General features: G+C 41.7%; 2 protein-coding genes across 14 annotated transcripts; one reads left to right on the top strand and one right to left on the bottom strand.

Moving 5' to 3' along the window:
* The first annotated feature begins 2458 nt into the window (after window positions 1-2458).
* On the top strand, window positions 2459-235116 carry szt2 (SZT2 subunit of KICSTOR complex). 13 transcript variants are annotated; one of them, XM_080430954.1, is made up of 76 exons: window positions 2459-2607; window positions 3997-4122; window positions 5967-6146; window positions 9531-9701; window positions 10627-10755; window positions 12447-12600; window positions 13394-13500; window positions 15317-15527; window positions 22011-22181; window positions 23535-23766; window positions 24732-24861; window positions 27160-27305; window positions 28427-28579; window positions 31539-31653; window positions 35364-35599; window positions 40642-40887; window positions 43053-43131; window positions 47121-47209; window positions 48492-48660; window positions 50714-50831; window positions 51270-51389; window positions 52553-52753; window positions 57528-57625; window positions 61114-61270; window positions 67774-68067; window positions 69421-69631; window positions 72031-72152; window positions 74301-74433; window positions 76179-76307; window positions 78554-78704; window positions 79289-79381; window positions 82075-82147; window positions 82692-83015; window positions 83924-84062; window positions 92031-92147; window positions 92745-92814; window positions 93310-93495; window positions 94180-94434; window positions 96197-96422; window positions 98574-98648; window positions 101132-101276; window positions 114583-114724; window positions 116601-116721; window positions 118339-118491; window positions 118956-119058; window positions 121736-121850; window positions 123417-123504; window positions 125755-125873; window positions 134030-134194; window positions 137791-137875; window positions 139582-139758; window positions 143059-143250; window positions 145770-145993; window positions 147634-147803; window positions 150206-150303; window positions 160314-160446; window positions 162044-162174; window positions 164414-164464; window positions 165183-165301; window positions 172062-172244; window positions 184520-184796; window positions 188101-188180; window positions 189190-189315; window positions 191181-191386; window positions 194306-194402; window positions 194633-194713; window positions 195871-195945; window positions 197340-197405; window positions 202506-202723; window positions 205620-205799; window positions 222855-222977; window positions 223489-223816; window positions 227702-227905; window positions 230325-230435; window positions 230728-230796; window positions 231260-235116. In XM_080430954.1, the coding sequence occupies exons 1-76, from the start codon at window positions 2584-2586 to the stop codon at window positions 231401-231403; spliced, it is 11259 nt and encodes a 3752-aa protein (XP_080287080.1). In that variant the 5' UTR covers window positions 2459-2583; the 3' UTR covers window positions 231404-235116. The 13 variants fall into 13 exon arrangements, with proteins under 13 accessions (XP_080287080.1, XP_080287085.1, XP_080287089.1 ...); XM_080430959.1 differs by having other exon boundaries at window positions 184523-184796; XM_080430963.1 differs by having other exon boundaries at window positions 145800-145993.
* An 8509-nt stretch (window positions 235117-243625) lies between these two features.
* hyi (hydroxypyruvate isomerase) lies at window positions 243626-264851 on the bottom strand. The gene is made up of 8 exons (XM_080430857.1): window positions 264601-264851; window positions 262427-262538; window positions 255060-255174; window positions 253632-253710; window positions 251107-251156; window positions 249169-249238; window positions 247287-247421; window positions 243626-244961 (listed from the first exon to the last, which is right to left on the bottom strand). The coding sequence occupies exons 1-8, from the start codon at window positions 264794-264796 to the stop codon at window positions 244912-244914; spliced, it is 807 nt and encodes a 268-aa protein (XP_080286983.1). The 5' UTR covers window positions 264797-264851; the 3' UTR covers window positions 243626-244911.
* Window positions 264852-288358: the final 23507 nt, after the last annotated feature.

The following is a 288358-nucleotide window of genomic DNA, read 5'->3' on the forward strand; positions in this document are numbered from 1 at the left end:
CTCTTATATTCATTCCAACTAACTTCTCTCTGGCTTATAAAGCACTTTCACCTGCAATACCACATTGTCCTGTTTGGCACGGGCGTTATTGAGCCAGTTTGTATGCATGTTATCTCCTGGTTCTATGTGGAAAAAGTAAAAAAATTATAATAAGAAAAAAAAATATTATTATATTTTTTTGGGTTGGAACTGAAAAACGGGAGGGGTTGTACCCTGACGTGACGTCACGTCAGGGTGCAAATCAGTTTGGCCTTTTTTGAGACCAATTTACAGAAAACCCCAGAAAACTCACAGCCTGAGTGTTCAAACTGGGGTCTTTTTGGGGATAGAAGAGAGGTAGGGGAGACCAAAAACACACAAAAAATAGTTAAAATTCATGGTTGCGAACGCGGAAAAAGCCGCGCCTCCGCCCAAGTGTAGCTTACTATCAAACCCTGCTCGGCTTGTGTGTGTGTGTGTCTGTGTGCAGCCGCGCTCTCATTGGCTCGCGCCCCCATGTGACTGGAAACTCTGTGCTGAAATATAGTAGCTGCACTGCCTGTGTGCAGCCGCCAGAGTGCGCCAGAGTGCACTCCTACAGTGTGACTGAAATACAGTCAAGCTGCGTTCGCTTCCAGCGTTCGCGCGTCTTACTTGTGTAGTGTAGTCCCTTTAAGCAGTGTGTGTGTGTGTGTGTGTGTGTGTGTGTGTGTGTGTGTGTGTGTGTGTGTGTGTGTGTGTGTGTGTGTGTGTGTGTGTGTGTGTGTGTGTGTGTGTGTGTGTGTGTGTGTGTGTGTGTGTGTGTGTGTGTGTGTGTATGTGTGCGTGTGTGTGTGTGTGTGTGTTATTTGTGCTGTAAATGACAAGGATTGGGGGGAAATTAGCCATTGTTCACATGACGCTCGTCTGTCACAAGCGTCATGACGCTACTTGTTCCTGTTTTTTGAACAGTTCACATTTACAACCAGCACATCTACAGAAACGTTCAGATTTCAAATATAAAGTACTGACCCCCCGGCCACGGATGTTACAAGTTAAAACGCATGGGTCTAAGTACCCGTATCTTCCGTATTGTTCAATACAAAGCTTTTTAATCCGATCGCCGGCCATTTTCTATTTATGTATTCTTTTTTATAATGTATCAGGGTGCAGTATACCTCCCAAACGATGGGGGGGCTTAGTCGAAATCATATGGAGAAAATTCGGAGAAAATGGCCGGCAATCGGATTAAAAGGCTTTTTATTGAACAATGCGGAACATACGAGTACTTAAACCCATGCGCTTTAACTTGAAACATCCGTGGCCGTGGGGTCATTACTTTATATTTGAAATTTGAACGTTTATGTACTGATTTTAAATGTAACATTTTCAAAAAACAGGAACAAGTAGCGCCATGAAACATGACTGTCATGGTATGACAGTCATGTTTCAGGGCTAGGGGAAAAAAAGTTTTCACAGGAATTTAAAGTTGTACAATGCAAAATCACAAATAACGATTTTTAGCAACCTCTGCTGGTCACTACCGTCACTGCATACAATTTCCCTAGTCCTCGATTACCCAGAATTCCATTCGTTTTCACCGGAAGCCGGAAGCGTTTCAAAAAGCGATCTTTTAATTGTTTTATACTATCTACGGATCGTTTCTCTTAGCCAGTGGAGCATTAGTTACCATGAGCTGTGCTTTCTTTTTCTGTTCTTTTTCGATCTCCCAATTCTACATTCTCTTAAAATCAGCGTGAGGTTCCTTTTTGTTAATAGCGCGGTAGTTCCTGGCCAAACAGGAAACCGTTGCGGTAGTTCCTGAGGACGTCGGCCACGACGTCATGACGTTGGCCAGGAACGTCATTTTCCCGGGAAAGTCCCCCCGTACACGTTCAATAGAAAATATATAAATAAAAGGCTTCCGGGGGTGAAATTCACGGAGTGGGTGTTGTGAAACTTTTGCCACTCGCAAAAGATATACAATTTAACTTTAGTTTTGTTGAAAACGTTACCTAGTATTACTTTAACTTTAGTGAGGTCAGTTCATTGTGGTAAACTAAATGGGAAATGTTTAATCATTCTCTCTCTCTCTCTCCTCTCTCTCTTTTATTGATTGCATACTTTATTAACAATTTGCACAAAAGTACAGAGGTACAGTTATACCATTATGCTGAAAAGGATAACACAAAAAGCCCCCCCTCTCTCTCTCTCGCTAGCTCTCTCTCTTCTATGCTCTCTCCTCTCTCTCTCTTCTCTTCTCTCTCTCTCTCTCTCTCTCTCTCTCTCTCTCTCTCTCTCTCTCTCTCCTATCTTTCCCTCTCTCTCTCTCTCTCTCTTCTATGCTCTCTTCTATGCTCTCTCTCTCTCTCTCTCTCTCTCTCTCTCTCTCTCTCTCTCTCTCTGGAGGGAACCAACGTAGGAACCATGCTTTTAGGGGGGTTGTCGTTAGTTTCCGAACGGACTTATTTTTCAGACGCACACGCTGGATGGACCGTGATAAGCGGAACACACCGCTGGACGGAGCGAGTAGATACACACAACAAATAAACAACAACAGTCTGACCAAAACTACAACAACTCAACACAACAACACACTGTGACCGGGTCAATGCTCCACCAGGCATGGCAGAGAGACAGGACAACGAGGTAACTAGAGCAGCTACAGCTGCTCCACACGACACACACACACACACACACACACACACACACACACACACACACACACGCACACACGCACGCACGCACGCACGCACGCACGCACGCACAGGCACAATGCACATTTACTATGAGGCTGATTCTACTAATGTCTTCTAAATCCTAGTTTAGGAGTGCTCAGTGGTGCTCAAACTTTTTCATGTCAAGGACCCTATCTATCTATCTATCTATCTATCTATCTATCTATCTATCTATCTATCTATCTATCTTATTAAAGATAAATATATTTTTTATAGGTTTTAAAGAAAACATACCATGACATATTTTTTCCCCCCTTCTTTTTACCTAATAGTTTCTGCCCACTTGCAATATCCTCACGGCCCACCAGTGGGCCCCGGCCCGCTGGTTGAGAACCACTGGCATATTCATTTATCTTGTTTTTGTTAACGAGGCTTGGTTTTCTTGACCACTAAGTAAAAATTGCTACTTAGCAGGTTATTTAAACTAATGCTAGGTTCATTGTTTTCCTGGTATCCTATAGTTTCAATGTACATATTATAATTTTTTATAGTATATTGTTGTTTAGAGTGATCCTAGGTTCTTGGTTTACATGTGATCCTAGTTTACTGAGGCACTACACTGTCTCTCTGCATTTGATGTATGTGATTTCCTTACTGTAAGTCACTCTGGTTAAGAGCGATGGCTTGATTGATTGATTGAATACTTTATTTAGAAGTTTGTAGAAAAAAAGCACATGAAAGTACAGTTTAAATACAAGGTCAACTAAATAGGATTAAAAAGCCCATGAAAGCCTAACGGCTTGTTTCAAATGGGGTCCTCACTCAATTCATAGTGACATTAAATGACAGACAGATATACACTACTATGTATTCAGAACATCATATAAACAATTTACAAATTGAAAAATAAGACTTTTACAGGGGCCAGTTTTGATGTGCAGCCACCTGAAGGTATTATTTTAGGGCAGTTTTGAAGGAGAGTAAGTTTTACTCTCCTTCACTGCTTTTGGTAGGACATTCCACATTTTTGTTGCATAGCAGGAGAACAAATTCAACCCCTTGTTTGTGCCAAATCTGGGTTGGATGTGATCAGTGGAGCTACCTCTGGTGTTTTGAAGTACTTTGACAGGTACATGGGTATCTTAACGTTGTGGTGCATCTTGTAGACCGGGCCCATTGCAAGTTGCTGTACTCTGTCCTCTACCCTGAGCCATCCGACCCTAGCAAAGTGAGCAGGGGTTAGATGAGTTGTAGATGTAAGGCCAAGGATTAGCCTTACCAGTTTGTTTTGGGATGTTTGCAGGCTAATTGCCTACATTGCAAATTGTATGTAGTTTGATGGTTCTGTGCTGTTTTTTAGGTGGAGGAGGCAGACCACATCTTTCTGCTGATGAAGGAGGAGTACCGCATCTCCAGGAATGTTCGTCTGGCCTGGTTCCTGGGCAAACTCAACCAGGTCATCTGCCCCGTCTCCAAGCCTCAGCTGGTGGGTTGTTTGCAACCTGGCAATATACAGCCTATCTAACCCATTAAGAAAGCATCTGTCATTTTAGATTTGAACCACTTTAACCATTATCTTATACTTTGGCTATTAAAAAATAGCAGATATACAAACTCATAGCGCAGCACCGAGTGCCGCACTATGAGTAAATCTATGTAAATCTTTGAATACATATTTTTTAAAGCGAATATTTGTAACTCAAATCTTTGCTTCTGGGGGGATCTACAAATGTCTGTTGCTATAATCAGAGGTTCTCAGACTTTTTCATGTCAAGGACCCCCAAAATTATATGTATTTGGCAGCGGACCCCATCCCAAAATATGTTGTTCCAGGGACCCCCCCAGAAGCAAAGATTTCAGTTAAAAATGTTCGGTTTAAAAATATATACATTCAAAGATTTGCACAAATGATTTTTCAAAAATAGCAGATCTACAAGCAAAATATGATTTAGAAAAATAAAAATGTCCCTGCTTTCTGTTGCTTTTTGGTGAAAACAAGCCACATTCAACTGCCCACAACTATGGATTGAATTATCACGGCGGCACAATTATTTTTCTCCGATTCTACGAGACTCGGCTACGTCTTTTAAAGTGAACTTAGTGATCTTAAATATTCAATGATTTTTCAAAGGTTAGTGAAAACGCTTGGAATCGCTGGCAAGGGCAGCCATAGACGATGTTTAACTCTGGCAGTCAATGAGTTAAAACAATATAACTTATATAATTGGGGTGGTTGTATTTTGTCTCCCTGTTCTTCTATTGAGATATTTAGATCGTGTCAAAGGTCATGTCTCACCTAGACACAGGATCTGACACAAATTATGACCTGATGGTAAAGATTCAATTTATCCACTGAGCAAGCAGGCAGGCTCTATTCGCTCAATGGTAAAAATTTCAGCACTAGCGCAGGAAACCGGGGTTCAAATCCAGGATAGAAGAGGAATCTTACATAGTGCAGCTTGAAGTAAAAAAGAAAGAAAGAAAAAAGATCCCACCACTGACCAGTGGTGGAAAGTAACTAAGTATATTTACTTAAGTAAAATGTTAAGGTATTTGTACTTTACTTGAGTATCTTCAATTTATAATACTTACTTCTACTCCACTACATCTCAGAGGCAAATTTTGTACTTTTACTCCATTAATTATTTGAAAACTTTAGTTATTAGTTACTTTCAAGATTTTGATTATTATTACAAAACATACACTAACCACTTCAGCCCTATATACATTTCAACCATTTCAATATTTGTATACATCAAAGATGTTTTACTTGAAATGGGACATTCTGCATAATGACTACTTTTACTTTTGGTACTTTAAAGGTAGGGTAAGTGATTTGCAATTATTCAAATAATTGCAAAATTGCAAAAATAAATGTCCTGATAGTGCTCGTTACTATAGAGTGTCCTGTCCATATAAGGAGTCTCCAATGTCTCTCCAGCTCTTTATTAAACAGAAAATGCATTTTCAGTGCTCTCCTGATTGGCTTAAAATGTGTCACCTACCTTAAAATGTTCTATGTTCCGTTTACTAAAGAGCTGGAGAGACCCCTGTGACCAAACAAACGCTCTGTAGCAATGATTACTATAAAATCTAGTACTTTAACCTTTTTAACAAAAAAATACAAATTAAATCACTTACCCTACCTTTAAGTACACTTTGATGCCAATACTTTTGTACTTTTACTCAAGTACATTTTTGAATTCCGGACTTTTACTTGTAACAGAGTATTTCTATATTGCAGTATTGATACTTTTACTTAAGTAATACATTTGAGTACCTTTTTCGACCACCACCACTGACTGAACCTCTCCCTCCATCCTTGTGTAGCTGAGCTCAGAGAATGAGTTGGACCTGCTGAGCATCCTGCCTAAAGGATGGCAGCCAGACATGTCCTCCAGCTCCACGTCATGTCCCTACGTCCTGGTGCCCTCCACTCGGGCCACCTTCCTGGCCCGCCGGTACCGCTTCATCATAGAGCTGGACCTCAGCCCTTCTACTGGCATCGTGGTGAGAGTCAGTGTGATTGATTGATTGATGTACTTTTATTTAGTAAGACATGAGAATCACAGTGCATGGAAGTACAAATTCACAATACAAGGTCTACTAAACTGGAAGACTCATTAAGCACTTAGCTTGTTTAAGATGAGAACCCCATGCACACAAATCATAGGGGTAGCGGGGGGTAGGTTAAGACTTAGACAGGGGCCATTTTCGAATTGCAGCCTCCTGAAGGTGTATCTTTAGGGCAGTTTTGAAAGTGAGTAGGGTTTTACACTCCTTTACTCCTTTTGGGAGGGCATTCCACATTTTTGATGAATAGCATGAGAACGAGTTCATTCCCTTAGTTGAGCCAAATCTGGGTTGAACATGATTTGTGGAGCTGCCTCTGGTGTTATGATCATGGACTTCATTAACATTTTGGAAGTATTTTGACAAATACAGGGGGATCCCAATGTTGTGGTGTATCTTGAAGACCAGGCCCATAGCAAGTTGCTGTACTCTGTCCTCAACCCTAAGCCATCCAATCCTAGCAAAATGAGCAGGGGTTAGATGGGTTTTGTGATTGAGGCCAAGAAGAAGCCTTACAAGTTTGTTTTGGGATGTTTGGAGCCTTGTTTTTAAGGCCTTGGAGGTGTTGTGATACCATGAAGTGCATGCATAATCATAATGACCTTGAATGAGGGCCCCTGCAAGAATCTTCAGAGTATTCTTACTGACTAGACGATCAATCCTCCACAAATAGCGTGTTGTTTGGTTGACATTTTTGATCACTTTTTCGGCGTTTTTGTTACCAGAGAGGTTTGCCTCCAAGATGGAGCCCAGGTAGGTAATTTCATCCTTTCTTTTGATGACATCATCACCCACTTTGATCGTGAAACTATCTGCCTTGCTAAGGTTAGGACCAGACCCAAAGAGGATGGATTCAGTTTTACCCAGGTGTAATGAAAGTTTGTTGTCAGAGAGCCAGATGCAGATCTTGTTGAGTTCAGAGCTGAGAGTTTTCTCAACCTGCAGCCTGTCCCTGTCCGAGACTAGCAGGGCAGAGTCATCTGCGAACAGGAACAGTTTGCAGTCGCAGGCTGATGACATATCATTCCCATATATCAGGAACAGTAAAGCTCCTAGTATACTTCCTTGAGGAACACCACAAGTCACAGGAAGGGGGGGGGACTGGGTGCAGTTTACTTCCACCACTTGCTCCCTCCCTTCCAGGTTCATCTCATCCAGTTCACTGACGTATCATCAAAACCTATTGCTTTGAGCTTATTGATCATAATTGGGTGATTAACGGTGTCAAAGGCCTTCTGGAGGTCCAGCATGACCATGCCGCAATATTTGCCCTTGTCGACATCTTGTTTGATAGAGTCGTTCAAATAGAGAAGGCATGTGTCAGTGGAGTGGTTTGTTCTGAAACCAGATTGGAATTTGTAGATTAGATTTTTCTCGGCAAGATACTTATCGACCTGTTCATAGACTATTTTTTCCATGACTTTCGAGATGGAGCTAAGAATAGAAATAGGGCGGTAGTTGTCAAATAGGGCGGTGTGTTGCCTCATCCGCTTATTATAAGGAACTTTGGGCTTCTTTTTCTGTAAAGTCGCTTGTGAATATTGGTGGGTTGCGGTTTTTAGTTTGTTGGGCTTGTTTCTAAAGTGTAGTTGCTTATTTGGGCTTGCTTCCAAATGTTTTAATTATTGTTTAAACCAGTGGTTCTCAAATTAATATGTATTTGACCCTAACCCCCATCTGAAAATGGTTTGTGCCAGGGAGCCCCGTACCAGATTTGTTTTGTAAAAAATCTTCATCTTACAAATATTCATAATTTTATTCCATTTAAAAAAAATGTATAGCAGATCTACAAGCTCACAACATGTCGCGTTGCGTACTGAGCTTGGCGTTGTGAGCTTGTAGATCGTCTATTTTAAAAATAGTTGCCTCTTTCGTATATTATTTGACAATTCGGCCAATGTTTGACCAGTTCTTAACTGCTTAAGTGCCACTGGACGTCTAAGACGTCCGTTTTAACATAAGCCCTGAGTGCCACTGGACGTCTAAGACGTCCGTTTTAACATAAGCCCTGAGTGCCACTGGACGTCTAAGACGTCCAAAAAATGGAAAAAAAAATAAAAATGGAAAAAAATGTTCAGAACCCAAGATATGATGATTTGAAAATGTTCTGCTCCATTCACTCTTTGTTTAACTTCTTACTGAAAAAGGCTGTATCTCGGCTCCTAAGCACTTTTTTTTACAATGAATTTTGGCTGTGGCACTCAGAGCCAAACTGCCATAAATAAGCCGGGCACTGAATGAGTTAAAGCATACTTGGTTGATTACTTTTGATTCAGTAAAGGACTTTTTTCTTTTCTTTCTTTTTAGTTTTTTCGAGGTATTAAAACGTTTTTAAAAGTCCTTAAATTGTCACTTCACCGTCATCTGGGGACCCCCCCAAACTCATTTGGGGACCACCTGGGTCCCGACCCACATGTTGAGAACCACTGCAGTACAGGGTAGATGATAGTCGTCAGTGGTGTAAAGTAACTAAGTACATTTACTCAAGTACTCTACTTGAGTACAATTTTTAGGTATTTTTGGGCGGTGAAACCGCCCCTATAAGTGAGATTTGGAAAAATGTACTAACTCCTGCGCTGTGATCTGGGCCCAGGAAATTAGTAGAATTATCCTGCGCTGTGATTGGCCAATCACAGCCTATTCAGGACTGTGATTGGCCAGTGTCACATGACACATGTGCATAGCCCTATATAAGCAACCATAACTTGAAAAAAACCAAAATTTTGTTTTTTTCAAGTTATGGTTTTGTCCATCATAAAGAGTGTTTCAATAAATGTATTTATCCTTTGTACATGATTGATCGACTCCATTCAGTATTGTGATTAGCTAGCAAGACACCGCCCACTTCACACAGGGTGTGATTTTTTTTCTTTACTGGAGTATTTCCAATTTTCAGTTCACTTTTCACTTCTACTCCACTACATCTCAGAGGCAAATATTGTACTTTTACTCCACTACAATTATTTGAAAACTTTAGTTACTTTGCAGATATAAATGATTACATTATAAAAGTTTAGCCCTGTTTTATATAAAGGCTATTTGAAAATGGCCAGTCTACAAGCATCGCGACACGTTGTTGTGAGCTTGTAGAACATTTTAGTAACATTTTAGTACTTTTACTTTTGGTACTTTAAGTATATTTTGATGCCAATACTTTTGTACTTTTACTCAAGTAATATTTTGAACACAGGCCTTTTACTTGTAACAGAGTATTTCTACATTGCAGTATTGATACTTTTACTTAACTTAAGTAGAAAATGTGAGTACTTTTTCCACCACTGATCGTCGTTCTAAAACCGTTGTGTTTGTTGTTTTTCCCAGGACGACAGCACAGGGGAGATGATCTTTGACGAGGTGTTCCACGCCCTGTCCAGGTGTCTGGCCGGCCTGGCTCGGCCCTTCAAAGTCCCTGGCACCGACCAGGTCTTCCAGCCCAAGATCTTCATCACCATCCTGGCCTACTCCTCCATCATCGGCCTCAGTTCTCACCAGGTTGAGCCCACCGCAGTTATTCTCACACGCTTCAGTCTCAAGGACTCAAGGGGGGAGGGAAGCCGGGCGGGGGGAACGATGGTAGTTGTCACTGCACTACAGATCTACAAGTTCACAACGTGAATGTGTGTGTACTGTGTTGTGAAAATGGCCACGTTGTGAGCTTGTAGATCGGCTATTTTCGCAATGTCTGTCTTTTTATGTAATATTTGACAATTTCGCCAATTTGGTGTTAAAAAGGTCTTTAAAGTAAATAAATCCCAACAGGATGATTAGGCACTGACGCGTAGGTGCCTAAAATCATCCTTTCGGGATTTATTTATCAATAATGACCACGGCTACTTAATATATACATTTACCCAAAAGTAACAACAAAGCAAAGTATTTCCTTGTCTACGGCAATAAAAGTATTCCATAAGCAAGGAAGTGTTGATCAAATAGAATACATTTTCGGTTGCTGCGTCGTCCATTTCTCGTTTCAAATGTTTTCAAAAACATTCTTGAGAGCAATGTTTAGCTGTGAATGACATTGTGTGTTTGGTTACATGGCTGTCATGTTGGATACGGCACAAAATCAAGCAGCGCAGACAGGTGCTTTGAGCCTTTGATTAGACAGCAGTCTGTTATAGAGCTCATCGGTCATTATTCAGAAATAACACACCGCTGAATTCAGTGATTGACCAATCAGAATCAAGCATTCAACCAAGCCGTGTAATAAACACTTACCGTATTTGTAAAAAAAAATGTTGGTTTGTTTACTGTTGAGTGAGAAAACAGTGTTGCACATCAAGCTAATCATCTGGGGACCCCCCAAAACAATTTGGGGACCCCAACTGCTGCACTAGGTGCTGGTACAGGGCTGTAATGGCAGGTTGTGTCCACTAGGTGCTGGTCTGGGGCTGTAATGACAGGTTGTGTCCACTAGGTGCTGGTGCAGGGCTGTCAGCTGGACTGCGTTGAGTTGGATCAGTTCTTACATCACATCTACCAGCAGCTCAGGACTGTGGAGAACAACATCGCCGAGGTGCTTCAGCAGCAGCAGCAACACACACACGTAAGTCACCATGACTGACTTTTGACCAGTGGTGGAAAAAGTACTCAAATGTTTTACTTAAGTAAAAGTATCAATACTGCAATGTAGAAGTACTCTGTTACAAGTAAAAGTCTGGAATTCAAATTACTTGAGTAAAAGTACAAAAGTTTTGGTATCAAAATGTACTTAAAGTACCAAAAGTAAAAGTACTTGTTTGTTTTATCGTCTATTTTCAAATAGCCTAGGTATAAAATAGGACTATAATGTAATCATTTATATCTGCAAAGTAACTAGTAACTTAAAGGTAGGGTAAGTGATATTTTTTGGTTAAAACAAAAAGTATTTTGTTAAAAGGTTAAAGCACTATATTCTGATAGTAATCATTGCTATAGAGTGTTTGTTCAGTAACAGGAGTCTCCCCGTCTCTCCAGCTCTTTAACTCTTTCACTGCCACACTTATTTCAGACTGTGTCGTCCCAGTGCCAGGAAGAAGGTGCATTTTTCCTCCGTTTGTTTTTTAACATTGAAGTGAATGTAGCAGCAATTTTTTGGATAGCGTTATCTCCTAGTTCCTTTGAGATAACCCAAAAAAAATAAAAATAATAATAATATTTTTTTCAAATTTAAAAAAAAAAATTTCGTCTTTCCGTCATTGGCCATGATAGCCATAGAGCCATCGGACGGGAATTCCCGTTTTTGGCAGTTAAAGAGTTAATAAACAGAAAATACATTTTCCGGTAGGTGTCCAAATTTCAGCCAATCAGGAGAAAGTACCCATTTTTAAGCTTCATTTTTATAGTGTTCCAGTTCCAATTTTGCCTGCTCATTTCTTAGTGTCATCACTTCCAATTTCACTTGTTTAATCTATATCCTGATTGAGTTCTCTATCCTGATTGGATAAAATTGGAAATGAAACTGAAACGAAAATGCATTTTCTGTTTTATGAAGAGCTGGAGAGACAAGGAGACTCCTTTTACTGAACAAACACTCTATAGCAATGAGTACTATCAGAATATAGAGCTATTTAACACTTATTTTAACCAAAGAAAATCACTTACCCTACCTTTAAGTTTTCAAATAATTGTAGTGGAGTAAAAGTACAATATTTGACTCTGAGATGTAGTGGAGTAGACGTAAAAGTATAGACAATTGGAAATACTCCAGTAAAAGTACTTAAATGTTTTACTTAAGTACAGTACTTGAGTAAATGTTCTTAGTTACTTTACACCACTGATGAAAACTACATAAAAACTAATGTATGATGACACAAACTATGACTAAATATATTGATTTTGTCGACAAATAAAAACTAGACGGAAATGTTAGGGAGGGACTAGGGACTAGTGGAGAGGAGATCCAGTAGAACTAAGACAAGTCGCTTTATGCTCGGCTGTGCACAGATGTCGTGCTCCGAAAACAGCTTGTAGATCAGCTTATAAGCCAAGTATAAATCAGGCATTACGATGCCATCACAGCCCGCCATGAGACATTATATAAAATCTTATATTTGGTCAACTAAAACTAGATTAAAAACTAAAACATTTCAGATGACTAAAATATGACTAAAACTAAATGGAACTTTATTCAAAAGACTATGCCTAAAACTAAATCGAAATTTGCTGTCATAATTAACACTGCTTTTGACTGACGTTGTCCATATTTAGCAGTGGAGTAACAACAGTCGTTTTTTGAACTCGTTCTCTCCCCCGCAGCCTGAGAGGCCTGTGCTAAGCTCCTCCCACATAGAGGACCCGCCCCCCCAGAGGAAGCAGGGTGTCACCATGGCGACAGCAGACGTGGGCTTGGTCAGCATGGTGCGTCAGGGCATCCTGGCCCTGCAGCTGCTGCCCCCAAACTCCAGCGCAGGTGATGCAGGGGGCTTCACTTCCTCTATAGCAGGGGTCTTCGACAGGGGGTCCGGGACCCCTAGGGGGTCCTCAGAGTTACTACAGGGGGGCCTCCAAATCTTTGTGTGATAGGAACTTCTTTACATGAACCACTTGAACCCTAGCATCCCTATTCCAGGGGGAACATTAGCCAAAAATAGCCGATCTACAAGCTCTCTGCGAGGCGTTGTGAGCTTTTAGATTGGCTATTTTCGGCAACCAGGTTTGGTGTGTAGAGGAATAAAAAAATCAAAGGTCCAATTTATTACGTAGTACGTATTGAGGGTGAGTGGTTAAGTGTCTCAAAATACGCATTAACGTAAATCCAACATATTAACAGAAAATATCATGTGTTTTTCAACAACTCATAACATAGGAGTGGACGGAAATGACATTTTTTGGGATGATGTCACATCTGTCCATTCCTTCTCTCAGAGTCGAGGGGTCATTCCTGCGTTAGAGCGCCCTCTTGTGGAATTTTCAAACACATTTTGAATTGACGGAGATCTCCGTCAATGGCAGGGAATGTGTTAACATTAGATCGGACGGGGCTGGGTTTGTTGTGATCATGTTATTTCCGGGTCTACTCTTCTCCGGAAGTCATAGGATCACTCATAGGTTGGCGAAGAGCGCCATCTAGCGTAAATACTGAAAACATGACATGTTACATGTCATTGGCACTCTGGGCTTTGGAAAAAAATTACGTGTTACACATCATTGGCAGTGAATGAGTTAATATAACATATTGGGTAACACGTCTTGTCTTTCTACAGGTATAATCATTATCACAGATGGAGTGACCAGTGTGCCTGATGTAGCCGTGTGTGAGACTCTGTTGAATCAGCTCAGAAGTGGAACCATCGCCTGCTCCTTTGTGCAGGTACAGTTAGGGCCGTCGGCCCGTCGCGACTATTGATGTTTTTTCTTGATTATCATCATTCAAATCATTGCGATCAGCGATTCAATTGTCTCCAGTTAAAGGGATACTTCACTTTAGGAACGGGGAAACATTTAAAAAATATATTAAAAATAAATGAAAAAAGTAATGGAAAATTCATGGCCCCCTCACGCATTAGAGTGTCCTACTAATGTGTGAGGGGGCCTTTATTTTGCCATAACTTCTTTCATTTTTTTTATATATATTTTTAATGTTTATTTTATGTGAAAGTGAAGTATCCCTTTAAGTAAAAGTATCGGAAAAGCTGCTATCAGTTTTTTTTTTCACTTAGAAAAAATCCCCGCCATGGTTTTGTCGGCATAGGTCCCTGTGTAAAGTTTGGTGGGATGTCAAAAGTCAGAACGTGAAAGTTGTTTGTCATGAGGAGACTCATATGTGTGTAGAATGTGTTCATGGCTGTAGGTCAAACAGGGCATGAGTTATACCTGTTCAAAGTTTGCATTTTCAATTGAGTGCTATAGCGCCACCCTTTGACGAATGACTTTGTCATTCCTTGACCGTTTTACATGACCGACTACCATATCGCCGAGTTTCGTAAAAAGCAACTGCACGGCGAACTGCGAAAAACGTCAGAAGAAGGAGAAGAAGAACAGAAACAAAACGCATTGATTGCCAAGATCGAATTAATGCGTTCTTTCAAATCCATCGCTTGATTGCCTAGATCTGGGGTGGGCAACTTTGTAGCTGGTGAGGGCCACTAAATTTCCACACTCACTCTGGGGGGCCGCATTGTTTATCGGCAGGGACCCCCCCCCCCCTCCCCGTTGACAAAATGCCCCCCCCCCCCCCCCATTGGCAAAACGGTCCGGGGGCGGTGGGCCGGTTCGGACCAAAATGCCAGGGCAGAATTTTGGTCCCCAATAAGGGATATTAACTATTATTATTTGTTGTAACTTTGTTTTTATTTAGCATTTAGTAATGCTTCTATCAACTTACTACAGCTGTACTGCTAAACAAAACTTCACATTCCTGAGTATGCCTTTCAGAGTATTGCTGTAACCTTGGCTTAAAAATATACAAAAATGAACACTAAATTACTTCTATTAAAATAAACGAGAGCGCGCTTTACTGGTGGACTGTTGTAATTAAAATGGTTCATGGAAAGTTGCATGTTTGGAAGAGCTGAAGGCAATAGTTCACCATTTTGGATATGTTTCGATTACTTTGTTTTTCTTTGTGATTTGAAAAGTGGGGGAAAAAAATGGATTTTGGCCTCGGGCCGCATTGAGTGACGGTGCGGGCCGCATGCCTGGGCCGCCAGTTGCCCATCAAAATGAAAGATCGCATATATTCGATCTAGGCCCTAGATCTAATATATGCGATCTTTCATTTTTGGGGGAATATTCCACAAGGGGCGACCTAACACAGCTTTGGAATGATCGATCGTCTCTCAGAGAAGAAAAATTTGGATGTGATCATTCCAAAAAACGTAACTTCCACCCGCCCCAATGATGGGATTTTCAGAAAAACAACTGTATCTCAGTTTCTTTTTTTTTTCATTGAAAACCAACCGTTTTCAGCGGACCAAAGCTCCAAAATGGCGGATCGCGGTTAGAAACTTGTCGTTCCCATGGACACAGATCCTTCCGCCTAATCACAGGAACCTTTTTTAGTGTTTTTTTTTTACACAATGTATATATCTGCTATTTTTGAATAGCCAAAGAAATCTAAAAAATACACAGACGTGTTCCCGGTCTTAATGGGTCAATCTTGTTGATTATGTTGTGTGTGTTGCTAGGTGGGCGGGGCGTACAGCTTTGACTGCAGTTTGGGCTACATCCCCAACGTGGAGCTGATGAAGTTCATCTCTCTGGCCACGTTTGGCTCCTACCTGCCCAACTGCCCAGACCCTGACCTGCACTGCATGGAGCTCAACACCTACCACAAGGCCTTCCTCACATACTCCTTCCTGCGCACAACAGACGCCATGCACTCTGAATACTACAGTGGTTAGTTCGAAATGGGATCGAACCGATTCCGGTTCCTCAATTTTGGAACACACACACCCTAAGCCTCCTACATATTTAAAAATTGCCCAACGTGACAATTTTGGGCCTCGGAAGTGCTTGCCGGTCAGCAAGGGTGTATTGGTGATTTTCCCGGCCGAACGGTATTTAAATGACGTTGCGCGCACTGCACGCGCACACTACGCGCATTTTATTTTACCTTAAAGTAGTTAACATGTTTGTATTAGGGGCAGGGATGAGCTGTAGGGGGTGCTCCACATGCACGCGTGAGCACGCACCGTCAGCTGCGGTCTTTAACACCTTAAAGTTTAAACAATAGCCTCTCAAGGTTCGCACCGTCAGCGGCGAGCCGTTCTCAATAGCGTCTACCTGGCTGCTTTGCATAACATAGGCTACTCGAGAAAAGCCATGGACTTGAATTGAATGTGTACATTCCTCTCACAATACGTGACGTCAGAAAATATAGCCCCCCTAGTTCAAAAATCCACAGCTCATCAAGGAAATGTTTTTTAGCTTAGTTTTAGTCAATAATACATTACAAATTCAAATTCAAGGAATGCCATGAATTATAGAGCTGAAACTAAAAGTTTGCTTTGAACGAGTAGATCTTTCTCTTCTTCGACGGTGGCTGAGGCATTGCTGCGTGCAGATAGGATACTGGCAGCAGCCCTACTGAAGTCAACATGCTGTGTTGCTTACCGTGTAGCCTGTGAGGAGTGAGGATACATTTTCACACTCACTTGTAAACCTGTTATGCAAAGTGCAAAGTAGCCATTTGAGTACTTGGCTCGTGAATTTAGGGGGGAGGAGGGGGGGAATTCTAGCGTGCACGTGCCGTACCTTGCGAGTGAAAAATTGACCAGCCACACGCCCGTCCTACTCCGTGTGGCCCCCATGATACCACTGCCGGTCAGTCAAGCAACTGGCTTGCATAATTTAGGAAAACAAACAAACCAAGTCAAACATTTAAAAAATGGAGCTGCAATGTTTCTTTTTTTTTTATATTCTTGCAGCTTTTCTGCCTTTATTCATAATATACAGTGGAGACAGATGGGAAACGGGGAGAAAGAGACAGGGAGTGACAGGTAGCAAAGATCGTCGGGATTGGGATTTGAACCCGCGGTGCGCTGTCAGGGCGCATTAGAGCCCATTTAGAGCTACAAGCGTCGACACAATAAGATGTGGTCAGTGGTAGAAAAAGTACTCAAATGTTTTACCTAAGTGAAAGTATCAATACTGCAATGTAGAAGTACTCTGTTACAAGTACAAGTTCAGAATTACTGGAAATTTACTTGAGTAAATGTACAAAAGTGTTGGCATACATATACTTAAAGTAGCAAAAGTAAAAGTACTAAAATGTTTGAAAATAGCAGATCTACAAGCTCACAACGCGTCACAACTTGAGTAGGGCTAAAGTGGTTAATGTATGTTTTATAATGTAGTAATTTATTTCTGCAAAGTAACTAGTAATAGTAGAGCTGTTTGGCACAAGAAATCGTGCACTTTTTGAAAGAAGGCTGAAACTTTCAGCATAGTTAGTAAATACCATAATATACATTTGCAGACGGGAAGGGAAGTCAGTTTTGACCTCTGAGAGGTCAAATCCAAGATGGCCGCCAGTCTACTGGGTCTAAATGTCTAAATACTTCAAAAAATACATTTAAGGCGTTCTTTCCAACTAAGTTGGGGTTGCCCATTCATTTGATGATATGTTGGAGATTGCCAGAACCCAAGAACATACATTAAATCAAGGTCAAGGTCAAATTACATAGTAATAAGTATATTTAAGCTTTGACAGTGGGTACTGCAATATAGTGGAACTGTTGTGTGCCAATGGGAATAATACAAAACAAATGAACAGATTAAACCTATGGTGGTAGTCTATTTTAATACTAAATTCATAGTAAATGACAATAATCAAGGTTCTAGGCTTATGTATTGTCACATCTTCTATACAGGAAAGAGAAAAACAAGATTATCTCAACAAGAAAGTTGTGATAATGATAATGGTAATTATCAAAATTTAGCAGTCTCCACAACAGAGGCACAGTGCAGTACATTTGAGTGCAGCTTTGGCACACTTGCATCGTCCAGTACACTCTTTCGTGCAGCGACAGTGGATTAATTCATGGCACGATTTGGATGCTTCAGAGAGAGTGGTCTAAAATGGTTGTCACCCAGTTGTTTCCTTTGTCCAGCCCCATTCAGATGGCTCTGGCATCTCTGGTTCCAGTACCAATGCCTGGTTCCAGCAGTTTGCCTGGTAGCAAGTGCGCTTGATGTGTTGCTTGAGTGCTGCCTGGGTTGGAGGAATGCTCTCTAGTGTTCTTGACTTCTTCGTGAAGAGCTGTTTCCTGGCATCATTCACTTCCATGCACTCACTGGTTCGGTCATACATGAGCACCACAAATCGCTCTAGCAGGAACATTGATCCTTCACTGACCTCACTTGGCAACTGTAGGAGTTCACTGAAAGCCTCATTCACCTCTGGGAATGACTTCCAAGTTTCCCAGGCAGTCTTCTTTCCTCTGCCAGCAAACGCAGATACAGTGTCACACCCGGTGAAAGCGTGAAAGACTGGGAGAGTCAGACACTGTGTTGGAGTCATTGTGGCAACCATTTCATGAACAGCTATGTACCGAAAGCTTGATTCAACACCAAAGGCAACCCACAGCTCATCAGGACCTATCTTGATGAATGAAGCCACAGCCAGTACTACCACATCAGTATCAACAGTGCGTATGGTCACTTTCTTACACCCCTTTTGCACAGCATCTGCATCTCTTGCGAATATGGGGCAAGGCAGGCCAAGTTTGAATCAGCAGGAGAACTGAGGACTCCACTCCCATTGGTTGCATGAAGTTCCTTGCCCTCTACTAGAGGAATTTTAATAAATTAATTGTCTGAACCACATCAGGTGTGTCATTGTTGGTGTTGCCTATATATGAGACCATTGATTGTTACACTGCCATTTGTTGATTCTGAGGAAATCACTGCATTTTTTGGGCACATTTTTACCTTGACCTCGACCTAATTGCATTTCCTTGAAATCTGGTGATCTCGATAGTATTACCACATGAAAAGGCATCCCCTATTTAGTTGGAAATGATACTTTAAACGTTTTTCTACTGTGTTTGGTTCCAAACTTAAGTTGGACTAGTGGCCATTTTGGATTTGACCTCTCACGGTCCTCAGAGGTCAAATCTGACTTCCCTCCCCGTCTAAAAATGAACATTATGGCATATACTAACTATGCTGAAAGTTTCACGCTTCTTTCAAAAATCGCACGATTTGCTCAAAAACGGGAGTTAACACATTGATTGCCAAGATTGCTTTGATGCGTTCTTTCAAATCCATCGCTTGCATGCCAGCAATTCAAAAGAACGCATTGATGCGTTCTTTTGAATTTTCATTGTTTAATCTGTGATCGCACGGCTCTGTTTATTTCTCATCAGCACTTTCGTTTTCCACTTACGTCACACTCACCCGGAGCCGGATGTATAACGCAGATTTCATTTCCGGGTCACATTGTTTTTCTCCGGTCATTTTCGGCCAGAATAGGTAAAAACACGTTTTTTCACACGGTATAAAAAACGAACGGACAGCTCAACTTCTATTTTCTTTGGTCCGGGTGACTAACAGTCATCGTCGTCGTGTATCACATCGTTTTCAGGCCGATCAGCGGATCAGGGATTGTCGAAAACATAACATCCGGTGAATGACCGGATATGACGTGGGCCTGTTTGGGAGGGGGCGAGCGAGGTGATCAATGTGTGGATTTGCTGCTCTCTACTGGTGGAACTGTGCTTAACACCACAATCAGAGAATTTATTTAAATGAAAAATTACAAAATTAAAAAATTAAAAAACACGCAAATTGCTGGCACAGGGGTGAGTACATTATGAATAAACTCTGACAGTCAATGTGTTAAACAGCTCTACTATAACTAAAGTTTTTAAATAATTGTATTGGAGTAAAAGTACAATATTTGCCTCTGAGATGTAGTGGAGTAGAAGTAAAAGTATTGAAAATGGGAAATAGTCCAGTAATGTAAAAAATCCTCAAAAGTGTGCTTAAGTACAGTACTTGAGTAAATGTACTTAGTTACTTTACACCACAGGATGTGGTCAAGTAAGTATACGTAGGTTGGAGAGGCTTTTTGTCGGTATCAGCCGAGAACACAGCCACCCATGACACAATGTACTTTTACTCAAGTAACATTTTGAACACCGGCCTTTTACTTGTAACAGAGTACAGTATTTCTAAATTGCAGTATTGATACTTTTACTTAAGTAAAAAATGGGAGTACTTTTTCCACCACTGACAACGCGTCGCTGATGCAACGTGGTGTGGGCTTGTAGGTCACCTTTGTTCCCTGCGCGACACCTTTGTACACCGAAGCAAAAACAGGCACTAGGCAGGAACGCACAGACATAAAGCAGACGAGAGAGAGCCTCAATATAGATTACTCTCCTCTTATCAAAAATACAGAAAATGAACCTAAATTAAAGCCATAATGATGCGTTCACACGGGCAGATTAAAAGATATATGCTACCATTCATTTTCAATGGAAACCAGCGACATGAAGATACAAAGATACATCCAATGTTTGTAGCTGTAGCTCTAGCGACAAAGATACAAAGCTACAAATTCAAGTTGAGCTGGTTTCAACTTCCAGATACAAAGATACAACTGTAGCTCCGATGTCCGCACGTTTGATGACGTCAGCGACCGTGTTGAGCAACACAGATACAAAGCAACACAGCGACAAAGATGTGGTGCCCGTGTGAACGTACCATAACCCTTAACTAATATAGTTGGTTATATAATTATATATTATATAAAATATTCAAATATATTCAAATATGAAATATAATAAAGCATTGAAATTCAGAGAGAGCTATACCGACTGAGCTACCCGGACACAAATCTGTGGTTGTGGTTCGATATATGTAAATAATATACATTATTATTATTATTTACAAGTTCTCTAACCTCATAGTTCCATATAGTCTCTGTCGGTTAGAAACCTCATAAGTCCAAAACTGTTACTTTCAGGATTCGGATGCAAAAGTAGCAGATCTATATGCTGCGGCGTGAAGATACTTTTGCCAAGATTTCTTTGACTATTCAAAACTAGCAAATATACAAGCTCATAGCGTGGCACCGAGTGCCGCGCTATGAGCTTGTAGATCTGCTATTTTTGAAAAAAAATGTCTTTATAATGTGTGCAAATCTTTGAACATATATACATTTTTAACTCAAATCTTTGCTCCTGGGGGTCCCTGGAACAAAATATTTTCAGATGGGGGTCTGTGGCCAAATAAATATAAATTTGGGGGTCCTTGACATGAAAAAGAACCACTGACATATATAGCAACATACGTTCCAGAGTTTCCCCTAGCCAGAAGCTGAAGGTGTGGGGGTGGAATGCGAAAAAAAAAAGTGGGTTCTCAAAATGCATATTTATGCTCAAACACAAAGTCTTATATCTTATATAGTACATGTGCACAGTAATAATCTGTATAGTTTACATGTGAATTGTCTCCAGATTTAGGAGTGATGTCACAGATGGCATCCTGCCTGAGAGTATTATATAACTTTTTCTGTAAAAATCATACTGTGGCGGTCGGATTTAAGGGGTGGCGGCCCTCCACTGCTTAAAGGAGAATTTTGGACTAAAGTTTTCTTACCTTTTCTATGACGTTATGATATCTTAGGATGAATGGTACAGAAGAAAAATTTCATAACTCCACCCCTGAGCCGCCACAGCTTAAAAGGTGCGCGGATAGGCCTTAGGTTAGATCACATATTTTAATAGCTTTTTTTGTAATTTTTTTTGATGAGATCTGACGTTCATAGTGACAGAACACTGTCCCAAAAAAAAAAAAAAAAAAAAAAAAAAACAGAAGTCTCGCTAGACGAGATTGAAATCTCGAGATTTCAATCTTGTCTAGCGAGACTTCTGTTTTTTTTTTGGTTGTATAGTGTTCAGTCACTATGAACGTCAGATCTCATCAAAAAAAATTACAAAAAAAGCTATTAAAATATGTGATCTAACCTAAGGCCTATCCGCGCACCTTTTAAGCTGTGGCGGCTCAGGGGTGGAGTTATGAAATGTTTCTACTGTACCATTCATCCTAAGATATCATAACGTCATAGAAAAGGTAAGAAAACTTTAGTCCAAAATTCCCCTTTAATGCATATAGGGGAAACACTGCGTTCTTAAATGTTCGCTTTAAAAATATGGTGAAATATCACTTCCTGTCGATTTGATCAGGTATCGGAGATCAAATCGACAGGAAGTGATGTCCATAATGCCCTAGGAAACTTGTGGATATAGTCAAAGATTTGCACACATTTTCACAATAAAAATAAATAAATAGGAGATCTACAAGCTCATAGCACGGCACTCTGTGCCGGTTAAAACAAGGGCACTACTGCAGTGACTGTGTGTTTTTCAGTGGGTCAGCACAAGCTGTTCAACGAGCATCTGGTGTCGGCCAGTGGGAACCCGGCGCTGGTGCTGAGGAGAAAGAAACACATGGAGAAGGATGTCCACGCCCACCTGGTCAGCGTGGTGTCTGTGCGGCTGAGAGAGGGGTACACCATACGAGAGGTCAACTTCACCAAAGGTATATACACCTATCCACCTTATTTCCCTACTGACTCCTACCTGGATCCTCCTGACCCCTGCTGAATCCTCTCCCCGTGACTCCTGCTGAGTCAGTCAGTAAGAGTCAGTAGGAGTCATGAGGACTCATTGGGTGTCAGGAAGAGTCGGTCGGCTGTCAGGTAGACAAATGGAGTCTTTCATTCTCTTATGGCTTATGCTGCAGGCTCTCTGCCTAGAGGTGCTCTATTCCACCAACATGGCCGCTGCGGGAAAGGGGGCGGGGCGAGATAGCCCTCTATTATATGTATTTTCAAGCTCATAGCGCGTCACTTTGTGCCGTGCTATGATCTTGTATATCTACAATTTTTTAACACAATCGGTGCCAGAGTTTTATTTAAAAAAGTGCTCTCACCGTTTGTAACGCTACGCTGTTTACAGCTGTAGACTCCACGACGAGCACCCTATTGTAAACAACTAGAAGTTCTGCCCGCTACACGGGCAGAATTCTAGTACCCCCCCCTAACCCCCCCCCCCCTAACCCCTCCAAATAAAATTTCGTTTGGGGGTACAAAATCATGGGATAAAAAAACTCGCCACCTGATTGGCCAACTTTTGCTGTCAATCACAGAACGATGAGCGACGTTGCCATGTCCAGGTTTTGTAAGCGTGAAGTGGGTGTAAATTGGTTAGAGAAAGTGCGTCGACGCATGCGCAGTGCGCAGCTTTGTGTTTTAGGTTGCTTGTTGCTCGCGCACGATCTGGCAACAGCGGGTTTTTTTGTCCTGAGTCCTGATTTTTTTTGCCCTTTCAGCCAATGTCCCGATTGTAAGGTAGATATATGCGTGCACGATGGTGGATGGTCCTGGCTAACGCCTGGAACAATAACATATCTCACGCGAGTCACCACGGCGGAGTGATCTCGGATCGAACGGGACTCGTTTTCCCCACTGTAAAAAGTTAAGGAAATATGGAGTTTTTTTGCAAGGAGATAGAATGGGAGCGGATGGGAGCCAGGTTTTTTGTCACAGTGATCCATCTGTCCCTTCCTTCTCAGAGTCACCGTGGGTGATTCCAGAGCTGCGCTAGCCCCCCCCCCCTTGTGGAAAAAACGAAAAAAACAAAAAGATTGATACGTTTTTTACCGTGTTCGGCACCTATGCGCTACTCTTTGAAAACACGGTTAATAGCCAAATTATAAAATAATAGTTTAAGTGGTTAAAATCGAAAATCTAAAATGACACATAATATGTGTCATTTTAGATTTTAACCTGCTTTTTACCTGGATTTTAACCCGGTTTTAATGGGTGAAGGATCACTGGTGAATTTTAAAAGATCTTCATGTTTAACAATCAGTTTTCTCCCCTGTCTTGAGGCGGGGCCCAGCTGGAAGTGAAGCTGGTGTTGCTATGGAAACACAACATGCGTATCGAGTACCTGGCGGCGGCGCCGTGGCCGCTGGACCCCGGCAAGAGGAGCACCAGGGTGGAGGTGACCATGGAGGGAAGCTACGACATCCTGCACGATATCAGCTGTACCCAACGCAAGCCCATCACCAGCCCCTACCGCACCTCTGTGATAAGACGCTTCTGGAACACTCTGCAGAGGTATCTGTCCCCTGTGGTGGAAAACGTACTTAAAATGTACTTCTAATGAGTAAACGTACAAAAGTATTGGTATCAAAATGTACTTAAAGTACCAAAAGTAGAAGGTACTCATTATACAGAATGTCCCATTTCACAAGTTTTTTAAATGTATAAAATGTATAAAAATCTTTTGAAAATAGCAGATCTACAAGCTCACAATGCATCACACTCACGCATTGTGAGCTTGTAGATCGGCTATTTTCAAATGGCCGAAATGTATACGGAGCTGAAGTGGTTAATTTATGTTTTGTAATAATAATCAAAATCTACGAAGTAACTTGTAACTAAAGTTGTCAAATAATAGTAGTGGAGTAAAAGTAGTCAGCCCTAACACTAAACCCTAACCTAACCTAACTAACTGTACCCAACGTAATCCTATCACCAGCCCCTACCGCATCTCTGTCGTACGCAGATTCTGGAACACTCTGCAGAGGTACCGAATCCTAACGCATTGCTCCCACCCAGCTGTCTGTGATAAACAATATTTCATCTTTCAACGGAAAGGAAATGCCTTCATTTTACGGATGAATTGAAATGTTAATTTCTTTAAGTAATGTTAAAGGAGTAGTTCACCCAAAACATTACTTATTTTCTATCAATTGCACACCCCATGAAGCCTTGAATTCATGGAGATTTGTTTTGTTTTTGTCACATTCCTGAGATATAATTTGATGACCCGGGTGGCTGCTCAGTAAGAGACTCAAGTGCCCTATCGGAGTACGTACTTTAAGTACATTTTGATACCAATACTTTTGTACTTTTACTCAAGTAAATTTTTAATTCCAGACTTTTACTTGAAACAGAGTACTTCTACATTGCAGTATTGCTACTTTTACTTAAGTAAAACATTTGAGTACTTTTTCCACCACTGAGTGTATGTAGGCTAGCTTTACTGTGTTTTCTGATGTGTTGTGTTGTCGTTGAAGTATCAACCAGACGGATCAAATGCTGGTCCACCTGCAGTCCTTCAATTCTCTTCCTGAAAACTACACCATTCCTGAGAGCACCAAGAATGGAGTTCCTCTTTTCTACATCCCCCCTGGCTCCACCACGCCGGTACTATACACTTATAATGTGCTTTGATTTTGAACACGGTTAAGATGATATAAAGTGATGTTTTCCTTCAAATAAGTGTTAAATGGCTCTATATTGTGATCAGTGGTGGAAAAAGTATTCAAATGTTTTATTTAAGTAAAAGTATCAATTCTGCAATGTAGAAGTACTCTGCTACACGTTAAAGACCGGAATTCATCATTTACTTGATTAAAAGTACAAAAGTATTGGTATCCAAATGTACTTAAAGTACCAAAAGTAAAAGTACAACATTTTTTGAAAATAGCAGATCTACAAGCTCACAACGCTGCGCGATGCGACGCGTTGTGATCTTGTAGATCGGCTATTCTCTGGCACCCCCATCTACACTGTAAAATCCTCAGTGTTACCCGTGAGGGTCCATTTGATTCCATGTGTACACCCTTAACACATTCACTGCCATGGGGCTTTCTAATGCTGGCAGGTAGCTACTGCCAGCATTTTTAAGCATTCGGACACATTTTTCAATAACCTCTGAATATTTATCTCCAGAATGATCGATCCCCTGATGGTTGCTAATCACGGAGGAAATCACAATATATATTATAATATATATATATTTTTTAAAGACGGATATATCCATCTTTGGCGGTGAATGTGAAAGAGAGTTGCAGACCTGTAAGGGTCTATTTGGTTCCTAACTATCATCAATCATTTAGCTGGGGACCTCCAGAATCTAATAATCTTTGTGTTGGCGTTGTACAGGTTTTGCAGTGATGGAAGAAGTACTCACATGTTTCACTTAAGTAAAAGTATCAATACTGCAATGTATTGGCCCTCATTTATCAACGCGGTGTATACCAAATAATGGGCGTACGGCGAGATCACCGCAACTTTCGGCATTTATCAATATATCCTGACTGATCTGGCTGCATTGGCTATTGAAAATAGCAGATCTACAAGCTGGCGTTGTGAGCTTGTAGATCTGCTATTTTCAAAATATACGAGCGCTTATGCGAGAGCATTTTCGGGAGTTTGGACCGGTGCGCTGGAGCCGCTGTTATCTTTTCATGGACAGTGAGTTCTCCAAAACCTATATAGGCCTACAGTAGAGTGTCCTATGGAGTTACCTGGGTTTAGGTCCAGGATATAAACCCGGCGCTCCACGGGACACACTGCAGCCCGCCCGAGTAGCAGTCATGTATAGCCCTACATGACTGCTTTATTTTGGTGTAACTCTAACGCGCACTGCTCGGTATGGGTTACATAAATTAATATACAAACGCATTCCATTCATGGCGATGTGATTGGTATCATAATCTGTCACTCATGTAGGCTACTAGCCTACTTGACAATGATTGTACCGTTACACAGTTGGGCTTGTGTGTGTGTGTGTGTGTGTGTGTGTGTGTGTGTGTGTGTGTGTGTGAGTGAGACTTGACAGGCAGTGAGGCGAGGCGAGCAGGGGAAACTTTCTTATTGGCTTTCCATGCTTTGTTTGGTCATATTGTGGTTCTTCATGTCGTAAAATCGGGGCGTTTCGAGAATATCTAAGGGCGTGTTATTTAAATGACGCTCGTTTTCAGCCGTCAGATTTATCAAAGCAAATGTACGCTAGGATTGGCTGTATAGGATCCTTTGATAAATGTCACTTGGACGTTGGCCTACAGCCAGATTTAAGGCAAAAAATAAGCTGTTTTTACGCTCCATTGATAAATGAGGGCCATACTCTGTTACAAGTAGAATACCCATATTCAAAATGTACTTGAGTAAAAGTACAAAAGTATCGGCATCAAAACATATTTAAAGCACCAAAAGTAAAAGTACTTATAATGCAGAATGTCCCATTTCACAAGTTCAAAATGTTTAAAAAATCTTTTGGAAATAGCCGATCTACAAGCTCACATCGCGACACATCGTGAGATTGTAGATCTGCGATTTTCAAATGGCCGAAATATACAAACGGCTGAAGTGGTTAGTGTATTTTGTAATACTAATGAAAGCAGTACTAAAGTTTTCGTATAATTGTTGTTGAGTAAAAGTACAATATTTAGAATTAAAAGTATTGAAAATTGTAAATGCTGAATAAAGTAAAAAATACCATACCATCTCAAAATATTTTGTTTCAGGGATTTTCAAGATTTTTCAAAAATAGCAGAGTGCCGCGCTATGAGCTTGTATATCTCCTATTTTTAAAGTGGTTACAATTATTGTGATGCTATTTTGCTGCTGGGGACCCCCTGGAACCCCCCCCCCCTCCCCAAGGACCCCACTTTGAGAACCAATGGTCTTACAGTATGTGTTGTTGATGTGTTGTTGCAGGTCCTGTCCCTGCAGCACAGCGGGTGTAAGGACTCGTCTCAGTCTCTGTTTGCGTCCTACTGGAAGCCCATCCTCTCCATGGACGCCAACTTCTGGCAGAGATGGCTGCACATGCATCGCATCGCCATCATACTGGAGCATGACATGTGAGGGCACCGTGCACCTGCTACACACCATACACCAGGGGTGATGCAACTTTGATGATGGAGAGGGCCACTATATTTCCAAACGCACTCCAGAGGGCCACATTGCATATACTGTCAGACACCTCCTATCTCCGTATCTTAACTTTTTCCGTAAATGAATGCCGTACTTCGCCATTCTATGTCACACACAAGTAGCAAAAATACCCGATCTACAAGCTCAAAGCGCGTTGCAATGCAACGCGTTTTGAGCTTGTAGATCTGCTATTTTTGCTACTTTTGAATTAGAATCCAGATTATTATTTTTTTGCATTTTTTTAATTGGAATCCTGAAAAGTAACTTTTTTTTTATTTCAAATGCATTTAGTTAACTTATGTTAACTTTATGAACGTAAATACAAATACATTGGACATAAAAAAGACATTAGAATTTTAATACTACTCACTAAGCTACTAATATAGACTGAAGTAATTAAAGCGGGTCATGTTTGCATTTTTGGAATTGTAACAGCTGAAATCAATAATATATCAGTATTCTGATATTAACCTGCGGGGCCGCATTAAGTGAAGGTGGGGGCCTAGACACATGATCTAAATCAGTGGTTCTCAACCTTTTCAGGCCATGGCCTAGATAATCATATTTGAACTGGGGACCCCCCAAAATAATCATATTTGAACTGGGGACCCCCCAAAATAATCATAATTGAACTGGGGACCCCCCAAAATAATCATACAGTATTTGAACTGGGGACCCCCCAAAATAATCATATTTGAACTGGGGACCCCCCCCCATAATATTTGAACTGGGGACCCCCCTAGATAATCATATTTGAACTGGGGACCCCCCAAAATAATCATATTTGAACTGGGGACCCCCCAAACTAATCATACCTCACACCGCGAGCTTGTAGTTAATTGATAATTGCAAATGTGTGTGTGTGTGTGTGTGTGTGTGTGTGTGTGTGTGTGTGTGTGTGTGTGTGTGTGTGTGTGTGTGTGTGTGTGTGTGTGTGTGTGTGTGTGTGTGTGTGTGTGTGTGTGTGTGTGTGTGTGTGTGTGTGTGTGTGTGTGTGTGTGTGTGTGTGTGTGTGTGTGTGTGTGTGTGTGTGTGTGTGTGTGTGTAGGCCTGTACCGAAACACCTGCACACAGCTGGGAGTAACGGTCGCTTCAGTACCATACAGTGTCGCATCTCCCACTCTGCACTCACCTCCCTGCTGAAGGACTGGAGCAGCTTCGTCCTGGTGGAGGGATACTCCTACGTCAAACTCATATACAGGTGAAAAAAAGTCTATTTTATGCAATTATTTTAACCCATTAAGACCTGAGGCCGATTCTACAAATGTCTTCTAGTTGTAACAATCGGCCTTTATCTCTGAAAGGTTAACTATTAACTAAAAGGAAAATCAACGGGATCGGCAGGTGTAATAATTGATTGAAATAATAATTGACAATGCAAAATGGTAAATAATAATTCACTTCTTGGTTTTAAATTGACTTTGTCCAATAACAAACAAAAGAAAAAAAAAACAATTCAACAATCAATAATAACTTCACAAGCCCCTCCCAACCCAAATAATTCCCAAGTCCTTTACAACCCTCAATTCAGTGAATTCATACGTTCAACCGTTAACATAAACAGGGTCACATAACAAGGTAGAAACGCAACCGCAGTCAGACGTTTACTCGCTTTACATAACAACAATAAACAGTCCCACGTTACGGCCCGAACGGCTTCTTCACTAGCGGCCTCGAGAATGTCTATTAAGTCCTTTGAACCAAAACAAACCGCAAACAGTCTTCCGCAATCGCGTTCCAAATAATAAAGCAATGTTCGGGCCGGGGTACCCCTTAAGTTTGTAATCCACCGGAAAAGAAGCTATGGATTTATCTCACCCGCGGCTCCGTCGGAATCCTCTCGGCGACCGGCGGTTCATTCATAAATCCTGGCTGGCATCACCACAGCGTCGCAACACGGCCGTTCCATCCGTCCTCCACTGGGCTCGACAGCACGTAACTTTTGGCTGCAATTTACACTCAGTTATTTCTATAACTTAACCATATAACACTGGCGCCTCGGAGCTCCTCTCTTCCCACCCGTTCACAGTAGTACACAGGTTGTTTGTTTGATCCCCCCTCCCCGTGCCACACCTCTATTTGTAAAGTTGGGTGGCTCCAATGTTCCAATCACCCACAGCGCTCAGCCCCATTACCCCTCACGTGAATAGGAAATGTCCATATATCTCACAGTGTCCAACATGTTACATATCAATCAGATACAATAACATGCATAAGTAAATCAGATGTTACATATCCATCAGACATAATAACATCCATAGATGAAATACCTGGGCTAGATGCCAAACTCTCATTTAAGGTTCATGTGGAGAACCTAATCCAAAAATTAAGAGGTAAAATTGGCTTCCTTTACAGAAACGGGTCCTGTTTTTCTTTTACCAGCAGAAAGACTATTGTTCAATCTGTAATAATGTCTGTATTTGATTATGGGGATACACTGTATATGCATGCTTCACTCTCCACACTGAAGCCTCTGGATGCAGTCTACCACAGTGCTTTGTGTTTTATTACTGGCGATGATTATCTCACCCATCACTGTATTTTATATGATAAAGTGGGTTGGCCATCTCTCGCAGTTCGTAGAGATTGTATTTTATTTATTTATAAGGCCTTGTGTGGTAAACTTCCTTTATACCTATCCTCGCTTTTGGAACCAAAGGTTACTGGTCACTCAACACGTTCACAAACACACATTAGATATACCAGTCCACGTAAGAGCAGTGAACAAGGAAAAACTGCATTCATGTATTATGCTCCACACAAATGGAACAAACTTCAGGACTCTCTGAAACTGGTGCGATTGGTCTCAATAGAGACATTCAGGGTGCTTCTTGAGGACACACTACATAGTGACTGCACCTGTTTCATGTAACACTGTTTATTTGCATCTGATTTTTAAATCTCTGTGTTGTTATCCATGTCCTCACTGTATTGTCTGATTCACCGCCTTTTGCGATTATTTAAATTTTGTTTTATGCTTCTGCTTTTCTTTTTTGCCTTATTGTTAAATTAGTTGTGACATTGTAATGTGATTCAAATGTTTGTTATCAGGGCGTCCTTGAAAAAGAGAGCTTGCTCTCAATGGGTTTCCCTGAATAAATAAAGGAAAAAGAAAGAAAGATCAAGCAGATAAATATAATGTGCATTTGTCACATAGTTTTCTGAAAAAAACCACTGTTGCTATATATCGTTGCTGTCCACACTGCAGGCATGTGTTTTGCTGGTGAAAGACTGCTTACATGTTGTATTTCGTTGCTGTCGGGCACAAATCTCCTATCTCCATGTTTTTACTTTTTGTGTTTTTTCGTAAATTAACGCCCTACTTGGTCACACAAAATTTGCTTGAGTAAAAGTACAAAAGTAGTGGTATCAAAATGTACTTAAAGTACCAAAAGTAAAAGTACTGAAATATTTGAATATTTTCAAATAGCCTAGGTATAAAATAGGGCTAAAGTGGTTATCTGCAAAATAACTAGGTGAAAACAAGTATTTTTGTATCCATTTCATTTGTTTTCTTTGCTTTATATTTATGTATTTGGCCGCGGACTCCCATCTCAAAATGTTTGGTTCCAGGGACCCCCCAGAAGCAAAAAATGCAGTTACAAATGTTCGCTTTGAAAATATATATTCAAAGATTTGCGCACATTTTCACGATTTTTCAAAAATAGCAGATATACAAGGGACATCACTCATAGTGCGGCACTCTGTGCCGCACTATGAGTGCGGCACAGTGAGCTTGTATATCTGCAAATTTTTAACAGCCAAACTATAAAATATATTTAAAGTGGTTAAAATGATTGTGACACTATCAACTCATTTTGTTTGGGACCCCCTGGTACCCCTCCAAGGACCCCTGGGGGTCCCCGGACCCCACTTTGAGAACCAATGGCTTATTGTATTGGAGAATAACACTCCTGCTACCCCTGGGTCACGGAAGTATTTTTGTATAAGTGGCACTCGATGCCGCGCTATGAGCTTGTATATCTGCTATTTTTGAATAGCCAAAGTATAAGATAATGGTTAAAGTGGTTAAAATCGAAAATGACAGATGCTTCCCGGTCTTAAAGTGTTAATGGATCAAACAATGAAAAAATGATCAGTTTTGAAGGTTTCCTCCCGACTCTGACGGTATGTTCTATAATGGATGTTTGTCCCCACAGTTCCTCTGAGCAGCCTCCCACCAGCTTCTACCTGGTGCGTCTCATCTCTAAGGCACCCTGCATGGTGCTGCGGCTGGGATTCCCCATCGGTACCCTGGCCCACGTCCGGAATAAGGTACTCACATTAACTCATTAACTGCCAGAGTTAAAACATTGTCTATGGCTGCCCTTGCCAGCGATTCCGAGCGTTTTCACTAACCTTTGAAAAATCATAGAATATTCCTCTTCACAACGATCCACCCGCCGATTGATTGATTGATTGATGTAGTTTATTTAGAAAGACATGAGAATAGTACATGACAGTACATAACAGTACATGGAAGTACAAATTCACAATACAAGGTCTACTAAACTGGAAACCCTCATTAAGCATAACGCTTGTTTAAGATGAGAACCCCATGCACACAAATCATGATGATATAAGAGGCAGGCAGATATACACACTACTATACAGAATGTCATACAATCAGCTTTCAGGTTACTGGTATGACAAGAGAAAAAAAAATATAAATATATACAAAAGAGGAAAATGAAGGAGGGGGGGGGGGGGGGTAGGGGGGGTAGGTTAAGACTTAGACAGGGGCCATTTTCGAATTGCAGCCTCCTGAAGGTGTATCTTTAGGGCAGTTTTGAAAGTGAGTAGGGTTTTACACTCCTTTACTCCTTTTGGTAGGGCATTCCACATTTTTGCTGAATAGCATGAGAACGAGTTCATACCCTTAGTTGAGCCAAATCTGGGTTGAACATGATCAGTGGAGCTGCCTCTGGTGTTATGATTATGGACTTCATTAACATTTTGGAAGTATTTTGACAAATACAGGGGGATCCCAATGTTGTGGTGTATCTTGAAGACCAGGCCCATAGCAAGTTGCTATACTCAACCCTAAGCCATCCAATCCTAGCAAAATGAGCAGGGGTTAGATGGGTTCTGTGATTGAGGCCAAGAAGTAGCCTTACAAGTTTGTTTTGGGATGTTTGGAGCCTTGTTTTTAAGGCCTTGGAGGTGTTGTGATACCATGAAGTACATGCATAATCATAATGACCTTGAATGAGGGCCCCTGCAAGAATCTTCAGAGTATTCTTACTGACTAGGCGATCAATCCTCCACAAATAGCGTGTTGTTCGGTTGACATTTTTGATCACTTTTTCGGCGTTTTTGTTACCAGAGAGGTTTGCCTCCAAGATGGAGCCCAGGTAGGTAATTTCATCCTTTCTTTTGATGACATCATCACCCACTTTGATCGTGAAACTCTCTGCCTTGCTAAGGTTAGGACTGGACCCAAAGAGGATGGATTCAGTTTTACCCAGGTGTAATGAAAGTTTGTTATCAGAGAGCCAGATGCAGATCTTGTTGAGTTCGGAGCTGAGAGTTTTCTCAACCTGCAGCCTGTCCCTGTCCGAGACTAGCAGGGCCGAGTCATCTGCGAACAGGAACAGCTTGCAGTCGCAGGCCGATGACATGTCATTCACATATATCAGGAACAGTAAAGGTCCTAGTATACTTCCTTGTGGGACACCACAAGTCACAGGGAGGGGGGGGGACTGGATGCCGTTTACTTCCACCACTTGCTCCCTCCCTTCCAGGTAGGATCTCATCCAGTTCACTGACGTATCATCAAAACCTATTGCTTTGAGCTTATTGATCATAATTGGGTGATTGACGGTGTCAAAGGCCTTCTGGAGGTCCAGCATGACCATGCCGCAATATTTGCCCTTGTCGACATCTTGTTTGATAGAGTCGTTCAAATAGAGAAGGCATGTGTGGAGTGGTTTGTTCTGAAACCAGATTGGAATTTGTAGATTAGATTTTTTTCGGCAAGATACTTATCGACCTGTTCATAGACTATTTTTTCCATGACTTTCGAGATGGAGCTAAGAATAGAAATAGGGCGGTAGTTGCCAGGGTCTAATTTGTTTCCTTTTTTGTACAGAGGGGTCACCCTTGCTTTTTTGAAATCGTTAGGGACCCGTCCCTGTATGATGGAGAGGTTTATTATGTGGGTAATAATTGGAGCAATGGAGGCGGCCGAGTCTTTTAGAAATTTGGCGGGGATATTGTCGAGGCCTGTGGCTTTGTGTTGATGAAGAGCACTCAATTTTTTAAACACCTCTTCTGTTTTCACAGGGGAGAGTTTAAAATCATCTTTCCGTACACCCTGTTTTTCGTAAAATGAGTCAACATGCTCTTCACCATAGCACCCAGAGTGAGGGGGTAGTTTTTCAACCAAATCTGAGGTTATGGTCGTGAAGAATATGTTGAGGATTTTACTCACTTCATGTTTGGATGTGATGAGAGTGTCATTCACCTTGAGGCTTATGTTTGTAAACCTGGTTTTCAATTTCTTGCTGCAGCCTAGTAGGTTGTTGAATAGCTTCCAAAGCTCTCGTGGTTTGCTTTTATTTTCCTCAATTTTGTCATCGAGGAAGCTTTTTTCTGCTAATTCGAGCATGCGATTAACCTTGTTTCTTAGCTTGTTTATTTCTTTTACAAGTTTAGCTACGTGGGATTCGAGACCTTTGTTAAAACACCTGGCGAGTTTGATCCTACCTTTATGAAGCTCAGAACACTTTTTGTTTCTGACCTTCATGGCAGTAAGGATCACTTTTAAATCACTTTTAAATCACTTTAAGGATCACTTTAAAAAGACGTAGGGGAGTCTTTGTAGAATCTGAGAAAAAAATGTGTGCCGCCATGATAATCCGTTCCATAGTTATTGGCAGTTGAATGTAGATTGTTTTCGCCAAAATGCAACAGAAAGCAGAGAAACAATATCTTTTATAAATCCTATACAGTAAACATGAAGGATACAGTTGATGTATCCTCGATGATCTTTCTTAGTTTCATTATTAAACATAAACAAACTGCTTCAACAATGCTGGTGTAACCGAGAGATTAATTTAGAACTCAATATATTTTTTATATTCACAGATAAACAACTAAAAAGCTAAATACATGGCTGGTTTTAACGAGGTGCACGAAAACCCAGCGTAGTTGTGTGGGATTATTACAAGCCCAACAGTGACGTCACTTGAGTGTTCAAATATCTCTCTTTTTTTTTTTTATTTAATTCTTTATTAAAGGAACATCACAGAACGCCAAAATAATTACAAAATAAATAAATATATATATATCATAATATATAGGCCCTTTAAAACGAGTTCCAAACTGAAAGGTGGAAAAGCTTTTTATTTACTTACCAAAAAAACACAATTCAATCATTAATCACAATTAATCATCAACTTCAATGTCATGGTTGTGACAGTCCTATACAAACAAATGGATCCAACGTGCAGTGGTGGAAAGTAACAAGTATATGTACGCAAGTACTGTACTTAAGTACAATTTTGAGGTATTTTTACTTTACTTGATTTTTTTATACTTTTACTTCTACTCCACTACATTTCAGAGACAAATATTGTACTTTTTACTCCACTACAATTATTTGAAAACTTTAGTTACTTTGCAGATTTAGATTATTATTACAAAACATACATTAACCACTTCAGCCCTATTTAAACTTTGGCTATTTGAAAATGCCGATCTACAAGCTCACACCACGTCACAATGTGACACGTTGTGAGCTTGTAGATCTGCTATTTTGAAAATGTTTTATAAGTGACGAAATGGGACATACTGCATAATGAGTACTTTTACCTTTGGTACTTTAAGTATATTTTGATGCCAATACTTTTGTACTCTTACTCAAGTAAATTTTTTACACCAGACTTTTACTTGTAACACAGTATTTCTACATTGTGGTATTTATACCTTTACTTAAGTAAAAACATGTCAGTACTTCTTCCAACGTGTCTTTTTCCGAACAGATCGTAGACGAGCTCCGCGAGCAGATCCTCAGGCTGCGCTTCCCCCACCGTGTCCAGAACAAGGAGGCCACGCCCAAGACCAAGAGGAAGCTGCTGGGTGGGCACCCGTCCCCCCCGTCCAAATCCCCCTCCTCTTCCTCCTCCTCGTCCTCCTCGCTGCCTGTCCCCAAGCCCACCCTGTCTGACAGGCCCTGTGTGGTGGTCCTCAACAAACCACTGGAGAAGCTGCTCATAAGGTAACGTTTGTTCCATTAGCACAATCCTTTTAAATTTCAAGGACCCCCGTTTCATATGATTAGGACATAACTGTCTCTGAGACAGTGGTGGAAAAAGTACTCAACTGTTTTACTTTAGTAAAATTATCAACTGCAATGTAGAAGAACTCTGTTACAAGTAAATGTCTGCAATTCTAAAATTACTGAAGTATAAGTACAAAAGTATTGGTATCAAAATTTACCAAAAGTAAAAGTACTAAAATGTTTGAAAATAGCAGACAAGCTCACAACGCGTTGTGATGTGACGCGTTGTGAGCTTGTAGATCGGCTATTTTCAAATAGCCTAGGTATAAAATAGGGCTGAAGTGGTTAATGTTTGTTTTATAATGTAGTAATTTATATCTGCAAAGTAACTAGTAACTAAAGTTTTCAAATAATTGTAGTGGAGTAAAAGTACAATATTTGCCTCTGAGATGTAGTGGAGTAAAAGTATTGAATTGGATATACTCCAGTAAAGTAAAAATACCTCAAAATTGTACTTAAGTACAGTACTTGAGTAAATGTACTTAGTTACATTCCACCACTGCTCTGAGAGTGAGGGTCCATTTGGTTCCAGTCTCCAACTTTTTCATGCCAAAGACCCCCAGCTTTTTATTTTATTTTTATATATTATGTTGGAACTGAAAAACGGGAGGGATTGTATCGCTTGTGACGTCACGTGCGGGGGCAAATCAGTTTGGCCTGTTTTGAGACCAATTTACATAAAAGTGATAGCCTGAGTGCTCAAACTGGGCTGTTTTTTGGGATAGAAGAGAGGTAGGGGAGACCAAAAACACACAAAAAAGAAGGAAAAGTTAAAATTCATGGTGTAGTCCCTTTAACACTTGCATGACTAAGCTATCAATATGACCGATTTTGAGAATTTAAAGTGGATTATCTTCTCTCATGAAGCTCTGAGAAAGTTCCCCTTTCCTGACTTTTCCTAAATATATGTTTCAAATCATCTCCGTTTTTTTTTTCTTCTGAAACGTATTATAAATATGAAATATATACCATATATACCATCCCAAACGTTATATTTCGGCTAAATTGACCGCTCTCCCTCTCTCTCCCCCAGGGAAGAGCAGTTCACACCTCTAGACCCCCCGCAGAGCGGCCCGTAGACGAGCTGCAGCAGCGAGTCTATGCGAGTCGATGTTGCCATGTCTGCTTATTATAAGCGACTTTGGGCTTGTTTTTCGCGTCTTTCTATTATTATTAATATTATAATTATATATATAATTACATTATAATGGTAATACTTTTCTACTCCACTACAGCTCAGAGGCAAATCTTGTACTTTTACTTCACTACAACTATTTGAAAACTTTAGTTACTAGTTACTTTGCAGATATAAATATCTTTTCATACTTGTTTAGATTAGAGCTTCATGCATTTTTATTAGGTATATATTTATATAGAAAGGTCTAACCAGGGACTGGTGTTGCAAATTAGCCTCGGCTATTACCCCAGCATTCATGCCTAACTGTTTTCTCAGGGCACAACGACGCATGCAGTAACATTTTCATAGACCTAACTTATTTCTCTCGCAAAATGTGGCGACCCATTTTACTTTCCCTTTCACTGCAAAGCGGTGGAAAAAGATAGGATCTACAAGCATACAGCTTGTCACGCAGCAACTGTTTTATGCTTGAAGATCAGATATTTTGCGCAGGATTGAGCACATTTGTGGAACATAGCATTGTGTTCACTTGTTGCACGGGAGGAGGAGAGGAGACGCGTTTGTCAGCGACGTGGACAGCTGATAGAATGAGAGCTTTACGCTCAGACAATAATGTGAATATTATTATTATGAATAATAATAATATAGGTTTGTCACTGGGTTGTTTACAAGTTACTATAGTTCGCTTGCTGCTACTAAATCGAAAAGCAGCATTACATCACGGTCATATTATGACGGTCATGACGAAACTTCAACCTGTTTTTTGCACTTTCTCCATTTACAGCCCGTACATCTACATAAACGTTCGGATTTCAAATATAAAGTTTTTATTCCGTGGCCACGGATGTTACAATTTACTTCGGGTGGGTATAAGTACCCGTAACTTCTGTATTGTTCAATGAAAAGCATTTTAATCCGATTGGCGGTCATTTTCTCATAGAGTTATAGTGTATCAGAGTGCAATTACACCTCCCAACCGATAGGGTCACTTAGTTGAAAGCATGGAAAAAATACGGAGAAAATGGCCACCGATCGGATTTAAATGTTTTTTATTGGACAATACGGAGAATATGGGTACTTATGGGTTACCCGAATAGAATTGTAACATCCCTGGCCATGAGGTAAGCACTTTATATTTGAAATCTGAACGTTTGTGTAGATGTATGGGGTGTAAATGGAGAAAGTGCAAACCTTTTGTTAACTTATAACTCGATCTCTTTGTGGTGAACGCTTGTGTTCAAGCATTGTGTTTTGTTCTCCACATCGATGTAGCGAAAATGTGTCCATATCACCTCTTCTCTTTCTCCCGAGCCCCGTGCAAAGCATTTTACCGTTTTATTTTGTAAAGTTTAGCTCTGAAATCTGAATCCTCCTGCCATTCATTTGACGGTGTGACTCTGTGTGTGTGTGTGTGTGTGCGTGCGCGGCTGCAACTTTAAAAGGGGGTGTGTGTGTGAGTGAGGAACAGCATGCCCTGCGCTGCTTATCAAAGGAGACAGGGAGTGACAAAATCATATAATAAATATATGATATAATATTTCGTCTCGTCTTTGTTCGTGAACTAAAATGACCATAGAGTTTAGTCCAGTCTTTATTTAGTGAACTACATTTTCGTCTCGTCTTTATTAGTCAACGAAATTGCATAATGATTTAGTCCCAGTTATTGTTTATTCATGGGTGGTGGTCTCGTCTCGTCTTCGTCCTTTGAAAAATGTGCGTTGACGAACATATTTCGTTTCGTTTTCGTTAACGAAATCAACACTGCATGGAAGTAAAAATGAGATCCCCACATACACAAATCACAAATCATGATGACATATAGGAGACAGATAGAAATACACACTAGCCTACTGCCTACACTTTCATAGACCTGCCTGCTTATTTCTCTCTCAAAATTTGGCAACCCATGTTCAACTCTCATCTTTTTAGAAGACCATGGAACCCCCCACTGTTTGGGGGAGAAAGTGTGAACTAGTCTGGAGAACAGAGGGAGGCAGTGGCCAATAGGATAGCCTGATTTGGGGATCAAAATGATCTTTTTTCAGGCTTGGTGGAGGAGTATGAAACCTCAGTCATGCGAGTGTTAAAGGAATATTTCACTTTCAAAAAAACTTTTGGTCCTTTTATCGTCTACTCAGGCCTTTGTAAACCCCCCAGACAGTTTTTAAGTTGCTTGATTCAGTATTTAGATATTTGATATTAATTTTAACAGACACGCCCCCTTCCTATACAAACCCATTGTAACTTCAAACTTCATTTTAACCATGTTAGATTCATCAAAAACACCCGTCCTTGGTTCTGGTGACTCACCCTGCCCTCCTAATGCGTGAGGGGGCCGTGTTTTTCCAATCATTTTTTTCATTTATTATTATTCTTTTTTTTATTGTATTTAATTTTTTTCATTTTCCCCAAAAAAATTATTGAAAAAACACGGCCCCCTCGCGTATTAGGGGTGCGGTATGAGTCACCAGAACCAGGGACGGGTGTTTTTGATGAATCTAACATGGTTAAAATGGAGTTTGAAGTTACAATGGGTTTGTATAGGAAGGGGGAGTGTCTGATTAAATGAATATCACATATCTATATACTGAATTGAGCAACTTAAAAACTGTCTGGGGGGTTCACAACGGCCTGAGTAGACGATAAAATGACCAAAAGTTTTTTTGAAAGTGAAATATCCCTTTAAGTCAATATTAGTGCAAGTTCAATCACATTTCATTTGAATGAAAATAACTTGTGGGGAAAATACATACAATCTCTAATCTGTGAATCTAATGTGAATAATGTGAGCCCTACTTCAGTCAGTGAAGTCCAGGGCTGAATGTGACAAATATTGAGACCTATGACTTTGTACAAATATTGGTAATTTGCTAATACATTATTTTGTGAAATAAATGGGTTATATTTCACAGATAGTTATACTATTCTTGTACTATATTACAATTAAATCATCCTTAAATTTCAAGTTAAATAAATTATTTCCGTGGACTTAAAAATCATTGTTTTATTTGATGGCCTTCCTGCCCTGGCATTTGGCCTTTGTGCCCTTACAATGTTTTCAACACCAAAGGCCTTGCCCCTAAAATAACGAAATTCCAGGCCTGGTTACTAGTTACTTAGCGGAATAGATTATTATATTATAAAACATACATTAACCACTTAAGCCCTATTTTATACATAGGCTATATATAATATATAAGGCTATAGGCTATTTATTTTCTACAAGCTCACAACGCGACGCGTTGTGAGCTTGTAGATAGGCTATTTTCAAACATTTTAGTACTTTTACTTTTGGTACTTTAAGTATATTTTTATGCCAATACCTTAGTACTTTTACTCAAGTAACATTTTGAACACGGTAAGGGCGCGCTCCCACCGCACTTTTATTTTACCTCTGGGGCAGAATCTGCCAATGCTTTGTCAATGTAAAAGCGTGGATTCACGCAAGAGCGGATCTTTCCGCCTGTCGCGCAGACCTTGCGTTTATCCGCTCTACACGACTTTTCCATTTGAAGCAGAAAACTGCTGGAGGCAGGAGCTGATTTTCCCCCTCTGTCCAATCGCGTGAGTCGAAGGCGGACCGTCCCAAGACTCAGGAAGCACCATGGTGCTCAAGGCAGCAGGCGGTGCGGGCCACGGGGAGGGTCCTGAAAGTGAGTGACAGGCGCGTCACTCCCGTTTTTTAGAATCCGCTGGCTGCAAAAAACTGTGGCCGCGCACAACCTGCGTTTAACGCTAGCCGACCATGTTTTGGTGGGAGCGTGCCCTAACAGAGATTTTTATATTGTGGTATTACTACTTAAGTACAATATCTGAGTACTTTCTCCACCACTGCCTCCAGGTATGAGAAGCTGCCGTCAGACTACAGGACTCCCTTCATCCTCAACATGGAGAACTTCTCCCAGCCCGCCAATATGGCCGCCGCGGCCCCGCCCCTCAGCGTGGCAGCCAATCGCACGGCCTCCTCCACCCTGGCGTCGTTGTCGCGCTACTTCCTGCACCGGCGGTGGGTGTGGGCGGTGCAGAGTGAGCAGGGTCCCACCGTACCCCTTCACGCCGTCGCACACATCCTGTCCATGCTGGCCGAGTGAGTTCTTTTTTTTTACTCACTTTATTATTTGATTTATAATTATATTCAGGGTTCCCACGGTCATGAAATTCCTGGAAATATTAGTTAGAAAAACCTTTTCCAAGCCTGGAAAAGGTTTGGAATGAATGAAATGTTTTTGGAAAATTATTGAATATACATACAGTAGTTTGTGGCTATTGATTTTGTTCATAACAACGCAAAACAACATTACGTGAAACATGTACTGTAACATGTTAACCCTTTAAGACCAGGAAATAATCGGTGTCATTTTTTGATTTCTTTGGATATTCAAAAATAGCAGATCTACAAGCTCATAGCGCGGCACCAAGTGCCGCGCTATGAGCTTGTAGATCTGCTTTTTTTTTTATTTTTATCATGGACATTTGTGCAAATCTGAATGAATATTTTTAAAGTGAACATTTTTAACTCAAATCTTTGCTTCTGGGAATCCTACACATGTCTTCTAAATCAGTTTTTTGAAAAACGTATGTGGCTATAATATCAGTGGTGCTCAAACTTTTTCATGTCAAGGACCCCCACAATTATATGTATTTGGCCGTGGACCCCCATCTCAAAATATGTTGTTCCAGGAACACCCATGAAGCAAAGATTCGAGTTACAAATGTTCCCTTTTAAAATATATGTTAAAATATGTGCACACATTTTCACGATTTTTTTCCAAAAATAGTAGATCTACAAGCTCGTTGCCATGCTATGAGCTTGTATATCTGCTATTTTTGAATAGCCCAAAGAAAAGACACAGATGCGTTCCCGGTCTCAAAGATTTAAAATGCAGTGCAGCGCTGCACAAGCTGCGTGAGTGCGGCCTAACATACAGGATGTCACTTGACAAAAATAATAGATCTATGCTAACAACATGTTGCACCGTAATTCGTTGTTAGCTTCACGTGACGCCTTCACTGGAGTCAGTCTTGGAGCATTGTTAGCACACTGGTGCTAAGAGCCTCGTTATTGCACCATATGATTGCTCTAGGCCTGGAAATACTTTGGAAAAGTTATGGGAAAGTCTTGAAAATTCATTTTTAAAAATGTGTGGGAACCTTGTATATTTTGTTTATAATTGTGTTTTATTTAGTTTGTTCTCTTCCATCTTTTCACTTATTATTAACAATTCGACATGTTCAGTTGAGTTCTTTTTTTCTTTCTACTTATAATACAACATCACCCCAAGGGGACTCTGTACACTTCACAACAAATCATAAAGGCAAAACACATGTAATTAAATTCATTATCAGGGGTGCGACAGCTAAACTAATCCAGTGGATCTTAAACTTTTCACAGACCCCCGTAACTCTGAGAGTGTACAAATTTACATCTGTAGACTCTCAGAGTTACAGAGTTGTAAGGGTCCATTTAGTCTATTTGTGGGATTTTCCAAAGTAGAAGAATTGTATGACAAATCCCATTGTATGACAAAGTAGAAAATAGGACTAAGAATAATGGATTTAGTCGATTACATAAGAAATACATCAGAATTTTCTTCGCATTAATATTATAAACAAGTAAGACGCGCAAACGCTGGAAGCGAACGCAGCTCGAAAATATTGTGTATTTACGGACTTGTAATCCGTGTTATTTCACCGTGATGGGGAGAGAAGTGTGTGTGTGTGTGTGTGTGTGTGTGTGTGTGTGTGTGTGTGTGTGTGTGTGTGTGTGTGTGTGTGTGTGTGTGTGTGTGTGTGTGTGTGTGTGTGTGTGTGTGTGTGTGTGTGTGTGTGTGTGTGTGTGTGTGTGTGTGTGTGTGTGTGTGTGTGTGTGTGTGTGTGTGTGTGTGTGTGTGAGAAAAATGTCCTTCTCTGTCATTTGATTAATCAAAAAGCTAGTGGATAGAATAATCGCTGAGATAGAATCAGAATGCAAATCACCTTAGTGTCACATCACAGGTTTAGAGAAGTGGGTGAAATACTGTACATTTTTTGTGGTTTTCAGAAAGAGAAAAGAAATATGTGTCTTCTTTGCAAAGGACACAATCAAATAGTGAAGAAAAACATGTCAAGGACATGCACAAATCTAATTTATCTTCTACACATAACATGAACTGGCAGGTTCATATTACATATGTGATAGTTGTAGCCCTAGTGTGAACATGAACTGTTCCCAAAATATTGGCGTACTCAACGTGTTGTTTGTGTTTTGTTCAGGATCCGTCTGTCGGAAGGCTTTCATTTTGCTGCCAGTGGGGAAGGCATCGTAAACATGGTGATGGAACTGCCCATTAAGGTATTACATCCATCACAATGGATTAACTACAAAGCCAAAGTGCAGTAACTACGTTTTTGTACACACCGTATGTATCCCAAAGGTCAAATTAGCCTTCTTCATTTTGGGGAATAAACAATTACCTCAAGAACAGATGTACAATTAGTGTAATATCACTTATATGCCGATATCTCATTTGGCTGACCAGTTGAATCACTTTTAAACCCATTTTCAGTGTTTTTTTCCCGCAGTTACTGCACTTTGTGAGACATGTGACATTTCTGTCCGATAATCTGTATGTCCGTACGCGGACAAATGTGTCCATGGCTAGATTTATCCTTGTCCGTGGCAAATAGTTTTTACATACATTATAATGTATTATTATTTTGATAAGACCCAATTACTGAATGTCAGTATCCAGGTTTTCTTTAGAATATGTATAACACTGATTTACTATGACACATTATGGGTCCACTAGGACATGTGTTCTCTAATGTTTTATTTTCAAGGATCAAGGCAACTTGGCCTTGATTGATTGATTGAAATTTGTATTAGGCAAAAGAATGTAAAACAACACAGTTACATTTATAGACAGTTACATTAGGGGTGGGACGATATGGGTACCTCACGATACGATATATATATCACGATATTAGGCCCACGATAACAATATATATCACGATATTCGACGATATATTGCGATATCACGATATTCAATATATATTGCAAGAAATTTCCCCAACGATATATCACGATATCTGAAAATATCGATATATTGGGATATCACGATATATTGCATGAAATTTCACCAACGATATATCACGATAGTCCTTGTATTCAATTCATAAACACATAAAATAGCACCAAACAGTTCAAAATCATCATTACACAAATACATAGTAGGAAAAACAACGTATCACAAACTTTTTTTTTTTTTTTTTTTTTTAATATCGATATTTGGGCACGGGCGGTACTGAACTAATCGCGGACGGGTATCATTTTATTGTGAAAATCAGAGAGCACTGTTTCCGCCCAAACAACGTCACTTGTGTAACTTAACACAGCACAACTGCATGGAGCATGCTGGTCAGTTATCTTAACTCACAAAAACACATTGAACATCCTGTTAAACCTTCAAATTAAAACTATCTGCTGACGTAAACAACGACACATGTGTGCTGCGTAGATGCACGTTCGCGCGTGGCTTAAGCTTGCTCCTCCGTCTTCACTTGATTTCTGTACAAACCTGACCACTGAATGTAGCGCTGTTGTTGAAGGCTGCTATCTTTTTCAACACACTTTTGAATAGGATTTACATTTTACACGGGTAAACGGGCGGACAACGGGTCGTTTATTTGACGGGCGGGGCGGATCTGGTTCGTATTTTGAAATAATCACGGGTGACGGGTCGGTCTACGGATCTGAGTATTGACGGGCGGGGCGGGCGCGGGTTCTCAAAATTGGACCCGTGCAGGACTCTGGTCTGTCTACAGGGAAACTGGTACTAGCTCCTCTTTTGGCCTCCAGAAAGATGAGTTTTTAGGGCTGTTTTGAATGGGCCCAGCGAACTGCATTTTTTGAGGGATGGGGTTAGACTATTCCATACCTTGGTGGCTGTGCTGTAGAAGGAGAATTTGCCCATGTTTGTTTTATGGGTGGGTGGTACCAGATTGTTGTTTACGCTCCCTCTAGTTTCGTGACTGTGGGTGTCTAACTTTTTTTTTTTCTCGAGGTATTTATACAGATATGCGGGTATAAGGGGCATTTCGGGCAAATCTGCATTTACAATTTTGAAGACCAGTCCCATTTTTAGTTGTTTAACCCTGTCTTCCACCCTGAGCCAGCCTAGGCTGGCAAAGTGAGTGGGAGAGAGGTGGGTCATGGGCCCCAGTCCGAGAAGTAGTCGAATCAGTTTGTTTTGGGAGGTTTGAAGCTTAGTCTTCAGTGACACTGAGGTGTTGGAGTACCAAGAGGAGCAAGCATAGTCAAAAAGGGGCTGAATCAGGGCCCCTGAGAGGGTCCTGAGGGCCTGGGGGTTGACAAAAGAGGAAACTCTGCCCATAAATCTGGTTCTCTGGTTTACTCTTTTGACCACCTTTGTTGCCATGCTTTCACCTGTCAGGTATTTGTCAAGAATACATCCCAAATAGGTAATCTCTTCTTTGCTAGTGATGATTGTGTCATCGACTTTGACCTTGAAGTCATTTACCTTCATTTTACTGAGGGAATGTTTGGTCCCAAAAAGAATGGATTCAGTTTTCCCAAGGTGTAGTGACAGTTTGTTATCGGTAAGCCAGGTACGGATTTTTGAGAGTTCAGAGCTGAGATCTTCTAGCCTGGTTCCAGACAAATCTGCCTTTGCAAAATTGCATCGCACTTTAGCCCGCTGCAGATTAGGTCTGGCCCCCCTCAATAGAGATTTCATTTCTCTCCCTCCGAAGTCGTGAGGGACCAATCAGGGCCCAGTATCCAAATGTGGGCGGGCTTATCACCTTATTTGGAGCAAGTAGAAGGAAGCACTGCTCTGATTGGTTCGTACAAGGAAGCACTGCTCTGATTGGTTTAGGTCTAACCAATATAGTCCGTTTGGATCTTTTTGTAACCGCCCCTTGGGAAAAAATCTATTGTTGATAGGGACCAGACTAATATCCACGCAGTGTGTCGTGTGATATTGTCTGGCAACGCGAGGCTAGAGAGCTTCCTCAACTTGCAACTTGTCCTCACCCGAGATCAGGAGTGCCGAGTCATCAGCGAACAGGAACAGTTTGCAGTTACAGGCAGCATTCATGTCGTTAATGTATAGAAGAAACAGTAACGGCCCTAGAATGCTGCCTTGAGGAACCCCGCAGCTCACCGGGAGGGATGAGGACATGGTTCCGTTGATGTCAACCACTTGTTCTCTACCCTTGCCTTGACTCTATGTCTGTATCAGAAATGACTTTGGACTGGTGGAAAACTGTAGTTAAACTTGTAGAGTGACGCATTACTTAACCTGAATCTTCTTATAGTTGTACGTGAATGTTGACATGAAATAATAGTCCTGTTTAGTGTTTCATTAGCGCGAGCGTGAAAAAATACAGCTTGTAGTGATGGCGCTGAAACACGTTGAAAGGCTAGAATAAAGATACCAAGGATTCGACAGTGATGTCACTGCTATGCAACACGGAAGTAGCACGGAATAAATATCAAGGATTCCTTGGACATGTGACCGACTCGGCTTTTCTCCATTGTTTGTAAAATCCTGGTGACGCAAGGTTATAGACTCAACGTTGCCTGCGCATATGATACAATCCATGAACTTGGAATTCCCGGCCGCCTTCTCGCCTTCTTTTTTTAATGAATACAATGTAATGTAATTTTGTCCATTCTGTATGGTAGAGTAATACAATATAACGTATACAATCTGTATGGTAGAGTATGTTAATACAATATAACTTATACAATCTGCATGGTAGAGTATGTTAATACAATATAACTTATACAGTCTGCATGGTAGAGTATGGTAGAGTATGTTAATACAATATAACTTTTACAATCTGTATGGTAGAGTATGTTAATACAATATAACTTCTATAATTGTTATGGTGGAGTATGTTAATACAATATAACTTATATAATTGGGGTGGTTGTATTGTGTCTCCCTGCTCTTCTATTGAGCCATTTAGATTGTGTCAAAGGTCATGTCTCACCTAGACACAGGATCTGACACACATTTTTACCTGATGGTCAAGATTCAATTTATCCCCTGAGCAAGCAGGCAGCCTCTATTTGCTCAAAGGTAAAACAAAGAAAAGAAAAAGAAGCTCATAGCTCGGCACAACGTGACACACTATGAGCTTGTATATCTGCTTCCTTTGAATAGCCAAAGTGTAAGATATGGTTAAAGTGGTTAACATGATTGTGACACTATATTAACTCATTGGGGGGTCCCGGGAACCCCACTTTGAGAACCACTGCTTTAATGAATGTTTTCTTCTTCTGCTTGTTTTTGGAACGATGGCGGTATGTAGGGGATGTCAGCTGAGCAGGACAGAGAGAGTCACACCTGTATCGTTCAGTACATCCTGTTCCCACCGCACTCCTCCTCTACTAAAGACAGGTCAGCAACTCTTCATTTTATACGACATGTACTGAGTTATTGCTTTGATAAAACCAGTGGTGGAAAAAGTACTCCATTTGTTTTACTTAAAGGGCAAGACCACTTTGGTAGAGGTTTGGGTTGTGTATTTACCTTGCCATGATGTAACTCCAAAGGTGGACAAGAAATTGAAAATAATTGCTCCATTGATTAGAAATTGATCATTCAAAATATGCTCCTCATTGACTTACATTGTACGGTAAAACAGCTCTCAAAGTCACTCTTTTAGCACATAAACAAATGCAAACAAAGTTGATTCAGACAATATAGAACATCACCAAACCCAGTCCTTTTTTTTTATATAAAAATGTTAACTCCCTGTTGATTTTGCTATTTTTATTAAGAAGAAAACCCGGACTGGATTCGCAGATCCAGATCCGGTTCTTCAAATAGTAAAATCAGCAGGAAGTTAAAAATGTTATTAAAAGAAAAAAACAGTACTGACTGGCTAATGTCCTTAACCCATTCAAGCCGGGAACGCATCTCTGTCATTTTAGATTTCTTTGGCTATTCAAAAATAGTAGATCTGCTATTTTGTGCAAATGTTTGAATATATATTTTTAAAGCCAACATTTGTAACTAAAATCTTTGCTTCTGGGGGATTCTACAAATGTCTTCTAAATTAAAACAGTTTAAAAAAATGATAAATACGTATGTTGCTGTAATATCAGTGGTTCTCAAACTTTTTCATGTCAAGGACCACCCCAAATTATGTATTTGGTCACGGACCCCCATCTCCAAATATAGAACTTCCCCAGAAGTTGTAACATGAGTTAAAAATGTTCGCTTAAAACATTTTATATATTCAAAGATTTGCAAAAATAGCAGATCTACACGCGCTATGAGCTTGTAGATATGCTATTTTTGAATAGCCAAATACATTTTAAATGACACACAGATGAGTTCCCGGTCTTAACTCATTCAGTGCCATTGGACGTCTAAGACGTCCGTTGTATCATAAGCCCTGTGCCACTGGACGTCTAATTTTTTTTTTTTTTTTTTTTTTTTTTTTAATTCAGAACCCAAGATATCATGATTTGAAAATGTTCTGCTCCATTCACTGCTTGTTTAACTTCTTACTGAAAAAGGCTGTATCTCGGCTCCTAAGCACTTTTTTTTAACAATGAATTTTGGCTCTGGTACTCGGAGCCAAACTGCCAGAAATAAGTCAGGCACTGAATGAGTTAAGGTGTTAAAATGCAATAGTCACATTGACGCTTTTTGTGTGTGTGATCGGACGCAGTTTCTCCACGGACGATGACAATGACACGGAGGTAGAGCCGGTGGACGCCGACACGGAGCTGAGCCTGGTGACGGAGTGCTGGGTGGAGCCGCAGTGTGGCACCGTGTGCAGCCACATGGAGCAGCATGCCAGCTACCAGGGACTCTCCTACCAAGACATCCCTAAAGCCGTGCGTACCAGTGTTAACCACATTAAAACCGTGTGTGTGTGTGTGTGTGTGTGTGTGTGTGTGTGTGTGTGTGTGTGTGTGTGTGTGTGTGTGTGTGTGTGTGTGTGTGTGTGTGTGTGTGTGTGTGTGTGTGTGTGTGTGTGTGTGTGTGTGTGTGTGTGTGTGTGTGTGTGTGTACGTAAATACTGTGGGACACTGATCAAGACACGGTGAGGCAGGGTACAAACCCAATAAAGGGCATTTATTGAATTCTCGCTTCACAGGGCATTGTTTATAGTTTCTTTTTAACTCAAATCATAAGGTAAGTAAAAGGGTTTAACATAGGTTCTTCCCAGGTCCGGGTTTCCATTCACATTTCATTCCATGCATTTAGTATGTTCCGCAGGTTAAAAGAGACATTCTTTTAGTTTTCAATTTCACTGTCAATGTCACATTGTAAAGGGAAATAGTGGAGTTCTCGCTTACCGCCCGAGCACCTGTCCATTCACCAGGAGAGCCAATGGAGACTGAGACAGAGCGGCTGTGTTCGGTAGTCTAGGATAAGGATAATTCCTTTTAACAGGACGTTCATGAAAGTCCTTGCGGGCTTGTTTCCAATGAGGGCCTGTGAGCAATTAGGGGTTAAGAGTCTTGCTCAGGGACAAATCTGGGTGCCACACCTAGCCGGTCATCGCAGGTGCGCTGAGTTGGGGCTGATTCATGATGAGGAGAGGTAGGTACCGCCCCTCGATGACGTGGCCTAGGCTGCGGTGCCGCCTGCTTGGCCTCTCTCTGTCTCTCTCCCACTGTTTCTCCCTGGTGAGGTGCCTACCTGTCGGGCAGTTTCCCAGCGAGACTCCACAATACATACATACATGCATACATACATAGCAAAAATAGCAGTCTTATCTGCTAGTTTTGATTTTTTTTTTTTAATCTTGAAAGTGTTTGAAACATTTAGAATAATTTGGTCCTTTTTTAGCACTAAATCTTCTCTTCTGGGGGTCCCTGAACTAAATGTACAGTTGATTTAGTTAGCTAAAATGTATTTTGGTGGACCGTAGTGCCTGATTTACACTACCGGAAATCTACAAATTTTTATTTGTTGATGACATTGTAAATACATTGAGTCATAGTTGTAGTCATCGTAGCTTAGTTTTTTATTTAGTTTTCGTCAGTGAAAAAAGGTAGTTGAAAAAAGGTAGTCGTCATAGTATTAGTCGACAGTATTAACACTCCTAACTGCTATATTAATGCTGCATGGAGCAGCATGCCAGCTACCATGGACTCACTCACCTACCAGGATATCCCTAAAGCCGTGTGTACCAGTGTTTAATTGACCTTTTTTCATTGACATAAACTGAATAAACATAGCCGGCACGTTGCGAGCTTGTAGATTGGCTATTTTCGGCACACAGCTAAGTATAAATCAGGCATTACGTTATCAAGACCCTCAAAATACATTTTAGTTAACTAAATCAACTGTACATTTAGTCGACTAAAACTAGATTGAAAGTAAAACATTTCAGATGACTAAAATATGACTAAAACTAAATGGAATTGTATTCCAAAAACTATGACTGAACCAACATCAACACTGGTGTGTACAAAATATACATTCTTATTATGCTAACATATTCATAATGCTGCATGAAGCAGCTCACAACGTGTCTGGTTGTAAGCTTGTAGACCGGCTATTTAAAAAATTGATATAGATATTGAAATTTGAAGTTTAAATACACAAATCTTGTATGGGGTCTCTGGCACAAAACATTTTCAGATGGTGTTCCGTGGACAAATACACATTAATTTGGGGTTCCTTGACATGGCAAAGTTTGAGAAACACTAGTTTAAACAATACTTACGACATTAGGAAGCCCAAAGCAACCCGCAACTACTAATATTTACAAGTGGCTTTACATGAAAACAAGTCGCTTATAATAAGCAGACATGGCAACACTGCTAATAAGCAGCTGAGGGAAGTAACTAATTATACAATTTTAAGGTACTCTATCTTTACTTGAGCATTTTTATTTGTTAATAATTGAAACTTCTACTGTGTATGGTCTTGCAGATCTTCCCCAGAGACGTGGCCTGCATGTCTACCATGATGACGTTTGAGTACCTCAGTCAGCTGTGTCACAACAAAGAGCAGATCTACACGCTGCCTGCTGGCCTGAAGAATACTGCTGGTACATCTTAATCTAAACCGTAATTTATTTTAGAAATAATAGCAGATCTACAAGCTCACAGCGCAACAGGTTTTGAGATAGTAGATCTGCTATTGTCACTATTATTGAAAAGAGGGCTTTTTTTAATGGAACAAGCAAACCTGCCTTTTAAAACAAAGCTATTTTCAAAGGATTTTATACATGTGAAAACCTGTGAAATTGAACATTCTGCATGATGCACTTATTTACTTTTACTTTTGATACTTTAAGTATATTTTTATGCCACTTTTGTACTTTTACTCAAGTAAATGTTTTATACCGAAGTTGTACTTGTAACCGGCTACCCAGTTCAAATATGAATTTTCTTTTTGTGTGGGGGTGGGGGTGGGGGGGGGGGGGGGATCGCAGCCTGAAAAAGTTGAGGAACCACCGCTCTAACATGCTGCCTGTCATTGTCAGTAGGAGTGGAGGTCCCGGCCTGTGAGGATAACATCCACACCGTTCCCTTCCAGTTTGACCTCATCCAACTGCTGCCCAAGTGTCAACAGATTGAACTGTTCTTCCTCACGCTCAGCACAGGTCGCACGCACGCACGCACGCACGCACCATTTTTCTAGCCTTCGCAAATTTCTGTGATTTTATTTTTTCTTTATATATTTTTTATTTTATTTCAAGGTCCCCCAGTTTGATATGCATAAGATCATGGAGCCCATTCTGATACCAATTTTGTTTTTCTGATTTCCTAAAATCATCAGAGTTCATTTAAAGGAAAACAAAATGACTGTTTTCCTATCAATTACTCACCCCATTTATTTATATATTTTGTCGCATTCCTGATCCTATAATCTAATATTTGACTACTTTAAGTTCATCAGTAGGCTCATCAGTGATTAACACTGTGAGAGTTGTTTGGTTATGAGCTTGTAGATCTGGTATTTTCACTATTATTTATATCTTTTTGGACCATTTCAGGAAACCTGTGCATTTTTGGGGGATTCTTTTTTTTAATGCACTGATAAAAGTACATTGTAATTGCTACTTTTGAATACATAGGTGTTTTTAAAAGCAAGTACTCCAGTACCTAAACTGAAGTACAAATTTGACAGAGCAACTTTCACTTGTAGTTGAGTAATAATTGACCAGGACTATATACTTTGACTCAAGTAGACACGTACTCGAGTTGAGTACTTGTCAACCTCTGATTATGTCTTATCCATACTTTGTGGGTTATGCTATAAGAATAACACAGAAAGCCCCGGGGGCTTGTTTCCATTGTGGTCCATTGCACTCAATGCATCAGTAATACATATGATACAGCACATACAACACAATTACAACACAACACAACACAACACAATACAATACATATTGGTAAAAAATCTGTAGCATCAAAAGGTATATTTACAGAGAGAGGAGAGTCTTTTCAATTAAATTCTTTTTAGTTTTAGTCATAGTCTTTTCAAATGCTATTCAGTTTTAGTCATAGTCTTTTAAATTACATTCTATTTCGTTTTAGTCATAGTCTATTTGGAAATAGCTGATCTACAAGCTCACAACTGTAGATCGGCTATTTTCGGAGTGCGCAACAAAGCATAAAAAGTCCCTCCTTAACGTTTTCATCTGTGAAGAAAGGTAGTCGACAAACATTTTTCGTCATCGTTTTAGTCGACACAATGGACAATGGAGGATGTGACTACCAAAGTGTTCAAAAGTGTTAAACTTAGCCCTCTTTTATTTTTCAGTGGAGAATGAGGAGCAGGTTCACAGTGCCCCCTGTCTGCCAAACGAGGTACTGCTGAGCTTGTTCCACACCAGCCTGGAGACGGAGCTCACTGACCGAGAAATCCCATTGGCTGACGCTGACCATGTGACCTTCATGCACCATATCTTAGAGAGGGACCGGGACGGCCACGTTGCACCTTTCACCTTACCCCTCATCAAAGGTCAAATTAATACTATATTACCCCTCATCAAAGGTCAAATTAATACCTTATCACCCCTCATCAAAGTTAAAGGGATATTTCACTTTCAAAAAAACTTTTGGTCATTTTATCATCTACTCAGGCCGTTGTGAACCCCCCAGACAGTTTTTAAGTTGCTTAATTCAGTATTTAGATATTGATATTCATTTAATCAGACACGCCCCCTTCCTATACAAACCCATTGTAACTTCAAACTCCATTTTAACCATCTTAAATTCATCAAAAACACCCGTCCTTGGTTCTGGTGACTCATACCGCCCCCCTAATACGCGAGGGGGCCGTATTTTTTCAATTACTTTTTTCATTTATTTTTAATATTTTTTTTGGAAAATGAAAGAAAATAAATACAATAAAAAAATAAAATAAAATAAATGAAAAGAATTATCGGAAAAACACGGCCCCCTCACGCATTAGGAGGGTAGGGTGAGTCACCAGAACCAAGGACGGGTATTTTTGATGAATCTAACATGGTTAAAATGAAGTTTGAAGTTACAATGGGTTTGTATAGGAAGGGGGCGTGTCTGTTAAAATGAATATCAAATATCTAAATACTGAATCAAGCGACTTAAAAACTGTCTGGGGGGTTCACAAAGGCCTGAGTAGACGATAAAATGACCAAAAGTTTTTTTGAAAGTGAAATATCCCTTTTAAGGAGACAATGATATCTCAAATGTATATGTTACAGTATGATTGGTGAACCAGTACGATTGAAGAAAGCGCACTCGTTTTTACCACCCACCCAGCACTAGAGGGAGCCACAAGCCAGGCTTGTGCACAAACATATATGGCCACACACACACACACAGTCACACACACACACACACACACACACACACACACACAAGCGCACACACACGCGCACGCGCTCATGCTTTTTTTGGTTTATTGAAAGCAGGACTGTTTAGATACTTTTATTGTGTTCTGGCTTTTGTTTTACTTTCTCCCTGAGACAGACACACACACACACACACACACACACACACACACACACACACACACACACACACACACACACACACACACACACACACACAAAGTGATCCATGAAAAGAACTATTCTGTCCCTATCGGTTTACAAATCAAACGGCGCTGAGTCGACTAATAGAGCATCGGCCGGTCAGCGCGGGCACTCGCGCCTGGAGGAGCGCTTCCTCGGCCTCAAGCTCTATTGAGCCGGCGCGCCTCCGTCATGGACAAGCGTGTGCGTGTGAACGCGTGTTCAGCGTTCCCCTCATAGATATTATGGTTCCCCTAGCGTAGCTTCCTGGTTGCTATGTGGGGGGGAACAACAAAAGACAGGTCCGAGTCGGCGCATCAAAGCCCCGCCTCTCCGCGTTCTCCTTCTCCTTGGAGGAGGAGGAGGAGAAGGAGAGAAGGAGAGGACGGTTTATTACGCGAGGAGGAGGAGGAGGAGGAGGCTCCTCTTCCTCGCGAGCCTCGCGTAATAAACCCCCGCCTCGCAGCGCCGCGTCCTCCTTCTCCTCCTCGCCAGCCTCGCTAATAAACCCTGTCTCGAAAAGCCCCGCCTCGCCCCGAAGGAGCCCCGTGCCTAAAAACGAGCGCTCTGTCTTCAATCGTACTGGTTCTCCAAACGTACTGTGACATATATACCGCTTAACTCTCTCAGTGCCAGGCCCAGAGTTATCCCGAGTTTTAGGGTTATACCCTCAGTGCCAGAACGAGAAATCCCGAGTTTAAAAAAATAAAATAAAAAATAAATAAAAACTTTTTTTTTTTATTGAAAAAACCCCAGAACCCAAGATATCATTATCTGAAGATTTGCAGCTCCATCCACTCTTTGTTTAACCTATAACTGAAAAAGGCTGTATCTCGCTTTCTAAGCACTTTTTTTTTTCTTTGAAAAAAAAAAGGAAAAAGTTGACAAAGTTCGCAATAATTTTTTTATTTCATTGGCACTGAAAGAGTTAAGTACCCAAAGACACTTTACATCGGGGGCATGAGAAAACAACAAAGAAACACATCTTTATTAGGGGAAAAAGACTAAGGACTATAAAAAACTGTGGCATTTTGAAGAAGTGGGTTTTGAGGGTGGTTTTGAAGGTTTGGATGGTGGGTGCGAGTATTGGGGGAGTACATACTAGGGTTGGGGCAGCAACATCGCCCCAGGTACGGTACTTAGTCCTGGGGACCTCCAAGGAGGTTTGCGTCATCAGACCTGAGGGAGCGGGAGGGGACATCACGTTTGAGGAGATCGAAGAGGTAGGGGGAGCCAGATTGTTCAGTGCCTTGTAGGTGTTTAGTAGTATTTTGAAGTGGATTCTTTGTTTGACCGGGAGCCAGTGAAGGTTGTGGAGGACTGGTGTTATATGGTCTCTGGAACGGGTACTGGTGAGCATGCGGGCCGCTGAGTTCTGGACATATTGAAGTTTTTTGAGGACTTTGGAGGTGATGCCATGGAGGATACTGTTGCAATAGTCGAGCCGGGATGTGATTAAAGCATGGATGAGCTATTGGTGGAACGTCTAGGCTGAAGTCTTGTTGTAATGCCAATTCCCAATTCTCCCATGTAGCCCCTCCCTGACCACTGCTGATTGGTCTTTGGTATTAGATAGGTCATCTAGCTTGGTGTCTCCCCAATAACCCCATGTGACCTAGGCAAACATTCAGCAGAATAGAAGATCTACACTGTAAGTTAATAATGCGTCGCAGTGTGACGCGTTGTGAGCTTTCAGATCACTTGTTTGGTGTATATGGAAAAAGGAAATTACCAAGTATAGACTCCTTGGGGACCCTTTCAACTAAGTATATAGGGTTGAAGTGGTTACCCACTAAAACCATATATATTTTGTTGACACAGGAGTCCCCCACTCTAGGCTCCCTCCTGTTTTCGCTGTACACTAAAACTATTAAAATAGGCGCTCACAACACCCCACAACACAAGGCATTGTTCCCCTGCCATCGCATTTGAACTACTTTTTGTATTAGTTTGGTTAGTGTTGTTTCTCTTAACTACTGCTGCTAGCTTTCCTGTCTCCAGTTCCATGTTAGGCAGTGTTTAGATCCAGAGTCAAATTTAAGTTAAACTCCTAGAACATATTACATTGTAAATGACATCTAAAGACCTGAAGAACTGGATATAGTTTTGTAGCAATATTAGACCTTAATTGTCGAATGTTTAAGCATGTTCTAATCATGTATACCGTCCAGTGTGACACCTCTGAGCAGGAGGAGGGGTAAACCCTCCATTCAGTGCAGAATGTACCACAGTGTGGTTGCAGACTAAAGTAACCATGTGCTAAAGGTCTAGTCACAATCACAGAGCTATCCGCTTGATGTACAGTATTATAATGAAGAGTGCATTCAGATATTATAATACAACAAAAAGGCTAAATGGCACCATCAGCATCTCCAGTGAAGTTGTAGTAGCCTACAGGTGTAAACGTGTGTTTACAAGAAAACATAAGAAGTGGGTTTCAGGTGAGCTGATCTGAACACAGCCAATACACACAGTTGTCAACAGTTTCAGTAAAATTGTTAATTTGTTAACTCGACAGTGTGATAATGAATTGAGTGATAACATTTCATGTAAACATACAACAGGACAAAGGTGAGACAGTCAGCAGGGTATACAGCACAGCAGGGAGTTGCACCCTGGATCCAGCAGACGCTAGAAGTACTAACTACCAGTGCTTGTTTGCTTTGTGACACCACCATGTCCTAACTTGCATGTGAATACAGAAAATATAAAAAAAGGGCTGGATAGCCAGTGTAAAAACACAAATTGGCCTGTTATAGCGCCACCATGAGGGTCGTATTTCTTCCTCTGCCTATTGGCAATGTATGTGCAAAATGTGTGTTCATGATGTGAGGCGTTTTGTTCAAAACGGAGCAATCCTGCAAACTTTGGAAGCCAATCTTAGCCAATCAAGATAGAAGAAGAAGAAAAATCGGAAAGACCCGTTTTGTTTAATGACTATAGAGATACTGGGCACCGATCTGCGTGATGTTTGGACCAAATCTGTAGGAGTACTGTCAATTTTTTTTTTTGCAGAAATCTGCCTCCTGGTGGCGCTATAACAGGCCCATGTGAAAGATTTTAGGCAGAGGTTCTGCTCTGGCACCCAGGGTCCATTGTAAATCTAAATTTATACTTTGTCACACGACGGAGCCGCGCACCCAAAATAGACGTTATACAAGCTCACAACACGTCGCGGACGTAACACGTTTGAGCTTGTAGATCGGCTATCTTTAATGTGTTTAGTTCTGCTGTTTGGTTATTTTTTTATTTATTTTAAAGGACGGGAATGTTTTTAACCTTATTTTAGAACTGGCTTTAGGGCTGTTATTAGTTTAGTATTGTTATCACTTTTATTGTATATTAAGGAGCAACCCAACCAATTTTTTCCACTGTGCATTTACTCGTTTTGGTGACAATACATCTCTTGAATCTTGATACAAAAATTACTAAAAGTAATATAATCTGTAATATAATGTATTACTCTTGATACAAAGTATTAAGTAATACAATATTATTACTTTTTAAAGGAATAATAATAATAAACACCATATTACTTTCCTAAGTAATATTGCCCAACACTGCTGTGTTGTGTTTTCAGAGTAGAATGAGTATAATGTGTGTGCTGTGTTGTGTTTTCAGAGTAGAATGAGTATAGTGTGTGCTGTGTTGTGTTTTCAGAGTAGAATGAGTATAGTGTGTGCTGTGTTGTGTTTTCAGATTAGAATGAGTATAGTGTGTGCTGTGTTGTGGTTTCAGAAGAGGGATTGAAGGCCGCAGACAGACAGGACACAGTCATGTCCTTCCACACCATTGGAAGCAGCAAGGAGGTGACGGGTTCCTCCAGCACCTTACAGGTAATCCTCACAACAACAACACTCTCTCATAGTACTATGCTACCACCAGTGGTGGAAAGTAACTAAGTACATTTATTCAAGTACTGTACTTAAGTACAAATTTGAGGAATTTTCACTTTACTGGAGTATTTCCATTTTTCTATACTTTTACTTCTACTCCACTACATCTCAGAGGCACATATTGTACTTTTACTCCACCATAATTATTTGAAAACTTCTATTACTAGTTGCTTTGTAAAACATACATTTGCCACTTCAGCCATGGCTATTTGAAAATAGCAGATCTACAAGCTCACAACGTGTTGTGAGCTTGTAGATCGGCTATTTTCAAAGGATTTTTATACATTTGTTTCAAATCTTTTTTATTGTGAATCACAGGGTAGGATTATACATTTCTGTTCATATACATGGATTACTTCCTTTTTTTTTTTACAAAAACAAACAGACATATACACAAAATAGACAGGTAACATGAAAAGAATACACTCAAACTTAAGCAAAAAACAAAGGGACCCCCCCGCCTCCCTTCCCCCTCCCCAGAAGTGCTGCCCCAGATTACGTGCGACACGGGTCATCCACAAGGATTAGCCTTTCAACCTTTAAGAAAGGAGACTAAAGGCTTCCAAATCTTTCAGTTTGTCTTTGAGTATAAATCTGATTCTTTCTAAATGTAAAGATTCTGTCATCTCGTTGAGCCAGAGTTTGATTGTGGGGACCTCTTCCTTCTTCCAAAATAAGAGTATCAATTTTTTTGCAGCGACAAGGCCGTATGAGAGAAGGCGCTGTTGAGATAGTTGTAATTTCTTCATCCCTTCTGATACTCCCAGGATGACTAACACTGGGTCTGGATCTATCTCTACCTCTAGTATATTGGAAAATAGTCTGAATATCTCTATCCAGAAATTCTGTAGGTTGGGACACAGGGCATAACTGTGCAGTAGAGTTGCATCTGCTGATTTACACTTATCACACTGGGGGGAGATGTCTGGGAATATTTTGTGTAATTTTACTTTTGAGTAATGTAACCTATGTAAAATTTTGAATTGTATTAAACAATGTCGTGCATTAATCGAACAGGTATGTATGTATTCCGTACTTCTATCCCAGATGTCTTCAGTCAGTTGTACGCCCAATTCCGCCTCCCAGTTGGCTTTAATAGAGTCAGTCGAGACCGGAGCCATGTTATGTAAAGTGTCCTACAAAAAATAAATGATGCGTCTAGTCTCAGCTGCATGACTTAAACACCCATCCAATTTGTCTGGCCTTGCCGATTCAAAATCAGGAATATGTTTTCTCACATAACTCCTAATCTGTAGGTATCTAAAAAAATCTCGCTGCGGGAGGTCGTACTTCTCTTTTAACTGTATAAAGGAAGCAAATACCCCGTCCACATAAAAAGGATTTTTATACATTTACACACACACACGTGAAATGGGATATTGTGAGTACTTTTACTTTTAGTACTTCAGTATATTTTGATGCCAATACTTTTGTACTTTTACTCAAGTACATTTTTATTCCTACATTGCAGTATTGATACTTTTACTTAAGTAAAACATTTGAGTACTTGTTCCACCACTGGCTACCGCCATAATGAGGAATGATCTACCAAAATATATGAAGGTTCTCGACTCCCTACCCAAACACAAAATTAACCTACAACAATTCCTGTCCTTAACCGGGAAACCATCTGTGTCATTTTAGATTTGTGGAAAAAGTACTCAAATGTTTTACTTAAAGATAGGGTAAGTGATTTACTTTTGTTAAAATAAGTGTTAAATAGCTCTATATTCTGATACTGATCTATATACTAGTACTCATTGCTATAGAGTGTTATAGCAATGAGTACTAGAGTGCATTTTCAGTGCTCTCTCCTGATTGGTTTAAATGTTGTCACCTACCTGCAAATGTACTATATTCTGTTTACTAAAGAGCTGGAGAGACCCATGTGACCGAACAAACGCTCTGTAGCAATGATTACTATCAGAATATAGTACTTTAACCCTTTAACAAAACCCCCCCCAAATAATATCACTTACCCTACCTTTAAGTAAAATAATCAATACTGCAATGTAGAAATACTCTGTTACAAGTAAAAGTCCGGAATACAAAATTTACTTGAGTAAAAGTACAAAAGTATTGGTATCAAAATGTGCTTAAAGTACCAACAGTACACGTTCTAAAATGTTCTAAAATAGCAGATCTACAAGCTCACAACGCGCCGTGATGCGACACGTTGTGAGCTTGTAGAATCGGCTATTTTCAAATAGCCTATGTACAGTATAAAATAGGGCTGAAGTGGTTAATGTATGTTTTATAATATAATGATTTATATCTGCAAAGTAACTAGTAACTAAAGTTTTCAAATAATTGTAGGGGAGTAAAAGTACAATATTTGCCTTTGAGATGGAGTAGAAGTAAAAGTACTGAAAACTGGAAATACTCCAGTAAAGTAAAAATACCAAAACAATTTACTTAAAGGTAGGGTAAGTGATATTTTTTGGTTAAAACAAAAAGTATTTTGTTAAAAGGTTAAAGCACTATATTCTGATGGTAATCATTACTATAGAGTGTTTGTTCAGTAACAGGAGTCTCCCCGTCTCTCCAGCTCTTTAATAAACAGAAAATACATTTTCCGGTAGGTGTCAAAATTTCAGCCAATCAGGAGAAAGTACCCATTTTTAAGCTTCATTTTTATAGTGTTCCAGTTCCTAGTTCCTCATTTCTTAGTGTCATCACTTCCAATTTCACTTGTTTAATCTATATCCTGATTGAGTTCTCTATCCTAATTGGATAAAGTTGGAAATTAAACTGAAACGAAAATGCATTTTCTGTTTTATAAAGAGCTGGAGAGACAAGGAGACTCCTTTTACTGAACAAACACTCTATAGCAATGAGTACTATCAGAATATAGAGCTACTGTATTTAACACTTATTTTAACCAAAGAAAATCACTTACCCTACCTATCTACAAGCTCAAAATGCATCGCTTGGCGCTGCGTTTCGAGTTGTGGATCTGCTATTTTTGATACTTTTGTGTGACGGTGTAGTATGATCAATAGGTCAAAATTTACTTTACGAGTATTTCCAACATTCTATACTTTTACTTCTACTCCACTACATCTCAGAGGCATATATTGTACTTGTACTCTACTACAATTATTTGAAAACTTTAGTTACTAGTTACTTTGAAGCTGTTGATGATTATTACAAAACACACATTGACCACACTCAGCCTTATATACTTTGGCAATAGCTGACGTGTCGCTCTGTGAGCTTGTAGATCGGCTATTTTCAAACACATGTTTTATGCATTTTGAAAACTTGTGAAATGGCATAATGAGTACTTTTACTTTTGGTCCTTTATGTATATTTTGATGCCAATACTTTACACAAGTACATTTTGAATACCAGACTTTTACTTGTAACAGAGCATTTCTTCTATCTCGTATTGATACTTTTTAATTTTATTATTAAGTAAAAAAAAGTGTGTGTGTGTGAGGCAGAGTTTCAGTAACACAGAGCTGGTGGATGAAGAAGTTTCACCAGCAGGGGGCAGTGTGTGTGCACCTCAGTGGAGATGTTACATCAAACTCATCAACTCCCAGCACGTCTTCATCACCTTCATCCCTGCTACCTTCACAGGTACCGACACATGAACTGCATATGGACGCACACACGCTCATGCACACACACTCATGCACACACGCTCACACGCTCATGCACCCACGCTCACACACACACGCTCACGCACACACACTCACGCACACACGCTCATGCACACACTCTCATGCACACACGCTCACGCACACACGCTCACGCTCACACGCGAACATGTGACGTGGTGTGAGCTTGTAGACCGGGTAACTTTGCTGAATGTTTGCCTATTATGATATGCCCAGCATACACTGGGATTGGTGTGGTTAACCCATTAAGACCGGGAACACATCTGTGTGTCATTTTAACCCTTTAACAGTCTGCACAACCAATTGGTAGAGCACATTTTAAGTCACTAAGTCTCATTGAAAACATTGCTGAACTTAACTCAACCTGATTGAGCCCTTTCTACCATTTGGTTGAGGTATGTTATGGCAAAAAAAGGTCCACCAGATGTCACTGTTTCCCAGTCACATGGATTCTCAGGTAGCCACTTTTTAGGAAGTGAAAATCAATTAAGCCACTCCTGAAAGGTGGGCTTTTTTGGTTGAAATTTCAGAGGTAAGATATTTTTTTTTGTCATATTATCATCTCAGAGGTGTTACTGAACCTGATTATGTAACTTGATACAATTTAAAAAAATCTAATAGTGGTCTAATAATTTTCTGAAAACCACCAAACGGGTTGTTTGTCACTTTATGGTAAAAGTAGTGAAGCTAAACTAAAGTAATTAAAATGTACTATTTGCTATGGATAAATAGGGCTTCTGCTAATTCAGTGTTGTTAATATAATACATATAATGTTATTTCATTATATTTATGTTGAAAAAAATTATTAGTATGATTGTATTCCCATCTAAAAAAACATGCTCAACCAAATGGTTGAATTGTCATTTAGTGGTAAAGGCAGTGGTGCTGAAATAATAAATGGACCAATTTGATGATCTGAGTGATGAAGAAGATGACCAAACAGATGATGCTGATCAACTCTCACAAGCAGAAGAGACTGGGGAACATTATGGGAGACATTGATCTTTCTGACATTCTGGTACAAGACCCAAGGCCCAGCCAAGTCGAGGCGATGGTACTTTCCCCTGTTTGGATACATCCTAAACCTGTGCATCTCAAATTCCTCGCTGGTCTACAAGTGGGATTTTGTTCTACTGAACGGGAAACCAATGTCTCTCAAAAGGTTCTGGCTGGCAATTGTCCACAGTTTGAAGCAAGTCAACAAACCAGCATTCATAGTTGGTTAGCCATCATCTTCCTCTCCACCACAGGTGCCTTTTCAGAAGAAACGCTAAACAAGACCATCACAACCACATCCAGATGTGCACTATGACAACTGTGGACATTGACCACTTAGCTGTGACAAGCAGGGACAACGCATACTCTGTCCAAAGGGTGTGTCCAGATGAAGGTGCCAGAAATGCATGGTTTTCCTGTGTTTGAATCCAAAATGGAAATGCTTCGTAGCGTACCACCAGATAAGACAGTGTATCTAATACCCCAAAACATTTGTGCTGTTGCACCACACTCAAATCAGGCACCCAACAGCCATATTGGAAAAACTTTGGGCCCCTTCCAAAGATACTAATGAAGGCTCTGTTCCATTCTAGTCAAACACAGTCAGGGTGCTGATATTGTGCATGTTGGCTCACTGGAAACACTCTGTTACACCAGTGGGTCTCAGAGTGTGGTCCTGGGACCCTCATGGTTTATTGAGAGGGTTCCAAATGGCCCGTTACAGGTGTGTAACACTGAGAGTGTACAAATAAGGGTACATTTGGTTCCATTTGTACTCTCTCAAAGTTTTGGGGGTCCTTGAAATTAAAAAGTTTTCGAACCACTGTGCTACACTAAATGGACCAGAGCCTTCATTAGCATCATTGGTAATGCCTGTGAAGCAAGTAAGGAAGAGGCCCAATTTCTTTCAAATATGTCTGCTGTGCATAGAGCCTATCAGTTTGGACTCAGGCCAGGTGTGATTGCCTAAATCAGCCACCACCCACACCACACTGGTTTATTTCTACATAGGCTTGCACTTTTGAATGTATTTTGATACATTCGCTATGATAATTAAGGTTTCGAGGCCTATCAGGCTCGAAGCATCTCTTGGCTTTATTGCATCTCTTGGCTTTCACTATTATTCTTCCGCTGTTTTTGGCAGTTCTGGCCTAACCGCGTGGTCACTTTTTACGAAACTCGGCAATATGGTAGAGGGCTATGCCAAACGGCGAGGAAACGAAACTCACAACTATCGGCCAAAGGGTGGCGCTATTTTACTCAATTGACTTTGAACAGGTACAACTCATGCCCTGTTTGACCTACAGCCATGAAACTTCGATACACACATGCGTCTCCTCATGCCGAACAACTTTCACAGTCTGACTTTTGACCTCTGACCTTTCGATCTCCCACCATTTTGAATCATATGAAAAGCAGTAAAAATCTAACTCCTCCTGGGATTTTTGAGCAATCTGCACGAAACTGTCTACACATGAACTTTGGACCAATGCCAACAAACGTGAGCAAGCGGATTTTCCATAAGTGAAAACGTTAAGCTTTAATAAGCTAATGAATATTGCAGTTTTATGAAAATTATTCATCTGCCTCTAACACATACATGCAGACTCACATTTGTTTGAAACTTTGCAATAATGTAGAGGGTCATTCCAAGTATCACTGAAACCAATCTTACTCTAATTGGTCAAAGGGGGACGCTATAGCAATTTTTTTTAAATGCAAACTTTAAACAGGCAAAAGTCATGCCTCGTTGAGCCGACAGCCGTGAAACTTGTTTACACATGTGCCTTGACTCATGAGGAACACATCTATCACTTTGACCAGTGAGCTCCGCCCTCAGATTTTACGCTATATTGAATAGTTTGAAAAACATTTAAACCCAAGATTTCTGAGCAAGTGAAAGTGCGTGAAAGTGTGTCGTGTGTGAAGTCCCTTTTCACCAGTTCAGGTCTGTTGGTCCAATAGCTTGATCGCTTAATCATATGCCTTGAAACTACAGGGTCGCCTGTTCAAATCCCACCTCATGCAGACTTAATCTCAATTGCATTGCACACGACATGACTGTATCAATGAATAAACTTGCAATTGTTAAATGAAACACTTATTGAGAGTAGTTATTTTCAATGTATGACGTACTTCATTCCCTCTTTTGTTTTGTTTTGTTGGATTCTCCTTTTTCACTGACTAAGGCTGTGGATTGAATAGCTTGATCAGTTCAGTGTTAGCCTCATATGCCGGAGGTCCACAGTTCAAACCCCACTCATCACAGTTTACATTTAAATTGCATTGTACAAAACATGACCCTGTTAATTCAGACATGTGCAATTTTTAAACAATAACATGAAATGCTTTTGAGAGTAGTTGTTTTTGGGCGGTGAAACCGCCCCTATAAGTGAGATTTGGAAAAATGTACAAATATCTTGGGCAGTGAAACCGGCCCTAAAAGTTTGTAGAATTATCCTGCGCTGTGATTGGCCAATCACAATCTATGGCCAGTGTCACATGACACATGTGCATAGTCCTATATAAGCAACCATAACTTCACAAAAACCATAAATTTGTTTTTGTGAAGTTATGGTTTCGTCCATCATAAAGAGTGTTTCAATAAATGTATTTATCTTTTGTACATGATTGGTTGACTCCATTCAGTATTGTGATTAGCTAGCAAGACACCGCCCACTTCACACAGGGTGTGTTTTTTATGTATGACATACTTTCTTGTGAAAATAGCCGATCTACAATCTCACACCTTTTTAGATAGCAACGCATTGTGAGCTTGTAGATCGACTATTTTCACTAGTTCCCATTCCGAGGACAAAAAAAAAAAATCTTTATTGGTAAATGTTTTGTGAACCAGTGATCTAGAGTAGTTAGCGTCCTGTCTATCCAATAGCTCAGTCAGTACTGCGGCCATAGCTGAGTGGTTAGTGAGCCCGCCTAGGGAGCCAGAGGCCCTGGTTGCCCCAGGTACGATTCCAGGCCAGGCCAGCAAATGTGTCGATGAAATGAAATGTGTCCCTGAGCAAGACTCTTAACCCCTAATTGCTCACAGGCCCTCATTGGAAACAAGGCCGCAAGGACTTTCATGAACGGACCTGTTAAAGGAATTATCCAATATCCTTTACACTGTCTAACCGCAAGTCTGTAGGTCCCTGGTTCAAACCCCAATTTCACTTCTTCTCACTCTGTCACTGCCTCTCTCTCACTCTGTCACTGTCTGTCTGTCTGTCTGTCTGTCTGTCTGTCTGTCTGTCTGTCTGTCTGTCTGCCTCTCTCTCACTCTGTCACTGTCTGTCTGTCTATCTGCCTCTCTCTCACTCTGTCACTGTCTGTCTGTCTGTCTGTCTGTCTGTCTGTCTGTCTGCCTCTCACTGTTTGTCTGTCTGTCTGTCTGCCTCTCTCTCACTCTGTCACTGTCTGTCTGTCTGTCTGTCTGTCTGTCTGTCTGTCTGTCTGCCTCTCACTGTCTGTCTGTCTGTCTGTCTGTCTGTCTGTCTGCCTCTCTCTCACTCTGTCACTGTCTGCCTGCCTGTCTGTCTGTCTGCCTGTCTGTCTGCCTCTCTCTCACTGTCTGTCTGTCTGCCTGTCTGTCTCTCTCTCACTGTCTGTCTGTCTGTCTGTCTGCCTGTCTGCCTGTCTGTCTGTCTGTCTGTCTGTCTGTCTGTCTGTCTGTCTGTCTGTCTGTCTCTCTCATTGTCTGTCTGTCTGTCTGTCTGTCTGTCTCTCTCTCACTGTCTGCCTGTCTGTCTGTCTGCCTGTATGTCTCTCTCTCACTGTCTGCCTGTCTGTCTGTCTGCCTGCCTGTCTGTCTCTCTCTCACTGTCTGCCTGTCTGCCTGCCTCTTCCTGTCTCTGCTTTATCCCTCGAAACCGCTTATTGCTGCTTGCAGCTATATTGTATTTTGTTTTTGTTGATTATTTACATTTCCAACTTGTATACATAGTCATGTTCATAGACAGAGATATGTATGAATAGAAATATCTATATTTCTCAGTGAATGCATATAAATTAATGTTAATGCATGAAACTTTTACCATTACCATAAAGTGACATCTCAACCGTTTGGTAGAGGCCTATATTTGGGTCTGTTAAAGAAATTATAATTGATTGTTGTTACTATTGCCCCAAATAAATAAAAAATGCAAAGAAATATTTTTTCCAATGCTTTTTTCTTGGGGTGACCTTTAAAGGGTTAAACCACTTCAAGCCACTTTAAACCATTATTTTATACTTTTGGCTATAAAAAAAATTGCAGATGTACAAGCTCATTGCGCGGCACCGAGTGCCACGTAATGAGCCAAACATGCCTTAATACATTATATAATTGCCCTCTATAACTAAAATAAACATTTTAAAACACCTTAAATATTGTATTTATTTTACTCAAGAGGGGCAATGCCCGTCGCAAGTTGATGTGTCCATGTGTGGTCTAGCCCTATGGAATTTATGGAATGCATGTGCAAAAAAAAACGTTTAAAATATTGGTTGGATGCTCATATTAACCTTAGGAAGTAGGGGTGTGCCGACTAATTTCACGTTACGATACACGATATTGGGCTCACGATATCGATACGATATATGGCACTTTTTTTATTATGAAAATATATGGGGGGGGGGGGCGAAAGCAAATGCAAACAAATACTTTTGCATTATTATTATAATTGCAAACAAAAAATAAATGGGGAAAAAGGAAGTAGTTTTTTTATTTTCACATGCATTCCATAAATGCCATAGGGCTGGACCACACATGGACAAATGACTTGCGACGGCATTGCCCCTATTGAGTGAAAATTATAATATATTAAGGCATATTTGGCTTATTATTAGCCAGGGATCCTTTTAATTTGGTGATTTGTCTTACAAGACTGTTTGTTTCCACTACTCCCTCAGCCTTTTCTCCTCGGCAGATCATGCCACTTTGTGTGTGGCTGTGCTCTGCGTCATGCTTCTTCATACAACAGTGCAGTGGTGGAACTAAGTACATGTACTCAAGTACTATACAAAGTACTGTACAAAGTGTGAACACTTCTTCCACCGCTGGCGTTATGCTATGCGTTTTAACCCTTTAAGACCGGGAACGCGTCTCTGTCATTTTAAGATTTCCTTGGCTATTTAAAAATAGCTGATATAAACAGTAAACGAGTGCCGCGCTATGAGAGCTTGTAGATCTGCTATTTTTTTTTTATCATGAACATTATTAGATACACGCATTAATATTAGATTTTTTTGTTTTTTAAGCCGACATTTGTAACTCAAATATTTACTTCTGGGGGTCCCTGGAAATACATATTTTACAAATGTTCGCTTACATTTTTTTTTATATATTCCAAGATTTGCACACATTTTTCAAAAAATAGCAGCTTGTAGATCTGCTATTTTTTAATAGCCAAAGAAATCTTAAAATGACACAAATGATGCTTCCCCGGTCTTAATGGGTTCATGTTTTATTATGCTCGTTTTGTCAGACGTTTTAATGCTGACGTCGTCCGAGCCAGAGCACAACGTGAGCACGCAGGCGGACGAGGAGGACACTCTCACCCCGTCCTTCAAGTCCCAGGCCAGCTCTCTGTCGGGCTCCACCAGCGGTCTGGAGCGCTCCGAGTCGGGCCCCAGTCTGAGCGGCAGGCCGTGTAGGAGCTCCAGCAGCGGGCCCCAGGGGGGCCTCCGCTCCCCTGTCTTCTACCCAGGAGGCCCCGAGGGACACACGGACACAGAGCAGGACACAACCCCCGACGCCAAGGATGGAACCCAGAGCTTAGGTACATGCAGTGTTGGAAAGTAACTAAGTACATTTACTTAAGTACAATTTTGAGGTGTTTGCACTTCACTTGAGTATTTCCAATTTCCAATACTTTTTTTTAAGTACATTTTGATGCCAATATTTTTGTACTTTTACTCAAGTAAATTTAGAATTCTGGACTTTTACTTGTAACAGAGTATTTCTATATTGCAGTATTGATACTTTTACTTAAGTAAATAATTTGAGTACTTTTTACACCACTGGGTACAGGTTCAGGTTAAACCCGTTCTGAGGCCGATTAAAAAAATGCCATAAGAAAAGAAAATAACATATGTTGCTATATCAGTGGTACTCAAACTTTGTCATGTCAAGGACCCCAACAATGATATGTATTTGGCCGCGGACCGCCCATCTCAAAACATTTTGTTCTAGGGACCCCCAGAAGCAAAGATTTTAGTTCAAAATTGTTTGCTTTAAAAATATATATTCAAAGATTTGCACACCTTTTCAGGATTTTTCAAAAATAGCAGATCTACAAGCTCAAATCGTGGCACAAAGTGACGCGCTATGAGCTTGTATATCTGCTATTTTGGAATAGCCAAAGTATAAAAGATGGTTATAGTGGTTAAAATAAAAAAAATGACACAATGCTTTCCCTGTTTTAATGGGTTAAAGAAGAATTCTGCTAATGTTCAACATTATAAACGATGTCATTATTATGAACCCCAACGTGACTTGTTAGCTTGTTGATCTGCTATTTTCAAATATCTAATGTATATGGTTAAAGTGGTTCAACTGATTTTTATGCTATATTTACTCATTTTGCTGGGGACCCTGTGTGTGTGTGTGTGTGTGTGTGTGTGTAGCAGTGGTGTGAAGTAACTAAGTGCATTTACTCAAGTACTGTACTTAAGCACAATTTTTAGTTTTTTTTACTTTACTGGCGTATTTCAAAATTTCAATACTTTTACTTCTACTCCACTACATCTCAGAGGCAAATATTGTACTTTTACTCCACTACAATTAACTTTAACTTTAGTTACTCATTACTTTGCAGATATAAAGTATTATATTATAAAACATTAACCACTTTAGCCCTATTTTATACATAGGCTATTTGAAAATAGCAGATCTACAAGCTCACAACGTGTCACATCGCGACACGTTGTGAGCTTGTAGATCTGCTATTTTCAAACATTTTAGTACTTTTACTTTTGGTACTAATCAAAGTGATGCCACTACTTTTGTGCTTTTACTCAAGAAACATTTTGAACACAGGCCTTTTACTTGTAATTGAGTATTTTTATATTGTGGTATTGCTACTTTCACTTAAGTGAAATATCTGAGTACTTCTTCCACCACTGGTGTGTAGGTGTGGGAGAGAAGGAGGGGGTCCAGTTTTCGGAGCCTCCTCCCAGGAGAGATGCCAGCGTGCCGTTGAGCAGACAGGGGTCCCAGCAGAGCGGCAGCGACGTGCCCCAACCTCGCTGTCCCGTCTACGTCTACAACTGTTCCCTGGAGCACCTGAAAGAGCAGCTCATCCACCCGCACTCCAACCGACAACCCCGAGACATCTTCTTCAGGTACACACAGGGGCGTGTCACGATTATGACATTTTGCTTGACTTGGCGATTAGCAATTTAATTGCGTTTTCTGTCGTTGAACATTGGCAGAAAAGGCTACAATTTTCAATGTAGGCATTTAGCAGACACTCTTAACCCATTAAAGGATCTACACCATGAATTTAAAAAGAATATTTGATATTTAATATCATATGGTGTATGTCCCTCAAACCTTTTTCAAAAGGTTTGAGCCTAAATCATCACTCAGATATACTCATCCCAAGTCAATTGTCTCTGGCTTATACAGCACTTTCAGCTGCAATACCAAAACGTCCTCTTGGGCAGGGGGGGGCTACTGAGCAATTCTGTCTGTTTTATTATTAAAAATTATTAAAAAATTATTAAAAAAAATAAAAAAAAAGAAAAATACAAAATCGAAAAAAACACTTTGAACATTTTTGAACAATTCCACCAAGTGTTTGAGGTGCCTGTTTCACCCACTTCCGGGGGGCGGAGCCAAAATCCGAGCCAGAAGTATTTGTTCGTAGACCCCAACTTAGGGGGGGTAGATTCGGAGCGATTCGGGCACTTTTCATTTAACATTGGGTTTGCCATCAAAAATGTTTGTGACATCATGAACATTTCCATTCTGAGATCGCCTGTTCAGACACGCCCATTCTGGAAATCCATGAAATGAGAAGGAATGACCTGAATTTTAAAAAAAACATTTTTTGGGGTACAAGAGACACTGGGGACCCCAAAAAATACAAAAAACCAAGAAAAAAGTGATTTTCATGGTGTAGACCCTTTAAGGCCGGGAACGCGTCTGTGTGTCATTTTTAGATGTCTTTGGCTATTCAAAAATAGCAGATCTACAAGCTCATAGCGCGGCACTCTGTGCCGCGCTATGAGCTTGTATATCTGCTATTTTGGAATAGCCCAAAGATATCAAAAAATGACACGGATGCGTCCCCGGTCTTAAAGGGTCCAGAGCGATTTACAGTAAGCAAGGTAAACACGAGGTAATACATCAAATGCATAGAGACAGTAATCTAGGATCATAGGTAAACCAATAACCTAAACATTATAATATCATTATCAATAAATACTATGTACATTGAAACTATACAAGTAAGACGCGCGAACGCTGGAAGCGAACACAGCTCGAAAATATTGTGTATTTACGGACTTGTAATCCGTGTTATTTCACCGTGATGGGGAGAGAACATTGACTGTGTGTGTGTGTGTGTGTGTGTGTGTGTGTGTGTGTGTGTGTGTGTGTGTGTGTGTGTGTGTGTGTGTGTGTGTGTGTGTGTGTGTGTGTGTGTGTGTGTGTGTGTGTGTGTGTGTGTGTGTGTGTGTGTGTGTGTGTGTGTGTGTGTGTGTTGCAGGCTGTTGTGCATTTTAATCAGAGAATTGTCTAAATTCCTGCACTCTGGCGGCTGCACACAGGCAGTGCATGCACACAGAGAGACAGAGACACACACACCCCGACCACGGTTTCATAGTAAGCTCCACTTGCGCGGAGGCGCGCCTCCTTCCGCTGCGTTCGCAATAAATATATAGGATATAGGATGCCAGTTCAACAAATTAACCTACAATTTGTCTAAATAACGTGCTATCTAAATTACATTTTAACCTTTGCATAAAGGCCAGACCGCACAAATGCAACTAGTCAGGGACCCCACATCAGAAAATATGTTGTGCCAGGGATCATTTTACCCGCTTTGGGGAGTTATTTCAAGTTGTTTCAAGTTTCAATTTCAAGTTATTGTGGGATCGCTAAGGCGATCACACTAATGTTATCTTCACTACTTATTATTGTCTTTATTCTGTCCTTTTCTGTCCCTAACTGGTCCTTCATAATTTTAGCTAGAAACTGCGTTCCAACTCTATGGTTGGCCTACTTGTCGGCTACCATTTGAATTTTTTTAAATAATTAGTACTACTTAACTTTGAATTGCTTAAACATCTCATTAATTTGAATTGGGCAATGCCATTTAGCTACAGTGGAGCCTAGCAACTACTTATTCTAATAAGCAGTTGCTGTTAGATCTAATAGCAACCCTAACCCGAACCCTGGAAACAACATTTTAGACCATAGCAACCACCCATTATACCCAAGCAACCGCCTATTTGACCCTAGCAACCCCGATTTTAACCTAGCAACCACATATTAAACCATATAAACGGCATAGCAACCAAATATTAGACCCATAGCAACCACATATTAGACCCTAGCAACTGCTGATTAGACCCTAGCAACCACTGTTTTACCCTAGCACACACCTATTAGAACTTAGCAACCACCTATTGTACCCTAGACACCAACAAATAGCCGATGAGCTTGTAGTCCTCACAAGTGTAGTAATGTACGTGTGTGTGTGTGTGTGTGTGTGTGTGTGTGTGTGTGTGTACAGGTCGTTGTCCCAGGATCGCAGTAGCAGCGCTCCATGGACAGAGCTTCTGACCCACAAGCATAAGGAGATGGCAAACTACTGCAGTCTGCTGCAAGAACACTACCACCAGAGCTATGTGAAAGGTAACATTATTACCCTAAACACTGCTGCAAGAACACTACCATCAGAGCTATGTGAAAGGTAACATTATTACCCTAAACACCACTGCAAAAATACTGCAGGACATGAAGTTAGGCTAAATGCGTCAACTATAAATAGCTAATGTCAACAATACCAAAAGTTCATAAGCACATAAATACATATTTTAAAAACGGCATATATAAAGCAGAAGACCAAACGACATTTGGGAATAGACTGCTTAACACATTGACCGCCAGAGGTTAATCTCATAATGTACTCACCAGTGCCAACGTTTTATTGTTGTTTTTTGTTTTTTTCACGTCGCCATAGATCTTGTTAAAATCCTTAAGATTGAGCCGTACACGGTCTGTTTACATCGGCGACATCTCCCTGCATGTACCAGTCCAAACCACGTGTCAAACGGAGCCGCCATGTTTGAGTTCTGACCGTTTATGTTAACATGGGAAATGCGAGGATGAAAAACTACATTTCATGGTTTCAGGTTTACAGGGCTTTTAGTGTACGACTTAGAATGGAGGCAGACGGGAAACAAAAAACGGGATCGCACTTCCGGTTGACTTCGGGTGGTGTTACACTGAAAATGGTCCCCCTAGAAAATTGAAAAAAAAAAAAAAAATCGAAAAAAAGGAAAAAGCACCACAGCCCGTAGGCTACGGGATCGGCGCTTAACCGTTGGATTTAACGGCCCGTAGAACTACGGGCCCGGCAGTCAATGTGTTAAAGGGCCAAGTACGTACAGGGCCAGAGACAAACGGCACAATTTAAATAATTGGGAGTACAATTAATAGAGAACCCCTGAGGGGAGAAAACAGATTGGAGTGCACAAAGGCGGTAGATATTGGACATAATGTGGATTACTTTGTGAAACATGCCAGTGTTTTAAGATTGTGTTTTTAATAATGCTTCTTTGTCAGCTTTTTGGAGGTGTAGATCCAGACCCTATATAGCATTTGTAGATTGTAGAATAGTTGTCTGGCTACGCAAGACTATGTTAACTCTTTGACTGCGGACGACGCGATAACGCGTCAAGTGCTACTTTGTCCAGTTGGCCGTCGACGCGCTCGACGCGCTGGACGCGCGTTCATTGTTTAATCTCTGATTGCGCTATGCTGCTTAATATTCAATGTTATTCTCGAGTTCCACTTACTTCACGGACATCTGCATCCGGTTTCATGACCTGGATTCCGTTTCCGGTTTTTGATTCTTTTCCCCAGTCATTTTCGTCCAAAATAGGTAAATAAACGGTCTTTCACACGGTATGACGGACAAACGGACAGTTTCTCTTCTATAATCTATGGTCTGGGTGACGATCAGTCATCGCCCTCGTGTATCACGACGGCATTTTGGCGATCAAAACAATCTGGGACGACGTCACTTCCGTTTTCATGTTTTTCTCTGTCTAATCTATCAAGAAGGCTGAGAGAGACCCAACGGCCTGATCAAGCAGTCATGTGCTGCACTCTAGTGGCGGACTTGTGCTGGGTCTTTACATTATGTCCCCTTAAATTATTTTCATGAGAAAAATTCAAAATATAAAAATAAAAAAACACGAAAATTGCTGGCACTGGGGGAGTACTTTATGAAAATACTCTGGCAGTCAAAGAGTTAAAGGTAACATTATTACCCTAAATAAAACTACTGCAATTACACTACCTCCAGAGCTATGTGAAAGGTGACTAGCAGGGGCGTCATTTTTTAACCTCAAATGCCGTTACAAGCATGCAAACGTGTCGATTGTAAAGGCTGCGCTGGTCGATCGCGTGCAATTCACAAGAACAAGAAGGATTTTAATGAACTTAAACACAAAACCTGCGTTGACTAATCATAATACATGATACTGATCAGCGTGAGTGTTATTTTGAAAGCCTGCTACAGGAAGTCTGAAAGTCTGCCGTGACGCAGTTGGGGGAGATGTTTGAATGACAAATGAATGGATAATATGTTTGTGACTCGCTCAGCTTCAGTTTTTAACAACGTAAAAACAAAATGTTCAGGTCGGGATACTGATTTAATCCAATCAGGCGATAACTCATACAGGATAAACTAGTGAAATTTGAAGTAAAATGTTGCTGATATTTGGTCTTTTTGTAGGTGTATAAATAAATATGATATATTGTATTCATGTGTAGGTGTGTACAGGAGTCTGCAGCAGTCATACAGCATAGCGTCCCAGGACGTGCTGACAGCCATGGATTACTGTGAGGAGTCTCTACAGGAGATAGACATCACCTCCTTCCTGCAGACCCTCTGTGGTCACATCAGGTACTAAATTGTTAATTTTGACAGCACATTTTGGTTTAGTTTTAGTCTTTTGAATACAATTTCATTTAGTTTTACTCATATTTTAGTCATCTGAAAAGTTTTTGTCTAGTTTTAGTCGACTAAATATATAAACCTTTGTAGACCTTTGTATATATAAACCAGTTGGTTTTGTCGACAACAATGTATATTGGCAGGCCTTGATGGCGTCATAATGGCTGATTTTACACTTGGTTGCATGCTGAAAATAGACGATCTACAAGCTCACAGCGACACGTTGTGAGCTCGTAGATCTGCTATTTTCAGAGCGCAACACAGAGCGCAACCAAACATAAAATTACTTGTCTTTTAGTTCTACTCAGGGGTGCAATGCTCACTGGACGGCCTTGCACGCCGTGCCGGAACCTATTGACCAGGAGCACGCGCAGGCACACGCATAGATTTAAAACTACTTTAAATTCACACCTCAACAAAGTTTTCAAAGGTTCCCGACTCACACCTAGCGAATTAACATAGGAATAAGCCTAGACGCATATCAATTGTCCATTGTGTGACTTGCAGTGTAGGTGTTAAGCAACGTGCGTGTCACGTCATTGAAATAGAGTGCAAGAACATACCAAATGAGCATTGCATGTCTGGTTCTACTGAATCTCTTTTCCACTAGTCTCTCCCTAACATTAACATTAAAACAGGGTACAGCCAGTGCCAGTGTTTTTAACGATCGTTAAAATCGTCACAAAATATTTTCCGTGATCACCGTCCTCATGGTGATCCCCTCATTACACACACAGTGTAGTCTCGTAGAATTAAAAATTATAAAAAATCCGATCGCGGTAATCCGTTCCATAAATGCAGCCAGTTGAAAATGGCAGGTTTCGCCAAAAATACATAGTAAAACACAGGAGCCGAGATACAGAATATTTCCCAAATACTTAAACCAGGAAGTGAATGGAGCAGTAAATATTTGGAACACATTATCTGTTCATGTTTAGAGCAATAAATAAACTATTGCCAGGTAACATACAAAACATTTTTAGTGACAGAGGTTACAATTTAAGACGGAAGTTTAATCTCAAAATGCATTGTGTTAATTCAACATTGAAAAGTATGTGCATTTCAGTTCATGGAGTGAAATTATGGAATGGACTGAGTTTGGAGGTACAACAAAGTCAAAATATGAATCACTTCAAAAAAATGTCATATTTAAGAGGTATTTGCTTGAGGAGGGGCCATGTTGACCCATTGCGTCCTGGCTTCCCTGTAGATGGAGTATCTACTAGTAGGGTTGGTTTTATTTTATTTTTTCTCTGTTATTACTGCGATTATTTTTATGTTTTCTTTTTAACATGCAGTGGAGATGTTTAGGTTGTGAATACATTTAGACAAATTGTGAAAATAACTAGTGAAAAAGGGGTAGGAGTTTATACGTTTTACACTTCATCCTACTCCTTTTCGGACATTTTTTTTTTCTTTTTCTGTTTTTGTATTCTATTTGTCTTTTTTTTTAATAATGTTCGAAATAAAACTCATTCATTCATTCATTCATATATATATTTAAAACATCTATTCTAATGTCGATCTAATGTAGTCAAATCACTGTTGTAAACCAACAGCCCCTCGAAGCTTATTGCTGAATTACAAGAGTATTTTTTTCTTTTCTGCCTTATTGATCATTTTTAGAGCTTAGCCCAGCGGGTGCCCCCACCAGAGTTGTTAACATTTCCTTTTTTGGTCATTCTTCTTCTCAGGGTCTTCCAGGAGCGCAGTGAGAGCGTAGCGGTTCAGAAGTCCGTGAAGACCCCTCCTACGTTCCTCATCGGAGAAGAAACAGAAGACGAGTGGCGTGCAAAGAGGCCTGCTGTGACCTCATCACCCAGGTGCGTTTAACGATTCCGGTTCCTTAACGATTCCCTCTGAACAGTCTGATTCCTCGACGATTCTCTTTAATTCTCGATATAAAAAATGTACTGTACAGCTCTCTGTTTGTAAGGAAGGATTCACAACGTGTCGTTGTGAGCTTATCTGCTATTTTTGAATAGTCCAAGTATAAAATAATTTTGTAAGAATAATAATCTAAATCTACAAAGTTACTTGTAACTAAAGTTTTCAAACATTTGTAGTGGAGTAAAAAAAGGTGCAACATTTGTCTCTGAAATGTAGTGGAGTAGAAGTACAGGTATACAGTATTGAAAATGGGCACACATGTACAATTAAGTACAATACTTAAGTAAATGAACCTAGTTCCTTTGGGCCACCAGTTGCCACTGTGCCAAAGTGCATTTGCTTGAGTACTGTACTTAAAGCTGCACTATGTAACTTTCTTCTTCTACCCCGGATTTGAACCCGGTTTCCTGCACAAGTGCTGATATTTTTTTACCAATGAGCTAATAGAGCCTGCCTGCTTGCTCAGGGCATGAATTGAATCTTGACCATCAGATCAACATTTGTGTCAGATCCTGGATCTAGGTGAGACAAGACCTTTGACACAATCTAAATGTCTCAATAGAAGAGCAGGGAGACAAAATACAATCAACCCAACTATATGAGTTATGCAAGGGATAATTGACGGCTCGCCGGTCGTTGTTGAGAAATAACTCCCGACAGGATGATTAACTCATTCACTGCCACAATAAATAAATAAATCATCTACTGCCAGCGATTTTTCATTTTTCGTACCTTTTCAAGTAGTCACAGACTATTTATCTCCAGTATGATCAATCCCCTGATGGTTGCTAATCACGGAGGGTTTCACTTTGGCTTGCTTCACAATTTTAAAATGATTTTAACCAGTGGCTCTCAAACATTTTTATGTTGTGACGTATGTTTGTGACATTTGAAGGTCACAAATAGGTGAAATCATTATATAAACAACAAATATGTATTCCTTGACCAAAATAAGCTCTGAAACCATGTATCGTGCATCATTGTAGGTCGAACCATAGACACATAAAGGTAGACGCCTCCTCTGGCTCTGAGGCGTCTGTATGGTGGGCACGCTTCCGGGGGGCAAGCTGGACACTTCCACGTGCGTCACAGAAGGGGGCGTTCGGTAGACCAATCAGAGGCAGGTGGGGGCGGGACAACTAGATTCTGACAAGTCCTGGAAAAGACGTTCTGTGATTGGCCAGTAGTCAACGCGCTGTGATTGGCCAGTGCCCTTGCCCCCTGGAAATATGGCGGCCACCATGCGAAACAGGTTGTTCCAATGAACTGCAGAGGCCAATGAGGTATCTAGGTTTCTATTTCTATGGGTCGAACCATTAAAACGTTCATTTTCACAGAAGCCATTTTGGATTTTGGTCTCTTACAAAATGTTACACCTCGGCTAAATTTGTTTAATAACCCTCCTAGATGACAAATCCATTGAGAAACATACCTTCGCTCTCCACGGTCACGGAAGTGCCACAGATGACCCAAATACTCTTGACAATTTCTGAAAATGTACTCGAGCATATCGTCTCTGTCGTCTGGTCATATGTCCAAAAATGTTACTTTTCAGGATTCAAATAAAAAAATGGCATAAGTAGCAGATCTACAAGCTCAAACCGTGTTGCTTCATGCCACATTTCGAGCTTGTGGATCTGCTGCTTTTGATGCTTTTGTGTGACGCTGTAGTATGATCAAGTAGGCCGCTAATTAACACATCGGGTGCCAAACACGGTCTGAACCGTGTTTTCACAGAGTAGCGCTTCGGTGCCGAACACGGTCTGAACTGTGTTTTCAGTCTTCTTTTTTCCCCCGTTTTTTTCCACACGGGAGGGGCTGGAGCAGAATCACCCACGGTGATTCTGAGAAGGAAAGGACAGATGGATCACCGTGCCAAAAAACATGGCTCCCATCCGCTTCCGTTCTATCTCCTTCTCTAAAACCCCTATAACTCCGAAACTTTTTACCCTGGGGAAAACGACTCATTTTGTATGCACGATCGCTCTGCCATTGTTACTCGCGTGAGAGATGTTATCGTTCCAGGCGTTAGCCAGGACCATCGGGCAAAATGGAGGCATGCTTTTTTTCACATGAAATGCACGTCGTGGAGTCTACAGTTTACGTAAGAGGTTTCTGCCCGACAGCAACGATATACTTTGTCCACCACCGGTTCTTATGTGTGTTTATGTGGTTCTAGTGTGGACATGGACACTCAGGCCAGTGTCTCTGCATCATCTCCACCCATGCTGGACGAGCCCAAGATGACCAAGGGCTCTGACTTCCCTCTGTCTCTCCTACAGACACAGCACAAGTGTGAAGTGTGTCCACACCTGCACAAGATCATCCAGGTACAGCTGGAAAGTCAGCACTAATTACTACATTGGAATGCAGGTTAATTTACTTTTTTTTACCGCCCGACAGCGACAATATAATAATATATAATCGTGCTCATTCCACAATTGCACAATCCTTACAAATCATACCACGTTGTACAGGTGACTAATCATCGATAGCAATAATATGAAATACAATACCAATTGGTGTTATCAAAGGGGAAATCTGGGAACCCATAGCAAAAAAAACAGCGCCCTCTGCTGTTTAAAAAAATATGTTATGTTATGTTATGTTATGTTATGTTATAATAATTCCAAAAATAATCTAACAAAAGTTATATTAAAAGTAACATTTCTGGGGGTTCACACAGAATTGTAGGATTGAATCCTAGGATCTTATGGTAAAGACATTGTCCAAAATGTGCAAAAGCAGAGGCATAACACATCCTGTATTTCTATTTATATCTTCTTTATGAAAATAAACTGAAGGCACACACACATCAGAAATAATAGTCCCATGTCTAGTTCAGTTGTCTACTTAGCTGTACTTGGGTAAGTAACTATGACGATGACTGTTGTCTTCATTGTGTGTTTAACAGGACAAATTCATGCAGATTGGAGCTCAGTATTTCAAAACGGTGCCATCCAATCCACATTACTTCTTCTACTGTCCGCCATCATCAAAGAAAGAGGTGATGGTTTTCCCCCTTCTTTTTCTTACTACCGACCTGTGTGTGTGTGTGTGTGTGTGTGTGTGTGTGTGTGTGTTGGGGTGGTGAGAGGCAGTGTCCTCGGTCATTGGTTCTTGAGGGGGTTCCAAATTGACCCTTATGCTGTGTTCACACTGTCAGATACAAAGCTACTCGGGCTACCTATCATTTTCAATGGAAGCCAGCGACATGAAGATACAAGCAAACACTCGTCGTTTGTAGCTGCTACAAAATCTACAAATCTACGATTCTAGTTGAGCTTCAACTGCTGCGACAAAGTTACACAACCAAATTTTTTAAAACCAGTTGATTCAGACAATATAGAACATCATCAAACCCAGTACTGTTTTTTTTGTTTTTATTTACAAATGTTAACTTCCTGTTGATTTTGCTATTTCTATTAGGAAGAAAACCCGGATCCGGATCTTCAAATAGTAAAAAACAACAGGAAGTTAACATTTTTATAAAAAAAAAAAAACAGTACTGGGTTTGATGATGTTCTATATTGTCTTAATCAACTTTGTTTGCGTTTGTTTATGTGCTAAAAGAGTGACTGTGAGAGCTGTTTCAGCATACACTGTAAGTCAATGAGGAGCATATTTTGAATGATCAATTTCTAATCAATGGAGCAATTATTTTTTATTTATTGTCCACCTTTGGAGTTACATCATGGCAAGGTAACTACACAACCCAAACCTGTACCAAAGTGGTCTTTCCCTTTAAATGGGGGGGCAACTAATTATGTCAGTGTTCTTTTTAACCCCAGGCTTTATTTTCCTTCATATTGCTTGTCGGATGCTGTGTCTCTTTGTAGCTTTGCATCTTTAGTAGCTGTATTCCAGCATGCTGAATGCAGCATTACAGGTCTGTAACTCTGAGAGCGTTGGTTCCATTTGTACGCTGTCGCTCTCTGAGTTACGGGGGTCCTCGAAATGAAAAGGTTAAAAGCAGTGTCCTAGACATGGTGACAAAGTTTTTTTCTTTAATTATAAATTTTTGAGCGGTGCAACCGCTCCTATAAGAGGGTTTAAGACCCATCCGTGGTGAAAGTTTTTCTTTCCGTCGTGAAAATTTGTCTTTCGCTGTGACGCCATGCGCCATTGCGCCAATTAAATACCAAGACCCTCATTGGAAACAAGTCCGCAAGGACTTTTATGAACGGACCTGTTAGACAAAGTATTTTAAATGTAACTGTGCTGTTTTACATTTTTTTGCCTAATAAAATATACAATCAATCAATCAATCAATGCTGTGGAAAACACGCTCATAGGCTAAGCTTTGCAGGACGTGCTGTGATTGGCTAGCGAGACACATGATGAAATTAACTTCAAACTTCGCAGACGCGCTGTGATTGGCTAGCGAGACGCATGATGAAAATAATAATGTAAGAAATGTAAGCACGTCACTTCGCAGGACGTGCTGTGATTGGCTACCGAGATGCATGATGAAATTAATAACTCATAAATAGCACCGCTCACTTCACACTGGGTGTGATTTTTTTTAATGTTATTTAATTCTTATGTTTGCCTGATTTTACCATCTCTATTTGACCAATATCTACAGTACAAAGCACATAAATAGATCTTTATCTATCTCTCCCAAGTAGCAATATACACTGAATCATCTTAAAAACTAGCAAATCTACAAGCACTTAAACAGATCTTTATCTATACGCATACAGTCACTTTTCACTCTTCACTCTTTCAGCCTCATTCGTGTAGCTATTAAAGCCATGAGCAGATCTACAAGGCAAGCTCACACCCCTCGTGAGCTTGTAGATCTTCCAATTTCACTAGGCTATTTGAATGCATTCGCCACACGTTTTTAGCTTTGATTTCTCTCATCAAAATGTATATAGATAATAAATTGGCAACAGCAGCAGCAGTTGCGCTGTGCTTTTTTTTTCAAACTGTTGATAAAGTATTCAATCAAAGCTACAAAGAGGACATAAGTGTTTTAGCTGAGCTTCATCAACAATGCTGCCAGCTTAACATACCTCGACGTGCGTTTTGCAGTCATTAAGGCCTCCGTGAGCTGAGAGAAGTCACTGTAGTTACATACAGTGCAACGGGCAAAAGTTATTATTTTAGACACGGGTAACTCCTTGAGTACTGTGTATTTTTTTCTCTCCGTCTCTCTCTGCATCCGAGACCAGTGGTTGGTCACTTTTAGACGCCCACTCCTCCCACAGCGAATGACATTAATTCATTTTGTCAGATTGACAGTTCAGCGACGAATGAGAACAAAGAAGGTTGCAGATCCGGTCTGTGTGATCCTCATGTGTGCAAACCGAGACAGTAGGCGGGCTCTAGACCGGATCTGAGTAATGAGAAGTGAATAGGAACCGTCCTCCCGCAAATCAACGCGGGGGGGCCCCGTGGCGGGCCCCCCCCACGTTGCGTCGCTCGCTACGCCACTGCTCAAAGCGTGTCACTTTGTGCCGCGCTGTGAGCTTGTGCATCTTCTTTTTTTAAACATTTTTTTAAAAAATCTTGAAAGTATTGCATTTCTTTATTTTTTTAATTTACATTTTCTTTTTTGTAAAACAAATCTTCTCCTCTGGTGGTCCCTGGCACAACACATTTTCAGATGGGGGTCCACGGCCAAACTACATATCAAATTAGGGGTCCTTTGTACATAAAAGTTTGGAAACTACCGGTGTATTGTTTCTACAGGAGGACTCTGACGGGGAGGACTGGAGACCCACTGATGAAGTGGTGTCAGAGGCTGAACCAGCTACTGAAGATGGTGAGACACTTCTACACTCTTCATATGATTTAGCTGTTTATTTTGAATATCATTTAGTTGATTAGCATGGGATACAATGGAAGTGAATGGGAATGGCTGAAAACCTTTTCTTATTTAATTCAGACTTTCGAAAGGTTTCGTTATTAAATGCCATGCAGCTGATTATTGTGCTGTGAGCTGTACATTGCTTGTTTTCATGTCTAGGGAAGAGGAGTGCTTTTTGTTAATTCAATGTCCTTAACCCATTAAGACTAGGAACGCATCATTGTGTCATTTTAGATTTTTTGGCTATTAGAAAATAGCAGATATACAAGCTCATAGCGCGCCCCCGAGTGCCGCGCTACGAGCTTGTAGATCTGCATTTTTAACTCAAATCTTTGCTGCTTTTTGAATAGCTAAAGAAATCTAAAATGACACAGTTGCATCCCCGGTCTTTATGGGTTAAATCGTTGACAACAAGGCATGTGCGCGCGTGCATACGTACATAAGTCTCAAAGAAAGACTGCTGTATAGGCAGGCTGTGACATCTCCTCCTCCTCCACAGAAAACGCATACGGCTGCAGCATTGTGACAGAGAGCGACACGGACCTGGAGGTGGAGTACCAGGACCCCACCGTCTCGAGGAGCCAGGGCCAGGGGGGGGAGGAGGAGGAGGAGGAGGAGGGGGAGATGGGCAAGGAGGAGTCTGGGTCTGACTCCAACACGGTGAACCATGACGAGGACTCCTTCAGCATCCTGGAGGGAGACAGCCTGCTGGACACGGACACTCACACAGAGATGCCTCCGCTGTTCCTGCACCTCACCTGCTCTGTCAACATGAAGAGCTGTCATGGATCCATGCCTGTACACACCCTGCCTACATGTCTGGGTGAGCACGCACGCACGCACGCACGCACGCACGCACGCACGCACGCACGCACGCACGCACGCACGCACGCACGCACGCACGCACGCACGCACGCACGCACGCACGCACGCACGCACGCACGCACGCACGCACGCACGCACGCACGCACGCACGCACGCACGCACGCACACAGGCACACAGGTTTGCATTACTATACTTGTGAGGACAAACATTTTGATTGTACAAATTGTTTGAGTTTGTAGATCAGATATAACTTTAACTTTGTATTTCATACTGTAGGATTAATGAAGGAATTAGTATTTGAAATGCCACCAAAGTTTAAGTGAAACAACAAATCAGATCGGATCGATTTACAGAGTGAGTAGGGCTCTGGCTGCCTATCATAATGCATGCCTGCGCTCTGCGCCCGCCACCGCCTGACACTTGCTTTTCGCCCTGAAGCGTTTCATATAGATATAATGAAATCATAATTGATACACCAAATGAACATAGACACTTCACAGATTATAGAGAACTTTGAATTATAACAATCGCTTGAGAATTGGCCGAGTATGGCTTAGTTAAACTGCCGGTGTCCTACAATCAAACTTATTTTTGTTTGCACTTAAGACGTGATCCTGAGGACGTCTTAGCACTAAGCGCTGAGTCTTGGTAAGTCACGGTATAAAATACCAGATACCACATACCGCCCTAAATGAACATATACACACTCCCACGGGCGCTAAATATGCTGGCTAGTCTTAAGTCTTAAGTGTTTGTGTTCTGCACGGCTTGTAAAATAGCGATTGCACATACGATGGTGGCGTTATGACTTAATTACCGTCTAAGACCTGGAAATATAAGACACGCAAAATAGGCCCCTCTGTTTCATTAAACATTGTCTTGTGTTTAATGGCTTTTCCTTGCAGGGGAAGTGATATTGTGTCTGGAGAACGCAGACAGTCTGCAGTCAGTGGATCTGAACGAGCTGACTGTCACATTAGACATCTTTGTCCTGACATTACCTCTGGAGATAGAGGTCATGGCCTCTGATTTCCACCACAACAGGTGAGTGAAAGACATGCACTATTGACATCCGTCTGACAGACACTCTACACCAGTTGTATTAAACACTTGGGCGGTCACCATCATGACATTGTACTTGACAATTAATTGACACACAAATAATTGTGAATAAGGATTAATTGTTGTTTTAGCATTGGGCATTGGAACATATAAATACAAAAATACATTTCTTTTTGGCTTTTAGGCTTTGTAAACTGAAATTTCATAGGGCTGATACGATATTTTTTTCCGGATATTGGCCTGCCCTGGGGCCGCATTGAGTGACGGTGAGGGCCGCATGTGGCCAGCGGGCCGCCAGTTGCCCATCCCTGCTTTAAAGGAGAATTCCGGACAAATTAAGTGTTATCTTTGATGTCTCGTTACTCACCTACCGATGTGAAAAGTAGCGTTCTTTTTTTTCATATATTCCCCTGTCGTCATTTTTTAAACCCCCTCCGTTGTCATAATGGGAGCGCGTGGCTAAGGGAAATTCGTCTATTATAACCGACGCAAAGTTGTTTTTTTCACTACTAGTATTCATAGTAGAGTCTCATGATAGTCAAACATGCGTTGAAACTATCTGCGAGGCTGCCGTCAATGGCGAACGATTTAACACTGGTTGCTTGTTTCCAGATTCTGGCAACACGAGTTGCCAGGTTCTGGAAGAAACAAGCAACCAGTGTTAAATCGTTCGCCATTGACGGCAGCCTCGCAGATAGTTTCAACGCATGTTTGACTATCATGAGACTCTACTATGAATACTAGTAGTGAAAAAAACAACTTTGCGTCGGTTATAATAGACGAATTTCCCTTAGCCACGCGCTCCCATTATGACAACGGAGGGGGTTTAAAAAATGACGACAGGGGAATATATGAAAAAAAAGAACGCTACTTTTCACATCGGTAGGTGAGTAACGAGACATCAAAGATAACACTTAATTTGTCCGGAATTCTCCTTTAAGTCTTTTCAAGTCACTTGATACCTACAAAAAGCTTAGGACTTGTTGGGAACTCAAAAAAAGGATTTGGACTTGGACTTTACTTGGGACTTGCCTGTCTTGACTTGGGGCTTGACTACATACATACATTAGCCCTATATACACTTTAACTATTTGAAAATAGCCGATCTACAAGCTCACACCACGTCACAATGTGACACATTGTGAGCTTATAGATCTACTATTTTCAAAATAGTTTTATGCGATTTGAAAACTTGTGAAAATGGGACATGCTACATGATGAATTCTCTTTTACTTTTGGTACTTTAAGCATTTTTTTTTTTTTGTCACTTAGAATTTGTATTCATTTTTTTACACACACATACATACAATACACTACATAAACACGAAAACAAAGAACGGAACAAAACAAAACAAAACAATAACCAACAGACTTCACATATAGCCCAAAAGAAAAGAAAAAACACACAACCAACAAAAGAAAAAACAAACACTAAAAGACAAACATTTTGAAACTGACAACTTTTCAGATATGCAACTTCTTATTACAATGGCATTTCACAAGTGATTTTCCTTTCTTTTCTTTTTTTTTTGCATCAAATGTCTTTTCCCACACCCTCACGGTCCATTAGAGTTCTTGTAGTTTGTCCATTTTACCCATTTATTTTCCATTTGTGTTTCCTGGAGTCTCAGGCGATGTGTTATTTTTTCCATCACATATATCTCCTCCATCAGCTCTTCCCACTGTCCTTGTGTAGGAATGTCAACCTGTCCCCATTTCCTAGTGATGGCCTTTTTCCCTGCTGCCAGTAAAATCTTAACCAAATACCTGTCCTCCATCGTTATATTTCCCGCCTCTAGGCTACCTAAATATAGAATCTTACTTTCCATAGGGATATCATAACCCAACATCTCCTGTATTTGTTTGTGCATCATTTTCCAGAAAACCTCAAGTTTATTACACTTCCAGAAAACATGTGAATGGTCTACGTTTACTTCCCCACACTCCCTCCAGCATTGAACCTGTTTATTTAACTGTTTACTTTTCATTTTTGGGGTTATAAAGAACCTGGTCAGATTTTTCCAGGAGAACTCCCTCCAGACCCTTGAATTGGTGGATGTTTGATGGACCCTCCACATATTTGTCCAGTCCCGTTCTGTAATTTCTATATTAAGTTCAGTTTCCCATTTTTCTTTTATATAATCAGTTGAATGTTTGTTAGTCATCAATTTTCTATACAATCCGGATATAATCCGTATCTCTTTTCCTTTGTATATATTTATCATAATTTGGATCACACCATTCACTTCTCCAAACGGGGTCCCCCGGATTTCCTTCAAGTAGTAATCCCTTAGTTGCAAGTATCTAAAGAATTCATGCTTATCCAAGTCATATTTGTCACTGAGTTCCTTAAAGCTCTCCAGCTGCCCATCTTTTATCAAGGTACACCATGCCGTCATGCCTTTGTCATACCACTGTTTGAATCCTCTGTCATATACCGCCGGTTTAAATGCTCCATCAAAAGCTATCCATTTTAAAGTTTTTATTTCCTCCTTCAACTTGTATTTTTTAACTATTTTAAACCAGATTTCCAATGTAAATAATGTAACTGGGTCGATAAGATGTTTCTTTTTCTTAAAATATTCATTATCTCCTAAGACACTCTGAATGGGTTTGTTATCAACTACTTTCTCCATCTCTTTCCATTTGGATATGTATTTAGGATTACACCAACAGATAGCATACCGTATTTGAGCGGCTTCATAGTACATCTGTAAATTAGGGAGACTCATCCCACCCTTGTCCTTTGGTAGCTGAAGTGTTTTATACCTCACTCTTGGTTTCTTTCCATCCCAAACAAATCTGGAAATCATTCTATCCCATTTTATGAATTGTCCTTGGGCGACCTCTACTGGTAGAGCCTGGAATAGATACAATAGCCTTGCCAAAATGTTGATTTTTACTATCTCAATTCTAGAGTTCAAATCCAATGGTAAAGTAGACCACCTTCCAATATCTTTTTGAATTTTCTGATCAATTTTGGTATAGTTGGCCTCATATAGGGTGGACATGTTCTTAGTGATGTTCACACCCAGATATTTAATACTTTCTTGTTTCCAGTTAAAATCAAAAGTTTTCTGCACAAGTGCATTTGGTGTATAGTTTAAGGCCAAAATCTGGGTTTTCGCTATATTCACCTTGTAGCCGGATAAATGACCAAATGTTTCCAATATATTACCCAACACAGGGAGTGACTTATTTGGCGTTTCGAGGAATGTTATTACATCGTCCGCAAAAAGCCCTATCCGATGTTCCTTGCCCTTGACCACAACGCCTTGTAGTTCTATATTTTGCCTCACCGCTTGCGCCAGAGGTTCTATAAAAAAATCAAACAGCGAGGGAGAAAGGCAACAGCCTTGCCTCGTAGAGCGTTGTAGATAGAATTTCTCTGACAAACTCCCATTAACTTTGATTCTGGCTGACGGTTGTTGATACAATGATTTTATACTTTGTACTGCCTCCTTATTAAATCCAAATCTTGTCATCACTGCATACAAGAACCTCCACGATACTCGATCGTAGGCAGTCTCTGCATCTATGCTCACTATTAATGTACTTGTTTTTGTCCGCTGTGCTTGTTCCACAACATGTATAGCCCTCCTTATACTGTCATGAGTCTGTCGCCCTATGATAAACCCAGTCTGGTCTTCATCAATCAAGTCTGTCATGAGGCCAGCCAATCTTTTGGATAAAATTTTTGTGTACAGTTTGTAATCTACATTTAAAATAGATATTGGTCTATAACTCCCACACTTTTCTTTATCCCTCCCTTCCTTTAGTAATACAGTAATTATTGCTTCCGACCATGACGCTGGTATTTTGTGTTTTTTCAATGTCCAATTAAAAGATGCAAGTAGAAGAGGTGTAAGCTCTTCCCTATACATCTTGTAGAACTCCACCGGGAAGCCGTCACTCCCGGGCGTTTTATTATTTTTAAATGAGCTAATTGCCTCCTCTACTTCTGCCAATGTGATGCTAGCTGTTAACTCATCATTCTGTATTTTCCCTATTGCGGGCAGATCTAACTGGTCTAGGTATGTTTTAATTTCCTCCTCCTCTGCTCCTTCAGTTTGTGTGTACAGGTCCTCATAGTATTGTTTAAATATCCTCTCTATGTCTTCAGGTATATATGTCAACTCATTTGTCTGAGGGTCTCTAATTTGACAAATATTACTCAGTACCTGCTGTTTACGTATTCGTTTAGCCAGTAGTTTAGTTGCCCTTGAACCAGCTTCATAATAATTTTGTTTAAAATATTTACTGTTTTTTTTCGATCTCATCAAGTTGCGTTTCCTTTATTTTTGTTTTCAATTCTTTAATTTGTTGGAAATCATCCCCCTTTTTTGTTTTCTGGTACACCTGTTCCAGTTCCCTCAATTTTTTATTATTTTTATTGTAGATCTCTAATTTGGCCTTCTTCACTATTACCGATTCCACTATCAGTTTACCTCTGATTACTGCTTTCATAGCATCGAGAACTACTGTAGGATCCACTTCTCCATTATTATTTTCTTCTATATATCTTTGTATGTCATCTCTAACCTTCTCCTTACGCTGTTCATTATTCAACATCCCCATATTAAGTCTCCAATTTGTATTACGTATCCTGTTATTTAGTCTCATTTTTAGAATCACTGGGTTATGGTCTGATACATCCGCCCCTCTAATTTCACATTCTTTAACTCTATGGCTTTCACCTGTGTTTACAAAAAAATAATCTATTCTTGAATGAACTTTATGTGCCGCTGAATAATGAGTATAGTCAATTTCAAAAGGATGTAACCTTCTCCATATATCTATCAAGCCCATCTCCTCCAATGATACCTTTACAAATTTTGCTAACTGTGTCTTTCCTCTTTTCATACTTGACGTATCTTTCTTATCGCATAAAACTGTATTAGTGTCTCCTCCACAAATTAAAATTCCACTGGATTCCATGGCTATAATATCAAATAAGGATTTGAAAAAAGTCTTATCACTTTCTGGGGGTGCATAAATGTTTACCAAGGTCACCGGCTCATTATCCAACCTTCCTTTCACTATAACATACCTCCCTTCTTTATTTGATCTTTGATTTCTTTTTCGAAAATAAAATTAATTGTATTGGATATTAAAGTTATAACACCTCTTCTACGTCCCTCTCTATATGAACTATAGTATGAATTCCTGTAGCCAAACCTTTTTAATTTCTCATGTTCTGTTTTTGTTAAGTGAGTCTCTTGTAAAAAATATACTTGCATTTTTTCTTTTTTCAATTTTGCCATCACTCTTTGTCTTTTTATCGGTGAGTTCAGACCATTCACATTAAGCGACATTATTCCAACCACATTAGTCATCCTTATATCTTGTTTCTCTTCTTGTTACATATAGCCCTCTCATATCCATTCCATAACATCTGCCATCAGTTATCAGTTTCACACATACAACATAAAACACAGAATGTAACTTCCAAACACGGGGTAAAACCTCCGTGACCCCTAAACCCTCATAGTAGGGTGTGGGAGCAATCCCCGTCTTACACGGGGCCTCCCTCCTAGGCAAGCTAGTACTAATCCCAACCCTTGGGCTTCCCCAGCGCCTAGCCATCAACCTCTTTACAGAACAGAACTCTCCGTCGGTATTTTGTTATCCAAAATAAAGAAAAAACAGAAAATAATCCACCTTGTTATCAGATGAAGCCCTAATTTCTATCATAAATCCCATATTGAGTTAGTGCTGATCCTATAATTACCATTACATCAGACACAGGAGGGTTTGCTTCGGCTATTCTTTTTTTTTTTTTTTTTTTTTTTTTTCTTCCTCCTCGTATTTTACCTTCCCTCGTCATTTTCTTCTCCCCCCCCCCCCCTTCTTATCAACTCAAAGTTACCTCTTATTTTCAGCAGAAAGTACTCATTATTTTCTTATACTTTTATACACTTCCAGCTTTTCCTTAGCTCTTCTCATCGCTCCTCTCGTCTTCGTCTCTCGCTTCCACTCCGGTGATCCACGGCTTGTTTTCGCTTGTTCCCTCGCCTCCGCCGCCGGCTCCGCGTTTCTCTCTGTCTCCGCCGTTGGCCCCGCACGGCCCTCCTCCTCCCCCGGCGAATCTGCGCGTCGCTCCCCGCTCGGCTTTCCCTTCACGAAGCCTCTCTCCTCCAAGGCTTGGGTGACTTCCTCCGCGCTGTTATACGTCTTTATCCCTTCTGGCCAGTGGATCCTCATCTTTGTGAAAGGAGTCTTGAAGATAATTCCCTTATCTTTTAGGATTTTTTTAGCTGGAAGGTAGTCTTTTCTCATACGGACAATTTCTGGAGGATAATCGTGGTCAAATCCTATTCGTTTGCCTCCTACTTGAATGTTCGCCTCCCACGCCTTTCTTAATATCAATTCTTTCGTCTCGAATTGTAGGAAGTTCAGTACGATGGACCTGGGGGGTGCAGACGGGTTGCTTGGTCTCTGGGTTAGCGCTCGATGTCCTCTCTGTAATTGTAACTGGGTCCCTTCGGGTAGGACTAGCTCCTCTTGAAATAGTTTCTCCATATACTTTATTACAGAGTTCCCTTCAATTCCTTCCTGTAGATTGAAGACCCTTAAATTCGTCCGTCTCGCCCTGGACTCGAGCTCCAAAAGTTTTGTTTGTAATATCTCCACATGGTCCACTAGCACCATCATGGCTCCGTCCGCCCCCCCTCTCCAGTCCTCCACCTCTGAAATGCGTGATTGTGCTTCGTTTGTATCCGACTTTAGCGTTGCTATTTCCTCGTCGTGTCTTTTCGCCCGGAGGTCCACCTCCCTGCGAAAGCCCGCAATCTCCTCCTTCATTTCTTTCTTTATTTCGTCTTTAAAAGCCGACAGTTCCTGTTGTATTTCTTGCTTGAAGGATTTTAGCTCCGCAGTTATATCTGCGAGTCCCGCACGAAGCACTTCAGTAAGGCCCCCGTCCATTTTCAGACCCGCGTCTTCCTCGTCTCTTTTTCCTCCTTCGTTGTCGATGATTTCGCTACTTTGTCTTTCTGCTATATGTTTTCAGTTGTTTCTATGGCTTCATTTTTGTTTACTGTTCATTTATCTTCATATTTTTCCCACTTTGGTCCTTTTTTAATCTAAGTATTTTTACCGACTGTAGAGAGCTTGTTTGTTAAGCTTCTCCTCTCTCCGCCATCTTACCGGAAGTCCACTTTAAGCATTTTGATGCCAAAACTTTTGCACTTTTACTCAAGAGAATCTTGAATAACAGACGTTTACTTGCAAACAGAGTATTTTTTACAATGTTGTATTGATACTTTTACTTAAAGGGTAAGACCACTTTGGTAGAGGTTTGGGTTGTGTATTTACCTTGCCATGATGTAACTCCAAAGGTGGACAAGAAATCAAAAATAATTGCTCCATTGATTAGAAATGGGTAATTCTAAATTTGCTCCTCATTGACTTACATTGTACGGTAAAACAGCTCTCAAAGTCACTCTTTTAGCACGTAAACGAACACGAACAAAGCTGATTCAGACAATATAGAACATCACCAAACCCAGTACTGTTTGTTTTTTTAATAAAAATGTTAACTTCCTGCTGATTTTACTATTTGAAGATCCGGATCCGGATCCGCGAATCCAGTCCGGGTTTTCTTCTTAATAAAAATAGCAAAATCTACAGGAAGCTAACATTTTTATATAAAAAACAAACAGTACTGGGTTTGGTGATGTTCTATATTGTCTGAATCAACTTTGTTTCCGTTTGTTTATGTGCTAAAAGAGTGACTTTGAGATCTGTTTCACCGTACAATGTAAGTCAATGAGGAGCATATTTTGAATTATCAATTTCTAATCAATGGAGCAATTATTTTTAATTTATTGTCCACCTTTGGAGTTACATCATGGCAAGGTAAATACACAACCCAAACCTCTACCAAAGTGGTCTTGCCCTTTAAGTAAACCATTTGAGAACTTTTTTCCACCACTGGTCTCTGTGCAGGTACACATCAGAGAGCAGTGTGTCATTGAATCGCTCTCCGGGGCAGCCCTCCTCCTACCGCTCAGATGAGGAGCTGATGGGGACACTAGACCAGCTGAAGGGAGAGGGCATGGAGGCGTAAGGAAAAACCATAGCACCCATATGTGACTGAGTACAATGCTTTGGACTGCAAGGGGGCCATGGTCATTTTTCAGCTTTTTACAGATTATGAAAGTATAGAATGTAAGCTTTCAAATGATGTGTCGTTTATTGAAAGAAAACGGCTTTCAAAGATTTCACACATTCAGGGCCTGTTAATGGGCGTTAACAATGGGTAATTTATTCAACCCCTAACCACAGCTCTAATCACCCCCACCCCACCCACCCCACCTCAGTCACATATGTCATTAGAGCCAGACTTTGTGACAGATTTTTGCGTCCTAGACCCCCCTTTACCAATATTTTGACACATGTTTTGTCAAAAAGGTACACGATCTGGAAATCAATTTGAAAAACGTAACCATACAATAAACAAGGAAATATAAAATGCACACACACACGGAACTATATTTCATTTGAACCATTTAATAATAATTATAATAATAATAATAATATTAATAGTAATAGAAAATCGCAGATCTACAAGCTCACAATGCTTCATGTGTTAAGCTATTCCAATATGTTGGACAACAAAATAACTTGTTGAATTCTTGACTGTTTTCTTTCTATCTACAGGATATCTGGAGACCCCCTGTCCAAACTCCCAGCGCCTCACAAGTTAGCCATGCTGGCTACAATGGATGAGGTGAGTTTGAATATCTATATCCCAGAGTGACTTGAGAAGACAGTTAAACCACATTTGTTATCGCTTGCTGGTTTATTAACACATTAACAAAGAAAAAAAGAAGAAGAAAATAGCAGATGTAGAAGCTCACAACACATCATTCACATCATGAAGTGGCTGGGAGGTGCTGTAAGGCAAGACTGTTTTGGTCGAAACAAAGTGTTTGTTCAGTAACAGTGTTAAATAGCTCTATATTGTGATAGTAATAATACCAATTTCATCTAATCATGAGAGAGACCCCATTTATCAGCTCCAAATTTATAGTGATACAATTTTGTCGTTTGTATTTATTTTATCACTTCCATGTGTGTGTGTGTGTGTGTGTGTGTGTGTGTGTGTGTGTGTGTGTGTGTGTGTGTGTGTGTGTGTGTGTGTGTGTGTGTGTGTGTGTGTGTGTGTGTGTGTGTGTGTGTGTGTGTGTGTGTGTGTGTGTGTGTGTGTGTGTGTGTGCGCTAGATTCGATGGCTGTTAGAGGATGAGATGGTGTCAGCTCTGCGTCATTCTCGCTCCATCACGGCCTCCACGCTGCAGAAGGTCGCGGACCACGTGCTGCAGTCCAGCGGCCGGCCGCGGTGTCACTGCGAGGTGGTCCCTCTGCAGTTTGTCTTTGGACCTGAGCAGTCCCTGGAGAGGTTTAAAGAGGTGAGCTCACTCCACATTAGAGGTTTAAAGAGGTGAGCTCACTCCACATTAGAGGTTTAAAGAGGTGAGCTCACTCCACTGTGAAAGCATGAATCCCTAGCCTCCCTATTCTGGGCATGAGATAATAGGCAAACAAAATAGGTAGATATTCGCCTAAAATAGCCAATCTTCAAGTTCACAACGCATCACAATGCAACACGTTGGGATATTGTAGAATTTAGGGCCATGTATAGACTCTTTGGGTACCCCTGGGGGACCCCAGTCAACAGAGTAGTCATTTACTATATACCATACAATGAAAGTGATGACTGTGTCTCCCCTGTGAGCGGCTGTAACAACAGCCTTTTCACTGTCCCCATGGTGGCAAAAGAAATACAAAAAAAAGATGGCACTCTAGAGAGCATTTTTGAACAGTGCTAAACATAACCAACGTGCACCTGCACATTCTACAGGAGTAAAATTTTAGCACATTCTACAAGAGTTAATTTCAACACACTCTACAAGAGTAAATTTTTAGCACACTCTACAAGAGTACATTTTGGGAACATATAGGTACGGTCCCCATTTTGTGTGCTAGCGTTAGCAGTGCTAAACGTGCTAGCGTTAGCAGTGCTAGTGCTGGCGGTGCTAAACATGCTAGCGTTAGCAGTGCTACGTGTGACTAACATCCTGCACTCTCTCTAGGAGTTCCGCAGGGTGTCGTTCTTGGGTTACGTGCTGAACGGAGAACAGGACAACTTCCACTACATGTCCCTGAGCCGCATGCACCCGCACAGGATGCAAGTAGCCAGGAAGCTGTGCGAGCCTGCAGCCAGCAGCAGTCCTACATGTCCTACTGGAGGACATGCTGAGGACAGCTGCTCCACACCGGGGAGAGTCCTGGACACTGACATGGACGTGGACATGACGGGACCTGACATGGAGGCACTGGTGGAAGAAGTACCCATTTTCACCCATTTTCAACCTATGTTCATATAATTGGTCCTCACTTATGCTCATTATAATATGGTACCATTTTTGTCTACCCCGTCTGTGTCTCAGTGGAGGGCTGTGGACAGTTTAGAAACCCGCCTACCAATGACATCATCAATGGGAAATCCAAGCTGATGGAAAGTGCAAGCTTTCTATTCCTGGAAAGTTAGGATGCTATAATGGAATCCATTGTTCTCACGTTTATAAAAATGTGAAATCTTGTTTGAAAAAAAAAACCCTGCCTAATGATGATGTCACTGGTAGGCGGATGTCTGAAGTGTCCACAGCCCTCCTATGAAACACAGAGTAGACTTTTTTTTTGTTTAGCATTAGTGAGGGCTATTTATATGAAGATTAGTTGAAAATGGGTGAAGTCGTCCTTTAAGTAAAAGTATCAATACAGCATTGTAGAAATACTCTATACAAGTAAAAGTTTTCAAATGTATAAAAAATATTTTGAAAATAGCAGATCTCCAAGCCCACAACGTCACATCGCGACACATTGTGGGGTTGTAGATTGGCTATTTTCAAATAGCCTAAGTTCAAATGGGGCTGAAGTGGTTAATGTACGATTTGTAACAATAAACTAAAACTACAAAGTAACTAACTAAAATTCTGGGGACCCTTTGGGGTCCTTGAGGGGGTTCCAGGGGGTCCCCCAAAAATGTTGTTAATCTATAACCCTATTTACATTGGCTATTTGAAAATTTAGATTTCCAAAAATCATTAGAAGGCATACAATTATGTTGTGAACATTTCCTTTAGGGGCACTTCAACCTTATCTTCATATCATTGGTCCCCACATATGCTCATTATAAGAAAGCACCATTTCTGTCTACTCACTCTGTGTCTCAGCCATGGCTATGGACAGTTCACAAACCTGCCTCATCAATGGGGATTTCAAGCTAATAGAAACTACAGACTTTCTCTTCCTAGAAAGTTAGCATGCTGAAATAGAAGCCATTGTTCTTGCGTTAATGAAACTACAAATCAATTAACAAGTTTGAACTCTTGTTTGAAATAGATAGAAAACCCATTAATTTTCCCCTAGAGATTTCCAAAAATATTTATATATTAATTATTTAAAGCCTGGAACCAAGCCATCCAGGCTCTTGGTGAAATATGTCTGACCATAAAACATTTGATTCTGTGTCAACAAATATTGGACATTTTAATTACATTATGTATTATATTTATTAAATACACTTTCTTTTGTGGTTTTCAAATATATGTTTTGACACAGAATCAAATGCGTTATGGTCATTATTCACCAGTAGCCTGGATGGCTCGGTTACAGGCGGAAATCTCTATGGGAAAACATAATGGGTTTTTTATCTGTGGCGCCACAAAATGGCCGCCACTGCTATGCCCTATTGACATCAAAATTCACTTTTAAGTACCACCAGAAAAAGTACCCATTATGCAGAATGTCCCATTTGACACAAGTTTCAAATGTATGCAATGTATACAAATGTATACAAATCTTTTGAAAATAGACAAAGTATAAATAGGGCTGAAGTGGTTATTGCGTATTTTGTAATAATAATCCAAATCTACAAAGTAACTAGTAACTCACGTTTTCTAATAATTGTTGTGGAGTAAAAAGTACAATATTTGACCCTGAGATGTAGTGGAGTAGAAGTACAAGTATAACAAATTGGAAATACTCCAGTAAAGTACAGTACTTGGTTGCTTTCCACCACTGGATGTGATCTCCATGTAATTGCAGGGTGAAGAGAAGAGGAGTGTGGATGTGGACCCTGGCAGTGGGCCAGCAGCCGAATCTACGGAGACGTTCACGGACGCTAAACACGAGGCAGAAGACGCCATGGCGGTGGACGCAGCTCCCCAGCCCGGCACAGTCCTACCGGAGCACTGCTGTGAAAACCCCTCCTCACCTCCGAAGACCCCCTCTGCCCTCAGCCTGGCCGAGTCTGTACAGTCCGCCACACAGAGTGAGTCTTAAAAAGTTGATCGATTTAATCAAATTAGACCTGAGACCGGTTCTACAAACTAGAGGTTCGGGCCGCTTTGCGGTCCTCACATCTAGAGAGTGGGCTGCTTTGCGGCCATTGTCGTATATGGTCCATTGATCAGACAGGAAAAACACTATTCCCTAACTATTCCCTAAGTGCAATAATACACAAGAATCCAGTTCGAAAGAGGGTTTGTCCATAGAAATGTATTTATTTCCACAGACGTGACACCTGCATTGCCAATCCACAGAGTGTAACTTAAATCACAACAACATCACACTTTATACAGACAGACATTTGAAATAGGACCTCCTCTCAGTTCTCCTTCTTGACCACTCACAAACAAGCTTTTTAGAAACAACAGGCTTCTTGGCCAGCCTTTCTCAGTCATCACAATGGATCACACAATCTGTCTTGGTTTCAACACAGAACATTTATCTATCAAACTGCACTTTTACACAAGCTCATAATATGAAATCATTGTTGAACATCTTATTAGCTTCAATATAAGACCACACATATATGTATTCAACCTTGTATGAAATAGATGATTTAGACAAAAAGAGATGACTTAACTAGCATGACATTATTCTTAGATTTAAGAGCAACTGGTTGAGTCAGCTGTCCTTGTGACTCTGGGCATTCCCTATTTACCTTGCAGCTTCAAGGGGGATCTTCTTATAGGGACACCTGTTCAAAAGGTCTCACTGCTTCTTTTCTTACCATATAAGGTCTCACAGTCTATTTCTCAACCCCATTGTTTCTAATCATAATTATTGGTACCGGTGAGCTATACGTCAGACGGTTTACCAACCCTGAAGCCAGCTGTCTCCTGACCCTGGAGGTCAGATAAGAACCCCTTATCTATCTTGAATTCCAAGGAGGTATTTCTAATCTATGATCCCTGCTTCGAGGGGTCCCTCAGGGGGGCATTTGGTCATTCTCTGACTATCTAATTGCCCCACCCTAAGAGGTGTACAACGGTGTGTCCCAACCTGTCTCTGTTATTAACCCTTAATAAATGATATAGTCCTGGATACCATACCATCACAGCTACATTACACCATTGGTCCAACTGATATGGCCATATATGGAGATCTCTATCTGTCAGTCCTTGTCCCTTTTATGGGCATATATGGAGATCTCTATATGTGTCATTTATCTGTCGTTGTCCAGTTTATGGCCATATATACTGACTGATTTGTTAGGGCCTGATGCCATGATGACACATTGAGGTTAGACAACACAGTCCATATTTGGCCTTAGCTGCATTGGAAAGTCCTTATATGGTTATGGCTGATCATGGTGACATGAGTTTGACGATGTGGTTCGTCCGCCTGCCCATCCTCCCTTAAGGCAATTTTAATATAGGATGTGTGGAAATATTGGGCCTTAAATATACTAAAAGGGGGGGAAGTACCGTATTTTCCGCACTATAAGGCGCATCTGAGTATAAGGCGCACCTTCAATAAATGTATTATTTTCATATATAGGGTGCACCGCATTATAAGGCGCATCCGCACTATAAGGCGCACTGACGGTGCGGCTTATAGTGCGGAAACCAAGGGAACCAATATTGATACATATATAAGGCGCATCGGATTATAAGGCGCATCCGCACTATAAGGCGCACTGACGGTGCGTCTTATAGTGCGGAAAATACGGTATTATATTTATTTTTATCCCCTAATTTGTAAAGGACATGTACACATGAAATCAAATGTAAAAGCAAAAATAGATACATCTAAAAGAAATGGTGGGAAGGGTTGTCAGGGGCCCACCATTCTGATTACTTATGCAGCTCAGATGCAGCGCTTCTTTCCACCACTTCATTACAGATCCACTGCACTGTTCCTGTGTTTATCCATAGTTGTATCCATAGTTTCCCAAACCAGTGGTTCTCAAAGTGACCCCAAGGGGTCATTTTATACAATAATTTAAAATTCCAGTAATCTTTTTGTATATTTAAGGTGTGTGTGTGTGTGTGTGTGTGTGTGTGTGTGTGTGTGTGTGTGTGTGTGTGTGTGTGTGTGTGTGTGTGTGTGTGTGTGTGTGTGTGTGTGTGTGTGTGTGTGTGTGTGTGTGTGTGTGTGTGTGTGTGTGTGTGTGTGTGTGTGTGTGTGTTTTCAGGTAGTGGGAAGCTGCGTCCCAGTCGGGTGCAGAGTGTGGTGTCCAGCCAAGGCAGCCTGGACTCTGACATGCTGGGTAAGACTGTACACTAGTGTTGATTTTGACAGCAAATTTTGATTTAGTCATAGTCTTTTGAATACAAGACTTTTTGTCGGGCCGTGATGCCATCGAAATGGCAGATTTTCACTTTCAGCTGCATGCCGAAAATAGCTGAACTACAAGCTATGCGTCACTATGCGTCGACTGCGACACATTGTGAGCTTGTAGTCTGTGACACCCATGATGACATGTTTAGTTCTACTGGATCTCTTCTCCACTAGTCCCTCCATAACATTGTAGTCTAGTTTGTATTTGCTGACAAAATTGTCAGTATATTTTGTCATAGTTTTAGTCATCATAGCTTAGCTTTTATTTAGTTTGTCAGTGAAAAAGGTAGTCGATGAACAATGGTGGTCATAGTTTTAGTAATTTTCCCCAATTGCTCAATTATTTCAAGAGTGCTCCCATCCCCTGATGATTCTCTAGACCAGTGGTTATCAAACCTTTTCGTGTCAAGGACCCCCAAAATGATATGTATTTGGCAGCGGACCCCATCAGAATATTGTTTGTTTCAGGGACCCCCAGAAGCAAAGATATGAGTTACAAATGTTTGCTTTAAAAATATTTATATACTGTATATTCAAAGGGTTGCACACATTTTCAAGATTTTTCAAAAATAGCAGATCTACAAGCTCATAGCGCTGCACTCGGTGCCGCGCTATGAGCTTGTAGATCTGCTAAAGTATACAAGGACCCCTAGGACCCCTAGGGGTCCCCGCTCCCCGGACTCCACTTTGAGAACCAATGCTCTAGACCAGTGTTCTCTAGACCAGTGGGGTCCATGGCCAACCAGAGGTCATGCTAAATTATCGATTGATTGATTGATTACTTTATTATTAGAAATGTAAACAGCACGTGGTACAGTAAGACATTAAAGTAAAAAAGGATAACACAAAAAAAGTCCTGGGGACTTATTTCCATTGTGGTCTATACATTCAATTCATCAACATCAAAAAATAACACAAGAATACATGTCATCAACAAATACAATCATTATTATGTACAAAAGAGATGGGAAAAGTACATTTGCCTCCCCTTGTGGTCTCCTCCTTGTGGTTTTTTTCGTCGTCTTAAGTCGCCCTTGGCAGTGTGGGCGTTTGGACGATGTCTCGTCATAAGTCGTCCTTGGCAGTAAATGAGTTAATAGATGTTGTCAGGGCATTCCACATTTTGGTGGCAGAGGCAAAAAAATTTTTTTTTTACTCCACTACAATTATTTGGAAACGTTAGTTACTTTGTAGATTTAGATTATTGCGAACGCAGCGGAAGGGGGCGCGCCTCCGCGCAAGTGGAGCTTACTATGAAACCGTGCTCGGCTTGTGTGTGTGCGTCTCCGTGTGTGTCTCTGTGTGCGTGCACTGCCTCAGCCCTGTGTGCAGCCAAGTAAATGTCCAATATAGACGTACCATACATCAAATGAAAGGCCTTTGAAAACTGAACACACCTGTCAAGGTTGCGTTTAAGCCCGCCCCTTCCCCCGGAAGCCACGCCCCGGAGAAGGTTCCTAAAAACTCCCCATTGAAACCCCATGTTAAATGAAAAGTGCCCGAATCGCTCCGAAACTTTTTCTACCCCCCCTAAGTGGGGGTCTACGAACAAATACTTCGAGCTCGGATTTTGGCTCCGCCCCCCGGAAGTGGGTGAAACAGCCACTTCAAACACTTTGTTGAATTGTTCAAAAACATTCAAAGTTTTTTTTTTGTGAATTTGTATTTTTCTAAGATGCTCCTTTTAACGCAGATTTTTTTTGTATTTTTTATATATTTTTTTATTGGTTACTTTTTTTTAGATGATTTATTTTCATTATCATTTAATTTTGTTGCCGTTCGCTTCCCGCGTTCGCGCGTCTTACTTGTTATTAAAAGCCTAATACATACTATACTTAGGCTATTTTCAAAAGACTGCATTTTCAAAACTTGAAATGGGACATTCGGTTCAATGAGTACTTTAACTTTCTGTACTTTAAGTACACTTTGATGAAAACAAATTGTGTGTGTGTGTGTGTGTGTGTGTGTGTGTGACAATGGTGACATGCAGGGCTGTCACCATCATGACGTTTTACTTGACGATTAATTGTCATATAAATAATTGTGATGTACAATTAATTTGTGTGTTTTGGCATTTAACATTGGGACACATAGAAATTGCATTTCTGTTGGGCTTTTAGGATTGTAAGCATAGATTGCACAGGGCAGATATGACAAAGAACTTAACAAATTACTGACATATTTAATAATTTCAGAATCTGAAAAGCGGAAAAACGGTTGATTTACATGTTGTGAACTTGTTCCGCTATATATCTTTATAGGTTTGAAAATGCATGAACATGTTTCAACACAAACATTATGACGATCATGTAAAGTAATTGTGATTATCTCAAATAATTGTGATAAGGCGATTATGTTATGATTGTGACAAGCATTGTGTGTGTGTGCTCGTGTGTGTGTGCGTGCGTGCAGGTTATGATGGTGGCAGCAGTGACTCGGAGTGTGACGGCTCTTCCACCATGGTGGATGATCAGGAGGGACAAGCCCGTCTGATGCCCGACTTCTGGCTCATCGTCAAGATCCAGCAGGACCGAGTGGAGGTCTACTCCCATTCTAGGTGACGCAGTTTTAGGATTACGCATGTAACTAAGGTTCTATGAATTCCGGATGACTGCCAGAGGGCAGTGTTTTCAACACCTGGATATCCACCGTGCGCACCCGCTTAGGTCGAATTTTAATCCGAGCTGCTGTGTCGTAGCTCTTAGTAAGGTAGTCATCAGTGATCCTGCATTGTGCTCGTGGACAACGTGCATCCAGTCTGAGGGCCTCATCTGGCGACACTATCAAGGACACAATGGCAGGATCCATAGTCTCCAAGTGGTCCAAACCAAATTTTGCCGCATTGTCCATGGCCGCCAAGGCGCTGCAGTTTTGTGGCAGGTGGAGATGAGACTTGGGATCTGACCAACATCTCTGAAGCTCATTGATGAAATGCTTAGAAGGTGGCACACTGAAAGAGGGTTGTTGAGTGTGCCTGAAAAGGGCATTAGGAGGCGGGGCCACCCCAGGGGGGATATCAAGTCCAAGCCGTGATAAGGCCAGCTGAACGGCCTCCTTGGCTGTAGAGAGCCCAGTCCTAGGCACATGAGCATCTGCTCCAGACTCCTGAGAGCCCACCACTGAGCGAGGGGGCGACCCCCCCTCTTCCTCTTTTTTCCTCATGTTCCGTAGCCTCGTACGCAAAGAGGGAGTCTGAGGCTGCAATAGACATAGCATCGTCCTCTTGTTGATTACCAACATAGACAGTTGCACGGTTATTGTTCCCATCTCTGACCTGGAGTGGAGGCGCTGGGGCCGCAGCATCGGTGTGGGGAGCACCAGGCTACAGGTTGAGAAGAAGGGCCTTAATCTGCGCAAACCCAGAGGCCAATGTGTCCACTTTGTGAGACAAGGGATCGTCTTCCTGACATCTCCTCTTGGCGCCTGTGGTCTCAGCACGTGAGTGCTTGTCCTTAGGAAGACCCCTCACAGGGCTCAAGACTGGCATTCCTGAGGGAGCCGCAGCCAACCTTCCTGCCCTTTCAAAAGGCATGCAACTGCAAGCATCCTCTGTCAAGGCTTGCTTCAGATGTGCGATGCCAAGACAGTGTGGGCACAGGTCATGGCCATCCCCTGGTCCCAGAGTGGCTAAGCACGTGGTACAAACGTCGTACATGACCAGTGACAAGCAGCAGCAGAGCGAAACACTCAGAATGCTTATACTTATAGTAATTAAATTAATAATAATAACCGTAGCACAAGTGCTCATGCTAGATTACGGTGGGCAGCACACCGAAACACGGTCCTACAACAGCGGTAGGGCTGGGTGCACAGTCGATGCTATTGTTAGCTACAAATGCTACCAAGCAGATGTGCTACGCTGGTTCTAAATACCCAGCTAGTACTCACCGTCTTGCAGGGCTGACATGTACGATCCGACAGCAGCGGTAGAGCGAAAACACTCTTAAAAGAGAATTTTGTCCGACGGTTTTATTACCTTTCTTATGATGAAATAAACTGGATCTGGAAAACTGGAGCGCGATCTGTAGCGTCACATTAAACTCTTCAGTGAAACATGGAGCCTATATGAACGCTGAAGCCACTGTCTAATTACGTGACTATCTCCATTGTCCAAAACACATGGATATCTCTTGACAAACCAATATTATTATTATTCATAATACTATTCACAGTATTGCCTGAGCGTAAAGCTCTCATTCTATCAGCTGACCACGTCGCTGACAAAAGCGTCTCCTCTCCTCCTCCCTGTCAGCGCAACAAGTGACCACATCGCTATGTTCCACAAATGTGCTCATTCCTGCTCTACTCCTGCGCTAAATATCTGATCTACAAACATAAAACAGTCGCTGCCTGACGAGCCCTATGCTTGTAGATCAGATCTGTTGGCACAGCATTATAAAAAGCGCGATCTGTAGCGAACACATCGGTATGCTTCACACATGTGCACCTGCGCAAAATATCTGATCTTCAAGCATAAAACAGTTGCTGCGTGACAAGCTGTATGCTTGTAGATCTGATCTTTTTCCGCCGCTTTGCAGTGAAGTGGGTTGCCAAATTTTGTGAGAGAAATAAGCAGTCAGGTCTATGAAAATGTTACTGCATGCGTTGTGCCCTGAGAAAACAGTGAGGCATAAGCAGTGTATTTCTGTCTGTCTCCTATATGTCATCATGATTTGTGATTTGATGTGTGAGTCCTTTTTATTATTATTATTTATGTTTATTTGACAAGGACAATACAAAAACAATGAGTCAAGTTATAAAAACATGAAACCATTGCATTGTAAATGGGGTTTATAGCCGAGGCTAATTTGCAACCCCAGTCCCTGGTTAGACCTTTCTATATAAATATTTACCTAATAAAAAATAATTTACAAAAGGACATGCATGAAGCTCTAATCTAAACAAGTATGAAAATATATTTATATCTGCAAAGTAACTAGTAACTAAAGTTTTCAAATAATTGTAGTGGAGTAAACGTACAAGATTTGCCTCTGAGCTGTAGGGGAGTAGAAAATTATTACCATTATAATGTAATTATATATATAATTATAATAATAATAATAATAGAAAGACGTGAAAAACAAGCCCAAAGTCGCTTATAATAAGCAGACATGGCAACGTAGACAGAGCGCTGGCTGTAGACAGAGCGCATGGCTGCGCGGTCTGCGGGGGGTCTCGAGGTGTCAACTGCTCTTCCCTGGGGGAGAGAGGGGGAGAGCGGTCAAATTAGCCGAAATATAACGACTGGGATGGTATATATGGGGCTAATTTCATATTTATAATACGTTTCAGAAGAAAAAAAAACAGATGATTTGAATCAAATAGTGAAGAATAATGAAGAAGCTCGGAGTAGGACGTCGCATCCTCAGGCTGTACTACAACAGTTCTGTTGAAGGCATCCTAACAGGCTGTGTCACGGCCTGGTACGGGAACTGCACTGCCCGAGAAAAGATCAGCCTACAACGAGTAGTGCGATCGGCAGAGCGGATAATGGGAATCGAGCTCCCAGCGCTCCAGGAACTGTACAAAAAGCGGTGCGTGGTCAAAGCCAAGCACATCATCAAGGACAAGCACCACCCAAGTCACAGACTGTTCAACCCCCTACAACGACCGCGACCGGGCAAGGGGCTCTACCGCAGTATCAAGAGTTCCACCACCAGGTTTTGGTGTAGTTTCAATCCAGCTGCTGTCAGAATGCTGAATGGGGCATAAGCCTGGATGAGTTCAGCAGCCTGACAGCAGGCGGCGCAGACTTTTCTGGCTCTTCCTGAACACACCTGTGGATTATACCAGGGACAATGACTTGGACTTTAGCCCCCCCTCGGACACACCTGTGGACTACACCAGGTACAAATGACTTTTTGTTGCACTCCCTCATGGAGCTACTTGCGGATTATACTAGGGTCAGTCCACGCTAGGTGGATACGCACTGACCTTTTGCACCTTAATCCCTTGTATAACGCACTGACTTTTTTTTGGTCTTTTTTTATTGTGCTCCTTTTCCTCTAAGCACCTTAACGTCCATTGTCTATCATGCACAGTATAAGTATAACATGCACAGTATACAATACATTGCTGCTATGCTCAGGCACCTTAGTTTAGTTTTTTTTAGTTTTTTTTATTATCTCAGGTAATTTGTAAATATGTAGATAACATGTCTGGCCTTCTGTTGCTCTCTTGTTTTGATCTCCTTCCCACCTGCCCCCCACCCTCTTCTTCTCCCCCCCCCCTCTTCTTTCTATGGAAACTAACGTTGCGATGGGAACGATGTACAAAAAAGAATTTCACCCACTTTTTTACCTTGTAAACCTGTGATGTGACAATAAAACTGATTCTGATTCTGATTCTGAAATAGTTAGGAAAAGTCATGAAAGGGGAATTTCCTCTGAGCTTCATGAGAGAAGATAATCCACTTTAAATTCTCAAAAACGTCCAGATTGACCGGCTAGTCATGCGAGTGTTAACTCTTATGTCTATATTATGTTGTCCCAGTGCCAGAGTTTTTTTTAAGTAAAAAAAAAGTGCTTAGGAAGCGAGATACAGCCTTTTTCAGTTATACGTTAAACAAGGAGTGGATGGAGCTGCAAATCTTCAGATAATGATATCTTGGGTTCTGAACATGTTTAAAAAAAAAAAAAAAAAAAAAATAGAAAAAGTGCTCCTCGGAGCACAAGTCTCCGCCAGGTCAGGTAGGTTATTATGGCCACCTGGTGGCGCTATAATAGGCCAATGTGAAAAGGGTGCAGATCCGTCTTGATCACATGACTATAAAGATCATGTGTTCCGATTTGCGTGAAATTTGGATCAAATCTGAAGGCTTAATATTATTTTTTTTTTTTTACATAAGTCTGCCTCCTGGTGGCGCTATAAAAGGAAAATGTGAAAAATGCAGGGCAAATGTTTTTCCTTGGCCTCTAGAGAGTGTGCATACAAAGTTTTACACTGATCGGTGCAGTTATAGGTAAAAACACGAATCGGCCTGTTACAGCGCCACCATGAGGCTGATTTGAACATTTTCAAATGGCATTTCTTCCTCGGCCTAATGGGAATGTGTGTGCAAAATTTCACAGAAATTTCATGCTGTGTTCATGATTTGAGGCATTTTGTTCGAAGCGGAGTACTCCTGCAAACTTTGAAAGACAATTTTAGGCGCTATAAGAGGCCGATGTGAAAAATTTGGGGCAGAGGTTCTGCTCTGGCATCCAGGGAGTGTGTGTGCACAGTTTCTCTGCGATCAAGCCAACGGTGCCAGAGATTAGCTGTACACAAAATGACAGAATGACGGACGGACGGACACACGGACGGACGGACGGACGGACGGACGGACAGGGGCGAAAACATACTCTCGCCATGCCTTTCGGCCTGGCGGAGACAACAATGAGACAAAGATTTGCTATTTTCAAATAGCCAAAGTTTAAATAGGGCTGAAGTGGTTAATGTTATGCAATAATAACCAAAATCTACAAAGTAACTAGTAATTATAGTTTTCAAATAATTGTATTGGAATAAAAGTTCAACATGTGTCTCTGAGATGGGTCCGCGTCAATATGCCGACGGTCCATTGTTCCGACGGTCCATTGTTCCGACGGTCCATTGTTCCGAGGGCCCATAAGGTCCATAGTTCCGAGGGTTCATTGTTCCGACGGGCCATTGTACCGACGACAGGGGTCCCCAGGGACCCCCGGGTTAGTGATGTGCAGGACGACCCGCAGCCCCCGGACGGACTGGTCGTGATTTCTCTCTCTCTCTCTCTCTCTCTCTCTCTCTCTCTCTCTCTCTCTCTATATATATATATATATATATATATATATATATATATATATATATAGAGAGAGAGTTGAAAATAGCAGATTGTGTCATGAGCTTGTAGATATGCTATTTTCAAATGGCCAAAATGTATAAAGGACTGAAGTGATTAATGTATGTTTTGTAATAATGATCAAAACAAAGTAACTAGGGGTCCCCAGGGACCCCCGGGTTAGTGATGCGCAGGACGACCCGCAGCCCCCGGACGGACTGGTCGTGATTTCTCTCTCTCTCTCTCTCTCTCTCTCTCTCTCTCTCTCTCTCTCTCTCTCTCTCTCTCTCTCTCTCTCTCTCTCTCTATATATATATATATATATATATATATATATATATATATATATATATATATAGAGAGAGAGAGTTGAAAATAGCAGATTGTGTCATGAGCTTGTAGATATGCTATTTTCAAATGGCCAAAATGTATAAAGGACTGAAGTGATTAATGTATGTTTTGTAATAATGATCAAAACAAAGTAACTAGGGGTCCCCAGGGACCCCCGGGTTAGTGATGCGCAGGACGACCCGCAGCCCCCGGACGGAGTGGTCGTGATTTCTCTCTCTCTCTCTCTCTCTCTCTCTCTCTCTCTCTCTCTCTCTCTCTCTCTCTCTCTCTCTCTCTCTCTCTCTCTATATATATATATATATATATATATATATATATATATATATATATATATATATATATATATATATATAGAGAGAGAGAGTTGAAAATAGCAGATTGTGTCATGAGCTTGTAGATATGCTATTTTCAAATGGCCAAAATGTATAAAGGACTGAAGTGATTAATGTATGTTTTGTAATAATGATCAAAACAAAGTAACTAGGGGTCCCCAGGGACCCCCGGGTTAGTGATGCGCAGGACGACCCGCAGCCCCCGGACGGACTGGTCGTGATTTCAAACGCAATTATCGTGGGTGCAGGCAGAGCGGAGAAAAACAAGAAACACACTTTTCTCTCTCTCTCTCTCTCTCTCTCTCTCTCTCTCTCGCACACGCGCACTTGCACGTGCACACGCGCACTTGTACGAGCACACACGCACACACGCACACACACACACACACACACACACACACACACACACACACACACACACACACACACACACACACACACACACACACACACACACACACACACTGAAAGTCCGCAACAGCCTGCCAATTCTGAAGCTAAATTCTATCATTTAGAAAGGAAAATAATCATCACCACTTCCCCTTGTGGGGCAGGGGTCTTCAACGTTTTCATGATAAAGCAGGGACCCCCTCTATATTGTATGACATTCAGATAAACTGTTGCTGCTCTTTTTTCCCTCTACACACCTATAACTCTTTGCAAAAAAATTGCCGATCTACAAGCTCACGTGAGCTTGTAGATCTGCTATTTTTGGCTAAAGTTCTCCTCAGAAACTCAGAGGACCCCCTGTGTTGAGGTGACTTTAAATATTACAACGTTTCACTGTTGAAACTGTCGGCTTTGCTGTAGGCTATTATGATCCATATCCATATCCATATATATATCTAAAATGTCAGTACCTGCCGACTTTTGATAAATTGCTGACTGTGCCAACATCAAGGATCCCACATCATCATCTTAGCATCAGGTGGAGACGGTTTTGCATTTACAAAATATATTTATTTAATTTCATATTTAATTTACAATGTCAACAATCAGGGGAAAGGGGAAGGGAAACATATTTCTTTGGATGGAAAGAGATCTTCCTCCAGAGCGCAGGCCCCTAAATATGAGGCATGGGCATGGTGATGCAAAGGGTAGCAGTACGCAGCCATTGCGCTCTCCATGGTGCTGAATGTGGGGAGGTCACCCTGACCTGCAGCGCTGTCCAAAGTGCTGAACGAGGAAAGATCAGTAATTACTCTATTTAACAGTCAAAACTGCCACATCCAAGTCATTTCTGGTGAGAGAGATACTCTCTGCCATGCCAAGTTTCTGACCCGTCGTCTACACACTGAGGGAAGGGGGGGAGTCTTTATTCTACACAAAAAATAAGTGATTTTGTGAGCTTGTAGATCTGCTATTTTTGGGGAATGTTCCCTCCAGAATCACAAATCAATCAACGCACGTTTATTCAATCACAAACTAGAGGGGTGATTAATTTGATCTTCTTAATTGGTGGTTTCTGATTGGTCAGCATAGGGCAATATATGCCAGTCCCGCACCTTGGTAGGCCTCTCGTCTCCACACAATATACAGATATCCTGCCGAGAAAATGGCCTACCTGCAGCTAGGTAACCGTGGAGGAAAGGTGTTAATACACGAACAGTTTAGGTACCAACTAAATAAAAAGACCCCCGGAGGCAAGATTCATTGGCGTTGCTGGAGAAAGACATGCAATGTATTCTTGACAACTGCCGCCTTCAACATGGATGAGCCCAACGTGGTCATACATGTTTTAAATACCACGCCCCATAACCATCCCGAGGACACAAATTTGATAGCATCTGGTGCTATCAAACAGCAGATGGTGGAAGCAATACAGGCTGACCCATCAAAACCCATTAAAAGGGTATATGACGAAGTGGCTAGAGATGCCGATTCAGAGGCTGAGGTGCCTGAATTCTCAAATGTGAGGTCAAGGCTGCAGAGGAAACGGGCGTCCCTTCTCCCCCCAATCCCCGATAGCGTGGATGATGTGGCAGTGCTTGACGAGTGGGCACAAACGTGGCATGGGAGACAGTTTCTCACCCATCAAAGCAATGACTGGGGTGTCCTTGTTTTTGGCACCTCCAGTAATTTTGCTAAACTCGGGAGGTGCCGGGACGTATACATAGATGGCACTTTTAAAACTTCGCCCCATCCATACTACCAGTTCATGACCATTCATGGTAAATACCTGAACAGAGTGGTGCCCCTGGTCATGTGCCTTGTGACTGGGAAAACGGTGGGCCAATACAGGCACATCCTAGCGCAAGTCAAGCGGAAGGTACGGCGTGTAACTGGGCACCAATGGAGACCAAATCGGGTCATCACTGACTTTGAAAGCTCCCTCCTTCTGGCTATCCAGACGGAGTTACCAGGCAGCCGGTCCTTGGGCTGTTACTTCCACTTCACCCAAAGTTTGTGGAGACGGGTGCAGGAGTTGGGCCTTGCAGGTAACTATATCTTTCTTACTCACAATTCTTTTTTAATTAGAAACGTCTGTCTGAAATTTCACAATTTCACGCCAAAATTGTGGGAAAAGGAAAAATATGTGTCAGTTAAGCAAACATATTTGGGCACTTTGCCATAAATGACCTTTCCATCATCCTCAATCAATCTAATAAATAAATAAATAAATCCATAAATAAATAAGCTATTATTAGTCAGATGTCACTTGATTGACAGTACTTTATTTTATTATTACTATCATTATCATTATTTTTTGTTACAAATCAAAACATTCATTTATTCAATAAAGAAATTAGTGCATAGTGTGGCTAAATAAGAACTAATTATTGCACGTTCCTAAACTATCGAATTATCGAATGAATAGATAGATAGATAAATAGATAGATAGATAAATAGATATATCGTTTTAATTGTAATTCAACATGAAATGCATAAATAAACGACATGTCATTCCACTGGCTATGTGATCTCAAAACTACTCCTAGTTACTAATACTAAAAACAAAAACACTAAAAAGAGACACCACCATTAAAAATGAAGGATACATTTAAGTATTCAATATTAAATATTTACTATTTAAGTAGTTACTAAGTAAGGAACTCATAATTAACTAATAATTAGTCACTAGTTACTCATTAATCCCCATCATTTCGTTAACTAATAATGAATGGAAGCTTTTATATCCTAATTTATTATACAGTATAGGTTACTTTTAATGTTTGAGAGGTTTCTTGTTATTATTGGCCTGTTGAGTTGTCTAAGCCTACCTCTCCTGGATTGACTTTTTGTTTTAAGTAGGCCTAGTAATAGTTACATGTGTGCCTAGTAAATTCATTCATTCATTCATTCATTCATTCAGGGCATTATCGGAGACATGGCAGGCTGCGGGAGTGCATCCAAAAGTTCATGGCTATAGGCTTTCTGCCATTGGCTTTGGTGCGCCAAAACTTTCGCCTCCTGGAAACAGCAAGAGAGACAGTTCGTCTCACAAGACGCTTCGGTGGTCTTACTGACTTCATGGGGTACATGATGCGGAACTACATCGCGGACGGTTGCCAGTTCCCACCACTGATGTGGAACGTGTTCGACAGGAACAGTGATAACAGGACCAACAACTTTGTTGAATGTAAGACATTATTTATTGTTCATTTTGTGAAGAAAGCAATTCATTGTCTGACATTGTTAACATAATTATTCATTTCCAGTAACTATAACATTTGTGTACCATACCGCAATATTGTAAACTGGAAACAAACACAACAATAATGGTTACCATAATGTTTTTATTCGACGTTTTAGCCTTTCATAAAAGGTGGAACCAGAAGCTGGATAGGCGGCATCCATCACTGTGGATCTTCCTGAGGCAGCTGAAGGACGAACAGCGTCTAATGGAGGTCACTACCAGGGCTGCTGAGCGAGGAGTAGACCGACCCCCGCAGAAGAAAAAATGGAGAGACCTGGAGAAGATGATTCGCCGTCTCAAGCGGGAGTACAACCGAGGGGATCGCACTCTGGAAGAGTACTGGAATGCTGTGCAGCATTCCGTGCACAATTTCATGTGATCTGTGCTTCATGTGATCTGTACATGACCGCGACGCAGTCGGTGGAGGGGGGGAAGGGGGGGGGGGGGGGGGGGCGAGTGGTGGTCAAGTTCAGCCCCCATGGTCGAGCACAAAAGTCAGCGCCCCTGGTGATGATTATTTTCCTTTCTAAATGATAGAATTTAGCTTCAGAATTGGCAGGCTGTTGCGGACTTTCAGTTGTGTGTGTGTGTGTGTGTGTGTGTGTGTGTGTGTGTGTGTGTGTGTGTGTGTGTGCGTGTGCGTGTGTGTGTGTGTGCGTGCGTGTGTATTGGGGAGGTGTTATTGGCTCTAACGCATTGTTATGCCATGCATGCAGGTGCAGGTCAGAGGGTCTTATTTTGTTTTGAGCTTAGCCAATTATTTGTTCTTTTTTATAACCTAGGCCTACTCATTTTATTGCAGCCAGAGAGCCCATTTTGACTGTCACAGGTTATGTCCATACACGGACACAGTGGCAAGAATTTTCCTTGTCCATGTTATATGTTCTAGATTTTGTTTTTTATGTTTTTCTTTTTAAGACCCAATTGGTGTATATTGGAGTCCTGGCAAGCCCATGCGGTTCTCAATCGTTTTATTTTCAAGGACCCCCATAACTCTGAGAGTGTCCAAATGGACCCATATAATAAAAACACAATTTATTGACACAAGGAATGTTGTTAACTTCTTTCATAATTTTTCGTTTCCATATATGTCAAATATTATTTTGGAATATTTTGGATTAGGTTATAATTATTTGAAATTTAGAAGCCTTTACCTCTAATTGCACCTTTTGGAATAGCATTTATTTCAGTTTGGAGCTTTTATGGGTTAGAGTTGGGTTAGGGATAGATACAGAGTGGCCTACAACACAATTAAGGGACGTTCAAATAAAATCGACGTGCAGCGGGGATATCATTTTTCGGCAGCTGTGCACAATTGACAGTGGCGTAAAGTAACTAGGTACATGTACTCAAGTACTGTAGGCTACTTAAGTAAAATGTATTTTACTTAAGTCCCGTCCGCCCGCAGGCTGCGGATCGGCCCTCTATTTTGGGTGAAGAGGTTTGGTGTAGAGGCGAAAATGAGCAGACCAAGTTGTAGCTACTAGGCCTACTTCTTCCCAATAATTATTATAATGAGGAGACACTCAACAACAGGAGCTAATCAATCAAATAAAAAAATAGACATCAAAGCAAAGCATGTGAAAACCAAACAAAATAATAAGCACAAGAAAAATATCTTTTGGCTCCTATACAAGTTTTGACCTAGGCTACAGGCTTTCTTTTATTTGTGGTTAAATGTCACATTAACATGACTCCAACATATGAATAGAAAAGATAATCGGTAAACAAACAAACAAACAAACAAACAAACAAACAATATAGGCTATTTTCTATAGCATATCGATCGCTCTCTCTCTCTCTCTCTCTCTCATATGCTCTCATAATAGCCTACAGCAAAGCGACACTTTCAACAGTGAAACGTTGTAATATTTAAAGTCACCTCAACACCCCTAGGGGGTCCTCGGAGTTTCTGAGGAGAACTTTAGCCAAAAATAGCAGATCTACAAGCTCACGTGAGCTTGTAGATCGGATTTTTTTTTGCAAAGAGTTATAGGTGTGTAGAGGGAAAAAAGAGCAGCAACAGTTTATCTGAATGTCATACAATATAGAGGGGGTCCCTGCTTCATCATAAAAACGTTGAAGACCCCTGCCCCACAAGGGGAAGTGGTGATGATTATTTTCCTTTCTAAATGATAGAATTTAGCTTCAGAATTGGCAGGCTGTTGCGGACTTTCAGTTGTGTGTGTGTGTGTGTGTGTGTGTGTGTGTGTGTGTGTGTGTGTGTGTGTGTGTCTCAGTGGTGTGTTCTAGATTTTTTGGGAGGGTAGGCCTACTATAACAATCCCCCCGTTCCTCCCACACGCACGGCACGCACGCGCGTATAATAAATTAATGTAAAAAAAAAAAATCTGCCCCGCACAAACTCGGCCAGGCCCACTCAGGCCCAGTTTCACAGTAACACTGAGTACACTTACCATATGCTTTGTACTGATTTTCTACTGTTTCTAATGTTAATCACCCTGTAACTCAACCACTTCGGAGCTGCTTTTAGCCTTGGATGCATTTTTTTGGATTACCATAGAAGTGCAAGGATTGTTATAAATGCTGGTTAGGCTTATCAGATCAGATATAATAGCAGTGTTAACAGCGAGCCTTCCTGTATCTATTACAGAATAGTATTAACTTGGCATTGGAGACACAAACTGTATTGAAGATTCAAGATTTTGCTATGACGCGCAATTTGAATACTAATGAAGTACTCAATTCAGTGACCTACGTTCAATGAAGTGAATGGCGGTCGTTCAAATGTGTGAATTCCTTCGCCAGTAGCCATTAATTATCACCCCAAGAACAATAGCCACGCACATGATAAGCCTTCACCTGGACGTGGGTGGACCACGGTAGAACACATCACTGGTGTGTGTGTGTGTGTGTGTGTGTGTGTGTGTGTGTGTGTGTGTGTGTGTGTGTGTGTGTGTGTGTGTGTGTGTGTGTGTGTGCGCGCGCGCGCAAGTGCACGCGAGAGAGAGAGAGAGAGAGAGAGAGAGAGAGAGAGAGAGAGAGAGAGAGAGAGAGAGAGAGAGAGAGAGAGAGAGAGAGAGAGAAAAGTGTGTTTCTTGTTTTTCTCCGCTCTGCCTGCACCCACGATAATTGCGTTTGAAATCACGACCAGTCCGTCCGGGGGCTGCGGGTCGTCCTGCGCATCACTAACCCGGGGGTCCCTGGGGACCCCTAGTTACTTTGTTTTGATCATTATTACAAAACATACATTAATCACTTCAGTCCTTTATACATTTTGGCCATTTGAAAATAGCATATCTACAAGCTCATGACACAATCTGCTATTTTCAACTCTCTCTCTATATATATATATATATATATATATATATAGAGAGAGAGAGAGAGAGAGAGAGAGAGAGAGAGAGAGAGAGAGAGAGAAATCACGACCAGTCAGTCCGGGGGCTGCGGGTCGTCCTGCACATCACCCCTGTCGTCGGTACAATGGCCCGTCGGAACAACGAACCCTCGGAACTATGGACCTTATGGGCCCTCGGAACAATGGACCGTCGGAACAATGGACCGTCGGAACAATGGACCGTCGGCATTATGGGTGGACCCCCTCTGAGATGTAGCGGAGTAAAGTAAAAGTATTGAAAATTGTGGTTGTGGGTTTTATAAACATTTAGTTTGTTTTTCTTTTCCATTTCCAGAAAAGTAATGTTTTTGAACATACAAGGTTTCCACCCAACAGCATTGCTGTACAATTGATTACATGTATGGTTTTGTTTTGTCTGATCTGCAGGAATTTGACAGAGGGAAAAGAAGAGATTGCAGAGGAGTTTGAAAAGAAGACAGAGACCGAGACAGAGGAGTTGGATGAATGTCTCACCCTGCATCGGACTGCGGTGCAGAAGATTGGAGAAATCTGTCGAATAGTGAACCAGGTACATGCATGTCAGGAGCGTGTAGAGAATGGTAGAGGGGCAGAGGCAAAATGAGTTTTTTTTTATAATTCTAGCCATATTTAGAGGAATATCTCATTTTAGCCCATTAAGGCCGGAAAAACATTGGCTAATTTTTTGATTTCTTTGGCTATTCAAAAATAGATCTACAAGTTTGTATATCTGCTATTTTTTTAATAGCCAAATAAATAAAAAAATGACACAGATGCGTTCCCGGTCCTAATGGGTTAAATTATAGGTAGGGCAAATGATTGTCTTTGGTTAAAAACAGTCTTAAATAGCTACATTCTGATAATAGTCATTGCTATGTGTTTTTTCAGTAACGGTGTTAAATAGCTCTCTATTGTGATAGTAATCATTGCTATAGAGTGTTTGTTCAGTTACAGGAGTCTCCATGTCTCTCCAGCTCTTTATTAAACAGAAAATGCATTATCAGGTCAGGATACCAATTTTATCTAATCAGGATAGAGAACTCAGGCAGGATACAGATTAACACATCCACCGCCAGAGGTTAATCTCATAATGTACTCACCAGTGCCAAGGTGTTTTTGTTGTTTTTTTGTTTTTTTCATGTCGCCATAGATCTTGTTAAAATCCTTAAGATTGAGCCGTGAACGGTCTGTTTACATCCGCGAGATCTCCCTGTATCTCCCAGTGAAGACCGCATGTCAAACGGACTTCCATGACTGTAGTTAGAGCGGATTACGTTAAACAGTGAAATGCGAGGAGAAAAAACTACAGGAAGAGAATTGAGTTTCAGTTTCGTCTGTAGAATGGGAGCGGGCGTGATCGTCGAAACCGGATCCCAAATAATTCTATTTCCTGTCATCAAACCGGAAACGGAAGTGGATCAAAAAAATTCCGAAAGTGCACCCGGACCGCGCATGCGCGAAAAGACCGCAGCCCGTAGGACTACGGGCTCGGCGCTTAACCGTTGGATTTAACGGCCCGTAGAACTACGGGCCCGGCGGTAAAGGTGTTAAACAAGTGAAATTGGAAGTGATGACACAAAGAAATGAGCTGACAAAATTGGAACACTATAAAAATAAAGCTGATAAATGGGTACTCTCTCCTGATTGGTTGAAAATGTGTTACCTACCAGAATATGTATTTTCTGTTTATCAAAGAGCTGGAGAGACTAGGAGACTCCTGTTACTGAACAAACACTCTCAGAATATAGTGCCTTAACCTTTTAACAAAAATCCATTATTTTTAACCAAAACATATCGCTTGACTCTACCTTTAACATTAGGATGATTCTTGTCACACAAAAATATTACATAATTAATTATGACACTGTTGTGATATCGTTATTCAATATTGAACCTCAATATGTGCTCCTTTTCTCACTCTCATCTCATCACATGCCCTACTTGACAAATAAGATTGGTTTCGATTCAAGGGCTGGGCTTTATATACGTTGTTGCACGTGGTGTTGTGCACCGAAGAACCAATCTACAAGCTCTACTCCACTACATCTCAGAAGCTAATATTGTACTTTTTACTCCACTACAATTATTAGAGAACTTTAGTTACTAGTTACTGTACTTTGCAGATTTTGATTATTATTACAAAACATACATATAAACACTTCAGCCCTATTTAAACTTTGGCTATTTGAAAACGCCTCCCATCATGACACTTTGTGAGCTTGTAGATCTGCTATTTTCAAAAGATTTTAATACATTTTATTCATTTTAAACCTGTGAAATGTGACTTTTGGTACTTTAAGTATATTTTTATGCCAATACTTTTGTACTTTTACTGTTACAAAAGTGATGGTTTGTTCTGGACTTTTACTTGTAACAAAGTATTTCTACATTGCAGTATTGATACTTTTTGTGTTGGTGTTGTGTAGTGTTTGTTACTCCAGGACTTACATGACAGTCATCAGTGTAACAGTCTGCTGGTGGCAGAGAGTGAGGAGGACATCTGGAAGAACGAGTCCCTCTACAGGCAGAGACTGGCCACTGCTGACGGTCAGTCTTCCCTTAGTCTCGCGTATCCAGACAACTATTCCACAATCTCCGAATGCTATATAGAGTCTGGAACTACAACTCCCGAAATCCGATTGAGGAAACTGGCACTTCAGTTCACGAAAATATATTTTTAAATATCTTTACATTTTCTTTTTTCATTTCCATTTCTGCTAAGCAGCAAGCTAAATATACTTAAATGATTTTGATTTATAGTCGGATAAATTTGCGCGACTGTAAAGACGAAACGGAAGTGGGGAGGAAGCTTCACATCCGGTTTATATTCTAATCATGATCAGAGCTTCCGAGTCCCAGACTGTATGACCGGAAACATTTGAAAATTGTGGGAGGCAACAGTCTGGCCACGCGAGACTAGTCTTCCCTCTATCTTCCCTGCCAGGCTCTATGCACGGCAGCCATATTTGAAAAAAATTGGGCCTCTTCCTTACTTCCTTCACAGGTTTTACCAATGATGCTAATGAATGCTCTGTTCCATTCTGGTCAAACAGAGTCGGGGTGCTGATATTGTGCATGTTGGCTCACTGGAAACACCAGTGGGTCTTAAAGTGTGGTCCAGGGACCCTAATGGTTCCTTGAGGGGGTTCCAAATGGCCCCTTACGGGTGGGTAACTCTTAAGAGTGCACAGATGGAACCAAATGGACCTGTAAAAGTTCATTTGGTTCTACTAGCAAACTTAGTTGAACAACTAATCAAAACTACACTGAAATTGAAAACAAAAAGTCAAAACAAAATACATGAACACATTGACTGCCAATCGCGTAGATCTACGCGAACCTATTTAAAGCCACCACGTGCCAATCGCGAAGTGGTGTTTTTTTTTTTTTTTTTAACTTCACATTGCACTTTTTTTCACTTTCGATACGACACATTTCATTGTAGCACCACCGGAAACGGAATTATCCCGGATCCGGTTTTGCCGATCCCATCGGCCTCCATTCTAAAGCGGACACTACAACGCCATTTTCTCGTTTGTAGTTTTTCTCGTCGCTGATCGCTGTTTAACATAAACCGTTGTAACTACAACATGGCGGCTGGGTTTTTGAAGGGGATTTTACTTGGCGACGCAGTCGGATCGCCGCTGTGTTTACAAACAGTTTTATGCTAGATCTAAAGGGATTTAACGAGGTCTGTGGCGACGTGAATAAAACAAAAAAACAACAATAAAACGCTGGCACTGGTGAGTACATTATGAGATTAAACTCTGGCGTGGAATGTGTTAAAAACTAATGAAAAAAAACATAACCTTGGCCATTGACATTGTGGATGTATGTCCACTGACTATGAGCCTAATGTGTGTCATTTTGGGTGTATGTCCACAGACTATGTGTCATTTTGGATGTATATCCACTGACTATGTGTCATTTTGGGTGTATGTCCTCAGACTATGTGTCATTTTGGGTGTATGTCCTCAGACTATGTGTCATTTTGGGTGTATGTCCACAGACTATGTGTCATTTTGGATGTTTATCCACTGACTATGTGTCATTTTGGGTGTATGTCCTCAGACTATGTGTCATTTTGGGTGTATGTCCTCAGACTATGTGTCATTTTGGGTGTATGTCCTCAGACTATGTGTCATTTTGGATGTATGTCCACAGACTATGGCACGGAGGAGAGCTACCAGCCCAGGGACTACCTGGCAGCCACCATGCAGTTCATTCCAGGACACTTTGCCTGTGAGGTGGCCTGGAGCACCATCATCCACATCCACCCACGCCTCAAGATGGGACCCAACATGGGCGTGTCCAGAGGTGAGCGGACCAATTCTGAATATACCTTCTCAAAGGATTAGACCCAACATGGACGTATCCAGAGGTGTATCCATGCAAAGAAACGTATTCACTGTCCATTTTACTGCCATCTACGGGGCTGTAAGGGTAACTGCAGTCTGGATTAAAGGGATATCCCACCGCGCCTCAAGCCGAAATCAGGCTGATCCGGTGCGTCTCAGGAGCGGACACGTATAACTGAATAAAGAAAGCGCTGGAGCAACTCGGATGATCTGAGCTTTTTATTTTAGTAACGGGGTGCAAAGCACAGAAAAAGACAATAACGTTTCGATTACGTGTGTGTGTGTGTGTGTGTGTGTGTGTGTGTGTGTGTGTGTGTGTGTGTGTGTGTGTGTGTGTGTGTGTGTGTGTGTGTGTGTGTGTGTGTGTGTGTGTGTGTGTGTGTGTGTGTGTGTGTGCACGTGCACATTTTTTCTCTCCTCCAGCCATCCAGGCCCTGCGCTCCGTGCTCAACTCCTTCTGTGTGGTCAACAGGAAGAACATGTTTGTGTACCAGGAGCGGACCACCAAATCAGTCTTCTACCTCAGGTTAGTCACACCTAGTTGTTCCTCAAACCTTTCTTTGCCGCAACCCCCAAAAAGAAACATATTTGATTTTGGGACCCCCCACCCTGACAAGCCCTTGGAATTGTATGAGTTGAGGCATTACTTATTTTGTTTGACTCGGTTCCATAGATAAATATTGTCAAAATAGCTGAACTACATGCTCACATTTGCCGTTCACATTGGCAAATTGGCAATCACATTTGCCAATTTGGCCAATGTTTGACAATTTTTATAGTATAATTTGTTGATTATGTTTGGCACAGTAATGGTCATATTTATTTCGTACTTTTAGAGGTATTAAAAAGGTCTTAAAAATCCTTAACTTATTGACTACCTGAGTTAAAACATCGTCTATAGCTGCCCTTGCCAGCGATTCCGAGCGTTTTTACTAACCTTTGAAAAATCATAGAATATTTTTGTTCACAGCAATCCACCCGCCGATCACTTTAACACATTGATTGACAAGATCGCATCGATGCGTTCTTTCAAATCCATCGCTTGCATGCCAGCAATTCAGAAGAACGCATTGATGCGTTCTTTTGAATTTTCATTGTTTAATCTGTGATCGCACGGCTCTGTTTATTTCTCATCAGCACTTTCGTTTTCCACTTACGTCACACTCACCCGGAGCCGGATGTATTAAAAATAATAATTTCCGGGTCACTTTGTTTTTCTCCGGTCATTTTCGTCCAGAATAGGGAAAAACAATTTTTTTCACACGGTATAAAAAACGAACGGACAGCTCAACTTCTATTTTCTTTGGTCCGGGTGACTAACAGTCATCGTCGTAGTGTATCACATCGTTTTCAGGCCGATCAGCGGATCAGGGATTGTCGAAAACATAACATCCGGTGAATGACCGGATATGACGTAGGCCTGTTTGGGAGGGGGCGAGCGAGGTGATCAAGGTGTGGATTTGCTGCTCTCTACTGGTGGAACTGTCGTATGTGCTTAACACCACAATCAGAGAATTTATTTGAATGAAAATTACAAAATTAAAAAATTAAAAAACACGCAAATTGCTGGCACAGGGGTGAGTACATTATGAATAAACTCTGGCAGTCAATGTGTTAAAAGACATAGGGGGGTCTCGGAGAATCGAAGAAAAAACTATTGTGCTGCCGCGATAATCCATTCCATAGTTATGGGCAGTTGAATGGGGCTTGTTTTTGCCAAAAAGCAACAGAAAGCAGAGATAATTATTATTATTTTTATAAATCCTATAATACAAAAACCAAACCAGCTCCATTTTGTTGTGATCACGTGATCTTTGGCTGTGCTCTTCATCATCATCATCATCATCATGATTCACAGTCTGTGGAACAGTGGCCTCTAGTGTAAACCACTGAAAACACCAAATGACGAGTGACTCGTCAATGGCGGTGTGAGACCAAATGACGAGTGACTCGTCAGACGTAGGCCAAATGCAGTCAATGAGTTAATGATTTAAATGATTTTCTCTGGCCAGCAAGCTGCAGCAGTAGGCTACAAGGCGATGGTGGCAGCCATCTCAGTTTGACGTTTGTCTTCCTGTAAATGTGCAGAATCAAATAGCATGATTGCTAGACATTTCATGGGGTCTTTAAATCACAATGACACTTTGGTAGAGGTTTGGCTTGTGTAGTCACTTTGGTAGAGGTTTGGCTTGTGTAGTTTCCTTGCCATGATGTAACTTAATATATTGGCGATACAGTATGTCTTGCTCCGTTGCTCCATTGATTAGAAATTGATATCCCAATATAATAGTCCCCTAATTGACTTCCATTGCACGGTGAAACTGCTCCCAAAGTCACTTTTTGTATCACATAAACAAATGCAAAGATTCTGCCAGTATCTAACATCACAAAGCCCAGAATGGCATTTACATTTTTTTTTTACCGTTGATTTATTGTCCGCATATTCAGTCTTATCTTCACCAATATTTGGAGTTACAGTACATCATTAGAAGGTAACTGCACAACCACATAAACCCTACTGTATATGGAGTCCCTCAGGTCTCTATACTAGTGTCTCTTCAGTTTTTGTTTGTTATTGTGGGGAAAGATTTTGCTTGAAAATAGCCGATCGACAAACTCGCAACTCGCAACGTTTGCGGCACGTTGTGAGGTTGTAGTTTGGCTATGTTCATCAAAATATTTCTCCACAATACGGTTGCTGGGGTTTAAAGGAGTAGTTAGCCCATTTTTTCCCCCTATCAATTACACACCCCATGAAGCCTTGAATTCATAGAGATTTTTTTTGTTTTTGTCGCATTCCAAGGCAACAATTTGATGACCGGCGATCAACTTAGGCTTAGGAATGCGACAAAAACTAAAAATAATCGACATGAATTTAACACATTGACTGCCAGAATTATTTCAGATTTTTTGCAGTTTATTGCCAGGGGTTTTTACATTGAAAAAAAAAAAGTGCTCAGGAGCCGAGATACAGAATCTTTAAGTTTTAAGTTAACAAGGAAGTGGATAGGAGTCTAAATCTTCGAAAAATCATATCTAACTCGATCTTGGCAATCAAGTGATGGATTCTAAAAACGAGTTAACTCGATCTAGGCAATCAATGTGTTAAGGCTTAACGGCGTGTGTGGGTGAACTACTCCTTTAAGTGGTTAAAGCTACAGGGAGTGTTGTGAATGACTGTGGACTCCTGTTGTCTCCTCCAGGCTTTGTGAAACATCTCAAACCGGGAAGTCCTCCGAGGTTGATGGAAACCTGCACACATCTCACTCTGTTGGACTGGCCAGGAGTCAGGAGCCCTTCTTTTCAGAGGACCTCACGGTACTGAAAGATGACCATATTGTCTCTGTTCAGGTGGAAACCTCATACGTGACGTGCCCAAAACTTACATTTCAGGATTCAAATTAATAAAAAATAGCAAAAGTAGCAGATTGGGAAGCTCAGCTTGTGGATCTGCAACTTCTGATACTTTGGTGTGACACTGTAGTATGATCAAGTAGGGTGTTCATTTATGTAAAAACACACAAAGAGTTAGAATATGGAGATATTTTCATATTCTCCATTCACTACACTGGCTTCCCGTCTCCTTTAGGATCGAGTACAAGGTCTCCCTCCTTACCCATCAGTGCATCCACAGCAATGCCCCCTCCTATCTAAAGGAACTCCTCAAACCCCCGACCTCCTATTATTATTATAGGAGGTTTCTGCCCGACAGCAACATTATACAGTGGTTACTAGAAAAAACACATAAGAAATTAAATTTAGGACTTACTGTAAGTACTACATAATTTCCTAGAAAATATATTGAGGACACACACATACAGTATGCTGCGGTGCTTTGTACAATCCCTTGCTCGTTTGGTGGACAGTTAAATTGTCTAAAACTGTAGTCTACCTTTAAATGTAATTAAAGGACCACTTCAAACTATCTTCATATAAATGGTCCTAATGCTCATTATGATATGGTACCATTTTTGTCTACTCGGTCTGTCTCAGAGGAGGGCTGTGAACAGTTTAATTTTGAATTTGCTTAACATAAATCGTGTCTTCTGGGGGTTCCTGGCACAAACTATTTTCAAATGGGGGGGGGGTCCGCGGCCAAATACATATCAGTTTGGCGGTCCGCGGCATGAAAACGTTTGAGAACTACTGGTTTACAGAACGTTATCGTACATCAGTGTGGATGCCCATGTAGTAATCGTTACAGTTGTCGTTATCGTGCTCAGTGTGAATGGCGCTTAACCCATTGAATCCGTGTCATTTTAGATTTGAGCTACATATATAGCACATCGGTTCTCAAAGTCCAGCAAAAGTAGTTAAAATAGCATCACAATCATTTTAATTGCTTAAACCATGATTTTATACGTTTTGTATAAAAATAGCAGATATACAAGCGGCACAAAGGTGACGCACTAAGGTGCGTCACTTTGTGCGGCGTTGTGAACTTGTAGATATACTATTTTTGAAAGCTCTTGAAAATGTGTACAAATATTTGAATTTTCTATTTTTAAAGCAACATATTTTTAACTGAAATGTTTGCTTCTGCAGGGGTCCCTGGAACAAAATATTTTGAGATGGGGGTCTGTGGTCAAACACATATCATTTTGGGGGTCCTTGACATGAAAAAAACCACTGGCATAAAAACATACTTTTTTCAGAACACTGTTAGGATTCAGAAGCCTCAGGTCTTACTGGGTTAACCCATTAAGACCGGGAACGCATCTGTGTCATTTTAGATTTCTTGAAAAATCGTGAACATTTGTAACTCAAATCTTTGCTTCGATCTGGGGGTACCTGGAACAAAATATTTTGAGATGGGGGTCCACGGCCTCAGGTCTTAATGGCATAATGGGTTAATTAATGGTGGTTATGGTTTTGTGTGGTCAGGGCTCCAGGTCTTCTCTGGAAGGTTCCAGGCCTGTTGGACAGGTGGACAAACACATCCTGCTGCTGGTGCATGGAGTTGGAAACGCTGGTAAGATTGTAGCTTAATTGTATGACACATGATGGAGACAATAACTTTCTATTAACTCTGTGTGTTAATGTGCAGGTCCAGCTGGTATATTAACTGTGTGTGTGTGTGTGTGTGTGTGTGTGTGTGTGCGTGTGAGTGTTAATATATTAACTGTGTGTTAATCGGTGATGGGCATAGTATATACTAATATTCAAAAGTACAAATTACGAAGTGCATTACATTTTTAATATCAATGCATTGCTGTATTGAAATCTACAACATTTAAAGAAAAAACGTGCTTGTAAATTGGGTATTTTCACTGTATTTGAAATATGGCGTAAGTGGTTAATTAAAGTTTGGGTCCCAACTTAAATTTCCTAGAAATGTAGTGGAGTCACAAATACCATATTTCTATTTAAAGTTTAGCGGAGTGAAAGTCCGTCAGCTTGCAAAGAAAACAAATACTCCAAAAATGTACGTTAAGTTACAGTACTCAAGTGAATGTACTCAGTTACTGTCCACCCACTGGTGTTAATGTGTTAACCCATTAAAACCCGGAAAGCATCTGTGTCATTTTAGATTTGAGCTATACAGTATGTCCAAATTCTTGAAAATCGGCACACAACCTTTATTTTTTTTAATATATTCTTCAATTATGCTGGGAAAACGTATTTTAAAAGATCATAGTGTTCACTATTAAACCATGTAATGAGCCAACCTCCCACGTTTTTTTTTAGATGTAATTTTTTTTGGACAACTGACAGAGTCTGACAGAGTTGACAAATGTTTTTTTCATTCCACAACGCAGTCGTAGTGAGTTGACAATTTATTTTTCAAAGTTGCTTAGGTTCTATTAACTCATTGGCCGCCATTATCGCATTAACGCGATCTAATAAATAGCGCGCTTGGCCGCCAGGATCGCATTAATGCGATCTAACGTCTTTATTGATCTTTATGCTCTGATCACGCTATTCTGTTATGAATCAGGCTAAGTTTCGGGTTCCACTTACTTCAACCACCACTGCATCCGGTTCCATGACTTGGGTTCCGTTTTCGGTTTTACATTTTTCCCCCCAGTCATTTTCGACCATAATAGGGAAACAAACGGTTTTTCACACGCTATGAAAAGCGATCGGAGACCTCCCCTCCTATAATCTATGGTCTGGGTGACGAACAGTCATCCCCGTTGTGTATCACAAAGTAATTTTCGCCGATAACAGAATCTGAGACATTTCACTTCCGGTTCATGTGTTTCACTGTGTGAGTGGGTCTGGGAGGGGGCGAGTGTGATCGAGAGGCGATCAAGCTTGGTATGTGCTGCTCTCTGGTGGTGGAACGATCAAAACGATTCAAGTGTCAAGGTAGACTTTCTAGATGTGAATTAAATAACAAAATAACGAAACAAAAAAACACGAAAATCGCTGGCAAGGGCTGCTATGAACGAGGTTTTAACTCTGGCAGTCAATGAGTTAATGCTAATAGATGTTTTTTATTTTATTTTATTTTATTTAGTTTTGATTTAGAAGGAGTGACGGAGTTGACATGTTATGGTTGGGACACAGATAGTAATATTATTTAGTGCATTTACCAGAGCTTTCGCAACCTTCCCGCCCTTTTTAAATCGGGAAGTGAGACAGGGGACCTTAGAATATAGCTAAAAACTGTTTATGCCTGATTAAATTATGTTTTTGTAGAAATAGACAGAGTTGACAACGATCTTCGACAACTTTAAAGGGCAAAAACTTTTACAAAAACACATTACAAAAAAAGTTGATATTAACAGTACATTCTTACACCTACTGTATGCTATCAATACACATGGTTAGTTTTTTTTAATGCTTTTAACAACAACATAAGTTGTGAATCCTTGTCTTAGACAAGGTTGTTTTCTGGCAGAGTGCAAGTTTAGATGTAAAAAAAAGAAAAGAAAACCAGACCAAAACCTTGTATACATCTTATGTCATTTATATATAAAGAACAGGGAAAACTGTTGCGCCCTTCTTTGTCCTTTGGTCCGCACTGTGAGCTTGTACATCTGCTAAATCTTAATCAAGTGTTTGAAAAATGTTTGAATAATTTTGACTTTTTAACACAAATCTTCTCTTTTGGGGGGGTCACTGGCCCAAAACATTTTCAGATGGGAGTCTGAGGTCAAATACATTTCAATTTGGGGGTCCTTGGCACAAAATAGTTTGAGAACCACTGGTTTAGAAGGCATGTGCAGAATCGGCCTCTGGTGTTAGTGTGTTAACTGAGTGTGTTAATGTGCAGGTCCAGAGATCACAGATGAGCTGGTCAAGGTGTTGCGTAAGCGTCTGGATGAGACCACCCTGGACATCATCACTGTCATGCTGGTCAGGAACTGTAAGCTGACCCCTGCTGACGTTGAGGTAACCACAGCAATACAGTTGTATTTTCTTTTTTTTAGCTATGCAAACTAGAGCTTGGTTTTTAAACACTTTTAACACTCGCATGACAACATTTGGACGACCTACCACACAAACGGACTTGTGACCAAATTTACAGTTTTTTTCCTGTGATTTTATTGGCTACTGTCAATTAACAGTGTCGCTGTGAGGCAGAATTACCGTATAATATATCCATAGGTTATGTTTGTGACAGCTAGTAGGCGAAACACGTCACCGATTATCCTTGGATAATTATTTGTTCGACATCACACATAATGCAAAATGGTCCATTTGGTTACATCTCGAGTTAAAAATGGATAAATTAACACTGAGGATTTTAGTGCAGCATGCGCCTAGGTGTCGACAGGAGAGACGGACAGAGATATGAGGGTCATCAGTCATTTGGTTATAATTTATCGTACACAGTTCAAAATGTGTGTGCAGTGTGGCGTGCACTGAGGTGAGAGAGAGGCGAACAGAGATATGGATGAAGTTAACAAAGTTCAGAGAAGCCAATGGACCCTTCGCTAAGCCCCACCCACTCCACTCTGTGACTGGTGGTGCGAGTTAGTCACACCCAGGCCTGGCAAGCTCTGCTTCTCACCCATTGACTTGCATGTTAAATGACGGCTTTCCCCTTAAAAATAATCGATCATATCAGCAGCAAGAGCTTCAAAATCTCTTCTAAATCTAGTCAACAAGGCCTGCAGTAGCCTATGCACTGGAAAAATGTGCATGACATTATTTCAATAAACTAAAAACACGGGAAATGTTAGAGAGAGTAATAGCCATGGATACACAACGGTCGACTGTCTCGACCTGGTGTTTGCACTTTCTCCATTTACGGCCCGTATATCTACAGAAACGTTCATATTTCAAATATAAAGTGCTTATCCCATGGCCACGGATGTTACATTTATGTACGGGCTCTCCGAAATACCCGTATTATGCATATTGTTCAATAAAAAGCATTTTAATCTGATCGGTGGCCATTTTATCCATATACTTTCAACTGCGCGACCCTATTTGTTGGTAGGTGTATTGCACTCTGATACATTATAACTCTATAAAACTATAAAAATGGCCACCGATCGGATTAAAATGCTTTTTATTGAACAATACAGAATATACGGGTACTTCAGTCCCGTGCATAATTATAACATCCGTGGCCATAGGGTAAGAGCTTTCATGTACCGCAGGGTAAGACTACAGTAGCAGTTAATAAATTGACGAACAAATGAATGAATAAACTTTAACGTGCGGAATCCGAAACAGGCAGCGCTGTGATTCTGAATTTTGTTACGATTACGGCGATTGGTATTATTGACACCACCTGGGCGAGACGGCGAGTGAGTCGTGTAACTTTCCCGACGTTAAGCTGTGTTTGTGTTCAACAACACAGCCATGCAGCCTTGCAGTTTAAGCGCAGATTTCAGCTTGGGAAAAGAACCCTCCAACGGGTCTGGGTACGTGGAATCTGTTGCTGGTTCATAGTCACCATTGCGTTATCGTGGTATTGCTATTCTTGCTATTATGTTGCAAATGATTGTGTGTGTGCGGGCGAAATAACATTGACAGCTATGACAGGTGACGAAAGGTACAGCCTGTAGGGGGAGGTAGAGAGTAACATATTATAATACCAGCCTGTAGGGGGAGGTAGAGAGTAATATATTATAATACCAGCCTGTAGGGGGAGGTAGAGAGTCACATATTATAATACCAGCCTGTAGGGGGAGGTAGAGAGTAACATATTATTATACCAGCCTGTAGGGGGAGGTAGAGAGTAACATATTATATTACCAGCCTGTAGGGGGAGGTAGAGAGTAACATAGTATAATACCAGTCTGTAGGGGGAGGTAGAGAGTAACATATTATAATACCAGCCTGTAGAGGGAGGTAGAGAGTAACATATTATAATACCAGCCTGTAGGGGGAGGTAGAGAGTAACATATTATAATACCAGCCTGTAGGGGGAGGTAGAGAGTAACATATTATAATACCAGCCTGTAGGGGGAGGTAGATAGTAACATATTATAGTACCAGCCTGTAGGGGGAGGTAGAGAGTCACATATTATAATACCTTCTGAGAGCTTCCTGAGTAAAGATAATTGACTTCATTTTCTTCTGTAATATAATTCAAATATTGAAACTTTCATATATTCTAGATCCATTGTGCAAGTGAAATATCAAACTTTTTTTTTAAATCTTGATGATGATTATGGCATACAGCTGAGAGCTCATGTATAAGACCACTCAAAACAAATGTATAATACAGAAATGATAACCATCTGAAAAGTATGTTAATTTATGCACTCAGTACTTGGTCTGGGCTACTTTTGAACACATTACTTCATCAATGTGGCGTGGCATGGAGGTGATCAGCCTGTGGCACTGCTGAGGTGTTATGGAAGCCCAGGTTTGCTTTGATAGCAGCCTTTTAAAAAGGCTGTTATATTAAAAATATTGAAGCTCATTTTTATGGTTGGGTCTGAAAACACGGTGGACCAACAGCAGATGACATGGCACCCATGACTCCTCATTAGTGTGTTATTATTTATGTATTTATTTATTCTAGATAAAATGTATTTTTTCCCTGGATTACTTGGGTCATGACACAACTCCCCATCTATATAGGAAAATCTATACAGACGCAAATTGGCATGGCCTACTGTATGTAGGCCATGCCAATTTGCGTCTGTATAGATTTTCCGCCATTTAGAATATTCTTCAAAACACACTTTTTGCTCCTCCTACAGATTTTGTCATGATCTAAAAAAAATCGGTGCACATGATCTCTGGACCCATGTGATACATCACGAACGAAACGTCCAATCAAACCCAAATTGTAATCACATATCAAGGGTTGTGTACTCAATGAATCGCCAAAAGCGTTTCCACTTTGATCCATAGGGGGCGCCACAAATGCACAAAATGAAACCGTTTGATACAAAAAACATAATTTTGGGGGGATCAATCCTCTCAAATGAAATACAAGGATTGATGTGACAATGTAATTGGTCTGTACAATTTGTGGGAGGGGACTATTTATTTAGTAGGATGGACCTATTTCTTAAAATCAAAACGCCATGTATCACGAACGCAGGATACGATCAGCTCCGAATTTGAATCACATGTCGCACGGCCTCCGACGGTATTCCTCCCAGCGGATTCCTCGTGTCCCGGCGGCCGCAACCCGCGACTGGCGTCGATGCAACCACACTTGCGATTTCCCAAAATTGTAAATATTCTAGGCAACATTTCTGTCTACTCACTAGGGGGTTGTAGACAATTCAGAAACCTGCCTACCAGTGACATCATCGATGGGGATTCCAAGCTAATAGAGCCCTTAAATGGTGTCATCTTATAATAAACATTATTGAAGACCAATTATTATGTATATCAAGACAGCTTGAAAATGGGTGAAGTGGTCCTTTAAGTATGTGTAAACGTACTTGGAAACTAGATGTTAACGAAATACCCATAAACAATGCATACTTAAAAGTTTACTAGTAACGTCATTTGGAAATAATGGTGTGCCAGGAAAGAACATGGTACTTTGGCATTTGTATTACATGCAACTATACTGATTCTCAACATAGGGTCTGGGGACCACCAGGGGTTCCAAATAGACCCTTATGGGGTCTACAGTATAACTCTGAGAGTGTACAAATGGAACCAAATGGACCCTTCTGATCCCATGGTCTGGGGACCAGCAAGGGGATCCGAATGGACCCTCACAGGTCTGTAACTAAGTTAAATTAACATGGAGACCTTTGCGGTGTAGATAAGGGTCCCAAATATATATATGAAACAAAACAAAAAAGTTCCAACAGACTTACTTACCCGTAAGGATCCATTTGCACTGCTGGTGGGCCCTGGCCCCAGATTCTGATAAAGTGTCATAAACTATGTACTGTCACCTGATATTGCCTGAAATATGGCAAAGCAGTCATATCTATACCTGCACGTTTGCCGAGTCGGAAGTAGGTCGGACCAGCGATTGTCCAAAACCAGAAATGTATGTGTATTATGCCCATATACTGCATATAGAGGTCTGTCTGTCTGTGTCCCTAATGTCATCAATATGTCGTCATCATAAGCTGGCCTCAGAGTAATATGATACTGGGTACTGCACTGAGTACAAACAGCTACAACAGGTGAAATGGGTACGTTGGCTGTTGCATAACCTGAGAGGCTTCCATTGCAAACGGGCATTGTTCCCAACGGGCATCACCCCAGTACCATAAAATAAGGCAATATCCTTCCCGCAGCTGAGCCCGGTTTGAATCCAACCAGAGGTGTTTTACTGCATGTCATCCCTACACCCCTTGCCCTGCTTTTCCTGTCCCTCGGTTCTCTGAAATAAATCTTCAACATAAATAACAAAAAAACATGACTGAGCAGCATAAAAAAACACTCATTTTCATCTCCCACTCACAGTTGTTTACAAACATATTCTTTTTTTCTTTTCCCTGAAGTCCTCTCCTATAACTGCCCGTTCCTTTACCCAAAGGCTTTACTCAACTGGCTCTTCTTCCTTTCGTGTATCAACAGATGCCCTCGTCTCTAGACCTACGTCGAAGAGGCCGGTCATTATATGTTTGGCAGTCTGCTCAGGCTCGCTGCACTCGCATGCTGCACTGTTTGCCAAGCCCCACTTCTTAATGGATGATTTGATGCGGGCGACCCCAGTGTGTGGGAAGTCCAGCAGGGTCCATTGCCGGCGTGGCAGGTCTTCACCTTTGACATCGCTGGGTCCCAGCTGTAGCAATGGGGCCCAACCGTCTCCCACTCCTGCCAGCCATGCGTTAATAGACCGGTCCTCAGGGATAGGGTGGCGTCATCCCTTGTGCCACCCTGTTGTAGAGGTGGCAGGATTTGAGTCTGCGTTGAGGCGCCACTGTCGTCGTGGTGTCACGTAGGATGTGCCAGTCATGTTTCTGGGCTTTTTCTCCTCTTGTTGCTGCCGTTATTCATGGCTGCCAGTTCCCACCTGATGTTGTGTGGGAGTCCCGACGGCTCCAGACCATACAAAATAACTTTTAGCTTACATAACGTCTGCAGACTAGGACTTAAATCTAAGATTAACCCTACATTGGGTATGTATTTGTATCCTCCAAAAATGATGATGCAGTCTCCCACCATGCAACAGCACATCCCAAACCTCCAACACGGGCTCCCCCCCTTGGGCTCAATCTTCCTCCAGGAGAAGGTCTCTGGATTAAATTTCCACATATCGTCGAAGGTCTGGTTCCAGCTATGGCCACCAAATATGTACAGCTCTCCATTGTAGGCAAAGGCTGAATGATCCTCACGTCCCTCTGGAAGAAAGACCGGAGCGTGCACGTTCAGCCACCAGTCGTTGGTTTCCGTGTCAAACACTCTGATCGTGTTGTAGTAGTGCTGGTCCTGGTCCCCATGGCCGCCAAACACAAACATCTTTGTCCCAATGAAGGTGGCAGAGTGACAAAATGAAGCCGGCATGGGAGTGGCATCAATTAAAGTCCAGACCATTGTGGCGGTGTCTAATTTGTGGATGTCATTGGTGTATCTAGTCTGCTTATTGAAGCCTCCATAGATATACATGACCTTGTGCAAGACACAGGCCGAGTGTTTGTACCTCGCCTCCGGAAGGGTCCCTGAGACCGTGGGCATGAACCATCTGTGCGTGTCGACGTCAAACACGTGGAGCACGTTGCAGTTGTCCCCCGTGATCGTAAGCCTGTTGCGGTCCTCCGTTATTGTGAAATTGACTATTCCTCCCCAGATGTAGATGACATATTCTATCAGCACAGCTGTGTGGCCCAGGCACATGGAGGGAACCTCGAGGGGGTCGTCTCCTCTTCCGGTCGTCACCGGGGGCAACTTGTTCCAGGTTAAGGACAGTGTGTTGAAGACGTGCACGTCGATCTGTTCCCTTTCGTTCACGTGGTCGTAGCCTCCAAAGGAATACACCTTGTGCCTCACTGCCACCGCAGCATGGCGGGCTCTTTTAGGTCCTCCTTTGGGGTTGACCGTCCAGCGTAGCATGTCAAGAAAACAATGTAGCAAAAGTCAAGCTCTGTAGAGAATGACTTCCATTGTGTCCACACTGCCACTTATATTGCTAGAGTGGCACAAACACCACACGAAGCCTGGCCAAGCCGTGAAGTCGACGGGTTGGTTTGGCCAATCAGGGCAGCTGGTTCCTGTTGATCACCTTAATATGGCAAATCATCCTAGCAGCCCGTCTATGCCAGTGATTTCTCAATCATTTTCCATTTTAAAGCATCCCAGTTACATTAGAAACGTACAATTTCTATATCTGGGACCTGAGACTGGCACTCTAATACCCTGTTAACCCATTTAGATCTGAGGCCGATTCTAAAAACGCCTTTTAAATCCTGACCTAGGGTTTCTGAAAAACTTCAAATATTTATTAAAGAATTACAACAAATATATGTTGCTATATACTGTACATAGCAACACGAACCCCAAAAGGGGTTCCCGTCTTGAAAGGTACAATTACAAAATGGGTTAATTTAACCATGCACAAATTTAACCAAATGGACCCGCAGTGGTGTAAAGTAACTAAGTACATTTACTCAAGTACTTTTTTCAGATATGAATTATGATATTATGAAACATGCATTAACCACTTCAGCCCTATTTTATACATCTACATAAATCTACAAGCTCACAATGCATCGCAAGCTTGTAGATCGGCTATTTTCAAACATTTTAGTACTTTTACTTTTGCTACTGTGGGGTCCACAGTGGTGGAAAAAGTACTCAAATTCTTTACTGAAGTAAAAGTACCAATACTGCAATATAAAAATACTCTGTTACAAGTAAAAGTCCAGAATTCAAAACTTACTTGAATAAAAGTACAAAAGTGTTGGCATCAAAATGTACCAAAAGTAAAAGTACAAAAAAAAATGTAATAGCAGATCTACAAGCTCACAATGCGTCGCGATGTGTAAGGGCACATTTTTGTTCCATTGTATTACTGATGAATGGACCACAATGGAAACAAGCCCCCTGGGGCTTTTTGTGTTATCCTTTTAGCATAACCATTTCTTCAAAAAACTGTTAGGATTTGGAAGACATTTGTCGAATGCCCAGAAGCAAAGATTTGAGTTTATAGACATTTAATACAAGAGCCATATTGTTGTTGTTATGTTATATAATTGAAAATGCCAATAAATATTGTTTAAGAAAAAAAAAATATGATCGCTTTAAAAACATATATATATTCAAAGACCCACGATTTTCCACGATTCTTCCAAAAAATAGCAGATCTACAAGCTCGTAGCGCGGCACTCGGTGCCATGCTACGAGCTTGTATATCTGCTATTTTTTTTAAATAGCCCAGAGAAATCTTTAAATGACGCACAGATGCGTTAAATCAATAGCTCAATTATTCCAAACATTTGCCTCGACAATGAATAATAAACTTCTACAAGCTTCTACGTCGCCATGCGTTGTAAGCTTGTAGGTCGGCTATTTTCACTATTTGAGTACGGCACCATTGTACAACGTATAAGTATAATGAAGTGGTTAATCACACTAAGCAATTTAGTCGACTTAATCTATTAGAATGTTATCTTTTTTTCCCCCAATATATATTTTATTTCAGAAAAGTAGGTAGTGAAAGTGGCAAGTATTTAAAATGCAATATAACTTGTACAATTGGGGTGGTTGTATTTTGTCTCCCTGCTCTTCTATTGAGACATTTAGATCTTGTCAAAGGTCATGTCTCACCTAGACACAAGATCTGACATATTTTTTTTCCTGATGGTCAAGATTCAATTTATCACCTGAGCAAGCAGGCAGGCTCTATTAGCTCTATGGTAAAACATGCAGCACTTGCGCAGGAGAGGGTAGAAGAGGAAAGTTACAACATCCAGGTCAAGATCAAACATATATATTTTTCCCTCTTTTATTTTGTTTCCCCTTATCCCCCACCCAATTAGAATGTTTTCTTGTTGATTTGTTGATTTATGTACAAGGGGAAAAAATGCTTCTCTATTATTCGGTTTTAAGTCAGTTATTAGTTCAAATATTGGTTTAGGCATATTGTCGGTTAATATATTATAATCTTTTTTTATCATAAATTATCACGTACACTAACTTTATCAATTGTGTTGTGTTAACAGTTCATCCAGCCTGCAGGCTCTCCAGCCACTGAGGTGATGCAGTTCAGTCTTCCACAGTACTACCTGACCTGGCTGCCTGCAGTGGCCCACTACCTCAAACAGAACCTGCTCATCTTCCTCCACCTGCCCAAGTACACCGACAGCAACATAGCACACCATTTTAAGGTACAGTACTCTAGTATACTGACAATAACATAGCAGCACACCATTTTAAGGTACAGTACTCTAGTATACTGACAATAACATAGCAGCACAAACCTTTAAGGTACAGTACTCTAGTTAAACCCCCGAAAAAGGAAAGAAAAAAAAGAAAAAATAATGTGGAAACAATAGAAAGCACTAAATGAATACATCTTTACACTCATCTTTTAAATCACACAAGGACAATCTAACAATAGAGAAAATGTATAAAAAAGCAAAATTCCCCTCTAACACATTGCCTGCCCAGGACGTAGATCTACGTCCTTTCAGATCCAACTGTTGACCACCATTGACGTAGATCTACGTCAATTAATTTTTAATTATTAGAATTTAATTATTTTTTAAATTCCACAAGAGGGCGCTCTAACGAAAACGAGCCATTTTCAACGGGCGATAGCAACAAAATGGCCGATCGCGGTAAAAATGTTTTTCCTCCGGTGCATAGACGAGACCCTCCCCCACCCCCCAGACACTTTTTGTTAACATCCGCGTGCACGTCGTGGCTTCTGCGGCTCTCCAAAGATCGTCAAAACAAGGTAAAAAACGATGGCACCAGTGGATGAAGCGGATGCATAATACCTGTGAATGTGTTAACTCTGCCAGAATAAATAAATAAATAAATCATCCACTGCCAGCGATTTTTCAATGTTCTCACCTTTTCAAGTAGTCACAGAATATTTATCTCCAGTATGATCAATCCCCTGATGGTTGGTAATCACGGAGGGTTTATTTAAGTAATATTACACGAGAGGGTGTGCTTTACCGTCATTATTGGCACGCCAGTGATGGGGTCAGGAACGAGGCGAAGTCGAGTTCCGCGAGCATCAGTGAAGTGCCAATAATGTAGGTAAAGCACACCCTCGAGTGTAATATTGCGATTATACAACAGTTACCAACAAAACACATCCAAATGTATTCATATCGTGGGGCAATTCATAATAAAAATGTTTCGCTATTATCTGTTTCCCTGTAAAGAGAAGAGTTTTTGACTGAGACATTAACTCATTCAGTGCCCGGCTTATTTATGGAAGTTTGGCTCTGAGTGCCAGAGCCAAAATTCATTGTAAAAGAAAAGTGCTTAGGAGCCGAGATACAGCCTTTTTCAGTAAGAAGTTAAACAAAGAGTGAATGGAGCAGAATATTTTCAAATCATGATATCTTGGGTTCTGAACATTCTTTTCCAAAAAAAAAACGTCTTAGACGTCCAGTGGCACTCGGGGCTTATGTCAGTGGCACTGAATGAGTTAAATAGTCCCTGTAGCAGCGCTTTGAGGCACCGTCTCATCAACACAGCTGAGCTATCAATGCTTGCGCAGTGGAATGAATTCCAGTAGGCCAGAGCCTTCTATTAGAGAGTTGCGCCAATGAGGGGTCAGAAACAGCGTCGGTCACGTGGTTCATGTAACTGGAAATAGTGACAAGGAGCCGTCGACTTCAATGCATTCCATGAACTTCCGGTTTAGGGATTTGTCACTATTCGCCAATAGGCGGCTATGTAGAAGACCTGGCCCAAAGAAGTGAACGGAGTTGGCGTAACTCTCTAATAGATGGCACTGCAGTAGGCTATATGCTCCGTCGTACGACCGTGTCACGTGGCCAAAATAACTGATCTACAAGCTGACAACGCGTCGCGATGTGAACTTGTAGATCGGCTATTTTCGCCGTGCGATACCTGGCTACGCGTTGTGAACTTGTAGATCGGCTATTTTCGCCGTGCTGTTTGTTTTCGTCTGTTTGTTTTCCTACCGTGGGACAGCGTGACGTCACAGCACAGCTGTGCCATATATGGTCTAATCAGGTGCGGACTGCAGTGCGGAGTGATTTATTAATGTGATTAGGCCTGTGCTATCATGCTGGTTTGAAGCACGGCTAGATAGCTATTTCAACCAATCAGATTGCTTGGTCGTGAAACAAAAAAATACATACAAAATACACAGGATATATACAGGCGATTTCCCAAAGACGTGAAACAGGAGGTAGATGGAGAAGTAAGTCTTGGGATCATGTGATCTCATGCTTCTGTCACCTGATTCGAATGCTATCAATGCATTGAATGGGCGAAATAGGCGATTTATTAGACCTTTGAATGGGCGAAATAGGCGACCTACTTACCTACCCGCGATTTATCAGACCATTCATTGGGTGTTATCAAGACATACTGACCTACTTAGACCTACCAACGGAGATGACTTAAATAGTTCAGTTTAGGTTTCGGTTTTGGTTTCGGACCATGACGGAGGCGCGCAGTCACAGGCGAACTGTCACCCCGTGAAGGACCACCGAGGGAGCTAAGGCGACCGAGTTGCCGTCCTGAACGGTGTGACGTTCGCCTGTGCCTACTCAGCGCCGTTCGAGTTATGTACCGATAGGCACAGAATCGTAAATATTGTTGTGGGGACTGCTCCGCCTCCAAGTAGGTCAGTAGCTCCTGATTACGCCCCATGAATGGTCTGATAAATCGCGGGTAGGTAGTAGGTCGCCTATTTCGCCCATTCAAAGGTCTAATAAATCGCCTATTTCGCCCATTCAATGCATTGATAGCATTCGAAGCCGGTGCTTCTGTGTGTAACAGGGGATGAAGTGGTCACTCATGTGTTAGCGAAGAGCGCCATCTAGTGGAAACACCCAAAACATAAATCGTCAAAATCGTCCTTGACTGTCTGGGCCTTTGGAAAAAAAGTCGTCAAAGTCGTGGCAGTGAATGAGTTAAGCAAGATTTATACTTGGTTGGGTGCCATTGTTTCAATTTGACATTTAGTCAAATATTATTTGATACATGTTTGAGGATTTTGTGTTGTGTTTTGTGTTGTTGATGGTTGTGAGTGATTTACGCTACTACTGTATCTCTGCTTTTCCTTTTTTTCAGAATGAATTATTCTGACACTTTTTAAGTTGGTTTGATTGGATGTGCGATGTTAAAATATCTATCCACATTGGAGACATTTCTCTTCTTGGCCATATTCCACTTCTTCATGTCATAAACTCAAGGGTAGAGGCATCTGAAATGAGAATATTTAAGGGCGTGATATTTAAACATAATTTAAATCTGTCACATTGATCAACACCTGACCATTCTTATGCTGTGATTGGTGGCATGACGCTTTGGTGCTTTGATGCTGTGCCATTCCTTGACCAGGTGACGGTTTTAAACAGATCTGGGCCATATTAAAACTGCAGTTTAAAACGTTCCTGTTCCTTACACCAGATTTGAATCTGGGTCTCCTCAGCACTTATCTAATAGCCTGCCTGCCTGCTTACTCTGGGGAGAAATTGAATTTTGACCTTCGGGTCAAAATTTGTGTCAAATGTCGTGTCTAACCTAGACACAGGATCTAAATGTCTCAATAGAAAAGCAAGGAAACCAAATACAATCACCCCAATTGTATAAGTCAAATTGTATTAACATACTCTACCATACAGATTGGACACAATGTTATTGTATTTGGCACACGCACACACACACACACACACACACACACACACACACACACACACACAGAGCTGTAAGTTGTGGTTGATGTTTATGTATTTATTTATTATGTTTTCTTTTGTCATTTCAGCACTACTTCCATTTAAACTGTGGCCTGCCCGATGGTGACATGTACCTCTACAATAAACCTGGTGGACAAGGCACAGGAGGAAAAGGTAACCACATGTCTGTCTGTCTGTCTGTCTGTCTGTGTATTTTACGGGATGACATGACACTTTCAGGAAAGGTGGGCGATGATCTCTAGATTCATTCTCTCTCTCACACACACACACGCACACACGCACACAGACACGCGCGTGCACACACACACACACACACACACACACACACACACACACACACACACACACACACACACCACACACCACACACCACACACCACACACACACCACACACACACGTTCATACACTGACAGCAGAGGAAACCATGTGAGGCACCAAACTGCTCATCAGGTGCAGTTAAGGGGTCAGGGCCTTGCTCAAGGACACTTGAACAACAACCTTCCGATTACAAGATGGCCACTTTATGTCCTGAGGAGGTCTTTGATATGACAATGTTTGAGAACAATTGCGGAAGACATGAACCACTTTCAACCTTTGTCCCAATTTTGGGCATGACATTATAGGCACAAAAAATTATAAAACGCTTGCGATGTGTTGTGAGCTAGTAGAGCGCACTTTTGCTGCGGTGCATAGGACATTGGTTCTCGAATTGGGATCCAGGGACAGATGGATACACACACAGACACACACACGGACACACACGGACGGACTGACAGGGTGCAAAACATAGTCTTGCCTATGTCTTTGCCCTCGCGGAGACAATAAGAAAGACAATGACGTAAAGTCCATGCCCACCACGAAGGAGGTTGTGCGTACGAATCCACCGTAGTGAATACGGCTTTGTCGAGCGTCTATGCGAACACAATTGATTGTGTTCGGGCCGGGGGAGGGAAGCCGGGCAGGGAGGAGAGTGATACTGGTCATTGCATGTACTCCTACGGGCTGGGGGCGGCACCTGTCAGCAGGGAGTGTTGGACGGGTGGACTAGGGCGAAGGCCCTACGTCCTCCCGGCGGGGGCTCCTCACTGACATGACTCTGCCAGATGGAAGAAGCTTGCGTCACATTTGTTTCACAGGCTATACCGCCTCCATCTGGCGGAGTCAGGTTAGCTCCTCACTGGCAGTGGTGGAAAGTAAGTAAGTAAAAGTATCAATACTGCAATGTAGAAGTACTCTGTTACAAGTAAAAGTCCGGAATTCAAAATGTACTTGAGTAAAAGTACAAAAGTATTGGTATCAAATAGTACTTAAAGTACCAAAAGTAAAAGTACTAAAATGTTAGAAAATTTAGTCGTGGCTATTTCCAAATAGCCTAGGTATAAAATAGGCCTAAAGTGGTTAATGTATGTTTTATAATGAAATTATTTATGTCTGCAAAGTAACTAGTAACTAAAGTTTTCAAATAATTGTAGTGGAGTAAAAGTACAACGCCTCTGAGATGTAGTGGAGTAGAAGTAAAAGTATAGACAATTGGAAATACTCCAGTAAAGTAAAAGTACTTCAAAATTGTACTTAAGTACAGTACTTGAGTAAATGTACTTAGTTACTTTTCACCACTTCTCACTGGCAGGTGAGTCAGTAGGATACAACAGCAGTGACAACACACAGCTGTGTGGGGAGGAATTAATTGGCATAATTACTACATTGGAGAGAAAAAAAGGGGGGGGGGATAAAGAAAATTAGAAATAAATAAAAGAAAGAAATGAGCGATTTGAAACGGTGTTCTATATGACTGTTTGCAGCACATATTTGCAGAGGTTTTATCTTGAAGCGTGTATCCTCTGTGCGGTCCTGCAGGTATCGCATGCATCGCCATGTCGTTTGTGGACTCCCAGGGCTGTCCTCTCCAGCAGCCAGTAGAGGGCGGCGGCGTGCCACAGAGAGCAGCGGACCCCTGTCCTGTCCCGCTGGCACCCCAGCACTTTGACCAGCTGACCACCGTCAACAAGGAGGAAGCCCACCGCTCTGACAACGGTAATAATGATGATAATGATGCATGCAATTTATATAGCACTTTTCGAAGTACTCAAAGTTGCTTTAGAAAACAAAAAAAATGAAAACAACTGTATTAAGAAAAACTAGTTAAAAGGTTAAAAACTATGGAAATAAATGTAGAAAAGGGGGATTAGGATTAGGTACACCATTGACCCAAGCAGAGTTATTATAGTTAAAGACACCCTCCACAAAAAATCATATTTTGTTGTGTGGTTAATATATCATTGCTGCCAAGCAGAAATCTCCTATCTCTTAAAGATGCAGTGTGGTCATTTTATTTTGAAGATTCGGTCTGAAACGTCGTCTCAACCTGGTCTCAACCAATCAGAAGGTCCCATCCCTTCAGGCTATGGGACGTTGAAATCTCTCACTTCAGCCGTGTGCAACAGGGCTAGTGTTTGTTTACAAGTGAGAGAAAGACGACCAGTTAACCCTGCAAGACCCGGATATATTTCTACTTACAAAAAAAAATAATCAACCTTTCAGATGGTGTTTTAGGAGTACTTTGGAGAGGAAAATATAATGTTTTTTAAAAAAAATAGTTTTCGTAAGGTTTAATTGAAATGTTGTAATATTACAACAGTGGGTCTAACGGGTAGCAGAATTTCCTATAGGCCATTTTTACTCACTGTCAGAATAGCATGGCAAATGTCTATATACTTCACTAAAACAACTTAAGGGTTCATTTATATGGTTATGGTTTATCATTTGGCCTCAGAACAGTATACATTATGAATAATATTGGGCCTCAGAACAGTACATTATGAATAATAACATCAATAAGCCATATTTTTAAGAATTTTGATTTTATTAAAAGAACAAAATGAAAAACAGTACAATGAATGTACTAAAGAAACCTAATTACAATATACACTGGTCACAATGTGATGCAAACAGCCCTCCACCGAAGACCAATTCACACCTGCTCAAAATGAAACGGGCACCCCCTCTCATCCATCAATTTGAACACCATTTACAATCACTTGCTTTTTAGCAGTGATAGTCCCAGAAACAGTTTCGGTCTCCTGAAATGCACAGACGAACACCACACTTGTGGCAGAGTAAGCTGGTGTAACTTGAACAGCCACTATTCCTGCAGCGCCCCCTCTCTGTCTTCCGTGGGAGGTGTCCAACTTGGTCCTGGCGCACATCTGATGGCCGATGTTGACATGGTGCCTTGCGTGGATTGCAGTCTGGACACATCCCTTGCAGTGAAGCGAGGCTCTCTCCTTGCTTGTGGCATTCTGGGTTTGGCGTGTTTGGCCGGTTGGGGGGGGGGGGGGCAGTGGGTCAGTGGGTCAGTGGGTTCACTGGGTTCACTGGGTGGATGGTTTTCTTTGGACTCCTCTCCACAGGCCTCTTCATCCGACTCTTCATCAGTTTCAGTAAAGTCGATGTCCACATCACTCTCTCCATGCATTACAATATCCAACACATCCCTTGCAGTGAAGCGAGGCTCTCTCCTTGCTTGTGGCATTCTGAAATGAAAATAAAGAAATACCATTAGTACATTAGTACTAGCACATCTCACTGCAGGTACATATTTCACAAGTCACACAATACTGTCTGGCCAACCTATTGTACTTTGCTTATCCTCACAAGTGGCATCAGTGATGATGGTACTTAGCACTATCAGTGATGAATGATGATGCTTAGCCTAACAAAGGGATTGGGGATGACTGTAAGTGGGCAATCCCAACACCCATCACATGAACAATGATGAGAGATTCTTAACTGGGCGACTCCCATATGAACAATTACCATACACTGATTGCTAACCACAAACATTACCAAAATGTTTTGCTAAAACATTATAGGCAATGACATGTTATAAGCTAATGATGCAGTATATTTGTATTCGAGTACAATTGGTTACAATATACAAATTGGTATATATATATATATATATATATATATATATATATATATATATATATATATATATATATATATATATATACACACACACACACACACACACACACACACACACACACACACACACACACACACACACACATATACCAATTTGTATGTTTTAACCAATTGTACTCGAAGACAAATATACTGCTTTAGCTTATAAGTTATAACATTTCATTGCCTATAATGTTTTAGCAAAACATTTTGGTAATGTTTGTGGTTATTTGTGGTATATATATATATATATAGTAATGCAATGTGGGGAAAATACACATAATTGTATAAATGTATTGTGAAAACTATAAGACTCCACTTAGCCAGGTGAACAGGTGGCATTGCTATTTGCTACCACTATGACCCAGAGTTGTAAAAAAACAACAAGTATAAAGCATGCTCTAATTTACATTTGGGGGATATCTTTCCCAATAATATCATATGTACATGTTCTAGACATTCTAATGATCACCAAAAAAATTATTGCAGACATTTTACTTACTTTTTTGTGAGAAATCCTGTCCAGTGAAAAAGAGATTGTTCTTCCTTCAAGGATTTTCAAGTTGTGACTTTTCCTGCCTCTGTGGGGGGTATTTATATGCAAATATCCCGGCCAATGACATTGCAAGACTAAACAATAGGATCCAATGATGATGTTTAGGTGAAAGAATAACAGGAAAACAAATGATTTATACCATGTTTTTGATAAAATACAAATGTTGTAATATTACAACTGCGGGTCTTGGAGGGTTAAGCACGTTTGCTACTACGTGCGTTATTTCTAACCTATGTTTTCAGATACATATTTTAGTGTGCAGATTAAGTTTAAAATGAGTAATACACCGTCTGGATGTCATCTTGAATGAGATTCAAAACGGAATAGCTCTGTAATTAAAATCAGCTGTGTTTGAAGAACGTGCAGCTATGGGAATCAAACTGGTGCATGTAATCAAGATTCATTTATATTCATGAAAGTTGTGTTATGTCATCACGCAGCACGTTTTCGTTTACAGGGAGTAATTAAGATTGGCTTTTTAGGGACTTTTGATATAAAAATACACAAAAATGGGTTTGTTTAAATTATTTTGGCATCTATTGTTAGCTATGCCCATATGATGACCACGGATATGCTCTAAAAGTGTGAAAAACATTTTTCATTTCACTACACCTTTAACCTTTTGTGTTTTTTCGGAAATCAACGGTGTGTGTGTGTGTGTGTGTGTGTGTGTGTGTGTGTGTGTGTGTGTGTGTGTGTGTGTGTGTGTGTGTGTGTGTGTGTGTGTGTGTGTGTGTGTGTGTGTGTGTGTGTGTGTGTGTGTGTGTGTGTGTGTGTGTGTGTGTGTGTGTGTGTGTGCACGCGTACAGAGGCTCAGCTGCGTGTGCGTTTTGACATCTGGGAGCAAGGCAACGTCAGCCCCTCCCAGCTCAACGACAAGCTGCGCGCAGCCCTGAGACACGCCCTCTGTGATGTCATCATGGAGCTGCGAGTTCTGACCAATCCCCTGTGTCTTGAGGTGCCATGTGACTCCACCAAAGCTCCCAGAGAGGAGACTAAAGGTAAACATGTTGCATTGAATGATTGATTGAATACTGTATTAACACGTGTGTTAACACATTGACCGCCAGAGGTTAATCTCATAATGTACTCACCAGTGCCAACGTTTTATTGTTGTTTTTTGTTTTTTTCACGTCGCCATAGATCTTGTTAAAATCCTTAAGATTGAGCTGTGCACTGTTTGTAAACATCGCGGACATCTCCCTGCGTCTACCAGTCCAAACCACGTGTCAAACGGAGCCGCCATGTTTGAGTTCTGATCGTTTATGTTAACATGGGAAATGCGAGGATGAAAAACTACATGTTTACAGGGGCTTTTACAGGGGTTTATGTGTACGACTTAGAATGGAGACAGACGGGAAACAAAAAACGTGATCGCACTTCCGGTCGACATCGGGTGGTGTTACACTGAAAATGGTCCCCCTAGAAAAAAAAAAAAAAAAAAAAATCGAAAAAAAGGAAAAAGCACCACAGCCCGTAGGCTACGGGATCGGCGCTTAACCGTTGGATTTAACGGCCCGTAGAACTACGGGCCCGGCGGTAAATGTGTTAACAGAGGTAGTGCATTACATTACATTAGTCATTTAGCAGACGCTTTTATCCAAAGCGTCTTACAATAAGTGCATTCAACATAGGTAAGGAAGGAAACTACTAATCTCCAGAAGTCTTAAGTGCATTATTTTCTAAAACAAGCAACTAAGAATATACCTAGCGCTAAGGTAAAAGTGCAATATATCAGCTACCTACTTTCTTAAACAGATGAGACAAAACTGAAAATCAAATGAGCAAGAGCAAAAAAAATAAGTGTATTGAATAAACAAGATCCAATAAAACAAGAGCTTCTGCAACTAGTTAACAAGTAGGCAAGGCAAAGAGGAAGGATAGTGTTTCCTGAAGAGGTGGGTTTTCAGCCTGCGGCGAAAGATGGGCAGTGACTCCGCTGTCATGACATCAGTGGGGAGTTCATGCCACCACTGTGGGTCCAGAACAGAAAAAAGCTGTGACCGTGTAGATCGGCCAGAAGGACCACTGAGCGACAAGGCAACCATTCGCCCTGAGGCAGTAGTACAGTCAAAGGTTGTGCTAAAAGGATAACACAAAAAGCCCCGGGGGCTTGTTTCTATTGTGGTCCATTGCACTCAATTCATCAGTAATTTATATGATACAAATGCTCTTATTATTTTATTGTTTTGAATTGTATAATTGTGATATGGATCTCCCTGGGTCTGAAATAAAGATTGAATTGAATTGAATACAATACAATACAATACAATACATATCGGTAAAGAAAACTCAGTTGCATCAAAAGGTGTATTTACAGAGAAAGGCCTATAATAACATGCCCAAAATAGGAATACATTATTAACACATTGGGTTTTTATAATCAATTTAATTGATTCGTTTGATTAACCGGTGGATGTGCCAGAATGTCATTGTAGTGTTATGTAGACAAAGTACTCAAGTAAATTCTCAAGTACTCAAAGCACAATTACAAAGTCTTGTTAACACATTCACTGTCAGGTATTATTTAATTAATTATTTTGCTGCTGCCAGCGTTTTTCTTGATGATCTTTGTAGAGCCGCAGAAGCCACGACGTGCACACAAATGTAATTAAAAAGTGTCCGGGGGGTGGGGGATGGTCTGGTCTATCCACTGGAACAAATTTTTTTGTGGCGCGAGGCGGAGGAGCTCTGAAAATAAAATGGATAATATGAGAGAAATATTCTATGACAGGTTGGATAATGAAGCGGTTAGCCAAACTGAGCAGAGTAACGCTGTATTTTTTACTCGCGAGACGGTGATAATAGTTATTGTCGCCAGAGCGCCTCCAGGCGCGAGTGCCCGGTCCGCGCCGACCGGCCGATGGTCTGCTAGTCGACTCAGCGCCGTCCGAGTTGTAAACCGATAAGGGGAAAATAGATCTTTTCATGGGTTACTATCCACACACACTCTAATTAGTGTGCATGCGTGTGTGTGTGTGTCGGGGGCTCTAGTGTGCATTTTGTACTTTTACTAGAGGGCTTGTATTGCCCTCTATTGTTGGTTCTACAGAATTGCCTAGTAACAGGTGTGTTGATTACATAGACAGATTAAGTCACCAGTCGCAATCAAAGTGAATCGATAACAAAGGGTGAAGCTGGGGGGGAGGGGGGGTGAAAACGAGCGCTCCTTTTTCAATTTCACTGGTTTTCCAATTTCCCTGTAACATATACACTGCGGTCGAGTACTTCGTCCACCTCTGGTCCTAAACTGCGGGTAGGCCAAATGGCTAAAATAAATATAAATAATAAATTAATTAATTGTGATTAAAATAATTCATCGTGATTTACATAGTGGTAAACAGAGTGCACTTTGACAGCCCTAATATTTTTGGAAGTTTGGGTCCTAAGAGTCCCATCCTAGAAATGTAGCGAAGTGAAAGTAACAACAAACAAAAATAACAATTACAATAATAATACTTAAGTACAGTACTCAAGTAAATGCACTTGCTTACTGTCCACGGCTGGTAACGTACAGTAGTACCATGTATTCTGTTCCATGTGGGTAAAGTGGTGAGCCCTCCACCAGAGGTGAAGGATTTGAAGGACAGCCCCCGGCAGCGCAGTGGCTCTCAGGTGTTTAAGAGCACCCCCTCACCCATCACCTTACCCCAGGCGGCCCCTGGCAGCACGGCCCCTGTGGGGCCCCCAGAGTCCACCACCCCCACCGGCAAGAGCACCCGACGCAGCTTCTGGGAAATACTGGTGAGTGCTTTGTTCCAGTGGGTTCTCTTGCTTTTTTTCATGTCAAGGACCCCCAAATTGATATGTATTTGGCCATGGACCCCCATCTGAAAAGGCTTTGTGCAAGGGGACACCCAGAAGAGAAGATGTATGTGTAAAAAAAATCTGAGTTATTGTCTCCGTCAAGCCGAAAGGCATGGCGAGAGAGTATGTTTTGAACCCTGTCCGTCCGTGTGTCTGTCCTACTGTGTGTCCTTCTGTCTGTGAGCAGCTGATCTCCGGCATCGTTGGCCCGGTCACTGCAAAACTGTGCACACATACTCCCTGGATGCCAATTTCGAACCTCTGGACCGAACTTTTCAGATTGGCCTGTTATAGCGCCACCAGGAGGCCGATTTGTGCGAAACAATTTTTTTGATACTACTCCTACAGATTTTGTCCAAACATCACACAAATCGGTACACAGTATCTCTATAGTCATTTGATCAACACGGATCTGTCCGATTTCCCATATTCCATGCTGATTGCCTAAGATTGGCTTCCAAAGTTTGCAGGATTGGTTCGTTTTGAACAAAATGCAGCAAATCATGAACGCAGCATGCAATTTCAGTGACATTTTGCACGCATATTCCCACTAGGCCGAGAAAGAAATGCCACCCTTTTCACATTGGCCTATTATAGCGCCACCAGGAGGCCACAATAACCTACCTGACCTGGCAGAGACCTGTGCTCCGAGGAGCACTTTTTGTAGTTCAGTTTGTAGTTGTGCTCGCAGCGTGGCACAAAGTCACGCGCTGTGAGCTTGTAGATCTGCTATTTATGAATAGCCAACCGATAAAGTGCTTAAAATGATTGTGACACTATTTTGTGACACTGTGTTGACTACTTATGCTGGGGAACCCCCCAAGGATACCCCCCCCCCCCCCCCGCCCGACCAAGAAAGTCAAATTGTATCCTCTACTCAAGTGAGCTGTCCCCTTGTAACAGTAAACATAAAATACATGTTCAGGTCGGGATACCAATTTCACCCAATCAAAATTGGTGTCATTTCATAGGACATGGGACATGAACATTTGGCATGAAAATAGCTGAAAACCAACTGGTGCAGCTGACCACGCTTTAATGGTAATTTTGTAGAATTTAAACCAGGGCTCTTCAACGGCTTTCAGCCCAAGGACCCCCTAGCTGAGAGAGACAGATGAAGCGGGACCCCCACTACATACAGTATTATATAATATTGTGTTGCAGATTAAACGTTGTTATAGGTTCCATAGATAGCTTCATAGACTTGTTTGACTCATGTTGGATTCATGTTAATGTATATTTTCAGACATTTAAGCACTTAAACGGTCAATACTTAGTAAACTTGACCTTTGGCTTTGAACTTGGTCTACTCTGTTTTTCCGTTTTTCCCAAAATAGCCGATCTACAAGCTCACGTTGTGTTATTTTAGTTTTTTTGGTTAATGTAAAACAAATATATGTACATAATCTTATCAGACAAATATTTGGCGGCACCCCCCCCTCTAGTAACTGTAACGACCCCCTAGGGGTCCCAGACCCTCAGTCGAAGACCACTGATACTCTTGAGGATCCCCTAGGGGTCCCATACCCCTGTTGAAGACCCCTGATTTAGACGTGGTGTGTTTTTTTTTTCCGCAGAGCAAGCCGGACTCCTCGGAGCTGGGGAGTCCAAAGACCACGGATGACATCGTGCAGGAGAGAGCGGAGGAGGGCCGCAGTGCCGTGCGCCGCAGACACAAGACCGAGAACGTCAAACAGCAGTGGAGTCAGGAGCGAGCCATGGCCGTGGAGCTGGAGCAGATTCACAGGTTTGATAGCCTGCAGTGTTGATTTCGTCGACTAAAACTATGACGAAAAATGTTCGTCGACTACCTTTTTTCACTGATGAAAACTAAATAAAAACTAAGCTATGATGACTAAAACTAAATGTATTGACAATTTCGTCAACTATAAAAATTTGACTAAAATGTCATTTTATGTTTGGTTGCGCTCGGGTGTTGCGCTCTGAAAATAGCCGATCTACAAGCTCACAACGCGTCACAGTGCTTATAGATCGGCTATTTTCAGCATGCAACCAAGTGTAAAATCAGGCATTACGACGGCATTTTTTTTTTTTTTAGGAAAAACGTTCAGAACCCAATATATCGTGATCCGAAGATTTGCTGCTCCATTCACTTCTTGGTTAACTTAAGGCTGTATCTCGGCTCCTGTGTACTTTTTTTTTTACTATGTATTTTTTTTTCAAGACATGCTATTTTCAAAGGCAGACAATTTACACATTAACTGGCAGAATTATTTTCATATTTTTTTTAGCCAGTGCCAGAGTTTTTCATTGGAAAAAAAAAAGTACTCAGGAGCCGAAATACAGACTTTTTAAGTTTTTTTTTTTTAAGTTAACAAGGAAGTGGATAGGAGTCTAGATCTTCAACTAATCATATCTCCTTGGTCTTTGGGTGATTTTTTTTTTTCACTTCACGTAGATCTACGCGATTGGCACGTGGCGGCTTTAACACATCCACCGCCAGAGGTTAATCTCATAATGTACTCACCAGTGCCAAGGTGTTTTTTTTGTTTTTTTGTTTTTTTCATGTCGCCATAGATCTTGTTAAAATCCTTAAGATTGAGCCGTACACGGTCTGTTTACAACCGCGACATCCCACTGTATCTCCCAGTGAAAACCACGTGTCAAACGGAGCCGCCATGTTTGAGTTCTGACCGTTTATGTTAACATGGGAAATGCGAGGATGAAAAACTACATAGGTTTAAAGGGGTTTTTGTGTACGACTTAGAATGGAGGCCGACGGGAAACAAAAAACGGGATCGCACTTCCGGTCGACTTCGGGTGGTGTTACACTGAAAATGGTCCCCCTAGAAAATTGAAAAAAAAACCGGACCGTAGGACTACGGTTTCGGCGCTTAACAGTTGGATTTAACGGACCGTAGGACTACGTTCTTGGCGGTGGATGTGTTAAAGCGGTTCGCGTAGATCTACGTGATTGGCAGTCAATGTGTTAATGTCAACGAGGTCGCGATGACCTCGTTGACATTTGTGAAACCACACAGTGCAATCATCAGGGGATCGATCATACTGGAGACAAATATTCTGTGACTACTTGAAAAAGGTAAGAAAATCGAAAAATCGCTGGCACTGTACGCAATATTTTATTTTTCTAATTGGCACTGAATGAGTTAAAGGGTTATATTGTGTTTAGTTTGGTATAATCGTTTGGTTTCTTTCTGTATAATAATGTTTTGGTATGTCCAACACGTTGCGCGACTAGTGAGACTAAGCTAATTTATTCTTATTATATGGGAAACTAAAACTATGCGATGCCAACCATAACACACCACCGGAACACAATTTTTTTTTTACCGGATCACACGGGTCAGTTTGGAACGAATACCAGGCTTTCCTCCGCGGTGGAAGGCCTGGTGATGCGAGGTCACATGTCTGATGTATAGATCCAATACTCCAGTGGTTCTCAAAGTGTGGTCCGGGGACCCCCAGGGGTCCTTGAGTGGGTTACAGGGGCTCCCCGGCAGTTTAAACCACTTTAACACAATACATTGGCACAAAAATTTGGAAATAATTTAATATTATACAACACAATCCTTGTATGAGGGTCCCGGCCACCGAATATTTTCAAATGGGGGTCCACAGCTGACATATTTATTTGGGGGTCCTTGACATGAAGCCATTTTAGAACCGATTCACAATTTTTTAATGACAGTTATTTTGTATTTATATTTTTCTAACTATTTATCTAATAAGAATTGAAAGGGATTTTGTGTTTTGGAAACAATTTGAAGTGTTTGTTTTCTTTCTGTCTTTCTTTCTTTCTTTCTTTCTTTCTTTCTTTCTTTAAAACCATTTTAGAACCGATTCACTTTTTTTTTAAATGACATAGTTATTTTGTATTTATATTTTTCTAACTATTTATCTAATACGAATTGAAAGGGATTTTGTGTTTTGGAAACAATTTGAAGTGTTTGTTTTCTTTCTTTCTTTCTTTCTTTCTTTCTTTCTTTCTTTCTTTCTTTCTTTCTCTTTCTATCTTTCTTTCTTTCTTTCTTTCTTTCTTTCTTTCTTTCTTTCTTTCTACGTTGGTGTGTTGTAGACAGGTGTTTGTTTTGTTATGTTGGCGTGTAGTGTTCAGGTGTGTATTTTGTTCTGTTCAGGTGTGTATTTTGTTGTGTTGGTGTTTATTAGGAGACAGTTATCTCAGTTGGAGGAGGGAGATGCAGGTACATTGCATCCTGTCTACCAGCTCACCTGCCAGCCTTGGATCACATTCATGGCCAACCTGGGTGAGTTTCACCAACGATTGTTAATTTACGAAGATATACTATCCCAATGGACCCTTCGCTAAACCCCACCCCAAAAGCGATTGTCCAATGCCAGCTTAGCAACCGTTGTTAGCCTGGCATAGGTCTGGCAAGCTTTTGTCACCTGCCATAGCTGTCAATGTTATTTCGCCCGCACACACACAATCATTTGCAACATAATAGCAAGAGTAGGAATACCACGATAACGCAACGGTGACTATGAACCAGCAACAGATTCCACATACCCAAACCCGTTGGAGGGTTCTTTTCCCAAGCTGAAATCTGCGCAAGGCTGCATGGCTGTGTTGTTGAACACAAACGCAGCTTAACGTCGGGAAAGTTACACGACTCACTCGCCCAGGTGGTGTCAATAATACTAATCACCGTAATCGTAACAAAATTCAGAATCAGTGCTGCCTGTTTCGGATTCCGCACGTTAAAGTATATTCATTCATTTGTTTGTCTATTTATTAACTGCTACTGTAGTCTTACCCTGCGGTACATGAAAACTCCTGTTACAGTCATGGCTCAACTTCATGTACATCTATATAAACGTTCAGATTTCAAATATAAATTGCTTACCCTATGGGCACGGATGTTAAAACATTAACTGCCAGAATTATTTTCATATTTTTTTAGCCAGTGCCAGAGTTTTTCATTGGAAAAAAAAAAGTACTCAGGAGCCGAAATACAGACTTTTTAAGTTTTAAGTTAACAAGGAAGTGGATAGGAGTCTAGATCTTCAACTAATCATATCTCCTTGGTCTTTGGGTGAAATTGGAAAAAAAATATTTTCGGCATGGCCCTTTCAGAAGTCCCCCTGCGTCACTTGTCTGGTGGTCGGGTAAATGAACTGCTGATGAGGAGGGAGGGAGGGGGGGGGCGGAGTGGAGTGTTATCCTATTACTCCCTCTAACATTTCCCGTGTTTTTAGTTTATTGAAATAATGTCATGCACATTTTTCCAGTGCATAGCCTATTGCAGGCCTTGTTGACTAGATTTTGAAGCTCTTGCTGCTGAAATGATCGATTATTTTTAAGGGGAAAAGCCGTCATTTAACATGCAAGTTAATGGGTGAGAAGCAGAGTTTGCCAGGCCTGGGTGTGACTAACTCGCACCACCAGTCACAGAGTGGAGTGGGTGGGGCTTAGCGAAGGGTCCATTGGAGCCACTAGAGGCGAAATAGTACACAAATCCTACAAATGGTCTCCTAAAGGCAGGTACACACTGTAGGACTTTTACAGTGGTTTGGGAGTCATCTGTTCGTTAAGCATTTCATACTACAGGAGTCTATTTCTTGAAATCGGCTGTCATATATCGTTGTAGTTTTCACACTATGCGATTGATCGCCGACAAGGGATCACACACTGTAGGATAGTTCATTAGGATGCGATCCAGACCCGATACATACATTTGTTTTTATTCCAATTAATACCAACGTCTCACGAAAACGTGCAAGGCTCCGGTGATATATGCGCGAGACCGAGACAGGTCGCTATTGATTGACATAAAATAATTAATTATCTATTTTTCTGTATGTCTCTATCTCTCTCTCTCTGAAACAAACAACAGGTCAACCAGCTTAAACGGTGCAATGCAACTCAGAAACAGTGTCGTCATGTCCGCTTATTATAAGCGACTTTGGGCTTGTTTTTCTGTAGATTTGCTTGTAAATATTATTGCGGGTTGTGTGTTTTTGGGCTTATTTCTAAAGCGTAGTTGCTTATTTGGCCTTGTTTTCTAATGTTGCTTAAACCAGTGGTTTAAAGTAAACAACACATAATATGTATTTGTCCCCCCCCCCCCTTCTGCCATAGACCCCCATACAAGATATGTGTGGATTTGGAAAATATCAAATATCATTATTTTTATATATATTCAATTTATTTCAAGATTTGTCTTTGAAAATAGCTGCGAAGCATTGTCGGCTATTTTAAAATATGCAATGTATTTGTATATAGGTTTAAAGAACTCATGTGGCCTATAGTTGGGCTTTTTGTTTTTGTTGGGCTTGTTTTCATAGATCTGGTTGCTTATTTCTCTCGCAAAACCTGGCAACACTGTTCAGAGTCAGACACGCTGCTCACGCACACACAATACGCTCTCTCTCTCTCTCGCTCTCGCTCTCGCTCTCTCTCTGTGAAATTCCTCTCAAATAAACATCCCCCTCGAGCACGCTCGCTCACTCTCTCATTCTGTTTTATAATGTTTAACTTAAAACAGGACTGGACGGTAATATTACGGGGAAGGGTCTGTTTGTTCAGGTCCAGTGATCCACTGTGGCTGCTGTAATGTGCTCTCATTGGTTTTAACGTGGATCTCCTCGCAGAGTGATCCCAACCCCGTTCATACCGTATGATACTGTCTGATGTCCAGTCGGCGACAGAGCCAAATATCAAACCTGCTAGATATCTAGAAACACTCGGGAACGCATCGCCGAGCGCTATATCGCGGGTAGATCCTCTCGCGATCAAAAGGCCGCTCTGCGTCAGATCGAGGGGTTTTGTCGGCGATCGACAAAAAAGGTCCCCGACAGCATAATCGGACCAAATATCCTACAGTGTAGGATATTTCCAGTATCCAGTACCCACCCTAAGTGGGCGTGGCATGTCTTTCTATTTCCGTCTTGGGTTTCACACATGAAACATGACAATAGGCTCTATGCACAGCAGCCATATTGGAAATAAATTGGGCCGCTTCCTTACGTCCTTCACAGGTGTTACCAAAAGTACAAAATGATTAGGTCAAACCTTGCCTATGTTTAAATCACGTTTGAAAACTCACTTGTACTCCTTGGCTTTCGATGATTCAGACTGATAGTTGTTGTTTCCACTAGGCAATGTGTCTATATGTTGCACCCTCTGTATTGTTTTGCTCCTAGTATTTTAGTATATATTGTTTTGTTACTGAATGTACAGTTTTAAATGTGCTTTATATTATAAATAAAGTTTGGATTGGATTGGATTCACTGCATTACTTGCAGTGGTGGAAAGTAACTAAGTACATTTACTTAAGTTCTGTACTTAAGTACAATGTTGAGGTATTAGTACTTTACTTACTTCCAATTTCCACTTCTACTCCACTACATCTCGGATCCAAAAATGTTACTTTTACCCCACTATATTTATTTGACAACTTTAGTTACTAGTTACTTTGTAGATTTGTATTATTATTACAAAACTAGGGGTTACGTAGTTAACCCCAGTTTTCTTAGTTTCATAGTAAGAAACTTACTTATGGGATATCATCGCCCTCTGGCGATGGCACAGAGCACAACACATATGCTCCCGGTACTAATTCTAATTTGTTCAGGGTCATGGGACGCGAAACCGGAACCGGTTCGGGTTTAAAAAACCCTTGCGTCACAGGGAACACCCTCGTAACCCTTCACTCTGCATGCTAAAAAGCGCACAGAAAGGGGTCTACAGTAAGTTTCTTACTATGAAACTAAGAAAACTGGGGTTACCTACGTAACCCCTAGTTTTCCATCGTTTCTGTAAGAAACGTACTTATGGGACACATAAACGTCCCCTGAGGGAGCCCCTGCCGAAACCCCACCCGTACCACACCGTACGGCCCCGGACCCTGCCTCCGGCAAGGCCCAGGCCTTCAGGTGCCAGACCCTTTCGGGTCAGTACAGGAAAGGACCAAAAGCAAGGACCTGACAGACCAAAGTCTGACTCTATCGGTCTATAGAGACTGAACTTGACCGTCTCCCAGACCGAAGAACAGGACCCCAGGCCTCCGTACGCATGACCCCCTGGGTCAGAGGCGAGGAAGGCCTCAAGACAAGGACCCAACAGACCGAAGTCCGCCCCTTCCAGCCACAGAGGTAACGACCCCGGTCACCCTCTGGCATAGAAGACCAGGTCCTCCTTCCCCCTAGCTCCAGCCCCGCTAGGCCAGGTGAAGCACCGTGTCGCCACGGCCAGGTAGAAAGCCACGGAGGCAAGATCCTCTTGGCCGAGGATGCCCCGTCAACGGAAGGCGAAAGAGTTTAGGCCCTCACACCCACCGCTTGACTGCTACCTGCCGCCACGCCCAGGACCGTGTGCGCCATCTCAGACGCCGCCACGTCCAGGCTGTAGAAGGCCGCAAACGTGGAGGGACACGACCAGTTTGCCGCCGAGCAAATGTCCTGCATCGGAACCCCCTTGTAGAGGGCCCAAGATGCAGCCACACCCCGAGTAGAGTGGGCCCTGAGGCCCACCGGGACCACAGTCCCATTACTCTCATAGGCCAACCGGATAGCCTCCACAATCCACCTGGAGAGTGTAGGCCTAGCCACAGCCTGCCCGGGCCTGAAGGAGACAAACAGCTGAGTTGACTCCCTGCCGGCCGCTGTCCTCTGACAGTAAAGCTTCAGAGCCCTTACCGGGCAGAGACAGTGCCACCGCCTATCCTCCACTGAACCAAACGGCGGAGGATGGAAAGCCCCCAACTCCACTGGGCCCCTAGCAATAACGCCATTCTTAGGGACAAAGGCCAGGTCAGTTTTCAACAAAACTCTCCTGCCGTCAACCTGAGAACTGCATACAGTCAGAGCTTATCAAGAGCGCCTGCAAGTCGCCAACGCGCTCAGCTGTACACAGGGCCACCAGAAGAACCGTTTTGAGACTGATCATCCTCAGAGATACAGTCTCCAGTGGCTCAAAGGGAGGGAGGCAGAGTGCGTCCAACACCACCACCAGGTCCCATTTAGGGAACAAAGGCCTGTTGACCGGCTTGGCCCTTTACACTCCGGCCATAAAACGCTGCACCAGCGAATTAAGGCCCACTGACTCGCCATTGAACCCCAAATGGCAAGCGGAGATGGCTACCAAGTACACCTTGATGGTGGAGAAAGCCAGGCCCTGGTTCATCCTGCTCTGCAGGAAAGTCAGGACGCTGGCCATCACCGGAGGCGAGCGCCTATCGCACCAGGACTCAAAAATCTGATTTCATACTGAGACCTCGTGGAACTAGCCCTGGCATCCTGAATGGTGGCCACCACATCAGGAGGCAGCCCCTGTAAGCTCAGACGAGCTGCTCACGAGCTAGACCCCCAGGCCTGGCGCCCGGGGGTGTCCGTAGGACCCCACGACCCCGTCCCGCACCAGAAACGTCCCCGAACTACAGGGGAGATTGTGGCTCGCAGCGGGGAGGAGTGACCCCCTACCTCCACCTGTGCCACGCTGGAGCGGGCGGCCAGGGTCTCAGTGAGCAGCAAAGGTCCATGACCCGGAGGTTGCATCACCGTTTCCCGCACTGACGACCACTCCCGGGCAGCGAGCCCAACCTGAACCTCAGGTGACTCCGTGACCGGACGGCGTGTGGTAGAGCCAGAAGTGACCCTCTCCACTGCGTCATTACGCATGCCAAGCAGCCCAACACAAGGGGATCCAAGTCGCCTTGTTTGTTGGCATAGCACATCGTTGTGGTACTGACCCCTTAATCCAGGGCAAACCGATCTGCGATGTGGTATACTGTACATGGCGTTCGAGAGCAATGAGGACTATCTCCCGGAGGAGAACCTGCTATTGCTACTGCGCCATGTCCTCGTTCGAGCAATCCACTAGAACCCTGGGGCTCCGTGGGCTGCCGAACGGAAGCACCGTGTAGTGGATCATCATGGTTCCGAAGCCGTAGTGCAGGAACCTCTAGTGCCACGGTTAGACTGGGACGCGGCAGTGGGTGTCCAAAAGACCCAACCTCGCTTCCCCGTCCGTTCGTCATGTCGAGTGAAACAACGTGTCCATTGCCAGTACTCACAAGACGATGTCCTTCAGGGACCTGATCCAAACCCTCAGGTACCGAGAAGGCCTCACGCCCCCCCCCCTTCTTTCATCAGGAAATAAGTTGAAAAAGAGCCCAGTGGACTCTGCCTCAATAAAATATTCCTGATCACACCTCTGCTCCGTAGTGACAAAACCCCGGGTTACGTAGGTAACCCCCTGTTTCCAGCATTCGGGCGGTTAGGCCCGTTGCTTGGAAAGACAAAACATTGATTGACAATGGAAGTCTGCTGGAAAAATGCGAACCGTAGCCCTTCTGGTCCGTCCAGAGGTTCGGATTGCAAGTTTTCCCCAGGTTCTAGTCAGTGAGCCAGAGGGTTCACGGGGTAGGTGGGGGCCACTGACGTCACCTGCTCCGAGGAGCGCCTGCCCGTCTTCTAGGAAACCAGTGACGACTCCCTTCTGATCACCATGATCATTCGGGAGGCGTTCACCAGGGCAGTCACGGCAGCGTCAGTGCGTGCGGTGGACGTGATGAGGTCACAACGTCATTAGCTCCGAAGAGCGTCGCCTCGTTACCAAGGTAACCGGTGAAACTGCCGGCCCGACCGGCGTAACCAGTGGGAGGGCGTCCACAGGGGGCAGCAGCGGTCGCCTCCGTCCGTTTCTCCACGGACGTGAAGAACTCACCGCTTCGGAGGACGAGCCCGTTTCCATGGGAACCGGAGGCGTCGACACTCCTCTCGACGAGACAGCGGAACCCTTACTCGGTCGAGTTTCTACCTGGAACGAAACTCCCGTCCCTCTCGGGGAGAGTTGAAGGGGTAACACCGGGGTCCTCTGGTCCGTCAACTTCCGCCCCTTGACAACCGCCATCTTAGGGAGGCCGACTGGGGCGGACCTTTCGTGCGGTGTCGTTGCTACACGGAACGAAAACCTTCGTCCCACCAGGGGAGTCTCGATGGTGTAACACCGGGGCCCTCCGGAGTGTACACTTCCGCCTCCCTTCGTCTTACAGAGGCGCTTTGCAGCCATCTGCTGGACGGGAGAAGGTACTGCACAGGTGCAGATAGAAATGTTTCGTTCACAGAGGGGCCCTGTTTCATACCTTGAAACAACACTTTTAGAGACATTTGATTCACAGCAAGGTCACTACCTGTACCTGAATCATTATGTTCAAAGCACGCACAGGACTTTTTGTGTGGCGGACGTGATGAGGTCATCGAAAATAGGGGCACCGTTGCCTCGAGCGGTGAAAACAGTGTCGTTGTGTCGTTTTGTGTCGCAGTGTCGTTGTTTACCCGGAGCGATACTCCCGACCCACCTGGGGAGTGTCGATGGGGTGACACCGGGGTCCTCTGCCATGACAACATCCTCCTCCAACCGTCCGTCGTCTTGGTGAGGTCGACTGACCGGCCCTCTTGTACGGTGTCGTTGTTGTTACATGGAACGAAACTTTCGACCCACAAGGGGAGTCTCGCCATAACACCGGGGCCCTCTGATAAGTAAACTTCCGCCTATCCTCGTCCGCCATGTTGGGCAGGTTGAGGGAGGCCGCCATGTTCCTCAACTGTCCTACAGATGCGCTTTGCAGCCATCTTCCGGACAGAAGAAGGAACTGCACTGGCGCAGTTAGAAATGTACTTTTCTCACAGAGGGGCCCAGTTCTACACCTAGAAAAACAATGCTTTTCGAGACACTTGATTCATAGCAAAGGTTTCACTACCTGCATTTGATTTCATCATGTTCAGCATGCACAGGACCCGTCCCTACAGTGTTCGGAATGCTGTTCCAAGGAGCAAACCGAGCACTGAGGGCTCATTGGAGAATCGAGGGCAGGGCACCTCGTTCGACTCGGGGTATGAACCGCCTCGTTCATTTACACGTGAAAAGATAAGCATTTGTGATATTGGCAAAACATTTATTTCACACACAGGATGCACATATTTCACACACATTTAGACAAAAAGGACACTGTGAACCTAGGGAAGCCCTTGGCGAGGCTTCAGTTCATAGTTTCTTTTAGTCTCAGTGTACCCCTGGATCCGCCCGTGGCCCCGTCCGTGAAGCCCATGGGAGGGAGGCCCCAGACCCCAGGTCCGCTCCGGAGAGGATTCTTATCGGGAAGCCCCTTCTCTCCGGTTCCTTCCTCCCCTTTCTGCCACGAGAAGTGCAGGGCCATTCAGACTCCGTCAGCCTCGGGCAGTAGTCTGGACTCGTCCCGCCGGGGAGGGAGGGGTGCCAGCGCATCTGGAGATTGCCCGTTTCAGGATGGCCGCCACGGGTTCGGAGGACTCCGCCGCCCCGCTGGGAGCCGCCGCCGGAGCCACAGGAGGATCCGAGCCGGCCACTGCCACCTCCGGGCTGACTTGGTAGGAGGTGAGCTCGCTCTCTTCTCCCCCTTCGTCCATGACGTCGTCTCCATAGGATCCCATCCGAGTCGATGACGTCCGGCTGGGAGCCGTCCCAGGCGAGGGAGACGGCGGGAGAGAGAGGAGCATCGATCGGCGAAGAGGTGAGCGCCTCGCGCTGAGTCTCCTTCGCGGCACCGCTGGAACGTGGAGCAGCATGTAGCGGTGGGCCCATGCTTGGGCCTGTGCTCACCTCCGACGCCATAGGGCCTGTGGCGGGGCCAGCGTCGGGGTGAGCACCGCTACCTCCGGAGGCCGCTAGCCTCCTGGCTCTGTTGAAGCGGCATTCCAGCGTCGGGTGACCACCACTACCTCCGGAGGCCGCTAGGCTCCTGGCTCTGCATTCCAGCCGGTGTCGGGAGAAGACGCCCCCGAGACCTTGCATGCGTCCGAACCTTCGGACCATCCAGGGCTATCCACGCGTGGTTAGGCCCCAGGCAGGAGATGCAAAGGCGGTGACGATCTTCTGCGGCGACGAAGAGGCTGCAGCTGTCCAAGCCGCAGGCACGCGGCGCCTCCATCTTCTGCTCTTGTTTTTCCTCCGAGGCTAACAGGCTAGCTAGCACTTAGCTCTAACACTAGCCTGGCTTAGCACTTAGCTTAGCTTTAGCTGCTTCACAGCGGTAGCGCTGCAGCTTTTGCCTCCAGGCAGGAAAAGCTTGAGAGGACAGGAAAGAAAATCAAGTAACTCGGGAGAGTTAAAGGAGAATTTTGGACTAAAGTTTTCTTACCTTTTCTATGACGTTATATCTTAGGATGAATGGTACAGTAGAAAAATTTCATAACTCTACCCCTGAGCCGCCACAGCTTAAAAGGTGCGCGGATAGGCCTTAGGTTAGAGCACATATTTTCATAGCTTTTTTTAAATATTTTTTTGGTGAGATCTGACGTTCATAGTGACAGAACACTATGCAACCAAAAAAAAAAAAACAGAAGTCTCGCTAGACGAGATTGAAATCTCAAGATTTCAATCTTGTCTAGCGAGACTTCTGTTTTTTTTTTTTTTTTTTTTTTTTTTTTGGGGACAGTGTTCTGTCACTATGAACGTCAGATCTCACCAAAAAAATATTTTAAAAAAGCTATGAAAATATGTGATCTAACCTAAGGCCTATCCGCGCACCTTTTAAGCTGTGGCGGCTCAGGGGTGGAGTTATGAAATTTTTCTACTGTACCACTCATCCTAAGATATCATAACGTCATAGAAAAGGTAAGAAAACTTTAGTCCAAAAGCGAATCACCCGTAGAGTGACACTGGGTGCCCTCGCTTTGGGAGTGCTGGGATCCGAAAAGTTTCCTTGTGCTGTAGTGTTGCTTCAGGCTCCGTGCGCTTTCGCTTATGCAGAGTGAAGGAAGAGGGTGTTCCCTGTGACGCAAGGGGTTTTTATACCCGAATCGGTTCCGGTTTCGCGTCCCATGACCCTGAACAAATTAGAATTAGGACCGGGAGCATATGTGTTGTGCTCTGTGCCATCGCCAGAGGGCGATGATATCCCATAAGTAAGTTTCTTACAGAAACGATGGAAAACATACATTCAGCCCTATATACATTTCGTCCATTTGAAAATAGCAGATCCACAAGCTCACAATGTGTCGCATCGCAACGCATTGTGAGCTTGTAGATCTACTCTTTTCAAAAGATTTGTATACATTTGAAAACTTGAAATGGGACATTCTACATAATGAGTACTTTTACTTTTGGTACTTTAAGTACATTTTTATGCCAAAACTTTTGTACTTTTACTTTTGAATTCCAGACTTTTACTTGTAGCAGAGTATTTCTACATTGCAGTATTGATACTTTTACTTAAGTAAAACATTTGAGCACTTTTTCCACCACTGATTACTTGTTTTTTCTCTCGGTGAACAGGATGTCCGTCCATTCAGCAGTGCACGGTAGAGATGGCCTCGCATTTCCTGCTGCATTCCATCCTGACAGAGATGGTCAACCTGGTGTCCGGCCTGGCCAGCGACACCACCGTCAAAGTATTCCAACGGCTCAGGTCAGCATCGACCCAAACTCACTCCATGTACTGACAACAATGGAACCATTATCAGCGCCGTCAGGCAGAAACCTTGTATCGCTTTATCAATGGTGGAAAGTACATTTACTCAAGTACTGTACTTAAGTACAATTTTGAGGTACTTTTACTTTACGGGAGTATTTCCAATTGTCTATACTTTTTACTTATACTCCACTACATCTCAGAGGCGAATTTTACTCCACTATACTTATTTGAAAACTTTAGTTACTAGTTACTTTTCAGATATAAATGATTACATTATAGAACATACATTAACCACTTTAGCCCTATTTAATACCTAGGCTATTTGAAAATAGCCGATCTACAAGCTCACAACGTGTCGCATCTGATGTGCTATTTACTTTTGGTACTTTAAGTACATTTTGATACAAATACTTTTGTACCTTTACTCAAGTCAATTTTGAATTCCAGACTGTTACTTGTAACAGAGTACTTCTACATTGCAGTATTGATACTTTTACTTAAGTAAAACATTTGAGTACTTCTTCCACCACTGCGCTTTATTCAAATCGGCCGGACGTGGCGCTGTAACAACCACTTCAGGTTTTGGCCTACAACTCTTGAACCGTAGGTCGTACTGTCAAAATATTGTCTCTGAAGAGTAAATTAGGCTTAATTTGTAATAAGCTGCAGTGGTGGAATAAGTACTGTAGTTTTGAACCTGAACTGGAAAACAAACTACAAAATAAGCCTAGGGCTTCTTTCCCCTTTAAATGAACACGCTATAGCGGTGCATAGAAGTTCCCCAAGTAAAAATGCCATCCCTTTAGCCCGTGGATGATTTCATAATCCGCCATATGTCGCACTACTCGGCTCCTGGTTGTAAAGCGATTCTATGCTTCTGTAGAAGCCACATGTCTGTATGCATTTTAAGATTAACATGTTTAATTCGTAATCTTGCAGAGAAATACTTCACTACCGACAACGCTAAAGTGTAAAATCCGGTAAATCTGCGGTCTCTGATTGGTGGAGCTAGCACTACCGTGGAAGTGTTTCCGCTCTAGATTTGTAGATTCCAGGTTTAAAACTTTCTGAAATATGTCTATGGAGAAATTAATGGTTCTATCTGTGGAAACTAAGCCGCTGAAAAACATGGCCATAGACCAGGTGTGGGTAACTTTGATGATGGAGAGGGCCACTATATTTCCACACTCACTCCAGAGGGCCACATTGCATAATACTGTCGGGCAGACAACTCTTATCTCTGTATTTTAACTTTTTTCATAAATTAATGCTGTACTTACTATGCCATTCTATGTCACACAAAAGTAGCAAAAATAGCCGATCTACAAGCTCAAGGTTTTGAGCTTGTAGATCTGCTATTTTTGCTATTTTTGAATTGGAATCCTCAATCCTGAAAAGTACCATTTTAATTTGATTTCAAATGCTTTTGTTTATACTTATGTTATACATTGGACATAAAAAAGTCTATAGAATTGTAATACTAGTCATTAAGCTACTAATATAGACTGAAGTAATTAAAGCGGATCATGTTTGCACGATCGTTATGAATGCATTGGATAAGTGATGCTCATGTCGTGTGTCACGTCATTAGCTGTCCCCAGACTGGAGAAGTGTTCCTTCCATTACCGCTGGTCCCGCAACTCAGCCAACCTCCTGCAACCAGCAGGAGCTTCATTCTGATTGGACGCAACTTCCACCAATGGCACTGCAGCACAGAACAAGGTACCCGCTCCAAGCCTTCCTCTCTAAAGCCACTGTTACTCAACATCATGTCCGGGGACCGCCAGAGGGTCCATTTGGTCCCTTTCCATTTGTACACCCACTGATTGGTTGTACTCACTCACAAGCTTGTGTTGTCTGCTGTCTATTAAACACTATACACTATCTCAGTACTGTCTATAAGACAGTATGCACTATCTATACTGACTATAAGACAGTATGAACTATGCATATACTGTACTGACTATTATGGACACTATGCACTATGTGCTGTCTATAAGACACTCTGCACTATTCTATACTGACTATTAGTTATGCACTATATATATATATATATATATATATATATATATATATATATATATATATATATATATATATATATATATATATATTAAGCCTGCAACGATACATGTATTCGTATTGAACCGTTTGATACGAGGGTCTCGGTTCGGTACACGCTACGAACCGAACGATATCAATATATATATATATATATTTTTTTATCAACGTCAGACGATGCGCTCTCTGCTCAACCTTACTAGTCTCAATGGATCTGCGCTCAACTATGCAACCTAGAGTTGCCTGCTCCTCCCCCCCGCTCCCCCCACACAGTAAACAAAAAAAAATGTCTCGCCGAAAGAGAAGACACGCCGGCGGATTCAGACTATGGGTCCCGGGTGCGCACCCCGGACCACTTGGCAGATGTTGTGATTGTGTGAACGTTGCGTACCGTTCCCCGGAACGGATTACCGTACCGTACCCGGGACCGCCTGGGGAGGTGGTCTCGGATCCGGATCATGCGTACTCGAGTACGAAACGCTGCAATGTGAATCCATCCTTACCAACAGAAGGAAGTGGACTGCTAATCATATATCATGTATATATTTTTGTAATGACACATTATTTTACCTGGGTTGTACCTTCTCATAGTTCTACTTGAATGTTGACAAGAAATAATAATCCCGCTAGTGTTTGAGTAGCGAGAGCTGTGAAAAAACATAAACAAAAAACACATAGCATTCGTAGCGAACGCTGCCACTAGGATAAATATACCATGGATTAGTCTGTGACGTCACTGCTAAAATACCAAGGATGTGTCAGTGACATCACTGTCATGATAATTACAGACAACGTTACATTGTAAGGTTTCAAAGACCAGCGCACACACTGCTTTGGTTGTGTATTATTGTTGTTCTGTTAATATTATAACAAGACAACGTCAGGAACACAGTCAAACTTTATTATTCACTCTAAACTCTGACAAGTGACTCTCCTTCTGTGAATGACATTCTCTATCTCCCAAAGCCCCATAGTCCACAGCGCCCCCATGAGGCACATATTTACCTTAAAAAAAATATATATATATAGATAGATCTATATAGAGAGAGACTTTAAGACCCAATACACTATATAGTATATACTATAAAATATATATACTATAAAAAAAAGACTATAAAACACTATGCATTATATGTGATATAATTTTCTGCCTGACAGCTAAACATCTCACATGAAACAATGGCATTACTTTTGACTCCCTCAAAAGCCAGATTACAACACTCAAACAAGCAAGGAGGGGAGGCGAGGGTAGAGGAATCACTGGGGTTGGCTTTAAGGAAACGGAACTCTCCTCACTCAGTCAGCGCCATTTTGAAGTGACAGCGTTTACTTATGACGTGTCACACAACTTTATCACTGGATCACTGGTTCTAAAACTTCCTCAAAGGAGACACGAAGGATACATGATGTATCCTCACTGATCCTCACTCCAAGCGGCCTGGGGAGCCTCCTCTCTCCTAGCTTTCAGCTGCTCTAAAAGCAATAATGAGCGTTTGGGACGCAAACCATTTCTGGCTGACACTGGAGGAGGCAGACATCTGAGTGTTGGAATTTAGCTCCTGAAAGCGAGCAGGCGTTAGTTAATACTTCTACTAATGCTTTGCACCTGCACTTTGATTCTTGCATTCTATGTTTGTTCAACACACCCGTTTCATGCATAACCTCAACGTTGCCTTTTGCCAGACTCTCTCTTAGCTGTGTGTGTCGCTGTGTGTGTGTGTGTGTGTGTGTGTGTGTGTGTGTGTGTGTGTGTGTGTGTGTGTGTGTGTGTGTGTGTGTGTGTGTGTGTGTGTGTGTGTGTGTGTGTGTGTGTGTGTGTGTGTGTGTGTGTGTGTGTGTGTGTCTGTATGTCTGTGTGTCTGTATGTGTGTCCTTGCCTTGCTGTTTGTTTGCCCTACAGCTGACTGTTCAGATGAGGAGAACAGCCCAGGGCTGATGAGTAGGTTCACACGTAAGTCTGTTCTCCAGGCCAGCACGTTGTCTGGCAGAGTTTTTTAGTAATACCAGACCAGTCATTAACTAAAACAATTTCAACAAATTGCTTCCACTTACCCTCACATAGAACAGTGATTCTTAACTTTTATGTATGTATGTATTTATTCTTTAATTTATTTCCATTTCAAGGACCCCATTAGACCACGGGCCATGGATACACTTAGTTTTTTCTCTGGAACTTCAATCTAAAGTGTGAAATCATCATTGTTTATTTAAGTCAGAGAGTGAACAAATGGAACCCATTTGTTGGTTTCATTTGTTAAAGGAGCACTTCACCCTTTTTTCCAACATTATCTTCATATAATTGGTCTTAACTAATGCTCATTATAAGATGACACCATTTCTGTCTACTCACTCTGTCTCATTGGTGGACTGTGGACAGTTCACAAACATGCCTACCAATGACCTTTTCCCCCCTATTTAAAACAAAAATCTATGTTGAAATGACCAAACCTGCCTTTTTTTTAACTGTCCACAGTCCTCCTCTGAGAGACAGAGTGAATAGACAGAAATGGTGCCATCTTATAATGAGCACCAGTGAGGACCAATTATATGAAGATAAGGTTGAAAATGGGTGGCTCTGTAGTGTATGCTACAGTAATCCTTACAGTTATGTCCTCACCATGGAGTATTTGTCCATTGATACATCATATTATCATTGTGTTGTGTGACAGCTCATAAGGGCTTCCAGCGCTTCGAGGCTCTGGAGCAGACTGAATGGCTGACCCCAGGTCAGTGCAGAGGAGTGGCGCCGCGCCAGAGGTTCCTCCTGGTCAACATACTGGACAAAAAGGTCAGAGACACTGCTGGAAAGGTCAGACACTGCTGGAAAGGTCAGACACACTGCTGGAAAGGTCAGACACTGCTGGAAAGGTCAGACACACTGCTGAAAAGTACTGCAAGTACAGTACTTGAGTAAATGTACTTATACCACTGCTGGAAAGCAAGGGTTCTCAAAAAAGACCGCCCATAACTCTGATAATTTGTACACTCAGTTACACACCTGTAAGGGACAATTTGGAACACAATTGGACAAAATGTCAGCCAATCAGGAGAGAGTACTCATTGATCAGCTTCATTTTATAGCTTCATAGTGTTCCAGTTACAATTGAGTCTGCTCATGTCTTTGTGTCATTACATCCAATTACACTTGTTTCATCTGTAGTTCTCTATCCTGATTGGATAAAATTGGTATCCCTATGAAGTTTGATAAAGAGCCGGAGAGACATGCGGACTCTTGTTACTGAACAAACACTATAGTAAAGAGTGCTATCAGAATATGGAGCTATTTAACACTTATTTTAATCAAATAAAATCACTTACCCTACCTTTAAAGTATGCTATGTTGATCCCAAGGCAGAACACAATCGATAGATTTATCATTATAATAAACAGGCTCTGAAAATGCACGCGGCCAACCAATCTGCCCACTTAACGGTTGCCGTGTTAAATGATCAGATGGGTGGGCCGCGCACACTTCTGAGATCTTCAAGTGGGCCCTGAGAAGGTTTGTCTTCAATTCTTCGTAACATACTCACTATGGGATATCAGCGCCCCCCGGCGATGCACAGAGCTACATACAATAAACTCCCGGGCCATCTCATTGGCTGTGAAGGGTATGTCACGCAGACGTAAGTCCTAGGGGTATAAAACCCTCACGTGACTGTGGCTCCTCCTCTTTCAGCTTCTCTGCAGCAGATGCAGGACGGCTATTAATACATACTACAGTGGATTAGATTTATTTTGATCAGAAAACCAGCTTTAACCCAAAGCGGAGATACTTGTATCCCCCACAGGCTTTTCTTTTCGTTAAATCTTCTTTTAGCACGCTCCCGCGGCTATTCTTCAATCTTTCTATCATCTTAGTTTTCCTCCCCATTATTCCAGGCTAGCCCGAACGGGTTAAGTTAGCTGCTAAGCCGGTTAGCTTAGCCCTTTGTTCGGCCTAGCCTAGCTTAGCTTAGCTTAACACTCGACGCTAGCTGTACCACGATGGAGGCTCCTCGCAAGTGTGATCTCGCGGGCTACGCTCACTACATCACCGGCGACGACCCTCACCAAGTCTGCAACGTACCAGGGTACTGCATCGACTGCAACTTTCTCTTGAAGCACCTTAACTCCCGCCTGGCTAGAGCGAGACTCTCGCTGGATGGGGCGGTGTACAACTGAGTGGTGAGGCCTCGTATGCAGCCGGCCAAGCGGCCCTTCCCGAGACGCACCGTCCGGACGAAACTGGCCCGAGGGCCGTGCGTGGTGGCCCATACCACGTGCGGCCTCAGACCATGGGCCCTCCGGCAGCCGTGGTGCCTCCGGATAGCGTAGCCAGCTGGCCGCGGCGCCACCGTGCTACCAAACAAGCTGTTGCCTCTGTGAGTGGACCCACCATTTGCAGAGCGGCTACGGCACACCATCGCCGACTGCTGCTGTGTCTGGTGGGCCACACCGGAGGCAGCAGCCTAGCAGTGTTCCCTCTCCCTCCTCCAAGGTTCCCGCGCCTGCTCAAGCACGTCGCCAAACGGACGTTTACCAGGGGAGGAAGCCGACAGGGACGAGGGAGAGTGAGTGAGTTAGGCCAGACTAGTTACGTTAGCTGCTTTGCTAATATAACGTCGCCCTAGTCAGGCATTGTTTTGTTGGCTTAAAACCCAGCTAGCTTCACTAAGCAACAGGTTATTAGCAGTGCTGTTCTAGCTTAGCTTGCCTCGCTAGGACAACACCAGCTTGTTAGCCTTCCCACTCTGTGTAACGACCGCGTTCGGGGCTTCTACAGACCGCAACCGAGCCGGCGTTTTACGAAGGACAAGGCCGTTTCCAGGTACCAGACTACGCCTTCTCCTAGCGCCAGACTCCCAGGAGGTTCATCGGGCGCCATTGGGACACATGAGGGTTTTTCATAAGACTATGTTAAAACGTTTCATGCCGTTTACTGTTTCTGTGCCTACTTTTGTTTCATTTCACATGTTTCAAAGTACATAAGCACATTAGCAGCCCTGTCAGGAGGCTCTATTGAGAGTGGTTTTTCATAAGGTAATGTGAAAACGTTTCACTCTCTTACACTGTATTCTGTGCCTCCTTTTTGTTTAATTTCACATGTTTCAAAATAATTAAGCACATTATCCAGCCCCTGTTATAAGCCCAAAAGTGCCAATCATGCCTGGTTCACAGCATGATAGACACTGTTGGGATACCTTCTCTACCTGTCTCAACCCCTGTCAAGAGGTATCGACACATGGGGGTTTTAGGACGGTCCCCCAGCGCCGATAACCCCTCTTTATAAGCCCATAGTGTCTGTCATGCACGGTTCCCGGCATGGCAAATACTACTGGGAGATTTGTCTATACAGGGCCCAAAGCCTATATATAGCCAGCCCCGCTAAGGCAACACTGCGGTGCTACCACCGCTACCCTTCCACGGTTTCTAACGGGCGCCGCACGTGCGGGCCCGCTGGATCACGTGACGACATCACCGGTCCCATTGGAAACTCGAGGTTACGAAGGTAACCCCGGTTTGTTTAAATCGGAGACAAACGTGCGTGTTGTCCGCGGGAACAGAGCTCCCTCCTAACTCGCTCGCTCAGTATGCAGCTTGTTGGAGAGTTTGCTTATCTCAGTACAGCAGTGACACGCTGTGGTTGTACTGGTCAGCTCCCCTTATCAACAACATCACACTGTGGTTGTACTGGTGTGTTTTCCACGTGCCTTTATGCATAACCTCCTATGTCGGACAAGGTGTTGTTTTCTCTCATGCGGGAGGTAATGCAGCCAGGTCTCTGAGAGAGGAGGTTCTCTCTCTCTCCTGAGCGAGGGCGTTATCAGAAAACTATCTTGAATCAGAACCAACTGGAAGGTTTTCTATTCCATTTTTTTTTCTGGTGGAAAAAAAAGGGGGGGGGGGGGGGCGTATGACCCTCTCTGAATACGAAGGGTCTCAACAAATACCTGATGGTTTTTTTAAATTACGGCTTTTGACGACCACGTCGCTGCTGCGGACGGGGCGTCAAGGGGATTGGTGGACCAGCATCGACCTCAAGGATGCTTATTTCCACATCCCTTTCTATCCTCCGCAGTCAGGAGGTGGCGCGGCACACAGACGTGGCCGTTTCCCCACTTGACGTCACAGGGTTTTTCACCATCAATGTCCGTCGAGCGTCTTGGTCCCGTCTCAGCGGACCACTTTCATGGGGATCTGGGCTGGACCAGGCTCACGGCGCGTCTGTCCCGGGAAGGGATAGACAGCTTTTCGGCCTGTGGTCTTCTCGCGTGAGGCGACAAGTCACATACAGGCGGTGCATGCAGGCCGCGGGTCTCATGACTTCGGCCATACACCTGTTTCGTTTGGACAAGCCCCACAGGTGACCTTTCTCCAGTGGTGGAGGCGGGCTCTTGAAGTCTCGTCCACCTGAGGTTATCGGGAGGTCCGGGTATCCCCACGGTGCGTGGACACGCTTAGACCGTGGTCAGACTTTGCAAGGCTCGGTTTTGAGGTTGTCATGTCCTGTTTAGAACCGACAACACCACGGCCTTGTGCCATGTCAACGAGCAGGGAGGCCTGGCCTCTCCAGTGTTGGAAAAGCTAGCTGGCGATCTGAGTGGACGATGTGGTGCGACGCGCCACAGCGTAGGATCTTACACCCCGCCATCAGGACCTAGACCTTTGGGTCTGGTCCGTGAGAGGGCGACTTTGGGCTTGTGTGGCCTGTCCCCTGACGTGGTAGCTACCATACAGGGGTCCAGGGCCGGTGCCACGAGAGCTGCTTACGACATAAAATGGATTTTCTTTTGTGTCTTGGGGTCTGGAACAGTCGCCGTCGGTGGTGGCTTTCCAGGTTCATTTGCGCAGCATCCTCTTTTTCCTGCAAAACAGGTTAAATCAGGCTGACCTTCTCGACGGTTGAGATGTACCTGGGGGCCTTCTCCACTTGTCACGAGGGTTTCGATGGCAAGATGGTTGGCCAGCATCTGGTGCGTCGTTTCATGGGCGGCGCCAGGCGAGCCAGGCCGGTTAACAGGCCTCTGTTCCCGGCATTGGGTCCTGGCGGTGGTGCTAATGCACTCTCCCGCCCTCCGTTTGAACTTTGTTGGGTCCTCTTGGTGGCCCTGTCTAAGGAGGCGGGGGCCCGTCCGCGGCTGGGCCTTCGTCCTCTCAAGTGCAGACGAGATGCCCGGTCCGGCCTCCTTCGGGGGGCTCGGAGCCCGGGACGCTGTCACCCCTGCCGTCGCTTCGCCCCCGGGCGGGGAGCCGGCCGGTCGTCCTCCGTTCGCGGGGGGCCCCGGTCGGCCACCCTAGACAGCTAAACGGGTCAGTGACATGCACACGCTCTCAGTAAGTTCGGAGTGCATGAGGTTCCCGGACGGCAACAGGAAGATTCTGTTTGAACCTGACATGGCGTTCGTTCCCCAGAACGGGGTGGTGACCCATGCCCAAGTCGAGCTGGTAGCTTTCCATCCGCCTCCTTTCGCTTCAGCGAAGGAGTTCACTGTCTCTGTCCGATGAGAACTTTAAAGTTCTACTGTACTGTCAGAGAACAGCGGACGGCCGATTGTCGACGCAGTTTTTGTCTCCATTGGCCGAGGTGGTCAGAGGAAGGCAGGTTGCTCAGGCGACGTTTTTCTAGATGGACCTTGGATGCCATTAAGCTGGCCTACGCTAGCGGTGGCGTCCCAGTTCCAGAGGGACTGAAGGCTCGCTCTACTAGAGGCGTGGCGACATCCTGGGCCCTCTCCAGTGGAGTTTCGGTTCAGGCGATATGCGCGGCTGCAAAATGGTCGTCTCCATCGACTTTTGCGGTTTTGTACAGCCTGGTCGTGGCGGCGTCATCAGTGGCGCACGCCGTCCTGGGTGTAGCGGTTGTCTCTAGTTAGAGGCGGGATTGAACAGGCCTGGAGCCTTGTTCTTTTTCCTGAAATATTGTTCAGATGGGGGTCCACAGCCAAATACATGTTGGGGGGCCCTCGACATGAAAAAGTTTGAGAACCACTGGCATAGAAAGCGCTGTCTATAAACTACAGTATGTAGCCTGCTCAGTAGATTGTGATCAGGAGTCTATGTGGTACATTGTGTGCCAAGCTGTTGTGCCGACATTTTTATCATAAAGACACATTCCTCATGTCCCATGGTGTGGCTTAAATCCTCCCAAAAAAATGTTCCTTGTTCAATAAGTATTGTTCTCCTCCCCAAAAAGTACCTAAAAAGCTTTACTCTTTAAATGTGCTGTATCTTTGATCTTATTTTGTATTTCATATCCTATAAATTATTCATACGGGGATCAAAGCCCGGATTGTAAAATCTGACCTAAATTTGCTTGATGTGAAGAGTTCACGCTGCAGTTAAAAGAACAGCCACTAGAGGGCAGGAGAGTACAACAGAGTGGAGTTTCCTCACCTGCCAAGAGGTCAGGATTACAAATGTTTATTTATCATTTTTTATAGTCTTACTGAAAAGCTTTATATCAAATCGAATCTTGACCTTAAAAGTCAAATAGAGTAGTTGGATTAAGATAATTGTGACACACCTGATTATTAGGGATGTCAAAATAACTGAGTTAACCAAGTTAATTAATTTATGGAATTAATTAGATTAAAAAAAAAGTAATTAACGGGCAGAATGTCCCGCCCCATACAACCCATAATTCCACCCACTCTGGACTAGTCATCGGTTTGTTATGTCTGATGGATCTAAACAATGAAACAATATGGAAAGAGAACTTGTGCGTAGCCCTATCTGGATGGGGAAACAACACACAAGTGGGTTAATGCCTGAAAAGGCTTGCCAATTTACATAGGCAGCGGTTCACATCAGAGAGAGAGGGAGAGAATATTTTTTCTTTCGTTCCCAAAAAACGTATACAGAGAAAATGGTGTTTAATTATGTTTAATTATTACTCTGTGATTAATCTGATTACAATGTTAAATTGTTTGACAGCCTGATATTTTATTTGTATTTTTCTTCTTCAAAAATAACAGATCTACAAAAAAAGTCTGTTTGTGTTTTTTATAAACATTTAACCAATGGATACTATTAATAGAAGCTTGTGACTACATAATAACTAATAATAACCCCCCCCCCCCCCCCCCAGTTTTGGGCATACAAGGTTTCCATACAAGGTGGTGTAAAAAGTACTTCAAAATTGACTTGAGTAAAAAGTACAGTACAAACGTATTGCCATCAAAATATATTGCAGAATGCATAATGCACGCATCTCACAAGTTTTCAAATGTATAAAATGTATTAAAAAAATCATTTGAAAATAGCAGATTTAAGCAAGATCACAATGCGTTGCATCGCGTCGCGTTGTGAGCTTGTAGATCTGCTATTTTCAAATAGCCTAGATATAAAATAGGGCTAAAGTGGTTAATAAATGTTTTATAATGTAATAATTTACATCTGCAAAGTAACTAGTAACTAAAGTTTTCAAACAATTGTAGTGGAGTAAAAGTACAATATTTGCCTCTGAGATGTAGTGGAGTAGAAGTAAAAGTGCAAATACCTCAGAATTGTACTTAAGTACAGTACTTGAGTACATGTACTTAGTTCCTTTCCACCACTGCCCATAGGTGACCCTGTACAGCTACAACTGGTCGGTGGACCTGGGCGCGGCGTTGAACAGGGAGCTGCTCAGACTGGTGCAGTGGCAGAACGCCCGGGCTCACGTGGTGCACTGCCTTCTCAGCCAGAAGATGGGCCTGTTTCACCACTGCTGCTTCTCCGACTCGCCCAGCCACGAAGACTCCAAGCAGGTATGAACGCACACGCACGCACGCACACACACACACATACACACACACACACACACACACACTCACACACTCACACACTCACACACACACACACACACACACACACACACACACATACACACAGTGGTGGAAAAAGTACTCAAATGTTTTACTTAAGTAAAAGTCAATCAATCAATACTGCATTGTAGAAGTGCTCTGTTACAAGTAAAAGTCTGGTGTTCAAAATTTACTTGAAAAAAAGTACAACAGTATTGGTATCAAAATGTACTTAAAGTATCAAAAGTAAAAGTACTGAAATAGCCTAGGTATAAAATAGGGATGAAATGGTTAATGTATGTTTTATAATATAATGATTTATATCTGCAAAGTAACTAGTAGCTAAAGTTTTCAAATAATTGTAGTGGAGTAAAAGTACAATATTTGCCTGAAATTGGAAATACTCAAGTAAAGGACAAATACCTCAAAATTTTACTTAAGTACAGTACTTGAGTACATTCAATTCAATTCAAACAACTTTATTTTCCTTTCGGAACTTCGTTTGTGCAGTGGTTAAAAGACAAACATACATATAGTCAATACATATATACCTATGTCACTATAAAATACACAAAGTACATTTAAAACTACTACTTAAAAGCATGATAAAACTTAAAAGCATGATAAAAAATATATATTATATCGCAACCTATGTGTATTATACACAGTACATGCACTTAGTTACTTTTCATCACTGCGCACACATGCACGCACACACGCACGGCCGCGTTTTTATTGCTATACTTGTGAGGACCTCAACATTTTAGCACGCCATTGAAAACGGCTGGACGCTTGTCCTCACAATGTCTATTGTTAAAAAATGATCTAGGACAGTGGTTCTCAAAGTTGGGTCCAGAGACCCTCAGTTTTCCTTGAGGGCGTTCCAAATGGACCCTTACAGAGTCTGTAACTCTGAGAGTGTACAAACAGAACCAAATGTAATGGACCCTAGCCGGTCCATTACTATGAGAACCACTGTCCTAGATTGTTTTTAAATTACACACTGGTATTAATTGTATTAAATGGTATAAAAATTCCATTCATAATTGTACAGCTACAAGTTAGTCAAATAATAATGTTAATAGTACAGTAAGAGTATAAAACAGTTGTGCAACATCAACTGAAACATAAACAATATGACTGTAAATGAAACATGTGATAAATTGTGTGGTATCGGAATGGCATAGACTGGCATACCCACCGATACTGATACTATAGCATTTTAGGCAGTATCGGCAGCTTCTCCGATACTGGTATCGGAACAACTCTACAACATGGGGACACCAGGGTTGAGGTGGTTAGTGAAGTCTAGATTGCCTCCAAGCCTACATGGAGATAATTGAGGTACAGCTTGAGCAGTGGTGTAAAGTAACTAAGTACATTTACTTAAGTACTGTACTCAAGTACAATGTTGAGGTATTTTTTACTTTGCTGGAGTATTTCCAATTGTCAGTACTTTTACTTCTACTCCACTACATCTCAGAGGCACATATTGTACTTTTACTCCACTACAATTATTTGAAAACGTTAGTTAGGGACTGGTCGTTATTTACCGGAGGTTGGTATGGCCCAGAAGAGGGGGGGGTCATCCAACTTTTTTGAGCCCTGGGGGGGGAAATGTTTTTTTATTTTGGCTTTAGGGGGATCATACAACTTTAATTTATTGAAGTATGTTAAAAATGTTTAGTTTTTCATACGTGTTATACTCCCCTATCTATATCGCGTTTAATAACCCTGTATGGTGAATTGACATGGTATCTCCCACAGTGGGAGTCCCACTTCTGTTTAGTTGCGCAGTGAACAAGAGAGACAATGTTGCCAGATTGGCCAATTTTAAGTAATTGGGCTGGAAAGAATAGCATTGGGGCCCATTTGCTTGCTTTTTAACATATCTGGCGGGTTTTTTTCCACGTAGCAGCAGCACGTTGGCAGCGGATGATTCAAAATTACTATACAGAAATATCTCAGCCGTGCCCAAAAGCGGCTAGAACAGCAGAGAAAAAACTAAAATATAGCAAAACTACTGAAAATGTCTTCAATATTTCAACCAACACAAACGGATGCTACTGCAAGTACAGACTGTCTTGTGTCTAAACAGAGCAAAGATGTCACACATTTCCTCATCAAATGTAAATATGAGAGCTGCTCACAACCCTGTACTGAGAGGACATTTTGACCAAATGTTGTTTGCCGGTGCGGCACTTCGCAATCTCCTCGAGTGGTTGCTCTGGTACTGATTCCCCTATCAGGCTTCCTTTTAATGAATTCACTTAGGGGGGGCGGGCACAGACCATGTAGGGTCTTGTATATGACCCCAACCTGTTTGAAAACTTTAAAATTATCAAAGCTTAAAAAATTGAGCCTCCGGAGGATGTTGGACAGCGCCGACTGCAGTGGTCTCTGAGAGAATGTGACAGCTGATGTGTGGTGCAGAGGGCTTGCAAATATGATTACACTTTCCCCGTGACGACCGGCTCTATTAATAGTAGGCTAATTGCAAAGCACTAATTATAGTAATTTTGATAATGTCTATAAATAAACAATGTTGTTGTCTATCGATGCATGCGCGCATTACGCACATACATTACGCATGTCGTCTGGTCTGCCTGTGTTTGAGACACGCACGCACAGTCACATACACACTTTCCTAGAGTGGAGGAATGTCTCCCGTAGCTGCCAGATTCATATTTAAATCTTAGTTGGAAACTGTAATGGCATCATCAGAGTGTTGAACACAGAACACTTCTCCATCATGTAAAAAACCTAATATTGAACACAGTGTGAGGTACCGATCAGAGAAACGCGGAAAGTTTATCAGTACTGATTAATTGTGTGTGTGTGTGTGTGTGTGCGTGTGCGTGTGCGTGTGCGTGTGCTTGCGTTATTGTGTTTGCCAGATGTGTCGCATTTTGGTTTGTCTGACAGGCTACTCTTTCTTTGCACTCTGTGGTTAGTTAGCCTCTATTTTGTTATTTGATGCTTTCATGCAGATATGAAGCTTTGTATGCAGTGTTTTTTGTTGCATATGGAAACTGACTTTCTGATCGGAGGAAGGAGGTAAAGGGGAGAGACCAAGAGAGAAAACAAGTTAACAACTCTCGTCCGACTCTGTGTTTTTGACAGCTTGATTGTAAACGAGTAGCCTAGTAGTTAATATGAAAAATAGAACATAGCTGCTCAATCTTTCTTTCGTTTAGGGTGTTTTTGTAACCCAAGAGACAAATGGAACCAAATGGACCCCGACGTGAAATACGGCGCCAAATTCGCCTATAATAAACGTCAGAAAAGATCAGCATTCATTTTATGTTCTCTTCCACTGTTGGTGTGCATATAAAGAAATATGGTTTATTGGGGGCGGGTCATGCATTTTCCTCCAGTCACTCGCGGGGGGGGGTCACAGAAAAATATTTGGAGGTCGGTGGGGTGTCAAAAAAAATCTGGACCACCCCCCCTGGTAACTAAATAACGACCAGTCCCTTACTAGTTACTGATTATTATTACAAAACATTAACATTAACCACTTCAGCCCTATATACATTTCGGCCATTTGAAAATAGCCGATCTACAAGCTCACAATGTGTAGCGATGTGACGCATTGTGAGTTTGTAGATCTGCTATTTTCAAAAGATTTTTAAACATTTTCTACATTTGAAAACTTGTGAAATGGGATATTCTGCATCATGAGTACTTTATACTTTTGTAGTACATTTTGATACCAATACTTTTGTACTTTTACTCAAGTACATTTTGAATGCAGGACTTTTACTTGTAATAGAGTATTTTTTTACATTGCAATATTGATACTTTTACTTAAGTAAAAAATATGAATACTTTTTCCACCACTGAGCTTGAGGTAGTGGTTGAGGTGGATTGAGCCTTTATGGAGGAACATGTGTAAGTTTTCCACTTGAGAGAGAGAGAGCATTCAAACAGCTGTCACACGTCCACACACCTGTTACTGTCTCTCACGCAAGCCCCGTCTCTAACACAATCTCCCAACGCCATACACACACCCGCTACATGTTCTGAATTCAGTTCAGAAAGAAACCAACATATCTTTTGGAATGTCCATTTCTGCTAAGTTAGCGTTCCATCCACTCCCTCGTTTTTTTATTCTTTTTATTTACCCACCCATTTCTAGGATGGCGTTGTGAGCTTGTAGATCTGCCGTTTCCACTATTTATATTTATTTATTTGAAGGAATAAAGTCATTAAATATGTCAGTCATGTCTTTGTATATTTAAGGTATTTGTCATATCTGCCCTGTGCAACTTTTGTTTAGGAAGCCTAAAAGCCAAACTGTGGTCATCATTTATGTGTTCCATTGTCCAATAAATTGCAAAACAAAATTGTACGTATGACAATGAATTGTCAAGCGTGACATCTCTACTCATTTCCAGAGCTTCCCGAGTTACAGATGGGTGGTTGGAAGCATTTGAAAACTGTGGGAGCCAATGGGACTGTCTTGAGCAGTGTTAAATGTTGTATTAATTATGACAGCACAGTTTTATTTAGTTTTAGTCTTCTGAGTAGAATTCCATTTAGTTGTAGTCATATTTTATTCATCTGAAATGTTTTACTTTAATCTAGTTTTAGTTGAATAATAATATTTTAGTTTACTTAATCTACAGCTGATTTAGTCGACAAAATGTTATATTGGCAGGCCGTGATGGCGTCGTAATGCCTGATGTAGTGACTGAACATAAAATGATCTATACTGTATATACACATAGCTTAAGACCAGAAGTATGTACATGAGGTTAGTCAGTTATACCACTCCTTACTGGTAAAAGTATTATTACGGTATCGCGTTACTAGTAAGGCGGTAACGCGTTACTAGTAACGCGTTACCGCCCAACACTGGTCATCAGCCATCCTCTTAAACCAGTGGTGGAAAAAGTACTCAAATGTTTTACTTAAAGGGATATTTCACTTTCAAAAAAACTTTTGGTAATTTTATCATCTACTCAGGCCTTTGTGAGCCCCCCAGACAGTTTTTAAGTTGCTCGATTCAGTATTTATATATTTGATATTCATTTTATCAGACACGCCCCCTTCCTATACAAACCCATTGTAACTTCAAACTCCATTTTAACCATGTTAGATTCGTCGAAAACACCCGTCCTTGGTTCTGGTGACTCACCCTGCCCTCCTAATGCGTGAGGGGGCCATGTTTTTCCGATATTTTTTTTCATTTATTTCATTTTATTTTTTTATTGTATATTATTTTTTCAATTTTCAAAAAAATATATTTAAAATAAATGAAAAAAGTAATTGAAAAAACACGGCCCCCTCGCGTATTAGGGGGGCAGGGTGAGTCACCAGAACCAAGGACGGGTGTTTTTGATGAATCTAACATGGTTAAATGGAGTTTGAAGTTACAATGGGTTTGTATAGGAAGGGGTCTGATAAAATGAATATCAAATGTCTAAATACTGAATCGAGCAACTTAAAAACTGTCTGGGGGGCTCACAAAGGCCTGAGTAGACGATAAAATGACCAAAAGTTTTTTTGAAAGTGAAATATCACAAAAAGTACCAATACTGCAATATGGAAATACTCTGTTACTTGAACTGGTGTTAGGACCCAAGTGCAGGAACTCAAACTCAGAACTCAAACAAAGGCATGAAGATCACATAAACTTGACTTGGTGAATGACATAGGATTAGGACAGTACTGTACATACATAGAACATAAAACCTGACACTAACTTAAGATCCAGCACTGAACAAATATAAAGACCGAGTTTAAATAGTCACTGGAGCTCATCACCCAACCAGGCTCAGCTGGTCCTCACAGGTGACAGCACTCAGGGCAATCAGAGTCTTTGCCTCAGGTATTCACCTGTTTCCTAGGCTGTGTGTTTTCCACTTCCTGTCGGATTTCATTGGATATCATTAGTCATCTGACCAGTTTCATTGGATTTCATTGGATCAAATCGACAGGAAGTGGAACACACACAGGAAGTGAAAAGCCTAGGAAACAGGTGAATAAGGGAGAGTAGGAGATTGGCTGAGGGGAAATAGGATCAGGGCAAAGCTGAAATCCATTCCCCAAAGTTCGGTCACTCGCTCACTCTCCTTGCTTCCTCCACTCGCGCCTAAGCCCCGCCCCTGCGAGGAGCCGAGGATTATTTGCGAGGACGGAGTGGTCGAGCGGTTGCCGTCAAAGGATCGGACTGCACTTAGCGTCATTTCAAAGTGACGGAAAATTCCGCGATCACTTATGACGTCTCAAACAGCTGGACCAGAGCCGTGGATGAAAATATACATGCATAGAATAATATGCAGGTATAGAATAATAAGAATAGACAATTCATCAATGTGGATGGCCACATCGTTATCTTTATAGTGAACATTGTTGTGCAAGGCCATTTATTCCTGAAATAGTGAACGAAGCGCCAGGATGAGCAAACTTACATTTATGAATTAAATCCTGACCCGTCCCTCTTTTTGCTCGTACAGTCCCCAGACCCCCCACCCCCCCCCACCCCCCGCAGCATCCCGCAGGGCACTGCTGCTTATAACAGCCACCGTATATTACAGAGTATGTCTGACTCTGAATTACATCATTCATGCAGGGTGGCCATACGTCCTCTTTTACCCGGACATATCCTCTTTTGGGGGGCTGTCTGGGTTTTTTTTATAAAATCCTTCAAATGTCCGGGGTTTTGAGAGTTTGGGTGATATCCCCCCCCACTTCTGGGACGAAGAAAAAAGAAAAAAACTCAGACGATTTTGTGATTTCGCTTGATATTGTTTGATAGCGAAATAAATCATGACTGATGACATGAAAGAAGACCCTTCACAGCTAATAGAGAATTAAAAAATTTAAGAATCCGTTCAGAATTGAATGAGTACGGCTATAGTTAAAGCGTAAAGTGTCCTCTCCTATATTCAGTCTACATATAAATACAATACATTATTTTAAACATAATCTTTGTCACAGTAATTTATAGTAGTCCATGCACTGCATTGAGGCATGCAAGAGAGAAATGAACTATCAGCTTTTGAGACAGAATAAGTGTGCACAATATGTGTGTGTGTGTGTTTGTGTGAGATGCGCAACGACTCCAGTGATCGGCGGGGGCGAAGGGGGGGGGGGGGGGGCAGCCGGTGTTTCGGCATGGTTTTGGGTTTCAAGCATTGTTTGTGTGGCCACATGTGGAGGAGGACCATGTATACGTCACGGGAGAAGGGAAAAAACAAAAAAAACGTGTACACGTGATGCGGAAGTCTGCCGCGGAGGAGCTGTGGAGAGTGGTCGAGCCTACACTTGATGTACACTCGCTAAATGCGGAAGTAGAGAGCCTCCTCGGCTCCTCCACTCGACGCCACTCGCCTCCTCCAAGAAGCAACTGAATAATTGGACCCTGAGCACATCCGGTTTGGAGTCGGAGTGACCGAGTGGGAGTGAGCGAGTGGCCGAGATTTTCGGGTTTGGATTTCAGCTTTTGCCTCAGGTATTCACCTGTTTCCTAGGCTGTGTGTTTTCCACTTCCTGTCGGATTTCATTGGATATCATTAGTCATCTGACCAGTTTCATTGGATTTCATTGGATCAAATCGACAGGAAGTGGAACACACACAGGAAGTGAAAAGCCTAGGAAACAGGTGAATAAGGGAGAGTAGGAGATTGGCTGAGGGGAAATAGGATCAGGGCAAGGAAGGGGCAGAGGCACACTCAGTGGACACAACAGGGGCTGTGATTGTGACAGTACCTCGCCATGCGACGCATGCCATGCGACGCATGCCATGCGACGCGTTGTGAGCTTATGTATAAATGTATAAAGTGGTTAATGTATGTTTTATAATATAATAATTTATATCTGAAAAGTAACTAAAGTTTTCATATAATTGTAGTGGAGTGAAAGTACAATATTTGCCTCTGAGATGTAGTGGAGTAGAAGTAAAAGTATTGGAAGTACTCAAGTAAAGTACAAATGCCTCAAAAAATACAATACAATTAAGTAAATGTACTTAGTTACTTTCCACTGCTGCTTACAACCAAATACAAAACAAGTCAGTCTCATTATAAAAATAGAAAAATAAGTAATAAATTAACTCTCTCAGTGCCAAGCCCCGAGTTATCCCGAGTTTTAGGGTTATACCCTCAGTGCCAGAATGAGAAATCCCGAGTTAAAAAAAAAAAAAAAAATGTTCAGAACCCAAGATATCATTATCTGAAGATTTGCAGCTCCATCCACTCTTTGTTTAACCTATAACTGAAAAAGGCTGTATCTCGCTTCCTAAGCACTTTTTTTTTACTTTGAAAAAAGAAAAAGAAAAAGGTTGGCACAGTTCGCAATATTTGTTTTATTTCATTGGCACTGAAAGAGTTAAGTTATCTTATCCGATGGCCCGGGTCTTAATGGCCGAGCCAGTAATGCGTGAGGACAGAAGGCAGGGGCAGAGCAGTGGAACGTCATTTGACCCCTCGCAGACATTCTGCTCATCTGTTCAGTCCTGAGGAATGGTCGCATGGTCCCCCTCCTCCTCCTTCTCCCTGAGGGGGACCCCTCGCCCGGCCGGTTGGTCCCACCAGAGCCCTGCTACCCCCCACACTACCCTGCAGGCATGAAGCACTGAAGCATCCGTTATAGTCGCCATTCATTATTATGACAGAGTTTCACTTTTTCATCCACAATGTCTTGAATTTCAGCAAGTAGTTTTGTATGTTTTGTAATAATATTCCAAATCTAAAAAAGTAACTTGTGACTAAGTTTTACAATAATAGGTTATATGCGCACAGCAGCCATTTTGAAAAGAAACTGGGCCTCTTCCTTACTTCCTTCACAGGTGTTACCAATGATACTAATGAAGGGCTCTGTTACGTTTAGTGTCGCACAGTGGTTCTCAAACTGTTTTTTATTTCAAGGACCCCCATAACTCTGAGAGTGTACACACACATTACACACCCGTAAGGGGCCATTTGGAACCCCCTCAAGGAACCATGACCACACTTTGAGACCCACTGGTGTAGCAGAGTGTTTCCAGTGAGCCAACATGCACAATATCAGCACCCTGACTCTGTTTGACCAGAATGGAACAGAGCCTTCATTAGTATCATTGGTAACACCTGTGAAGGAAGTAAGGAACATTTTTGTTACACATTTTGAGTATAAAATACTAAATATGGCGGATTTTGCACATAAAACGTAATTTATTTTTATTATTGGTATCAGTTATTTATTTGAGTATTTTAAGTTTACGTCATATCTGCAACTTTGCAAACTCTGTTTACAAGGCCTAAAAGCCGCACAATTAAATTGTTAATCGCAATTATTTGTATGACAAGTACGTGAGTAAATGTACTTAGTTTACGTTCCAGCCGACAGCAGAGTGTCAGCTGTGTCCGTTGCGATGCCATCGTAAGATGAAGTGTAAATGATTGGTTCCTAAAGGCATCTATGTGCCCTCCACCCGACCCAAGAGAGCCCCCGCTATATTGCCCCCGCTTCCCTCATATCTCCCCTCAGTCCTCCCTGGCAGCCTGTTTTAATCTGCTTTGTTGAACAAATATGTCCAAAAGTTCTCCACAATGACTGCTGCAGCGTCCATAATGGCCATGAGGCCTTTGTGGTGCTAGTCGTGCTTGTCAAATACAGAAATGTTTAAAGTCATAATTATTGTGTAATTATTTCAATTAAACAAAAGTTATTTGAAATGTTGTACTTTACCCATAGAGCATCCCTACATACTTTCTTGTTGTTGTTTTTAAATACCAAGGAATACAGAAGATGGAAATCTTTTAAGGCAGGGGTCTTCAGCGTTTTTCAGGCCAAGGACCCCTTTAGCTATGAGAGAGATGAAGCAGGGACCCCCCACTACGTATCACATTTTGTTGCAGATTAAACTGTTTTCATAGATTTCATAGATAGCTTCCTAGACTTTGTTAATGCATATTTTCAGGTATTTAACCACTTAAAACCTCAATACTTAGTCAAGTTGACCTTTGGCTCTGTGCTTTCGTCTGTACAAGCTCACAACGCATCACAGCGCAATGCATTGCCAGCTTGTAGATCTGCTATTTTCGGCCCAAAAAATATGAATTATTTTGATAATGTTTTAACATAAATCTTCTCTTCTGCGGGTCCCTGGCAAAACCTGTGCAGATGGGGGGTCCATGGCCAAATGCATATCAATGTGCGGGTCCAAGACATGACAAAGTTTGAGAACCACTGGTTTATGCTGCGTACATCAGTGGTGGAAAAAGTACTCAAATGTTTTACTTAAGTAAAAGTACCAATACTGCAATGTAGATGTACTCTGTACAAGTAAAAGTCTGGAATTCCAAATGTACTTAAAAGTACAAAAGTATTGGTATCAAAATGTACTTACAGTACCAAAAGTAAAAGTACAAAAATATTTGAAAATAGCAGATCTACAAGTATACTACTTATAGATCGTCTATTTTCAAATAGCCTAGGTTATAGGCTAAAGTGGTTAATGTATGTTTTATAATGTAATAATGTATATCTGCAAAGTAACTAGTAACTAAAGTTCTCAAATAATTGTAGTGGAGTAAAAGGACTATTTGCCTCTGAGATGTAGTGGAGTAGAAGTAAAAGTATTGGAAATTGGATATACTCCAGTAAAGTAAAAGTGACACCTACTTTCTATTGGAATTTGCATTTACCTCCCCTTGTGGTCTCCTGATGGATGTTTTTTTTTTTTCAGGTTAATTTTGAAACCAGTGTTTAACATATTTTAATAGATTGTGTCAGGGAATTCCACATCCTATATAAATATTGCCTAGTTTGTAAACCAGCGATGTGACAATAAAGTCGATTCCGACCATACTGTAGAACTGCATGAAAGGTGCAAGTCTGTGGACAACAGCCCATATGAAATATAATGTACGTATAAAAATAGCATAATATCATTTGATTATTTAGAGTTTATGGGGGACTAGGTTATGACTTTTACAGGGGCCAGTTTGGAATTGCAGCCTCCTGAAGGTATTTTTTTAGGGCAGTTTTGAAAGTGAGTAGGGTTTTATACTCCTTCACCACTTTTGGAAGGGCATTCCGCATTTTTGTTGCATAGCAGGAGAACGAGTTCAACCCCTTGTTTGTGCCAAGCTGACCAGTACAACCACAGTCTTAAACTGTAGTACACTGAGCAGCTCCACTGGAGCAGTTGGGGGTTCAGTGCCTTGCTCAAGGGCATTTCGGCGGTGTTGGCCAGCCAGCTGGCCCTGGAACTCCGGGCACAAACACAAACAGAGCCACGAGATAGAAAACCCATTGGACTAAACCAAATTATAAAACAGCAAAAGGAAAACTACCTGACACACTGGAAAGAAGCAACACAAAAGCAGAGTAAACTAGAATGCTATCTGGCCCTAAACAGAGAATACGCAGTGGCAGAATACCTGAGCACCGTGACTGACCCAAAACAAAGAAAAATCTTAACTAGGTACAGACTCAGTGAGCACAGTCTTGCGATCGAGAAAGGTCGTCACAGGCAGACCTGTATCCCGAGAGAAGACAGACTATGCACCCACTGCACACAAAATGAAGTGGAAACCGAGCTACACTTCCTAACCGTCTGTCCATTGTACCAAGACATCAGAGACACATACTTCCCACAGATTACAACCACACACAGAGATTTTGAAAACATGACCAATGACAAAAAACTCCCATATCTGCTGGGCGAAGTACAACAATGTGCAAACACAGCAGCAAGATTCGTGAGTTGCTGTGATAGGAGAAGGATATCAAACGGAACACAACCACCCTAAAGACTAATCATTGTGTATATTCCGGCACTATACCTGCACCCAGTGATCTTGGTACATAGAAATTGATCTATTGAAGATTCTGACTTTCAAATGTACATATTTTTTGTTTTGATTGTATTTCTGTATTGTTGTATTGTGCTTTCTGCTTTGTCAATGTAAACGTATGTTTTCTCATGCCAATAAAGCCCATTGAATTGAAATTGAATTGAATTGAAATTGAATTGAATTGAGTGGTGGCCATTCACTTCCCCACGCAGACTTTTCCTGCCGGTCCGGGGAATCGAATCGGCAACCTTCCAGCAACAAGTGCTCTCCTCTAACCTTCAGGCCACCGCTGCCCCAAAGTTGTGGGCTTTTAGAGGTTATTTTTACGGTTTTAAACTTAGTTGAAAAAATAGCTAATCTATGGCTATTTTCAGTTATTTCAAATGGCATCCTAAAATTGAGTTGTCTAGTGTAGTAATACAAACCTGTTTGTGTGTGTTTTCTCAGCAGGACCCCAACCCGTTTTTCAGCCCCTCCATAGAGCCGGACGCGCTGCTGCGCAGTCCGGTTCCTCCCGTCCCCAACAAAGAGCAGGGACGGCTGGGTGGTCCGGGCCGCAGCCTGGCCCCCCTGCACTTCCCGTCGGAGCTGCTGCCCTTCGACGAGGCCCTCAGGGACGTGGTGGGGGCCCTGCGGCCCCCTAGCGGGGCCCAGGACGCAGCCCAGGACGCCGTGGCCTGGCACGGAGCCCAGCTCCTGGAGGTCAAAGCGGCCGAGAGGAGAGGTCAGATGCAGTGTTAACAATTATAGTATACGGTACCGATTGCATTAAGCTTTATTTCAAAGTTTGGTCAGGTGTCAGGCTATAAGTTAAATCTCAACAAAAGTGTTTTATTTCCCATAAACGATAAGGCCTGTCAACTGTCGTACCAGAATTTTCCCTTCTCTGTTAGTAAAGATAGCTTTATTTACTTAGGAGTCTGTGTAACTTATAAATACAAAGATCTGATGGACAATAACTTCAAAACTACACTGAGAAAGGCCAAGCAAGACATGGAGAGGTGGGCTTCACTTCCATTGTCGCTAGCTGCAAGAATCAATTCTGTGAAAATCATATTATGCCTAGATTTTTATTTCTTTTTCAAGCAATCCCAGTCTTTATTCCAAAGTCTTATTTTAACTCATTTACTGCCAATAACGCATATATGCGTTCTATTGAATACATCACTTGCCTGCCAATAACGCATAAATGCGTTCTATTGAAGAAAAAAAAAAAACATTAACATATTTTTTTTTTAATTTGACCCTAAGACCTAGGAGATATGATTGTTTGAAGATCTAGACTCCTATCCACTTCCTTGTTAACTTAAAACTTAAAAATTCTGTATCTCGGCTCCTGAGTACTTTTTGTTTTTCAATTAAAAATCTCTGGCAGCCAACAGCTAAAAATCTGAAATAACTCTGGCAGCTAGTGAGTTGTTAAGGAACTGAATAAATACACGTCTACGTTTATTTGGAACAACGAAGTTCCCCGTATAAGGAGAGAGTTTTTGGAAAGGCAGAAGGAGGAGGGCGGCCTAGCGTTACCCAATTATTTGTATTACTATTGGGCAGCTAATATCCATATGCTGATGTTTTGGGTCTATGATCTACCTGAGGAGGAATGCCCAGCCTGGTTGGCAATGGAGCAACATGCGAGTAGCCCAGTATCACTTGGATCTTTGATTTGTGCCCCACTACCGTTAAGCAAACGTCATAAGACAAATAGCCCAGTTATTCAAGGTTCCTTAAGGATATGGTCACAGTTCAGAATTCACTTTAAACTTAAAAAGGCCCTCATCACTTCCCCCATCCGGGCGAACTGCAAATTTGTTCCTTCTCTCACAGATCCATCCTATCAGCTTTGGTATAGGAGGGGAATTAAGTGTGTGAAGGACCTCTTTAAAGAGGGACACTTCATTTCTTTTGAGCAGTTGAAGAAGGATTTTGATATTCCACAATCGAGCTTCTTTAAATATCTACAAGTACGCAGTTTTATCATAAGACACTTTCCCCTGGCAACTCCACAAGGTACCTGGGTGGACGAGTGCTTTAGCTGGGACCCGGGAGGCAGGGGCATAGTTTCTAGGGTATATGACAGCATCCAGAGGGTAGCTTCCCCGTCACTTAATCATGTAGCAAGGGCTTGGGAGTAAGAGCTAGGGATTGATCTGCCCGTCTCAATTTGGCAGTCGGCAGTTTCACTGGTACATTCATCTTCAATTTGCATAAGACATGGGTTGATACAATTCAAGGTTTTACACAGGTTGCATCTATCCCCAAGTAGACTAGCTACTTTCTATCCCAATTTAGATCCAGCTTGTGTTAGGTGTAATCAGGACCCAGCTACCCTTAGCCACATGTTTTGGTCGTGCCCTAGACTGACTACATTCTGGACGGAGGTATTTAGTACCTTTTCATATATGTGTAGGGCAACTATAGACCCCAATCCAGTGACTGCATTGTTTGGTGTTCTCCCACAGGGAACACCAATAGCGAATCACCAAGCTGAAGCTATAGCCTTCTCCTCTTTACTTGCTAGACGACTGATATTGTTCAGTTGGAAAAAAGCGGCTCCGCCATCCCACAAACACTGGGTGGCGGATGTTATGTCACATCTAAAACTTGAACAGCTTAAATATACGATCAGAGGCTCCACTCAGAAGTATACTAGAGTCTGGCAACCGTTCCTGTCATATTTTGAGGAGGTGTATTCTACTGTTGCAATATAGCCATTGCAGTATAGCCATTTGCCTTTCTCCCCCCCCCCCTTCCCTTCCCCCTTTCTTCCCAGTTATTTGATTTTGCTGTTTTACTGATTTTTCTTTCATCTTTCTTTCCTTTTTTTCCCTCTCTTATTGACTGTAATTTTTGTGGTATTAATACCGTTTGTCATGAAAATATATTGCACTAAAATGTCCTTGCATTTTCGGTCAATTCATTACTGGTTGATATGAGTATTTGTTTCATTTGATATTGTGTACTAGTGTCTGTGGTGTTTTGTAGTTTGTTATATGTTGTTATCTAATAATAATTATAGTATAAATCGGCCATTACAACACTTTCACGGCCCGCCAAAATACATTTTAGTCGACTAAATCAACTGTAGATTTAGTTGACTAAAACATTTCAGATAACTAAAATATGACTAAAACTAAATGGAATTTTATTCAAAAGACTATGACTGAAGCTAAATCAAAATTAACACTGATCTGATGACACTGTACACGACATTCCATTAATTTCATTCATTGCATTTGTTGTATTATTATTAAAGGTGGTGTAAGTGATTTCAGCTCTTTAATAAAATGCATTTCAGTTGGGTCACACATTTCATCCAATCAGGAGAGGAGACCCATTTATTAGCTTTAGTTTTATAGTGTTCCATTTCCCCCCCCAAAAAAAATTGTCACTTCCATTTTCAATTGTATATCATTTATCTTGTAGTTCCTCTGTCCTGATTGGATGAAATTGGTATCCTGACATAAACCCTTTTTTTTTGCTGTATTGTAACGAACTGGAGAGACATGGATACCCCTGTTACTGAACAAACACTATAGCAATGATTACTATCACAATATAGAGCTATATTAACGCTGTTACTGAACAAACACTCTATAGCAATGATTACTATCACAACATAGAGCTATTTAACACTGTTACTGAACAAACACTCTATAGCAATGATTACTATCACAATATAGAGCTATTTAACACTGTTACTGAACAAACACACTATAGCAATGATTACTATCACAATATAGAGCTATATTAACGCTGTTACTGAACAAACACTCTATAGCAATGATTACTATCACAACATAGAGCTATTTAACACTGTTACTGAACAAACACTCTATAGCTATGATTACTATCACAATATAGAGCTATTTTAACACTGTGTTACTGAACAAACACTATAGCAATGAATACTATCACAATATAGAGCTATTTAACACTTATTTTAACAAAAAGGGTTTTGTGAAACCTTTTCTAGGATGTTGACTGTGTGTGTGTGTGTGTGTGTGTGTGTGTGTGTGTGTGTGCAGAAATGGAGAAGCAGATGAAGATTGAGAACCTGTTTGTCACGTGGCAGCAGAGGTCAGCTCAGTCCAACATGCCCATCTCAGTAAGTATCATCCAAACCTTTATTTATTCTCGAAAGGACATTGAGGTTGCCCTCGTTTGCTGTGTCGTCGAGATACAGCATAGTTACAACACAAGTTAAAAACAGTTGGCAGACATTTCTACCCACAGTAGGTCTGCTGTCAAAGTTTTAAATTGGCCGTATGTTATAGGAGAACAGATCTTTAGTTTAAGCTGTAGGCAGTGGTGGGAAAAGTACTCAATGTTTTTTACGTAAAAGTATCAATACTGCAATATATCTGTTACATGTAAAAGTCTGGAATTCAAAATGCACTGGAGTATACTTTTACTTAAAGGATCTACACCATGAATTAAATATATATATATATATATTTAATATCATATTGTTTATGTCCCTCAAACGTTTTTCTAAAGGTTTGAGCCTAAATCAAGCATCAGATATACTCATTCCAACTAACTTCTCTCTGGCTTATAAAGCACTTTCACCTGCAATACCACATTGTCCTGTTTGGCACGGGGCGCTATTGAGCCAGTTTGTATGCATGTTATCTCCTGGTTCTGTGTGGAAAAAGTAAAAAAAAAAATAAGAAAAAAAATATATATATATTTTTTTTTTTGGGGGGTTGGAACTGAAAAACGGGAGGGATTGTACCCTGACGTGATGTCACATCAGGGTGCAAATCAGTTTGGCCTGTTTTGAGACCAATTTACAGAAAACCCCAGATTTGCTGTGAAAGCCTGAGTGTTCAAACTGGGGTATTTTTGGGGATAGAAGAGAGGTAGGGGAGACCAAAAACACACAAAAAAGAAGAAAAAGTTAAACATTTGAGTACTTTTTCCACCACTGCTTTCTATGTCTATATTAATTACTGTGTAGTTTGGACCACAATGGAAACAAGTTCCCAGTACTTTTTTCATGTTTTCCTTTTAGCGCAAATGTCTGACTGTACATTGTGCTGTTTACGCTTCTGTCTAATAAAGTATCCAACCAATCAATCAAGTGTTAACCTGTAGATGGTGCTGTTCCTCAGGTGACAGACTTGGAAACATTGAAGCATTCGTCCAGGTTGGTTCATTACTGTGCCACGCCACTGCTGTTTGATCCCGTCTTCCGCAAGCAGATCCAAGAGGAGCAGGTCGCCCAGCCTCCTGTGAAGGTAAACCCTAGTCTTCACCTCCTAGCGTCCCAATAGGCCGCTGTTTCCCAAAGCGGCCGCTGTTTTCCCAAAGCGGACCCATATGTGGGTCGCGGACCAATTTGTATGTGTCGCGAATAAATACCACTTTATTTGTTTTGTTTACTGCATTTTGTTTTTAATTATTATTATTTCAAAAGTTTTTTTTTTAAATGAACCAAAAAAAGAATTCCATAAAAAGATTTTTTTTTAAGAAGCAGTGAAAATAGCAGATCTACAAGCTCACAACACGTCGCAACGCAGCGTGTTGTGACCTTGTAGATCTGCTATTCACTAGTTTTGGTCCCGGGGAGACATAACATTTCTCTTTTGGGTCTCGAGCTAAAAAGTTTGGGAACCACACTATTGAATAGGCTCTGTGCATAGCATAGATAAGAAATTGTCTTCACAGGTCTTACCATTTGTGCTAATTAAGGCTCTGTTCCATTTAGTGTAGCACGGTGGTTCTCAAACATTTTAATTTCAAGGACCCCCTTTACTCTGAGCGTGTACAAATGGAACCGAATGGACCGGTAAGGGTGGGTCACCAATGTCATCAGGAGATCCCATTTATCAGCTTCAATTTGATATGTGTTCCAATTCCAATTGTGTCTGCTCATTTTGTTGTTTCATCACTTAAAATGTAAGTGTATAATATAGAGCTGTTTTTTTTACAAATTAATTAATTAATACCTGGCAATGAATGTGTTAGGTACACTATTGGGGTAATTTTACTTTACTGGACTATATTTTCAATACGTACTTTTACTCCACTACATCTCTGAGGTGAATATTGTACTTTTACCCCGCCACAATTAATTGAAAATTTGTTATTAGTTACTTTGTAGAGTTTGATTATTATTACAAAACATACATAAACCACTCCAATCATATATTGTACTTTGGCTATTTATACTTATTGAAAATATCAAATCTACAAGCTCACCGACGAAAGCTCACATTGTGAGCTTGTAGATTTGCTATTTTCAAATGATTTGTATACATTTTAAAACTTGTGAAATTGGATATTCTGCATAATGAGTACTTTTACTTTTGGTACTTTAAGTATATTTTGATGCCGATACTTTTGTATTTTTACTCAAGTTCATTTTGAACACGGGATTTCTACTTGTAACAAACTGTATCTACATTCCTGCATTGATACTTTTACTTAACCCATCCAGACCGGGGACTCATCTGTGCCATTTTAAGATTTCTTTGGTTAATCAAAAATAGCAGATCTACAAGCTCATAGCACGGCACCGAGGGCCGCGCTATGAGCTTGTAGATCTGCAATTTTTTTTATCGTGAAAATGTGTACAAATCTTTGAAATCTAAAATTTTAACTCATTCAGTGCCTGACTTATTTCTGGCAGAGCCAAAAATACATTGTAAAAAAAAAGTGCTTAGGAAGCGAGATACAGCCTTTTTCAGTAAGATGTTAAACAAGAAGTGAATGGAGCAGCAAATCTTCAAATCATGATATCTTGGGTTTTAAATATTTTTTTTATGACGTCAGCGACGTCATTGGCACCCTGGGCTTATAAAAACGTGACGTCGGTGACGTCAATGGCACTGAATGAAAAAAAATAATATATATATTCAAAGATTTGCACAAATGTTCACAATTTTTCAAAAATAGCAGATCTACAAGCTCATAGCGTGGCACTCGGTGCCGCTCTATGAGCTTGTATAATGAGCTTGCTAAGGAATCAAAAATAAAAGGGGCTTTTTTCTTATTTCCACACAACTGCTCTAAGGTGTATTAGAGACATAGTTCAATGTTGAAAATGAGTGGTATTCTCCTTTAAGTGAAACATGCGAGTATACCTCTTCCATCACTGCAGAAGCGCCACCGCTCCAGTGACAGCATGGCGTCGGGCAGCAGGGATCGGAGCTACAGCACTGACTCTGCAGACACGTTCCCCGGCCGTCTGAAGGAGGAGGCCTGGCTGCTTGACCTGTCCAACACCTTCCTACAGCAGTATGTCCAGTACCTGCAGAGCATGGGCTTCATCCTGGTACAGGTCCGCCCGCAGTCCCCCACACGCAAGTATGTTTACATTAGAGCAGTGGTGTAAAGTAACTAACTACATTTTCTCATGTACTGTACTTAAGTACAATTATGAGGCACTTTTACTTTACTGGAGTATTTCCAATTTTCAATACTTTTACTTCTACTCCACTACATCTCGGAGGCAAATATTGTACTTTTACTCCACTACATTTATTTGAAAACTTTAGTTACTAGTTACTTTGCAGATATAAATGATTACATTATAAAACATACATTAACCACTTCGGCCCTATTTTATTCCTAGGCTATTTGAAAATGGCCGAACTACAAGCTCACAACGCGTCGCATCGCGGCGCGTTGTGAGCTTGTATATCGTCTATTTTCAAACATTTCAGTACTTTTACTTTTGGTACTTTAAGTATATTTTGATGCCAATACTTTTGTACTTTTACTCAAGTAATGTGTTAGTAATTTTACTCTTAACAGAGTATTTCTACAATGCAGTATTGATACTTTTACTTAACACATTGGGTGCCAAAACCGTATATCTACGGTTTTGTAAATAGTCGCATTGAGTGCCAAAACCGTAGATCTACGTGAAGAGATTTATTTATTTATTTATCTATTTTTCCACGTGGGGCGCTCTAACGCAACTTTGGAATGATTCACAGAGCTTGAAAGAAGGAGAGGACGGAAGTGGATCCATTCCAAAAAAACGACCTCCCGTCCGCACCCATTATAAAACCTTGAGAAAAAGCTTCTTATCTCCATTTCTTTTTTAACGTGGTGGAAACGAGCCGTTTTCGATGGGTGATCACTCTGCAATGGAGGATCGCTTTAGAAATATTATTGTTCCAGGCGTTAGTCGGGACCCTCGACCATCGTGCAAGCAGCTTTTGTTTACATCCGTGTCCACGTCGTGGCGTCTACAGCCGTAAACAGCGCAGCGTAAACGGTAGGAATGCCGGCACCAGATGTACCCTGTTTTAATAAACCTCTGGCACCCCAAGTGTTAAATTACACACTATTATCAGATCGGTACTCGGTATCGAACGAGACACAAGTTATGGGCAGTGGTGGAAAAAGTACTCACATTTCTTACTTAAAAGAAATCTAGGACAGCGGTACTCAAAGTGGGGTCCACGGGGTCTGCCCTTACAGGTCTGTAACTCTGAGCATGTACAAATGGAACTTAATGGACCCATTTGGTTCCAGTTGTACACTCTCAGTTATGGGGGTCCTTGAATTATAATTTATAATTTTGAGAACCACTGATCTAGGAATCAATCAAAAATGATTAATAATTGTTAAAATGCATCTGCAAGTTAGTCAAATAATCATGTAAATAGTAAAGTAAGAGTATTAAAAAAAACAGTTGTGCAACTGAAGCATTCAAAATATTACTGTAAATGAAATAGCATGTGATAAACTAGAAAATATTGTTCCTGAAGAAACAATGTGGGCTCGTTTTAAGACAAAAAAATAGTAGTATAAAAAGTACAAATTCAGTCACGGTCCCAGGCAATGCTCTCTTTGACTTGGTATCTCTGACTGTGACTACAAGCTCATAACGTCACATTGTAGATCGGCTGTATGTGGTTACTGTAGGTTTTGTATTAATAATAAAATATGTAAATGAACAAGTAACTAAAGCTGTAAAATGCTGTAAGTGTAGTGGAGTTGAAGTAACAAAAAAGTACCTCAAAATTGTACTGTGCATTGTAAGCACTCTACATTATTGTTTAGTACTTGAGTAAATGTACTTAGTTACTTTGCACCACTTTGAAAGGCTAAGCGTGAAACAGCCCCAGGTGCATTCATTGCTACAGTGCAGAGGGACATGGGTAGATATTAATGGTCTTAACTCAAAATGTATACATCACACAGCTTAGATCTTTGGATTAAATCAGAGAGCAGACCTGTGTGAACTTGGTGATGTAAAGAAATTAATATCTGTAGTGTAAAAATTGTGGCCGCAGTGACTTTATGAAAACATGGGTCATTCCTCTTGTGTCCTTCTCTCTCTCCACTAGCAAAACCCATTGGAAATACGTTGGGTGCTTAAAGTTGAATATTTTAGAACTTCTAATTATTTCAAAGTAAAAATCTCAAGCGTGCATGTCCACAGTAAGTAAGGAATTGAGTTTCTAGGTGAAAGTATGGAGGAATAGGGAGGGTCCAAAGTTTCATAAGTTAAGTTTTAAAAGTTAAATATTTAAAAAAACAACAATATTTCAAAGTAAAACGTTCAGACATGTGTGTCCACAGTAAATTGTGAATGGAGTTGCCAGGTGAAAGTTTGAAGGACATGTACCAAAATCTTAAGTGAAATGTTTCTAAAACAACAAAACATTTCAACACAGTAAGCTGAACATGTTAACGTTTTAATGGTGTTTCTATTTTAACAACACAAATCTTGTATGGGGGTGCCTGGCACAAAATAATTTCAGGTAGCGGTCCATGGACAGATGCACATTAATAGGCTCTATGCACAGCAGCCATATTCTCACTTCCTTCACAGGTGTTACCAATGATACTAATGAAGGCTCTGTTCCATTTCATGAAGCACAGTGGTTCTCAGATCTTTCAATTTCCACGACCCCCATAACTCTAAGAGTGTACAAATGTAACCCGGGTCAATTTGGTTCCATTTGTACTCTCTTAGAGTTACACACCCGTAAGGGGCCATTTGGAAATCCCTTAAGGAACCATGAGGGTCCCTGGACCCAAATTTGAGACCCACTGTTGGCAGAGTGTTTCCAGTGAGCCAACATGCACAATATCAGCACCCTGACTCTGTTTGACCAGAACAGAGCCTTCATTAGAATCATTGGTAACACCTGTGAATGTCTTCACAATATGTCTGCTGTGCATAGAGCCTATTTGGCGGTCCTTGATATGAAAATGTTTGAGAAGCACTGTATTAATTACTCAATGAACATGGTTCTATTGCAGCGTAGCTCGAGCGCGTGCCGCCATGCTGAGCTCCATGTCCTCAGAAGGAAGAATGTCCTTCTCATACGTCAAACAGAAGAGCGAAGACAGCCCCAAGGTTAACACACACACACACATACACACACACCCGTTTGTATTACTATACTTGTGAGGACATTAACATTTTAGGATGACAATTTTATGAATGCCATTCTTACAAAAAAATTAATAAATACATTTTTAACGTGTAAGCCTAGAGCCGAAAAATTGCAGATCTACAAGATCACAACGCGTTTCACTGCTACACGTTGTGAGCTTATAGATCGGCTATTTTTGAACTTTCCGCAGACCACAGGATCGAGCCCTACTGTCTACCACCTGCAGAGGGCACTGCCGGGGGGCATTGTCCTCATGGAGCTGGCCTTTCAGGTAAGAAGAAAACCGTGTTGAATAAGATGCACTTTTTAAAAACTAGGGGTTTGCACCACCGATCCGACCAATATGTCTGAGTCGTAGTGTCGGGGGGCTTTGTCAGAGTGCCCGTCTGTCTGTGTCCCTTTATGTCCATATATGGAGATCCCTGATGTCATCAGTATATGCCCATCATATTGGCATGCCTATATATGGACATATTGGTTGGATCTGTGGTTCTGGACTACCACCTATCCAGACGGCGGACACCGCACGGGAACATTTTGTATTATTATAATTTTTTATATATATATAATCAATGTGTACATTGATTAATTTGATTAATTGTTGCAGCCCAATTGAGATGGATATAGTCATTTAAAAATGTTTACTGAACGTTTTCATCATTGACGATGTACATTAACATCAACTGCATTTGTCAGGGCTTTTTAGATGTTAACTGACCACTGTAACATGCATAAAACATGACCAATGCAGTATACATGTGTCTAAATGGCTTACTTTTTGTGACACTCACATTCTTAAAGGTTTCATGACATAATTATTATTTATTTTTTTAGGTTTTCTGACCTCAATTACACCCAAAAAAACTGAACTTAGAACATTCAGTGGATTTTCTGTGGTCTGGGGTTTTCTGAATAATTGGGCTCAGAAAAGTGCTGTGATTGGGCCGTGGACTTTGATGTCACAGTCCATTAATCTGGAGCTGAGGCGATGATTGACAGGCAAAATCCCTCAACAGCGACACCCACAGGCAAATAGGTTTTTTTTCATTGCAGCTGAAAAGGCCTAAAAAAACCTGCCATGGCTCACTGGAGTGGATTTTTCAGTTAAAACCTTTTAATACACGTTTGAAGGACCATGATAAAGACTTTTAATGTTTTGTAAACCAGCATGTCATGAAACCTTTAAAATGGCCAAAATTGCCTTTTTAGGCAGCATTATTGCCTAAAAAGGCCTGGTCTTTATAAACATAATGGATTTATTTATAAACTGTGTGTGTGTGTGTGTGTGTGTGTGTGTGTGTGTGTGTGTGTGTGTGTGTGTGTGTGTGTGTGTGTGTGTGTGTGTGTGTGTGTGTGTGTGTGTGTGTGTGTGTGTGTGTGTGTGTGTGTGTGTGTGTGTGTGTGTGTGTGTGTGTGTGTGTGTATTAGGGCTGTTATTTCTGTGTGAAGCAGTATGCTCTGGAGTGTTCCCGCATCCCCATGGGCCAGACTGTCAACTCACAGGTACACACTGTTTTACACGCCACAATACACACAGTAACATAACCCTTAACACAGCACTAGTCTATACACTGCCCCACATGCTCAACTGTGTGCAGACTCGGGACCAACACAAACCGCGATTTCCACATCCTATAGTCTGGGGCCAAACATTTCTGCCACAGGCACTTTCCCCCATTTAACCCTTTAAGACCGGGAAGGCATCTGTGTCATTTTAGATTTCTTTGGCTGTTAAAAAAATAGCAGATATTCAAGCTCATAGCGCGGCACCGGGTGCCTTAAATGGAAGCTTGTTGAGCACCAAAAATAGCTGATCTACAAGCTCGCAATGTGTCTCGCTGCGACACATTGTGATCGGCTATTGCGGTCATTACTTATTTCAATAGATTAAAGAGTGTTTGAATTGGTCAAACAATAGGATGCATGTTCAGAAGCATCTTCCATACAACCTTAATGGTCTCAGATATTTCATAAAAGCAAAGCTTAAGGCCTCGGTCTGTGATTCCTTCACCTGGTTGGCTGCATGTAGAACAGCAGGAACATACGTAGGTTTAGAACAATATTACTAAAACCATCATAATTCTACAAGCATATTGTAACTCTGTAGGAAACAGAGTGCTATTGTTGGGGCAGTGGTGGAAAAAGTACTCAAATATTTTACTTAAGAAAAAGTATCAATTCTGCAATGCAGAAGTACGTTACAAGTAAAAGTCCGGAATAAAAAAATTGCTTGAGTAAAAGTACAACAGTATTGGTATCAAAATGTGCTCACAATGCGACGTGTTGTGAGCTTGTAGATCAGCTATTTTCAAATAGCCTAGTTATAAATTATGGTTAAAGTGGGTAATGTATGTTTTATAATGTAAAAAGCAAAAGTAACTAGTTACTAAAGTTTTCAAATAATTGAAGTGGAGTAAAAGTATAATATTTGCTATAGTATAAGTATAATATAAGTATAATTTTTTATGTAGTGGAGTAGAAGTAAAAGTACCTAAAAATTGTACTTAAATACAGTACTTGAGTAAATGTACTTAGTTACTTTAGACCACTGTTGTTGGGAGGACTCCTTTCACGCCATTTCACAAATCCCAGATTGGGACTTGGCCTGACAAACGTTTTCAGTCGTCGGATTTTATTTTTGAATCCATGCAGATGCTTTTATTGCAGCAAAAGTTGTTGTGACGCTTCGAGCTAAACGCTCTTCCTCCTCCTCTTCTTTTTTTATGGATGTTAAAGTATGATGAAAGAATGCATGGTATAAAATGAAGTAAAACAAAGATGACTTGATGCACTCACATTAACGAATCAAATTGAACAATTTTAAATGATCAACTTGGGTCCAGAGCAGACTCGGCTGTCTGCCCAGTCCCATCACCATGTCCTCATCTCTCCACTAGGGGCCACTGTTCACCAAACCCCGGTGCAAGCCATTCCCAGAAGGCACCGTGGTGTCTGACTCTGCGGTATGTCCCCTCTATCCTACAGGAAGGGGAGGGGCTCACTTCAATTGGCTCCACCTCTTCCCCTTCCTCAACTTTCTGCCGTCAGCGTTGCTTCAATCGTCTCTTTTTTCTCAATCCCTGCTCCTTCAGCTTCTCTCTCTTGTAGAGTCCTGGCCATTTGTCGCTCTGGCTGAAAAAACGTTTTTTTTTGTTTTCTTTCAACACTTTCAAGCTGACGTCCCTATTTTTAGGCATGTCATTATAAGCGGACATTTTCAAAGCTCACCAGGTTCGGCTGTTTTTGATTGTATTTGTGGTTATATTTAACCACGAATGCTTATATTTTATTCATATTTAGCTTGTTTTTTGTATAAAGTTAAATGTTCTTTTCATATGTTGACATTCAATATATTATACTTTTTTAATTAATTAAAAACTATGTTTTAATTCATTCATAAGTACATTTAGCTTATTAATTAATTTGTACGTTTTTCGAATTGATTTCAGGATTTTGCAATTTTGCAATTTTGTTTTTGTTTTGAAATATCGCTTCAAAACATCGCTACCGATGACATGGGTCAGTGGTTCTCAAAGTGGGGTCCGGGGACCCTCAGGGTTACTTGAAGGGGATCCAAATGGACCCTTACACGTCTGTAACTCTGAGTTATGGTGCTCCTTGAAATTAAAAAAATGTTTGACAACCACAGACATAGGTCATCCAAAGCTGTATGATGGGCGGGGCTCTACTATCTTGCTTTCTGATGGGGATTGGGACCTTTCTCCCTCTGTTTAATGGGGTTCTCAGAGCAGCCTTTGGGAGCTATGGTTACTGACACCTACAGCTTGACATTCTTTTTTGTCCGAATCTCCAGCGACTAAAGGAGGACTGAGGATCAGCTGTCCTCTGTCTTCAACCTCTTAAAGGAGTAGTTCACCCCAAAAAAATACTTATTTTCTATCAATTACACACACCCCATGAAGCCTTGATTTGTTTTGTTTTAGTCACATTCCTAAGCCAACAATTTGATGACCTGCTGAGTCGCAGAGTCTCCTACTGAGTCTCGTATGGGTCGATGACCCGGTCATCAACTTACTGCCTTAGGAATGCGACAAAAACAAAAAACAATCTCAAGGCTTCATGGGGTGTGTAATTGATAGAAAATAAGTAATGTTTTGGGTGAACTACTCCTTTAAACACATAGTTGACCGGTTTCCCTCACGGCTCTATACTAGATCTGCTCCTTTTTTACCTTCAACAACCAAATCTCTTCACCGAAAATAGCCCTGACATGTTGTGACCTTAAGAGCAGCAATAGGGTATAGCAGTGGCGGCCATTTTGTGGTTCCACGGATAGAAAGCCCATACATTTTTCCAATAGAGATTTCCGGAAATATTTATGTAAATTAGTGTAAGCCTGGAACCAAGCCATCCAGGCTCCTGGTGAATCATGACCATACGACATTTGATTCTGTGTCAACACATATTTGAAATCCGCTATATACGGCTATATAATATAATTAAATATTCAAATATTTTGTTTACACAGAATCAAATGGTCATGATTCACCAGGAGCCTGGATGGCTTTAATCTGGGACCTCGGTAGCACAATCGATGAAGGGGCGGTCCCTTTTTTTTCCAAGCTAGGTGATTGGATGATCCCGCCCCTAGCAGCCGCTGATTGGTTCGAACATGCAGCGGTGCGGGCAGCACTACTGTGTGACCGAGTCCAGATGGAGGCTGTATTGTGAAGTCAATACCGCCCCCATCTGGCGAAGTCAGGTTAGGATGGCTTAGTTCCAGGCTTAAAATCATGTATATAGCTAGGACCACAATGGAAACAAGCACTTAGGACTTGGTGTGTTATCCTTTTAGCATCATTGTGTAATTGTACCACTGTACTATTTTGCAAACTGTTAAAGTATTTGATCAATCAATCAATAAATATTTTCGGAAATATCTATGGGAATACTTTATGGGCTTTCTATCTGTGACACCACAAAATGGCCGCCCCTGCTATGCCCTATAGAAGACACGTCTTGCTATTCTGAGCTGATTTGCTCCTCTACCCTATAGTATTGATTGTGCTGCCGGGAGCTTGTCAGTCATTGATTGAGTTTGTTCTTTCCTTTAACACTCGGACCTGATTTATACTCGGCCACATGCCGGTGTCACATGCCGAAAACAGCCGCTGGATATGTGATTTTTGACCACAACACCATGCACGACGAAGTATAAATCAAGCCTTTAGCTTAACAATCAACAATCAATGAGAAAATAACCAATACAATATTTAATTTACAATCAAATGTACATTACTAGGAATTTGATTGTGGTTCTTTAATTACCCTGAGGTCCGTTTGAATTTGTGACATCATTTCTATGAGAGTAACATGCAACCTTTCTCATGTCAGAGTTGAGGCTGATTCATACTCTGTCGCATGATGGCATCGCGTGCGAAAAGAAAAGTTACATACAAGCTCATAATCTGACACAGACATGACACGTTGTGATCTTGTAGGTTGACTATTTTCCACACACGACAATGTCAAGCGACAAAGCATAAATTAGGCTTCAACATAAATTAGGAACAGCACACATTGTGTCATTTTCATGGTGTTTAGCTTCAAGTCAGCACTAATAGTGTGACTGGCCTTTCTGGTAACACGTTTGCAGGTTGCTCCACAACGTTTTAGAAGCAATGAGACGGTGTCCCTCGCTAATAGCCACGGGACATGTTGCCTGTGGAGTATACATTGTTTAGGGGTCTTCTCTCTGGAGAACTCCATCCTTTCAGTGTGCTTATAAAGCCTGAGCCATCACTCAGGATTTTGTGGCGGAGATTAGTATTTCTTGAACAGTTTAGCATCATTTCTGATGTCTGGTTTGTTTTTGTGTGTGCTTAAGACTTTGCTATTCAGATTAAGTCCCTAGTCAAACAGCAGGACACTGCTTAATGTTTTGTCATGTTGAACTGACGTTTTGTGAGCCTACTCTACATACTAAATATAGTGTCAATTATACTGTTTTATCATGGCTGATCTTTCCTTCAATGAAATCGTTCAGTCTGCCTCTGCTTCAGGCTCTAGTGATTACATCTGTTCATAATCATTTGGTTTCTTCTCCTCTCAATTGGTAATGTTTTTCCCCTTTGTTCAATTTGTATTCTTTTTTGAACAGGTGCAGCTTTCAAAAACACAAAACCTTATTTCCACTGCATGCAATTTCTTCTATTTGCATCATGCAAGCTTTGTTGTCAGAACATGATGCAATACAAAGTGTTTTCAGGATGTTAGTGGTGTCAGAATGGAGGTTTCTCATTTGAAATATTTGCTTTCTTTATAAGACCACTGGTTTCCCGGTTGTTGAAGGCAACCATCCCATACACTTCATCTCTTATTAATTTCCACAACCAAAATGTTCATCTTTTGTTTCCTCAGTTGTGCCACTGTTGAAACATTCATCTATCTTCTTGTAGTTCAGACAACCAAATATTTATATATATATATATATTATATATATATATATATTATATATTATGCCCTACTGAAGCATGTGAAGTCATGTAATGTCAGACGGCCGTGAGGATGGTTCCATTCATTTTAAAATGCATGATAAAGCAGTGTATGGATTCTACTGGTTCTACTGAGTGAAGACCCTCACTGCCCTTCCGGCCAATAGCATTCGTTTTCCGGTTGCTTTTCGGGACTGGAAGTTCCAAGATGGTGATTTGCAGAACAAGTGGCCTCAAAGCGGGTCTGTAGAAAGCAATGGCTGACGTCACCGTTCCCTTCGTCCAGTGGTTCCAAAACCTTTTAGATCCAGACCCAAAAAAAGAAATTAGATGTTTGCCCGGGACCCAAACTAGTGAAAATAGCAGATCTACAAGCTCACAACGTGTCACTTCACGCCACGTTATGAGCTTGTAGATGCTATTTTCACTACTTCTTAAACATTTTTATTTATTCATCATATATATATATATGTTACAGGGAAATTGAAAAAGGATCGCTCGTTTTCACCCCCCCTCGCTTCCCCCTTTGTTATCGATTCACTTTAATTGCGACTGGTGACGTTAATCTGTCTATGTAATCAACACACCTGTTACATAGAGCCCCCCCCCCCCACACACACACACACACACACACACACACACAGACACGCACGCACGCATGCACACGCACACGCAAACACACACACACACACACACACACACACACACACACACACTATGTGCACGGCTAATTAGAGAGTGTCGTGGATAGTAACCCATGAAAAGATCTATTCTCCCCCTATCGGTTTACAACTCGGACGGCGCTGATTCGACTAGCAGACCATCGGCCGGTCGGGACGGGCACTCGCGCCTGGATGCGCTCGGGCGTGCCTCCTCGGCCTCAAGGTCTGCTGAGTCGGCGCGCCTCTTGGCTAACCGCTTCATTATCCAACCTGTCATAGAATATTTCTCTCATATTATCCACTTTATTTTCAGCGCTCCTCAGCGTTCCCCTAGCATAGCTTCCTGGTTGCTATGTTGGGGGGAACAACAAAAGCCAGGTCCGCCTCGCATCAAAGCCCGCCTCGCGCCGAAGCCCTGCGCCTAAAAACGAGCATACCTTTACAATTTCCCAACGAATGCCAAATTCCCTGTGACATATATATATGGAAATATATATATATTTTTTTAAATGTATGAAATGCTTTTGAAAAATGTTAGAATTGTTTTTAATTGATGAAAAGTTGTGATTTATTTGTTTAAAATCTTTTTGAAATTATATATATATGTATGTATATATATATATATATATATATATATATATATATATATATATATATATATATATATATATATATATATATGCATGCATGCATACATACATACGTATATATGTATATATATATATGTGTGTATATATATGTATATATATACATGTATGTATATATATATACATGTATGTATATATATACATGTATGTGTGTGTGTGTGTGTGTTTTTAGGTAGTAAATTGAAAAAAGGAGATATTTACTCGTGACCCATAAAACAATTGGTCCGCGACCCAAACGTGGGTCCCGACCCACCGTTTTAGTCCATACGTGTTACAGTCCATTCTTTGTTCCCCAATAGCTGTCCATGCTCTTCACCGAAGAATGCGACAAGGTGCGGGACCTGATGCACGTGCACTCATTCAGCTACGACTTCCACCTGCGCGTGGTGCACCAGTACCTGGTGGGCTGTCACATGACGCTCAGGCAGGGCTACCAGCTCACCAGCTTCCTGGAGGACTTCATCGCCCACCACCCCGACATCCCCAAGTTCGGACGCAACCACGTCTACCAAGGCCAGTTGGTTTGCGTTGCTGTTAGACAATACAACTCTTATCTCCATATGTTTAAAGGGATTGTAGGCGAGTTCAGAGATAAAAAAAAGAAAAAAACTATTGTCAAACACCGCACCTCCACTCCCCCCCCCCCCCCCTCCTCATCAGCAGTTCGTTTCCCCGACCACCAGGGGGTGACGCAGGGGGGACTTCTAAACGGGCCATGCCGAAAATAGGTTGCTTTATTCGGATACAGTGCATGTTACTGCCCGCCCCTGCCGGTTCTCTGAAATTTTATTTTTAAATAGGCTCTTTCATGATAAATTGACCACATATATGAAGTTAAACAACTAAATTCTATCCAAACGATATCTTAAAAGTAAATTCCGTGCCTCAAAAAAGACGTTTGAGAGCGTTTTAAAACCGAAAGTAAGAAGTATAAACTTCAATGGAGGAAACAATGGCGGCTAGTTCCATTTTTGTCGGCTGCACTCGGTCCCATTCGGTTTCACCCGAACACTTCACACGGGCACGGACGCGCACGGACGCGCACATGCGCGTCCATGCATTTACGTCCCAGACAAACATAAATAGTAGGGAAAATACGGATTTCAGAAAGAGGACTGTGTTTCAATGCAGGAAAACACCCCAGCATCATTATATAGTGGCTGATAGAGGGGAAAAAATGCTAAATATATATATATATATATATATTCTTAAATTTAGGCTTAATGTTGCCTACAATCCCTTTAATCCGTTAACCCCATTCAGACCGGGAACGCATCTCTGTCATTTTTTGATTTCTTTGGGCTATTAAAAAAATAGCAGATCTACAAGCTCATAGCTATGAGCTTGTAGATCTGCTATTTTTGAATAGCCAAAGAAATCTTAAAATGACACACACAGTTGTGTTCCCGGTCTTAAAGGGTTAAGACCTGAGGCAGATTCTAAAGGTCCTTACACACCGGGGCGATTTTTTCGTGCGAATAATACGCTTTTTTTAAAAACCTTATAAAGTCAATGCAAGCGTACATGGCGCGAAAAAGCGGAAAAGCGAAGCGAAAAAGCGTCTTTTAATTATTCGGAACGAGTCCGAATTTTGCGTATATTCGCACATTCGCCGGTGTGTAACCGCCTTAAATCCTAACAGTTTTATGAAGAACGTGTGGTGCTCAAACTTTTTCATATCCAGGACCCCCACAATTATATGTATTTGGCTGCGGACCCTCATCTCAAAATATTTTGTTCCAGGGTTCCCCAGAAGCAAAGATTTGAGTTAAAAATGTTTGCTTTAAAAAAAATACATATATATTCAAAGATTTGCACAAAGTGTCATACTTTTTTTTTTTTACGCAGATCTAGCACAAGTGTAGCACAAAGTGACACGCTATGAGCTTGTAGATCTGCTATTTTTGTATAGCCAAATAATCAAAAATGACACATACTTTTCCGGTTTTAATGGGTTAATGTTTTATTTTTGTTTTGTAAATTAATGCCCTACTTCATTGCACAACAAAAGTTGCAAAAAAGCAGATCTACAAGCTCACCATGCGTCCTATTGTGGCGCGTTGTGAGCTTGAAGATCTGCTATTTTACCTAGCACTTAATGTGAAAGATAATGAAGTCATTCTTCTCTTAACCAGACGTTTATAAAGATGAATCTGTATTGTTAAAGTGTTTCGTTTGTCCAGTGGTTCCAGTGATGTCTAATATGACAGCTGTTCTCAAAGTGGGGTCCTTAAGGGGGTTCCAGGGGGTCCCCAGAAAAATGTGCTAATATAGTGTGAACATTTTCTGACCCCTTATACATCGGCTACAGTATTTGAAAATAGCTGATCTACATGCTGACAACACAACGAAATGTGATGTGTTGTGAGCTTTTAGATCTGCTATTTAAAAACAATCTTGGAAACACAATGGAAAAATTTGGAATATTTTCCAAACATTTTAACAACACATCTTGTATGAGAACCGCTGTTCTATGACTGGTTCTCAATGCAAGGTATGGGGGAGCTACACTGTAGATTGGGGGTACCTGAGATACAACAGTTGTGTCAAATGGGGGTCTGTGGCATAATGCATATCAAACTAAGGGGTCCTTGAAGTGAAAAAGGTTGAGGACAGTGATGGAAGAAGTACACATGTTTTATTTAAGTAAAAGTATCGATACTGCAATGTCGATTTAATTTCCTATAACTTAAGTGGAGTAAAAAGTACAATATTTGCCTCTGTGATCTAGTGGAGTAGAAGCAAAAGTACTGAACATTGTAAATACTCAAGTTAAGAAAAAAATACTGCAACATTTTACTTAACCCATTTAGACCGGGAACGCATCTGTGTGTCATTTTTAGATTTCTTTGGCTTAAAAAATAGCAGATATACAAGTATCTTGTAGATCTGCTATTTTTGGGGGAAATCGTGGTTCTTTGAATATATAAATATGTTTTAAAGCGAACATTTGTAACTCAAATCTTTGCTTCTGGGCGGATTCTACAAATGTCTTCTAAATCCTATATTTTTTTTGAAAAAACTTGTTGCTATAATATCAGTGGTTCTCAAAAAATATATATGTATTTGGCCATGGACCCCCCCCCCCCCATCTCAAAATGTTTTGTTCCAGGGACCCCCAGAAGTTGTTAAAAATTGAGTTAAAAATGTTGGCTTGAAAAAATATACATAAAAAGATTTGCACACATTTTCACGATTTTTCAAAAATAGCAAATGTACTTGCGCGGCACTCAGTGCAGCGCTATGAGCTTGTATATATGCTATTTTTGAATAGCCAAAGAAATCAAAAAATTACACAGATTCTTTCCTGGTCTTAATCGGTTAAGTACAGTACTTGTGTAAATGTACTTTACACCACTGGTTGAGTGAATGGGCGTTGTGATCATCTCTTCCTCGTTGATCATGGCAGGGAGTTTCTCGGTGTCCACGGGGATGATAACGGCCCACCAGCTGTACAACTACATCACTGACCACGCCGGCACGTACAACATGAAGCCCATCCGCATGTCCAAGGTAGCCGTCCCCACCGACGCCAAGAAGGGAGCGCAGAGCGCCGACCTCCATGAATACGCCCTGGTGGCCTTATGGAACAGGTAGAGATCACACACACACTATGTCAAGTGGTGGAAAAAGTACTCAAATGTTTTACTTAAGTAAAAGTATCAATACTGCAATGTAGATGTACTCTGTTACAAGTAAAAGTCCGGAATTAAAAATGTACTTGAGTAAAAGTACAAAAGTATTGGTATCAAAATTTACTTACGGTACCAAAAGTAAAAGTACTAAATTGTTTGAAAATAGCAGATCTACAAGCTCACAACGCGTCGCGATGTGACGCTATCTCCGGACGCTATCTCCGGATACTATCTGGACGCTATCTCCGGATACTATCTCCGGTATCTGCTTGAAGTAGGTGGACACCTTTTTAGGAGAGCGGAAGCAGGTTGGAGTCTATTCATTCCAATGGAAGAGTGAACGTTGAACACTTCTGAACCATGCTTTAGCTCAGCGATGTCAAATGGCCCGCGACGTCGTCAAATCTGGCCCGCAAGGTGTTCTACTTCATTCCTTCTGACCGCCAGAGGCAGTGTTTTCAACACCTGGATATTCATCCCGCGCTCGCGCATAGGTCGAATATTAATACCAACAAAGTCACTCGTGACCTGTGTGCACGCACGCCACCTATATAGGTGCGGTGCACACAGCGTTCATCCTCTTTCATCTTTTCGCCTCCAGAGCGCAGGTCGATTACTTGCAGCTGCGCGTGGAGTCTCGCAACCAACACGGTTGGAGCTACGGACCCTCATCCTCCAGAGACTGCGTAGTCTGCTACCATGGAATTACGTTACCCCGTTCATAGGGGCTGTCGGAAAGGAACGAAAGAAGGAAGGAGAGAAAAAAAAGAAATCAAAAAGCTGGAAAAGCAGCCCTGCACGAGTCACGACGGTGAATGGAGTTAGCTGCTGCCTGCTAGCGTTGGTAGCTAACTACAATGGCTTGGTGGCTAACTACAATACCATCGAGTAGCGGTCCATGCGTGGAGCCATAGCTGTACATTGGCGACGGTGAGTGAATGTTTGGGCTGTGTTTACATAAATAAATAAATAAAGATTAGCGTGAGGGTGCGCGGCCCACCGTGATATACCGTTAGCAATTAGCATTGGGAGTGTGTCTCGCTCGGCTGCTGCTGGTCGCTGGACAGGGGGAAAAAAAGGAAAAGGAGGATTAGCGTTGAGAGTGTGTCTCGCTCTGCCGCTTTAATATACCGCTAGCATTGGGAGTGTCTCGCTCCGCTGCTGCTGGTCGCTGGACAAGAGAAGGGGAAAAAAAGAGTAACCACGGTGTGGCCCACTGTATTATACCGTTAGCAATTAGCATTGGGAGTGCGTCTCGCTCTGCCACTTTTGAGGGACCACGCCACTGCGGCGTGCGCCCACTGGAATATACCGCTAGCATTGGGAGTGTGTCTCGCTCTGCTGCTGCTGGTCGCTCCACTACTGCTTGTCACTGGACGAAAGAAGGGAAAAGGATTAGCGTTGAGAGTGCATCTCGCTCTGCCGCTTTGAGAAACCATGGCGGGCGGCCCACCACCATATAGCGTAAGCATTGGGAGTATGTCTCGCTCCACTGCTGCTTGTCGCTGGACGAAAGGAGTGGAAAGTGTTAGCGTTGAGAGTGTATCCCATTCTGCCGCTTGAGAAACCATGTAAGGCCCACCGCAACATAGCGTCAGACTGCTTGTCGCTGGACGAAAGGAGTGGAAAGTATTAGCGTTGAGAGTGTGTCTCGCTCTGCCGCTTTTGGAGGGACCACGCCACTGCGGCGTGCGCCCACTGGAATATACCGCTAGCATTGGGAGTGTGTCTCGCTCCGCTGCTGTTGGTCGCTGGCCAGAGGAAAAAAAAGGAAAGGAACCACGTGCGGCCCACCGTAACGTAGCGTAAGCATTGTGAGTGTGTCCCACTCCGCTACTGCTTGTCGCTGGACGAAAGCGTTGAGAGTACATAGCCTGCTCTACCGCTTTGAGAGACCGCGGCAGAACCTGATTGCCTGATTAATGTCTCATAGGAGGTGCTCTCCCCTCGATGACACGACGGCGGTGGAGCCAGATTGACTGGTTAATGTGTCTCATGGAAGGTGTTCTTTCGCCTCGAAGAGACGACCAAAGCGTTAATGAGCGCAGTGGCGGAGAACTGGGCTCCATTAAAGTACAAATACCTCGGAATTGTACTTAACTACAGTACTGAGTACATGTACTTAGTTACTTTACACCACTGTATGAGCCCTCTTCTGTGAATGTTTTGGCTAAGAGTGGTTCTCACTCTAACGCAGACATTCTATCTACCAGGCATGTGGCGCTTGTTAGCTTGATTGCTGCAGCTAATAAAGAGCATCCAGAGTGTGCTTCGCTCGGTCGTTATTGGACGATATACTGTGTACCTATTACTACATGTACTTGGTGCGATGTTCAGAGAATAACACACTACCGGACAGGTGTGTGCATACATGTCCCAACTCCACTGAGCGCCAAAACACATGTCAAGTGGTAAACGCTGCTCAGTACTGACTTAAGCAGCCTATTTTGCCCGTTATATACAGGGATATGCCAATACTGCCACTGTGTGTGCTTAACCTCACAGTTTGAGTGTGTATCATAGCTTGAGTGTGACTCGCTCTGCTGATATTCGGATTATACTGTTTTGTGCTTGGCAGTAAAATGGAATTATAATACTAGTATGGTTCAAGTGTCTCGCTTTGCCATCACTTGGTTATCATACTGTGTGTACTTGACACATGACTTGACGCTGTGGCTTGAGTGGTTCTCGCTCCTTGCTACGACGGCGTTACATATTAGTAACATTGTACTCTGTGTACTGATAATCAATAAGCTTTGTTTATGGGCAATGGATCCCCATTAGCTGCGGCAAAAGGAAACCAGCATTCTTCCTGGGGTCCAAGACAACGGAATACATTAACAAGTACATATGTACTTGACGCTGTAGCTTGAACGATTCTCGCTCTTTTGCTATGGCTACGTTATCAATAGCACTGAGTGTATCTCGCTCTGGTGCTGTTACCCACTAATACTGTTTGTACCTTGTACTCACTACTGCTATTCAACATATGCAGTATACTGTGAATACTTGATATCATAGCTTGAGTGTATGTCGCTCTGCTGCTATCCAGATAATACTATGTGCTTGGTAGTGCAATATTCTTAAATAATTCTATATGACGATTGAAGTGTATTTCGCTTTGCCACTTCTTGACTATAATACTGTGTCCTTGACACTGTAGCCTGAATGATTCTCGCTTTCGCTACGGCTACGTCATCAGTAGTATTGAGTGTCTCACTCTGTTGCTGTTACCCATGGATTATTGCAACAATTGCTGGTCCCAGAAGAGAAGGTCCATTACTTGCGCCAGTCATGTCCTGACTATGGTGCCTGACACAGGCTATGGCTGTGAATGTTTGGCTAATTGCAGCGGCATACTGCTGGCAGAAAGGTCGACTGGGTTGGCCTGGTTGGGGCGGATTTGCCTCCCACAGGGATGCTAGCATTGAGCCCTCAGGATGCTTTCTCAGCTAGAGGAATTGTCAGGATGACGAACTCTTGGCCACTGAATTGCCCAGCTGGCCATATAACGGCTTGGCCTAGATGGGTGCGTCCAACAACTATCGTCGTTGTACACCCTCGGTGCCGTACATCATGAGATTTGGCATGTGGGCCAGTTCCAGAACCTCTTACCAAGGACTTGTCAGCCATGGGGAGTACAGCCCAATATGGCCTAGACCTAAGGCTATTGGTTGATGCCAACATTGCTTACTTTACTTACATTACCTTACTGTAAGTCGATCCGGATTAAGAGCGCCTGCTAAACGCCTAAACTGTAAACTGTAAACATTGCTGGTGTCACTAGATGAAGCTGTTGAGCTGGATGACCGTTGCTCATGGCCACAGTGTTAGTCTCTGGTCTGCTAACTAGAGCCATGCCACAGCGGCTGGAATGTGACGTATTGGACATTCCCTTAACTACCTTGTCCTGGCCCTCCGGCATGCGAGTGTTGATGCGCAGACACAGCGCCTATCCAGCGCCTATCCAGCGCCTATCCAGCGCCTATCCAGCGCCTGTCACTCTAGGCGTTTGCTTGCATTATTAGAGAATTGGCACTGTCTACTTTGGTAATGAGCCAGAGCCTCTGGGTGTCCCGGGTTCGACGCCAGGCCAGAAATGGGTCGATGTGTGTCCCTGTCTGAGCCCCTAATTGCCCCATGAGCGCCGGAGAATGGCTGCTCACTGCTCCTAGTAGTTCTAGGATGGGTAAATAAATACAGCGGACGAATTTCATGCATGTACAAATGTGCATATATATTTTGTGGCTTGGGCCTCGAACCCCAAGACTGCAACAGAATGGTGAGGGTCTCCAGCCAGTGTCGCTAATGCACTGGACCTGCGTGCAGTGCACCTGGCCCTCAGGATGTTTATGCCGTGTTCAATAACACAATATGTCAACAGTCTGTCTTCTGGGGCGCTTGACCCAGTCAGTCTCTGCAGGAGGCTTGGAAGCTCCTTCCGTGGACCTTGCCTCATCTTGCAAATTTCATAGCAATGCGCTTGTTGGGTGTACAGTCCAGGCTGTGGACATGTTTCCCACTGGAAGCCTCTTGGATCCATTAGCAGTTCGGATCACGTGCATAGGTATGGCAGAGCGGTAGTACCGTTAGCCTTGAGGGCATAACGCGTTGTTGACTGTAGGTCTCCCTTCCGGGACAGACCAGTCCGTTAGGGCAAGATGCTCTGGCCTACTGCAGCTTCTCAATGAAGTGCCTTGGCCTCTCCACAGAGACAAGATCTCCTGTCACAGTTTAGGGGGGAGGTGCATGTGGCATCCTCACTCCTAACCTTCGGCTGCGTCATTGACCACTGAAATTCAAAACTATTGTCCGAACATTACTGGATTTTTGTGCATCGTACACCAGGGCGTTGCACGCCAGCGAGTGTAAACTGTGCTCTAGTTGGGACAAGGGCCACTGTATAGGTTGGAGCGTTGCTCTGTGCTTATGCTGCTCTAGATATCTGCGGATGATGTTGAATAGAGGGTTCAGCCTCTCTACCATTGAAATGCTCTCCGCGTGTGGCCCCCACAGATTGCATGGGTGCCTTCATGATGCTTGCCTGTGGTATTGGAAGCTTTGTCCCCAGCCGGTACATCGGGCTGCTCTCAGATGACTATCTGCTAGTACTCTTTGTCCTCACTGCTTCATCTGCAAAAGTGAGTAGGTGGGCTTCATGCCCTGCCCATTGCCAGAGACTGTTAAAGTGGGGTTCCGATGGGTCTGGGTTTACCATATGGCCGACCCCTCCTTACGTCCTCACAGGCTTTCTGCCTTTCACGTCAGCTAGCCTATTGATTTGTTAGTTTGCTCCTCAACCAGGGGTGGAGCAACTGCATTCTAGTACCTGCCTATTGTGTCCCGTCCGGGCTCTGTGGCAGGACATAGCTGTGATTAGGGATGGAGCCCGAAAACCGGGTCCATTATATACCCGGGCATGAATTTATCGAGACCCGGGTTTCGATAAGCTTTGGGCTTGTCGAGCCTGTTATCGAGTGCAGCGGCCCATGACGTCATGTCTAAACTATCAAAACAAGAGGCGATCAAGAAATAAATCTAATCACCCACGCTGGCACAAACATGTCGGTCTAAAAGTGTATTGATAGCTGCAAGTTGTGCCAAACAGCGCTGCCCGGGGAAACAAGGAAGATGAATTTTATTGGCTCACTACATCACTATTTTAAGGGGACTGTAAGCGTCCATTTGGTTCCATTTGTACACTAGGGTACACTTGCGTCGTTGTTGTGTTTACATGTGCGGTGCAGCGGTGAAACAATGGCGTTAACGAGTGAAACGCTCAAAAGTTTCACTCGTCCTCTTCTACCCAAGGTAGCAAGTCTCCGTTGACAATTTTAATAATCCAATTGATAATAATCCGTTTGGGATCTCCCTGTGAATGAATAGCTAGTGTTGCGAGCGTGTCCGTTTTCTCAGTCTATCGTTGCCGAAAATGGCAGATCTACAAGCTAACAACGTGGTGCGAACAGACGCAGTGTGAGCTTGGAGATCGGCTATGTTTGGTGCGCGACACCGTCGTACGATGAAGTATAAATTGCGCTTTTAAAGTGACAGTACACACATTAACCGTTTCTTCAATATTATTTTCCAAAAGTAAAAAGGTCACTTGCCTTCCGTCTGTTAGAAAAGTACTGTATTTGAAGGCCCTAGTAAAATGTAGTGAGAGTGATATATTTTGGTTAAAACAAAGAAAAAAGAATAGGAAAAACAAAATGCATTTTTTGTTTATAAAGAGTTGAAGAGACATGGAGATTTTATAGTAATTATTACAGTACTATTCATAATATAAAGCCATTTAACACTTATTGCACATTATATGAATGGTTGTTTTAATGATAGGCAAAAATATTTTTAACTTTTGTCATCTTCATTTAATTTTAGATAGTGGTCAGCCACAAACTCACTGTCACAACTGTTCTGTTCAGAATTTTTCGTCTCACGTCTTTTTTCTTAATAATAGAAAAAGATCGATAGTGGGCTCGATAAAAGCTCGGTTCGATAAGCAGGCTCGATAAGGTGCTCATTATCGTTGTCGTTGTCGTTATTGGACGATATACTGTGTACCTATTACTACATGTACTTGGTGCGATGTTCAGAGAATAACACACTACCGGACAGGTGTGTGCATACATGTCCCAACTCCACTGAGCGCCAAAACACATGTCAAGTGGTAAACGCTGCTCAGTACTGACTTAAGCAGCCTATTTTTCCCGTGATATACAGGGATATGCCAATACTGCCACTGTGTGTGCTTAACCTCACAGTTTGAGTGTGTATCATAGCTTGAGTGTGACTCGCTCTGCTGATATTCGGATTATACTGTTTTGTGCTTGGCAGTAAAATGGAATTATAATACTAGTATGGTTCAAGTGTCTCGCTTTGCCATCACTTGGTTATCATACTGTGTGTACTTGACACATGACTTGACGCTGTGGCTTGAGTGGTTCTCGCTCCTTGCTACGACGGCGTTACATATTAGTAACATTGTACTCTGTGTACTGATAATCAATAAGCTTTGTTTATGGGCAATGGATCCCCATTAGCTGCGGCAAAAGGAAACCAGCATTCTTCCTGGGGTCCAAGACAACGGAATACATTAATAATCCGTTTGGGATCTCCCTGTGAATGAATAACTAGTGTTGCGAGCGTGTCCGTTTTCTCAGTCTATCGTTGCCGAAAATGGCCGATCTACAAGCTCACAACGTGGTGCGAACAGACGCAGTGTGAGCTTGGAGATCGGCTATGTTTGGTGCGCGACACCGTCGTACGATGAAGTATAAATTGCGCTTTTAAAGTGACAGTACACACATTAACCGTTTCTTCAATATTATTTTCCAAAAGTAAAAAGGTCACTTGCCTTCCGTCTGTTAGAAAAGTACTGTATTTGAAGGCCCTAGTAAAATGTAGTGAGAGTGATATATTTTGGTTAAAACAAAGAAAAAAGAATAGGAAAAAAAAATGCATTTTTCTGTTTATAAAGAGTTGAAGAGACATGGAGATTTTATAGTAATTATTACAGTACTATTCATAATATAAAGCCATTTAACACTTATTGCACATTATATGAATGGTTGTTTTAATGATAGGCAAAAATATTTTTAACTTTTGTCATCTTCATTTAATTTTAGATAGTGGTCAGCCACAAACTCACTGTCACAACTGGCCAATAAAAAAAGATACCGGTTCTGTTCAGAATTTTTCGTCTCACGTCTTTTTTCTTAATAATAGAAAAAGATCGATAGTGGGCTCGATAAAAGCTCGGTTCGATAAGCAGGCTCGATAAGGTGCTCATTATCAATAAAAATTAACGAGCTCCATCCCTAGCTGTGATGGCTGGAGTTTGGTTGTATTTGTCTGTGATGAAGGGCACAGCTGTGCCTTGGCTTAATGGAGACTTTCATTGCTGCGTTCAGGCAAATGTACGTCTTCAGTGGGCCTCTAGGTTTCCCCAAGGCCTTTCTTGACCGCGGGTGTTGCCAGAGCCTCTCCCTCAGTGATACAGGCTTGGAGCAGGCCAGGAGATGCAGCCGAATGGGCTTCATCTTTCATGGGCTTTTGCCCACTCCTGTATATAGTCAACCTGGCCGTCTCGCATCCTGTGGCGACGGCTGTGGTGTTGTCTGTTCATTCTATCTGCAAACCGACATCGGTAAGCGCAGATTCCTCGTGACTATGTTTGCGAACGCAGCGGAAGGAGGCGCGCAAGTGGAGCTTACTATGAAACCGTGCTCGGCTTGTGTGTGTGCGTCTCCATGTGTGTCTCCGTGTGTGTCTCTGTGTGCGTGCACTGCCTCAGCCCTGTGTGCAGCCAAGTAAATGTCCAATATAGACGTACCATACATCAAATGAAAGGCCTTTGAAAACTGAACACACCTGTTAAGGTTGCGTTTAAGCCCGCCCCTTCCCCCGGAAGCCACGCCCTAACCCTAACCCTAACCCGAAGGTTCCTAAAAACTCCCCATTGAAACCCCATGTTAAATGAAAAGCGGAATCGCTCCGAAACTTTTTCTACCCCCCCTAAGTGGGGGTCTACGAACAAATACTTCGGGCTCGGATTTTGGCTCCGCCCCCCGGAAGTGGGTGAAACAGCCACTTCAAACACTTTGTTGAATTGTTCAAAAACATTCAAAGTTTTTTTTTTGTGAATTTGTATTTTTCTAAGATGCTCCTTTTAACGCAGATTTTTTTTGTATTTTTTATATATTTTTTTATTGGTTACTTTTTTTTAGATGATTTCTTTCCATTATCATTTAATTTTGTTGGCGTTCGCTTCCCGCGTTCGCGCGTCTTACTTGTGGTATTAGTCATTCAGGTGTTGAAAACACTGCCTCTGGCGGTCAGAAGGAATGAAGTAGAACCAGAGTTATGCATATAACTAAGGTTCTACGAATTCCGGATGACCACCAGAGTTGACTGTCACTCGGAATCTCGTTCTCGACCAAAAGATTTCATGAGGATGAACGCTGTGTGCACCGCACCTATATAGGTGGCGTGCGTGCACACAGGTCACGAGTGACTTTGTTGGTATTAATATTCGACCTATGCGCGAGCGCGCGATGAATATCCAGGTGTTGAAAACACTGCCTCTGGCGGTCATCTGTAATTCGTAGAACCTTAGTTATATGCATAACTCTCGATTTGAGAAAATGCTATTTAATACTACCTCTAATGGAGAAAAAAAACGAGAGAGAAAAAAAAACGGCAGAAAAAAACTGCAGCGCCCAGCAGCTTCTTACTGAGGCTGCCTGGGTCTGAATACTGGACAAACTTGTTCTATGAGAACAATGGCCAAGCCGTGAAGCCACGGCCAAGGTCATTAACATACAGAGGACCATCACCATTCAACTCTACCTGTACTGGAGAGAGAGCTTTTTCAACAGCATCACAAATCCGGTAAAACACTGTTGTATGGAGAAGTATATATCAGTTGCGTCTCATCTGGAGGAGTAGAGAGAGTGGCTGCATTCCTCTCCGCACCCCACCCCCCCCTCACCTCCCCCCTCACACAGCACCGTCTCAACTGAAGAAGTGAGAAAGAAATACCCTGCAAACTTTGTAACCATTGTTGCTGTTCTCATCTTGAGTAGAATCCACTTGTCAGAGGGTGTAACATTAAAAACATTTAAAAATAGCAGAACTAAGCTACATGTTGTAAGCTTGTAGATCTGCTATTTTCAATTTTAACATAACATGTGAAACTGGACTTTCTTTATAACGAGTACTTTAACTTTTTTTAATTTTGATACCAAGCGCCACCTTGTGGCTGAACGGCCACACTAAACGTTCTAATCCTTGCAAAAGGAGGCGCTAAGATTCTGTGGGCGTCAACTTTTAAAGGTTTGTTTAGGTACCTCTGAGGTCCAATAGGCGGCAATAGTCGGCCGTTTGAAGATCGCGCATGAATGAACAGATAACCACTGTAGGATAACCACAGCGATAGTTAAGAGACTGCAGGGCAAAATAATTAACACCAGTGTGAACGCTTGACTTTGATTGTGCGTGTGTGCGTGTGTGCGCGCGTGTGTGCGTGTGTGTGTGTGTGTGTGTGTGTGTCTGTCTTTCTGAAATGAAACTGAAAGTAACTTCTCCAAAAGGAAGGAATGGCAGGCCTAATATTACTAATGCATTTTGGCTGTGTGCAATAATGCAACTGCAGACATTATATATTGCCTTTTGTTAGGCTATTCAATATTAGTTTTTTTCTTGAAATCATATTTATTTAATTTGCAATAATTCAACTGTATGGCATGCTAATGTTTTGAGACATATTGTATTATATTACTACACAGTAGTAAATAAATAATTCTACACAATAAATAAATATGTTTTAAATAACTGATCTAAATATGGATTATACTTATGATAAGTTTTGCCATAATCATGTTGTTCTGCCCCCACATGTTTATTTTCTATGACACCCAGTGGTGAACTGTTGTATTGCATTTAGTGCTTTGCCTTTTGTGTAAGTCCCTTTTGGCCCTCCTGTCTTGCCATAGCTAGCTCAGAGTGTGTGTGTTTTCAGACAGCACATGCCAACAATATGAGAGCACAAACAATACAAGCTGCAGTCTCCAAGCTTACTACCTTTGCTTTGTGGACTTTGAAGGTCTAATCCTGTAAGTTTCCTTTGAAAATAATATGCAAATGTATACTTTGATTTATTATTTGTGCATTTTCAGTTTAAGACTGCTTTACTGTGATTTTCATGTTTATTGTTGGAATTACTAGAAGCATTATATCACTAACAATGTTAGCTTGGATGTCAAGTAGGTCTCATAACAGGCTACTAATTTTCTCATTTTGTCTTATGTAGTAGATATGTGCAAAATGTATGCTGAATTTAAGTTGTATTTTTATGTTTTATATTCACAGTTTTACAAATATATTGGATCCTTCACTAAAAGGACTAAACTGCACTCCAGTCTCCTGGTTCTTTCTTTTTCATGGGATCATTATCATGTTAGCTATCTGCTAAGCTGACCAACAAAAAGCAAGAGCAGAATAGTAAAAAGGATTAACATTCAGTCTGCTTTCAACGGAAAGGGAGCCATTAACACTGCAGACCAGAAAGGCATCTCATCTTAGATTCAACAATCTATCATGGATGAACAAAAACATAAACCAGACAATCGAGAAGCACATTCTGAACACTCCAGTCGCTCTGGCAGCTCTAGCCATGCCTCATCACACAGTTCTGCTGCTATCAGAGCAAGAGCCAAAGCGGAAGCTGCAAGAGTCAAGGCTACTTTTGCTCAAAGACAAGCAGACATGCTAATCCAGCAGGCACGGATACAAGCTGAAGAATCAAAGAAAAGAGCGGAGTTTGAAGCGGAACAGCAATGTAGAGCAGTTGAATTACAGGCTAACCTTGATACGCTGAAGGTTCAGGGTGATGCTGAAGCAGCATGCGCAGAGGCTGAAATCTTAGAAGCTTATGAGGGAGAGTGTGGAGAACCTACAAAGCAAAATGTGACAAGATTGGCTTCATATCCCTCACAGCAACGCACTAGTGAATATGTGCAACAACATTCTGTGGACCATGGTCAGCAACAACTCCAACACCAGAAGCAAGAACCTGTTTCTTCACCAGAGCACCAGCAGAACATGGACAACGGTGATACGGATAATTGCGGTATGGAGATAAGAAGATGTGAAGAAATCAGTGACTCGTTCCACTCGTTGCACGAATTGCCAGCTGAACGCCAGAGCAAGCCCAAAGCCTACAGCCAGCAAAACGCTGTGAACCCTTTGAACATAAGGCGTCGCACCCAGCAGCTCCACTTCGCACCTTCTCAAGGTGCAACCAACTTCACACCTTCTCATGGTGCAACCAACTTCACACCTTCTCATGGTGCAACCAACTTTGCACCTTCTCTAGGTGCAACCAACTTCACACCTTCTCAAGGTGCAACCAACTTCATGCCCTCTAGATTTCCCTCACATGATCAATCAGGAACGTCAGACTTAGCCAAATACCTTATTCGCAAAGAAATGGTTAGCTCTGGACTCCTGAGTTTTGACGATAGACCAGAGAACTACTGGGCATGGAAGGCTTCCTTTATCAACTCCATTAGTGACTTGAACCTCAGCTCCAGAGAGGAGCTAGATTTACTGTCCAAGTGGCTGGGACCAAAGTCTGCAGAGCTGGCCAAACGAATCCGTTCAGTCCACATCAATGACGCCACAGAAGGGCTCCTAATGGTGTGGAAGAGGCTGGAGGAATGCTACGGATCAGCTGAAATGATTGAAAATGCCTTGTTGATGAGGTTAGACGAGTTTCCAAAGATTGCAAATAAGGATAACCAAAAGCTGCAGGAACTAGGAGACCTATTGCTAGAGCTCGAGGCAGCCAGAAAAGATGGATTCTTACCTGGACTCTCTTACCTCAACACACCCCGGGGAGTCAATCCCATCGCACAGAAGCTCCCTTATAACCTTGTGGAGAAATGGATCTCAGTTGGCTCGAGGTATAAGGAAGACTTTCGGGTTCAATATCCTCCTTTTCACATCTTTGTACAGTTCATCCAAGACCAAGCAAGGATACGAAATGACCCCAGCTTTGCTGAACTTACCATGGGTGGTTCAAACAGGACAGATAAAACAGAGAAACAATCTGTCTTCACCAGGAAAACTGAGGTTTCCACAGACGGTGCAAACAAACAAAACAAGGACGAGAAAAGGGTTGAGGATCCAGACAGAATGTGTCCTTTACATAATAAGCCCCATCCTCTAAGAAAATGCCATGGCTTCCGCAGCAAGACCTTAGAGGAGCGGAAAGCTTACCTCAAAGAGAAACACATCTGTTTCAAGTGTTGCGCCTCAACAAGTCACATTGCCAAGGACTGTGATAAAAATGTACTGTGCAAAGAATGCAACAGTAACGGACACCCAACTGCACTACACCCAGGGCCAGCAGTATGGAATACAGTGAGTTCTGTCATCAGCGAAGATCAAGGCGGGGAGCAACAGGAGGATGAGACTCCAGAGGTCATGTCGAAGCGCACAGAGGTTTGCGGGAATTCAGTTGGCTCCCGATCATGCTCCAAAATATGCTTGGTCAGGGTATACCCTGCAGGTCAAAGAGAGAAAGCTGTTAAAGCATATGCTGTCCTTGATGAACAGAGTAATAAGTCGCTGGCCAAGACTGAGCTATTTGACCTGTTTGGCATTGGATCAGGTGTCGCTCCTTACACCCTTAAAACATGCGCAGGGATCATGGAGACAGCAGGAAGACGCGCGAGCAATCTCATAATTGAGCCAATAGATGGCAGTGTACAGATCCCACTTCCAACATTAATTGAGTGTGATATGATGCCCGATGACCGTGCAGAGATCCCCTCAGCAGAGATAGCAAGTCATTATCCCCACCTCAAGCCAGTGGTAGATAAAATACCAGCCATTGATCCTGATGCAGACATTCTCATGCTCCTCGGCAGAGACATACTACGTGTACACAAAGTACGTAAACAGTACAATGGACCCAACAATGCTCCGTATGCTCAGCAATTGGACCTCGGCTGGGTCATTGTTGGAGACGTATGTCTGAGGGGAGTCCACAAGCCAAGCCGCATTAATGTCTATAGGACCAATGTCCTACCTAATGGACGAACGTCTTTCATGAGTCCATGTACAAGTGTTATCCATGTGAAAGAAAGGTTTGACACCGGGGTAGCACCCTTACCATTCCTTTCCCCAAGACACCGTCTTCCGAATAATAGAGGACAAGCGGCAAAACGACTCTCATCTCTATGTCGCACACGGGAAAGAAAGCCAGTCATGAAAAAACAATACACAGATTTCATGTTGAAAATCTTCGAGTCAGTCCAAGCAGAACTAGCTCCACCGTTGAAGGAGAGACAAGAGTACTTGGCGACCCTCCAAGCCCGCAAGAAGTGGAAGTCAGACAGACCAAACTTGCAAGTAGATGTGGTACTCCTTAAAGACACTCAAGTGAAGAGGAATGAGTGGCCCACAGGCGTTATTGAGGAAACCATTCCCAGCCATGATGGCAGGATTTGAAAAGTGAATGTAAAGATTATCAGACAGGGTACCCCTAAGGTTTATTCCAGACCTGTTTCAGAGGTTGTACTGCTCCTCAGTAAAGGGACATAGTGGCATCTTATAATACCAGGGCGGGGAGTGTTCTGCCCCCACATGTTTATTTTCTATGACACCCAGTGGTGAACTGTTGTATTGCATTTAGTGCTTTGCCTTTTGTGTAAGTCCCTTTTGGCCCTCCTGTCTTGCCATAGCTAGCTCAGAGTGTGTGTGTTTTCAGACAGCACATGCCAACAATATGAGAGCACAAACAATACAAGCTGCAGTCTCCAAGCTTACTACCTTTGCTTTGTGGACTTTGAAGGTCTAATCCTGTAAGTTTCCTTTGAAAATAATATGCAAATGTATACTTTGATTTATTATTTGTGCATTTTCAGTTTAAGACTGCTTTACTGTGATTTTCATGTTTATTGTTGGAATTACTAGAAGCATTATATCACTAACAATGTTAGCTTGGATGTCAAGTAGGTCTCATAACAGGCTACTAATTTTCTCATTTTGTCTTATGTAGTAGATATGTGCAAAATGTATGCTGAATTTAAGTTGTATTTTTATGTTTTATATTCACAGTTTTACAAATATATTGGATCCTTCACTAAAAGGACTAAACTGCACTCCAGTCTCCTGGTTCTTTCTTTTTCATGGGATCATTATCATGTTAGCTATCTGCTAAGCTGACCAACAAAAAGCAAGAGCAGAATACATGTAGCTCTACAACAGAGGCATAGCCATGACAGCAATGGTACAAAATGATATAATTTTTTTTTATATATATATTGTTTAAATAATAATTTTCAGCCATTCGGCTAAGTGTTACCTATATTCGGTATTCGGTTTCGGCCAATAATTTGATATACTGTAGTTATAGCAGTGACTGAGATGTAGTGGAGTAGAAGCAAAAGTACTAGAAATTGAAAATACTCTAATAAAGTAATAATACCTCAAATCTTTACTGAAGTAACAGTACTTGAGTAAATATAATTAGTTACTTTACACCACTGTTGTTCTATAAATCTAATTATTTTGCTGGAAAAATTCTGGCACTGTAGTGAAAACGTGGCTTAAAACATGGTAATCATTACCTAACCACCCACACACATTACCAGGTATTGTTTAATTTCAAATTGAATTATTCTTCTTAAAGGTATCATGACATTCATTTTCACTTTTTTTATTTTCAATGTTTTATTTGGGGTTTTATGACCTCAATTACACCCAAAAAACCTGAACTTTGAACATTCAGTGGATTTTCTGTGGTCTGGGGTTTTCTGAATAATTAGGCTGAAAAGTAATCTGAGCTTGGCCCTTCGACAGTGAGGTCACTGTCGATTAATCCCGCCCACTCTCCTCCTCGCCCCTCCCCTCCCCTATCCTTTCCTTTGGGGGGGCGGAGCAGAGGCGATGATTGACAGGCAAAATCCCTCACCAGCGACACCCGCAGGCAAAGATTTCTTTTTTCATTGCAGTTGAAAAGGCTTTAGAAATGTGAGAGAAAAACACCTGCCATGGATCACTGGAATGGAATTTTCACTTAAAGGAGCTACACCATGAATTTAAAAAAAATATTTGATATTTAATATCATATGGTGTATGTCCCTCAAACCTTTTTCAAAAGGTTTGAGCCTAAATCATCACTCAGATATACTCATCCCAAGTCAATTGTCTCTGGCTTATACAGCGCTTTCAGCTGCAATACCAAAACGTCCTCTTGGGCAGGGGGGGGCTACTGAGCAATTCTGTCTGTTAATACAAAAAAATATTAAAAAAAATTATAAAAAAAAATGGAAAGATTCTGCATAAAAAGAAGCATCTAAGAAAAATACAAAATCGAAAAAAAAACACTTTGAACATTTTTGAACAATTCCACCAAGTGTTTGAGGTGCCTGTTTCACCCACTTCCGGGGGGCGGAGCCAAAATCCGAGCCCGAAGTATTTGTTCGTAGACCCCCACTTAGGGGGGGTAGAAAAAGTTTCGGAGCGATTCGGGCACTTTTCATTTAACATTGGGTTTGCCATCAATAATGTTTGTGACATCATAAACATTTCCATTCTGAGATCGCCTGTTCAGACACGCCCATTCTGGAAATCCATGAAATGAGAAGGAATGACTGAATTTAAAAAGAAAACATTTTTTTGGGTACAAGAGACACTGGGGACCCCAAAAAATACAAAAAACCAAGAAAAAAGTGATTTTCATGGTGTAGACCCTTTAAAACTTTTTGTACACTTTTGAAGGACCAGGACAAAGACTTTGAATGTGGTGTAAAAGTGAATGTCATTAAACCTTTAAAATGGTTTATTGGGGCTCCTTACAAAATGCATTGTTTGTTTTTAATGTCAATAATTAAAGTAGCTATTCTTCTTAATACATAAAAAAAAAAAGTGATCTACGTAGTTAGTGGCAGTGTCTGAGACAACAGATGCTGACTGAATGCGCATGCGCGTCCGCAACTGGTTTCGGCCCACATCAAGTCACCATTTGACCAATTCGGCCCGACCCCAAAATGAGTTTGACACCCCTGCTTTAGCTCCATGGTCACTGAACTAAATATTGGACCCCATCGTCACAAGCCACACAATCTTCTCAAGATGTTTATACTAAAATGGCTTTTTTTCAGAGAGACAATTCAGGAGAAAATCAACTTTATTATTAACCTTTCTCTGTCCCAGCAACATACTCTCGCGGGTTCTAGCACCAGTGAACATAGGATGTTCGCTACATTTGCCGGCGCCAAATGCCGGCGCCCACTTAGGAGACCATGTGTAGGATTTGTGTACTATGTCGCCTCTAGTGGCTCCAATCGGGATGGTGTGTCTTCATAAATTAACCATGTTTGCCTGGAAGGTCCATTAATGTTTCTGAATGGTTTTGTCTTATCTTCTGTAGCTCTGGCTCCTACAAGGACCTGGAAGGTGCATACATGTTTCTGAATGGTTTTGTCTTATCTTCGGTAGCTCCGGCTCCTACAAGGACCTGGAAGGACTGCGTCACCACGATGACTTTGACGTGTCGCTGCTGGTCTGTCACAATGCCGCTCCGTTTGAGGAGCAGTCCGAAGGAGAACGCCATCTGCTCAGGTAACTACATGTATTTACACTAATGGATTCTGTGGGTTGAGCCCGCCAAGCCTCGGACTAGAACTAGGTCAGGTCAATTAACCCAAAATATATCGATATATTTGGAACCAATAACCAACTTAAAGGTAGGGTGATTTTCTTTGGTCAAACTAAGTGTTAAATAGCTCTATATTCTGATAGTACTCATTGCTATAGAGTGTTTGTTCAGTAACAGGAGTCGCTATGCCTCTCCACAGAAAATGCATTTTCAGGTCAGGATACCAATTTTATCCAATCAGGATAGAGAACTCGGTCAGGATACAGATTAAACAAGTGAAATTGAAAGTGATGACACAAAGAAACGAGCAGACAAAGTCGGAACTGGAACACTATTAAAATGAAGCTGATAAATGGGTACTCTCTCCTGATTGGCTGAAATGTTGTCACCTACCTGAAAATGTATGTTCTGTTTATTAGGAAAAAGAAGGTTACATACTGAGGCTTTAAGTACTTCTTCCTCCACTGTGTTCAGGTTGCGCTACTATGTGATCATGACCAGCCAGAGGGAGCTGTTCCCTCGACTGACGGCAGACATGCGGCGCTTCAAGAAACTCCCCCAGATCCACCGCGAGCCCGGCGGAGGCGAGGCAGGGTCCGGGAGGATCCCCCCAGAGCGGGGGGCGGAGCCGGGTGGGGGGCCGCACGACCCCGAGCAGCTGGACCTGTGGGAGGAGCCGTCGCCCGTGGCGACCTCGCCCGTCCCCAGCGACGGAAACGAGTTCTACCCCCTGGTGGGGCGCGGAGCGGAGGGCCAGGGTCTGCTGTACCCCTCCCCTCTGTTCCCCCTGCTCAACAACGAGGTAACATCTACCAGCAGTGAGCGCATTTAACCCATTAACACTGGGAACACATCTGTGTCATTTTAAGATTTCTTTGGCTATTCAAAAATAGCAGATCTACAAGCACAGAGTGCTGCGCTATTATATATATATATATATATGAGCGTTTATATATTTCCTTAAAGCGAACATTTGTAACTCACATTTTTGCTTCTGGGGGGTCCCTGGAACAACATATTTTACAAATGTTCGCTTTAAAAAATATATATATATTCAAAGATTTGCTAAATGTATTTTTGTTTCTCCAAAAATAGCAGATCTACAAGCTCATAGCGGCACAGAGTGCCGCTATGAGCTTGTAGATCTGCTATTTTTTAATAGCCAAAGACATCTAAAATGACAGATGCGTTCCCTGATTGAGTGGGTTAAACAACCATTGACAGCTTACAACAGTTGACAGCTTTAGTGACTGTACATTTGTACACTATTTTATAATGAATCTGTTTGAAAATGGCAGATCTACGCGACGTATGAGCGTGTAGATCTGCTATTTTCAAAAATAAATGACAAAAAGTTGACAAATCGTGAAACATGTTAGTATTTTTTCTTTGGTAAGTAAGTAAACTAAGTAGCCTTAGGAACCAAGTAGCCTCGATCTCCAGGCTTTTATTGTTTAGTGTTGCTAAAAAATAAAAGCCTGGCCCAGCCCGTCGGTGTACTCGGTATGAGGAAGTGTTTCACTTCCCAACCAACCAGAGTGCAGTGGGCGTCGCTCGTAATGTTGTGTTAACGGGGCGGGGGTTGACGGACAGATCGGTGAACCAATGGGATCAGCCGCAATCTCTCGCCGGCTCTTTACACCCGCCCCTCTATACACGAAATCAGGAGCGTTGGGGCAGTCTAGGAACCAAGGGTCTCCAAGCAATGTTGCCCATTTTACTGTAAGTGTATAAGTCAATAGTAAGTGCGAAGTCGATAGTAAACTTTTGAATTTAAATTTACTGTACCCTTCGCAACAACGTAACCTCAACCATCAGCAAGTACAATTACTCTAGCACTGTACTTAAAGGACTTCACCCATTTTAAACCTATCTTCATATAATTGGTTCAGAAACCTGCCTACCAGTGACATCATCATTAGGCAGGTTTTTTTTCTTTCAAACAAGATTCAAAAAAATATTTTTTTATTTGTATTGACACATTGAGAGCCAGGTACTATGCATCCAAATCAGAGTGGCAGCTTTTTTGCCATGTTTTGAGGATCTTTGGAGAGCCGTAGAAGCCACAACGTGCACCCGGATGTAAACAAAAAGTGTCTGGGGGATGGGGGAGGGTCCCGTCTATCCAATGGAACAAAAACAATTATACCGCAAGTGGCCATTTTGTTGCTATCGCCCATAATCCTAATATAGGAATGGTCGGAATTGAAGTTCTATTTCGTCCCTGCTGACCGCCAGAGGCGGTGCTTAAAGCACTGAATAGTTCCTTGGCGCGTGCGCATTTCGAGTATTGTATACCAACAATCGTCACTTGTGACCCCTGGATGACCCGGAGGAGACTATATCATCCGGGAATCATCGATGGATCTTTTCCTTTTTTCTTCTCGCGCGCGAGTTGCAAACATGGTTTGCATCGAGCTGCAATGCATTACTATACAATGCATTGGTGTGCACTCTACCTTATTATTAAAGTCGCTGGTAGCTCCGTGGCCGTACGGTCGGAGTAGCGGGTGTTCGCCCTCCAGGAGCTGCGACTCATTTATCTCCTCCATGAGCGGAGGCTGTTTCACGGGGACGCGTTAGCGTCGGATCTCGTTCACCGTCAATGAGGGTTTGTTTCCCTCTTCGGTCAAAAGGTGGGTCACCGTTGTTAGCGGTAATATCCGCACTAAGCTAGTTAATTTATGTTTTGTTATAATAATCAAAATGTACAAAGTAAATAAAGTTTTCAAATAGAGGAAAAGGAGGAAAAAGGGGAGAAATGTTTAGAAAAATGAAGGGAATGGAAGCAATTCTAACACAGCTTCATGTAAAATCCTGTTGCAAGCTATTATGTATCCGAATATTTTCAAAAAGCACTGAAATGTTAAAACTAGAGTTTCTAAGAAGTGGAAGTATGGATCCCAAGGTCGCCAGTTCGATCCCCGCGTCGACAGAGAGTAACCTGACCCTGACAAGTGCTCATTCGATGGGAGTCTCCAGACTGTTATGGACCGGCAATAGGCCACGACAAATAAAGGGGAAACAGGAAAGAGTTTAACTGAAAATGAGTGATTTTATTTACAAAAATATAACAATGATAACAAAAATGCAAACAATAAAGCAGGCATACTGCCAAACAATGCAAACATGAGTGAAACACAAATGCTCGCTGTGTGACCATGCCCCATTGTTCCAGCAGTGTGGCCCAGGTGGAAAGAAGAACTGTCTTTTATACTCTGTGGGAGACAGTGGCTACTTCCCCTGATAGGCTCTATGCACAGCAGCCATATTGGAAAGAAGTTGGGCCCCTTCCTTGCTTCCTTAAAGTTGTACAATGCAGAATCACAAATAACGATTTTTAGCAACCTCTGCTGGTCACTACCGTCACTGCATACAATTTCCGTAGTCCTCGATTACCCAGAATTCCATTCGTTTTCACCGGAAGCGTTTCAAAAAGCGATCTTTTAATTGTTTTATACTATCTACGGATCGTTTCTCTTAGCCAGTGGAGCATTAGTTACCATGAGCTGTGCTTTCTTTTTCTGTTCTTTTTCGATCTTCCAATCCTACATTCTCTTAAAATCAGCGTGAGGTTCCTTTTTGTTATTAGCGCGGTAGTTCCTGGCCAAACAGGAAACCGTTGCGGTAGTTCCTGGCCGACGTCATGACGTCGGCCAGGACGTCGGCCACGACGTCATGACGTTGGCCAGGAACGTCATTTTCCCGGGAAAGTCCCCCCCGTCCACGTTCAATAGAAAATATATAAATAAAAGGCTTCCGGGGGTGGAACGTCATTTTCCCGGGAAAGTCCCCCCCGTCCACGTTCAATAGAAAATATATAAATAAAAGGCTTCCGGGGGTGAAATTCATGGAGTGGGTGTTGTGAAACTTTTGCCACTCACAAAAGATATACAATTTAACTTTAGTTTTGTTGAAAACGTTACCTGGTATTACTTTAACAAGTATTACCAATGATACTACTGAAGGCTCTGTTCCATTTAGTGGAGCACTGTGGTTCTCATAACTCTGAGAGTGTACAAATGGAACCAAATGGACCATTTGGTTCCATTTGTACACGCTCAGAGTTACAAACCCGTAAATGGCCATTTGGAACCCCCTCAAGTCATGAGGGTCCCTGGACCACACTTTGAGACCCACTGGTGTAGCAGAGTGTTTCCAGTGAGCCAATATGCGCAATATCAGCACCCTGCCTCTGTCTGACCAGAATGGAACAGAGCCTTCATTAGTATCATTGGTAACACCTGTGAAGGAAGTAAGGAAGAGGCCCAATTACTTTCCAATATGGTGGCTGTGCATAGAGCCTTTTGCCTCCAACTCCATCCTCCAACCCAGGGGCGTCACAGGGGGGGGTGTAAGTGGGACTGAGTTACTAGGGCCCCCCCCCCCCCCCCCCCCCCCCCAAAAAAAAAAAAAAAAGTATTTTTGGGGTATTTTTTAAAGAAAAATAATCTTAGGGGGGCCCACAGTGAATCTTTTTCCCCAGGGCCCAGAATTTGGTGCTACGCCCCTGCTCCAACCAGCACAGCAACAGAGAAGAGTTGTAAAGCATAGCCCTGGAAGAGTGCCATTTGTGACTCACCTGTTAGAGTGAGTCACAAATGGCGGATTGATTGGCACTTGGCCTGACTACGCTTTTCAGACGTGAGTTGTCATTGTGCGTTATTTTTTCTTGAATCCCTGACAGGTGGCGTCGGCCCAGAGGCAGATCCAGAGCAGCGTGGAGCAGGCCATGGGTCACTGTCGCCGGGACAATCTGTGGAGGAGGCTGTTCCACGGGGAGCACCTGGCCCTGGACAAGCTGAAGCTAAGCAAGCTGACCTTCAGCGAGCTTGAGGAGCTGCTGGAGGCCGTGCAGAGCCGCTCCGTAGGGGAGATAGACCCCCAGCTGGTACGCATACCCTGTAAACCACTGTTTCCCAATTTTTATGGGTCGCGTTTATGTAAAAAATAATAATCATGCGTTCAATTTAGAAACAACACTAGAGGGAGCCACGAGCCAGGCGTCCCAACTAAAGTGCACACACACACACACACACACACACAGTCCACGCACACACACACACACACACGCACACGCACGCGCAAGCCAGGATTTTTTCTTCAATTTGGTTTATTGAAAGCATGACTGTTAAGATACTTTTATTGTGTTCTGGCTTTTGTTTTAGTTTCTCCCTGACACACGCACGCACGCACGCACGCGCGCACGCACGCACGCACGCACGCGCGCGCACACACACACACACACACACAGTGATCCATGAAAAGAACTATTCTGTCCCTATCGGTTCACAACTCAGACGGCGCTGATTCGACTCATCAGAGCATCGGCCGGTCAGCGCGCGAGGGCGCGCCTCCTCGGCCTCAAGCTCTGCTGAGTCGGCGCGCCTCCGTCATGGACAATAACTATTATCACGTGCGTGTGAACGCGTGTTCAGCGTTCCCCTAGCGTAGCTTCCTGGTTGCTACGTGGGGGGGAACAACAACAGACAGGTTCGTGTCGCATCAAAGCCCCGCCTCGCCCCGAAGCCCCGTGCCTAAAAACGAGCGCTCTGTCTTCAATCGCCCTGGTTCTTCGATCACCCTGTAACATATATATGTATGTATGTATGTATGTGTATGTATGTGTATGTATGTGTATGTATGTGTATGTATGTGTGTGTATGTGTGTGTATGTGTGTGTATGTGTGTATGTATGTGTGTGTGTGTACACACACATTATATATAAGTTATCATCAATTAAAAAAAAAATCAAAAGCATTTCATAAATAACAAGTAAATAGTAAAAAAAGAAAATAATAATTTCCATAAATAAATATTTTTTTATTTTTTAAGAAGTAGTGAAAATAGCAGATCTACAAGCTCACAATGCGGCGCAAAGCGACATGTCGTGAGCTTGTTGATGTGCTATTTTCACTAGTTTGGGTCCTGGGCAAACATCTAATTTCTCTTTTGGGTCTCGAGCTAAAACGTTTGGGAACCACTGCTGTAAACCATGTCCTAACATCTAACACACACTGCAAACCAGGGTTTCTCAAAGTGGGTGCTGTGACGCAAGTCCAGGGTTGCCGCAGAATACCTTGATAATATTTGACTTTGAAAAGAAAAAAAGGGGGCGTTCTTTTCTACACCAAAACTCTTAGCCGTAAATAGCATATCTACAAGCCCACGTGTTGAGCTTGTAGATTGGCTATATTTGGTGAATGTTCCCCCCAGAATAGGGATGCTGGGGTTCAAGTGGTTCTTGGAGTAGTTCACCCACAAATGTCACTTATTTTCTATCAATTTCACACCCCATGAAGCCTTGAATTCATGGAGATTTTTTTGTTTTTGTCGCATTCTTAAGCCAATAATTTGATGACGGGCAGAGTGTCCAGTAGGAGACTTGCGGAGTCTCCTACTGGGTCTCCTATTGACTGATGACCCGGTCATCAAATTATTGGCTCAGGAATGTGACAAAAACAAAATAATCTCCATGAATTCAATGCTTCATGCGGTGTGAAATTTATAGAAAATAAGGGTAAACTACTCCTTTAAACGTCAAAGTATAAAGTTATTTTCAATCTGTCCTAAATGGAAACTGACATCATCTCATGTTATCCTCTTGACACACTGTATCTTAGCGGGAAATATTGACATATTTGCGTTGCCGTAATATGACATGAACGTAAGGTTTTATATAGTAACAATATAATACAGGGGTACCCTGAGCAAGAAAAGCTTGATAACCACTGCTGTAAACTCTGTTCTAACACACACACACACACACACACACACACACACACACACACACACACACACACACACACACACACTGTATACCCTGTCCTAACATAACACATTTCAACTGATCTATAACCCCTCCTGTGTAACATCTAACATACACACGTGCATTCCTTATGTGAGATGCAATTCAGTGGAGCCCCGCCCCATGGCAGATTTTTAAGTGAACATTAAGCAACAACAACAAAAAAAATAAGATTTTGGTCCATTAACATTGAACAAAAATTGGTGCAATATTTGTAAAGTGAAACGTTTTATAGTTATAAAAGTGACTGAGACATAAGTGTAGGTTGGGGGTTTGGGACAGGGACAAAAAACTATGCATTTTACCTAATGTGACCTAATGTGAATAACCATTTAAGCTACACCCCTGGCTTAAATGATTGAATTAAGTGCATAGTATGTTCATAGTAGAGACACAATTAAAGTTGTAATTTTCATCATTTGTGCTGCCGTCACCACTGACTGGTGATAAATGTGTCATTTTCATCGTAGGACTATGAATAAAGTTGTCATTTTCATTCTAGGACTGTTTCCTGACCATGAGTCCCAGCTGGTATCAAAGTCTGATCAAAGTTCTCCTGACCAGATTCCCTCAGAGCTGCAGACACTTTGATGAGAACTCCATCCAGTATCTGGTTAGAAACATTACCAATAGTCACTTTACAAATAATCAGTGGTGGAAAAAGTACTGAATTGTTTTAAGTAAAAGTATCAATACTGCGATGTAGAAATACTCTGTTACAAGTAAAAAAGTATTGGTCATGGTCATGATTCACCAGGAGCTTGGATGGCTTGGTTCCAGGCTTAAAATAATGTATATAAATATAAAAAAACATGGGGGGTTTCTATCTGTGGCACCACAAAATGGCCGCCATTGCTATGCCCTCTACAGAGAGGTGGAACTGAAGTATTGTTTTTTTTTTTCAGGCGGTCCTGAACCAGAAGTTCACGGACTGCTTTGTTCTGGTCTTTCTGGACTCTCAAGCTGGAAAAACAGTGAGTGTACAGTATGCTTGTGTCCTCAATGTTTTATTATACATGGGTTATTATGTTTGAATGTTGAAGAGAATACTTAATAGATACAGTACCTGCAGTTATTGTCACCCTTGACTATGATGCAGAAAAATAAGACATCAGAAGAATGCTAATCAAACCTGTTTGTTATATTTATTGAAATATGGTGAGTTTCTAACAAGTCAGCTATATAAATACTGATCATTACTAATTAGCATAGGTTGTGTTTGATTCTCCTTAAGATTATGTTATGTTATTATTTACAGGTGCATGTAAAAAAAAGTGAACATTGTGGAAAGAATATGTAAGGAATCTGACACAACTTAATCCTCGAAAACATAATTTTTGATTTGAAATTGATATCATTGTGATGATTGACTGGTTGCAGACCTATAAGCTGCTCTTGTTTTTTAGTTTTCATTTGGACATTTTCCGTATTTTTTAGAGCCTCAAAGTTGTCTTTCGGGAGCCATTGCCTTCACAGCCCCAACCCAGCAACAGCCCTCCGCCCCAGCTGGTGTCCATGTACCACCACCTGGAATCTGTCATCAACACAGCCTGCTACAACCTCTGGACAGGCCTGCTGTAGCACAACCGTCTTCATTTCAACGACCCCCCCCAGTCTGAGATGCATCAGGCATTAATACCATTTATTTGTGTATCCCTTGGACCCTAATCTACACTGTAACATCCTCAGTGTTTATTTAACTCTGAGAGTTAAATGGAACTCTCAGAGTTACAGACCCACAAAGGTCCTTTTGGAACCCTGTATAAAATGGCCAAATATATGTGAAACGGTCAATTCCATTAGAAATGAAACAGACTTGGATCTGGGGTTGAAAAAACAATTCAGAGAAATAACTCAAAATGACAGATTTTTTTTTTTTAACACCGACTCGAAGGTCTTGTTTGCTAGTAGGCTAAGTGGTGTTGATTTTACCTGCAACGGGTACTCGACTGACACTCTTAAGTTCTACCTCGATGGGACCCAGTGGAGGAGGGAGGGTTGTCCCTGAAAATGCACCACGGCAGTGTTATTTATGCAAAATGTACGGCATTTACTGAGCCAAAAAAAAAAGGTCAATTTATGCTTTGACGATAGGCCACATTTACGTGTCTCACAATGTTTGGAGCATTTATACTGTCTGCCATTTGCAGACAGCGTCACCATTACAAAATGTAAACAAGGAAATTAATGCAGTCCTGTGTACTATCACAGCTTGTGTCATCTTCCAATCAGTAGTATGCAACATGTTATGAAAGCGTCTGCGGAAATAAATGTTTCCAGAGTTACGCGACACTGTCCACAAAGATCCTCCACAACAACCTGTTTTTGTCGCTTTGACGTCACGATTGTCGTCGGTCGACACTTGTCGCTCAAAGCAAAACAAATTGGCCTTAATGCTGACGAAAATGTGGAGCCAGTGAGATGAGCTGGTGACAATCAGCCAACTTTCTGCAGCCTTAAAGACTTTGTGGGTTTTATCAAGCAAGTGAGTAATACTTAACTTAAAATACTCTTGACTAATGACCGCGCCACTAGACGAAAATGATCCGTTTTGAGCAGATCGGCCATTGTCGGTGGACGACACATTCATGCAACAAAGTATAAATCAGTGTCTGGGGTTTCCCGATATTAGAAATCTTGGATTTGAATCGCATTTCAGACGTCCTAGTAATGTGGCTCAAATCTGATTCACAGAAATCAGTTTCCATGTGTTTTGGTGCTGTTCAGACTTAAAAAAACACACATTTCATGCCAGTCTTGATAGGGCACAAATGGGATTTGGGCTGCCAACCTAAGAGGAGTATTGTGTTTTCTGATGCATTTAGCTTAACCACTTGAACCCATATTCTGGGGGGAACCTTAGCCAAAAATAGCAGATCTACAAGTGCACACTGTGACACATTGTGAGCTAGTAGATCTGGTATTTTTGGGCGAAGTAATTTGTTGTTCTAAGTGCAGTTCTCTAAGACGACAGGGGTTTAAGTGGTTAATACCTCGAGAACAAGGTTAATTTTGAGTTGTGATGTAAAGCCAGTTGAGAAGCCACTGCCATGCTGTGCTCATGTCTGTTTAGTTTTTTGTTTTGGTTTGTGATCTAATTCTCCTCATAGAGTTACAAGCTGCTGACTACTAGCACAAGTCCTCAATGTTTAAAACATTTAAACAATTTGAGTTCAATTAAAGATGATGTGAGTGATATTTTTGGTCAAAAGAAAAAAGTGTTTTTGTTAAAAAGTTTAAGCTCTATATTATGATAGAATATAGAGAGATATTGCTATAGAGTGTTTGTTCAGTTACAGGTGTCTCCCCGTCTCTCCAGCAATTTAGTAAACAGAAAATAATAATAATAATTAAAATAAAATAAAAGATCTAGGGAGAACCTGTTTATTAAGCTCCAATGTTATAGTGTTCCAATTCCAATTTGTGTTCTCCCTTCTCCATATTATGAGTTATATTTCCTGATTGGATTAAATTGCTATCCGGACCTGGACATTTATTTGCTGTTCACTAAAGAGCTGGAGATTTACTGTCTTTAGCAATAATTACTATCAAGTTATAGAGCTATTTAACACTAATTTAACAAAAACATATCACTTAAACATACCGTCTGCTTCAAATAACTTTATTGACATTGTCAATTTGTAGGTGTCCCACCTGACATCAGGGTCTAAATGTCTCAATGGAAGAGTAGGAATTGGTTGTATCCGTTAAAATAAAGTTAGTGGACAATGTTAGCCATATCCTAAGGTCAACTTTAGTCTTCAGTGCTTCGGAACTCTTTAACGCATTAAGACCGGGAACACGTCTGTGTGTCATTTCTTTGGCTATTAAAAAATAGCAGATATACAAGCTCATAGTGCTGCGCCGAGTGCCGCGCTACGAGCTTGTAGACCTGCAATTTGTTTTGAAAATGTGTGCGAATCTTTTAATATACATATATATATATATATATATATACACTTTTAACTCAAATCTTTGCTTCTGGGGGGTCCCTGGAACAAAATATTTTGAGATGGGGGTTCCGCGGCCAAATACATATCATTTTGGGTGGTCCTTGACATTTTTGTTTTGTTTTGTTTATTACTGTTTTTAGAAGACATTTCATTCATTTTGTAGAATCCCCAGAAGCAAAGATTTGAGTTAAATGTTTGCTTAAAAAAAAAAAAAAAAAAAAAATATATATATATATATATATATTCAAAGATTTGCACACATTTTCACGTTTAAAAAAAATTAGCAGATCTACAAGCTCGTAGTGCGGCAGCGCTATGAGCTTGTATATCTGCTATTTTTGAATAGCCAAATAAATCTTAAAATGACACAGATGCATTCCCGGTCTTAAAGGGTTATAAGTGTCAAATGTCCCCCCCCCCCCCCCCCCCCCCATGGTCATATTGTACGTGCAGCCTGGAAGTGCCTTTCTTTTTCTTTGCTTTCTCATTTATATCACAAGACTGTGGAACTGCAACATACCCCATAACATATCATCTCTGTCAGGTGGGATACATGAATATTGAACCGATTAAAAGTAATATTTAGTCTAAACATCAGCTTGTGACTACATATGAACTACATTGGATCCATTGGATCACAGGTTCTTTATCTTTCCTAAAAAGTACTGGTTTTGGACATACAAGGTTTCCACCTGACATCGATATTAAAGGATTCGTTCACCCAAAAAAAAGTACTTATTTTCTATCAATCACACACCCCTTGAAGCCTTGAGAACTTTTAGTTTTTGTCGTGTTTCTAAGCAAAGTCTCGTACCGCAGACGTTAGTATCTTTCCGACGGTCATCAAATGATTGGCTCAGGAATGTGACCAAAAAAAACAAAAAACAAAAAAGCTTCATGAGGTGTGTAATTGATAGAAAATAAGTCATTGTTTAACAGTCTGTTTTCACCAGTTCTATAAGGAACACAACACTCTGAAGAGATAAATACAAGAGATAAATACAGCCTTAAGCCTCACTTGCACTTAGTCGTGCATGTTGTCTCACACTGAAAATGCCAGATCTGTTTTCCGTGTGAGACACCGACATGCTACTACGTGTAGATCAGGTGTTACTATTGATTTATTGAAGGAAACCAACATATCTCATTCTTTGTTCATATTTTGATGAAGTAGTACAGTATTTAAGAAATCTATGATTGGGTTTTTGTCGTTTGAATGTTGATGACACTGGATAATACTCTGTAAAAATAGTACTAAACTGTAATCAAACTTACACTGCAATTGTCGTGTATGTTGTGTATATAATGACAGATTTGTATGTATGATGCAAAATGCTTAATGCTAAATAAACCTATGGATGTTAAACATTTTTATTACATGGAAAAGGAAAGGTGTGTGTGTGCCCGTGTGTGTGTGCGCGTGTATATATATATATATATAGCTAGACCTGATAGAATGGGTTTCATTGCGCGCATACTGGTTGCACGCATACTGGTTCTTATCAGTGTGACGCCGTCTGTTAAGGGGTCTATAGAACACCCTTTACGTCTGTGTTGGTAAAAAAAAAATGAACCAATGAAAAGTATTAAAAAGTGCTTCTGACAAAAGCAGCTAACTACATTGGATCCTCAAACTTTCTGCTAAACCAACTAACTCCAGCAAAGGGGGGTGGAGTTAGCTGGTTTTGCTTACTCCAGGCTCCACCCCCTTTTGACCTCCAACCTCATTGTGAACTTGGAGGTCCATTTAGCTGTTCTTATCAATGATGAACAAAACCTCCTAATGAACATTTTGGAGTTAGCTGGTTCCTATATATATATATATATATATATAATATATATATATGTATATATATACACGCGCACACACACACACACACACACACACACACACACACACACACACACACACACACACACACACACACACACACACACACACACACACACACACACACACCATCATCTGTTTAAAGTCCGCTTTCCAGGCTCCGCTGGGTTGGACTGGGTTCTCGCTATGGCTTTCTTCCACCGGGAACGGTCCATGGCCATCTCGTGATTGATGCTGAGTGCTTTCATGTCAGCTAACACGGTCATCTGCCAGGTCTTCTTAGGCCGGCCACTGGGTCTTGTCCCCTCCAAGTTGATCGACATTACTTTCTTCACCCAATCATTCTCCTCCTTCCTTACAACGTGTCCGTACCATCGCAGTCTGCCTCTCCTCACCACATCCACTATGGCCTCCACTCCCATCTTCTGTCTCAGCTCTGCACTGGTCTTTCTCTCCCTCAGTGATACACCGCACATCCATCTGATCATCCTCATCTCTGCTCTGTTCAGCTTCTCTTCATGCTCCACCCTCAGGGCCCATGTCTCACTTCCATATGTCATGCCACTTCTGATGCGGGCTGAGTACACTTGCCCTTTCATCTTCAGGGATGGGGCCTTGGATGTTAGGAAGGGCATGAGTTCCCTGAACTTCTTCCATCCACTTCTCACCCTTGTGGTCACCGCTAGGTCCACCCCCCCATCAGCGTTAAGCATGTCTCCCAGGTAACAGAAACCGTCTCCCCGTCTACTACAAGCCCCTCTTGCTCGGCTGCATCTACCTGTGCGACTTCTCCCCTGCACCGCTTGCACTGGAATGTTTCGCTGGCCACTTGCAGGCTACCTTTTACTCCACTGCATCTCCTGTGGACCCATTTTTGGCAGCCCTTGCACTGGAGGGAGTTAGCTTGTACTCCCTTCCCACATACTCCACATGGCCATGCTCCTGACTGCGGTATCACTCCCAGGCCAGCACCACCAACCATGACCTTTGACTTCTCCGCATTCACCTTCATCTCTTTCACTTCCAAGCATGTCCTCCAGGCTGCTAGCCTCTTTGCTAGGTCTTCCCTTGAGTGAGCCATCAGTACCAGGTCATCCGCATAGAGCAGCTCCCATGGTAGTCCACCCCTCACTTCACTCGATACCACATCCATCACAATAGCGAACAGTAATGGACTGAGTACTGATCCCTGATGCACACCCACCCTTACTTCGAACCCATCACTGTCTCCCATTCCCGTTCTAACTACTGTACATGCTCCACTGTAAAGAGCCATGACCACCCTGACCAGTCCCTCCTCCACTCCAGACTTCCTCAGGGCCCACCTCACCACCTCTCTTGGCACCCTATCGAATGCTTTTTCCAGGTCAACAAAAGCATAGTACAACCTCTTCCTCTTCTCCTTATGTTTCTCTTGCATCTGTCGGGTGACAAAGATTGCATCTGTTGTACCTTTACCGGGCATGAAGCCAAACTGCATCTCATCCACATCTACTTGTGTCCTCACCCTCTTTTCCAACACCCTCTCTAGCACTTTCATTCCATGCTCCAGCAGCTTATTGCCCTGTATGACCCGCATGCGAGTGGATCACCCTTCCCCTTGAATAGTGGCACCAGGAGGCTTTTTGTCCAGTCTTCTGGAATTTGCCCCTCAGTCACAACACTGTTGCACAGGTCAGTCATCCAGTGCACACCGACATCCCCTGCCGCCTTCAGCATCTCCGCCACCACTCCAGATGGCCCAGCCGCCTTTCCCTCCTTCATGGCTTTCAGGGCCTTCACCACTTCTATTGGCATGATCGGGCAGCATTCACCCTCCACCTCGTCACATCCCACCTCTCCATCCCAGTCATTCTCCACATTCAGCAGCCTTTCCATGTTCCTTCGCCATACTTCCTTCACTCCTCTGTTGTCTGTCACGATGTTGCCATCTTCATCCCTCACACAGCTTGCACCGGTCACGTCACGCCTCTCCTTCACCATCTGCTTTGCTATCTTGAAGAAGCTCTTTTGCCCTCTCTCACTCTCCAGCTCACTTGCAAATTATTTCCTCTTGGCCTCTTGGGCCTGCCATACTGCTGTCCGTGACACCCTCTTTGCCTGTACATAGCGTACTCTATTTGCCTCATCCCTAGATTTCTTCCATACTTTATGGCACCGCCTCTTCTCGTTCACTGCACTTTCAACGCTGTCATTCCACCACCATGTCTCTCTTTGTCTTGCCTCACCCCTTGTCCACCCACATACATCCTCTGTTACTTTGAGCAGGGCTTTCTTCATTGCCTGCCACTTTCCACCCGCGTCTCCTGATTTCATCGCTTCCTCCACTTCCTCAGCTCAATCTTCTCCCTAAACTCTGTTCCATGATGTAATATATTGTGCTCTTACATCCGCCCGAACTGTATGTTACTAGTTTGGCTTCGTCCTTCTTGAAAAGTGTGTTGCACACCACCAGCTCCAGTGCATCTCCAAACTCCAGAATCCTCTCTCCCTCCATGTTCCTCAGGCCATATCCCTGACCACCATGGACTCCATCAAAGCCACCTGACTCCCTTCCCACATGTCCATTCAGGTCACCTCCAAGGATTATAGCCTCATCCTGAGGGACCCCCGACAACACCATAATGGCCTTGTCCCAGAACACATCCTTCTCATCCACACATCTGCCAACTTGAGGGGCATAGAGTGATATGACATTTGTCAGGCGCTTCCCAAGAATCATCTTCACAAAGAGGGTCCGCTCATTTACCCTACTGACACTTAGCACTTGGTCTATCCACTTTTCAGCGATAAGAACTCCAACACCACCTGTCCCTTCATTGCAGCCTTGTCAGAAGAACTTGTACCTTCTACCAATCACGCCCAGCATCCTTGCGCTTCCACCCTTCCATCTCGACTCCTGAACACAGCAGACATCCACCCTTCTCCTGTGCAGAGCATCGACCACCTCCCCTGACCGACGCGACATGCTACCGATGTTGCATGTAGCAACCCTGACACGCACCTCCTGCTCCTCTCTGTTCCGCTTCTGACCTCCCCGCAGTACATCGAGCCGATGGCCGTCATCTCCTGGATGTAATCCACCTGCGGCTTGGCCTCCTTCTTCATCATTCTGTTTGTCGTAGGCTGATGAGAATGCCCACGGGGTACTTAAGGCTGTACCCCGCCTCTTCTGTGTTTGTCCAGCCAGTGTTTGTACACACAGATGTATAGATGTATGTGTGTGTGTGTGTGTGTGTGTGTGTGTGTGTGTGTGTGTGTGTGTATACTGTATATATATATATATATATATATATATATATATATATATATATATATATATATATATATATATATACTGCTTAGAGTTCTATTAATGCTAATATAATTGCAAATGTTTTATTTATTTTTTTGTCCTTCTAGATTTAGAAGGACTGACGGAGTTGACATGTTATGGTTGAGACACACCATATAGTAATATTATTTAGTGCATTTATCAAAAAATAGAAAGCTTACCAGAGCTTCCACAGCTTTAAACCAGGAAGTGAGATAAGGGATCTTAGGATAGAGCTAAACCTGTTTATGCCTGATTAAATTATGTTTTTTGTTGACAACGATCTTGGACACAACTTTAAAGGGCAAAAACTTTTACAAAACCCACAACCTTTGGATCATGTAGACATTTATTAACGTGGTGTAGACCAAATAATGGGCGTACGGCGAGATCGCCACAGTTTTCTGCATTTATGAATCTATCGTGACTTTGACTTCAGCTCAGATCTCATGTCAGGTCTGAGGCTGTGTAGACTTTGTTCCATTGTAGACCTGCGGAGCAGCATTGGCTGACCGTCTGACGGTTATCTGGACACATGTATCCACTCCAAAATGTATATCTAACACACTAATAAATAATCCCTGTGAAAATATAACATTTTATAAACGCATTTAAACAAACTGCTTTAACAGTCATTCAGATACTGGCTGCATTGGCTATTTGAAAATAGCAGATCTACAAGCTCACAACACGTCGCATCGGCAGGCGTTGTGAGCTAGATCTGCTATATATACTGCATGGACGAATCCGTCAGATTTATCAAAGCTCTGACCAAATGTACGCTAGGATTGGCTGTATAGGATCCTTTGATAAATCTCACTTGGACGTTGGCTTAAAGACGGGGTGCCGTGATTTTCAGTGATCCCCCCCCCCCTTAAACATGATCATCAGGTATTATGGTTATACTAGGAGGGAGATTTTTTCAAAAAAGTGTACAGAAAGTGTTAAAATTGTTTTTATGTGGACACGCCTCCAGTTCATTAAGTATACCTGGTTCTCACCTTAACACCTCCCACCTGAACCAGTCCCTCCGCCTCCTGTCCTAGTCCCTCCTCCTCCTCATGCCCACACCTGTTGTGTTATGATATTGAGGGGGAGGGTATATTTCTACTGTGTCATTAAAGCGCTGTTTTTCTATTGGCACATTTGACCCTCAAGGTTTTAGCCTCCAGGAAGAAACTCAAAATAGTCAGAGAAGACATAAAACACCATAAAAACACCACCAGGGGGCTTAATGAAGTTCTATCAACCTCATAGACACATGAAAGACAGAAAAAGTGCAAAAACATGGCACCACCTCTTTAAGGGAAAATATAAGAAAAGAATAAGCCGTTTTTTACACTAGTGTCTTAACACAGTGACCTAACATGCTGCCTGCTCTGAATCTGTTTTCCTCCTGCTTTAACTAACAACACACAACGATACAAACAAAATATATCAAGATATGCTGTTTGATTTAGTTGTCTGGATATGTCTGGATTGTTTATGGAGCAGTTTGGAGCGCAATGGAAAGAGTTCTCTGGCTTTTTTCTGATGAATCCGTTTTGCTTCTGATGAGTAACAAGTTCAATAGCTCACTGTGTAAAGACACTCTCTACATGATCCAAAGGTCCTGGGTTTAAATCCTACAAATGGCAGATCTACATTTTAAAGAATCTTGAAATGTATTTTGAAAGTTTAAAAGAAATATATCTTATGGGGCATTATGAGTATGTATCATTTACCATTTTTTAAAAAATGTATTATTATTATTATTTTCTAAAAATGTTATCCCATGAACCCATTTTTTCACCCAGTGCCAATTGTCTAAGTAATGCATGCGAGCTAGCAAGCCGCTTTTCCCTGGTTAGACGTAACGCGTGGAAGGAACACGTTATTCCAACCAGTTCCTTTCCCCTCCATCAGGCGCCCCAGCTGACCAGGCGGAGACAGTATAGACACCAGGATTACTGCATGTTTTTGTGAGGGTATACCTACCCTAGGGGACACGGGGAGAACAGGCAAACTCCACACAGAAAGGCCCTTTCACCAACCCCACCTAGGAGAGAACACGCCTCCAGCGCCCAGTGTCCCCGTTTTTATGTATTATTAACTTATGACTTTCACTCCATTACATTTCAAAGACAAATATTGTACTTTTTACTCCACTACATTAAATGTAGTGGAGTCAAAAGTACAATATTTGTATATAGGGGGAAAACAATACTTTATGAATTACGAGTTCCACTTAAGTCCTATTTCCAATATAATTAACATAGATCTAATATAGTGAAAATAGCTTATCTACAAGCTCACAACTTGTGGCATTTAGACATGCTGTGAGCTTGTAGCTATTTTCACATTTGTTTTTTCTGGTATTTTTTCCCTGATTTATATGCATCAGATTTGAATCACATTCCTAAGAGGTTTGAAATGAGATTCTAATCGGATTTCTGAACACTCGTACACTGAAGCTTGATTCATACTTTGTCATACAACCGTGTCACTTGTCGAAAATAGCAGTTCTACAAGCGTCAGTATTGATGCGTATATACTTTCCTTTGGTTAAATATTTATTCAAAAAAAGTGATGCTTTATTAGCAAGACAGTCTTTTATTATGATATTATTGTCTCCGCCAGGCCGAAAGGCATGGCCGAGACTATGTTTTGCACCCTGTCCGTTCGTCCGTCCATCCTCCGTCCGTGTGTGGTTCCGTCTGTGAACCGCTAATCTCCGGCACCGTTGGCTTGATTGAAGCGAAACTGTGCCACACACTCCCTGGATGCCAAAGCAGAACCTCTGCCCCAAATTTGTCACACGGGCCTGTCATAGCACCACCAGGAGGCCGATTTGTGCACACAAAAAAATTGACAGTACTGCGGATTTTGTCCAAACATCACGCAAATTGGTACACAGTATCTCTATACTCATTTATCGAAACGGGTCTTTTAGATTCTTCATTATCCATCCTGATTGGCTAAGATTGGATTACAGAGTTTGCAGGAGCGCTTCGTTTTGTACAAAATGCCTCAAATCATGAATATAGCGTGCAATTGAAGTGAAATTTGGCACACACATTCCCAATTGGCCGAGGAAGAAATGCCTCATGGTGGCGCTATAACAGGCGATTCGTGTTTTTATCTATAAAGGGACCCGCATGCTACCAAATGAGGTGGTCACCCTATCACCCTTTAGGTGATAGAGAGAGCGCTCTCTATGATAGAGAGAGCTCTCTCTCTATCACCACCGCGTGATAAGGTGATAAGGTGATAAGGTGACCACCGAAAATGGTAGCATACAACTGCACCGATCTGTGTAAAACTTTGTACGCACACTCCCTAGAGGCCAAGGAAAAACCTTTTCCCTGCATTTTTCACATCTACCATTTACAGCGCCACCAGGAGGCCAACTTCTGTAAAACCTTTTTTTAAATATTACTTCTTTCAGACTTTATCCAAATTTCACGCAAATTGGTACACATGATCTCTAAAGTCATGTGATCAAGACAGATCTGTAAAAGTTTTCATATTCCATCCTGATTGGCTAAGATTGACATCTAAAGTTTGCAGGAGTGGCCCGTTTTGAACAAAATGCTGCCAATCATGAACACAGTGTCCGATTGGGGTGAAACTTTGCACGCACATTCGCTCTACGTTGAGGAACAAATGCCACCTTTTTAACATTGCCCTATTATAACGCCACCAGGAGGCCGATGTTTATCTGATTGGCGAATTGCAAATATTGCTGGCCCACACGTGACCTGGCGGAGACCTGTGCTCTGAGGAGCACTTTTTCTAGTTGTTACTCATTTAGCTGGGGAACCCCTGAAACCCCTTTATACTGTTACAGAGAACAACTGCCTTAGAATATCTGATGATGGGGCGGCCATAACTGAATGGTTAGAGAGCACGCCTGCAAATGAAGCCACAAGTCCCAGGTTCAATCCCAGGCCTCAGCAATGTGTCAAAGTGTCCCTGAGCAAAACACTTAACCCGTAAATCATCTCCGAGGTGCTGCTCTCGTAGAGCTCCCACTGCTCCTGTTACTTAGGATGGGTTAAATGCAGACCTCATTTCACTGTGTATGCAAATATACAGTGACAGATATCACAAAGGCGTGAGGACTATATTATAATTATATAGAGATATTATAATATCTTTCACTATTATAACACTATACACGATTTTCAGGCCAAGGACCCCTTAGCTGACAGAGAGATAAAGCAGGGACGCCATGTACTATATTGTCTAAAACTGTGTTGCAGATTAAACTTGCAGATATCATAGACAGCTTCACTTGTTTGACATCAGTGTTGCGTATACTAATGTTTATTTTATTTTATAGATTTTTTACACATTATAGTTTCTATTAATATGTTGGATTAGATTCATGTTAATGTGCATTTTCAGACAATTAACCATTAATACTTAGGAATACTTCACCTTTGGCCCTGTAGTCTAAATAAGAATAAATATGGTTAGCTGTGTAATCAATGCCAACATATTAGGAAAACATTTATAAAAATGCCAAAATGTTAGGAAAAAAATAAATAAAGTTTACACTTTTCTTTTTTACAAATTAAAACTCACAGGGAAATGAAATACATTGATATTACAGATATCTCCTCTTCAATGCATAATATTGAGTCACACATTTCAGTGAATTCACATTGATTGAATTTTTTTTTTTTAATGCAATATCACATTTAATTTCAACATCTGTAGGTAATATAAACACCTCCTGCATTTTAAATGAGAGCTGTTCTATGTTAATACTGAGGGCAGGGTTTGATACAAAACCAACTACTTGACTCATCCTTACCGCCAATTCTACTGTCAGATTCTGATCTCATTTGGACACTGAATTGTTCACAGTTTTGTCTGTGAGGATTTGTGACACCCTTTCAAGATTTGGGAAGTCAAACAAATAGCCGACCTGGCTACAAGCTTATGGAAAGCATTGTGAGACATTTTCAGTGTGCAACACCGTCATGCGACAGAGCATAAATTAGGCTTAATAATTGGTTAAGTTAAGATTGTTGACTTTTGCTCTCAGATCCGTAAGGACATCAAAGTCCAATAACCAAGCGTAGTTTGAGGATGGTCCATTCCAGGCTGAACCGGTCGGTCAAGCAAAACAACAGTAATGTTGTGCACAGACTGAGTGCAGAGTACAGTCAGCCGCGCAGCGAGTGAACGTAGCCTACTAGTCTTCTACGCTCCTCTCAGACTGGGTCAGTCCACTTTCAATAATTTGATTCCTTAACATTGATTCAATATAAAATCAACTAAAATGTGCATGTAGATTCCAATTTAGAGGATGGTTGAATCAACATTGATTTAGAGTCAGTTATGGTTGAAAATCCAACGTTTATTCAACACAATTAGTGCTTTCTGTATAATTTCAAACTATAGGTTTCAACTTGGATTCAATATTTCTGCCTAACATATTTCAACATTGATTAACTCATGTTTTCATATCTGGGCAGCCAGTCAATATTAGGAATGTTACAGCATGCTATCTTGCATTTATTCTCCACTACACTGTTTCCCAAACATAAACTGTTAAAAAAAAGTTTGGAAACTTAACTTCTGTCAATTGTATCTCCCCTTTAATAATACCAATTGGTATTGTGTTTTATATAATTTTTATCGTTGATTAGTCACCTTTACAACGAGGTACAGCTTGTAAGGATCGGGCATTCGTGGAATGAGCAACACAGCTAAACGTGTGAGTAGCGCCTCCCAAAAAATTGCCAAAATCACCCAATATGCTTCTGTTGGTAATCAATCTTGTTTTGAGCAACCTGCCAGCATATTTATTTTTATGTTATTTAATTTTTTTTAAGTAAAAAAAAGAAATTATTGAAGAAAAAATATGTATTTGAATGACAATTAATCATCGACTAAAATTTCATTTTGTGACAGCCCAACATACATATTGTGTGAAATGTTCTTTAATTGCTGAACGGCTCCTGGTGGGGGGGGGCTAGATGGACTATCTTCTGTGACATCACATGGTCCAATAATCTTTCAACCAACCGAGGCCTTCATCTGTGGATCCTGGAGTGGAAATAATAGTACTGGTCAATCCAGAATGTTTTGAAAACAACCTCAAATTAGTTGATACAGCATCAAATTCAGTTTAACCACTTTAACCTTAGTAACACAAATATTGTGCAAAGGTCCCTGGTACTTAATATTTTCAGATGGGGGTCCACTCATTTGGGGATTCTTGCTGTGGTGTCAAGTAACTAAGTACATTTACTCAAGTACTGTACTTAGGTACAATTTTGAGGATTTTTTTTACTTTACTGGAGTATTTCAAATTTTCTGTACTTTTACTTCTACTCCACTACATCTCAAATATTGTACTTTTACTCCACTACACTTACTTGAAAAATGTAGTTACTAGTTACTTTGTAGATTTTGATTATATTTACAAAACACATAAAAAATACATTTCAGCCGTTTGAAAATAGACGATCTACAAGCTCACAATGCGTCGCAATGCGCCACATTGTGAGCTTATAGATCTAGAGAATTTCTACATTGCATTATTGATACTTTTACTTCAGTAACACACTTGAGTAGCTTTTTTCCACCACTGAATTCTTGACATGAAAAGGTTTGAGAACCACTGGCTGCGGGTACATGGACCATCATGTATTCATTCAGAATGAATTCATTCCGAATGAACTCATTCCGAATAGAGGAATCTGATCCACTCACCTGTTTACATGGGACCTGAATAAAAGTATTCCTCGTTTACATGACCAAAGCATTCATTCGGAATATAACTTTTGACATGCGCAAAGTGGTTCCCGCCTACGCCCGGGCATGGACCAGGGGCCACTACCCGGAGCAGAGCTTCCCTTGGTGGGCATGGGAGGAGGCAATGAATAGCCCCCTTGTGCCTCCGCGGCGGAGGTCTGTCGGTCGTAGACAGGCCGGTAAGCAACGCACCGACTCCTGGCCAGGCAGCGTTGTATGCGGTACAAGCCTGTGTTCCTTTGTTATCGCCGTTTTAATGCAAGTTCAGACCAGTTAATTTGTTTGTATTGGTACCAGACACGGTAAAACGTAGGCTAGCCTATACTATTTGTCACATTTCTCATGTAGGTACGATGACGTCATCGCGCATTCGCACATGGTCATTATAATAATAAATAATAATACATAAACACCGGACCGCTCATGGTCATTATAATAATAAATGGAGAGAGAGAGAGAGCAACACTACAGTCTATGAAACAAGGCACGCTCATTTATGGCAAAAGTACAAAAGTATTGGCATCAAAATATACTTAAGTAGAAAGTATAAGCTACTCATTATGCCGAGTGTCACGTTTTTCTTGTATTATTATGAAAAAGCTTTGAAACATGCTGTAACTCATTCACTGTGACGAAAACCCTCTTTCTGCGCCGAGTAGCGCGCGGTGCGCACACGGAGAATGCGGAGTCTGTCGCCCTAAAACACAATCGCCCCGGGTCAAAATCCAGCGACCATGGAGCGGCCGTGGATGGCCCGCTCAAAAGGTGCGTGGGGCGTAGTGTTTTGGGGCGACCGTTCCGGCTGCCCATGTAATGAATTGATTAAGTAAAACTCATCTGTTTTCGCTGCAGCTGCGCCCTAATAATGTAGTTTTCATTTATTTTTGTTCACGTATGCTATTAAAACAATGCAGCTATTGCAGTATTGGGCCTTAACATGTGATTAAAAATGTATACGTATTTGGCCCCTCATATATAAAATAAATGTAAAATCTGATTTAAAATTGAAACTTGCAGCTGATCAATGCGTTTCTGCGTTTACGTGTGGACAGGGATCTAAAAAAAAAAATCTTTGTCATGTGGCCAGGGATTCTTTTTAAAAACTGAGGACTAAAATACCCGTTTAGAAAAAGATCCATATAAGTGGAGCCTAGGCCAGCAATCCTTCGCGTCCGTTCTCCTGGACAAGTCTGGGCTTAACCATGGCTTATTAAATGACGCTATAGAATAGAATCATTCATTTTATCCCGCAGGAGCGACCGTGGCCGAATTAGAGATTTGATAGGTCATTTTTGGACAATTCTGACAGCACTATAAGCACGGACATGCGCAAAGGAATGCATGTATTCCAAACAGAGAGGAGCGTTCGGAATAAAGTGTTTACATGGTCAATTCCGATTGGTATATCCCGATTCAAACGGTCTATACCACCCCTCCATTCGGGTCAGACTGGAATGGAATATTCTATTCCAATTGAGGTGTTTACATGAGCATTTCTATTCTGAATGAATTCATCCATTCATTCATTCCGAATAGAAGTGTATTCATTCCGAATGAAACTGTCCATGTACCCACAGCCAGTGATATGTGGAATCCAAATGACATATCACTGACCTAGAGGCTTGTATTCACAGCCAATGTACCCCTGGTAGCCACACTGCTGCAGGGTGCTGAACACATAAGAGTAGTTCACTTCTCCGGCGCTGTCTGGCTCGTTGCGCCCCGGAACCTGAGCGATCTGGACATGAGCTGAAAGAGCACGACAGCAGCAAAGAAGCAAGTTACTTTATCATGCTGAAAACCTAAGTGAATATCATCTTTGTCTGGTGGAAACTTCATATGTCCAAAACTGTTACTTTTCAGGATTCAAATTCAAAAATAGCAGATCTACAAGCTCGACCACGTTGTGGATCGCGATGCAACACGTTGTGAGCTTTTAGATCTGCTATTTTCAAAGCAATCTTGAAAAAAGTGAAACATTTTGAATATATGTTTTAAACATTTTAACAACACAAATCTGGTCCCTGGCACAAAACATTTTCAGATGGGGGTCCGAGGACAAAAACATATTAATGAGGGGATCCTTGATTTGAAAATGTTTGAGAACCACTGGTTTAAACAACATTAGGGAGCTGGAAGCCCAAATTAGCAACTACACTTTAGCCCAAAAAAACACAACCTGCAAGGCCGCAACTACCAATATATTTACGAGCAACTTTACAGAAAAACTATACCAAAGTCGCTTATGATAAGAAAACATGGCAACACTGATCAGGGCCAGACAACCTTCACGTCATGAACTATTGATGACCATTGGGCAGCACTGCAGCAACCAGGCACGAAGCCGAGGCTACAATTTGCAACAGGCTAACCAAAATTGCAAAATAGAACAGTGGTTCTCAAACTTTTTCATGTCAAGGACCCCCAAAATTATATGTATTTGACCGCAGACCCCCATCTAAAATATTTTGTTCCAGGGACCCCCCAGAAACAAGGATTTGAGTTACAAATGTTCAAATATATATATTCAGAGGTTTGCACACATTTTCACGATTAAAAAAAAATAGCAGATCTACAAGCTCATAGTGCGCCACTCAGTGCCGCGCTATGAGCTTGTAGTTCTGCTATTTTTGAATAGCCAAAGTATAAAAGGTTAAACATATTGTGATGCCATATTAACACATTTCACTGGGGACATTTCACTGGGGACCACCTGGAACCAATGCATTATATATATATATATATATATATATATATATATATATATATATATATATATATATATATATATATATATATATAATTATTATTTTTTTGGACACACAAGGTTTCCTCCCGACAGCAACGAGATATATACAGTATACTCAATGTAATCGCCAATTTCCACACAGCTTTTTACAAATGGAATATCCTGTTTTAGAAAAGCATCATCACATTGACAGCTGCCTAGGTGTTTAAGAGACATTCGTCGCTGACGTATCTTCTCACTGACAGATGATGTCAGTCTTTGCTCATTTATTAAAGCGTAAGACATGCACATCCGATACCCAGAAACGGGCAAGTGCTGGGTGAGGTAGCAATATTACAAAGAGTAGCAATCGTAAATGGGCTCCATTGCAGATAGGTTTTTATTGCACCCAGTGAATGCCTAGACCAGTGGTTCTCAACCTGTGGGTCAGGACCCCCAGGGGGGTCCCCACATGCTTCTGGGAGGGTCCCCAGATTACAGTGACAATTTAAGGACTTTCAAGACCTTTTCAATCCCTCAATGTAAGAAAGAAACATTTTGAAAATAGCCGATCTAACAAGCTCACAACACCTCGCATTGTGAGCTCACCACAACTCCTAGAATTCCAAGTGTTTGTCAGGGTGGGGGGTCCCCAGTTCAAATATGATTATTTTGGGTGGTCGCAGCCTGAAAAGGTAGCCATAGTGACTCTGTCTTTGGTCATTTATCGAACGCTCGGAAACATCAACATTGCATCTAAATACTCACATATCAAAGGGAAATACTTCTGTATGTTTTGTGTCAGGTTTCCATCCATTATCTGCCAGTGGAACACATCCTGACATAGACACAAAAGAACAGTCATTAATAATGGAGCCTCATTTGTCTCCCTGGGTCTGTTTAACCACTGGAACCCCAGCATCCATATTCTAGGGGGGAGCATTAGCCAAATATAGTAGATCTGCGGTACAAGCTCACAACGCGTCGCAACACAACACAATTGTGAACTTGTAGATCTGTTATTTTCTATGAAGAGATTTGGCATGGATGGAAAATTACACATTATCTTTTCTATGCAGGATTGATGTTAATGTGTATTTGTATTCAAATATGTTTTCAGACATTTAAACACTTAAACCCCCAACTTGACCTTTGGCTCTGTACTTACTTCTGCTCTTTTTTCCTCAACACCAAACCTCTTGTTCCAATCAGAATATGGATGCTAGAGTTTGTGACTAAAGAAAGAAAAAAAAACGTTCCTAGCACACAAAGTTTTGGTGCCCCCCCCATAGTAACTTTGAGGACCCCCTAGAGAGAGCAGGGGTCTGCAACTAGGTTTGGCCTCGGGCCATTTTTTTTTCTAAGGCATTAGATGGCGGGCCAGAACATAATGAAAGGTTAATTTAAGAAATTGATTTGATTGATTGATTAAAAATGTTACTTGAACACATAGGCCTACATTTGTGATACAGAGAATGAATCAAAATGTAAGCTAATAGACCAATTATTTGTTTACAAACATTGTAGGCTGCACCAACGCTCCTGATTTTGTGTATAGAGGGGCGGGTGTATAGAGGCGCAGAGAGACTGCGCCTGATCCCATTGGTTCACCGATCTGTCCGTCAACCCCCACCCCGTTAACACAATATTACGAGCGACGCCCACTGCACTCTGGTTGGTTGGGGAAATGAAACACTTCCTATACCGGGTACACCGACGAGTTCATCCAGGCTTTTATTTTTTAGCAAAACTAAACAATAAAAGTCTGGAGATCGAGGCTACAAACATTGAGACTGGACGCACAGGTGACTGTTTCATCTAATCAATTCCCAACAGATCCCCAAACCTGTTGTTTTGGGGTGTGCTGGTTTCAGTTAATTTAACCCCCTCTTGTGTGTAGGCTAGTGAGGTGCGCCCTAGCGAGACATATATACTTCACCCCGCAACAGTATTGCACGCCGAGAACAGCTGACATGCAAGCTCACAATCGCGTCGCGTATGCGACCATTGTGAGCTTGGAGGTCTGCTATTCTCTGCCGTTCTTCGCGGGACGGAGCATAAATTAGGCTTGACGGGCTGCAGCTGCGCGAGCAAGAGCAGGTTCTGGTGCCGTGATCATAGAGCGCTCCCTCCGTTCTTATGACCTCTGGAGGTGGGGTTTTGACGACAACTGCTTTGAATTATTATTGTTCACACACAACAGAAACCAAGGAACATATATTTCAAGAGCGAGAGATCACAGTAAAAATCCTAAGCATTCTCCACACTCCACACTGGGAGAAAAACAGCATCTGAAAGTTTGATGGGATGCATTTTTATTTTTACACGTGAGGCTGTAACCACTTTTACATTGCATCTTATGAGCGGTGGGGTTCATTTGGTGCCGGCCTGTGCGCGCATACTGGTTCTTATCAGTGTGAAGTTGTCTGTTGACCCCCAAGCGGAGGGTCTGACCGGGGGTACTCCCCCCGAAACTTTTTAACAGAGTAGATGTAATTCCCTGTGTTCTGGTGAATTTGGTGAGTTTGATAACAAATCAAGGTAAAATGACAATCAAGGAGTCCTCAAGGAGATGTGGTTGGAATCAAGGAGACTCCCGCAGAATCAAGGAGGGTTGGCAGCTACTAGGTGGCATAATAAACTGTAAACGACCCCTGGTCTAGAGGGTTTAAGTCGTTAATGTAATCATAAATAAAAACAACGCACCATTTGCAGCTTGATATTATCCTTCCCAACCTTCTCCAGTATTGCAGCCGCTAGAGTGAAACAAAAAGTCAGATAATATTTTACTGATAAAATACATAAATGGATGAGTGCAGTCTAGATCAGTGATTCTCAACGTTTTTCATTTCAAGGAAGTTTGATATGCATTAGATATGCCCCCCATTTGATACCTTTTTATGTCTGGGACCCCCCATCTACACTGTGCAATCCTCAGTGTTTATTTAACTCTCTTTGCTACAGACCCATAACTTTTGGACAATTGGACATCTAGAGCCTAAACGATGCCAGATCGTTGGGTTCACAAGCTCACAATTATTTTATTTAAGTTTTTATCCCACAATTCTGTAACACATTTTTCACCCAGTGCCAATTGCCTAAGCTTGTAATCCTGGGCACTACCCCCCCCCCCAGCCTGGGGAGAGCCCCGAACTGAGCTCATGCTTCCTTAAGTACATGAGGAGTGAGCAGGCCGCTTCTTATCACCTGGCAGGGGGGTTTCCCCGGTAGAACGTAGCGCACGGAAGGAACACGTTATTCCAACCAGTTCCTTTCCCCTCCATCAGACGCCCCGGCTGAGGGGGAGGCAGAGACCAGGATTACTGCATGTTTTTGTGAGGGTACCTACAGGGGACACGGGGAGAACATGCAAACTCCACACAGAAAGGCCCTTTCGCCAACCCCACCTAGGGTATGGGCACTGATGACGCGGAGGAGAGCCGGAATCGAACCCAGGACCTTCTAGGTGTGAGGCGACAGCGCTACCGACTGTGCCACCGTGCCCCGCCCCCCCAAGCTCACAATTATTTATCTTGAAATCAATAATATGTCGGGGGCCGGGATTGCTTGCTCTTAGGCTCTAATGTAGCCTGACAGCGTATCCCGTTCCCGACGATCTTTGCTGCATCTCTCCCCGTCTCACTCGCCCTGTTTCCTGTCCATCTCCACTATACACTATAAATAAAGACAGAAAAGCCCAACACATATATTTAAAAAAATTATAAATAAAGTGTCGGGCCCACTAAAGGTAGGGAATTTTGAAAACGCACAAATGAGACATATAGGTCAATTTTTCTTTTTGTGTGTGTTTTTCTTTCATTCTTTTCACATCAAAGAAGTTTGAATGTTTAAAGGAGCACTTCACCCATTTCCAACCTTATCTTCATATAATTGGTCTTTTCCTAAAGCTCATTATATAATATGTCATCATTTCCGTCTACTCACTCTGTGTCTCATTGGTGGACTGTGGACAGTCCAGAAACCTGCCCACCATCATCGATGGGGATTCCAAGCTAATAGAAACTACATACTTTCTCTTCCTGGAAAGTCAACACTCTGAAATAGAAGCCATTGTTCTTGCATTCATGAAAAATCAAATAAAAGGTTTGCGATCTTGTTTGAAATGACCAAACCTGCCTATCTATGATGTCACTGGTAGGCAGGTTTCTGAACTGTCCACAGCCCTCCTCTGGGACTCAGAGGCTGCGGTTACATGGACAGTTTTATTCCACTTATATTCGGAATGACTGCTCATTCAGAATAGAAATGCTCATGTAAACACCTCAATTGGAATAGAATATTTCATTTCGGTCTGATCAGAATGACTTTTAGTAGTTCTGTCAGAATTAGCCAAAAATGTCCTATCAAATCTCCATTTTTTTAATGATATAAAATATTGTGTGCAGTCAAACTTTAATTCAAAGACTGCATAAGTCTGTTTACTGTATGTCTCTGTATGCGTCGGCCACGGTTGGTGCTGAGAAGCACTCGCTCCTATGGGATGAAATGAATGATTAATATTCTATAGTGTCATTTAATAAGCTTATATACTGTAATGGTTAAGCCCAGACTTGTCCAGGAGAACGGACGCTCCGAGGATCTGAGCCTGTGATGGAGGAACAATCTTTACCTGTCCTTGACATGAAACGGGAACTTATAATCAAAAGAATCTATTCAGTCAGATGAAACCTTTTTTTTTTATAAATAGAATTAAGGTAGCCTACATGAGAAATGTGACAAGTAGTAGGCTAGCCTAAGTTTTACCGTGTCTGGTACCAATAAAAATAAAATAAACTGGTCTGAACTTGTAGATCTTCTACTTTCGCATTAAAACGGCGATAAGGCAGGAGTCAGTACATTGCTTCCCAGCCTGCCTACGGCCGATAAACCTCCGCCGCGGAGGCACCAGGGGGCTATTGCCTCCTCCCCATAGCCCACCAGGGGAAGCTCCGCCCGGGTACTGGAGCTGGGCGGCCCCTGGTCCATGCCCGGGCGTAGGCGGGAACCACTTTGCACATGTCAAAAGTTAAATTCCAAATGAATGCTTTGGGTCATGTAAACGAGGAATACTTTTATTCAGGTTCCATGTAAACAGTTGGGTATGAATCTCTGTTTGGAATGAGTTCATTCTGAATGAATAAATATTGTCCATGTAACTGCAGCCAGAGTGATTTTACATTATGTTATTATGTACTGTTCAAAAGGCATGGCTATAATGTAAGAAGACTTACCCTGATGTGGAGAGTCCAGGAAATACCTGGGATCTGTGATCCTAGTGTTGATTGGCTCAATCAAACCTATAACACCATCCTGTTGGACAGAACCACAATGGCAGCCATTGTTCAATGAATATGCATAATGAAATAAAACAATTGCCTTAATCTTTTTTTAAGGTACAGTAAGTGATTTTATTTCCTTTTCTTTCCATTTGTTCAGTAACAGTGTTAAATAGCTCTATATTGTGATATATATTGTGAATCATTGCTATAGAGTGTTTGTTCAGTAAGACCGTTAAATAGCTCTATATTGTGATATAATCATTGCTATAGAGTGTTTGTTCAGTAACAGGGGTCTCCCTGTCTCTCCAGCTCCTGGTCTAGTGACTCTGACACTGTACACATGGAACCAAATGGACCCGTAAGCAGGCACATGCACACATAGACATGAAAGGGGGCTCGAGCCCCTGCCCTTTTACTCACCGGTAAAAAAAAGTGCCCTCTCCAGAACATGGATGCAGCATTTATTATGGTGAAAAAAACGCAAATGCCCCCTCTCCAGTGGGGGCTTAAACGCAAGGGGATTTAGTTGCAGCACAGGGCACCAACCTTGGGGGGGCACCAAACGGTGGGGCAAAAGTGAAAGAAGACTCAACTATCACAGCGACATGTTTAAGCAATGGCTGCTGAAGGAGCGCTAAAAATGGTGAAACACGTCCGTGAAGCGACAATTTTCCTTAGAGCAGTGTATCTACCTTAGAGAGGAGGTGCAGTACATATACCTTAGAGAGGAAGTGCAGTATATTTACCTTAGAGAGGAGGTGCAGTATATTTACCTTAGAGAGGAGGTGCAATATATACCTTAGAGGAGGTGCAGTATATTTACCTTAGAGAGGAGGTGCAGCATATTTACCTTAGAGAGAAGGTGCAGTATATCTATCTTAGAGAGGAGGTGCAGTATATTTACCTTAGAGAGGAGGTGCAGTATATTTACCTTAGAGAGAAGGTGCAGTATATCTATCTTAGAGAGGAGGTGCAGTATATCTATCTTAGAGAGGAGGTGCAGTATATTTACCTTAGAGAGGAGGTGCAATATATACCTTAGAGGAGGTGCAGTATATTTACCTTAGAGAGGAGGTGCAGTATATTTACCTTAGAGAGAAGGTGCAGTATATCTATCTTAGAGAGGAGGTGCAGTATATCTATCTTAGAGAGGAGGTGCAGTATATTTACCTTAGAGAGGAGGTGCAGTATATTTACCTTAGAGAGGAGGTGCAATATATACCTTAGAGGAGGTGCAGTATATTTACCTTAGAGAGGAGGTGCAGTATATTTACCTTAGAGAGGAGGTGCAGTATATCTATCTTAGAGAGGACGTGCAGTATATTTACCTTAGAGAGGAGGTGCAATATATAGCTTAGAGATGAGGTGCAGTATATTTACCTTAGAGAGGAGGTCTGCAGCATATTGTAGGTTGTGCACAAAGACAGCTTCCATCTCTGAGGACACAGTGCTCCTGTCTGAGCCAATAGGAACCCTCCCTGCCATCAGGTGGATCCTGAACACATAACACAAAAGGTATTTTTTACTTTTTTCAGTATTTCTAATTTTCAATATTTTTACTTCTACTCCACTACTCATAGGCAAATATTGTACTTTTTACTCCACTACAATTATTTGACAGCTTTAGTTACTAGTTACTTTGTAGATTTAGATTATTATTACAAAACATAAATTAACTACTTCAACCCTATATATATTTTGGCCATTTGAAAATAGCTGATCTACAAGCTCACAATGCGTCGCTATTTTCAAAGGGTTTTTGTACATTTTATACATTGAAAACTTGTGAAATGGGACATTCTGCATAACTTTTACTTTGGGTACTTTAAGTATACTTTGACGCCAATACTGGTGTACTTGTACTCAAGTCAATTTTGAATACCAAAATTTTACTTGTAACGGAGTGTTTCTCTACTATACTTTTACTAAAGTGAAAAATGTGAGTACTTCTTGCTATTCACTATCGCTGTCGGGCAGAAACCTGTTTTTGGGAAATGGAAAAAAATAACCTGTGTTCCAATGGATCCAATGTAGTTATGATTTAGTCACAAGCTCTTGTTAATTCTTTGGTTCAATATTTATAAAACCTACAGACACTTATAAATTAGAAATGTACGTACATATTTACAAGATAGTTGATGAATGACACTTATTAACTGTATATACTGTATACCTAATGTATATACTGTGTGTGTGTGTGTGTGTGTGTGTGTGTGTGTGTGTGTGTGTGTGTGTGTGTGTGTGTGTGTGTGTGTGTGTGTGTGTGTGTGTGTGTGTGTGTGTGTGCAGGCACGTGCACACATAGACATCAAAGGGGGATTGATCCCGAGCCCTGTTACCGTCTGTAAGAGGTGCCCTCTCCAGACCATGACTAGCCTGGTAAACCCCCCTCCCTCCGGAAATCTCATTTGCATTTGATTTCAGGAAGTAGGCTGTGAAACAAAATGTTTGTCGCATCCTTCTTCCATTTACAGAGTCAGGTTAGACCATGACTGCTTTACTATGCATTTGCTATGGTGAAAGGAATGCAATTGCCCCCTTTCCATGCCGTACCTGAAGGCAGCATTCAAGAGAATTGCCTTTTCCAAACTCCCCTGAACTTGAATGCAGCATTTTATGTTAAAAAGAATTGTAAAGTCACTAAGCACTGTACTTGATGTAGAACAATGTTGAGGTATATATATATATATATATATATATATATATATATATATATCAGAGGTCGCGTTAGTCCGATAATTGCCGGTTTTGACAGATTTTCTCTCCGGACATCCTGACCGGTTGACAATGACACGGCACGTTCATAAATTTTCACCGCAAATCAGGCACATTTCAAATCCTCTGCTTTGCAAGCTCTCTCTCTCGCTCTCGCTCTCTCTTAACAGCGTGTGTGTGTGTTTCTGGGAGAGAGAGAGAGAGAGATAGAACGAAAGAGTGTGTCACACGCTGTTAAGTTACACCTATTTCCTGTTAACAATAACGAGTGTAAAATGTGCTCTATTGGGAAGTAAATGGGAGACACTTTATTGTGAAGGTACAACCGGAAAAAGAGAGTAGTTGTTGCTGCTGCGTAGTGTCGCAGTCGCAATATATTTTAACTCTGTGGTCTCAGACAGAGACCGCGGTCCGGTTATATTAGATAAAGTTGTGTATTTAACAGTCAGTCACGCACAAGTTGTATCATTACGAGTTAGAATATGTCACAGACATTAACTAACTGCCAGAGTATATACACAATCTACCCCCTTCCCTGCCAGAGAAAATACATTGCAAAAATAGGTAAAATGTGAATTTTGTCTCCGTTTATTTTTTAACATTGAAGTGAATGGAGCAGAAAATCTTTGCATCTCCTGCTTCCTTTGTGATAAACGAAAAATTAAAATAACAAAAAAAAAAAATCTCGTTTTTCTCGTCGACGGCTGGCTGAGCCATGCAGAGAAAAACGAGAAATCTCGTCAATGGCAGGTAAAGAGCTAGGCTACTACAAGGGCACTTATGAGTAAAGTTGGCAAGTTGCTCTACTACAGTTTAACATGATGAAACATCCAACACAGATGCGTAAATACTCTTCACAACAGCTATAGGCTACTGCAACTGTGGCATCCAGGTGAAACACGACGTTAATCATAAAGGTGCACCTATTTTTAACTCTATATGAGGGGGACACGTTAAAACGTTACCACTTTGAACTGAATAGCTCTATGAGGAGACGACAAGATTATCACAACTCATCAACCTTCCCACGGCTGTCCCAGCCTGATGTTTTCAGGCAATCCTGTAAAACCAACGCTAGAGGGCAATGCAAGCCAGACTAGAGGGTGTGTGTGTGTGTGTGTGTGTGTGTGTGTGTGTGTGTGTGTGTGTGTGTGTGTGTGTGTGTGTGTGTGTGTGTGTGTGTGTGTGTGTGTGTGTGTGTGCACGCGCACACACATGCACACACATGCGCACACACATGCGCGGGCCCGCGCACACACGCATGCTCAAACGCACACGCGCTCATGCTTTCAATTTGGTTTATTGAAAGCAGGACTGTTAAGATACTTTTATTGTGTTCTGGCTTTTGTTTTAGTTTCTCCCTGACACACACACACACACACACACACACACACACACACACACACACACACACACACACACACACACACACACACACACACACGCATTTTGTGCACCCACGCACGCGCGCGTACATGCGCAGGGGGGGCCTGATCACTGTGCTGTGCCTCCCGGCCCGGCTTTGAGTTGTTCCGCCACTGACAATAACTATTATCACGTGTGCGTGTGAACGCGTGTTCAGCGTTCCCCTAGCGTAGCTTCCTGGTTGCTACGTGGGGGGGAACAACAAAAGACAGGTCCGCGTCGCATCAAAGCCCCGCCTCGCCCCGAAGCCCCGTGCCTAAAAACGAGCGCTCTGTCTTCAATCTCCCTGGTTCTCCAATCTCCCTGTGACATATATACACACACACACACACACACATAGGCAATTTGAAAATAGCAGATATACAAGCTCACAACGTGTCACTTTGTGACGCATTGTGAGCTTGTAGATCTGCTATTTTCTGTACATTTTATACATTTGAAAACGTGTGAAATGGGACCTTCTGCATAATGAGTACTTTTACTTTTGAATACCGAACTTGTACTTGTAACGGACTATTTCTCCAATAGGGTATTGATACTTTTACTTAAGGAAACATGTTTTGTACTTCTTCCATCACTGCCTCTGTGTAGAAATCTGTGCCGCACGCCACCTCTCCAGTAAAGGCCTGATTACATTTTGTTGCGTGAGCTTGTAGATCAGCTATTTTCTGGCTATAAAGTGCACTTTTAAGAAATTTCCCTGTGTATGTGTGTACGTGCGTGCGTGTATGTATGTAACATAAAAGGTTCCAGCACAGTCTAATCAATACAGCAATGCTAAGCCAAGTCCAAGGTGCAATGTTGCATCATGGGGAGTAAAAACCTTGTTTATAGACTTGTTCACACCAAAGGACGCCTTTGTGAAAAAAACGCCTATAATCCATTTGACTTGGCGTTTTTTTGATCCAACTGGGCGTGTCCAAGGAGCTGTCACTCAAGTCTCCTCAAGTGCGCTTTTTCGAGGCGAGACAAAAACGGGCTGTTTAAGCAGATGCGCATTATGAAGTAAAAAATGAAAAATAGCTGCTGTAGATGAGAAATAAGTCTATATTTAGTTACTACATAACCTATTTATGGAAAAAAAATCTACAGAATGTTTATAAACAAGCTGCTAAATAACTGAACGGGCCGTCTGGTCGCTACCCCCCCACGCTGCTCTCCATGAGCCCGTCATAGGACACTCTGTCACGGGGAGCACCACTCGGTGTTTCCCCATGCTAGAAATGACCAAAGCTAACTTAATAAATCTTAATAAAAAAGCACAAACTACCTACTTCACAAGAATAATGTTGGTGTAATTAGGAGATTCGACAGGGAATCTATATTTTATATACACAAATTAACAAGTTAAAGAAAAAATCATGTTGCAGTATTTCCTGTTTTTTCGCCTCTCGTCTCTTCGCTCAGCGGCTGCTGTCTCGGGGCAGAGGTGACTGCGGTAGTACCGCTCCCTCCGAGGCCGGAGCCCGTAGACAGACAGACAGATAGTTTATTTCATGGTTTGATGCTTCGCTATTAGTTGAGCGACATTATTATATATACACTGATTATTTAAGAAAAATAGAGAGACACACACGTGTGTATGTGAGTGTGTATGCGACACTCTCTCTCTCTCTCTCTCTCTCACACACACACATGCCGTGCTCATCTCCTTTGCCCAAGGAGAGGGGTGGAAGGACAGCATGTACATGAAAATTCAGAGCTCCTAGACCTAGAGTCATCATCACACACACTCGGTGTGTGAAAAAGGTTATTAATTAATTAATGAAAGTATATAATTGCCCAAGTTTAACAATCTGCAATACTTTAACATGCACAACTGCTAATTAAAAACATTCATATAAATCCGCGAATGCTGTGTGGAAAAAGCACCAGGGAACCTGCTGCCTGCACCGGCTTGAAAATAGCAGATCTACAAGGCACCAGTGGGGAAACGGCCCCGCATCGCTACCACAGAGCGAGCGACTGGAGCTGTGTTTAAACTTCTGTTCTCCATTATATTGTTTAGTTTGTTGTCTGTCTATAGATGCACATCTGATAGATTACAAACTTTAATATTTTGTTTTTGTGGGCGTGTGTTTAGTCCAGGGTCGGCGTTCAATGGTTAGGGGGACAGTGACAGAGCTAAAGTAACTAAGTACATATACTATCAAGTACTGTAGCCTACTTAAGTACTTGCGGTATTTTTACTTTACTGGAGCATTTCCAATTTATAATACTTTTACTTCTACTCCACTACATCCCAGAGGCAAATATTGTACTTATACTCCACTACAATTATTTGACAACTTTAGTTATAGTTACTATGTGGATTTTGATACAAAACCACTTCAGAGAATAGCAGATCTACAAGCTCACAATGTTTAATGTGCACAACAACAACAACAACCACAATACTTATAATAATAGGCCTATATATATCTGATATATAATCGATATATATATATATTTGTTTTGTTTTGTTTTATTATAATAAACTATCTATCTATCTATCTATCATATGCATAGGCCTATATTCTAAATTAATCTATGTGATCTATCCATCTATCTTTCAACTTTTGCAATGAGATGAAACGATTCGATATCTGAACGCAACAAACCAATTGAAATGATTCCATCACAAAACTACTACTTTTCGTGGGCAACATATGGTAGCCATGCTATAAATAAAAAATAAAGGGTTTTTTAAGACTCATGTCATAGCGACAACATGGATCATCAGCGGATCAGATGACCGCATAATGAGTACTTTTACTTTTGGTACTTTAAGTACATTGTGATGCCAATACTTTTGTACTTTTACTCAAGTAAATTTGGATTACCAGACGTTTACTTGAGTGTTTCTATATTGCAGTATTGATACTTTTACTTAAGTAAAAACATTTAGTTCTTTTTCCACCACTGACACACACACACACACACACACACACACACACACACACACACACACACACACACACACACACACACACACACACACACACACACACACACACACACACACACACACACACACACACACACACACACAGTGATGCGGCGGGGAGATTTCCACTTGCTCGACACACACACACACACACACACACACACACACACACACACACACACACACACACAGTGATGCGGCGGGGAGATTTCCACTTGCTCGCCGAGAGCAGAGCAGAGCAGGTCAGAGTGATCTGTTGTGATTTGTCGGTGTCTCGGTGATATGATAAAGGTTATTATTAATTCATGACAGTATGTAGTAACTTTAATATTCGTTTTGTGTGGGTGTGTGTAGTAGTCCAATTCGGCCTCCGTGTCAAAACCACGAAAAGATATTCACATTTTAACTTGCTCTTTCATCATAGAAACAAGTGGGCTTATAACCAAAACGATCCATGTTCTTTGGGAGAAATGGTGTTAGTGTTCCGTGTAGAAATATTGTTAGTGGGAATGAAAATATAGTCGCACCACCGCAAGTGAAAGGCTGAAGGCAGACCAAAACCCCGGTTTCCTTGCGCACGGGTGCTACGTCGACTTCCTCCCAGAGCCAAGTGAGATAGTCAAAAACAGCAGAGGGCGCTGTTTTTCCTTTTCATTTGGCAATGGGTTCCCAGATTGATCAATTACAGACCCCATGAAGCCTTGGATTCATGGAGATTATTTTGTTTTTGTCACATTCTTAAGCCAATAATTTGATGACCGGCGGAAAGATGCTAATGTCTCCGGTAGGAGACTCAAAGTTCACACTTTGCGTCTCCTACAAAGATGTACCCCCTAAAATGTTTGAGAATCACTGGTTTAAACAACATTAGGAAGCTGGAAGCCTCAACTTTTCAAAAATAGCAGATCTACAAGGCGCCAATCCTGTGGGTGCTCAGGAGCTCTCTCGAGCACCGGTCAGACCGGATTAGGGGGTACATCTTTGTACCAGTGTTAGGGGTTACATCTTTGTACCAGTGTTAGGGGGTACATCTTTGTACCAGTGTTAGGGGTTACATCTTTGTACCAGTGTTAGGGGTTACATCTTTGTACCAGTGTTAGGGGGTACATCTTTGTACCAGTGTTAGGGGGTACATCTTTGTACCAGTGTTAGGGGTTACATCTTTGAACCAGTGCTAGGGGGTACATCTTTGAACCAGTGCTAGGGGGTACATCTTTGAACCAGTGTCAGGGGGTACATCTTTGTACCAGTGCTAGGGGGTACATCTTTGTACCAGTGTCAGGGGGTACATCTTTGTACCAGTGTCAGGGGGTACATCTTTGTACCAGTGCTAGGGGGTACATCTTTGTACCAGTGTCAGGGGGTACATCTTTGTACCAGTGCTAGGGGGTACATCTTTGAACCAGTGCTAGGGGGTACATCTTTGAACCAGTGCTAGGGGGTACATCTTTGTACCAGTGTCAGGGGGTACATCTTTGTACCAGAGGAACTTGTTGTGCACTTCCATAGCTCTAATTGCGCTACAACTGGTTCCAGATACGGGCGAGCCTCACGCACCATCGAATGACACAGTTTTTAGTTTTTTTTCGCCACAGGGGGCTTGTTTGTTCCAGTCTGTCTGTTTTTTTAGTTAGTTAGTTAGTTAGTTAGTTAGTTAGTTAAGTTTCTAGTCTTACAGTACCTCTTACAGTCCAGAGCTCTAGCATACTGCAGTGCCAGATGTACTCCCTGTCTGAAGTCACTCTCTCTGCCTGGAACTGCTCCCAGGCCCATCTCACCTGCCTGCACATCTCCTGCAACACAGTGATGGAACAACTATTCACAGTGACGCATTGTGAGTTTGCAGATCTGCTATTTTCAAAAACAGGGGGGGGGGGGGGAATCTGGTACTGGGGTCCGGGGGAACAAAATATTTTCAGATGGGGGTCCGAGGACAAATACATATTAATTTGTAAAATGTTTGAGAATCACTGGTTTAAACAACATTAGGAAGCTGGAAGCCCAAATAAGCAACTACACTTTAGAAACAAGCCCAAAAAAACACAACCCACTTAATGATAAGAGGACATGGCAACACTGACCAGTACCTGTATGAGTTTGTGACAAATACAAAAAACTTCTTCATTCAAATATTCTACTTCAGTTCTTCACGTTAAGGACCCCCAAATTAATGTATTTGGCCACAGACTTGATATGAAAAGTTTTTGTGCCAAAGGACCCCTCATACAAGGTTTGTGTTGTTAAAACCAGTGGTGGAAAAAGTACTCAAATGTTTTACTTCAGTAAAAGTATCAAAACTGCAATATAGAAATATTCTGTTACAAGTAAAAGTCTGGAAATCAAAATGTACTTGAGTAAAAGTACAAAGGTATTGGCATCAAAATGTGCAGAATGTCCCATTTCAAGTTTTCAAATGTATAAAAATCTTTTGAAAATAGCAGATCTACAAAGTAACTAGTAACTAAAGTTTTCAAATAATTGTAGTGGAGTAAAAGTACAAAATTTGTCTCTGAGATGTAGTGGAGTAGAAGTAAAAGTACTGAAAATTGGAAAGACTCCAGTAAAGTTAAAGTACCTCAGAATTGGACTTAAATACAGTACTTGAGTACGTGTACTTAGTTACTTTCCACCACTGGTTAAAACCATTGTTATAATATATCGGTTAAAAGCCCACTTTGAGAACCACTGTTCTATTCCAGCATAGTTCTACATGGTGTGATCACTTTTAGTAACAATTTAGTTTGTTGTTACTTTTTCAGTAATCCATGTGTAGATGTATGATACATGCAGTGATGGGGAAAAGTGCTCTTTCCTTAAGTAAAAGTAACAATACCACAATGTAGAAATACTCTGTTACAAGTAAAAGTCCTGTATTCAAAATGTACTCGAGTAAGAGTACAAAAGTATTGGCATAAAAACAAAACGGACGGTGTTCAACTCCCGATCGAGACGGCCTTTGCTGCGTATCACTCCCCATTTCTCTCCCATTTCCTGTCAGCCTACTGTCCTATCAATAAAGGCATAAAAGACATAAAAAAAACGTTAAAAAATACCACACATAAAAGTACTAATTATGCAAAATGTGCCATTTCAAGTGTTTTCAAATATATAACAATGTTTTGAAAATAGCAGATCTACAAGCTTGGAGATCTGCTTTTTCCAAATAGCCGAAGCATATAATTAAAATCTACAAAGTAACTAGGAAATAAAGTTTTCAAATAATTGTAGTGGAGTAAAAGTGCAATATTCCAGTAGCCTAAAGTAAAAAAGCAAAAATTGCACTTAAGTACACGTACTTGAATAAATGTACATTGTGTGTGTGTGTGTGTGTGTGTGTGTGTGTGTGTGTGTGTGTGTGTGTGTGTGTGTGTGTGTGTGTGTGTGTGTGTGTGTGTGTGTGTGTGTGTGTGTGTGTGTGTGCGCGTGCTAATTTACTGGAGTATTTCCAGTTTTCAGTACTACTCCACTATATCTCAGAGGCAAATATTGTACTTTTTTTTACGTCTACAAGCTCACAACGCGTCGCATCGCGATGCATTGTGAGCTTGTAGATCTGCTATTTTCAAACATTTTAGTACTTTTACTTTAAGTACATTTTGATACTAATACTTTTGTACTTTTACTCAAGTACATTTTTAATTCCGGAATTTTACTTGTAACAGAGTACTTCTACATTGCAGTATTGATACTTTTACTTAAATAAAACATTTCATACATTTTTCCAGTGTGTGTGTGTGTCTGTCTGTCTGTCTGTGCCTGTGTGTGTGTGTGTGTGTGTGTGTGTGTGTGTGTGTGTGTGTGTGTGCGCGTGTGTGTGTGTGTGTGTGTGTGTGTGTGTGTGCGCTCAATGTTCACCAGGGGGCGTGTTGATGAGCGCCACCTCCACGCCGCTCTCGTCGCGCGCCCGCCGCAGCTCATGCACGTCCGCGTCGTACGGCCAAGCGCACTCCACCGCCGGGAACCCGCGCGCACCGGCCGCACGCACCCGCTCCGCCAGCTGTGGCAGCTCCGTGAACAGCCACGAGATGTTGGCGCTGAACTTCAACGACATGTTTAACCAAGTTAACACAAAGCTTCTTCAGTTTTACTTTGCCTTGCTCGACCGTCCAACTCAGCCACAACAACGGTTACACCCTAATGTGTGTCCCTATACAATCTGGTCAGTGTTGCCATGTTTTGTGAGAGAAAGCAAGCAGGACTAGGAAAACAAGCCCAAAAGAAGCAACGAGGCCACGTGAGCACGTTATCGGCTTGCAATAAAAAGTTGAATATTTGGAATATTTTTTAAACATAACACAAATCTAACACAATTCTGGTTCGGGACTTCCTGGCACAAAACATTTTCAGATGGTATCAGGGACAAATACATATTAACTTGGGGAGCCATGGCATGCAAATATTTGAGAACCACTGGTTTAAATAATAATTTACTAGTAAATTGGAAAACGAGCCCAAAAAAATGCAACCCGCTGCCCGCAGCTGCCACCAATATTTACAAGTGACTTGCCCAAAAGCCCAAAGTCGCTTATAAAAAGCCGACATGGCAACTCTGTTCGTGTTCCTGTTCCTCGTCATGTGATCTCTAACTGACCAATACACGACGAGAGTTACACGAACTGTTGTTGCCGTCGTTTTCGGTGTTGCAGACAGGACGCCTCGCTCAAGCGCTGTCTGCTGCTGGCCCTTATTTTCGTTCTTGACTCGGGGATCATTTTTGCTTTGGAGTTTGAACATCCGGTCAAGAGGGGATACGGAAACGAACTGCGTGCGTGCGGACCATTCTACCGAATTGGTTCAAATTCAGAGTTGGAGTGTGTGAAATTTGTATGCTATTTTGGAAAAGCTTTGACCATATTCATGTTGCACCAGATCTAAGGGACACATATTTAGTAAAAGTACAGTCAATTATAAAATTGTACTTTCATACTTTTTTGGAATATCTTTCCTCCCAAAATGTCTCTACCGAAACATAGAATTAACTTTAGAATATAAATAATTATATTAATCTATTCATATTTCTCCCCCCCCCCCCAGGCTATTTCTAAATATTTATGTAGGTGGTTTCCACAATTAAATACATTTAAATGAATATTTTCATATTTTGTAATGTTGAATTTTTAAGATCAATCAAAATCTAAATGCTATATTTCTTTGTAAAATGTATTGATTATATTGATTTCAAATTTAATGATAGTTGAAATTACACACACCTGACCAATCATTATCATAAAATATTGGTTGATAACTTGATCTATTTTTGACAAAATAACTGGTGTTTCGGTAGTGACTGCACTATTTCGGTAGTGACTGTATTGTTGCGGTAGTGACCATAGTATTAACTCTTGTAAATATGAACTCATAACATGCATTATGTTGGAAATATAATAAACACATGATCAATAGAATATGGTCATTCATTATAAAAGATATAACAACTGGTCTCATCTTCCGAATCCATTTATTTGGAATGACAAACAATAATTTGCAATTATCATCGAAACCAAGTGTTTTGGTGCAACTTTTAACATTCTCTTGTGCATCAATCAATCTATTCACAGATTTATCTTTTCACACATAATTTAAACACTGCTGGGCTGATTTGGAAGTGTCTCTGCGTCACTGCGTGACATTTTCAGGTGGATGGATTAAGGTGATGACCGTGTCCATGGTGTACCAGATCTTGTCCGCCAAAAGAAGCGGTTAGACCCAATTGAGTGCATGATTTTGACCTCCAGGGCACCTGTTTGAGATGGGGGACAATATGTCAACTGGACCTGGGCAAATGGGAATAAATAGACGTTTCTATTAAACATAACATGTAATTAACTTAATATTTGTGAGGGGGGAAATCACCTTCTTCCACATCTTCAATGATCCCAGGATATGGTTTATTGTCGTATGTGACAACACACCACTTTCCAACAAGGGCTTCAGTAGCCTGAGGCTACGAGCTCAATCCATGGTCTTGAAGGGCGGACCCAAACACAGCCGCCTGGATTTGTGCGTGGCTTCCTATTGCTTCACCAATCTATGTCCCCGCCTCCCCTCCCCTCCCCCCCTCGGCCTGTGCACGGAGCACGCTGACGTCACCAAATTTAGAGCGACGCCCCTCTGCACTCTGATTGGTTAGGAGATAACAAGGTCCAAGACCATCGTTCCTGCATCGCTCCCCCAGGCTTTTTTTCTTTTGTAACAAAAAAAAAAGCCTGGGTTTCCGAGGCTAGGGCTTCAGTGACATCATCAACTGGACAAAGAGTCTCATCACACCCAGAGCTTGAGGTGCAATGGCTTCCTTGTTGTGCATCTTCTGTGGCTACTGATGTAGGTGTTGTTGCATCTCTTTCAGGCTGTGCTTGTGGTGCAATGTTGGTTGATGATGGGTGGAAACTGGAAACAGGGACAGAGGGCCTCTCTGTTGCAGAAACAGTTGAGAACTCGGTAATGGATTGTGCCGGGGGTAGAACGGATAACTTGATGCATGCTCAGTGTACCTTTGATGGTGGGAAGCTCTTTTAGAAGGAGTGCGTTTACTCTGGATCTTTCAATGGCATCCAATAAAGGTAAATCCTCAATTTTAGTGTTGCTCGATATGAGTGCTGCATTCGACACTTTAGACCACTTTATTTTAATTAATAGGCTCAGGGAACTCGATTGGTTCTCCTCCTACCTCACATGTAGGAACTTCCCAGTTGCTGTGGGCACACATGTGTCAAGCTCTGCCCCCCTCAGGGCTCAGTCCTCGGGCCAACTCTTTTTGCACTTTATATGCTACCTCTTGGTCACCTCATTAGCACTTTTAAAGGTATGTCTTATCACTTTTATGCAGACGATATCCAGCTGTATTATTCTTTTAACTCTAAGAGCCCTGATGATTTTCATTTCAATGTTTTGCACAACTGTATGTCAGCCATTAAGGCCTGGATGTCAGACAACTTTTTACAACTGAATGAGGCCAAAACTGAGGTGCTTATTGTTGCCCCCGACAGCATTGTGCCCAAAGTGGTTGAAGGTATGGGGCCCCTTAGACAAAACATCCGCCATAATCTCAGAAACCTCAGCGTACATTTCGACCAATCAATGCACCTTGATACACACATCAACTCTGTACCCCGGACATGCTTCTTTCACCTCAGAAACATTGCAAAGCTCAGATCCATTGTTTCCCACCCCGAATTAGAAATGATCATTCACGCATTTGTCTCATCACGCTTGGACTACTGCAATTCACTTTTCACCTGCCTCAGCAAAACCACCATGGACCGCCTCCAAATAATTCAAAATGCTGCCGCCAGATTGCTAACCAGAACAAACAGAAGGTCCCACATCACTCCAGTCTTAGCCGCCTTACATTGGCTCCCCATCAATTTAAGAGTCCAGTTCAAAGTCCTGGGCTCACTTATAGAGCTCTACATGGTCAGGCTCCAAGTTATTTGATCGATCTGGTCCCACGCTATGTCCCAGAAAGGGCCCTAAGGTCTGCTGAACAGGGTCTGTTAAAGACCCCAAACACCAACCTAAGAACCAAGGGTGACAAGGCCTTTCAAGCTGTAGCCCCCAAACTGTGGAATGCTCTCCCCCAAGTCCTGAGAGACGCAGCCTCGGTTGACATTAAAAAAAAAAAAACTCAAAACGCTTCTTTTTGAACAGGCGTCTGTTGTCGTTACATGATTTTATTTTCCTTACATGTGTTGTTATCCCACCTGAGAAATTTGTACAGCCTTTTTGTTTTCTGTTGTTTTTATTGATGTATGTAAAGCACTTGGATATCTGTTCCTCCTCCACGTAGATGAGTTTGACTTTGGTAAGAGGTAGGAGTGTTTCATAGAGGGCTTTAGCTGTGGGTATGTCAGTACCCCTGGCTACCTGTGAATCTGCAGTTCGCTTTATGGTGGCTCCAACTCCATCAGCAGGCCCTTTTCCATGACCAGCTTCCAGGTAACTCCAGTTTATAGCAGTGAATCCCATCTGGAATGGAATTAAGCTCATGAGGTAAAAGTTTGTCTTTCCTCGATATTGCATTGTCGGCCCATCGCTGATGAAGAAGAGTTTTTTGGATCTTTGGATAGTTCTCTTTCAGGAACTGGAGAAGTTCAAGTTGAGCCCAAATGGCAGGAGGGTCGTGTTTCATTGATAAGACACAGAATGTGAGTATACCATCTGTGGTGTACACAACAGCATTGTGCAGTGTGGCTTGCCTGTGGGATGCTCCAAAGTGATTGATTTATTGATTGATTGATGTACTTTATTTAGTAAGACATGAGAACAACAGTACATGGAAGTACAAATTCACAATACAAGGTCTACTAAACTGGAAGACTCATTAAGCACTGAGCTTGTTTAAGATGAGATCCCCATGCACACATATCATGATGACATATAAGAGACAGACAGATATACACACTACTATACAGAACGTCCTACAATCAGCTTACAGGTTACTGGTATGAAGAGTGAAAAATATGTACAAGAGAAGAAAAAAAATGGGGAGGGGGGGTTGGGGGGGTTGGGGGGGTAGGTTAAGACTTAGACAGGGGACATTTTCGAATTGCAGCCTCCTGAAGATGTATCTTTAGGGCAGTTTTGAAAGTGAGTAGGGTTTTACACTCCTTTACTCCTTTTGGTAGGGCATTCCACATTTTTGTTGAATAGCATGAGAACGAGTTCATTCCCTTTGTTGAGCCAAATCTGGGTTGAACATGATTTGTGGACTTCGTTAACGTTTTGGAAGTATTTTGACAAATACAAGGGGATCCCAATGTTGTGGTGTATCTTAAAGTTGTACAATGCAAATTCACAACTAACGATTTTTAGCAACCTCTGCTGGTCACTACCGTCACTGCATACAATTTCCGTGGTCCTCGATTACCCAGAATTCCATTCGTTTTCACCGGAAGCCGGAAGCGTTTCAAATAGCGTTATTTTAATTGTTTTATACTATCTGCGGATCGTTTCTCTTAGCCAGTGGAGCATTAGTTACCATGAGCTGTGCTTTCTTTTTCTGTTATTTTTCGATCTTCTAATCCTACATTCTCTTAAAATCAGCGTGAGGTTCCTTTTTGTTATTTGCGCGATAGTTCCTGGCCAAACAGGAAACCGTTGCGGTAGTTCCTGGCCAAACAGGAAACCAGTGCATTTCCACCTCCGTTTTCCGGCCAGATGACGTCATTTCCCCGGGAAAGTCCCCCCAGTCCACGTTCAATATAAAATATATAAATAAAAGGCTTCCGGGGGTGAAATTCATGGAGTGGGTGTTGTGAAACTTTTGCCACTCACAAAAGATATACAATTTAACTTTAGTTTTGTTGAAAACGTTACCTAGTATGCCTTTAAAGACCAGGCCCATTGCAAGTTGCTGTACTCTGTCCTCAACCCTGAGCCATCTAATCCTAGCAAAATGAGCAGGGGTTAGATGGGTTTTGTGATTGAGTCCAAGAAGTAGCCTTACTAGTTTGTTTTGGGATGTTTGGAGCCAGGGCCGGATACAGAAATTATTAATTGGGGGGGGCATTAAGAAATGCTGGGGGGGGCGGCCGTTTTTTTCGGCTGTTTGTGTAATACTGCTTCCTATTGTTTAGGAGTAGTAATATCTGGCAACACTGCCCATGGAAAATCAGGGCAGAGGATTATTTGAATTGTGCAATGATACATGATGGAATATGATTAAGGATTATTTTGATTATGGTAAGCTCACATTTCATATCATGACATAAATGTAACTTTCACAAGCCCCCCCGTCAAAAAAAGATTTTTTTTTTGGGGGGGCAGTCAGGGCATTTGGGGGGGCATTGCCCCCCCTTGCCCATGCCTAGATCCGGCCCTGTTTGGAGCCTTGTTTTTAAGGCCTTGGTGGTGTTGTGATACCATGAGGAGCATGCATAATCGTAATAACCTTGTATGAGGGTCCCTGCAAGAATCTTCAGAGTATTCTTACTCACTAGACTGCCAATCCTATACAAAAAGCGTGTTCTTTGGTTGACCTTTTTGATTACTCTTTCGGCCATTTTGTCACCGGAGAGGTTTGCCTCCAAGATGGAACCCAGGTAGGTAATTTCCTCCTTTCTTGTGATAACATTATTACCCGCTTTGATCGTGAAACTCTCAGCCAGGTTAGAACTGGACCCAAAGAGGATGGATTCAGTTTTACCCAGGTGTAGTGATAGTTTGTTGTCGGAGAGCCAGATACAGATCCTGTCAAGTTCAGAGCTGAGAGTTTTCTCAACCTGCAGCCTGTCCCTGTCCGAGACCAGCAGAGCCGAGTCATCTGTGAACAGGAACAGTTTGCAGTCGCAAGCTGAAGACATTCACATATGTTATCGTTCACATATATATCAGGAACAGTAAAGGTCCTAGTAAACTTCCCTGCGGAACACCACAAGTCACTGGGAGGGGAGGGGACTGGGTGCCGTTTACTTCCACCACTTGTTCCCTCCCCTCCAGATAGGATCTCATCCAGCTCACCGACGTATCATCAAAACCTATTGCTTTAAGCTTATCGATCATGATTGGGTAAGTAACGGTGTCAAAGGCCTTCTGGAGGTCCAGCATGACCATGCCGCAATATTTGCCATTGTCGACATCTTGTTTGATATAGTCGTTAAAATAGAGATGGCATGTGTCAGTGGAGTGGTTTTGTCTGAAACCAGATTGGAATTTGTAAATTAGATTTTTCTTGGCAAGATACTTACCGACCTGTTCATAGACATTTTTTTCCATGACTTTCGAGATGGAGCTAAGAATAGAAATAGGGTGGTAGTTGCCAGGGTCTAATTGGTTTCCTTTTTTGTACAGAGGGGTCACGCTTGCTTTTTTGAAGTCGTTAGGGACCCGTCCCTGTTTGATGGAGAGGTTTATTATGTGAGTAATGATTGGAGCAATGGAGGCGGCTGAGTCTTTTAGAAATTTGGAGGGGATATTGTCGAGACCTGGCTCTGTGTTGTTGTAGCGCGCAAAAAAAACCACTTCGTCTATTGTCACAGGGGAGAGTTTAAAATCATTTTTGCATACACCTACTGTAGTTTTTCGTAAAATGAGTCAACATACTCTTTACCGTAGCTCCCAGAGTAAGGTGGTAGTTTTTCAACCAGTTCTGAGGCTATGGTCGTAAAGAATATGTTGAGGATTTTACCCACTTCCCGCTTTGTTGTAATGAGAGTCTCCTTCACCTTGAGGTTTATGTTTGCAAACCTGGTTTTATTTTTTTTGCTGCAGCCTAGTTGGTTGTTGAATAGCTTCCAAAGCTCTCATGGTTTGTTTTGGTTTTCCTCAATTTTGTCATCGAGGTAGTTTTTTTCCGCTAACTCAAGCATGCCATTTACCTTGTTTCTTAGCTTGTTTCTCTCTTTTTTGAGTTTATCTAAGTGGGATTCGAGACCTTTCTTAAAGCATTTGGCGAGTTTGATCCTACCTTATGAATCTCAGAACACTTTTTGTTTCTGACTTTCATGGCAGTAAGGATGTCCAAATTCATCCATGGTACCGAGCGGGTTTTGACCCTGATGGTTTTCATGGGAGCCACACTGTCCAAAATTTGAATTAATTTGGTTTTGAAACCAAGCCAAGATTTGTCTACCTGTGTGCTGTTTAGTACGTCGGACCAGTCCTGTTCCTCTAGCCTGTGATCCTGAAGTCCTCACTCTTGTAGTTTTTGAGGTCTCTGATCGTGACAGTTTTGTGGTAACCGGTCTTAGGTTTACGTTTCTTTCTGGTACAAAAGATCATGTTATGATCAGATATACCACAGGTAGAAACACCACTACTGAGGATTTTGTCCTTGTCCGTTGTTAGAATGAGATCTATGGTAGTTTGAGTGGAAACACACAGCCTTGTGGGCTGAGTGATCAGCTGGTGGAATGAGTGCTGAGCACAAAACCTCTTGAATGACTTAAACACTGACGCTTCCTTCCGGAGCATGTCTGTGTTAAAGTCACCAATAAGTATTGTCTCCATATGGTCCGCCTTAGCTAAACACTCCTCAAGTCTATCATAGAAATCATTCTGGTTAGGAGGTCTGTATATGGTACCGACTAGCACAGGTTTAGCATGTTTAAAAATGATCTCGACCCATACAGCTTCAATGGCTTCATCTTTCAGGTCTTCACGAAAGATGCAGTCCTTGTCTTCATGTACATACATGCATACACTCCCCCCCCACTTCTGTTCCTATCTTTCCTGAAGAGTTTGTAGTTTTCAATCTCAATCTCAGAGTCCATTATCGTGTGATCAAGTTTAGTTTCAGAGAAAGTTAAAATGTCAACCTTACCATCACAAAACATCTGCTTGATTTCAGTTAGCTTGTTTCCTACAAGGGAATTCACATTGAGGTTAATCATGTGCAAGCCCACACCAAACGATTTGTTCAATGGAGAGATGTTTATCCACTGAGAGTCCAGGTTGATGAGCAGTTTCGGGGGTGGAGGGAGGTGTTGTGGTGTTGGCGTCCATCAAAGCCTCTGGGTCGTCGTAAGCAACCAGCTGTGAAGCTTGGGGGATGGGGGGTTGGGGGGACGCCTTCGTCTGGTTCTTGGAGGTCCATCCTGGCTTTTTCGCCGCCTGAAACCACCAGATGTGTCCGTGGATCGGCTTCTTCGATAGCACAGCGTCTCTCTGTCGGACGTCGTGGTGCGTCGATGCGGGTGTCGTCGAGGACGGCTGCGGTGTCGATATATGCGTTGGTTTGCTGGGACGGAAGGCTACCGGTGTTAGCGTAGCATTGGTGTTCACCGTTGCTGTTGGCAACGTTAGCAACATTAGCAACGGTAGCAACGTTGGCAAAGTTTTCTTCCCTCGCTAGACGGGCAGTAGTTTGCCTGGTGGTACCTGGGCCTGGATTGAAGTGGATATCACCCGATAGGAGAAGAAATAGGATGATTATATTTCTTCGGTCCATGCGTCCTGTCGGGGGCACGTTCTTTCAAGCCGAATTCATGGCCAGGAGCGTATGGAGAGCTCCAGCTGCGAATCCCAGATGTTTTGTTGATTCTGTAGCGCCGAGTAGGTAGAAGTCGGAGTGTTTTTCATTTTTCATTTCCTGTGGATTCCCTTTTTCTGTTTCCATCAAGTGTAGATTCTGTGGAGAGTTGAGGAATGAATCCGTAGTCCACAGAAGGATAAAGAGGAAAAGTAGGGTGTAATCCAACGGAAATCTGGCAAAAAAGTTGCCGTGAGTGCGAGAGCTTGTTCGCCCAAGAGCTCGTTCGTGAGAGCTAGTTCGGATGCGACCGTCCATCTCGGCATCTAGACTAAACAGTGGACCTGCTGCTTGCATATTTGCACTGCCAGTTTTCTGCATAGTCAATATGGAGAATGACTTCATCTTCCTTCAGAGATCTGTGCAAGGAATGTAACTGTGTGTATTGGTGATGGATGTTGAAGAGGTGCTTACACACTCAAAATCTTAGTGTGAACATCTGTATGATCTCAGAAGGTGGTCTGGGTAGCCCTCACATCTCTGTTTGACAGTTTTTGTTACAGTGATCCTCTCTGTTTTCCCATCCGTTCCTTTTTCATAGTCCTCTTTCTTGTGAGCCACTGGTACCACCATGTGATTACACACATCCCTGATGTACTTTTGGTGTGTGGTAGTGACTTGTTCCTACATGAGACATTCCCTGTACATGCAAGCTTTAGCCTGTGTGTCACAGCATAGGTCCTCTGCAACTTTGCTCAAGCTCTGTGAGTTAATAATGCCTAGCTGCTTGAGCCTATCTGCTTTCATTTGGGCATTGTCATGAACTTTGCAGACACATGTCCCCCTATTATTAATGTTTGGGGTAACAATCCAAAAAGGTTTTATCCTGCAGAAAAGTGAATAGGACAGCTTCAGATGAGGCATTTCCAGCATCAGTTTCTTATGCAAATTCAACATTGTGTCAGAGAGGAACCGCTTTTGTATTTTGTAATGGTTTCATTTTCCCCCGCTGATGCCCGACTATTGTCATCTCGACTTAAGAAGGTTTTTTACTGTGTCTATGGCCTTTTGCCTTCCATTCCTCTGATAAGTGAACCTTGCATTTGGGTTGTCTGCAGTCTTGTTGAATTGTTTGTGGGAGATACCAACTGCTTTTCTGGCCATGGAAACAAGTCTGTATTTCCTGAGCAACCTTTTAGAGACAGCTTTGCTGTATGCATGTTTCTCCTTGTAGCTAGGGGACTTGTATCTTTCTTGAATATGGCGCACAAGCGTGTTACTGTATGAAAGAGAAGGGTCTTTTTGATATGAACAGGAACTCTGTGCTTCAATAATTCCCTTCTAGTCTTCGTTTTCTATATTTTTCTTTCCTCTTCTTCATTTCTTTGATCTTCAGCTCTAACATCTGTAATTTTCTGTAGTTGAGTGTTCTTGCACGTCTCACCCCCTTTTGTGCTGAAGACCTACGTCCTGGTGTCTGTAATGTTTCTATCTCTCAATGAAGAAACATGGGTTCTTTCAATGTAATTTATTCAAGACTGGTAGTTGGCACTAGCCTGGTTCCATACTTTCCATACTCATTTGTAAAAGTACAAATGAGTATATTGAATATACTTCTGAAAAATATAATGTAATATATTAGTTTTTCGCTTGGGATAATGTATTTAAACTACAACTCAATTTAACTAAAAGTACACGGTTAGTTAATTTAAAAGATATTGCAGTATGCAGTATATTTTATTTTTGGCAGTATACTACTATAGTATTAAAGTACACTAGTCCTAAATATACTTAACGTTAATGTACTGAAAGCTGTTTAAACTGACATAGAATTTTTAGTGTATTAAAAATATAATCTAAATATCAATTTATTTTAAATATACTGTTCATGTGTTATTGCTATCTCACTGCATTCTTATAGTCAAATGATTTTAAAACATTTTTTAACATCTACACAAAGTAGGTAACATAGAATTCAATCAACAAATACTTATTTAAACATTATATATAGCTATTTAACGCAACAAACTGAGTGGCAGGAACTTATGCACAACTTTGACCATGCAGGGTAATTTATTTTCTCTTCAAAAACAAGGCAATACAAGGTACATAGTCAACTTGTAAACTTAAACTTTGAAAACAAAAATGCTCTTACTGTATATATACAAATAATATGAAGAGAGTACAAAAGATAACATTAATAGAACCTAAAGGGGCCAACAAAAACAAAAGGCAGACATCTTTAGTGGTCTGGGAGGGTTGATGGCCTTTGACGCCTTGTTGGACTGGCCCTCGTTGCATTTTCTGCGTATTGCAGCTAGGATCTCCGACACTTGTGAAGCGGGAAATTGCACTCACAGTTTCTGTAAGAAATTAAATGAAAGACTAAGCAAGGACCTTGTAAGCCTATATGTCAGTGACCGAGTGAGGTCGCCTAAAATTAGAGACATACAGTAAAGCTGCTCCAATTGCGTAATCTAAAAGTGAAGAAAAGACAACACAAGCACATAGCCACAATGCAAAATAATTTAATGATAACCAACGTTTCAACCTGGAATGGTCTTCCTCAGGAAGTCTCCTGAAGAAGATCAGGGATGTCATAGACGTTGGTGAAGTTGAGAAATTGTGTGCTGTGCATGTCGATTGAGCCCAGGGTGGGCCTAGTGTCTATAAAAGTGAGGCTACTGGACAATACATTTTTGGGATTTGGTTATGTACACTACCTATTACAGCCTCAATTAAGTTAGGGTCCAGTGGGGCTTTGGGTGGTTTTCTGCCAGTGAGATTGGATTTTCTGAGGACCTCTCTCCCGAACACCAGCTGGCACAGCTCTTGCGTGAACACTGACATCCTTGTCTTGCTCAGACGTTCATATTTTAGTTTTGGCACCTGCACATTTGAATTTGGGAGACACATCTGCAGACAAAATAGTTAAGTTCTTTAATATTACACATATTTCATTATCCAACAATATAGCATTTAATTTGGCCAGGAATCATACAGATGTTCACACTATATAATTATAGTAAAGGAACTGAACTATACCATTTCAGCTGAAGCAGGTAGGTCTTCTGTGTCCTCCTGGAGCCCAACTGAAATTTGACGGCTGTGGCTTTTAAAGGCTGCAAAAACTGCCTCATCTCCTCCTTGACCGCCGTCAGCTCCTTGACCAAACCAGGAAGTTCTGAAAACAGTGAAATGAAAGAAAACAATCAAATCATTTGTAAACTAACAGGTGGGAAATGCTTCAGATGGATTTGATCATAATCTGAGTGTAAATAGCATTATTGTATAGTTATATGACCAGCTCAGCCTTGTTGTTAGAGTGTCCGGCCTGAGACTGGGAGGCCGGGTCATACTAAAGACTCTAAAAATGGGACCCATGCCTCCCTACTTGGCACTCAGCATCAAGGGTTGGATTGGGGTAAGTCCCTGTGACATACTAGCGTCATGTTCAGGGGGTGTACTTGTACATCAAGCTGCCTCATGCTAAGGAAACAGGAGAGAGGCTCCTGCCCTATGGGCCCCAGGGCTCGATGGGCAAGGCTTACTGTTATAATGATTGTTAAATTGTTATTATGTTGATATGTTGTATGTTGAAAAATAATACAAAATATAATATAACATAACACCCACTTTCACACCATCAGCCATCACCACTATTCCTGTGAGAAGTCATGTCTGCCTGGAGCCTATCCCACTACTCACAGAGCGTGTCACGGTACACTCTGGACAGATTGTCACTATCACATTAACGCACATAAAGCCACATGTCCCTCCAGTCACAAAAGGAGAGTACCATTTCACGTAAGGAGGCGAATTGAGGCTGAATTATGACGCCTAGAAGACCTTGACATCATTGAAAGGGTGGATGGTCCCACTCCATGGGCCTCTCTAAATGTTCCAGTTCCAAAGCCAAAAGACCCTGTCCCTGCAGCCTCCCATAAATAAGGAGTGGATCCTACCACAGGACGCAGAACCAATTAGCAACACTTCTTCCATAATACCATAAATTCCCCACAGCATACAAGTAACCTAAACATTACTAAAGATGTTTTACAATTAAACAAGCACAACTTGGGGTGGAAACTCAATGACAATTTAAATAAACACATAACTCATAAAGCATAGGAAACACCCCTCTCCTCAACAGCACTTGGCACCTTCCCAATCAAGGGGATTGCCACAAAGCCACCGGCAGAGCAGGAGAGACAACTAGCAAACAATCAGTGAATATTTACAGTTTTAATACACTAGTTTAACACTATTGCAGTCCTTGCATGTTATAGTAAGCTTTTTGGGGCCACTGTGATACGTTCTGCGTCACAGAAGTGACGCGTTTTACGTCACAGAGGTGCGCGGCCCCGTGCGCAAGCTTGTGCGCAAGCTCGTGAGTCGAGCCCATTGGTCGAAACCGTTTTCGCTCGTACGTTGTGCAGTGGCCCCGTCCGTTTAAGCTGCAGTACCTACAGATGGCCAGCATGTCCATTTCGCTTCAATGCAACCACTGGGTTTTGGGGGCTTGGGTCAAACAAGGGAATCCGCTTCCCCTATTTGCTAATACTAGTCCATGATGTACGTGTAGGCAGAAGAATAGGAGTAAAAGTATTGTATGTTTTACTCTTTAAAGTTGTCTAAGCTAGACTGTTGAATATATCACACCCTAATAGCCTACATTTAAATAAATAAATACAAAATAATCTAAAATAGCTAAACTAGCCGATCTGCGACACAATAGTACGTTTGTGGATCGGCTCGTTTTGCTACTTTTGTGTGATACTCTAGCATACTGCGTCATAACGAAGTGGGGCATTCATTTACGTTAACATATAATGCAATGCTGTTACTTTACCTGTTTTGGCTTAAAAACAATAGCTTCAGAGACATGGAGGACTGAGAAAGAGAGGCTTGGGAGCCAAACTAGACAAACTAGAAACGGGGCATTTGAATATAGGTTATATTTGACAATTTGGTCAATGTTTGATAATGTTTTTTTGATTTGTATAATTTGTTGATTACCTTTTTCATTTTAAAGGTCTTAAAAAGGTCTTACAAGTCCTTAAATTGTCGCTTTAGAAATGTCCAGATTCCCTGTACCCAGTAGGCCTGCTGAGCCAGCCTTCTTCACCAGCTTGTTCAGCCACTTAAAGGGTTAGTTCAGATTTTTTTTGTATTTTCTGTAGGAAATACTTACCATTAATGTAGTGGTTGCAAAGGTATTAGCCTCGATCTCCAGGCTTTTATTGTTTAGTTTTGCTAAAAAATAAAAGCCTGGCCCAGCGCGTCGGTGTACTCGGTATGAGGAAGTGTTTCACTTCCCAACCAACCAGAGTGCAGTGGGCGTCGCTCGTAATGTTGTGTTAACGGGGCGGGGGTTGACGGACAGATCGGTGAACCAATGGGATCAGGCGCAATCTCTCGCCGGCTCTATACACCCGCCCCTCTATACATGAAATCAGGAGCGTTGGGGCAGTCTACAAAGGTATTAATTGATTGCCCGAGTCCCGTGGTCAGAGTTATGGTCCGGTTCTGATGAATATGAATATGAAGTAGTTCCGGTAGATTAGTAGATTTGGTGGGGGCCGCTCATTAAAAATAAATTTATTAAAAAAACTAGCGTCATTTGTATTGTTGACCTATTTCTACCATATAGAGCAGGTTTCGTTCAATTTCGACCCCTCTGTCACATGGTACTATTTTTTGTGTCATATATTTTGTGCGTGAGTAGGCTGCCGCGGCGCAGTGATTCTGGACACAAACATTAGTACCATGTGACAGAGGGGTCGAAGTTGAACGAAACCTGCTCTATATGGTAGAAATAGGTCACCAATAAAAATGACTCTAGTTTTTTTAATTAATTTATTTTGAATGAGCGGCCCCCACCAAATCTACTAATCTACCGGAACTACTTCATATTTATCAGAACCGGACCATAACTCTGACCACGGGACTCGGGCAATCAATCAATACCTTTGCAACCACTACATTAATGGTAAGTATTTCCTACAGAAAATACTCAAAAAATCTGAACTAACCCTTTAAGCATTTAGGCCTGTTACACCAATTGCTATACCTTTCAAGCCGGGAACGCCTCTGTGTCATTTTAGTTTTATGTATATCGTCTCTGTCTGTTGACTGGGTCTCTGTCATATGTCCATAACGGTTAATTGTCAGGATTCAAATAAAATAAAAAATAGCAGATCTACAAGCGTTTTGCCAGTTGCTCAGGATTTAGAAGGCATTTTAGAACCGGCGTCAGGTCTAAATGGGTTAACATCCTTGTCCATCACGCTGCCTCCCCGGCAGACTGCAGCATAGTGGGCACTTGCCACTGCTGACTGCTAAAACATGTACTGCATTCTGCTGCACACCTCGAAAGACCTAAGCAGTGGTGTAAAGTAACAAAGTACATTTACTCAAGTAATGTACTTACAGTAAGTTAAATGTTTTACTTTACTGGAGTATTTCCAATTTTCAGTACTTTTACTTCTACTCCACTACATATCAGAGGCAAATATTGTACTTTTACTCCACTACAATTATTTGAAAAATGAAGCATAGCATTAGTTCATGCAGGACACGGAAGTCTTGCACGCCAAAGCAGTAATCAGCTGTCAGTCAGCTGATGTTGAACATCAGCTTTCTATTCCCCATTCACAGCGCTGCTGGTCATTACATCACACATTCATAATCCAATCACAACTCGCGCATTAGCAAGGGGTTCTTTTAAATACGGCTTCGTATTCACTAGGTCTTTCTTGGTAGCTGACCAATGCATTCTGCTAGCTCCTCCTCCACCCCAGCCTCCACCTTTTGATTAGAGTATGGCATAGGCTCAAATACTTGTGATTATCATGCATCTGCTTTGTTTAGAGTCTGGCATAGGCTTAGATACTTGTGATTATCATGCATATCTGCTAATTCAAACTAATATGTCAATGTATTGCAATGCATGTTTTTCAATGAGACCGTCCTGACCAGGCCTGGAATTTCATCATTTTAGGGGCAAGGCCACTTGGCCTTTGGTGTTGTAATTTTTTGGAGGGCACAAAGGCCAAATGCCAGGGCAGGAAGGCCATAAAAAAATAAATAAAGATCACACCCTGTGTGAAGTGGGCGGTGTCTTGCTAGCTAATCACAATACTGAATGGAGTCAACCAATCATGTACAAAAGATAAATACATTTATTGAAACACTCTTTATGACGAAACCATAACTTAAAAAAAACAAATGTATGGTTTTTTTTAAAGTTATGGTTTATTATATGGGGCTATGCAAATGTGTCATGTGACACTGGCCAATCACAGTCCTGAATAGATTGTGATTGGCCAATCACGGTGCAGGGTTAGGCGGGTATGTTTTGGCCAATCACAGCGCAGGATAATTGTACACATTTCCAAACCTCACTTATAGGGGCGGTTTCACCGCCCCAAAAAATCACACCCAGTGTGAAGTGGGCGGTGTGGTCATCACAGTGGTCATCACAGTGATGGAAGCTCACTTCATCTCATCATGTGTCTCGCTAGCCAATCACAGTGCTGAATAGAGTCAGCCAATAGAGTCAACCAATCACAGTACAGTGTACTAATGCTAGGGGTGTACTAATTATGAGCCAATCACAGTACAGAGAAGGGTGTACTAATGAGGTGTCCCAACCCCACTTATAGGGGCGGCTACACCGCCCAAAACAGACAAAAATCCACGGAAATAATGAATTTAACTTGAAGGTTAAGGATGATTTTATTTTAACATAGTGTCACGGATGCAGAGTGATTTGAACCCAAATGCAGAGCCACAACCAACAGAGTAGATTTCAAAGTATTTAATGACTGAATGAGGCAAACCTTACAGCATAGAAGCAGGCAGGAATCAAACAGTAGACAATGGCGGTTGGCAACACAGTCCAATGGAACGAAGTCAACGAACAGCAATACGAATCACCAAGGCATGAACATCAAGACAACAAACTATGAACTGACAATGGCTGTATGCAATGAGTCCAGTCTTATTCACCTGTTTCTTGGCTGTGTTTTCCACTTCCTGTCGGATTTCATTGGATATCATTAGTCATCTGACCGGTTTAATTGGAATTCATTGGATCAAAATACAGGAAGTGGAACAGTGAAAAGCCTAGGAAACAGGTGGATAGGGAGCAGGGTGATTGGGGAAGTGTCCACAGGTGTGTAATGGGCATGGCACTGCTGAGCTGATGAGGGAGTGGGGACAGGTGTGTAACTGCGACTGAAGTGTGGTGGAATAGAATGTGGGCGTGGCCAGGGCAGAGAGACAGAACAGAAAGAGAGAAATAGACAGGCAGAGAGCCCGACTGTGACACATAGTATAAGAATAGTATAACTATCTGTGAAATATAACCCATTTATTTCACAAAATAATGTGTTGGCAAATGACCAATATTTAGTTATATAGGTCTAAATATGTCACATTCAGCCCTGAACTTTATGTATTCTTATGTATTCTTTATATTCTTTATATATTTAAGTTATTTTCATTCAAATGAAATGTGATTGAACTTGTACTAATAATGACTTTAGTTGATTTTTCACTCTTTGAAATATAGTATTTCTTAATTATTAATAATTACAGCTTGTAGATTGGCTATTTTCACCATTTTAAATAGTTTTTAAATAATTGAAAAAAAGGAACATCCAAGGTTTCCACCTGACAGCGACAATATATAGCCAATATATGGTTCTGTATCAGTATATGAGTCAGTTTTAGCATATTTCATTCTAATTGGCTACTATGCGTGCCTATGAATTTCATGGGCCTGGGTAGTTCACCCTGGCCTGGCGGAGATCTGCCCTGTTGCACACACTCCGCACAGCAGTACAACAGGTGAAAGCAATTCACTTAAACCAGGACTGTGCTGCAAACAGACTAAAACTGTCACATTCTAGCAGCTGAAATAAACTTCCCATTTACATCATTGTTGACAAACGAACAGAACATGGATGTGGTTTGCAAAAGGATTATGTATTTCTTGTCCATCAGAGCGGTGAGGTCACTCTCCTTTTGTATGATATTGATAGCCTAAACTTTTAATTTGTTTGCAGTTATTCTATTGCTTGCTTTATATTAAGATGCTGTATTTTATCAGATGTATTCATCTATATTTTGCTGTTGAAAAAAACATCGAGGCACATCGGTCTGTAGGACTACGGAATCCTCTCTCTAAAAAAATATAAATTGATTAAAAAAAAATGTTTTACCCATAAACGTATAAATTACTTTTTTCTACTTACTTTTTTACTTTTTCAGTTTCAGTTTAAACAACTACAAATTGTAATTAGTGACGCTGACAGCTGAATTCTATTACTGGGACGAGCGGAGTGGTGGTCACGTGACAACCGGCTCGTTACAAGGCAGAGCCTGCTTACAGGAAGGTAAACAAAACATGATGGCGGGGAGAGAAACAAGTCCTAGTAAATTGGTGTCTAAAAAAACTGCTGGAAATGCTTCTGTTTGGCAGCATTACGGTTTCCAGCCGAATGAAAAAGGAGAACCAGATAATCCCGATGTGGTTGTGTGCAAGCTTTGCATGAGAGATGTCAAAGCGAAAGGAGGAAATACGAGCAATTTGCAATGTCACCTGGAGAAGAATCATGCCGTGAATTTAACAGGCTCCCGAAGGTCCAAGCAAGATCTAAACTTGTACAGCCATCAGTTCCTAGTGCTTTTGCTAAAGTGAAAAAATACAACCGGGATAGTCAGTGGTGGAAAACATGCACCCGTGCTGTGACCAGGTACCTGGTCAAAGAGATGGTGCCTTTCTACACAGTGGAGAAACAGTCATTCAATGATCTACTAACAACACTTGATCCCCAGTACGAACTGCCTGGATGTACACTTTTCAAAAGATGCAATTCCGGGATTGTACAAAGAAGTCAAATGTGAGGTTGAAGAGCTGTTGGCGGGAGTAGACAGCTACGCGTTAACAACTGATATGTGGTCTGCCAGAAATATGGCGCCGTACATGTCTTCTCCACGCAATTACAAGTGAGTGGAAACTCGAGTCCCGATGTCTCCAGACCAGCTACCTACCAGAAAACCATACGGCGGAGAATCTCGCAAATGCACTCAGAGAGGCACTGGATAATTGGCAGCTTGATGAAGGAAAACTTTCTGCCATAACTACAGACAATGGTGCAAACATCAAGGCCGCCAACGGATCATCTACATTGGCCATGGATAAATTGCTTCGGTCACAACCTAAATTTAGCTGTTACCAACACAGTGGCAGAGCAGAAAAGGCCAGTATTGGATCGACTGGCCAACGTCCGTAGCATCACCGCGGCCTTTTCACACAGCTAGAACCGTAGGAGAGAACTTTACAAGCAACAGCAGGAAGGGGGGGCTAAAAAGACACAAGATCTAAAAACGGTAATAGGCTTATAAAAATGTATATATATATATCCCCAAAAAGTCTAATAATCTGTTAAATTGATTACACTATTCCATGTGTAAGTCGCTTTGGATAAAAGCGTCTGCTAAATGACTGTAATGTAATGTAATGTAATGTAATGTAATGTACATGTACATGTAATATTTCCTATTCGGCCGTGATGACTAACTAGGCTAAATGTATTAAAATGTTAAAATGTATTTTTATTTATTATTGACAGGACTGTGCCACACGCTGGGGTTCTAAACTTGCTATGATCGAGCGCTTCCTGAAGCACGCCGAGTCGATCATACACGTCCTGGCAGCTGACAGAAGAACCCAGCTGAAACTCAACTGGTCAGACTTTGACGTCCTAACGGCTGTTTACAAGGCACTGAAACCAGTCGGAGACTTCACTGATATTTTATCAGCCGAAGATTACATGACCAGCTCTGCTCTCCTTCCCATGCTCCGGTTATGCAAAGATGATGTGCTCAAAATAAAAGAAGATGATCTCCCGTTAACAAAGACCATAAAGCAGGGAATCCTGGCCAAACTGGAGGCCAAATATGGCTTAAACGTGCAGGAGTTTACCCGCAAATGCACATTCCTTGATCCTCGGTATCGTGGGGGTTATGAGAGCAGTGACGCCGCTTTGGAGGACACAAAGCTGCTGTTGGAGACAGAGATGGTGAGTCTGGAGAGGCAAGCAGAAGAGAAGAAGCGGCGAGAAGAAGATGGAGGAGCAGCTGCAACTGGCACAACAACTGTAGGGCAAGACCCAGGTGAGGAAGCTGGAGGCGAGGCAGGAGACGAAGTTCCACAGACCCCCCAAAAAAGACAAAAAAGACTTTGGGCAGTCTCCTTCAGAAGGTAACGGGTGCAGACCGCACACTTGGCACCGTGGAGGAGCGAGCAGCTGAGGAGTTGACCAAATAATATGGTCATGAGGATGTGGTCAACGGAGACGATGATCCGCTAATGTGGTGGGCAGGGAATATTGTTACCCCATCGCGTTCTCTGCTCAAGCCAGAAATGGTAAATATGCTTGTTTTTCTGGCGACAAACCTTAAACGCAAGAAGTAGGAAAAGCCTCAGCTCAGCTCCCCCGTTATTTTAAGATGAGCGGCCTTTTGTGTTTGTATTTGGCCTATTTAAGTTTTTTATTATTATTATTAGCCAAAGTGAGTAAAGTGTCCCTGCAACTGTATTTTTGTTTATTCTATTTTGTCATTTTGTTAAATGTAGGCTGGAGAAGAGCCTGTTGCAGGCAGCCTACTAAAGCTCAGCTTTTTATTTTATTTTAAGTAGCCAGAATTTCGTGATTTTGGTAACGTGAGTCTAGGGCTAGGCTGAATGAAGATAATGTTGCGATGAATGTTTTCATTATTGCACTGCCAATGACAACTGTATTTTATATTGTTGTATTATTTTGCTAAACAGAGATAGCAGTTTGTTTTGTTGTCATGCTCTTCTTGCACTAAGGCTACAGTATAAGTTACTGTATTTGCACTCTAAGCCTAAGGTCATTTAATTAATTGTTTAATGTTTACAAGAGGATGTCTACTTTAGTTTAATACCCACACAGTATTTTGCACTCAGGATTTATGCACTGTTTTTGAACTGAGGTTCCATGTGTAGACTAATAAATGTTGTTACCTTGTTGGTACATCATACATTTTGTCCTTGGCTTGTTTCGTTATTTTAAAAATGTTTATAAAAATGTTTATATCGCATCGCATTCATGCAGACAATACTGTGCTGTGGCTCTTATACTTTTTTTAATTGGTCGGTAATACCGAAAATCGCGGTCTCTATATCGCCCAAGCCTAGTTGGAATATACTGAGTTGATGGCTGATGGTATTGCTTCCTTAAATTTGCCCACAGCACTATCAGATAGATTTCTACCAAAGACATTTTTGTCCAATGGTGAGTAATCAATTAATGTAAAATCAAAAGTTATTAAATAGTGGTCGGAAAGGTTCTCATTATATGGAAAGACTATGAGATGTTCAATTTCAATACCATAGACCAAAACAAGGTCGAGGGTATGGTTGAACTTGTGGGTAGGTTTATCTACACACTGAGTGTGTAGATAAACCTGTGTGGAAGTCCATAGGTCCAAAAATTAAATAATAAATATCACAATGAAATAAATAATACACACAATGATATAAATACAAAATACAATGAAATAAATAAAAAAATACAATGAAATAAATAAATGTATTTATTTATTGTGTATTTTTTTTTTATATCATTGGGTTTTCTATTTATTTCTTTGTGGTTCTTATTTATTTCATTGTAACTTTTAATGTCAACCTATATATATTACATGATGCCACTTTTAGCTATTTAATCAAGTCCATAGGTCCAAAAATAAAAAAATAAATATCGCAATGAAATGAATAAAATCCACAATGAATTAGATAAAAAACACAATGATATAAATAAAAATACAATTAAATAAATAAAAAATACAATTAAATACATAAATGTATTTATTTATTGTGTAATGTTTTCTATTTTATTGCGTTTTATATGTATTTCATTGTGACTTTTAATGTCAACCTATATATATTACATGTTGCCACTTTTAGCTATTTCATAAGGTACATTGGTCCAAAAATGTTATAACAAATACCACAATGAAATATATAAAAAACATAATGATATAAATAAAAAAATGCAAATAAATAAATAAATACATTTATTTATTTTTTAGTGTTTTTCATTTAATTGTGCTTTTTATTTATTTATTTTTGGTATTTATTAAATGGGTTTTTTATTTAATGCTGTCTTTTCAAAAGAATGGCTTCCATTTACCGAATCATGGTTTGACATCGCCGTCTGTCAATCAACAGGAACGGGGCGGGACCATAGGGCGGGACCTATTTGCTGATTGGGTAATCCCTGGCTCTGGATTACTTTGGTCTGTCTGTAAACATAGGAGACTGAAGCCAGCTCCGCCATTTTTAAATCCCACTGAATATCACTAGTGTTTTTATCTGTAGATAAAGTAGGCCTATTATTGAAGTAAAAGTTATGGCATATTTGAATGAGAATGACTTGAGGGATGTGATGTTTACTTTAGATTAGATAGTTGTTTTTCGCGGACCCCCCCGCGATTTCCTCCCTCACAAAAATGATAGCCTACTTACTTGTTGATGTTTTTTTTTCTTCACACATTTAGTAAATAGATCAGAGAGAGAGAGAGCGAGAGAGCGAGAGAGAGAGAGAGAGAGAGAGAGAGAGAGAGAGAGAGAGAAGTTGCCACAATAAGGTGTCAACGAGGTGGTCAGCAGTGTAAATGGCTCTTACAATTTAAATAAGGCTACAATGACCAGTTACAGATACACTTCATCCACCTGAAAGGTGCGAATAGTTGCTACTATACTTTTTGGGAGGGATGTTCAGCAATAAAAATGACCCAAAAAATGACAGTATCAGTATGCTCAGGTTTAAAAACGTGACAGTGCTTACAGACAAATTATATGCTTGGCTTGATTAATAAGCTAAATTGAAAAAAGAAAGAAAAAAACAGATTACAGGACAACAATATCAGATATCCCCATCATGCAAGAATAAAGACAGTAAACTCAAATAGCATTCAATGTGGGTTAATAATGAAAAAATATGTAATCAGTTACTTCAACTTGATTATATGCAAGTATAAAGACCGTAAAACTATATATACATTGGGGGTGGTTAATAATGAATAATACGAATGAATATTTGATGGGGCACTGGGTCCGCGGAAGTTTACAAAATTGTGGAGGGGGTCCTTTGGTCCTAAAAGGATGGGGACCCCTGAGATAGAGAATGCCAGTGTTAAACATTACTTACAGCGGCCCTGAAGGTTAAATCTGTACTCCAGGTTGAACACCTGTATATCGGTATCAGAGAATGAACATTTTAAATTGAATGTTCAATAAGGAGGTTCAAGCATGTTTGTTTTTACTTTCTTTTCTTTTTTCCCCAGTTTTTTTTCCATAAGCAGAATTAGAGGGTATTCAACAACATAATTATGATTTGTTTTGGTTTTCATTTCATTTAATTGTATTATTTAAAAAATATTGTGTTATATATACATCGTGGGTTTTCCTTTCCTTTAATGCCTATGCAAACCCGGGGGTCTGGTGAAGGGGTTAAGAAGCGGCCTGGGTTGTTTTACAATCACATGACCACCAGATCAGAGGAAGAGAATATCCCTATTTCTAGCAGGCAAACTATAGAGTACATGAATACATTAATGATCACTGACTGATCTATGTACTGAAAAGATATGCTTTTTTATGCTAGT

The sequence above is a fragment of the Gymnoscopelus braueri genome (genome assembly GCF_963280865.1).
Source record: "Gymnoscopelus braueri genome assembly, chromosome: 6".
In the NCBI taxonomy this organism is placed as follows: domain Eukaryota; kingdom Metazoa; phylum Chordata; class Actinopteri; order Myctophiformes; family Myctophidae; genus Gymnoscopelus; species Gymnoscopelus braueri.

Excerpts from the sequence above, each read along its gene's own strand:
- hyi (XM_080430857.1), bottom strand. The coding sequence starts at position 264,796 with ATGTCGTTGAAGTTCAGCGCCAACATCTCGTGGCTGTTCACGGAGCTG. Across the intron at positions 262,539-264,600 it reads GCTCATCAACACGCCCCCTG|GAGATGTGCAGGCAGGTGAG; the intron begins GTGAACATTGAG and ends ACTGTGTTGCAG. Across the intron at positions 249,239-251,106 it reads ATAATATCAAGCTGCAAATG|GATGTGTTCCACTGGCAGAT; the intron begins GTGCGTTGTTTT and ends TGTCTATGTCAG.
- szt2 (XM_080430954.1), top strand. The coding sequence starts at position 2,584 with ATGGCAGAGAGACAGGACAACGAG. Across the intron at positions 92,815-93,309 it reads TGCTGGCTACAATGGATGAG|ATTCGATGGCTGTTAGAGGA; the intron begins GTGAGTTTGAAT and ends TGTGTGCGCTAG. Across the intron at positions 205,800-222,854 it reads CTGGTGGCCTTATGGAACAG|CTCCGGCTCCTACAAGGACC; the intron begins GTAGAGATCACA and ends TATCTTCGGTAG.